The sequence below is a fragment of the Furipterus horrens genome, unplaced genomic scaffold, assembly GCF_987537825.1.
Source record: "Furipterus horrens unplaced genomic scaffold, mFurHor1.1.pri manual_scaffold_11, whole genome shotgun sequence".
NCBI classification, from domain to species: domain Eukaryota; kingdom Metazoa; phylum Chordata; class Mammalia; order Chiroptera; family Furipteridae; genus Furipterus; species Furipterus horrens.
This window is the reverse complement of record NW_028327181.1, coordinates 60,050,202-60,320,328: the sequence shown is the minus strand read 5'-3', so window position 1 is coordinate 60,320,328 and position 270,127 is coordinate 60,050,202. Positions and strand designations below refer to the sequence as shown.

Below are 270,127 nucleotides of genomic sequence, written 5' to 3'. Positions count from 1 at the left end.
ATGCCGTGTGTATGAATTTTATGCCAAAACCTTCACATAACTTCTTGTAAATTCAATTGAATCTGATCCAGAACCCCTATCCTGCTGGACTAAAGGAAGAAAACTCTTGGTCACAACTGATCTTTCCTTTGCCTCTTGGGTTGTACAAAGCTCCCAAAGGTCTTTCACAGCCCAGAACATTTGGGACAGGCACTCAGTCCACACTGGGTGCCACTGATATGCTCACTATCTGAGCCTGTGGAGTCCTCCTTGAAGCCACCAGCTGCTCTGCTTCTATGCCACCTGTGGGCACAGGGATCTTAGCCAAGGAGCTCCTGGGCAAGGGGTTCAGCCTGGCTGGGACACCCCACCTCGCAGCCATTCCCTTGAGGTGCTGCCACTCCCGGGGTATGTGAGGGACAGAGACACTAGCAGGGAGCATGGCACCAGTGGATACCAGCAACCCCCTCACCTACCACCTCCCAGTCTCCCAGGGCCTCCCCAGGAAGCTCCCCACAGCTCCCCAGTCCTCCCACCTTCCTCCCCTCCTGCCCCACCCCCCCATGAGCTCTCCTTTGTCAGGGTAGGGAGCTGAAAGAATGAGATGCTAAGACCCTCCTATGGTGGTTTTCTCAGTATTTGGCTCATAGTAGGCATTTGTGGTTGTTGAATAGAGGGAGGAATAAAATAATGCCACAAACTAAACACTCATTTGCTTGTTTGTAAGCTTGGGACCCAAATCCCAGTCCTCAGAGGTGGTCCTGCCCTAGGTCCTCTTGTCTCCATACAGATTTGGGGCAGATGTGGGGTCAAGGGGGAGTACCTCCTATAGCACCATGTGATTTGCCCAGCCAGGGGTCTCAACTGGGGCCAATTTTGCCCCTCCCCAGGGACATTTAGCAAGGCCTGGAGACATCTTTGGTTGTCATAACAGGTGGGGCAGGGTGAGGTGGATGCTACCGGTTATTAATAGGTAGAGGCCAGAGATGCTGTTAAATATCCTGCAAAGCAAAGGACAACAAAACAAAACCCTACCTGCTGAGTGGGCACGGGGTTTCCTTTGGGGTGATGAAATGTTCTGGAACTACATAGAGGTAGGTGGTTGCACAACCATGTGAATGTACTAAATGCCATTGAATTGTATACTTTAAAGTGATTACTTTTATGTCATGTGAATTTCAACTCAATTTTTTAGAAAAAAAAAAGACTTATTTAAACGGCCTTTCCTCTGGGAAGACTTCCTGGCCTGCCCCTCCTCCTTGCCTCCTATTTTCCTCTGTGCTCCCACCACCCCTATCAATGAACATAGTAGGTGCTCAATAATTATTGTTGGGGGGTGGTGAGTGGAAGGATGCAGTTGCCTGGCATGGAAGTGCAGTGGTTGTGACGCCTGGAAGTGAATGTCATCAGACACTATGGCCTCCTCATCAACTGCCGCCTCCCTGTTTTCAGGCAACCCATCCCTTCTGCTTCCTTACCCTGAGATAGGTCAGGTAGAGTGGGCACCACAGTACAGGGTGCCTGATTTCCCACAACCATTCCAAGGCAATGCTACCACCAAAGAGAGCTTGAGACAAAGAGGGATTGCAAACCAGGAGTGCACCGCCAGCCCACAGGAGCGTGATTGCCAAGGAAATCCCACCTGATGGAACTCAGAGCTGCTTGGACATTCCTTTGATCCACATGGGGACCGTTTCTTCCACTTCAGAGCAGCAGGACTTAAGCCAGTGAGAAAAATGGGGCAATTACGTAGTGTCTATCAAAATTGTAAATTACTATAACCTTTGACTTGGCAATTCTACTTTTAAAAACTTATAGGCATAAAAAGACATAATATTAAGGATGTTCATAGCAGCATTGACTGTAGAAGAAATACTATATATGTGGCCTGAATGTCCATCAAAAGGAGGATGGCTAATTGAGTTACGTGAATTTGTATCATGGAATACTATTCAGCTGTTAAAAAGAAAGGTAACTTACTGTGGATGAACTGATAATGGAATAATCTCCAAGATATGTTGTTAAGTGGGGAAAATGATATGCATGCGTCACATACACATATATGTTTTTAAAAGTTTCATTGACATACAATAAGCGCCATATATTTAAAGTGAACAATTTGCTCACCATAATCAAGATAGTGAATATATTCGTCATCCTCCAAATTTTCCCTGTGCCCCTTTGTAAATCTCCCCCTGCACCCCCTTCCCACCCCCTCATCCCCAAGCAATGACTGCCCTGCTTTCTGTCACTCTAGATTAGTTTGAATTTTCTGAAGTTTTATATAAGTGGCATCATACAATATGTACTCTTTTGGAGTGGATCTGGCTCCTTTCATTTAGCATAATGACTTTGAGATTTATCCACATTGTTGTACATACAAATAGACCATTTTTTTAATTGTTGAATAGTGTTCCACTGTATGAATGTACCACAATTTGCTCAACTACTTCTCTGTTGTTGAGCATTTAGGCTGTTCCCAGTTCGGGGGCCATTACAAATAAAGTTGTTATGTGCATTCATGTATGTATCTATGTACAGATATGTATATTTCCTTTTAAGTAAATGCCTAGGAGTGGAATGACTGGATCATTTGGCAAGTGTGTGTGTTTAACTTTTTAAGAGCTTGTCAAGTTGTTTTCCAAAATCTACCATTTTACAATCTAGTCTGAGAGTTTATTCACATCCTCATCAACATTTGGTATGTCTTTTAAGTTTTAGCCACTCTCATAGGTGTATAGTGATGTCTCACTGTGGTTTTAATTTGCACTTCCCTAATAACTAATGGTGTTGAGCACCTTTCATTTGTTTATTTGTTACTTATATATAAGGTCTGTCTAGAAAAAGTCCAACCATTGTTAATATAACAAGAATGGTTTGTATGACATCAATGTAACTTGGCAGGCCGAAGAGAGTGGACTGGAATGCACATGTGTGAACAATGACCACTTCACTGTACTAGTCAGTGGGGGTGGTAGACACCACTGAGTGAGCATGTGCACTGTGTGGCCGTCGCATTCAAAATGACTGAACAGACTTCCGGCCAAGATGGAGGCTTAGACGGACACGCTCGGTCTTCCTCTACAACTAGAGAGGAATACAACTACTTCAAAACAAAAGATAACTAGAAATTCCAGAAAATAAAACTACACAGAAGCCCAACGTATGAAGTTATAAACCAGCGGCGCCCTTTGGGCAGGTAGGAAGAGCGAAAGTGGGTGGTGCTGTTTGCGGTCACACCAGGGACAGCGGCAGGGAGAACAATCCCAGAGGCCGGGAGAACAATCCCAGCGGCGGGGAGAACAATCCCAGCGGCGGGGAGAACAATCCCAGCTGCAGTCTAACCCCGGCAGCTTGCAACCCCAACGCTGGGGAAAGCAGCCACCACATCGCCCCGAACAGTGAGGCCCAGAGGGCGGGAGGACGGATCCCGGTCTCCTAGCGGAATAACTCTGTGAATCCATCTTGGACCCCTGCCCCCACACAAAGTGCCACAGGGCTGCGAAATAGGTTGCAGATAGGCGCCGGTCGCTGGGTTGTGACGACAAAGCACCACAGCGCAGCGAGAAAGGTTGCGGAACGGCGCCGGTCGCTGGGTTGTGACCACAAAGCGCCACAGCGCGGCGAAAAAGGTTGCGGATCGCCGCCGGTCGCTGGGTCGTGACGAGTACACACAGGCACTGCCCCCTATAGCCGGCCCAAGAAAACAAAACGCATCTGTCAAAATGAGGCAGACAACTATAGAAATCCCGGTGGCGCAGCTCACCAGGCAACAGATGAAGAATCTGACAGATGAACAAATAAGAAACCTGTCAGAGGCTCAGTTCAGGGCCATTGTTATCAGGTGGCTCACAGAATTAAAAGATCTGGAAAAAGATGAGAAAGAATCGAAAAACACTCATAATGAAAGGAACAAAACCACATTTGAGACAGATGGTGAGGAAATAAAATCCAGAGTTCAAATCAACAAACCAGAACACAGAGAAGGAACAAACAGTCAACCAGTGCAGAGAGAAGAAACGGGAAGCAAGGAAAATGATGAGAGGATCAGAAACCTTTGGGACAGCTATAAAAGGCCCAACATAAGAATCATTGGTTTGCCAGAGGGCGAAGAAGATGAACTAGAAATTGGAAAATTAAGTGAAAATACAATAAAGCAGAACTTCCCAAACTTGGGGAAGGAAATAGACTTACAGGTCCAGGAAGCACAGAGAGTTCCAAAAAAAGTGGACCCAGGGAGAACCACTCCAAGACACATTATAATCAAAATGTCAAAAGTTAAAGATAAAGAGAGAATCTTAAAAGCAGCAAGAGAGAAGAAAAGAATCATGTACAAAGGGGTCCCAATTAGACTATCAGCTGACTTCTCAAGGGAGACCCTGCAGGCAAGAAGGGACTGGCAAGAAATATTCAAAGTAATGAAAAGCAAAAACCTACAACCACAAATACTCTATCCAGCGAAAATGTCATTCAGAATAGAAGGGCAGAGAAAGTGTTTCCAGGACAAAACAAAACTGAAAGAGTTCACTAGATCCAAACCACTGTTATATGAGATGTTAAAGGGACTGGTTTAGAAAAAGGAGGATCAAAACTATGAAATCTAAAATGAAAACTGCATCACAAGAAACAACAACAGAAGCTAGAGAATTGAAACAAAGGCAAACTAAACAGGCAACGAGAGTGGAAAAAGAACTATAGGTATGGGGAACATATTGGGGAGAGGTCAGCAGGGAGGGGGAAGGGGGAGAGGGAGGGAGATGATATAGGAATTAAGGATCATGGTAGGAGGGAATGGAATAGACAGAGGTTGAAAAGAACTATATGCACAACTAATGAACATGGTCTAAAAGGGGGGGACAACTGGAGGGAGGGGGCCCACCGGGTGGAGGGGAGAAGAGGGAAGGGAAATTGGGACAAATGTAACATTATAATCAATAAAGATCATATATGTTGAAAAAAAATGACAACAAGTAGAGCAACAAATCTGCATCAGATTTTGAGTTAAACTTGAACACTTCTCCTCAGAAACTATTCAGTTGACTCAGAAGGCTGTAGTTATGAGCAACTGGCGATTTGCAGCTTCATCATGACAACGTGTCTGCCCATGCATCACATCTAATGCAGAGTTTTTTGATGAAACGTCAAATCACCCAGGTGACTCAGCCCCACTACAGCCCAGATTTGGAACCCTGCAACTTTGTCTTTTCCCAAAACTAAAATCACCTTTGAAAGGGAAGAGATTTCAGACTATTGATGAGATTCAGGAAAATACTATGGTGATTGGGAGAACTGTGTGAGGTCCCTAAGTACCTACTTTGAAGGGAACTGAGGCATCATTGTCCTATGTACAGTGTTTCTTGTATCTTGCATCGTCTTCAATAAATGTCTATTTTTCATATTACATGGCTGGATACCTTCTAGATAGATCTCATTTTTCTTTTTTGGTGAAATGTTCAAATATTTTGCCTGTTTTATGCATAGAATATTGGTGAAAGATATTAAGAAGATGGTATGAGTGGTTACCTTGGGGAATGAACAGACTGTGGCTTATAGATGAAAAGGACTCTTAATTTCTTGCCCTATGTGTACTGCATTTTTAATTGTTTAAATTGCAGTTTTAAAAAGAGAAATGGGCTACTTTGGAAAATGTCAGTATTGAAAAGATGTTTTTAATGAATGGATGGGGACTGTTCTATTTATCCAAGAGCACTTCAGAAACTCCACACTGGTAGGAAATTGGAGCACTGAATCATGAATGGAACTTTGAGCCTTTTACACGGTGCCATATTTAATCATTTACTATTGTGCATGAGTGACGGTGATGACGTCTAAGCTATAGCTGCTCTAAGACCCCATCAGGTCGCATGTGGTTTTTATATTTAAGTGAATACTATTCTAACTTTCTAATTCCCTCCCTCTTCCCTGCTGAAGGCAACCAGTAAATAAAAAGAGAACCCAAGAGGGGCTCTCCCAGCTTGTCTGTGAAAATAGATTTGGTTGTTTTCTTCTCACAGCCTGCTTTCTGCTTCGAGCTGTGCTTCCCACCTGGGACTTAGGTTTGTAGGTGTGTTGCATACCCTGAGTATGTAAGTGCTTCATCCGAGTTCATGTCCTTTTAGGAAAGCAATGGTGAATTAACAAGACATGTTTTATCTTCTACGACCTCTTTGTGACTCTATTCTTGGTTCTGCTGATCGGTTCATAAAAATTTTACAGAAACTAAAATTTATTTCCTGGACTGGCTGGGTTCTACCTGATTAATACTTAACTCCAAGAAAACATGGGCATTTGCCTTAAAGAAGTTTTTTATTCCAGGGAATGATCTATATATTATTGTCATTATTTGAATGTCTTTGAGTATTCTATGAAATTTTATTTCAGCCAAAAACTCTCTATACCCTTCTGTTGAAAATGTCAAATTCCTATGGATCAGTTCACTAGTTCAACATCTAAGCTTTTTTATTACTTTCTTCCTGACAGAATTAATGTGTGTTTATTAGAGAAATAAGGATCAAATAGAAGAATACAAAGAAAATTAAAATTACCTATTTCCCCAACATTCTATGAGAGTGGCTTTTAACACTTGGAATGTTTTTGTTTGTTTGTTTGTTTTTTCGTTTTTTAATATCTAAACACTTACATGCATCTTTAAAAGTTGGGACACTTACTATCTTGTGACCAGGTTTTTTCATGTAGTGTAGCACGCACAGCTTCCCATGTTATGTTTTCATACACAGCATACTTTGCAATGGCTGTATTGAATTTCATTATGCGGACACCCAACTCCTGATCGTTTAATCGTACAAATATAACCAACACCCTATTTTTAAAGTATAAAGTGGTTTCCATTTTTTATCCCATTATAAGCAACACTCTACTTCTTTTTAAAAATCCTCAAAGCAAGATACATTATGCCAACTCCCAGACTACTGTTATGTCTGAAGCCTCTTGGTTTCTCTCTCTCTCTCTCTCTCTCTCTCTCTGTCTCTCTCTCTCTTTGTATTTGTTTGTTTCCTAATTGGACCCAGTTGAGCTCCCCAATTGGCTATCTAAGCTATTTCTTGTAGGTATAAGAAGAGGGAGCCCAAGAAGGATGATGCTAAAGTGGAGAGAGTGGCACTTGCCCATTTAGGGTGGCCCAGGAATAGTTTTCACGGAAGCAGTGCTGAGAGCGGAAACTTAGTTCCTCCCCTGAATGGTTCCTTTTAAAGTTCTAAGTCTTATGGTCCCCCAGTGCTGTCCATTCTTTGGAACACTCCACCTCCCGTTTGTTCGTTTATTACTATGCTCATTCTCAATCCCTGTTGCGCATTAGAATCACCTGGGTAAGAGGGATTTAAAAATAGATGTATGCCGTGTCTACCCCCAAGAATTTTTTATCCTGTTGGACTGGGGTGGAACCCAGACATCGGAATTTGTTTTAAAGTTCTTAGGTGGTTCCAACTTGCCACCAGGGCTGAGAACCTCTGCTTTACGGCTTCTAGTGGGACTTGAGTCACTGGCCTTGGTGCTGAATCTCTTCAGGCCACAGGCTGCTCTCAGGGTGTCCCCGCTTACCATTGGGCTCTGCCAGAATCAAAGCAGCTGTTTCAGAAATGCTAATGCACGGAGGAAGCAATATCCCAGCTCACTCTGAGTGATTAGGCTGAAAGATCAGCATTTCAAACTGCAGCTGCGCCTACCTCCCCAGACAGCCAATTAGCTGCAGAAACAGCAGACGCTACCTAACGGAGCTCTTTCAGGGCTGAGCTTTTAATGCCCGAAAGAACATTGTGTAGCTAAACAATACTATATTCACATCAAGAAAAAGCATCTTGCTTTGCGTTACAGTATTCTGTTACTGGAGAAAGAGGGCTTTGCCTTGGACCTGGAACTCGGTAGCCCCTGGAGAAGAAGGAGGAGCCTGCCTGGCATTCTGGGGCCGTGGCCAGCTATGGAGGAAGGAGCATTAGACCCAAAGTCAGAAGATGTGGGTTTAAATTTCCTAACAGCATGACCTTGCAATTAGTCCAGCGTAGTGGTCAATTTCTTCTCTATAAAACAGATAAAAATGGCTATCATCATGATGCTCTAATTATGTTGTCACTATGTGAAGTAATGCTCGTAGGTATATCAACAAAATCAGATGCAGAGCCGACCACGAGAGGAGAGATTTATGTGTTTGTGCTAATGGTCAGAGACCAGGCCTCCTCTTATGCCTCCTTAGTACCCCCTCTTGCTGATGTGGGGGAGCAGTGAACACTTAAGGGGTGGCTGGCAGTCATCTTCAACTGTGATAAGGGCAGCAAAGGGGAAGAAATGTGAGCTATGTTCTGTGTAGTGCCAGTGGACAGGTAGGTGGAGCCCAGCGATCAGTAGTTTCACAAGCCCTGCGGGGGGTTTGGATGCACACGTCTGAAAACTGCTGCTCTAGAGTACTCACTCCATTGTGTGAATATCCATGTTCTGTTTAGCCATTCTATTGTAGGTGGATAATTTTTATTTTAAGTTTTTAACTATTACAAATTCTGCTACTCTGAACATTCTTGAACATGGATTTTGGGACACATGTACGCTTTTCTATTAGTTATATATACCTAGGAGTAGGAGTGTTGGATTATAGGTTGTGCGTGTATTTGGGCTTAGTATGTATTGTCAAACAGTTTTCCAAAATAATCGTACAAATTTCCATTCCCATCAGCAGTGTATTCCAGTTCCTCTACATCCTCACCAACACTTGGGGGTGCCAGCCTGAATTTGCGTTCTTCTGATGACTTAATGAGGTTGAGTGTTTTTATATGTTCAGTCTCTATTAGGATATTCTTCACATCACACCCCTCAAGTTTTTGCACATATTTAATTGAATTCTTTTTTCAATTAGTTTTGCCATTACTTAACAAATATATTACAAATATGCCCTCTCATTCTGTGGTTTGTCTTAATGGTGGTTTTGATTAATAGCTCTTCGTTTTAATGTAACCCAATTTATCAATTTTTTCCATTATAGTTGGTGGTGTTTTTTTTTAATTTTTAAAAATATGTTTATTGGTTTTAGAGAGAGAGGAAGGGAAAGAGTTAGGGAGAGAAAGAAAAAAAGAAATCAGTGTGAGAGAGAAACATTGATTGGTTGCCTCCTACATGCTCCCTGACCAGGGATTGAACCGCAGTCTAGGTATGTGCCCTGACCAGGAATTGAACTCAACAACCTTTTGTTGCATGGGAGGACAGACACTCCAACCAACTGAGCCACACCAGCCAGGGCTATAGTTGGTTATTTTGTATCCTGTTAAGAAATCTTTGCCTACCCCCATGGCCAGGAAGATATTCTGCAATATTTTTTTCTAGAAGCTGTATTATTTTACTTTTCATATTTAGTACTGTAATTATTCTGCAGTTGATTCCTATGCATGGTATAAGGTATCAAGATCCTTTTTCCATATGGATGTGCAGTTGATTCAGCACCATTTATTGAAAAGGCCATCCTTTGCTCACTGCACTGGTATGTCAACTTTGTCAAAATCAAGTAACCATGTACATTTGGACTTCATTCTGTTCCATTGGCCTATTTTTGCTATCCTGAGTCAGTACCACCCTATCTTAATCACTGAATTTTATAATAAGTCTGATAGTATAAGTCCTGCAGCTTTGTTCTTTTCCTTAAAATTGTCTTGGCTATTTTTGAACTTTTGCATTTTTATATAAAATCCAGAATTTCTTTGTCCACTTTTGATTGATATTACACTGAATATATAGATTGAAAGAAAACAACTTTACAACACTGAAACTTTAAATCCATGTACCTGGTATTTCCCTCCATTTATTTAGTCCTTGTCAATATTTTAGCGCCTTTCACTGGCAAATCCTAACATCTGTCTGATTACTGGCCACATGAACAGAGCCCCTTTCCCTTAGCATCCTCCCTATTATGGGAGACAATGAGAAGGATATACAACTGTGGGCTTACACCTCACACCCGTTAGGGTGGTTCTTAGGAAAAAGGAAAGAACAAGTGTTGGTGAGAATGTTGAGAAATTGGATCCCTTGTGTACAGTTGGCAGTAATGTAAAAGGGTGCAGCTGCTATGGAAAAGAGTATGGCAGTTCCTAAAAAATAATAAAATTCTCATATGATCCAGCAAGTCTGCTTCTGGGTATATACCCAAAGGAATTGAAAGCAGGCTCTCTAAGAGATACTTATACAGCCATATTCATAGCAGCATTATTCACAATAGCCAAAAGGTGGAAGCAACCCAAGTATCTATTGATGGATGAATGCATCAACAAGATGTGGAATGTGTATACAACGGAATATTATTCATCCTAAAAAGAAAGGAAATCCTAACGTGCTACAACATGGATGAACCTTGAGGACGTGAAAGAAGCCAATTGCAGAAAGACTGATACTGCGTGATTCTACCTAGAGCAGTCAAACTCTTAAGAGACGGAAAGTAGAATGGTGGTCACCAGGGACAGAGCGGGGTTGGGGAGTAACAGGGAATTAGTGTTTAATGGGTAGAGTTTCAGTTTTGTAAGACGAAGAGTTCTGGAGATGGCTGGCAGTGATGGCCGCACAGCAACGTGAACGTTCTTAACACCACTGAGCTGTCCACTTTAAAATGAGTAAGAAGGTAAAATTTATGTCATGTGTTTTTTACCATGGTTTAAACTTATTTTTTACACTGTGGGCTTAAAACTGAGTCAGGAGAGAGTCTTTGCTGTCAGGGTGAAAGACAAAGCTGTCAGTTTTCATTGTCCAGTGGTCATGGCTGTGTGTCCTTGGATAATAGCTTCAACATTTATAAGCCTTTGTTATCTCATCTGTGACATGGGGAGACTAATCCCCATCTAAAACAGGTCATGATGTCATGAGGGGCCCATGAGATATTTATGTGAAAGTAAGTGGTACATAGCAGATGTTCCATAAATGTTAGTTGGGTGTGAGTTTGTTCATCTAAAAGAGCTGCTGAGAGTAGCGTGGAGTATCTCATGATTCTCCCTCAGGTAATTAGCATTAAGAACAGGACTGAAGGTTTTGGTGAAAATGAAAACCTGCAATTTACTATGGATTTAATTCATCTGTGCTCCACCCGTCTGCCCTCTGTTAGCCATCTGTAAAGGGGATGACTTTTTCATGTCTGTTTGCTCTCTAATCACATGATAATGTCTCCAGATGGAGGGTTTTCTTAATTTCTGCATCACTGAATCCCTCCTGTGAGCAAGGAGAAGGCTTAAGGGAGGCGGCTTTCCTTCCCTGCAGGACCACGTACCCTCCTGAGGATGAGCCTCCAGGGCTCAGACCTCGCCAACTCTGCCGCCTCCCCGCAGCCCTGATCTGCCTGGAGAGGTGCCTCTTTTCAAGGGAGGTATCAGGGGGCAGAGGGCTCTCCAGGGAGTACAGCCTGCTGGGGCATGGGTTCCTCGAGGAGGCTCCTTGGGCAGGTGGCACTTTGCCCCTGTGGATGAGCCAGCGAGGGCTGTCACCAGGGCCAGGGCTGAGCTGAGGGTTCTTTTAGGCACAGACCCCCAAAAAACATGAGCACGCGCTCCAGAAAAGAGAACCCTGAGGCCTCATGTTAAAATGATGGTTTGGCCGTGAAGTTAAATCTACACCATGTATAGTTTTGGCTGGGTAAAGGCTGATGGCAGCGGTGACCAGAAAGCAGACTGATAGCTTAGAAACAGCCAAGATTGGGGCGGGGGGTGGGGGAACAAGGGGGCAGAAAAATTTGCACTGAATTTTGAACTAGAAGCTTTCGTGGGCTCACACTTGTAACCAGTTGCTTGGGGGAGACAGCTAATTGCAAGTCATTTCCAAAACACTCTGAGAGAGTTCTAGTTTTGAAAGAATGAAGGCCCAGAGGTGGGATAATTTATTTTTAATTAGAAGTACAAATGCTATTTGATTTTATTTGAAGTGATAAATATATACAATTGGTGAACTATTACAATCTCCAGCCTTAATTTTTTCACAATTATCTAATATGTTTTATAAACATAGAGCTTTGCATTTTGGATGAGATAAGGTGAACTCTTACCTTAAACCAATCTGACAGCAAGAGGATCTTTATCTTCCTGTATTGATAAAAACAAAGGGTTGCACAATTTTACATTCGCACAAGACCTTTGCTTCACTTAATTAATCAGCCAATCACACCTCTTTGTTGAATTCATCCTTGCAAACCCATTTTCTTATCAGGATAGACTAAGTCTTTTGATAGAACAGTGTCCAAAGGACATTTAGGTCCCTGTGATGTGCTTCAGAGCTTCTTTTTAATTAAAAGCCTTCTTAAAATGTAACCCATATTTTTTATTTGATACTTTTTTTCTAAAAGATGAAGCTTAAAAAAAAAAAAATCCTCACCCAAGGATATTTTTAAAATTGATTTGAGAGAGAGAGAGAGAGGCAGAAATATCAATCCGTTGCCTCCCATACCTGCCCCAGCCAGGACTGAGCCTGCAGCCTTTTGGTGGATGGGTTGGCACTCCAACCAACTGAGCCACCCAGCCAGGGCTAAAAAATGAAGATTTATTATTATATTTTATATTATATTATTATTACATCTGCAAGTCCAGGTCTAAGTCCATTGCTGACCATCTGGGAGACCTGGAGCAAATTCAGTGAACCTCCCAGATGTCTGCACAAACCAGCCCAAGGTGAGATGCACAAGTAGTCCCACATGGCCTGATGCAGAGGGCGGCTCCTTTGCCCTCACTCTGCCCATCTCTGCAGAAGTGTAATTTGGACACCCACATTCCTGGACTGTCTTCTCTGTGCCCCTCCCCCATCCTCCCTGTGTAGCCTGTGACCAGGGCCACCCCTTCCCCATCGACCCCCACTGCCTAGCATGAAGAACATGAGGAAATCAGTATGCATAATAGCATGAACTGGGTGATTACATCTCAGGGAAAGCATACACATTGCCCTGGATTCATTCATTCATCGGACATGCAGTAAAGCACCTACTATGTGACCAGCCTGGGCCTAGGCGTTAGCTGTGTACGACAGACTTATGACAAACTCTTGGGCTTCTTTACAGCTCACCCTGTGTATACTGTGTCACACACCAGCCAAACCAAAATCTAGCAGCAAACACTTAAAAGAGAGAGAGAGAGAGTTAAGTTGGCGGAGAAGAAAGACAGTAAGCAAACAGATCAACAAGCTGAGTTCAGATAGTGTCGGTGCTATACAGAAAATAAGCCCATTACACATGAAAGAGTCTGGAATATGCAATCTGGGGACATTTTTGTTTTGTTCATTACACTTTTGCATTTTCCAAGCTCACCACAATGAAGTTGTATTAATTTTGTAACCAGACGCAATTACAGAAGAGAAAAAGCCCCTCCGCACTCCAGGGGAAGTAGCTAAGGAGGAGAGTGAGCAGACGCACAGGTAGTGGACGTGTGGAGGCGGCGGGCTGGTGAGAGGTGTTTCCCCTCTGTTTTCCCCACTTTCTGTCCTGTCGTCATTACGTGGCACTTATAATTAAACCCATTGTGCAGGGAGCCACGTGTTTACCTCCTGCCTGTTTAACCAGCACAGAGGCAGCTCCCGTGGGCCATGATCAAAACATGAGTTCATTGACCTCGGTTCTCCTGAGAGGGCAACCCAGCCCCACCTGGAACCGTGTGTCGTCCCCCCCCGCCCCCCCTCCAGGGACTATCCTGAGACCCTAGGATGTCTTCCCTGGCCAACCCGCCGGAGGGAGCCTGACCTGGGACCTCCTTTTCCTTCCCAAAGCCCTCAGCAGATGGATGGCCTTGGGGGAGGGCTGTGGGTCTGGTTTGAGGGCTAAAAGGAAATCCCACAAAACCATCTTACATCCAGGTTCAAAACCATTATGTGGACTTTCTGGCGTCCAAGTGGCCACTAAACAGACCTCTTGCTACAGCCACAGGCCGTCAGAAAAGTTAGCAAGTAGAAAAGGGGCTGTGACTTCAGGAGGAGAAAAAGGAGGTACCGAGGTATCTGCCTCCAGCAGCAGCGATGGGAGGGCGGGGCTGAGAGGACGTTCCGTAGACAGGCGCCGGAGGGACCCACCCAGTTCTAGGATGAAGGCCAAGAGCAAGAATGAAATCAAAAGCAAAGGTCAGCAGAAGTGAGACCTGCAGAGGTCCCTGGAGGCGACACCAAGGAAGGGAGCTTTTCTGGAGACCTGACCGGTCAGTCAGAAGGGAGAGGGGACTGTGCCCTTCTAGCCCCTCCGAACACACCCGCCCCTCCGTCCCACCCACGCTGCGCCCGTGTCCCGTAGCCTTTCAGTCAGCGAGGCTGGCATGTGTGAAGAGGCAGCTTACAGGGGAACGGAAGGGGCCTGTTTCTTTAAAGCACTGTGAAGTCCGGCGACAACGCAGAGAGCCCTTTTATTATAAAGTGACAGTTGCTGTATATTAAAAACAAATTCCTTTTTAAAAGCCTAGAAGAAAAATACTCAATATTCCCATTGATTGCCTTGACTAATGGATTATGGAGAATATTTTCCCTGCCTCATCCATTCCTATTTTTAAAAGATCAAGTTCTGAATTATAAAAGTAACACAGAAGTGAATGCTTGTCGTAAGATTCTGAGGAGATGAGGTACATGGATAAAAACTGGAAGGTCCCTGATCACCTCCCATCCCATGGTGGGTGCTGATAACAGTTTGGTGTATATAATTTGTGTTGTTTTGTTTTGTTTTGTTTTTTGTTTTGTTTTTTAGAGAGAGAGAAAGGGAAAGAGAGAGAGACATTAGTTTGTTGTTCAACCCATGTATGCATTCAATGGTTGCTTCTCGTATGTGCCCTGACTGGGGCTCAGCCCACAACTTTGGTGTATGGGGATGACATTCCAACCAACTGAGCTACCTACCCCTCCAGGGGTTTGTGTGTGTGCGTGTCTGTTTAAAGAATGACTGTTGCAGGGGCCAGGGAGCACAGAAAGTTCTTGAGGAGATTTGCTTAACCACATTTGTGTGCCCTGAGAGTCAGGGTGAGCATTGTGTCATCAGATGCCTCTGGGACACTGATCCTTGCGCCAAGGTCCCCCTGCTCACAGCATTTCTGGGAGAGGCCCAAGAAGACCAGATCTCCTCTCACCCAGAAACCTCTTTGTCTGGCCTGCAACTGTGTACAAGGGGATCCTTGGGAAAACTTCCTTGAGGAGCCTAGAATTCAAACCAAATTAAGAAATATGTTAAAGAACATTCTCCAGCCAGTTAAAAACAAGTGGAGGAACTTTGGAGAAACAGGAGTGAACTGAGGCATTTGACAGGTGGCGTTTCTTCTTAATTTAGACCTCCAGGTGGTGCATCAAATACCTTCAAGAAGGTCACAATGCAGCACTGAAACAAAAAGCGGTGGAGAAATGTAACTCACCTGCCAGGGTGAGCAGTTAAAGGATATAAACATAGCCAACTCCCCTGAAATAGCTCACAGACAGCCTGACAATTTCTGCAGCCCCACATTACAAATGTGGCAGGAAACTCATTGCTATTCAGTATCCATTCCCACTTCCTGCCTAATAGAACCCTGATTTTCCTGGGGGCAGCAGCATACCCAGCCAAGAAGACGGTATTTCCCAGCCTCCTTTGCAGCGAGAGTGGCCATGTGACACAGCTGTAGCCAGAATGTAAAGCAGGAGTCACTAGATGGGACTTCCAGGAAAGCTCTTTAAAGGGAGCCTACTCAGCTTTCATGTGTCCTTTTGCCACTTTAAATGGCTGGAGCTGTGGCAGCCATTCTGTGGCCATTAGGCAGCACTTGGCTAGGGCAGGGAAGCAAGAAGACCGAAGGCGCCTGGATGATGACATTATGGAGGCCTTGTACTTCCCCAGGCTGCCTACTTTTGGACTTGTTAAATGACAACAACAACAACAAAATAGCCCTATGTTGTGAAGACCAGTGTGTGGAGGACCTCAGCCAAAAATATTTCTCAATGAAATTAGTGAGGAAACAACTGAATTATCCATCCCTGGGCGTATGAGAGGACAGAGGAGCAGTGGAGCAAGAGCTGGGACGGAAGTAGAGGACTGAAGGTTGACTCAGCAGCCATCTGCAGGGACTAAGGACAATGGAAGGAGGATGTCTCAGTGGTGACAGTGAGGACCAGATTGTTGCCACCGCTGTCCCAGACACCTCAGCCTGCTGCAATCCCCAGGAAAGGGAAAAGAAAGCTGAGCTAACTGAGCTTAAATTTATGCCACCATGCCGAATGAGGGGAGGGGAGAAACTTGAGATTCAGCAGGATCTCCCAGAAGCCCCTTTGGCAAACAGAAGTAAGCCCTGAGCTGGGAGCTGGGGAGGAGCCTGGATGCCTCCCGTTTGCAATCCTCAGCACTTCCTTCCTCTCATGAATTATTCACATCCATGGCCAGGGGGCAGATCAATAATGCAGGAGGCAGAAGCCCTGGCAGGGCCCAGCTTCCAGCTGACCAGCTCTGCCCCCCAGCTCCAGGGAGATCTGCTCCACAGGCCTTTGTGCCTGGACCTCTGAAATCCATCTGTTAGGGCACCAGGCTGCACACATACCCAGGAACAATGTCAGTACCTCCTCTGCCTGAAGGGACCCATTTGGTCCTCTGCACAAAAGGAACCATATGTACCAGGGCGGAATCCCATGTACCAGGGCTGACCCTGAGCAGAAATTCCTGCCATAGGACAAGAGCACAAGAGATATTGCAGCTTCTTGAGGTCCCTTCCTCCACTCCACCCAGGCCGAGGCTCTGGGGGAGGAGACCCACGAGAACCAGGGTGTTAATTTGGGTTGTGAGTAGAAGTTTCCATCCAAGCAGCTTTAAGACACCTGCTTGACTTGTCTTCATCTCTGAGCAAGTTCCACCAGGTCCATAGAGCGGGTCCAGAAGGGAGAAAGTACATGCTTCCTTGGGAATTGTGCTTTGGGGGTACACTCACGCCCCCCCCCCCACACACACAGGCTGCAGCCTCACTGGTAAACACTCTTGGAAGTGGGGTGCAGACCCTTTCTGCTATTAGAGCCCCTGAACTTCTATGGGGTGTCTCACTTTGTCCTTCTCTTTGCTTCTCAGTATTGCCTAGATTTTCTCAGTTTGTTACAATAGACCTGTAATAAGTAAGAAAGAAAGAAAGGAAAATGGTGATTTTTAGAAGGGAGATCAAAGGCCCAGTGGAGAAGTGTGCCTGAGGTGAGCCCGCAGCAGGGCGTGGCGGAACTGGCCCACTGGGCTCCGGGCGCCCAGCCAGGAGATTCCCCACTTGAAAGCGCAGTAAACCACCTGAGGACCTTGGTCGAGAGCAGATATCCCGAGTCATTATATTAGGACAGGGTGTGGCCTGAGTTTCTGCACTTCTGGCAGCTCCAGTGATGCCCACGCTAATGGTCCAGGGACCACACTGAGTAGCAAGACTCCAGAATCTAGCCCAGTGGCTCCCAACCTCACATGACCACTGGGATTGCCTGGAAAGCTTTTTATAAACCCGATGCCCAGGCCACACCCCTGATTGCCTGAACCAGATTCTCAAGGAGTGGTAGCCAGGTGTCCGTATTTTTCAAAGTTCGCAGGTGATTCCCATGTGCAGCCAGGGTGGAGAAGGCTGCTCTGGACCAGCTCAGCTCAGACCTTTTCTGACCAAAGGCTGAGGCCCCATCCAGGGAAAGGCGGAGCCTGCCCAAAATGACACAGCCAATGAATGAAAGGCTTAGGGCCTGGGCCAGAGAGCTTCCTTGTCTCCTGTCCTGCACCCGGGACCAGCAAGTGGCAGGTAGGGCTGGGAATGAAGGAGAGCAGGGATTCAGGGGTCATCTGGTGTGCCCAGAACCTCCCTGATTCTGGGGTGCTCTCCAGGCTGTGCCCCAAGAAGTTGTGGCTCGTGCCCCCCATGTGTCTCCAGCCCTCATGCTTCACCAGGAAGTGCCATCAGACCTCCAGAAGCCCTGAGGGTGCAGAGCAGATTATCACCCCATTTGCAGGTAGGGAGTCAGGGTTAGAGAGGACAGGCCGCTTGTCCCAGGGCACTGCCGTCTGTCATTTGAAACGTCCTGCATTATAGAAGCTCCAGCTTTTCCCTTACTGATTCTAAGACACATCTATCCTCCTTTCCCCATTTTAAAGTCTCTAAAATTAGGTTGTGCCTGACAAATGATGCCAACAAAACATTCAGGCCACCAAGCTGGACAGTAAATTGATGTGATTTTTCCTGGTACTGCCCATCCGTAGAAGGTGGCAGTCCACCTGAGCATTATTCAATTGGTAGTATTACACAGGTGACGATTCATCTTAATTTAGACCTCCAGGTGGTGCTTTAAACGCCTTTGAAAAGGTCACAATGCAGCACTGAAACAAAAAGCTATAGAGAACTATGACTGTCTCCTGCTAGGTTGAGCAGTTAAAGGACAGTGACACGGCCAACTCCCCTGGAATAGCTCACAGACTTTTTAAGGCAGGAGGCTCCTGTCACTAAAGCGTTTGAGGACTGTCCTGCTTCACCGTGTCCTAACTGTATGTATGACCGTGGGCAAGTCCCTGGGCCTCTCTAACTTTCATTTCTTCTCAGGAAGTTGAGATCACACACCCACAGGGTGTTGTGAGGATTAAATGAGATAACTTGCCCAAACCACAGAGCCCAGAGCCTGGCACATGGGACATGCTCCCCTGGCTCTTATCCCGGTTGACAGGAATTTCCCCATGGGGACTCCACTAACACATGGCCAGGCAGAATTTGAACCCAGGCGGGCTGGCCCCGGCTCCCACACCCTGATCCACTCTGCCCCACTGCCTCTTGGGTCCTGTGACTCCCTGCAGTCCTGCCCCACCCTAGCCCTCTGCCCTCGCTTCTCCTTCCCCCATCTCTTGCCCTCAGTGTTGGCAGCTCATCATGACCATGTGACACTTCCTTCCCTTCCCACTGCCTGCCCAGCCTGGAGGCTTTGCCCCCCTGGCCTGCCTTTCTGAGGTCCTTGCTACCTTCCACAGTCAAACAACCCCTGCTGCTTCATTCTGCAGCCTGGGAAATGGGTCCCCTTCCCCCACACACACACCTATCGTTCACCTCCCTTTCATAGGGCTTTCCTCTCCGGGCAGCAGCAGGGCAGCAAGAAGCCAGCGTTGGAGCCTGACCTGGGCATGGGGTCAGTCCACCAGCATCCACCCAGTGGCTTTAGTGTGCCAGGCATGGTGGGACCTGGGACCAGTCCCTGAGCCTCTCTGAGCCCCAGCTTACCAATTAGAACCCTGGGGTAACACTAGTAACCCCCTTGATGTCCTTGCAGATTTACCAAAGTATGGCAATAGCCCAGCATGCACCGGGCTATCAGAAAGTGCCGGCTTCCTGCCCCCTTCTCTCCACTCCGGAGACCTTGGTCCATATGCAGAAAGAACCACCGTGGGCTGACTGGGTCAGCCTTACTCACCAGAGAAACTGAGGCCTGGAAGGGACTAATGACTTGCCTGGGACAATGCCCAGTGCTGGCCGTGGTGCCCAGGCTTCCCGGTGCTCGGCTTTCAGCGGTGACTAAGACAGCTCCCCCGCCCCACTGGAACCCCTGGGCCCCAGCAGCACAAACACACAGACCTGGGGTGCACGTGTACAGTCAGCTTTATTTCTTTCCATGCTGAGAAATACAGAGCGTGAACTCATGAGCGCGGCGCCGACGGTGGGAAGGGATAGTTCTCGCTGCTCCCTGTGGGACACAGGAGAGGCTGGGGCAGCGCCCCGACCCAACCTGGGGACCACTGTGTTCATGCAGCCAGCAGCCGGGCCCACGACAGAGTTGGGCGGCAGGGCCACTGTTCCTTCCAGCTTCAGCGAGGCCTGGGGGTGCCAGGCTGCCCGTGGGGTGGGGCAGTGGGGATCCTCCCCCCAAGTCTTATCTCGGAAGGATTTCTCGTCCTCAGGCCCTGTGCCAGGGGAGCTGGTCTCGAGGGCCTCCGCTCCTTCCACTCACCTCGGAAACCTCTGAGCTGCGTCCTTGGTGTGACTAGAAAACGTGTGAGTTGTTCTTGCCTGAATGGAAGGATGCTCCAGCTGTGCGTTTCTGTGGCTTCTTTCTTTGCCCGCTGTTCTGGGTTTTGAGTGTGAACAAGAGTGTGCATGTGGGGGAGTGAGTGCGAGGCGGTGCTGCTCCGGGCGTGACTTCGTGCGTGCTGGACCCAGGGCGCGCGCTGCAGACAGAGTCCCACCTCTGCCGTGGCCGGCCCCTGCTTCCTCCCCTCTCCCCGAAATGCCAGCGCTGAGGACTCCGGGCACCTGCTGGGAGACCTGTGACTCCTGACCCCTCCTCCTTCCAGAACTGGGGCCTATGACCTCCCGTCTCCCCTGGCCCAAGCTGCCCTCGCAAGTGACACAGATGCTCTGGGTCACCCCAGGCTTCCCTGGCAAACAGGACATCTCTACTTCGGCCTCAAATTTCCCATAAAGCAAACCCACCCAGCCCGTTCTATAGGGCGGCGAGAGGCTGGAGTTCATTCCCTGCTGGGTGACTGACCCACAACAGCCTGGCCCAGAGGGGTCCCACTGCACCCCTTCCCTTCCAGTGGGCCCTCTGGTTTGGACTGCACTGAGGACCCAGGCCCTCCTGGCAGACAGGTCCTCTGTGCTCACAGACTCCCTCCCAGGGGCCTATGCAGAGGGTGGGAGAGACTGGTAGGGACCCAAGAGGAGGGATGAGTGTTGTGATCAGGCTCAGGGAAACATTCTTGGCCAACCTGGGGCCAGTCTGGCTGTGGCTGGGAAGCTGCCCCCCTCCCACTCCCCCCAGCTGAGCACAGTAACTCTGGCTGCTCTGCTAGGCAGGCCCCCACCCCCCACCCCAGGGCAGGAAGGCCTAGAGCATCCCTCTTCAGGAGTCTGGAGCCAAAGCCAGTGGGGAAAATGGGCACAGGAGAGGCCCCTGTGGGCAGAGGCTGTACCAGAAAGAAGTTGGGGGAGGATCTGGGGCCAGAGCCAGTCAGGAGGCCTAGGGGCCCTGCTCGGTCCTTTTGGGCATCCCATTTGGTCCTTAGACAGAGGCATGGTGTCCAGCCCCCAGCCTCCCTGCATGTGAGAGCATTCCCAAACCCGGGCCCCTCCCTCTCCCACAGACTGGATCCTTCAGCCAAGCTCTTCCCTTTGTCTTGGAATTCTCTAGACCAACAAACAATAAATCGTTATAAAAACTCTCTGACCCACTTCCTAGAGGCAGCACAAATCCTGCTAATGGCCTGGGAGCCCATGGGAAGTTCCCCAGGGCTGATCCCAAAGCCTCCTCCAGGGAAAGCCTCTGATTTTGCGGACAGCCAGGGGCACAGGGTGGGGCCGAGTGGGACAGGGCATCAGATGAGGCTGGGCTGGAGCCTGGCGCCCACGCTCCATCTGAGCCACTCTGCATGGGGCCCCAAGTTGGTACCCCAGACCATGGCTGGCCGTGGCAGGAGAGAGCTCAGGCCCAGGTCCTCACTGGCTGACAGGAAGGGTGGGGAGGTCAGGGCCCTAGGAGGTCTTGGTTGGTGATCCAGACTACAGCACATTTGGGGAGCAAAGGGGGTACTGTGTCATCCCAGGAGACTCGCCGGGACCATAGTTCTCAGCAGAGATACTCCTGGGGCTGAAAAGTTCAGGAAGAGGTCCAAGGACTGTGCTGTCCCTGCTCCCATCTTCACCAACATTCCTCTCAGCGCTTCGGCCCTGCAATGGGGGGTTGAAGTGTGGCTGTCACCTCCGTCCAGGGCAGCTGCACATCTGTGAGCTGGAGGTTCCAGGGCAGGTGCTGAGCATCAGCTCGGCCTCCCGGCCTCTGAGGTCAGGGTGCCAGCTGGGATCGCAGCAGGCATGTGGCACAAGGCATGCAGACAGTCTTTCTTATCCCTCCTCAAGCAAAATACAAAGAAAAAGAAAGTCCCATGGCCGTGCTCCTGGTCATGCAGGGAGTGTGCTGCTTCTCTTCCCACCATAGTCACCTGTTGGTGGGGCTGGTTTCTCCTCCGTCTGGCAGTATATGCTGCTCAGTGGATACCAGGAAATTGTGGGGATGAGGAAGAAGCCAGAGCACGGGGTCAAAATGCCAGGTTGTGTCCATGAGATTAAAGCACATCACTCAGTGGCTGCGCAGTAAATTTAGTTGCCTTCCTTCCTTCCTTCCTCTGGCTTTTCCCATCTGGTGTGGACTGGTGATGGAGTGACTTGGGGGTTTCCCTTCGAGTCTGTGCTTTTGGAGCTTGGGGACAGGTGGGCCCTTGGCAGTCACCATCCTGTCCTCCACGGTATGGGGAGGGGGGTGTAGGTCGGGAGCACTCCAGCTGGCGCACTCTGCCAGTGCAGAGGCCTGGTTGCTTCTACTTCTTATTAACTGTAAGGAAAAGAACAGTGATGGCAGAACAGAGCTCAGAACATGGGATCTCTGGTCCCTGTGTGGAGGATGGGGGATTTGTGTCCTAGTGGGAAATGGCAGCGGGGATCATCTGGTTTGGGGCTCTTCGTGGAACCGAACTCCTGCCAACGAGAGGACTGTGGCCTGGATGATTGGTTCAGAGCTAGGCATGTGACCCCTGAACATTGAACCATCGATGCCTGAATTTCTTAGTGAAAGCTAACCAGTCCCCTTTACCATTGTGAGTTCGGTAGTTGTCATGTGCCATTGAAAGAGTCGTGGATAAGATGACAAGCCACAGCAGGACAAAGGAGACTGAGGCTAATGCCCAGGTGAGGGGCTCCTGCGTCTCACGTACCTGCATGTCTATCAGACTCAGAGAGATCATGGAATGTCTTTCAATCCAGGCAGAGAGGAAGTGGAGGACGAGGGTTCTGAACCCAGGCAGGCGGGTTACAAACCTGACCTCTTCCTTCTCCTCAGTGGCCAAGGTTGCCCAGGACCCCATGGCTGAATCTCAGGCTTTCTGCCCCAAGCTGAACACTCCATAATCTAGACCAGTGCTTCCCAACCTGTAATGACTGGGCAGAAATCTCAGTAAAATGTGGATTCTGATTCAGTGGGTCTGGGATGGGACCTGAGATTCTGCATGTCTGACATGTTCCTGGGGTCAGCAGCCACTGCGGCTGGTCCATGAAGCACATTTGCAGAAGCAGGGTCCTTAGGGAAAAGCTTGTATCGGTCACCGCAAGAGGCAGAGATTGCTGGGGGCTTCCCAACGTTAGTGTACGAGGAGAGAGACATGGACCATGTTGACCTACGTAGCCCAGAGACTCGCGAAGCTGCATGGGCCTGTGAGCAACGGGGAGGCACCCTTGAAAATAGTCCCCCAGCTTGGATAGCTCCTTTGGGCCACCTCTGTGCTGGAGGCTTCTTCCTACCGCTTTAGACACGAAAAGCCCTAGGGTTCAACTAGAAGGACACTGGCCTGGGACCAGGGCCATCAGAGCCTCTGGCTCCTAGGGCTGTGCTCTTTCTCCACGCTTTCCTTTTAACCCACTGTCCAGGTGCAAGACAGGTCAGACAGCCAGTCCCACTCAGCTAGTCACTGCTGAGGACTGGGTTGCTTTTCAGGAGTGAGAGTACAGGCTGGGGCCCCCATAGGCACTTCCCTTCCCACTGCCCCTGCCCCAGGGGCCCTGACTATGCCCTTGGCTGTCCTCACAGCAAGCAAGCTGGCACAGGGCTAGGCCTCACCTGCAATGTTGACAGTCACGGCCACAATGATGATGATGATCCCAATGATGATGAAGCTGATGCTGAGCATCCGGGCCAGGCGGCCCAGCCTCCGGGCCCCGTCCAGGTCCCCCTGTTGCACGCTACTGCGAGACTGCAGAGAGAGGGTGGCGGAGACCTCAGGAAGGCCGTCCTAAGCAGCCTGGTTGAGGGCCCTGTCCTGGGCCTCTGGAACACATCCGGTCCCCACTGCACTGGACGCAAGGGGCCGGGACACTAACCAAGCCTGCCCCTCACTGGCCGAGGACAGCTGGAACCAGAGCCAAGCAGTGCAGAATCACAGAGCCACAGAGTGGAACAGTGGAGACCGAGGGCCTGAGAGGGTGGACCAGGTCCAGGCGACATTGAACTGGTGGGAGCAGATCAGCCAGGCCCCTGCAGACCCCAGGCCAAGACTCACTGCTGCGGCTGCACCAGGAAGTGCAGGCAGTCCCTGTGGCTCCCTCTACGGCCTGCCGGGCCTGCCTTCTTTTCTCTGTGAGCCCCCTCTTGCCACAAAAAGAAAAAAAGTCTCTAGTCCAGCCTACCCAGGAACCACATCCTTGTTCAGCCAAGCCCACTTCCCTGATCACACCAGAAAGACAGGTGTCTTGGTCTTGAAACAGGAAGGCTGGGCCTGCGGGGAGCCACATACAGCTTCACAGGGTCCCACGTGATATGTCACTCCTCAGTGAGCTTGGTTTTCCTTGGCCCTGTGTATGTGGTGAAACCAGGTGGGTAAGGGAGGGGTGAGAGGTGAGGGACAGGGAGCATCCTGAGAGACCCTGGGGTGGCTCAGTAGGTGGTGTGTCCCAGGCAATGCCTTGGTGGCTCTGTGCCCCTGCCAGATGTTGAACTTGTCAACTTGCTGGCAAGGGCTGGCCCATAACCTCCAGCTCTAGAGCTCCCGATGTTTCTTGGACTTTAGAACAGGCACCGGCAGGAGTCCACAGAAGGGTGACTCCTCAGGCCACTTAGGTGGTTAGTTATTTTCTGACTATTTGAGACCCTGAGTTCAGAATGGAAATGTAGTCAAGTACCTACAAGGAGGAGGAGGAGGAGGAGGATGACGACGACAATTTATTGCATCCTTGTTTTGTACCAGGCAGCTTGCTCAGAACTGTACCTGAATTATCTCATTTAGCCCCAAATCATCCTATGAGGCTGGCGGTGTTCCCACTTTTTCCTTTTTACTGTTTTAACTCTTTATTATGAACATATCTAAAACAAAGTATGCAGGAGAGCAAGGAGTGATCCAGTTTACACCAGTATCTGTGTGGCCCACTTTTGAAGAAGCTGAAGTTCCAAGAGGCTACCCTTCCCCTCCCTGTGCTCTGCATGTGGGCACCCTCTCCCCAAGGTCCTGTCCTCTTCACCTCTCAGAATTCTAACGAACGCCGCTCCCACCCTCACCCCATGGTTCCCTGTTCCAAGCTCCTCCCCGGCCAGCCCCACTCTCCCATCATAGAGCCACCCAAACTTGCTGTGCCCCAAACCATAGCTTCCGATTTCCCAGGTCCGCTTCTGGCCTTGCACTTGCCCAAGCCCCAGTTATTGGCAACAACCGTGAGTCCTCCCGCTCCATCACAAGTCCTCTCCCATCCCACCTTCCCAATCAGTTTCCTCTCCTAGTCTGTTTCATCGCAACTCCCCTCTCTAGGTCCTTCGCACCTGCCTTAGTTCCAGGCGCCACCTCTCATGCAAGCCATGACAACAGCCTCCTGAAGATCCCCCAGCCCCAAGCTCACTTGTTCTTCATTCTTTTCCCTAAACCACAATTTTACTCCACAGGTATGTACACCAGGCCCTGTGCTAGGCCTCTGGGATGTAGCAGTGTGCAAGAGATTTCCAGTTCCCAGCCCACAGAGATTGTGGCCTAGTGGGGAGGCTGGCCTCCACTGTGATCACACAAACAGAAATAAATTAGCAACTGAGGGTAGTGATACAAAAAAAAGAGGTACCTGGAACTATGAGGTCTTAGGGGGGAATCTGAGAAGACTTCCTGAACGAAGGACATTTAGACTGAGATGTGAAGGCTGAGTAAAACTTAAATAGACCTTTTTCAAATGGAAGAAGAGTATTCTAGGCAGAGAGAACAGCATGTGCAAAGACCCCAAGGGAGACCCTGCCTGGAAAATATGTAGATGTTCAGTACATTATTGTCTGAAAGAAGCCGGAGGGACTAGATAGAGGCCAGTGTGGATGGAGCTGAGTGAGTGAGCAAGAGGAGGTGGGTGGAGCTAGGCCACGCAAGACTCTGCCCACACAGGAAGGAGGTTGGTTATTACCTGAGAAGCAGCGGGGGCCAGTGAAGATGTAAGGCTAAGGCGGAGGAACGGTTTCTGAAAGACCCCTCTGGCCTCATGGGATCAGAAAGGAGGTGCAATTCAGGAGCTGATACAAAAGCTTAGCAAGATGATGGTGACTGAGCTAATGACTCCCTCCCAGTAGCTTCCATGGCTGCCCACTGTACACAGACCAAAGACCAAACTCAGGTTAGTTTTGCATTTTCTGATTTTAACCTCCCCTATTCTCTTCCACAACCTCTGGGCCCAGCCAGTCTGAGCCACTCAGGGTATGAACGCCCACTTCCACATGCCTTTGCTTGTGCTGTTTCTCCTGCCTGCATCCTTGCTCCCCACAATACCATATGTCCCTCTCCTCTCCATCCTCAAGGGCTTGCCCACCAAGGTTCCTCCACCTTCACAGGAATAATAATTATCCCTAACATTATTTGAAAATGTACCTTATGTCTGGAACTATGTTAAATGCTTTGATATCCACTAGAGCATTTCATCCTCCTATGAGCTAGGGATTATTATTAGGCCATTTACAGTTGAGGACCTGGACCAAGCAGGCATCAAGAGAGAAGCAGCCGGAGGCTTGGAGAAAGGCCAGATCAAGCAGGGCCCTGGCTCTAACAAAACAGAATCTGGATTTTGTCCTGTATGCATTGGGGAGTGTGCAACTGGGTGAGACAAATAGAGGATTCCTCGGACAGAAAAGAAAAAGATCCAGTGAAGAGGGAGGGGTGAGAAGACCAAGGGATGATCAGTGTCCCCATGTCCCAGGGTAGCAGGTGTGGACTTGAGCAAAGGGACAAACTATAGACAGTAGACAAGAGCATTCCTGTCTTTGAAGAGCGGCTGAATGTGGGTGCAGGTGACCTCCCATCTGGAGAGGTCTGAAGGTGGATCTGGGCAGGAAGTTGTGTGTTCATGACTATGGACCTCGGGGTTATCAGTGACAATGGACTGAAGTCACCCAGTGAGAGGTGAAAGAGAAGGTGGGTCTGGCTTGAGGAGGAGCGTGGAGTGGAACTCAGGCAACAGCCCACCCCATGAGTCACCAGCCCACCTGGACATGGCAGGGGCCCTATCAGGAGCAGGTGTAGCCTCCAGCTCCCTAGAAGGGCACACAGTAATCGTTGCAGTAACGATTGTAATGACTGTGAATTAATAGATCACCTGTGATTGTGATGGCTGTGGGAATGGTGAGGGAGAAAATGAATTCAGGTTAATAGATCAGGGAAGAAAGACACTGAAAAAGTCTGAGAGCAGGCAGGGGGTGGAGAGGGTGCTGGGGAGAGCTGCCAGAGGCCGAATCCAGCCAGAGGAGGGTGGCAACAGGGATGTGAATCTCCAGGCCCCCTTCCCGACCTCTCTCTGCAACAATGCAATTGTATCCCAATGCCCTGAACAACTTAACCGTTCAGCTGCTGAAGAGTGGGGAAGAATGGCGGAGGGTCCCGGGGAAGTCAGGGCAGCTGCGGTGGTGGATGGGAGGAACTGGAAATGCTTTGGGGCCTGAGATAGCAGCCATTTACCAACTGATTCAGAAGTTTGTCGATATTTTAAGCCAGCTGACCCGGCACTCTTGTTGAGTGAATGGATGAATCCATAAATGAATTTACTTAACTGCAGGTGCAACACATCGTTTAAATAATGAGGTTATTTAAAATGTCTAAGAAAAGATGTGTTGAAGCCACTCTGGATCTCTGCAACACTCCCACGTGTTGCAGGAACAGCCTGCAGAGAAGGGCTACTCAGAGGCGTCCACAAAACCACAGACAGGCCCTCCCCCTCCCCTGGGTGGTGTAGTGACGGTGAGAATTCATTATCTCAAAACCGATTAAAGTCAGAACTGCCGGTCCACTGGGGATCTGCCCTTTCCTCTGACATCGCCGCTTCACTTAGTGTCGGTAACAGCAGCGGCCACTCCGGCTCGCTGTGTGCCGGCTCCGTGCCAGGCGCTTTCACACATATTACCTCATCTTATTCTCCCAAGAACCTTATGAGGTAGACGGTTTTATTACACCTATTTCATAGATGAGGAAACTGAGGTGAAGGAAGGAGGCTGAGTGATTTGGACATGGTCTCATGGCTTATAGGGACAGAACTGAGACACTCGCCCAGGTCCGATGCTTGTTTATTCGCTCTTGTCATGGGAAGGTCTGCTGCCTGGGGTCTGGCTCTCCTCGTGGACAGGAGACCTCACCAGCACTGACGAACATGGCCATTCTCAGCCTGACCAGGAGTGAAATGGACGGAGCCAGCCTTCTTGCTCTGGCCACCCCAGGAGACTTACGGGAGGCTGTGGTTCTGAGCACTGCTGAGGCTGGCCAACTCCTCGGGTGGAGCCCCGGAGTCACCAGCCCTGGATAGCACGCCACTGTCACAGGCTGTGTAACGGGCAGGAAGCCACAGTGGGAAGGATGCTGCTGGTCCATTCGTCTTGTACTGATGGAGATAGGGGCAGGGAGAACAGTGAGGACAGGGGGAAAGAGAGAAGGAAGGGAAATTCCTCCCTCCCTGCACAAGGTTTGGCTTCCCTGGGAGGGACACGCCATCCTTGTCGCCAGAGGGAGGTGTGGGGTGGGACCATTGAGAGGACACTGGATTCAGCGTCCAGCCGATGCGCCCCTTTCCAGTTGTGCGACCGTGGACAGGTGCTGTTCTGGACATCTCAGCTGCCTCGTGTGTTAAATAGGAACAGTGAGCCGGGCTCTGGGAGCCGCATGTCAGGACATGCTCTGCAGACAGTAAGCTGTGGAAAAGCTGTCGGGCCTGTGGGTCTCCTTCCAGCCTCGATCAAGGGCCTGACCCTCCAGTTGGTAACCAGTGGGAGGACTTCAGATGAGGAGTTCTGAAGTCTGTCCCAGGACCTGGAGATGCCAGCCCAGGGGATTTACAGCCTTTCTACATTCTCTGGCCCCCCTTAGCCTGCTATTTTTTGGGTGGGACCAAGTGTTTCATTCCCAGGTGAATAACTGACACCCTCCCTCCCTGGGAAATGGGAGTTTCCTAGGAACTTGACTGGCTCCCAGAAGAGGGAAGACAACTGTGGGAACACCCAGGGATGCTCCCACCTGGGCACGCTCTGATTCGGGAGGCAGGCTGTGGAATGGGTAGGAACAAGAGCTTGGGCTCCAGGCACCCTGTCCTGGGCTCCCAACACCTCATCCTGGGCTGCCAATCACTAACTAGCAGGTTATTTCACACATCCATACTTCACTTTTCTCATCTGTACAATGAGAGTAATAACGATATCTAGACCTCATAGGATTACAGTCTGAATTAAATGAGATATATATATAATATTTGAACTAGTGCCTAACATTTAGCAAGCACTCAGTGAGTGTTAGTAATATTATCCCTCATTACTGGGCGTCCTCATGTTCCCCATCTCTGGCTCCTAACAGTTCCCTTTAGAAATTCATTTCCACAACTATACTCCATGCTTGCCTTGCCTCCTCCTCTGAAATCTCAGCCCCCCCAATCTCCCTCTCACCCTCGCTCTCTTAGGGCCTGCCCTTTGACTTCTTTGAGCAACCTCCCTCTCTTCCAAGGCTACAGCCATCTTCCTGGCCTCACTCAGTCCCAGACCAGCCCGATCCTTGGTGTAGCCTGTCAGCCACCCTGGCCAGCATCTTCTGTGCCACCTGGTCCTGCCCTCATGGCAATCCTGCCACCCCAGGTTTGGATAAGCCCAATGTCACATCAGTGACTCTAGGTCTGCAGCTGGACAAAAAATCACAGCCCTGTGCAGGCTGACAACAGCTTAGAACCGTGGTCTCCAGCCTCCGCAGAGCCCTCGGGCCATTGACCGATCTGTCCCTAGTTACCTCTCCTCCCTTCGGCCATCAGGCCCTTATTTCTCAGCAAACCACCTTGCCCTCTGTGGGCCTGGTAACATGGGTCCCATACAGCAGGAGCCAACTTCCTTTTTTTAGTATTTCTATCTGCTTCTGCCCTCACGGCGTCTCCTCCAAGCTCCTGAGAAGGAGGTCCTTCTTCTGGATCCTCTCTCTCCACTCTTCAGGAAACTCACCTCATCAATCATTGCTGCCTAAGCTTCTCCATCGCCAGGGTCACCAGGGGTCTCTGATAGGCCAAGCTTGAGGACACCCCCATCCTTATAGGACCTGATCTCTCCACAATATTTGAGGACTCCATCTTCAACCTTGCTCCTGCCTAGGAGTCTCTCCCTCTTTTCTAGTTTTCCTCCCACCTCCTGGAATCTTCTTTTCATAAGACTTTTCTGTCCACTTCTCTGCCCACCCTTAAGTGCCATATGCCCCGGAGCTTTCTCTGAGACAGTCTCACTGTTTCTAAGTTAAATATTGGGGAATCTAAAGTGATCACTGCTCCTACCTCCTTAGCAACTCCCTCTTCAGTGCCCTCCTTTCTGAGCCCACTGCTTAGGTCAGGCCTTCGCCTTCTGCTGGACAGTCTCAAGAGTCTCCCCCAGGGTCTCCCTGACCCTCCCCACTCCAACCCTGCTCACACTCATTTCCCACAATGCAGTTGGGTATTGGTTTTAAAATATGAACTGACCACATCCCACTTCTGCCTAAATGTTTTTAGAGACTCCTGAGAGCACTAGGACAAAACCTAGATTCCTGGAGCAGACCCTTGCCCGCTTCCCACCACCACCACACTCGCGCATCCTCCTCATGCCCGACAGGCCTTGTCTTATCCAGCCACTTCCCGAGTGCCTAACCTGGTGCCTGGTTCATAGAGACACACTTATTCCCGGGGTCCCAATTATCCTGTGCCTCCTAGTTCCCTCCAAACAAGCACCTTGCCACTGCCGGAACGGCTGACTGAGTGGAAGGTCTGTGGCACCACTTTGCAAAGGTTCCCCCACTTTGCCCTTGCCACGCCTCTTCATCTCTCACCTGCAGAGGTCCCCTCTCCCGAATGCCAGGCTCAGGGTGGGGGGTGGGGGTGCTTTGCTCCCTCCTTTCACCCTACACAAGACTGATCCTCCAAGATGGAAATCTGGCCACACTCCTCTCTGGCTCCAAACCCTCTGAAGCTTGAAAATGCTATGCCAAGTGAAAGAGGCCCGTCCCCGAAGGACCACGTACTGTATGGTTCCGTGTACATGAAGGGTCCAGAAGAGGCAAATCCATAGAGGCAGAAAGATTAGTGGTCGCTCAGGTTTGTGAGGGACTGAGGGAGAGGTCGGGGGAGGGGGGTGATAGAAAAAAGGTACAGAGTTTCTTTTGGAAGCGAGAAAAATGTTCTAAAATTGAGTGTGGTCATGGTTGCACTTAACTGCGAATGTACTAAAAATCATTGACTCGTGCACTTTAAGTAGGTGAATTGTATGCTATGTGAATTATATTCCAAAGCTCTAAAAAATGCCCACAACAGACCTGTGAAGGTTTCCAATCCTCACTGGGGGATGGGCAGCTGCCACAGAACTGCTGTTACTACGTAATAGCTTGACTGTGTGCTAGGCACTGTTCTTAAGCACTTTGTATGGCTCGTCTGTTTTCACCCTCACGTGGCTCGTAATGCAGGTGTTATGGTGACAACCCATTTTGCAGATGGGAATACTGAGAAGATGAGAGGTTTGACTGGCTTGCCTGAGGCCACACAATACGTTGTAGTTTGTCTCGCGTGGATACTTCTTGCAGTGTGTTGTAGGGGTCTGTTTACAAGTTTCTCCCCACTGGACAGGATGCTCCCGGGAATTGGCCATGATGTCTGCTTTAGTGCCCTGCTCCCAGCCCCTGGCCCGGTGACGATCACACACCTGACTCAAGAACTTGAGGAGGACGCAGCAATGCGAGCGTGGGCCCCCTGGTTTCAGTCTTGGGCTTAGGCTTCCTTAGACAAAGCAGCTCTACCCAGTCTATACCCTGCCACCCCCACCAGGGGACAGATTCTAGCAGGAGTTTTCTCCTGGGCCCTTGTGTGGTTTTCCTCCCCGAAAGCCTGCATCCCTCTTGGGCTTCTCCCGGCAACCAAGAGGCTGGCCCTGCCCAGAGCACTGGCTACACCTGGGGCCTGGCCCTGCCCCCAGCTGTCTCGAAGTGTAGCAGGCAGCAGGAAGCTCCACAAAGACCCCACCCTGGGTCCTGCCCAGCCCTGGCTCCTGTGCCCATGCCAAGTCCCTCTGACTCAGGAGTGCTGCCAGTGTGCCCTGACATCCTGGTAGGTGGTGCTGGTAGGTGGTGCTGGGGAAGGCTTCCCCAGCTGGAGACTGGGCACCATGAGGTAGACAGGGAAGTGGGAGGACATAGGGACTTTCTAAGGGGACAGCTGGGAGCAGCAAGGGTGACCACAGCTCCAGGGGCCTTGGTGATAGATGACCCAGCAGTGGCATCGCTGCAGAGGGAAGCAGACGGTCTGTCCCCACCCAGTCCTCTCTCTCGCCTTGACTGGCCTGGGATGAGCCATTTACTGCCCTCAGCTCCTAACTTCACTCTGGAGGTCACTCCCTGTACTGCCTCTCTCTCTCTCCCTCTCTCTCCCTCTCTCTCCTTCCTAGACCTCAAAGGCCACATCGACTGACATTTTCTGTGGCTCCCCTGTAAGGAGCTCTATCCAAATGGCTTGGTTTCGGGACAATCTGAGACAATGTACTCAAATCCCTACAGCCCAAGTGTATGTAAAGCAAAGACAAGCCCACATGCCCTCCTTGGCAAGTCTGGCCATGCCCTCTGACACGTTTTTCACCCTCAGCCCAGACCTCCCCTGCTCTGAGGACAGATGCTGAAATCGGTGTAGCCACCGAGGGCCAGAGGGCCCTGGTGAGCATCGTCCCCAGAGGAGCAGCCTGGGGAGCCAGGCACCAGGCCCTCAATGCATGGCAGGGAAACCACCTCTGGCTCTTGGAAACCGGGGCTGGTAAAAGGCCTAAGAACACCCAGATGGTCCGGGGGTTGGGGGGACGAGCATGGACAGGGGAGGCTAGGGGGTGGGGCGGACTGGCTCCCCTCCTGAGAACATGGGCCCTGAGACTCCATGCTGCCTGCAACCTCCACTGATAATACAGCCCTGCTCAGGAGTAGCTGCTCAGGACAACACCCTCCCACCCCTCCACAAAGACAAGCCCCCTAACTTGTCTCTCTTTCTGTACTTCGGAACTTAGCCCCAGGGGCCTCCCTGGGCCCCCTCCCCAGCAGCGCTGTGTGCAAAGTCAAGCTGAGATCCTGAAGTAGAGATGAAAGAAGATAGCAAGCAAAAGCTCTCCTGACCCCGGGACCTTTCCCCTAGGGGGAGTAGTAGGCCAGTTGGGAAAGGGAGTCTCTCCCCGGACCCCAGAACCCAGCTCTCTCTTCCCTACACCCGGACTGGGAGCCGGGGAGTGTGCCTGCCACCCCTGGGCCCAGCCCCTGCCCTGGAGCAGAGCAGCACTTACCATGATAGAAAAGATGAGGGGGATGAGGTTGAGGGGCCAGACAGGGCAGAAGCAGGAGGCGATGGCCAGGATAAGGTAATCTCTGGGGACTTCTCGGTCCTGGGCATAGGAGGTGGTGGCAACGGAGGATGCCCGCCTTGAGCTGGCATGAGAAGGCGACCGGGGGAGTGAAGCCTCCCTGTGCCCCCCAGATGCCACCTTGAAGGGCAGGCTGTGGCCATTCTGCTCCAGGTCCAGAGCCCCTGACAGGGACTTGGACAGCTTCAGGGGCTTGTCATCCTTGTTCCCCACCTTGGTGAGAAGCATCTCCATCTCCGGCAGGTCCAGAGGTGAGGCAGTGCCTGGCTCCCGCACCAGGGGAGACTGAGGCTGCACGGGGTTGGCCATGTCAGCTTGGGCCTTGAGCTGCTTCAGTTCCAGGCTGTGAGAACGGGCTTCCAGAGGGACCTCAGCGCGCCATTCCTCAGCCCAGACTGGGGCCTACAGCTCAGAGGCAGATGTGTCACCAGGGAGCAAGGGCCAGCAGCGGGTTGGGAGGGTCAGCTTCTCCGAGCCAACAGAGTTCATAGTCTGGGTCCGGCCTGCTGCCCGGCGGAGCTTCTGAAAGCTTTAGACTTCAGTTCTGTTCAAGTTCGAGGTCAACTTTGCTGGTGCCGCTGACAGCACAGATGGGCGGGGAACAACAGAAAGCAGCTTCAGGAGCCGAGAGAGAAGATGCTCCTCTCCAGACTGAGGCTTAGGCTAAGTCAGGGCGGCTGTGTGTGTGTGTGCGTGTGTGTGTGTGTGTGTGTGTACACGCCCCAAGGCCTCCCTCCCTTCCTGCCCTCCTCAGAGATGCTTTCCCTGTTCAATTCTCCTCTCCCCAGAGGACGGCCCAGCAGCGTTCCGCCTCTGCCCCAGCCCAGCCGCACTCTGCCCAGCCCGGCCTGGCCCAGAGGGACTCGGCTGGCCTCCGCTTTCTGCTGCAGCCCCAGGACCTGCTCCTCAGGGCTGGGGGCTCTGGATGGGCAAAAAGACAAAGTGGGTCTCAAGGGGTGTGTTTTCAAATGCCCTGGGAAACTGAGTCCTCTGATTTTCTTCTACTGGGGCAGGCCGCAGCTTCCTCCTATCTGCTGGGAGACACAGGGCCCTGAACCCCAACCATTATCTCCATCTCCCGGGGGCACCAAGGCCAGGCTCCGGGAGAGAAGGGGAGACTGAGCACCAGAGTGGCCCCTGCAGGATCTTGCCTGGTTCCTCTGATGGGTTTCTAGCAGCTCCCCAAGGTGAGGGGCAGAGGGGTACTGGGGGGAGTGTTGACCCCATCTCATGCCCATCAGAGCTTTCCTGCGGTGCTAAAGAATAGGCAGATGTCCTCCTATTAGGGGCTCCTGGGGGCACGTGCTGACTCTGAGGGGCCTTGGTTCTGGCTGCCTGTCCACTCTGATTCTTGGTGTCTTTGCTCTCTTAGGTCCCCTGCCTGTTTCTGCCTCCTTGTCTATGCATTGCATCTCTTTCTATGCCCCCAATGTTTCTCCTTACCTTTCTAAGAGTGACCTAGAACCACCAGGTGTGTATCTGTGTGTCTGTGTATGTGTTTTGGAGGAGGGCGTAGCTAAGAGTTCCAAACCCTGGGGTCCTGCCCGATAGGGAGTGGGAAGTTGGAGATGGAAGGGGCTTCAGAGATGATGCAGCTCAGATCCTTTGCTATCACAGATTAGAAAGCCAAGACCTGGAAATGGGAAGACTCACTCATCTCAAACTGTATCACCAGATACGAGTCTCTGGTCAGATCTGGTTCGGGGGCTAGTTTGAAGCAAAATGAACTGTTTCCGCAGAAAGAAATGGCTTTGGGTTGTGTGTCCAGCTGGCTTCTAAACGCCGCTTCTGGCAAGGGTTGCACAGGTAGATGGGGGTGTGAGGAGCGGAGGGACAGAGACGGTGAGGAACCAGCCGCGGAGGCACAGGAGGAGAGGAGCAAGGAGCCACATGCTAGGGGAGCGAAAGGACTCCCGGAGGCAAATCAATTTCCAAAATAGTTTGCGGCTTTGGGACCAACATTCAGGTTTGATAAATATGACCACATGAAATTAAGAACTGTTGCTCAATAAAGGAAACCCACTGTTATTTGCACAATGCAGACCTCCAGAGCAGTGAGATTGAGGCCCCCTGCCCTGCATGGGCAGTGGGGGGAGGGGGAAGGGGTGGCTTCCTCCTCACCTGGGTCCTCAGGAAGGCTCTCACCCACCCTGGAGAGGGGCAGTTGAGCTGAGCTCCCTTGCCCAGGAACTTCCAGAAATGTGCTAACACCCTTTCAAATAGGAGACTTCCTGCAGAGGGTGGCAACTTGGGTCTCTGAGACCCCTAGACTCTAAGTCAGTATTCAGCTTGGACAGAATTCCATGTTACTGCCTGGTGGATACCCCTCAGGGGGTAGGGCCCAAGCCCTCCACAAGGCCTACGGGCCCAGCCTAGTTCCGCATCCCCTAGACAAATGACTGTGCAGCGCTTGACATGTGGCTGGTCTCAGCTGACGTGTGCTGTGAGTATAAAACACAAAATTACGAACACGTAGTAAAAAAAAAAAAAAGTAAAATAATACTTGTACATTGTTTTGAAATGATTCTATTTTGGATATACTGTGCTATATAAAACATTATTAAAATAATGTTACCTGTGTCTTTTTACATTTTTAACATGCCTACTAAAAAAGTTAAAAGGTGGCTTGCAGTATATTTCTATTGGGCATCGCTGGCCTTAAGGACAGAACCACCCTGGCATAAAGGGGGCTTTAGGACTCAGTAAAAACTCAAAGAGAAAAGAAAAATCCAAGAAGTCCCCAGGGTGGCCCACTGCTGTGATGTTGCTGGGTGGGCTGGCCTTCAGGGCTTGGGGACTCCTGTTTGGTCTGTCTCTGTGAGATGCTGGGCTCATGGTGCCATCTAGTGGCCTGGGTGCTGAGGAGCATGACCACAGGTGGAGTGGAGACCAGGGCGAGGGGGAGAGAGGAGGAGAGGTGGGGAGAGGGAGTATGTGGTTTGGACTCAAGAGCTGCTGAGCCCAACCCCGTGAGCTGCTCCTGCGGAAGCCTCTGCTCCCTCAAGCCCCAAATGAAGTCTTAAGTGGAGGCCTACGGGCCATATTCATCACATAAAGTGGGTTTGGCCTGCACAGCGTTGACTCAACATGTGTTTTGTTTTTTAAAAATCTATTTCACATAAAAAAGTTGGCATTTTAAACTTTTAACATGAGGATCTGGGAACCCCGGGCCCATTTCATGCAGCTCAGCAAGCTCAGCTGTAGCCTTTAGAAGAGAGAGCATTGAGCTCCTCCGACCCCACCTTCAGCTGGCCTGCCTGCCTCAGGGGCCTGAGCTGTGCGCCCCTGCCCAGCTAGACAGACGGACGGCCCTCCTGGTTCACAGCTGGCTGCTTTCTCATATGGGCACAGGGAACTGAAGACAGCCATTCCCTTCTCTGTCGCCCTTCCCACTGGGCTGTGAGGCCATGGAGTGGCAGGCGCACACCCGCCCCTGCCCCGTGCCTGGCTCATAGTGAAGGGCAGCAGGATGAACTGGAGGAGGGTGAAACTCCACCCAAGCACCCAAGGTACGTTTACAGCCACGCTCTTGCCACCTCTGCCCACCCCGGACCTTAGCTGCCCTGAGCACAGGGTGCTGAGATGTAAACCATGGAGGGGAAGCAGGCCTGCACACTGGCGGGTGTCCTTCTGGGCAGTGGGGTGGGCAGGGGGCAAACCTCAGAAAGGTGGGGAAGTTGGCACCTAAGGGATGGAGAAGAGCCCCCCCCGGTACAGCCCTTTCTGCCCTTGGCCCACCGGGTGTCAGGAAGCCTACATGGCTGACAGGGTGGGGATAATTAAGCAAATTCCTCTTCTCGCTGAGGACTTCCTGGGCCCAGCTCACCCTGCTCCAGGTGTAGCAGTGGTCTTTAGTATCCGTACACACACACACACCCCAAGTGTGGGGGAAAACTCCATGTGATCATGCTCCCAGCACAAGCATCCCAGTTTCACTCATATAAGGTGGGGTCCCTCCAAAGGAATCCACTTGAGATCCTTCATCCTTACTGTCCTTGCTCAAAACATTTCCCTAGCCCTCTTTGGAAGGAGGTGCCCTAAGGAGATAAATCTTCCACCTTTTAAAAACAATTACAAAAACCCTAATGGACAGTAACCCTGTTTACATCCCTCCAAATTCTCTCAGTCTGTTGACGCACCTACATGTTTGTCTACAGTTACAACCAGTGGGCACAGACCAATTCTATGACCTATTCTCATAACCCACCACGGTTTTCGTTCAGGACAATACCAGAGTGAGCTTTGCTGGGCCTCTCTGGTTGGGCATTTGCGTTGCTTCAAATCTCTCACTGTTATGTACAGTGCTGCTGGGACTGCCTTTTTTGCAAATTTTTTTCCTTTTGGATTATTCCCTTGCCGTACTTTGATTTTGATTTTGCCAAATTGTTCTTTACCATAAAAGAAACAGATACACAGTACAACTAGAAACCTGTAAACGTGCTCTCTCCTCCACATGCCCAATGACACTGGGTCTTATAATTGTTACTGATTTTTGCTGATATGTTCCACTCATTGCGAGAAAGATGAGGTCCTGTTCCCTGGGAGGGAGGCAGCGGGTGGAAGGGAAAGGTTTTGAAGGCACAGGATTCCAAGAGAAGCCAAGAAACCAAGTGCACGAGAGCCCTTTGTGAGCTGAAAACTTGCTGAAAGTGCTATAATATTTTTAAACCCTCACCTGAGGATGTGTTTATTGATTTGAGAGAGAGACAGACAGAGACAGAGAGTCAGAGAGAGAAAAACATGGATGTGAGAGAGAAGTATCAATTGACTGCCTTCCAAACGCACATGACTGGGGACCAAATCTACACCCTAGGTACGTGTCCTGATCGGGAATCGAACCCACAACCTTTTGGTGTATGGGACAATGTTCCAACCAACTGAGCCATCCAGCTGGGGCAGAAGTGCTATAATTTTTATTACTGTCTGCCCTTTAAAAGTTAACTCTCTCTCCCCTCTGAACAGTATTTGAATGGGCCATTGGTACTAACCTTTTAGATATATAATTTCTGTCTTTAGGCATATTAGTCTTTCATATATTTTGGCCATAACTTTAGCAGCTCTGTTTTCCATATGTTTTCTCTTCCCAGTACTTTCCATTTTGTATTCATTTAATACCTCTTCTCGTACTGTTTTTCTCTATACTTGGACAAACCTGTCTCAGTTGATAACTTCCCTTTCTTTAACAGTCACAGATTTATCTTCTCCCCATAGCGAATCAGTTATCTTGAATAATGTATATGGTCTTGGCAACCGATAAAAAAAAATCAAGCAAGGGTTCCAGAAAGCCTGGAAATCACACAATTAAAGGGGATTCTGGCCTAGGATCCCCTGAAGCATCAGGAGGTGCCTGTTAGATCAATACATATACATGTGCACACATAAATACACATCCATACAAGCAGGAACATAATGTGTGCACATCAAAAAAAACTCAGAATGTTGGCCAAATATCAATACCTATCAGCAAGCAAATATACAGGTGTGGGCACTCCAACACAGAGCCCTGATAAAACAATGATAGTAACTAATGTGTGTGGCCTTCAGTTTATAAAACACCTTCCCATGCATTCTCTCCTTATAACAACCTTGTGAATAGAATATGTCTTAATAGCTTCCAGTCAGGGAGTGCTTGCCTGGGCCGGGCACGATGCTAAGTGCTTTAAATGCATTGTCCCATTTAGTCTGCACAACAGCCTAAGATGTAAGCACTTCTAATGTAAGTCCATTACACAGATGAGAACACCAAGGCTCAACGTCATGAGGCAACGTGCCAGGATTACTCAGCTGGTAAGTTAGGAGACTGAGAAAGACCCTTGAGAAACTGGGCTGGGTTTGAACTGCGCACCTTCTCAGCTACACGGATTTTTCAATCTTGTATTTAAGTGAACCTGCACAGTTCAGACCTACAGTGTTTGAAGGTCAACTGTGTTTTCAATCTGCTGTTGGGAATCCACGTATGTGGAGGGCTGATTTAAATTACAGGCAGATTTTTTATTGTGTGTGTGGTCTGCACCCCTAACCCTCCTGCATTATTTAAGGGTCAACCGGCACTTTCACAGCCCCGGGCTGACCTCCCGCTTCTGCTGCACACTCGCTCTTCCACCTGCGGCGGGCATTCTCACCACCCTGCTCCGGAAAGCACAACTGGGCAAGAGAACCCTCAGCTCTTTCTAGCCTGGAATTTAGGAAAGCAGGATCTGCTGGCCATATTAACACGTTAACAAAGAATAGAAACCTCAGGCTGAAGCAAGGTGGGAGCATTGCCCAGGCTGGTCTGTCATAGAGTAAAATAATATATAAATGGTAACCATTTATGGAACACCTTCTAATTGCCAGGAACTGTACAATTTGAAGGAATGTTAATCCTCACAGCTACCCCGAGGTGGAATGATCTGAGGCAGAGGTGAGCAACTAGAGGTTTCCAGAGGTTAAGTGATGCCATGGGTCATATGTGCAGTAAGTGGAAGAGCAGAGGTTGGACCCCAGGTTTGCGTATCTTTTTTCTGTGCACTCCCAGACTGCAGCACTGCCTCTCCATGACAGCGGAGGCTCAGAGAGCAGGCCTGGGGCCAGAGTCCCACATTTTGCTCCTAGCTGGACCCCATGACCCTCATGACCCAGAGTCAAAGGCTTCCTGTGATCTGGGCCACAACCACTTGGCACGTGAAGTTGGGAGTCTGTGGGCTGGGGACAGGATGCCAAGTGTACCAGCCAGAAGGCAAAGCCTCACTTCAACTCTTCAGGGGAACCCTCACTCCTCCAGGACTGTGGGCAGCTCTCCAGCTCCTGTGGGGCTCCCCATTCTGAGCAGTGTAACTGTCCTCCCTGGCTGGCAAGGAGACCTGGAAGCTCTCAGCCCTCTCCTGGCACTTGTGGGTCCTCACCCAACAAGTGGCATTTGCACCAGCAGCTAGGCCAGCCTGCGTGAGGTCAGACACTGGGAGTGTTCATCTTAGATGAGAGCAGCTCTCCAGATAGCTCTGGGGAGAGAGGGATTACTTCCTTTAACCTCCTCCCCATAATCTTTCCCGGATTCTAAGGCCACCCCTCATGACAGTGGCCCTGGGTACACTGGTTCACTGGGAGTTCCAGCTCATCACTCGGGGTATGGGCAGGGCTCTCTGACCCCGAATCCTTGGCCCTGCCTTCAGCTTCCTTCTCTGATACTGGCCTGGACTCTGTTTTCATTGCTATCCCCACTGTGGCAGGCTGCATGTGGCAGATATGCTGTGGGTCTAGAGATGGGGCTGACCAAATCCTCAGTCTCCCAGGCCTTGCCCCCCCCCCCAATAATGTCCTTTTCCACAGCATCCCTCACCGTGCTCAGCCACACCCAGAGTCTTGCCATGACTCAATGCCCCCATGTACCTACCTGGGCATTCTGGATGGGGCCCAACATTTCAGGGTGAGCCCCGAGGCCTCAAACCACTCAGGCCTTCCTGCCACCCTGGGCCACTGGGCCCAGTCCTGGAGTGCTGGTAGCAGACAGAGATGATAGCTTCCTTTTTATTTAGCTGCTTCTGATCACCTCTCCCAGATGACAGACTTGGGGCATCAGCACAGGCAGGGGCAGGGGACCCCACACTATGTCATCAGACCACCCCAGGTGCCACCCACACTCCCACATACAAGTCCCCCTGCCCCAAAAAAACCCTTTCTCCTAAAAAGCAGCAAGAGATGACAGGACTCAAAGGCACGGTAGTGCAAGTCACTTTTGAAGAAGAGTTCATCAAGTCCCCATGTAAGAAAGAGTCCAGCAGGATCCTGCTCCTTTCTCAGAGTTGCCCCTCCAGGCTGGGATTGTAGAGGTGGGGAGTGCTACCGCCCGGCTCCAGAGTTCCTTCCCACTGGCAAGGAGGCCTCAGCCCATTCCGTTTGTTTGTTTTGTTTTTTGTTTTGCAGTCTTTGTAGTCATCCTGCCATTGGCTCCTCCCTCCACGGGCCTTGCGCTCAGTGGGCAGGTCAGGAGTGCTAGTAGCTCAGCCCGGAATCTGCCCCTGGGTGGCCCAGCGGCCAAGCAAAGGGCGGCCCCGGGCACCAGCGCCAGCTACCAGAGGAGGCCTGAGCCAAACCGTGCGCCTCGGTCACTGGCCGTCCCAGGGGCGTGTGCGGGGAGCACGAGGCACAGCGCGGTGTGAAGGGCCCGGCACTGGCGGGCGGCGGTGAGCTGGAACCCACGACCCTGGCGTCCCCAGCGCGCTCGGCCTGGCCGTGGCACTCCAGATGCCCGCAGGGCCAGCGGGGTGCGGGGCTGGCGCGCAGGACCAGGGAGAGTGCCGTGATGCGGTGGATGGCCCTGCGCAGCGTGGCGATCTTGGAAAGCCTCTTGCCGCCCAGGTCGTGCTGCAGCGCCCGGCGCAGCGCGTTGAAAGCCTCGTTGTAGTCCAGGATGCGCTTGCGCTCCCGCACGTTGGCCGCCACGCGCCGTGCCATGGACCGCACCGGCCGCGCGCGCTTTCTACTGCTCTGCACCTCCTCGGCCTCACCCAGGCCGCGGGGGACGCCGTTCTCCCTCAGCACTCCAAAATCCTTCCTGGCCTCCAGGCAGGAAACCCCCAAGTCCTTGGCAGAGCCTTCGACCCCCTTCAGGCCCCTGAGGCCTGGTCCCGGCACACCCCGGTGCATGGCCTCCTCCAGGCCTTGCTGCTCACGACAAGGCTGACAGTCCCCTTCTGAGCCCTGGCTCCAGCAGGCTGGGCACTCCCAGGACGGGCCCTCTTTAGCTGGGCCTTATGGCACCACGTGGCTCCCCGCCCTCCCCATCCATCCATCTCCCTCCTCCTGCTTTATTACCTGCCTCCAGGTAGGTTGGCGAGGGAGGGACCAAGAGGAAGAAAGCAAGGAAGGAAGGAAGCATGCAGGTTCTTGTATGAGGGGACCAGGGCAGCCCTGCCACGCCCGGGACCAGGCTGTGGGGAGAACTTGCCCTGCCTCACTCAAGGGCTTCCTTGGGGCGCGGGTTCCACATTCTTCCTCCCCTATGCCCTGCCCCCCAAATAGAGTGCCAGATTTCAAGGACCTGGAAAGTTCTTGTCAAGTCCTGAGGGCAACCACAGAGCTGTCATTGAGGAAAACATGACCCTTCCAACAGGAGCAGTAAGGGAGGGGTACATCTGATACAGCAGGACCCTGCAGGTAGGACAGGCCTGGAGTTTCCAGCTTTTTCAGCTAGCAGAGTGAGGCTGTGGGATTGCAGGTCTGCGTTTTGAGGAGGCATTTCTCTCTCCTACCTCCCTCTGGCTCTCCTTTCTGCAGGCAGAGCTGGACTGAGTCAGCAGCAGAGGGTGATGGAGAAGATTGTCTTGTGGCCTTTCTGGATCCCCTTGTGGTACCCATGGGGGGCATCTTTTGGGGTCCAGAGCCCTTGGGCAGCCCTGCCATGTTAAAAACTGAGTGAACCCACCTGCTGCCCCATCCCCCAAGATTTGAATTTTTACAGGGTCTCAGGAAAAGAATAAAGCTTAATCCCAGAGAAAGACCCCCCAGGGGAATTTCAAGGATCCCCAGGTGAGTTCTTTGGAGCACCAAAATCAATCTCATTTCCAGCCACAATCCAAATGCCTCCAAAATGCCTGCTGTCAGCTGGGACAGGCATGGGGTTCCCATCCATCTTGCCAAAGGGTACACCATTAACCCAATTACTTATGTGAGTTACTCAGTGGAGAAAAAGAACTGGGCACTGGGCAACAAATACATTTATTTATTTGTGTGATTATTTGTTTTATTGTCTGTCTTGTCTACCAGACTGTAAGCATCCTAAGGATGTTTGCATTTCTGGGGCTGTATTCCCCCAATCTGAACTGTCTGTGGAATTAAAGTGAATGAAAGCAGCTAAAACTGGATGATTTTGCCTCCCTACTCAATCTTTTTCCCACCATCCCCACAACATGCACACACAGGCACACAAACAAGCACACGCAGTCACACAGAAATGCATGCCTCAAACAGAATTCTATATAGAGCATAGAATGGGTGGGATATCCACCCATCCAAATAATATGTCAATCTGGATGGGTCTCAGGGTGGGAGGCAGGGAATCGGGTCTTCTAAGTGCTTTTTTAAATACCCTCCCCCAACCCTCACCAGTGACTCCTCCCTAAAATTCCCCCTTCTAGGGCATAGGTGGGCACAGGATTGCTTCCAGAGAATTCTTCTGGACAGGTGGTCAGGAGGGAGGCCTGTTCTAGTTCTGCCACCCACTTGCTACATGACCTTGTGCCAGTCATGTCCCCTGCTCTGCACCTCAGTTTGCTTTGCTTTTCAAGGAAGACATCCTCTCTACAAAAGAGGGTAGGCAGGACCAGCAACATAATTTGCAGGTTCCATTGCAAAACGAAAATGTGGGCCCCTTTGTTCAGAATTATTAAGAATTTGAAGATGGTGACAGCAGAGCATAAACTGAGCTGGGGGCCCCTCTAAGCATGGAAGTTCCCACACCCCTGAAGCAGGCCCTGAGTGTAGGATAGAGTAGTGTAAAAAGCTCAAGCTTTGGACCTAAACTCACCTGATATCTGACATTTTCATACAGACCTTGGGAAAAGCTCTGAACCTCTGTTTTTGACCTGCAAAATGGGAGTGATACCAGCCTCAGAGGGCTCAATGATGTAGAACAAAGTAAAAAGTGGACCTTCAGAAATACTGATCTGCCCTGACCAGTGTGGCTCAGTCGGTTGGGTCTCATTCTCCAAACAAAAGGTCGCTGGTTCAATTCCCAGTCAGGGCACATGTCTGGGTTGTGGGTTCAGTCACTAGTCAGGGTGCATGCAAAGGGCAGCTGATCGATCTCTCTATCTCTCATTGATGTTTCTCTCCTTCTCTTTCTCCCTTCTCCTCTCTCTAAAATAAATAAAATCTTCAGAAAGAAAGAAAGAAAATACTGATCTGATTATCTGGAGGACAGCGTCAGTCTGCATGTTCCACATGACCCATAATCAGGAGGAAGGGAATGGGCAAGCCCAGAGCACCCCCACGGAAGGATGGAGATGACCTATCCAAGTACATACAGCCTTCCCTTCCCACTCATCCCCCCCTGGGGTGGGGGGCAGCCTCACAGAAGGGAGCATCTGCCTGGGGCAGTGCAGGAGCTGAGGAGAGCATGTCAATTAGGTGATCAACAAACTTAAACTGCTTCCAGCCCCAGAGCCTTCTTCCAGTGAGAACCCACAGTCCACAGGGATCTTGCTTAGTAATAATTAGTAATAATAACCATAGTAATATTGATACTTACTTCTATGGAGTGCTTACTATATATAGGCCAAGCGTGGCACTAAGTGCTTTTTAAACATACATTATCTTAGCCTCGCAACAATCCTACACCAAAGGCACTGTTATTATAATACCCATTATACATATTGCAAACTGGATTCTGAGAGTTAAGTAACTTGCCCGAAGTCAGAGGGATGAGCTGTGGCTGAGCCAGAATTTTAATGCCAGTGGTGTGGCTGCTATTTGAAAACCAAGCACTTAACCCTTCTTGGGCTGTACCTGTGATTTCATTCAGAGAGCATCACCACCCCCATTCCAGACCCCTCCACCCTCAGTGACCTCCTGTAGGTATTAGAGCCCAGCATCTGCCCTTTCAAACAAAATCCAGTGTGATATATTCAAATGTAAAAAATAAAAAGAGCATGGCTGATATAGAGAAAATTTGGGTGGGGGGATAGGAAAGGAGGGTCCCTCAAATGAAGAGACAAGCAGGAAAGAATAAAGAGTATGCGTTGCCTGCCTCCTGGGCTGAGATTTGCTGCCTGTGGTTTCTTGGATAATTCAGACTCTGATCACAGCCGAACTGAGGGCTGCTAGGACCCCAGGCAGAGCACCAGAGAGCAGATGTGACAGGCCAGTGCCCACCAGGTGACCCTGCTGCAGGTGAGCAGGAACCCAGTGAGCCCCAGGTAGCCTGAGGGGATTCAGGGTCAGCCTGCAGCTCCCAGAATACAGGTGCTGGGGAGGCTCCAGGGCTCCTTGCCTGTCAGAGCTCTGGATTGAGCTCAATGGCCTGCAATAGTCACCAGCTTGGTAACTCCCCTCCTTTGTGAAGCCAGCCCTCAATCACCCCCACCTCCCTGCCAGAGCTTCCCTGTGTTCCTGAATTCCACCTTAGAATTCAGCAGATCATACTGTTACTTTTATGTTCATACAGGGACCATATCTAGATTACCTTGATACTCCCGTTCCTACCTAGCACAGTGCCTGGCATGAGCTAGGTACAAGAAAATATTTGCTGAGTGTTGAATAAATGGGGTAATCTCTGAAAATAAGACAGTCATGAAACTCTGGAAATTCCACGCTGGTCCGATCAAGCAAGCTGTATATTCAAATCCAGTAAACATTTATTGAGCACCTATCAAATACCAGGCCCAGTGCTATAGGCTTTCACATGTATTGACAGCCACAAATGTGTATGAACTTGTCTATGAAGCTCAATATTAAAAGAGAAGAAAGTAAGCCTTGCAGCCAAATAGAAATGCTTTCAAATTCTTCCCCCACCCAGGCACCTGGGGGGAATTTGATGGTTGTCTGAAAGCTGTGTCTCAGCAGCAGCATCTTAAACTTCTCAGATCCCACCCAAATATTCTGAATTCAAAATCCTGTCTCAACGGCAAAGCAGTTTGAGTGCTCAGAGAGATGTGATATATGTTTGTTCTCCCAGAGTCTGTTTCAGCAGTCATTACTTTCAGCTTGCCTAAAAATTATTGTTCAGAGTTCTATCATAATGCCTTGTGTACTGCAATTTAAGTCTTATTCAAGGATAATTTTGACTACGCACAATTTCTTTCTTGCGCATTAACTTGAGAACACCCCCACCCATGCGTTGGTTGGAGGGAAAAGTCATCACAATGGACAACTATGGGGCTCAAAATAAGAACAGTAGAAAAGCAGTAAGGAGAAAAAAATGAAATTGAAACATATCTCTGCTGAACCTCTAAATATGAACCCTCAAATCGACATTAAGAGATTAGTAAAAAAATTAAATAAAATTTTTTAAAAAATTGCCCAGACAGCACAAGTTTCCCGGTGCTGGGAGCGGGCGCTCCCCCAGAGCTGGCCTGGTTTTTCTGCCCGCGGGGCCGACCTACGTTTCCAGGGCGGCCCCCTTCCTGTCCCGCTCGGGTCGGGAAACGGCCCGCGGCTCCCGTTCAGAATTCGGAGGCCACACTCTTGACTAATGGCTGGGGCCCCGGGAGAGAGAGAGAGGCCCCCGCCGCCCTCGGCCCCTGCGCACGAACCCCGGGAACCCGAGGGGATGCCCTTGGATCGCAGGCTGCGATCCGGAGTTGGGGGCTCCGCGGGGGCGCCGCCGGGCCGACGCGGGAGGGGGCAGGCGCGGACCCAACTTCAAAGGCGGGCGGCGCTGCAAGTATTTCCGCGGCACCTGCAGCGGCGGCGGGCCGCGCGCCCGGAGGATGGAGCCCGCCCCTGCCCGGGAGCACAGCTTCTCCGGGGCCCCGGAGGAGGCAGGCGCGGGGAGGAGGAGCCGCGGCGGTGATTTAGGGCCAGGCGGTTCCGCTGGCGGCCGCGAAGGTACCTATTATCGCTCGGCTCAGCCTGGATTTCAGAAATTCCTGCTCATCCTCTGGAAGTTCCGGCGTCACTCCCCCGAGGGAGACAGAACTCCCACCTTGGAGAGAAAGGCCGGGACCGGGGCTTTCCGGAGAAACCGAGCCCACGGGGTCCTGAGAACTGGACCGTTCCCGGAAAGTAGGCCTCCAGTAAGACCTTCTGTCTTAGGCGGAGACCCTCAGCATTTCAGCTGAGAGGCAGGCTTGGGCGGGGGGTTGTAATCGCAGATTTGGGCTTCGTTTCAGACTCTGCCCATTTATTGATTCACTCAGTTATTCACCAAAAACGTATTGACTGCCAAATGTTCTAGTAGAGCTGTCAATGAAACAAAAACCTGCCCTTGTGGAAGTCATCTTCTAGTGTGGAGAGTAGAGTTGGCACCTGGGGGTGATCAGCTGGATGTAGCAGATGAGGAAAGGGGGCTGTTACCACCTCCACATCCTCCACCAAGAACCCGCGGCCTGGGATTTCTGGGCCGCCCCTAGTGATGGGCTCTGAACTAGGGCTCACTATGGACATAGGAGAAGGCTCAGGAAGGGCAGAGAGCTGCTGGCACAATGGTCACCTCTTTCTGGGGGGCTGGGAGACCTGGGCCCCTGGGCCTTGTGGTGAATTTTTTGTTGCCGTTGTTGTTTGCTGTGCAGCATTTGAATAACCTCACTACCTGGAGGGAAGGGCACCTCCACGGTGGAGCTCTGGGTGGGAGAGACTTCTGGCTAGGACAGACAGGAGTCTAGGTCCTTGACTTGAATGGGGGGCAGGTGTCCCAAGACCTGGGCAATGGTGGAGATATTGCCCTACCAGTACCTGGTCTCCAGTGTTCTGTGCGAGCATCCACAGGAGGTTACTGGCTAGGTTGTGGGTCCAGCAACCCTGTTTCCTAGAATTCCTGTAGGTTTTCCAAACTTAATTCCCAGCCTTTCTTTCCAATAGATCTTGTGAAATACCTCAGAGCTGCCCAATAACTCCCACTTTTGCTTGCGTGAACCAACTTACATTTTGTTGTTTACGACCAAGAATCCTGACAATGCAGAGCAGAGTAGCAACTGTCCTGTTTCTCTTCTCTTGCTTCCAAGCCAGCCCTTGTCCCTGCCCTTTGCCAGACTTGAGACCTGGGACAGGTGACTTAACCTCTCTGAGCCTTGGATTCCTCATCGGTGCGATGGATTGGTAACTGCATCCTAATGGAATTAGGAGGATTAAATGACTCCCTACGTAGAATGCCCTTAGTGCAGTGCCCAGCACATAGAAGGCACACAATGATATTTACTTATTGTTGTTATTATTATTTTACCCTCACTCGAGGACATGCTCGTTGATTTTAGGGAAAGGAGGAGGGAGGGAGAGAGGGTGGGAGAAAAACATCGATGTGAGAGAGAAACATGGATTTTCTTGCATGCCCTGACTGGTACAGAACTCACAACTCAGGCATGTTTTCTGACCAGGAATTGAATCCATGACCTTTCAGTTTATGGAAAAATGCTCCAACCAACTGAGCAACACCAGCCAGAGGTAGTGGTTATTATTATTCTCCTCTTTCTAGCAGACTTACTCTGCACCCCAGGGCTTCTTTCTTCCAAGCTCATGCAGGCAAATGGCCCTTTCCCCTGCCTCTACTCCCAGCCCACAGAGCAACACCCCTCAGTCAAGCACCTCCTGACACATTGTTTCTTCTTTGTCTACAGCTAGACTGTTTCTCAGCCCTTCACCTACACCCAGTTCTGCTGTGCCTATAACACCTAAAGCAGTGCGGTTGTTTGGACTCTGGAATTAGATCCTTATTTATTAGCTGGATAGCCTTGGGCGAGATGCTTATAAGGTTAACCTCTCTGAGCCTCAGTTTCCTTGTCTGTAATTGGGGATAACACTGCTTCATAAGATGTGTTGTAAGGATTAAATCAAACAGAACATGGTATGCTTCAGGACAGGACCTGGCCTCTCTAAGTCGCTCCGTGAATATTAAGTTTCTCTTCCTGCTTCTTGGCTCCCTACCCCAGCCAGCCTAGCCACTGTAGCTATAAATCATCCAGGTAACCAAAAGGATCCTCCTCCCTCCCACCCAGGACCAAACTCCTCATCACCTGCACCCACTAATGGCCTGGTGATTAGTTTCTCATTAAAGCAATGACAAAGAGGTCTGTGCTTTTAGCCAGAGTCTAATCAACCACAGATCTGTCCCAGGGTCAGTCAGGGGCCAAGCAGCAATTCTGGGCCTAGGGCCTGACTTGGTTTAGACAGAGGGGCCTGTCTCCCTAGCTCCCAGAAGAGGCAGCCGCTGCCCCAACCTGGAATTCTCAAGACCAGCTCCAACTATTGTGAGGAGGAGAAACTTGTCTCTGTGACCAGTGACCAGGACGCTGAGCCGTGTGTCATCTGAAGGAATTGTTTCTGCCCTGGTGAGGTTCGGTTTTTTTCATCTGTCAAATTGGAATAATAAATGAGAATACCTTTTAGGATTGGTGTGAGGATAGGATGAGGTAAATCAAATGTAAATTTCTAGCACTTTGTAGATGTCAGCAAATGGTAGCCATTATATTATAGTTATTGCTTTCATTCTTATTAGATTTTTATTTATTATTGGAAACCAGGTGCCAATTTTTCCAGCTCCAGTTAGTCACTAGTTTATGCTATCTCCAATTATTTGTAAGGATACAACTCAATAATAATAATAATAATAAAAATGCCACCTCCAGGCATCTCTGTTTAATGCTTGTTTAATCTCTTGGCCTACTTGTTCATTTTCAGAATCATCTTTGGGTGCTCTTGGCCCTTTACACCTCTGTGGCAATTTAGAATCCCTTTGTTTTGTTTAATCATCCCTATAATTATAATTATTCTTTTGTGATCCTTTCGCACATTGTCTATGTATGTTTATTTCTCAAGGTGGTTTTCCTCATGGTGGCAGAATGGCTGCAAGAGTTCTAGGAGTCACATGCATACTCCCTCAGGCACAGAAGGAGGACAGAACTATCCCAGGTAAGCTGCTCCTGAAATTCTGACCCATAGAAACTGTGGAATAATAAATGTTAATTGTTATTTTAAGACAATAAGTTTTGAGGCCATTTGTTACACAGCAACAGATAACGAATACAGCAGTTACACCATTTCCTAGCCTTTTCTGCAGCTGGTTGAGGTCTCCCATGATTGGGCAGAGTGATGTACGCCACTTCCATGCTAGCCCATAACAATTTCCCATGGGCAGCCTCACTTCTCCTTCCCCTTCCTCCTGGCTGGAAGACCTAGATCAGCCATGGGAGCCCCCAGCTGAAAGATGGTGAGCCATGCCCTGGCTGGGTGACTCAGTTGGTTGGAGTATTGTCCTACACACCAAAAGGCTGTGGGTTTAATCCCCAGTCAGGACACATGCCTGGGTTGCAGTTTGATTCCAGGTGCATAAGGGAGGCACCGAGTCGATGTTTCTCTCTCATATCAATGTTCTCTCTCTCTCTCTCTCTCTCACTCAAATTAATTAAAAAAAAAAAAAAAAAAAAAACTCCTTGGGTGCGATTTTTTAAAAAAAGGTGTAAACCAAAAGTGATAGTCTGAGTCCTTCGTCATGCCTGGAGGAGAGCTACCCAGGAAAGCTGCTCAGGAAAACTGCCGAGGAACACCAACATTGAATAATCTTAAGTGAGAAGTAAACATGTTTAAACCACTGAGATTTGGAGATTTATCTGCTACAGCATCTGACATCACCTTAATTTTCATACAGAGCTTTACAGATAACTTTTTTTTAATGCAATCTGTGTTTATTTGAATTTGCTCACGTATTTACTAATTTCTTCACTCTTTGTTACCTCCTGCATCTCAGACATTCCATCTGGGATCATTTTTTTCTGCCTGAATTCTGTTCTTGAGAATTTCTTTCAGTGAAAGTCTGCTGACGATGACCCTCTTTGCCTTTATTTCTCCTATACAAGTCTTGGTCGATGGTTATATTTTTAAATTGCTTTGAGATATAATTTTGTCTTCTTACTTTCATGGCTATTGATGAGATGTCAGCTTCAGAATAACTAACTATTGCTCCTTTGAAGGTCATTCTTTTTCCAGATTTGTTTTGAAAACCTTTCATTGTTTTTGGCTTTTGCTTTTTCACTGTGATACATTTAAGTTTATTATTTTCTAGGATTTGCTGGACTTCTTGAATCTGCGGATGTCTCCAATTGACAAAGTTCCTCGCTTTTACCTGTTGTACTTTTTCTCTCTCCTTGCTTGTGGTTCTCCAATCACACACGGAACGGACTTTCTCACTATCTCCTTCACATCTAGTCTCACTTCAGCTTTATTCTACAATTTTAAAAAACATTTGCATAAGCGTGGGTTTAATTTGATCCTCCTAACTCCTTGGGAGGTGGGAGGGGAGAGGACCTCTTTCACAAACGAGGACTGAAACTCACCATGGTGAAGACATCTGCCCAGGGTCATGCACCTCACAGCAGGAGCAGGAAGACGGTGAGGCAGGCAGGGGTAGCAAAGAGGCCCTATACGCCACACAGAAATGCTTACGCTCCAGGGACAGAGAGCCAGGGCTATGGGTCCTGAATCCACTCACTACCCACTCGCCTAGTGACCTTGGGCAAGTCAATCACTTCTTGCCCGGATTTCTCCATCTGCAAAATGGGAGCAATAATGACCAACTTGCAGGACTGTTTGGGGAAATTAATGAGATAATAATATATGCAAGATTCCTGGCATCAAAGAGGCATTCGATATATATTTAAAGAATGAATGAATGAAGTGTTTAGTCCACTCAATGTTAGCCAAGGGTACTCTGTTTATATTTTATTTATATATAATTATGTTCCAGTTTATTACTATCACGGTTGTCATTTCAACAAGACCCTCAGAATTTGGGAGCACCTCAGGTCTCCTGCCCAAGCCCTCCCCACTGCCCGCCCCACAGGACGGGGCAGCCGGCAGCTGGGGGATACACCGACCAGCAGGCCCCTACCCCGCCCACCCCCGCCTGTAATTAGCACGCCGCAGTGATGGAGTCTGGGGGGGTCCCACCCACCCTGTCCCAGGGGCTTCCTGCGCTCCCGCCCTCTCCAGATGGGGGAGGGAGGGTACAGGGAGCTGGGGGACCCCCACCACTTTCTGATTTATCGCCCTGTGTGTGAAGGAGATTTATGAGCTAGGGCTGTGTCGGAAGGTGAGGGGGGCACGAGGCCCAGGGGAGAGGGAGGCCGGTGGTCCCCGGCGTTAAATCCTGCGGCCTGTCCGCGCCTGCCCGTCTGTCCTGCCGGGAGCAGCCCTCGTTCGCGGAAGGAGCCCCGCGATCGCACACCCCAGGCCCTGGCGGGTCCCTCGCTCTGTGTCCCTCGACCAGGCTCTGAGCTGGGCTTCCTGATTCTCCGTGCGGTCCTGCAGGGTTCTGTCTGTTGTTCAATCCTTCAGTTCCTTCTTGCGTGTAGATACATATGTTTCCACTTGGGTGTCTCCTCCCACTGCGCAAAGAGCCCCGGCCTGGACAGAGCACCTGCGTGCGGTGGGTCAAAGACGGCGGAAGAAGTGAGAGGACGCTCTTCGGGAGCGGAGAGGTCCCCTTAGCTTCAGGACAGCCCTTCACCACAGCAAAGTTATGCTCATTTCACAGATGCGCGAACAGCGTCCCAGAGGTTTAGCAGCTCCCCGGAGGTCCGGTACCTGGAGGGGCTTTGGCTCCAGGGGCCTGTCAGCGGACGAAGAGACCGCCCAGGCAGGTGTCATCAGGTCTCTCTCGGAAATATTTCAGTAGCCAGTCGTATCAGGCACTCGCTGGTGGAATATGAAGTGTGTCCCCAAATACACCCCCCACACAAACACACACACCTTACCCACGGTGCTGTGCGGCAGCTCCTGAGGACTAGGTTCCTCCACACAGCAGGGCCGCAGCTCCCTCACTACTTACACTGGGAGGAGTAAGTGTAACCCTCACCTTTGGTTATCAGGATGTAGAAAGAAAGTGCTGTCAATGGACGTTGAGTCCAATAGGTTCAGGCTCAAATCCAGGCTCCACTTGTGAACATCTGGGTAACCTTAGTGACTTAACCTCTTGGGGCCTGTTTCCTCACTTAAAAGATTAGGATAATAACATCCACCTCATTGGGTAGTGGAAGGTGAACCAAGCCAAAATACAGAAAGCATTTAAGACAGTCCTGGACCCCTGGCACGAAGGAGCTACCAAGCACATATTTGCTCCCAGGATGCAGGGCTGGAAATTTTGTTTGTTTCTTTGTTTGTTTTTGTTAGAGTGAGCTACATTGTCTACATCAGAAGGACTCAGGGTAGAATTTCATAGACTCCAAGAATGTTGAGACAGGGAAATTATCTTATTCCAGGATTCTGAATGTTGGCTACTTCAGATATGTGTTGGGGGGGGTATGAATCCCCCCCAATTCACTCATCAGTATTTATGGAACACCTACTTTGTAGCAGGCCCTGTTCTAGTCTATAGCAGTGAGCAAAACGGACAACAAACTCTGTCCTTGTGGAGCTTACATTCTAGTAGTAGAGACACATAGAAAAAATATGTATTGCGAATCTAAAATGTTACCTCTACAGTCATGTGTCACTCACTGACAAGTATACCAGGTCTGTCCAGAAGGTATCCAGCCATGTAATATGAAAAATAGAGACGTTTATTGAAGAAGGTACAAGACACAAGAAACACTGTACATAGGACAATGACAACTCAGTCTCCTTCAAAGTAGACACCTTGGGACCTCACCCAGTTCTCCCAGTCGCCATCAGCTGTCCCTGTGGTATTTTCCTGAATCTCATCGACAGTCTGAAATCTCTTTGCTTTCAGAGTCCAGAGGGCTGAACATTACACCATGGAACCTCACTGAAATCTCTTCCCTTTCAAAGGTGATTCTAGTTTTGGGAAAAGCCAGAAGTTGCAGGGCACCAATCTGGGCTGTAGGGGGGCTGAGTCACCTGGGTGATTTGATGTTTCATCAAAAAACTCTGCAAGAGATGTGATGCATGAGTGGGCACTAATCACCTGCTGTCCATGGCTGCGGCCTTCTGAATCATCTGAATAGTTTCCACGGAGGAATGTTCAAGCTTAACACAGAATTTGATGCAGATTCGTTGCTTTACTCACTCAGCCATTTTGAATGTAATGGCCACACAGTAAACATGCTCACTCAACGGCATCTGCCACCCCCACTGACTAGTATAGTGAAGTCATCATTGTTCACACATGTGCGTTCCAGTCTACTCTCTTCAGCTGCCAGGTTACATCGATGTCATGCAAACCATTCTCATTATATTAACAACCGCTGGACTTTTTCCAGACAGACCTCATGTGTTCTGAGAAATTTTATCATTGTGTGAATATCATAGAGTGCACTTACACAAACCTGAATGGTGTAGCCTATACCACATGGTACAACCTACTACAAACCTAGGTCATATGACACAGCCTCTTGCTCCTAGGCTATAAGCCTATGCACCATGTCACTGTACAATACAATGTGAGATTAATTCAAGCACAAGACAAAAATGATGCAATCAGAGACACAGTAAACAGGATATATGAGGCTGCTGGTGTAACGCACTATACTGTTTTACAACAAACTTCTTTTTATAAATAGAGTACACTCTAAAATAACAATAAAAGTATAGTACAGTAAATACGTAAACCAATAACATAGCTGTTTATTATTATCATGTATCATGTACTGTACATAATTGCACATGCTATGCTTTAACTCACCTGGCAGCACAGTAGGTTTGTTTACACCAGCATCACCACAAACCCATGAGTAATGCTATGATGTTGCTAAGCAATAGAAGTTTTTCTGCTTCTTATTAAGGATCACCAGTGTATATGCTTTATCATAGGTATGTACATATAGGAAGAACATAGTATTTACAAGATCGATACTATCTTCAGTTTCAAGCATCCACTGGGGGTCTTGGAATGCAAAACCACTGCAGATAAGGGGACTATTGTGCTCAATAATGGTGGTCATGTGATAGCTAAATTCTTCCTCCCCAAAGGTGTTCCTTTGAGCTATTTCAAAGAGTTTCTCATCCTTCAATCATGGGTAACTCAGAAAGTAATTTTTTACTCCTAGAATCAAAGGCTTTGGAACTTTGGAAAGAGAAAATTAGGAGATATAGGCCAGAGGTGTGGAAAAGTGGAAGAAAAGTTGAGTGGTGTATGGGCGCCCTCTTCTGGTCAAGATGTGAAATTCCAGGGAGACGGTCAACCTAGGCCTGCCGGCTGCCCAAAACATTGGTAAAAGGATATTTCTGTATTCTGCCCCAGGCCAGCTTCCTCCTGTTGTTCCCTCAAGGGCTCTCCAAATGTTCACCACTTGCAACCCAAAGTCTTTCCACAGGCCCTCTCTCAGCCCACCCTCGCCTCCTGCGTCATGGAAGAAACATTGAGACCATCCAATGTAAACCCTCAACTTCCTGCCTGGCCTAGAAAATATCTGTCTGAACCCAACTTGTGCCTCCTTGCTTCTGGTGGTCCGGGGCTGGCCCCTCCTGGTGAGCTGCAGAGCCCCTCCCTCCCATCTCACAAAACCTAGACTTTGTCCCTCTCTCTCCTGTACTTTTTCCCTTTTTCTTTTCTTTTTAAATCCTGGCCTGAGGATAGATTTATTGATTTTAGAGAGAGAGAAAAGAAGGGGGAGAGAGAGAGAGAGAGAAACATTGATGTGAGAGAGAAATACTGATTGGTTACCTCCCATATGAGTATGTGTCCCGACCACGGATCGAACCCACAATCTTTTGGAGAGCAGGATGGTGCACAGGACAATGCTCCAAACTACCGAGCCACACTGGGCTAGTTTTCTCTTTAATAGACTTTTTAAAAAATGATTTTAGATTTAACAAAAATTGAGACGGAAAGTACAGAGAGTTCTTATATACTCTGCACCCAGTTTCCTTTATTATTAGCACCTTACATTACTATAATACATTTGTTACAACTAATGAACCAATAAATATTAATACATTATTAAGAAAAGTCCATAGTTTATTTATATTTTCTTAGTTTTTGCCTAATGTCCTTTTTCTATCTCTTTGGAATTTCAAATTTGGAACTCTTCTGCATTAGAGATTTGTCCATCTATCCTGTTCACTTATTAATTTCATTATAGACTCATGGATATTCATTTAATATAGATTTAATATAACTTTGGGTTATAATCCAATAATACTTTATTTATTATTTACTGCTCAAATAGCTCTCATGTTTTTAAATTCTTCCTTCTTTGGTGTCAGACACAAAGAAACATAATCAAGTCTTGCTCAATGATATTTATTGCAGCACTATTTCAAATAGCAATATTGGAAATAACCTAAATGTCCATAAATTGGGGGATAATTAAATGAGTTTTAGAATAGTGTGTGGCTCTCTCCCAACTCCCTATCACTTTCTTTCAATGAAATTGATCTTCAAAATATAGTAATTAAGACCACAGGCCCTAGAGACCAGCTGAGTTTAAATGTTGGTTCCATGACCTTGGGCAAGTTACTTAACCACTCTGAGCCTGTTTCCTTATTTGTCAAATAGTGATTACAAGAGAATCTGTATCACAGGATTGTTGTGAGAATTGAGTAATGCACATAAAGTGCCCAGAACTGTGCCTGGCACATAGTAAGCTTCAATAAATTTTTTTTTTTTTTTTGGTATTATTATGGAAAGATCTCTAAGATGATGAAAAGATCAAATTGCAGCTCTCTGCTCCTCCTGTTAGACAGACAGCTGTGTCTTCCTGTGCAGGGCCAGCCACAACCCTGAGACATGATGGTGAAGGTCGGAGTGAATGGATGTGGCCGTTTTGGGCACCTGGTCACCAGGGCAGCTTTTAACTCTGGGAAAGTAGATATTGTCGCCATCAATTCCATCTTCATTGACCTCAACTACATGGGCTCTGTGTTCCAGTATGATTCTTCTTATGGCAAGTTCAAAGGCACAGTCAAGGCTGAGAACAGGAAGCTAGTCAGCAACACAAAGTCCATCTCCATCTTCCAGGAGCAAGATCCTGCCAACATCAAATGGGGTGATGCTGGTGCTGAATATGTTGTGGAGCCCACCGGTGTCTTCACTTCCTTGGAAAAGACTAGGGCTCACTTGAAGGGGGGAGCCAAAGGGTCATCACTTCTGCCCCTTCTGCTGATGCCCCCGTTTGTGATGGGTGTGAACCATGACAAGTATGACAACTCCATGAAGATTGTCAGCAATGCCTCCTGCACCACCAGTTGCTTGGCCCCCTGGCCAGCTCACCCATGACAACTTTGGCATTGCGGAGGGACCCATGACCACAGTCCATGCCATCACTGCCACCCAAAAGACTGTGGACGGCCTCTCTGGGAAGCTGTGGCGTGATGGCCGAGGGGCTGCCCAGAACATCATCCCTGCTTCTCCTGGGGCTATCAAGGCTGTGGGCAAGGTCATCCCTGAGCTGCATGGGAAGGTCACTGACATGGCCTTCTGTGTCCCCTCCTCCAATGTGTTGGTTGTGGATTTGACCTGCCGCCTGGAGAAAGCTGCCAAACACGATGACATCAAGAAGGTAGTGAAGCAGGCATAAGAGGGCCCCTCAGGGGCATCCTGGGCTATACCGAGGGCCAGATTGTCTCCTGCGACTTTAACAGTGACTCCTACTCCTCCATTTTTGATGCCAGGGCTGACCTTGCCCTCAATGACCAGTTTGTCAAGCTCATTTCCTGGTATGACAATGAATTTGGCTAGACCTAATGGTCCACATGGCCTCCAAGGAGTAAGAGCACCCTGGACCACCAGCCCCAGAGAGAGGAAGAGAGGCCTGCAGCTACTGGGGAGCCCTCGCCCCAAATCAATCCCCAAACACACTGAGAATCTCCTGATCTCCAGTTTCCATCCCAGACCCCCTGAAGAGGGGGAGGGGCTTAGGAAGCCTTACTTTGTCATGCACCATCAGTAAAGTTCACTGTACCCAGCCAAAAAAATAAAAAGAACCACCACAACTTCCCTAAAATATGAAATGTTGGTTGACTACAAATACAGGTATCTACCACCCATCCACTTTTCAGAATGGCCCTTCTAGAAACATTCCTTTGGTAAAGCACTTACTGTATCCCACTTGTGCATGCCACCAACTGTCAACTTTCCATGAAATGTCCTGAATGAATAACATTCTCGCTTTTGAATATGGACAGACATCCTTTCCTACTCATTAGATATCTGCGATTTTCAACCAGTGTGCCGCGGCTTGCTGTTGTGTTGCAAGGATTTTTACAACGTGCAATACCTGACTATTTAGTCAGGGGCACTGACCTCTTTTCCCTGACTGTCAAATAAAGCAATGATAACAGTCAACGCAACAATAGCCGTCCAGTGTGAATGAATAAAAATTATACCTATTTTTGTTAGATTGGCAAAAAATTTATTTTTGGTGTGCCACAGAATTTATTAATTCATTTATATGTGCCAGGAGATGAAAGGGCTGAAGATCACCGCATTACATAATTAGACTTGTTCACTGTATACTTATCACCTGATTCTATTCTAGGAATTCAATGTGAGAGGCGCTATCTCCACCAAGTCTTCACAGCTAGGCAGCCAAGCAGCATAAACATGACAAAGAATCCAGACAGAACACCCAGAGCTCACATGAACTGCTCACATAAACTGCTGCCTTTGAAGAGCGGCCCTTAACCAGTGATGAAGAGCCAGGCCCTCCCTGTGCTTGCTCACCGACCTCCGCTGATGCATCTGGGAAGTGGAACACTTTGCTCCACTCGGATCATAGGCCCAGGGCTGAAGACTCCTAGTTCCCTTGTGACAGTTGGTGTCCTTCCAAAAAGAATGACAATCCCATTTAATAGTTTACCAAACATAGACTCAAATGTACAGATGAACATTCAAGTGCAGTTCCATCTTTCACAGCCAGAACGTCTTAATGGATCAAGTCCACATCCCACTGATTATAATGGCTTGCCTTATACGTGTAATGTATTCAACAAACGTGCGTGAAATCTTTATATGGATCAGACACAATTACTGGTGCCATGAATACAAAGATGCAAAATGATTCATTCTGTCAAACAGCACATTTTTACTGAATGCCTACTAATTGATAGAAAATGGGGATGCATAGGTTAATATGACAGACAGGGACCCCTGCCCTCAAAAAACTCATGATATACTCGGGAGCCTAGGAAAATGTAAAGCAGAACCATCATTCTCTCCCCGGAATGCTCTGATGCAGGTTATCCAGATGCATGTGCTTTCTTACAGTACATGTTTGTACACCGAACTTTACATGCTAAAAAAGCTTATAAATTATTTGCAATTGAGACTTTTTAAAAATATATAAAAACGATACATGTTTTCTTTTTTTAGCTGGTGCCCTGGCTCCACAGTGGTTGCCTTAGAAAAGACAGATGTACAGATGCCATAGCTCTGCCTGCAGCAGTTCCCTGCCTCGCCTGCAGCCATCACCTCTGCCTGCTTACAAGTTTTCTGTAGGTAAGTTAGAAGCCGATGGTCCTTTTCCTTCACCCCATTTTTGATCTATTATATTATTTGATTTCTAAAACTTTGAATGCGCCCTGGCTGGTGTGGCTCAGTGGATTGAGTACCGGCCTGCAAACCCAAAGGGTCTCCAGTTCAAGTCCCATGCAGGCCCATGCCTGGGCTGTAGGCTGGGTCCCCAGTTGGGGGCGTGAGAGAGGCAACCAATCAATGTTTCTCTCGCACATCAATGTTTCTCTCCCTCTCTTTCTCCCTTCCTTCCCTTCTCTCTAAAAATAAATTTAAAAATCTTTTTAAAAAAATAAAACTTTGAATATTTAGACAATGAAAACTTTTCCAGGAAGTTCGAACAGTGATAAGAATGTTTTTGCTTTCTATGAATATGATAGCATTGGTGATGACAGCCTTTGAGAAACAGGTATCAATATGGAGTCAGTTTCTGATGACAGTGATGCCACACCGTACAAGATGAGAAAACAGAAGAGCAAACTGAAATTCTTCAAATGCCTTCAGTCCTGAAGAAGATAACAGTGATCATTGTACTCAAGAGTTAAATAAAAATCCTCAGGACACAATAGAGGAGACCCCTTTCTGCCCTATAATACCAAAAAGAGCAGCTCTACTGTATCCTTCGGAAGTTTCCCCCGTATTGCCTCCTTCTGGGGGTAGAGTTGAATGCCAAGCAACAACTAAGGAGTTACGGGTTTGTGTTTGTGTTTGTGTTTTTGTTTTTTTCAATTGTTTTCAGTTTCTGCTTGAAAATAAATTACATTCAATGACACATTGAAACAATTTAAACCTGTTTTCTTCCTTCCTTCCTTCCTTCCTTCCTTCCTTCCTTCCTTTCTTTCTTTCTTTCTTTTTCTTTCTTTCTTTCTTTCTTTCTTTCTTTCTTTCTTTCTTTCTTTCCTTTCTTTCTTTCTTTCTTTCTTTCTTTCTTTCTTCCTTCCTTCCTTCCTTCCTTCCTTCCTTTCTTTCTTTCTTTCTTTCTTTCCTTTCTTTCTTTCTTTCTTTCTTTCTTTCTTTCTTTCTTTCTTTCTTTCTTTCTTTCTTTCTTTCTTTCTTTCTTTCTTTCTTTCTTTCTTTCTTTCTTTCTTTCTTTCTTTTTCTTTTTGTAATCCTTACCCAAGGATTTATTTATTGATTTTAGAAAAAAAGGAAGGGAAAGAGGGAAACATCAATTGCTTGCCTCCTGTACACGCCCTGACCAGGGAGGGATATAACCGCATCCTAGGGATGTGCTTTGACTGGGGATTGAACCTGCAGCTCTTTGGTGTATGAGCGGATGACCCAATGAAGCTGGGCCACCCAGCTAAGGCAACCTGTTTTCTTTCTTTCTTTTATTTTTAATAAATAGATGTGTTTTTTTAAATTTATTTATTTGTTTGTTTATTTTTATTTATTTAATTTTAGAGAGAGGGGAAAGGAGAAAGAGAGGGGGAGAAACATCACTATGTGGTAGGCAACCTGTTTTCTTATGTAAGAAGTTACAGTTAGGACTCTGAACAAATATCAATTATTTATAACAGTAAAGTATGTATTCAGGATGGTCTCTAGGGATCAGGAGAATGTTCAGTGATAGAACTCTGCTAGAGCCCCAATCCCCTGACCAACTGGTGAGAGCTCGGGCTGCCCAGGAGGTTCCAGAACAGGAGGCTATTTTTAGCCTGGCGCAGATGCCCAATTCCCAGCTTAGGGAGGGGGCGAGGTAGGTGAAAAGCAGCCTTACTTTCATCGTTTATTTTATTAACCACTTAGGATGTGGTATGCAGTGAGCATCACCTGGTTTTATTGCTAGTTTTCCTTTTCAGATCCCTTCCTGCTTATTACTTTAGAAACAACATTCTTCCCCAGGGACCAGAGAGGGGTCAGAGAGAAAATGAAATTGACCAAGTGACAATGAATGAGGGCAAGGAAAGGATAAATATTCCATCCCGCTTCATCAGCAGAGGGATTGGGGCCAAAAAAACACTTAGCCTCACAAATTGCTCACTTATCTTCCCTGTAGTGAGTTTACTCCAAATGGTTTGGAAAACTATTGCTGCTAATCAATGGTGACAGGCCTATTGCTGGACCCGGGCCAGCGCAGGCCCAGCAGGAGTCTGAATTGAGCCTGGATTCATTATCTAGTCCAACATTTTAGTGGCAGGTTTTTGTTTGATTTCAGAGTAAGATGGTTAAGTCATTATTTGTTAAATTACAGCTTTTAATTAGCAGATCGATTGAAATGAAATATCTGAAAGAGGCTCACATGCCTCTACGTTTTTGTTTGAAATTCATAATTATTGCTGTTTGGAAAAGATTATTCGGGGGCGTAAAGTCTGTCTTTTAAGAAAATCCTCAAATTATATGCTGTTGGGGGAGGGAAATGCTGGTAAGCTAAATAGAGACCTTACAAATGATGCTATTTGTATTATTACCCTCGCCCAGGGACCTTGTATTTGCAGAAAAAGATGGGACATGTGCTTTTTCCCAGGGTGAGCCCAACGTGGGAACTGAGGCACCAAGGAGGTAGTGAGTAGGTGGGGAGAGGGGATAGCCAAGGACCTGGTTACAGATTGAGTTTTGTTTGCCACTTATCCATTCCTGATTCCCCCGGAAGGTAGGGATGGATCAGCCTTGGGAGATTTTTGTCCTTGGGAACTAGCTTTCTACATAGGAAAGGAACATTGTTCAGACTTGGGGTCTGAGCTGCCTTCTTCCTACCTGGCTCAGTCGATGCCCGCTTAGTTGCAGAACGGTCTTGTGTCCAGCAGGGGGAGCGCCATGGCCTGATTTAGAGCTCTTGCCTACATCCCTCGGAAAACCACACCCCCACCATCTGCTCGGTGGTGTGTTGGTTTTCCTTCTCCATTAACAGCAAGGATGCAGATTACAATCTCTGCGAGATGTGAGAGGCTGTCAAGGCCGGCCCCTCGGTTTTCATCTTTTCACACGCATCGCCGCTCGCTGCACAGGCGGCAGATACAGCGAGAGGCCCCCTGGAATCTAAGCCTTTTTCCCCAAGACTTCTTCATTTGCGCTCTGCAGGTCCCATCGACAGAGGGTGAGAAACCTGTCTAGAGCGTGGGGTGAGCGCACATTTACTGTCTCTCCTCTGACCCCCTCTGGAGTTTCGACATCTTGTGCCATTGAGCCACAAACCCCATGAAGGCACAGACTAGGGGTGTCCTTTGATCTATTACTGGCACCCAACACAGGGCCTGACCCAGGTACCCAACAAATACTCAATTAATGAATAACTAAATTCATGTAAACCGTTATTTTAATTACTTCATTCTTTCACGTACTGAGCATATACTGAGTGCCAGGAACCAGGGAATCAGAGATTGAAAATATAAATCCCGTCTTTAGGGAGATTACACTCTGGAGACAGAGACAGACATGAACCTGGGCAACAAGAATTTCTAGCTTCCCCCAGTTAGTGGCTAACTAACTTCATTTAGCCAGCAAAATCACACCAGTCACACAGTAGGGGTGCATACTGGCTGGATAAGACAATGTCCTTCTGAAATTCAACCAATTCTTTCATTAGCAGTGAACTTGACTCCAACCCTCCTCCCAGGGTCTAGGGTTGTGGGGGCAGGACTAGGTTCAGATGCCCTCAGTCTCCTACTACTTTGAAGCTCCAGATTACACTCTACTTCCCATACTTCCTAGGAAACCAGGCCCCCTTGCAAAGGTCGCTTTGACCCAAGGCCCTTTGGCTGTGCATCAGGGTCTCTCTGAGTGATTTCCCTCAGAATGGGAGATGAGAAAAGAGCCTGTTAATAAATAGCACTTTGCCTAAAGGAGTTTTGGGACTTTTGCTTCTATTGGGGTTTTGGTTGTTTGTTTTGATTTTGCAGTATAGATGTGATGTTCTGCCTCCCCATCTTGCTTTCATCTTTATTCTTAATGACCACATTTACTCCAATTATAGGAGCAATAAAAGGGATGAAACCCTCCCCCTTTGGAGAATAGCACATAAGAAGCCTAGAAACAGGAATTGTTTTCTGATGAATAAAGTGTCAAATTTTATAGAAGATTAGCTTTGGGAATTGGAGGGAGGATTATCACTATGGCCTGAAGCAACTAGACACATCTCGTCTCTGATGGATGAGAAAGGCTGAGTAAATGTTTGGGAAATGGTTCGATGAACATATTTTGGTCTCTGAAAAAGGCTAGAACATGAAATAAATAAAAGAAAAGACTTTAAAGCTTTTTGACTCTTGCAACAACAAAATACAAAAATTCAATCTTTATAATTTCATGGTATTGGAAATTTACTAGAAACTTATAAAAATCATGCAATTACTCCAGCTCCAGCTGTGTGCACTGGTGTGAATCACATACTGTCTGTCATTTCAATTATGATTCTTCCCTCCATAGCCCCCCAGCAAGCCAGCAAAGGTCCTGATGACTACAGTGAAAACCACCGCACTGCATGGTTTCACAGGGGAATTCTACCAAACCTGTAAACAGAAGATAACCCGGGGCTGTTTAAACTGCTACAGGATACAGAAAAAAAAAGGAAAACTTCCAAAGTCTTTTAAAATTGTGACTGATACCAAATCAGTGAAGACTTCACTAAACATATCAATACAGAGAACTCATTAATTAATATAAATGCAAAAAGTCCAAACATGATATTTGTAAATAGAATATAGTGTGCTAAAATTAGCATATCATGATCACAAGGGATTTATTCCAGGAATTCAAGGATTGTTCAATATATAGAACTCTACTACCCAAACCCAGACCTCCCTCTTCTGGTAGTAGTGGACTAGGTAGTTTAGAACAGTCCTCTCCATAAAGAATAATCAAAGAGCTGGACAAAGCATAACAAAAGTATTTTTTAAAGCATCAAAGAGTTAACAAGATAGGACCGAATTACTGGATGAGATCTGTAAGACATGGCAAAGGCAGTTGGGTGAGCAACTCACTTGGGGTCACTTCTAAGATGTACTTTGGTTAGTCCCGCAGATATGGGGGACAAATGATGGAATCCACCTAACGTAGGAACTCTGGTAAGCCACTCCATCACCTAGTCCTCATAGAGAATCAAAAGCCAATGCGGAAATAGATCGATTTCTCAATATGTAGTACTGGAACAGCTGAGTAGCCACTGGAAAAACAAAGTTGGATCCATACTTCACACTGTATATAAGGACAAATCCAACTGGGTTGATCAAAGTTTGAAAAGAAAAAAAAAAGAAAGAAAATCATGAAAGTAACAGAAGAAAATATGAGAAGATTCTCTTATAATGCCAAAGGGAAATAGGAACTCAAGGCCAGTAAATAGTATAGTCTTTACTAGCTCCCTGTTGTTTCCACGCATGATCCGTGGTTGGGTTTGTACCTTACGTCAGCCTTCATCCTAGGGTGGAAAGCATTTCAAAGGACTCCTGATGCCCTCTCCTCCCATCTCCTTTTCCCCCACCATAGGAAAGACAGATGGGTCTGCACCTTCTACCCGATCATCCTGAAGTGGAACCAGTGCTTCTGTCCCAGTTGTTTTTGTTTTTGCTTTTGTTTTTGTTTGCACTCAGTAAAGCCGGCCTGTGGGTTACTGAGAACTCTGAAAAAGGCTGCAAGCACTTGAGCAATTTGCTGATTGCCTTCTGACCTCCTCTGAGAGGGCCTCTGAGCAGGGGCACCCTGAATAGCATTACAGCCGTGCCACAGCATTGCTGCATTCTTGAAATAAGCACTCTGCTCTGCTCGCTTCTCTGGCATCAGTTTTTGCTCACCCTGGATGGTGAGCAAAGGGTTCTTTTCAAGGCTGCGTCCTCGTCTTAAAACATCTCCAACTCTGCTCTGGCCAGGTCGCTCAGAAGGTTGGAGGGTTGACCCAATATGCTAAGATCGCGGGTGGTGGTGTTGATCCCCGGTGAAGGCACATACAAGAATCAACCAATGACCGTTCATGGTGAAGATGGCATTGGACCGAGGGACAAAAAACTTGGACTTTCACCAAAAGTGGGACAAAGATGAATATGTGAAGCTTGCTAAGAAGAGGTTGATGGAAGAGAGAGAGAAAAAAGGATAGAAAACCAGTGCAGCCAGTCAAGTGGGAGCATCTCTGCATAGGGACTACAAGCTGGACCTGGACTCTAAGCTTGGGAAGACCGTTGTCATGACCAAGACCACCCACAATTCGGGATGGGAGGGTATTACTGCAATATCCTACAAGTGTCAGCTCTCCCCACCCCACCCCACTGCCCTTCTCTGTAAATGTGGAACAAGGGACTGGCCCTGAGAGGGCCTGCCTGGGGCCAGCTGTAGCGTGTGGGTTCTTGACTTCATGGAGGAAACATTTCGCAGCACAGGTCCAGGTGACCTGAGGACCTGAAACCAGAGAAGCCACGTTCGTGCTGCCTGTCATTACCAGACCCCATAAGCAGAGACAGGGATTGAATCTCTTTGGGGGCTTTACTCAGATGGCCGGCGATCTGAGAAGATGGTGGGTTTGTACCTTAACAGATCATCTTAAATTCCATTTTAAACCGACCTTTTTTATAAGGAGAAAAAAAGTGTAGGTAAGAGGGTTGGAATTCAGGGAACATGTTAATCAGATAAAAGCTGCAGCATTCCTTCCTCTGTGTCCTGGGCGGTGGTCACCTCACCCTGGAGGACAATGGCTCAGATACCGTCCTGATTGCTTGCAGTCCTCCTGAGGCACAAAGGCGGACGTGCTGATGGTCTCCTGGAGTCAAGGTGGGTCAGACCTCCAGTTCCTGAAACAGTAGCTTTTTACACACATTGATTACTAAGCTTATTAGCTGTTACCTGAAACTAAGATTTTTCTAACATTTGAGTTTCCCATCAGATCCATTGATTAAAGCTGGGGACAGTGAAACAAGGAAGGGCTCAGCATAGAAGGGTCAACAGGAGAGCCTAGGCAGGGCTGCCTTAGCTCACTGGGAAGTCAGAGAAAAGGGGGCTTTGGGGTCAGGTTCAGGGGGTTAGCCTGGGATAAGCTGCCACCTGCCCATTGCCTTGGAGTTTAAGAGACACGTGCCTGTGAAGAAAAAAGGGGATAAAAAAGAAAGGAAAGGGAATGGGGCAGGCTGCTTGCTCCCCAGAGGGAGAGCTTGCAGGCTGAGTCCTTTGTCTTGAGGCTTTTACCTCTTTCTTGCAGGCAGGAATCTTAGTGGAGGTCTCAGGGCAGGGGTTCAGTAGAACATTCATCAGCTCTCCAGGTGTGCCCTTTCAGGGCCATGGTCTCCACTGATTGGTCAGTGGCAGGGCTGGGGGTCTTTAGTCATTGCAGTTGATTCTCGCATCACCCCACTGGTTTTGCGGCTTTTCTGGGCCTGGAGCTGAAACATAACTGGGGCCCAGATACTATCTCCAGGGAGCAAAGATCAGGGGAGGAAAGGTTACCCTGGGGATGAGGACCTTGTTTTCCCAGTTTTGCCCCTATCTCCAGCTGTCTGTCTCAGTTTCCCCATTCCACTTGCCAAGGAATTTTCCTAGCTTCTCACTATCCTGTCTCACAGCCAGTGGGCCAAGTTTGGCTCCTGCTTTTATAAATAAAGCTTTATTGGAACACAACTTTGTTCTCTCCTTTATGTATTACCAGTGGCTGCTTTCTAGCTACCAGAGGTTAGTTGAGAGGAGGAGGTAGAGACTGCATAGCCCACAAAGCCTGCAAATATTTACTGTCTGATCCTTATAGACTAAGCTTGCTGCCTCCTGATGCAGGATGGAAGGTGTGAACTTGTTTAAGGGATTTCAGTCGCTCGTCAGCAGGTGGGGGAAGATTCGGACACTGGGAAGGACCCCTTGAGTCTCTCAGGCTGACTCCAGGGTCAGATTGTAACAGTGGAAAATTGTAAGGATGGGATATTGTAACCCTCCCCAGCTTTCTTTTGACATTGTTTCTGTAAGTCCCGACTCTAATATGTAGCTTGTAGATGAACAACATGTTTGTATAAGAATTCTATTGAGACAGGATAAGGAGAAGCTAGGAAAATTTGTTGGCAATTGGAATAGGGAAACTGAGACAGCAAACTGACTGCAATGGCTGAGCAGTTTACAGCCAGCTGCAGATGGTCACCAGGGCGGAAGGCCTGGGAAACTTGGCCCCCAGGGTAATCTTTCCTCCCCTGGCCTTTCCTTCCTGGAGATAGGATCTGGGCCCCAGTTATGTTTCAGCTCCAGGCCCAGAAAAGCCGCAAAACCTTTTTACCCCCTTTTTTTCTTCACAGGCACGTGTCTCTTAAACTCCAAGGCAATGGGCAGGTGGCAGCTTATCCCAGGCTAACCCCCTGAACCTGACCCCAAAGCCCCCTTTTCTCTGACTTCCCAGTGAGCTAAGGCAGCCCTGCCTAGGCTCTCCTGTTGACCCTTCTATGCTGAGCCCTTCCTTGTTTCACTGTCCCCAGCTTTAATCAATGTATCCTCATAGTCACCTGGACTCATGCTGTGAAGTCTTTCCTACATGATGTCAAGAACCCACATGCTAAAGGTGGCCCTAGGCAGACCAGCTCAGGGCCAGGCCTCCTGTCCGGTAACACTGGGAACTGACTTCAGAAGATACAGACCCCAACCTTCAAACATCCCAGCTCCAGGGGATTTGCTGACCATCAAACGTAAAGCCAGGATGACGAGAAGCCTGGATGATGTGAAGCCAGGATAACTAAACCAGGATGACGCACACCGGACTATCATTTGCCTTATCAGAAAGGACTGTGCTCATCTGCACGTAGAGAACTTTTCAACCCTGTTCCTTGATCTCTTTGCTCTGTTCCGCTCTCCCTCCTTATAAGAACTTCCACCTCCACTGAGAGGTGGAGATGGGCTTTGAGACGTGAGCCCCCCTTCTTCTCGGGAGATGGGCTTTGAGACATGAGAGTCCCCATCGCCCAGGTGGTGTGCATCCGAAAATAAACCACTTTCCTTTACATCAGCACCTGTCTCTCCAGTATTGGCTTTCTTAGAGGCAGGCAGCCAGATCTGCTATGGTTACACCATGAATCTTCATTCTGAGGGTGGCAGCCTGTCTCTGAGAAGAATGCCCGACAGCAGAAAAAACTCCCAGTGAAATAGTTCAAGTTTGTCCAGGATTCAGACCTTTCCCAGCACTTGAGGTAGGAGGGCAAAGGAAGGTTGTCTCCCTAGAGAGAACGCTCTCTCTCTCTCTCTCTCTCTCTCTCTCTCACACACACACACACTGCATCAAGGAAACTACTAGAAATTTTTTTGAAGTACAAAAAAAAGAAAGTAAATGTTGTAGTCCGAAGAAGAAACTGCTTTCTTTGTGGGAGCATTTTCAGCGGGCATGGCATTACCAAAACCTGCATGCACCAGACCAAAGAAATGCATGAGCAGGCATTTGCAGTATAGAAAGAAAAATAGTTTAGTATCGAATTAGCCAATCTAGAGATGGGGAGCTGATTATATAGGGCAAAATTACAGTAGCTTACAGATTATACAGCGCAAAATCACAGGACACCGTAGGTTAGGGGGGTTGGAACTGATTGATGGGAGGTGAGGTGAGGCGATCAATCATTTCTTCAGGTCTTGAGGACAGCTCTGAGGTCTTTTTGGGTCCCTCCGTCCGGTTTCATGGGAGGGTAGCCGGGGGTCATTTCACCTGAGGGCTCAGGAGCTGAAACCTAGTGTAGGTCAGATGTGATCTTTAGCCTGCGAGAGGCCTAGACCATGTGACTATTAGTCAGGTCTGGGCTCTGATGTTCTGCTGCCTCGGGGGTTGCTTATTATGGGCAGGGAGGGGGGTGGGGTACTGGCTCAGGCCTCTGAGCGGTGCGTCTGTGTGCGTGCGTGTGTGTGTTGGGGGAGGCCAGGGGCCTCAGTTTATGGATTTGGCTGGGGAAGAAAGTACCTCTAGGCAGTTTTGCTTGTTTGCTTGTTTGGGGGCTTTCTTTTTAGCCTTCGCCCTGTGAGAAAAGCTTGGCTCTGTGTATTCCATTTTCTTCCCAGAACTTGGGGCTGGAGATCACTCTGCATCCCTCTCCCCATCACTCCACCCCAGCAGGGAAGCAGCTTTGATGAGCCTGCCTTGTTTCCTCCCCTCCTTTCCTTTCTTCCTCTTAGACACACATGAACTGATGCTCATGACCATTCTTTTTCCTGTGTTAACCGTTTTAATCCTTATCACTGCCTTATGAAGTTGGCAATGCTATAATCCTTGTTTTATGGGTGAGGACCCTGAAGAACAAGTCTTTAAGTGCCTTGGCCAAGGCCCCATAACTAGTCAGAGGCAAGGGTGATGTTCAAGCTCATGCTGTCTGGTTCCTCAGCGCTGTGTTCCATTTCTTTGGAACACGTGCCCACACCCGCAACGCACACTCCTAGTCCACCTAGCTGGACCCTGCTCTGGAAGCAGGACGTGTGCCTCTCCTGGACTTCAGGATGCCCTTTCCTGTGAGGCCAAGCCCCTTCCCAGGCCCCCGGAGTTGACCTGGTGGCAGTCCCTCTTGTGACGATAGCACAGCCTACACTGCCCTAACCTCAGCCCCTCCATGGTGTGGACACCATATGAGAACGCTTTAGCTACCCTGGTGCTTCCTGTGCCTGGGGGTTGGGTAGCTTCTTGGGTGTGAACTCTCTGTCTGTGACACCAGAGAGAGGCTTGTTGGCATGGGCTGGGACCACCCACCACCAGTCCTGACCCCAGAACCCAAATGGGAAAAAAGGAATGGCTGTAAGGGAGTATCGTTCTTACTTCTTCTTTTTTTAAATTGATTTGAGAGAGAGAGAGAGAGAAGGATAGCGGGAAGAAACAATGATTTGTTGTTCCACTTATTCATACATTCATTGGTTGATTCTTGTGTGTGCCCTGACCATGGCCTGAACCCGCAACCTTGGTGTAAGGACAAAACTCTAACCAACTGGGCTACCCGGCCAGGACTGTTCTTACTTCTAAACTAGAAACTCTCTGCATGAAGATGGAAGGGTTACAAACCTTGCCTTCAAACAGGAAGGGACTTCAAATCACTTATTCCAACTTCCCCATTTTACAGATGAGGAAACTGAGGGATGGAGAGGCAATGTGGTTTCCCAGAGATGCCCAGCTGGCTCACAGCAGCTCTGCAAACCAAGGCCAGGTCCTCTACTCCATATCAGGTGGTAAAAGTGCATTGTTATTGTGCAGTTGCCTCTAGTGCCAAGTGAAAGTAGGCATTTGGCCTGGCTTTCCTCGAACACAGTCTTTCTTAGGAAAGACATGTTGACATGGGGCAACAACTGTCATCTCTCTCTGTTCAGTAGCTATGCCAGGCCTGTGGGGCAGTGATTCCCAGAGTGTGGTGCTCACCTCACAGGTGGGTAGTAGATGCGATGACTTCAAGTGGTGCCCACTTTTTTATTTTAATAGAATATATATATGTTAATGTGTACCAGGGAAGTATATAACTAGACACCAAATCTATTAATGGCTGCTTGAGAGGGGGCTCAGTAACTAAAAATAGATCTAGTAAATAACAGCATGGGTGGTTTATTAATTAGGAAAAACATGCTATGAAGATGGCTTAAGTTGGAAAAAAGCTGCTGTGGAGAATACCAACAATCTGGGGCAGAAAGTTTAATGAGGGATTTGCCTATAATAAAAAGACACACCCTGAGCCTCATTAATTATCAAAGAAATGCAAAATAAAACTAGAATGAGATACAATTTTTCACCTTTCAGATGGGTGAAGGTTATAAAGCTTGTTCTCACTTTGGCAGCACATAAACTAAATTGAAAATGACACAGATGATTGGCATCCTCTCTGGGCACAGATGACATGCAAATTACTGACAAGTCCCATGAGGCAGTTGTATGAGTAACCAGTATTATTGAGAAGATGGGCTCTTTTTTGAGAAGGAGGAAAAAGAGAGATCTATGAGATTAAGTAAAAATTTTGTCAAAAATATTAAATATATATTTAAACCACAACACGAGTAGTATATATATTTTCTAGCTTTTTCCACTGAAAAGGTGTATAAACAGTAACCAACTCAATAGAAATAAACACCTCTAATATCTTGATTGAGGTCTCCAAATGCCATTTCCTGCTAAAAGGAAATATCAGATTTTATTTCTGGGACAGGAAATACATAAGATAAGCCTCAAACATCTTGTCCAACAAGAAATCAGCAAAGCGATCAAAGACCACTAGACTGATGTCAAAAGGCTCCAAAAGGCTACTTGAAGAGGCTCCTGTTAGTCACAGATGGGACAATTTGAACATCAATAAAGATGATAGTTACAGTGGAACAAATGCATGAATGTAATTAAATCCCTGAACTTATCATTATACGAAAAATCATTCAAAACAAAAGAAAAGCTCATTGATTGCCTTCCAAGGGTACTAGTAAACTAACTCATCATTTTTTTAAAATTGGAAAAAACGGTAAAGAATCAAACATCTATCATGTGTTCCCTTTAGGCACTGCCCCTGTGGGTAACCAAGTAGTTGATAAGGAGAAGCTTCTCTTGATAGACATTTGCCAGCTGCTGAATGAAGAGGAATGGTGGCATAATGTCATCTGCAATCGTCACAGTGGCTGCTAACATCCCAAATGCAGACACAGCTCCACAGGACAGTGTGACGTGCCTTCAGGGGGAAGAACAGACCTCCACCCGGGAAGCAATCTTACCTTCTCCCCAACATACATCTATCTGATGAAGACTCTAGACCCAACTGCCAATTCACAGGAAGGACATACCACCAGGTTACAACCAACAAATACAAACTGTGGGAGACTTCACAGGACAAACCACCTAGTTTCTTTAACAAATAAATTAGAACAAAGCGGGGATGGGGGTGAGGGATAGACCTGGAAGCTCCCTGCCCTTCCCCAATACCCCCTCCTATGCTCCTCTTCCATCTTGCTGTTCTAGTCATAAAGCTGGGGAAGGGAACAAAATACAACGGCAGACACTATCTGGGTAAAAATTCCCTTCAAGAGTGAATGTCACATAACTGATCCACGGAGTGAAAAAGGAACAGACATTTCAGTTAGTATATAGAAACACAACTGACCCCAATTAGCCAGAGCAATCTTGAGAAAGAACAAAACTGGAAGCATCACACCTCCTGATCTCAAACTATATTAAAAAGCCATAGTAATAAAAGCAGTATAGTACTGGCATAAAAATAGACACATAGACCAGTGGAACAGAATGGAGATCCAGAAGTAAACCCTTGCAGATAGCTTAACTAATGTGTGACAAGGGAGCCAAGGACACTCCATGGGGAAAGAACAGTCTTTACTAAATGGTGCTGGAAAAGTTGGGCCATCGCATGCATAAGAAGGAAATTGGACACCTGCTTTACACTATGCACAAAAGTTAAATGGATTAAGAACTTAAACATGATCTGGAATCATAAAACTCCTAGAAGAAAACATAAGGGTATGACTCCTTAACCCTGGTCTTTGCAACAGTTTTTTTGGATATGACACCAAAAGCACAGGCAGCAGAAGCAGAATATGAATAAGTAGGACTGCATCAAACCAGAAAGCTTCTGCACAGAAAACAAAATCAACAAAATGAAAAGGCAGCCTACGGAATGGGAGAATATATTTGCAAACCACATATCTGATAAGGGATTACTATCCAAAATATATAAGGACCACCCTGGCCGGGTGGGTCAGTTGGTTAGCACGTCATTCTGATTTTCAGGTTCCATCCCTGGTCAGGGCACATATGAGAATCAACCAATTAATGCATAAATAAGTGGAACAACAAATTGATCTCTCTCTCTCTCTTTCTTTCTCTCTCTCTCTCTCTCCCCTTCTCCCTCTCTCTCTTTATACATGGACCTCATACAACTCAATGGCAAAAATAGTGATAATAAAATTTAAAAATGGGCAAAGGACCTGAACATTTTCCAGAAAAGATATTGAAATAGCCAGAAGTAACAGGAAAAGATTGCTCACTAAGCATTAGGGTGATGCAAATCAAAACCACAATGACATATAACAAGACTGGTAAGGATGTAGAAAAAAAGGGGACCTTTCACACTATTAGTAGGAATGTAAATTGGTGCAGTCACTATGGGAAACAGTATGAATGCGCCTCAAAAAATTAAAAATAAAATTACCACATGATCCAGTAATCCCACTTTTGAGTATATATCCAAAGTAAACGAAATCACTATTTGGAAGAGATAGCTGTGCTTCCATGTGCATTGCTGCACTATTCACCACAGCCAAAATATGGAAACAACTTATGTCCACCTACAGGTGAATGGATAAAGATGTGATATATATATATATATATATATATATGAAATATAATTCATACATATGGAATATTATTCATATATTGGAATATTACTCAGCCACAAGAAAGGAGAAAATCCTGATATTTTCCAGGGACCTTGAAGGTATTATGCTCAGTGGAATAAGTCTGATAAAGAAAGGCAAATACAATATGATCTCATTTATATGTGAAATCTAAAAAAGCCAAACACATAGAAACAGAGAGTAGAATGGTGATTGCCAGGGCTAGGGAAAGGGGGAAACAGTGAAATGTTGGTCAAAGTGTACAAATTTCCAGTTACTTCTAGGGATCTAATGTATAACATGGTGACTATAGTTACTAATACTGATTATAAACTTGAAAGTTGCTAAGAGAGAAGATCTTAAATATTCTCACCATTAAAAAATGGTAATTATGTAAAGTGATGGGTGTGTTAACACACAATATTGTGGTAATCATTTCACAATGTATACATATATTAAATTATCATGTTGTATAATTTAAACTTATACAATGTTATATGTCAATTATATCTCAATAAATCTTTAAGAGGGAAAAAGGAATGAAGTTAGACCTCTCTCTCACACCATGTACAAAAATTAACTCAAAATGGATCAAATACCTAAATTTAAGGCTAAAATTATAAAACTCTTAGAAGAAAATACTGGGGTAAATCTTCATGATCTTAAGTTAGGCAATGATTCCTCAGATATGGCACCAAAAGCAGAAGAACCAAGGAAAAGATAAGCTGGACTTGATCAAAGAATACTACCAAGTGTGCATCAAAGAACACTACCAAGTAAGTGAAAAGACAACCTACAAGATGTGAGAAAATATTTACAAATCATATCTAATGAGGGTCTAATATCCAGAATACAGAAAGAACTCTTAAAACTCAACAATAGAAAGACAAATAACCCAACTAAAAATGGGCAAAGGATTTGAAAACACATTTCTCCAAAGGAGATCTACAAAAGCCAATAAGCACATGGAAAGACATTCAACATCACTAATCGTTAGGGAAGTGTAAGTACATCAGGGCCACAATGACATACCACTGTATACTAACTTGGATGGCTATGAATTTTTAAAAAGAAAAATAGGAAGTATTAGAAAAATGTGGAAGCTTCATATATGACTGGTGGGAATGTAAAATGGGGCAGCTACTTCAGGAAACCAGCGTTTCCTCAATAAGTTAAACCTAGAGTTACCATATGATCCACTCCTAGGTATGTATACCAGAGAGAACTGAAAACATATATCCATGCAAAAATTTGTACATGACTGTTCATAACAGCATGTTGTTCAGAACAGCTCAGATGGCCATCAACTGATGAATGACTAGACAAAATGTGGTATATCCATACAATGGAATATTATTCAGCCATACAAAGGAATGAGTACTGACACATACTACGAGATGGATGAACCTAGAAAACACTGTTAAGTGAAAGAAGTCAGATGTGTTGCAGGAACACAGATCTCTGGGTAGGGGCATTTTCCATGCCCTTCCTCCCAGGCATCCTGTGACTCAGGAGATAAGCTGATCTTGTCTCCACCTGCAGCTTTAGGCTGTTCAGGCCACTGGGTCATGGAATCCTGAGAACAAAGAGGTCTGTTAAGTACTCCATCTGCCTCCTTGTAAATAAAGTCTTAAATTGGAGCTGGCCTTGAGGATTAGTGGGTCTGCTTTGTATCCCTGATAGGTGCTATCTAAACCATAAGTTACCCTGGCTGTATTTTACACATTAATGATACATTGTTAGAATTCTTTCACTTGTAAAAATTCTTTTATTGTTGGCTGTAAAGCTCACACCCCCTGTTCTATTTTTAGTAACTTTTGAAATCCTAATAAAAGGATGGTGAGGCTTCTCACTTTTTGCTGATGGCCTGAGCAAGCCGCAATCCTCAGTTCATTGCTGGCCACTCATCCTGCTTGCTGGAATTATCTCAGCGTCCCTGACCATATTCGACACTTCACAGGTGCAAAGGGCTACATATCGTCTTATTCCATTTATATTAGAAATCCAGAAAAGACTGATCCACAGTGACAGAAAGTGGATTAGTGGTTGCCTAGGGCTAGTGGGTTAAGGGGAAATGAGGAATGACTGGTAACAGGTGCAGATTTCTTTTTGGGGTGATAATAGTATTCTGGAAATAAGTAATGGTGATAATTATACAAGTGATAATATATACTAAAAACCACTGGCTTGTATACTTTTAAATGGTATGATTTATGGTATGGGAATTGTATCTCAATAAAAAACTAAAACAAAATGAATAATAAATTTATAATAAAGTTACTAGAACTCATGAGTAAGTTTGGTGAGGTCTCAGGATACAAGGTAAACATACAAAAACAAACTACAATTTTATATGCCAGCAACAAACAATTAGAAAGTAAAATTAAAAACAACTCCATTTGCAATAGCACCTAGAAAAATAAAATACTTAGATATTGAGCAAATGATGTGCAAACCCGCACACTGAAAACTTGAAGCATTGCTAAGAGAAATTAAAGAACACTTTTCAATAAATCAATTTAAAAAAGTGTTGGTGAGAATGTGGAGAAAAGAGAACTCTTGCACACTGTGGATGGGAATGCAGATTGGCACAGCCACTGTGGAAAACAATATGAAATTTCCTCAAAAAATTAAAAATGGAACTGCCTTATGACCGAATAATTCCACAAAGAAACCTGAAAGAATATATGCACCCCTGTGTTCATTGCAGCATTATTTACAATAGCTACGATCTGGGAACAGCCCAAGTGTCCATCAGCCATCTTTGGATTAAAAAAACTGTGGTACATTTACACAATGGACTACTACTCGGCTGTGAAAAAGAAGGAAATTTTACCTTTTGCAACAGCATGGACGGACCTGGAGATTATTATGCTAAGTGAAATAGGCCAGTCAAAGAAAGACAAATATCATATGATCTCACATATATGTGAAATCTAATGAACAAAATAATTTAATGAACACAGTAAAAACAGAAGCATAGATCCATAGAACAGTGACAGCAATCAGGGGGAAGGGAGATTGAGGGGCTAGGTGAAAAGAAAGGTGAAGGTATTAAGCAAAAAACAAGAGTATAGTAATAGCCAGAGGGAAAGGGGGGGTGGTGGAAGAGGGCAAAGCAGGGGAAAATGGGGGTGAAAAGAGACTTTACTTTGGGCAATGGCTGCACAAAACAGTGTGCAGATGATGTTTTGTTGAGTTGTACACTTGAAACCTGTATGGTTTTGTTAACCAATGTCACCCCAATAAACTCAATAGAAATAAATGAATGAATAAATAAATAAATACCTTAATGAATAGTTTGAAAGACTAAATACTGTTAAGATGGCAATTCTCCCCAAATTTATCTGCACATTCAATAAAATCCCAATTAAAATCCAAACAGACTTTCTGGAAAACAGACAAGTTGATTTTAAAATTTGTATCAAAGACTAAGGACCTAAAAATAGCCAAAAAATTTTTTTATAAAGGACTATTGGAGGATTTACACTACCTGATTTAAGATCTATTACAAAACTACAGTAATCAAGACAGGCAGTATTGCCATGAGGACAGGACAAGGTTTGGAAATAGATCCCCACTTATATGGTCAGCTGATTTTTTTACAAAGTTGCCAGAGTATTTTGGTGGGAAAATTCTCCTTGCTAAATGGTGCTCCATAACTGGATACCTACATGGAAAAAAATAACCCCTACCTTTACCCTATTCACATCCCACAATGAACTAAAAGTGGATTACAGATCGAAACCTAAGACCTAAAACTATTAAACTTCTATTTTTTAAAAAAGGGAGAAATCTTTGTGACATTTGGTTAGGCAAAGATTTCTTAAATAAAACAGCAAAAAATACAAATTATTAAAAAATCAATAAAATGTATTTAACAAAAAATAACTTTTTTTTAATTTACTGTTTAAAAGTAATAGAGCCCTGGCTGGTGTGGCTCAGAGGATTGCGCACTGGCCTGTTAACAAAAGGGTTGTCAGTTCAATTCCCAGTCAGGGCATATTCCTGGGTTGTGAGCCAGGTCCCCAGTTGGGGACCACACATAGATGTTTCTCTCCCTCTCTTTCTCCCTCCCTTCCCTCTCTCTAAAAATAAGTAAATAAAAAAATTTTTAAAAATAAAAATAAATGTAATAAATAAGAAAATGAAAAGACAAACCACAGATTAAGAGATAATTATTTGCAAAACATATGTCTGACAAAAAGCTTGAATAAAGAATATAAAGAACTATTACAATTCAATTATAAGAAACATCCAATAAAAAATGAACTAAAAAGTTGTACAGTCCTTGCTGGTGTGGCTCAGTGGATTTAGTGCCAGCTTGTGAACCAAAGAGTTGCTGGTGCGATTCCCAGCCAGGGTACATGCCGAGGTTGTGGGCCAGATCCCCAGTTAGGGGAATGCAAGTGGCAACCAATCTATGTTTCTCTTGCACATTGATGTTTCTCTCCTTCTTTTTCTCCCTTCCTTTCCCTCTCTCTAAAAATAAATAAATAAGTCTTTTAAAAAATATTTGTACAGACACTTCACAAAGAAGATACATAAATGGCCAATAAGTACATGAAAAGTTGGTATACGTCACTAGTCATCAGGGAAATGCAAATTAAAAGCCCAACGTGATACCATTACATACCCTCTAAAATGGCTAAATTGAAAAGACTGACAACACTAGTGTTGATGAGGGTGTAGAGCAATGGAACTCTCATACATTCTGGTGGTAATGGAAAATGGTACAGCCACTTTGGAAAACATTGTATAACAGTATCTTATAAAGTTAAGCATACAGTTTTCATACAACCTAACAATCCCATTCCTATGAAAATTTTAAACAGAAATGAAAACTTATGTCCACACTAAGACCCAAATGTCCATCAACTTGAGAAAGGATAAACAAATAGGGGTATATTCATAGCATGGAATACTATTCAGCAATAGAAAGGAATTATGTTACCTTTACCAACTCTCTCAGGCTGATCAAACCATAATTTATCTATCTGGAAAATGATGATAATACTTCTGTCACAATACTATGACAAGGGTTTAATGTGATGAAGTACATTAAAATGCTTCTTGACGCTGGAGGAGGAGGAGGGAAGGAAGAAAATATAAATGCACATAACATAGGTGAAACTCAAAAACATTACGTTAAGTTTAAGCACTTATTTGAATACCAAAGACTATATTCATTTCTGTAAAACTCCAGAAAAGACACACTATGATGACAGAAATTATAGAAAACTCTGGTTGCTTAGGACTGGGAGTCAGGAAAAGGGATTGATTGCAAAAAGGGCAGGAGGGAACTGTCTAGGGTGGTGGGGCTGTTCTCTCTTGTTTATTGCGAAGATTACATGACCGTTTGCAATTATCAAAATTTATCAAATTAATTTATTGTATTATACCTCATTGAAGCCACAACATTAATAAATACTGGTGTGAGGTCCCATTCCTGGGATTCTGAATGAATTGGTATTGCAGGAAGTCTAAGACTGGGTAGTCTTAATAACTCCCAGGTCATTCTAACTTGTAGTCAGCAGAACTTGCATTTGGGGAAGCAAGACTGGTGGAAATGGTACTCAAAGGGAGGGGCCTTTTTTTTTTCATGTCCATACCTTCAGCGCTCAAAATTGCAGGTTCTATGCCTACTATAGCCTTTCCAGGTTACCCTGCTCCTTCTGTCTGCGCTGTTCCCATCCTTCTCTCTAGCCCAAACTCTCAGTCCTTTCACACTAACCTCAGATAACCTTAAAGAAAGCAAGGGAGAAGGCAGTTTATACTGAAGTGTGAATGACTGATAGTCTAATTCTTTATTTCCATACAGGTTGCTTGAGTGTCCAAAGGAATTTTTTTAAAAGCAGAGCTCCTGGCAGCATGACCTCAGAGGTATTGCCCCTTTCTTCTTTTGGGTAAAGGTGGTCCTGCTTTAAGGTGGCATGAAGTTGCCCTGGCCGGGTGACTCAGTTGTTGGAGCATCATCCCATATGCCAAAAGGTTGTGTGTTTGGTTCCTGCTCAGGGCACATACCTAGGTTGTAGGTTTGGTCCCTAGTCAGGGCAGGTATGGGAAGAAACCTATTGATGTTTCTCTCTCACATCAACATTTCTCTCTCTCCCCCCCGCCCCCTGCCTCTCTTTCTAAAGTCAATATACATAATAAACATTCTCAGGTGAGGATTTTTTGTTTTAAGGGGAAAAGGATGGCATGAAGTTAAGGACTAGAGTCCAGGAGGAGTCCTAATCATTCACTCATTCATCACTCATTCATTCACTCAACAGGCATGTACTAGACACTGACTGTCTGGCAGTGTGTAAGAAGCTGTGGAAGTTGGAGGAATGAGAGATGCCAGCTGGCCAGAACCAGGATTTCCTCAAAAGCCGCAGAATTATGTACAGTGTTTTTTGACCAGTGTTGGAACCAAGGCAAAGAAATTCCTCTGTAGAGAAGCATGCCTGTCTGGATCTGGGGAAGAGAAAGCTTCAGAGAAAAAGTCACAGGTGAGCTGGGCTTTGACAGGCAAAAAAGGATCTCTGTGTTTTGTTTTGTTTTTAATCTTTACCAGAGCATATGCTGATTTCAGAGAGAGAGAGGGAGGAACATCGATGAAACATTGACTGGCTGCCTCATCTCCCCTCCACGCACAGACCGAGTACGGTGCCCCAACAGGAGACTGAATCTGCAACCCTGACTGGGAATCGAACCCCCCACATTTTGGTGTACCAGGGTCAACGCTCCAACCAACTGAACCACCTGGCCAGGGCCAACAAAGGAGTCTCACCAGGTCTGGTAGGAAGCAGCGTGGCAAAGGAAGACCAAGGGGGTGACCAGGGCAATGGTGAAGCACCTTATGTGTCTGCATCAGAGAGGACAAGGAGAGGCCAGAGGGTGTCCTGGTCAGAGAGCCAGCGGGGAGAAGTGGGCACTGACACAGGACCTGCTGTGTGTGTCTGGGTTGGGAGATTATCCTGGGAAGCAGGAGTGAGGGAGACAGGGAAGAAGGGAAAGCCACCAGAGAGCTCATTCTGGATTGGTTACCACTGTGAACAACTGGGCTCGTTCCTGTTGGAGACCACTGAGCAACCATGCAGAGACGCCTCAGAAATGCCTTCCACAGACAGGTGCCTGAGGCACTTATTAACCAACCCCCAATTCCACTGGCCACAAAATGCCCTTGGAAATAACTCCCTGCATAGAAGCTTCCCTTTGGGATACCCTTGAGAGCCTTGTGATATTAAGAAAAACCCTGTGGCAGTAGAGAGTAGTAGGGGTGCGAGCTTAATGTGAGACCCTAACAGCCCCTGGAACTGTCCACTGCAGCTGCAGGAGAAATCCGAGATGGGCCTAAGGGAGGTGGCAGGGACACAAAAGGCATCTGCTCAGAGGGTGACTCAGAGTAGGTGTCTGAATGGGTTCACCAAGCAGAAGGAATTCAGGAAATGGGCTTGGGAAAGTAGGCTGGGGTCGGGGGATCCATTGTGAAGAGTTTGATATGTCAGGTTACAAAGTTTAAATTTTATTTGACAGCTTCTGGCACCGAGTACGTGCTCAACAAATATTTATTGAATAAATGAACACTCATGAAGATGCACCTGGGCTAAATCCTTGCAAGGTTACTTATTGGACTTTAGAATCCAGCAGATTAGCTGTGTGACTTTTAACCTCTCTGATCTTCCATTGCTCTCTCCCTCTGAAGTGGTAACTATTGTCTGCTTCAAGGGTTGTTGTGAGGAATTAGAGGAGATCAAAGATATATGGCAATTAGAAGTGTGGACTCAATAAATGTCAGCCACTCTACCCCTGCCCCCATGATGACCCAAAGCCAAGTAATAAAGCTGAGCTACCCATCACCTAGAGACAATGAAGGTTGCTCCTGGGATCTGTTTACAGAAGATATATGCTAGCATTTCCAGTTATATTGGTCCTCGTGGAAAAAATTAGTGGTATTGGTAACAGCTTCCTTATACCAAAAGAGAATCATACTGCTGCTTTAATTAAAGGACAGAGTTAAAACTAACCTCCCAGGGAACCTACAAAATCAGAAATTGATGCTTATAGTAACTTAGTTTTGTTTTCCATTGTGCATTTAAATAAACATATGGAAACATCTTCCAATCAACATGCTGTTGACTGGGGTTGTCCATCCCTACTACGCTGCCTTTCTCATTCTGAAATCTTAACAGATGCCAAGATGCTTGCGGACTTTACTTGATAAAATACTCCTGCGGTGGCTGCTGTATGCATTGGGAGTGCGTGGGGACTTCTCAGTGGACAAAGGAGATTGTGGGGGCCTCTGGGGAGGAAGGGACAGTCTCTTCAAAATATGAAGCTAAGCCGATCAATGTTTCTCTCTCACGTTGATGTTTCCCTTCCCCTCTTCCTCCCTTCACCCTCTCTCTAAAAATAAATAAATAAAATCGTTAAAAAATATGAAGCTAAAGTGGAAGAGAGTGCTTGAGGAATTAGGTAAAGAACTGAGAAATCACACAGAGTGAGAAATCCTCAATTAATGTATTTTAAAACAAATCCATTCCCCCATAGCTGTTGGGTACAAAGATAAACACTGTGATGAGTCATGCCAGTGGCACATCAAAAACATTTTTTTTAGAGGAAGAAAGGATATTGGGAAAATGAGTAAACACAGACTTTGTCAAGGAAGTAAAGTCCAGAGTTGAGAAGCCACTGTGGGAGGCACATCTGCTCCTGGTCTGGAGTGATTCACAAATGGAAAAGCCCAGAAGGAACTGAAAGGTGGGTATTCCTTCATCTCTCTGTTCATTCATTCATTCGTCTTCATTCAACAATGATCAGTCCTCTCTGCCACACTCTGCCAGAAGCAGCAGGAATACAAAAGTAGAAAAGACACAGTCCCTGCCCTTGAAGAGTTCTGAAAGCAGGGGAAACAAAAGATGCCACTAGTAATTATAATAAAGTGGAACGAGGGCAAAGATAAGGACATGTCCAAGATGGAGTGGTGACACAAAGAATGGTCTTCTCCTAGTGGGGATCCCTCAGCTGGGTCTTAATGGAGGATTGGAGTCCTCCAGGCAGCAGGATCTGTGCCCAATGTGTGGGTACAGGAGTTTCACAGAAGTGGAAAAGGCGCCCATAAAGAGGGAGACATCTTTGGGTACAGCATAGAGTTGGTATGGTTAGAGCACTGGAGAAAGGCAGAGACCAAATGTGGGAAGACCTCCTGTGTCATACAGAGGAGTCTGGACGCCATCCTGTAGGTGACGAGGAGCCACTGAAGGGTTCTGAGCAGAAGCATGGCACTATTTCATCTGTGGTTAAGAATTATCTTCCTGGTAGCCCTGGCTGGTAATTCAGGTGACTAGAGCACCATCCATCCAATACCTCAAGTTTTGTGGGTTTGATCCCTGGTCAGGGTACATACAGGAATCAACCAATAAGTACATAAATAAGTGAAGCAACAAATCTCTCTCTCTCTCCCTTTCTCTCTCTCTAAAATCAATAATATATATCATTATATATATTTTAAAGAAAGAATTATCTTCCTAATACCAAGGGATAGATTGAAAGGGATTGAAAAGCAAGTGGGAGCAGGATGGTCTGTTCAGATGGTTGACATGAGAGGAGACTGGCAAGGGGCTGAAAAGGTCTCAGAGTTTAGCTCCAGTCCCCAAGGGGCTTTGAGGACAGGACAAATTTCCAGCTGTCAAGTTATTTAGTCTCTTAGAGCAGTGATTTTCAACCTTTTTCATCTCATGGCATACACAAGTTAATTAGTAAAATTATGTGGCACACCAAAAATATACTTTTTTGCCAACCTGACAGAATAAATAGGTATAATTTTGATTCATTTACACTGGACAGCTATTGTTGTGTTGGCTGTTGCCATTTTTTAAATTTGACAATCTAAGAAAAGAGGGGGGCAGTGCCCCTGACTACTTAGGTATTGCATGCTTTAAAAATTCTTGCGGTTCACTGGTTTGCCATGGCACACCGATTCAAAATTGCTCCCATGGAGACTCAATTTCTGTACGACACCATTAAGGTCCCCCACCTTTCTGCAAGCATAAGATAATTTATCAGGACATTTCTCTAGGGACAGTGGGGAGACCCTTGAAGAGTGTGGAGAGCAGGGTGACGCGGCAGTCCCTAGCCACCCCACCCCAAGTGCCAGTCTAGGCTCTCGTCCTAAGCTTCTCCTTTCTTTTCCTCTGTAGGGGAATTGTTCAGACCACAAAGAGGAGTAGAGGGTCCTTTTAGACACCCAGGTGTCTAAGGCCCCTGAAGTCATGTTTGATTCAGTCACAGGGGAGTACCCCCAGCTTTGAAGTCACAGGGGCCACTAAACAGAGCTAATTGGAGCTGTCACCCTTGCCTCTCTCTTTCCGGAAAAACTCTAGGGAGCAGTGGAGAGAACACTTTAAAAATGACTTTAAAACACACACACACACAACCAAAGTTTTATCCCAGGTTTGAATTAAACAGCTCTGTGACTTTGATCAAATTTGTTCAAGGCACTCAATAAATCCCGGCGAAGGGCAACTCCGCGGTCAGGAGACCTCTCCTTTCGACACCTGCCACGCCACATCGCCTTCCCGCCACCTTTTTTTCTTGGTCCAAGGCGCTGCGCGGACCCTGGGCCGGCGAGGCAGCGGAGAGCCGGGTGGCGGGAGGTAGACCGGGGGGGGGGGGCCAAGCGCCCCCGCGCGCTCCCTCTCGGGGGCTCCCGCCTCCCCGGGCTGCGCGGTCCCGCGCTCGGGTGCAGGGATCCCGCGCGTTGGCGGGAGCTGCGCAGCCAGACTGGCCACGAAGCTGCAAAGCCGGGCCTACGGCGGCCAGCTGCAGGGGTCGCCGGCGCCTCTGGGTGGACAGCCCAGAAGGCCCGACCCGCCGCGGCCCCCTCGCAGCTTCCCGCCGCCAGCGCGGCTCGGAGGCGCCCCTGCGGGGCCTGGCCCAGCGCCACCGAGGCTCCGCCCCCGCCGCGCTCTCCCCGCCCGAGCCGCGGGCGCCGGGCCCCGTCGCAGGGGCTGCTGACCGCGGGCTCGGCGCGTCCTGCCGCGGGCGGGCCCAAGGCCCCCAGGCCCCCGCCTCCGCCGCTGGTAGACGCTTACGTCAGGGAGGCGAAAACCAGAAGAAAGGGGTGGGGGTGGGAGAAAGACACGAGGGCGGAAGGGGAAAAACTTTATTTTTTCTCTCATTCTCTTCTGGGGCTGACGTGAAGGGCAGGCGAGACCACGCCAGCGCGGGCTTCCGGAGAGAGCCGGGCGCGACCCCAGCCCGCCGCGCCGAGGAGCTGGGCCCCGGAGGCCCGAAGGGGCGCCCGGCATGTGGGACCCTCAGGACTTCGAGCGCCACTGGCAGGCTGAGTTCCCCGGGCAGGAGGCGCCAGTCATGCGGCTAGACTCGGTGCTGGACATGGAGCGGGAGCTGGAGCGCTGTAAACTCAACCTGAAGCGGCTGCAACAGGTGTTGGCAGAGGAGAAGTTTAAAGTCTCCTACCTGCAGTCGGCCCTGGCCGGGGAGGAGCGGGAGCCGGGCCGCGGGCGCCTGGAGGGCGGAGACGGCGGCAGCCGGGGAGCTTCGGCCGAGGAGCCGGCGCCGGCCGGACCCGAGCGGGCGCCGTCACCGCGCGGAGAGGACGCAGCGGGCGGCGGCGGCGGCGGCGGAGACCTCCCGGGACCCGAGCGCCCTGACCCGGAGGTGGCCGCCAGAGCCGAGACACCTCCGTACGTGTGCCTGGACCTTCCGACCTGGCCCGTGGCGGCGGGGGCCGGGGGCACCGTGCGCAGCTTGACCGCAGCCATACACCAACATCTGCTGCAGCCTCGCCTCCTCTTCAGGCCCCGGGAGGACTGTGCGCCCCCCGGCCACGAGGGCACCGTTTCCAGCGCCCCGAGAGAGGAGCCGTCCTCGGGGACCCGTGCGGGGCGGGGCTCGGAGGAGGGCGAGCCGGACGCCTCGGGCGCTGACGATGGGGGTGACAGCAGTGACCACGACTTCGAGATGGTGGATTTAAACGAGAAATTCGTCCTAGGCCACTTGCTCGTGGCCCCCTGCAGATTTGGGACCCGCGATGAGACCGAAAAGCCGGCACGGGCGAGTAGCCCTCACCGCTGGATGCACCTGATCCCGGGGGGCTGGCGGCAGCAGCGCCGGAGCCGTGACCTGGAGCAGCTGGAGTCGGAGGCCAAGGACGGGCGGGGCTCGCCCACAGCTATTGATGAGGTCCCCCGGCGCGGGGCCCGAGAGCACCTACCCCCGTGGCGGCGCAAGAGGTTCCTGCGGGTTCCCGAGCGGGACTCGCCCAGCCATAGCTCGCCGGAAAGGGGCAGTGACTGCAGCCACAACAGCTCGGACCACGAAGACGGCTCCTCTGCTGGTAGGCGCACCCCTCTCTCCATCCCCGCTTCGCGCACCCCGGGGGGCTACTGATCGCCTCTGCACCCCATCCCAGGCACACCTTGTTGGTCCTGTTTAATCTCAGGCGCCTGGGAAAAAGGGAGATAAGATTTACCTGTTAACCTTGAAGCTACTTGTGGAACTTAAAAAAAGGTGGGGGAGGGTATGTAGCGCGAAGTGATTTCGACTTGGGCGAGTTCTTGAAAATAAGCGTTACAGCGATGGCAGGAGGTGATGGAATGGCCAGATCGAGGGAGGAATCTTTCACTTAGGCCTTAGCCTTTCTGCTCTGACTGTTGCGACACCATCCATTCTCACCCCTTCCAGCTCACCCTCCACAGGTTGGCCACATTCCTTTGTGCCACCCCGATAGTATCCTTCTCTGCACAAACTCCAGTGTCTCCCATTTCCTGCAGATTCCTTGATGTGGAAGTCTACATCTTCCATTTAATTTTCTGAACTTATCTCTCATCTTCTCCAGCCTGTATCAGTGAACGGACCAAATTGGAACAGGCTCTCACTCTGGGAGAGGTACATAATCCTTACTGTCCCCTGCCTTTGCTGACTGGCCCTCTTCCTGGAAGGCTGGCTGCACTTGATCTGTCAGCTTCCTAGGAGCCTGGGAGCCTGAGTGGGAAGGGAAGGACTTAGAATCATGGAGTCTTCAAACTGGCCTTGTGCCTGGAGATCGTGTCTGGTGCAGAGCCTTCATTTGATAAAGGAGGAAACCGAAGCTCAGAGAGATTAAGTGATTCACTGGAGTGAGCTGATCCCTCCACTTGGGCCTCCTGTCATTTGTTGTTTTCCTTCATGTCTGCTCTGTCTTCTGAGGACAGGACCCGGTCTTAGCCATTGTTTTGCATCCCCTTGTGGTGGTCAGCATGCTGCCTCGCACATAGTATTGAATAAGTACTCAATAAATATGTTTTGAATTAATGTCTCCCAGCCTCCAGCTCCTCACAGGTCGGGGAGGAGGAAAGGACAGGGGCGCAGAGTAGCCTGTGACTGCTCCTCTGCTGCCCCCAGGGACTGTCAGGGTCTCCTCAGCTGTACGGAAGGTATAAATTGGTGTCTCTTTGGCTTATGCTATGACCAGGAACTTCAGATGCCTCCCTCCTAAGTGAAGGAAGAAAAAAAAAATTACTGATGCTGGGATTGTTCCAAAATCTCCATTATTAGATCTTAGCTGGTTAAGTTTGCATTTGAATGAGAAACTGTCTACTTTGCTAAAAGCACATTTGGAACGTTCATCAAGTCGACTATCTGTTGTGATCAATGACACTTATTCATTAGCAGAGATTGGCTACTTTTTCCATAGGTCGTGCTTTTTGCTGCCTGTGCTAGTAACATTTTTTATGCGCCCCTTTAACTCAGAGGAAGAGTCTGAAGATTGCACTCTAGTGTCAAGTTTCAAATGCCCTCAGTGGAGCCTACTCAGGTGGTCCAGAGCTGCTTCAAAGCTGGCTCCAGTCCCATCTCCCCTCAGACCCACATCAATCACCCTGCCAGGTGTGCCCAATGCACTGGATTTTCCCCCCGGGAGTGACTTTTATTTCGGCAAGCTGTTTCCTCTCTTCTTAAGGGCACTCCAGCACAGTGAGCAATTGATGCAAATTAGGAACTAGCATCCCTCTCTGGCCTGCAGCTACAAAAGGTGGCCCCTGTGGGTGGATCAGTGATAAAAAAGATTCTCTTTCCTTTGGACTGAAGACTCCAGCCAGGGCACACGTCTGGCACTCTTGGCTTTGGCTAGCGGTGCCTGGGCTGTGTTTCAGGCCCCATTCCAGGATCTCTCTGCAGGGCAAGCTTTACAGGGAACCCCTGCACAGTTGCATGTGGGGGCCCTGCCTCTGGCTCCCAAACCTCCCCAGTGAGGAAGTGAATGGGGGTAGACATGCACATACACACTCCATGTGTTCCTATACATGCATGTGTGCACGTGCGCACACAACCACATACATGTTGCGCCTTGGTACACTAGGAGAAAGAGACTTCAGATACACAGAGAGACACTAGAGTGGAGGGATTAAGGGCAGGGCTGGGGTTTTCACGCTGTGAGTGACAGCCCACTGAAATTATGTAATGAAGAATGAAAGTACTGCCAGGCCTTCGTTGGCCACCCTTGGCCATCCCTGCTTTCTTTTTCTCCATTCATTGTGCTCACCAAATTACCAGCTCAGATGCTACAATTGTGGATCTTATTCATCTTTGTCTGCAATAAAATGCAAGCTCCAAGAGGGCAAAGATTTTTGTCTCTTTCATTTACTGACATTGCCCCAAAGCCTAGAACAGCATCCAACAAGTTAGGTGTTCTATACATATCTGTTGAATTATATACACACACACATACACACACACACACACGTGTATATATATATTTAAATGTGATGGAATAGAATAGAAAACATCAGAATGCATTGCACATGGTAATTGTGAGTATTATTCTGTTTAAAAACTTTGTTTCAATTATGTATAAATGTGTGGGTGTATACTGGGTCCTGATGTAGAACATACTTCTTGGTGTGGGTTGGACAAAAAGCTTTGAAAACACTGATAAAGACCATGGGCTCTGAAGCTAGACTGCTTGTGTGACCTTGGGAGAAGTTACTTGAATTTTCTGGGTCTCAGTTTCCTCATCTGTGAAATGAGCCCAATGAACAGTGCTTACCGTAGACTGTTGATATGAGATATAAATGGAATGTTACTTCTGAAGGGCTTTGAACAGGTCCTGGCACATAGCGGATTTACCCATAGTGTTCACCAACCATGACTACAGGTTGTTTTCTTTGAGTTAATGCTTCTCACTCCCAGATCATCCTGAATCACAGAGGCTTTGGCTTTCTATGGTGCATGTGTTTTTCCTAGCAAGGCTCTGGCTCTTTCTGGTACCTTCCAGGCAGTAAGGCAGAACCCAGGACAGAGTGGTCATCTTAGCTCATGAGGCTCTCTTGCTGGATTGGCCCTCATGTTGTTTCTTCCTCTCCACCAGCAATCATGCCCATTTTATGTATTCAGATATCCTTAATTGAAGGTCAGGTTTATTGGACAATTCTGGCTTTGCCTTCCTCTCAGAGTCTCAAGGAGAGAGAGCACACAAGACCTCTATGAAAAGGCCCAGAGATAGAGGTACTCCTCACCCTGGAAATGGGCTGTTTTCCCTTAGACGAGGGCAGATCCCCACATCACGATGCATTTGGGGTGTTTTTCTACGCATAGTGGCCAAATCAGAATTTAAATTAGTTAGAATGCCTATTTTTTTTAGTTTTTATTTTATTTTATTTTTTTAGAGAAAGGACATCAATTCTTTTTTAAATTTTATTTGTTTTTAGAGAAAGGGGAAGAGAGGGAGAGAAACATCTATGTGTGAGAGATACTTCAATCAGTTGTCTCTCACACGCCCCCAACTGGGAACCTGGCCTACAACCCAGGCATGTGCCCTGACTGGGAATCAAACCGGTGACCTTTTGGTTCATTGGTCAGTACTCAATCTACTGAGCCACACTAGCCAGGGCAAAAATGTCTTTTTTTTTTTTTTTTTTTTTTTTGGACCTTGTAGCCTTGGTTGGTACCAAGAAAGACTAGGCCATATTGCTGTGAATGAGGGTGGTGGTGTGAATAGGCAGGGTATTGGGGCTGCATAGCTAGAATCAGTTGTGTTGGGTCATATGTGCTGTTACATGTGTGTCTGTGTCTTGTTCTACCCCTCACCAGGTGTGAGACCGTGGACCTTTCCGATCTAGCACTTACTTTGTGCCAGCTCCTGTTCTAAGCATTTTACACATATTAACTCATTTACACCACATAACAGATTTATGAGATGGGCACTGTGATTATTTCCATTTTATATTTGAAAATCTTGAGGCCCAGAGAGCCTCAGTAACCCTGTGCAAGGTCACCCAGCTTATAAGCAGGACTTAGGATTTGAACCCAGGAAGTGTGACTCCTGAGCCTGTGTGTTCGAATGATAGCACCTACCTATCAGGGTAGTTAAGATTAAATACAATAAAATATTTAAAGAGTTTAGCGAAGCACCTGGCACATAGTTCCCATTAAGTGCATACATGTGTTGTGTACATATGTATGTGCATCATTATTATTTTCTTGATCACTGAAGTCTGCGGAAGACCAGTCCATCTGCTGCTGAGGTCAACTATCAGGGCTCTTGCCACAGAGTGGCTTTGGGGTGGGTTTGGCCTCACATGTGAGCAGACCACCTGCTGGAATTTAGATCTCCCCTCCTCAGCTGCCACTCTTGGGCAGCCACAGTTGTGTGCCCATGTGAGGAGGCCCTGGTGTTTTACCTTTCATGCTGACATGCTTCTGCAGCATGTGGTGTCCCCTGTGCCACAAACATACTCTGTGGACCAAAGTGCACACTTCTAACAAAGCCCAAAGGTGGCTTTCAGAGTCAGGCATCCTTTTGACTGGTAGTAACTATTCATCTGATATTCTGGTTTTAGTTCAGATGATAAAGTAAATATTAGTATTTTTAATTGGTAGCATTTCTCTTTGCATTAAATTTTGCTCAGTGGAGGAAGAGCAGCCTTTATTTTTACTAGCCCTTAAAATTCATTCATTCATCCCACTCAGCAAGGATTTATTGAGGTCTTACTTCAAACTTCTGTGTTAAGGGCTGGGACTGCAAAAGTTGGTGACCTGCCTTTAAGGTTTTCACTGGGCCTTTGGTTCCTGGGGTAAATATCATAGGTTTTTAGATAAAAAACAAAACAAAACAAAACAACAACAACTTCGCAGCATGTAACTTGTCAGTTCCTGAATTAAGCAGCTAAGAACTGTTATTTAGAACTTCAGCAACACTCAAGAGCCTAGAACAGGAAGAGCTCTTAAAGAGTTTGTCTAATCCTCCCTCTTCCCAGACAGATGAGGCCCTTGGAGCGCTAAAAGCAACCTCACGGAAGGTAGGGCCTACCAGCCAGATCTAGGCTTTTCCCATTGTATCCTATTGCCTTTCTTTCCTGGGAGTTAAGCAGAGAACACTGAAGATGTGAGTCCTGTCAAAATCATAGTAACAGGAGCAGCAGACCATCTCATTTAGCCTCATAGCCATCTCAGTGGGTGTAAATTATTAGTCCCATTTTACAGGTGAAGGTGCTGAGGCTTGGAGAGGTAAAGAAATTTACCCAGAATCAAATGGCTTATAATAGAGTCAGCATTTGAACTTGACTTCCAGCATGTAGTGCTGTTCTGGGCCAGCTGTAGAGTTCTCGATTTCCCAATGCGGGAGGCTCTGCTATCAGGTTCTGCCACGCTGCCAATGAAGACTTTTTATTTTTAATCTTCATGGGAAATGTTTTTCCTGCTAGGTACTCATGTTACCTATTTCATTTGTAACCTGGTGGATTTTTTTTCTTTCCTTTCCTGTGAGTGACTAGTGAGATTTTTGCTCCAGAAAAGAATTCCTTGTGTTCAGTGGATGTGTTTGAATGCCTTAAAGTATTGAATTTTCAGCCTTAGCTGTGACAATTTTTTTTTCATTCGCTGTCATGGAGAAACATTAACAGACTATTTGAGACACATGAGCTGGTGGCTGGCTGCTGTTCATTATAACCAGAGTTGACATGGTGTCCCTGTTTGCTCTGTTCTTCAACACTGGCCTCCCTCCTCCCCTCACCCCCACCGTCTTAGCGCCTCCTGCATCTCATGAACCCTTTACTGATCAGTCAGAGGATGTGGGTAGGTTTAACAATGCCCTCCTCCTCTACAACCAAGCCTGAAAACTTTTTTTACTCTGCTAGTCTGTTGGTTTTTGGTATTTTGTTTTGTTTTCTCTTATTAAGAGACTATTCACAAAGCAATTGGCTCTATAGTTGACTTTGGATCTTTATGTTTTAAAGTCAGGATCTTTGTACATTTTCCTGGCTTTGAAATAATGGTGCAAACACTCTCTTCATCTGAACATTGGGCTTGATGTTCCCCAGCTTGCAGTGTTGTAAGACTCACACTAGACAAGTTATTGACTCTCTAAGCCCCAGGTTCCTTGTCTGCCACGTCGGGGTGGTAAGGATAGGACTGTGTCATAGGCTTGTTGTGAAGCTTCAGTGAGATAATGTGTACAAAGTGGCATGGCACACAGGCGGGCACAGAAGTGTTTAGTAAGTCTTAGGTGGCATTATTGTTACTGTCCTAAGTACAGGAACTTTCATTTTGGCTGAACCAAAACACAGCATATAGTCCCATCTCTTCATGTAATCAAGTTCCCCTCGCCTCTTCGTCTGCCTCTTTCTCTCCTTCTTACCTTCCTCCGGGTCCAGAGGTGTTTTGCCCCTCGGTTGTTCCTTTGTGGTCCCTGGTGCTTCCCCAATCAAGCCCTGTCTCCCCCAACATCTACAAAACCTTTCTCTGGTTCTTTACTACCCTCGCCCTACTTGCTTTCAGCCGGTGCTCAGTCCTGCCAGTGTTTTTCCCTGTACGCTTTCTGGCATTTCAGGTGCCCTCCCACCTCCATTTGCCCAGTCGCAAAGCCAGCCTTTCCTTTAAGGCCTAGCTTTTTTATGGAACCTTGTATTGGTTAAGATATGGGTTTTCTGTTTAAGACAAAACCCCCAAAAAGTGGCTTAAGCAGGGTAGAGGTTTATTTATCACTCGTATAAAAGAACTCCAGAACTAAGCAGTCCAACACCATCAGAAAGTCAGGCTTCTTTGGTCTTTCTGCTCTTCTGTCTCAAGGTTGCCTCGTGGTCTAAAATAGCTGCTGGAAATCCAGTCGTCACATTCATGTTTCAGACAAGAATGAGAAGAAAGGGAGTGAGTGGCAGCTGTTGGTCTGCCTTTTAAAGCACAGAGTCTCTCTTAGGAATTTCTGTATAGATTTCATTAGCCATCTCTAGCTATAAGGGAGGCTGGAAAATGTAGTGTTTTATCTGTGCACATGGCCACCTATGTAAAATAGGGGCTCTGTTATAAGGAAAAATGGAAGAATCGATATTGGGTAGGCAACTAGCGGCCTCTGGCACAAGCCTTTTCCAACTACTCCAACCATCTTATGGTTCTTAGAGAGAGCCTCACACTCGCACAATTGTCTTGTTATTGTGCCATCTATCAGTTCATTGACCCAGTGAACAAATAACAACAGACCCACTGCTCTGTGCAAGGCACGGTGCCTTTTATATATTTACTGGGAAGAGTTGCTCTCAAACTAAGAGGTTAGCTGGCTCCTTGAGAGCGAGGAACATGGCTTGTGCGTCTTTTTCTCCCTATCAACAGTATTCTTCATATGGTTGGGCACATGGTGGGCACTTGATAAGTACTGGTTGATTTTGGAAAGGTTAGTTCTCCGACTTGGCACTGTGCTAGACAATTCTGATTGGGTAAGGTTTGTTTTGGGTTCATTCTTGTTTTGAGGAATCATAGCAGTAAGAGGGAGGCATGGGGTGTCTCTAAACATCAGGGCTGCATTGTAGCCACGTAGACATGTCCAGGTGTTGGGGCAGACTTGGCTATTTTGGAAACTGGACTCTGTTTATTTACCAAACCAGAAATATAAGCAGAAATCTCTGTGCCTACCTGGCTTTCTTTACCACTGCTGTCTCTGCAGCTGTATTTACACCACGTGAATCTCTCCTGTTATTTCTGCACTGCATAGCTGCAGAGTAAAGCTGCAGTCTCTCTGCAGTGAGCATCACCTTCAGTTCCTGTGTCTGTCTTCCCAGCTGATCCTCACTTTAGTCTGCCCGAGACAAGACTGCCTAAAGGGAGGTTGCTGAGAGCTTGCATCACATCTTGAAGCTACTAAGAAAATGATTGTTGAAAAATTTTTATTGGCACTTAGGAGGAAAGGAACTAAAATATATTTAACTTTTATTACTTGCTAGGCACTATGTTAAGTGTTTAACCTATGTTATCACATTTAATATCCAGAACAGTCTGCTATTTTGTTCTAATTTTAAAGCACTATTCTTCTTATAATTCCTTAATCCTCACCTGAGATATTTTTTATTGATTTTAGAGAGAGAGGAAGGGGGAGAGGGAGAGAGAGAGAGAGAGAGAGAGAGACAGACAGACATTGATGTGAGAAAGCAGCATCGATCTGTTGCCTTCCGTGTGCGCCCCAACTGGGGATCAAACCCACAACCTTTCGGTGTGCAAGGCCACGCTTCAACCAACTGAGCCACCTGGCCAGGGCTACTATTCTTATTTTGCAGATGAGGAAATTAAGACACTGACCACTTAACTAACATTTGCTTAGAGCTTAGTAGCAGGGTTATTTTTTTCCTCCTATTTTAAAAATTAAATAATTTTATTGAGGGATAATTCATGTATTATAAAATGCACGCTTTTAAAGTGTATGGTCATGCCCTGGCTGGGTGGCTCAGTTGGTTGGAGCATGGTCCTGCATACCAAAAGGTCATGGGTTCAATTCCCAGTTGACATACACCTGGTTGCATGTTTCATCCCTGGTCCAGGTGTGTAAGGGAGGCAACGATCGATGTTTCTTTCTCTCTCCCTTCCTTCCTCTCTCTCTAAAATAAATAAACATAGCCTCAAGTAAGGAGTAAAATAAAAATAAAATCAATAAAGTGTCTGGTCGTGGTTTTTAGTATATTCACAAAGTGTGCAACTATCACTACTCTCTAATTCCGGGCCATTTACATCAGGTGGGAGGGGGGCCGATTTTGAGTCCAGGCTTCTCCTACAACCATCCGTTTCCTTCTCTAATTTGACACATGCAGTGGTGGATCTTGGGAAACATCAGGGCTTGTTCTGGTGAGCTATGTGCGTAAAAGGACCATCCAGTTCTTCAGTTTGCTTTCCCATCATTGCGACAGTCTTGGTGCCGCATGGGGCTGGGCTTGTTTCCTCTGGTCCCATCTTACCCTGGTTGTGTTTTCTGGACTTGGGACAGGGGGCAGACATCCCAGACTCGAGGTTCCACGAGCACCCCTCCTTCCTGTCATGGGATTATAGTTTGCATGGTGAGAGGGGCCCTTGTACTGACCTGTGTCTTTTTTGTCTTTGTAGCTCCAGAGTGTCATAGTGCCTGGGATATAGAAGGTGCCCGATAAAATGTTCATGAAAATTTAGACATTCATTTCATTGCCTCTAACGTAAACCACTGCAATAACCAATTGTTCTGCTCCAACCTCTCTCCCTTAGCTCCCAGTTATCTTCCGAATTAAAGACAAAGTGTTTATTCTAGCTCTTACCTCTCATCAGAGTAGACTGAAGTGATCATACTGGCTGGCTGTCCCTTTAAAAAGCTTTCCCCCTAAGCCCTACCTAGCAACTGCTATTTTCATGCTGTTGGCCAGCACTGGGTCACATGGCCATTAGGTGTCCTGGAAGGCTGGCCAATCAGAAATTTTAGCTCTTCAGCCTCTGATGTAGAGTGTTAAGGGTGAAGGGGATTGTGAATGGCTTTTGGAAAACCAGCCCCAGAATTAAAAAATGGTTTGCTGCTTTGTTATCCCCATCAGATCCTAAGCCCTTAAAGTGTGTGTGTATTAGAAGGGACCACTTCTTTTCATTCTAGTATCCCTACCCCTAGCACAATGCTGACATATTGTGTTTACTGAACAAATAAAATAATTATTGTACGTTTTCAAGTAAGAAGTTTATGGGATTAGAATGCCTGAGCAGACTATTGGGAACTCTAAGCATTTTAAAGACCTTTGTCTTCTTTGCCTTTATCTTAATCTCTTCCTCCCCCTTCTCCTCTGTTTTTGGACCCGGAGAACCCATTGATCAAACATATTCTATAGCTGTGGTGGGATTTTCTTCCTGAAGCCGTTTCAAACTTCACATGCCTCAAGGAGATGTTAACGTGTGCCCTTCCAGCTTACTACCATGTCCACCAGCCCAGCAGTTGAGAAGTGGCCGTTGTGTGCTCCCCTTCCTGATGGGAGTGTGTTGTTTCCTGGAGGTGGGCAATGCAGAAAAAGGCTGATACTTCAAACCTGGCCAACTAGGCCCTCCCCAACTAATAGAGACCAGTGCCAGTCATTAGGACCGTGAACTAAATTTTTTGGTTCCCCCTTGCTTTCCAGGAACAGGGCAGGTAGGATTACATTCCTGGTTCCCTTGAAATTGGGTAGGACTATTTGCCTAGTTCTGTTCAATGAGTTTGAGTGGAAGTGATGTGTGCAGCTTTTGGACCAGAGCATTTAATGCTGATCGGAGACCCATCAGAGCCCTCCTTTCCCTTTGCTATTGCAGTGCGCAATGTTCCAGATTGTGACTGCTCTGTCAGCCGGTCCTAGAGAGAGGGGAAAAAAGAGCAGAGCTCTTAATCAACCCTCAATGGACATGTACTAGAGTGAGAAATAAGCCGCCATTATTTTAAGCCACTGAAATGTTTGGTGCTTTGTGTTGCTGCAGCATTATCTGGTTTATCCTGATTGACACAAATACATACATGACTTATATTCATACAGAAGAATAGCAGATTATACTTAAGAATTTTTTTAGAGAATACAGAGCAAAAGCAGCAAGAAAAATATATCTATTGCCCTGCCTGGTGTGGCTCAGGGGCTTCAGTGCTGGCCTGAACACCGAAAGGTTGCCGGATCAATTCCCAGGCAGGGCACAAAGGTTTGAGACTTATAGATTTGAAACTCTTAAGGGGGCTGGCCACATAGGCATATCCTGCTAAACAACCAGTCATAGTGACCAAAAATAAGATCCCCTCCCCCAAATGAAACCAGGTGTACATTACCAATTTTGATGGTTGTGCAAAGGAACTTGACAAGCCATTAAAGTGTGGTCCATTGTTCCAGGTGCAAAATTATGAAATCACTAACATAGTGAAAAGGATACTAGAATTAAAAACCATGGACATTTATTTTGTTCATGATCTAGTAGTATGGCAATTTTATTTGTGAGAGTAGCAGGCCTCAATGTCTGATTGCCCAGGTCTCTGAGAATTGTGATTTCTTTGGGGGACTTTTGCACATTTGGAATGAGTGTGACACTCAGAAAAGTCCCAGAAGTGCAATGTAATTTTCCAAGGTCTTATTAATTAGATTCGTGGGGCCATCCTCTAAACTACTTATCACTTGCACCTTTATTTATTTCAAATCATAAACTGTCAGATCTGTAAATTGGGGGTACCAGATTATAATGAGATGGTTTTGTAATGTGAAGTGTTTAGTAGAAATATATACTACACATATATTTTAATCAGTACAGCCTCATGAGACTATTATTATTCCCATTCTATAGTAATAAGTCTGGGAAGATTGAGTCACTTACCCAAATCACACAGCTAATAAAGGACAGAACGAGGATGGAACTCAGTTCTTTCTGGGGCCAAAGTTACTCTATTCCATCTTATAACTAACTCTCAGGCTCTCCAGGCTGCAGCTGCTCATCTCTAAGACGATGTGATTAGACTAGATGGTTTTCCAGGCCTAATTTTATGAAGACTAGTTAAGGTAGGTGAGCTGGGACTCTCTTCCAAGCAATGGGTAAGAGCTGGGCTCTGAATCACAGGAACCTGGGTTTGATCCAGCCTGTAGGCTGCTTTTTATTTCGTGCCCTTAACATTTCTATAAGCCTATTTTCTTTTCTATACAATGGCCATAATTATACCTCACCTGGTGGTGTAAAGATTAAGTAGAATAATCTTTTGGAAAACAGGCAGCACAGGGCCTGGTATACAGTAAGCTCTGTGTAAATGCAAACAGTTACTGGTATGATGGCCAAGAGCATGCTGTCTAGGACCACATTGCCTAGGTTTGAATCCCAGCTCTGCCACTTGACTGCTATGTGATCCTGAGCTTACTTAAGTTTTTTGTGCCTCAGTTTCCATATCCGTAGACTGAGGGTGATAATAATATGATAACAATACCTAATTAAGTTGGTACAAAGATAAAATTACTCAACATATAAAGCACTTAGCCGCTGACACACAGTAAACTGTGCTTTGGTTAATTTCATTATTTTTATCCCAGTCATTACGGGTTTGGCCATGTCTGTTGTTGAGGTAGACTGTAAAGATGACAAATGGTATCTTACTCATTCTGTTGCCTGGTCATATCCCTAACTGAAACCCGAGGCTTCTGGAAATCCTGCAGTTTGAATAATCCAAGAGCCAGGGCAGTGGAGCATCCAATTACCCCTGCCTCACAGCTGCAGCCTGGGAGCAAGGTGAGGCCCCAGCACTGTCTAGCTGAGGTTGTGGTCCTATTATGGAGAAAGCCTCACTTTGTATGCAGCTGCCTGGCCTTGGTTCAGCTGCATAATTGCACCGTCTTGTTTTATTTTAAAGTATCTTAAGGAATTCAGAGTCCTCTCCCGCTGAGAGCAGTGAAAGCCACAGTGTCACGTTGTCTCTCAGTCTCTAATGAGCCTTGTGGACTCTCTTATGGCCCCTCCGAGGCAGCCAGGCAGGGAGCGCACACACAGGCCCACACGGGCATCCACAGGCTCCCTCTGAGCACAGGCCACTGCGCTGCACTTTGTCATGGCGCTCCCTGAGCACCCCCAGGGTACCCCATGCCTGTCTTCTTTGTCTCAGAAGGGCACAGAGTTGCTTCCTGAATGCTAGGCTTGTTGGTAACCTTTGTGGACTGGCAGTGAGAAAACAGAAATTAATTATTCATATCAGTGGGCCTGAAGGAGCTGTTGTTTGCAGAATTGACTCCCCTTCTGGCTACCAGACCCAGAATTCCCGGGGCCTTCGGACAAGCAGAAGACAGTGCGTTCTTGGAGACTGCCGCTCTGAAAGCAGAGGTGGCAAGTGGCTGGTCCCAGGCTACCTGCCATCTGCAGATGTTCTTTGTTTGAGCCGCAGAGGGTTAAAACAATTTGAAATCGGGAGATTTTACATAAAACCTAGATTTCTGGCTTTTCTTGAAAGATGGGAAGATCTACAATACATGGAAATCCTCAGGCCCGATAACTGACCGCTTGAGACTGGACATGATTCCCTAATTGCTTCAGGCTTCATCTGGCCCATTATCTGCTCACACCGTGAGCGGGGTGTGTATGGTGTGAGGCAGCAGAGCAAAACTCTGGAGCTGAGCTGCCTGAGCTTGCAGCCTGCCCCTGCCACTTACTAGCAGGGTGCCTTTAGGCAAATTACTTAAGCCCCGTGGGCCCCCATTTCCTCATTTGTAAAATGGGGATGGTACATAGTTTACCCCACAGATTTGTGAGAACTGAGTTTCATGTAAGTGCTTAGGACATTAAGTGTCACATTTTAAATGCTGCTTAGTTGTTGCTAGTTACCAGCATTACACTACTTACCTAGTGTTTTAGGCACTTGAGATCACTATCCCTGTGTTAACAAATTTCCCGGAGGGAAAAAAAAATGTACTTCTTTCCTAGTGTTCCTCTTAACTCACTCCTAAGTGTTTACTTCCTCTTCCAGCCCCCAGTCTCAGCCCCTTGGAATGTAACAATTACAGTAGCTCTGCGTATTGTAACAAACTAACTGCAATGTATCAGTGGTTTCCCAAGGTAAGTTTCTTTCCATTCACATTAACAGTGAACGTAAGTGTTCCTGGTGGGCAGGTTTGCTTCCCATGGTCACTCAGAATCCAGGCTGCTGCGCTCCTGTGGGTCTGCCCTCTAGGTACTTCTGAGCTTTAAAAAGTACTCAGGGAACAAGAGAATGAAGACACACTTGCTTCTTAGCCCAGAAGTGATACCCATTTCTTCCTTTAATATCCCATTGGCAAAGATGAGGCATACGTACCCTTGTAGATGCAGGGGTCCTGGCAAGTGTAGCCCCTGACTCAGGCAGCTACTCCCCAGCAAAAGTGTACTCTGGGGAGGAGGCAGGGGCAGGGTTTCTTGGAAGACCCCCAGCTGTCTTTGCCATCACAGATATTGAGTAAGCCCCAAGTCAGCATCCTCCTGGACCTATTTTCTTGTTGCCTCTTTTAGCCTGTGAACTGTTTCCAGGAGTCACAGTCTTGTTGTTTTTTTTTTTGTTTTTTTTTTGTTTGGTTTATTGGGGAGAGAAGGAGAAGAACAACCATTTTATTTTTAACTTCATGCTTCAAATTCCTATATACCACAAAAGCATTGATTTAGGGTATTGACATTAAATTTGGGCAGTGTAGTTCATCTGAATTACGTATTTGTAGAGAAATACAATTTAGCCCCTCTGTTATATATATATTGAAATAGCTGCAAAATTTTAGGTAAAAAGACATTTACAATCAGAAGTTTTAGATCCAAATCTTAAATCTCTATACTTTTTCCTCCTTCACATTGGGTTAACTGTACACATTTAGCATTTAGCCTTGCTAAGGTAGGTTATTTAAACTTGTTAAGACAGTTACTCATGGGAGATACAGATATCAATAAAATATACTAGCACTGTAAGTTCGAAAAAGTGATGAAAGTCAAAATAATTTTTTAGGGGTTAAGGTGAAAAGAAGAAGAAGTCCTAGACAGCATTTCACATCTCTTCAAAATAGAAAGTGTCTTACACTGCCTTTTTAAAAAAGTATATTTTATTGATTATGCTGTTACAATAGTCCCATTTTTCCCCCCTTTGCTCCCCTCCATCCAGTACCCTGCTTCTCTCCAGCAATCCCACCCCTCTTAGTTCATGTCCATGGGTCGTGCATATAAGTTCTTTGGCTTCACCCTTTCCTATATTATTCTTAACTCCCCCCTGTCTATTTTGTACCAACCAACCTGCACCATTTCCCCATTTCTCCCCCTCCCCTCTCCCAGCTGATAACCCTCCAAATGATCCCTATACCTATGATTCTGTTCCTATTCTGGTTTGCTTAGTGGGATTTTGTTTTTAGATTCAGTTGTTGATAGTTGTGAGTTTATTGTCCTTTTAATGCTCATAGTTTTGATCTTCTTTTTCTTAAATGAGTCCCTTTAAAATTTCATATGATAATGGCTTGGTGATGATGAACTCCTTCAGCTTTACCTTGTCTGGGAAGCATTTTATCTGCCCTTCCATTCCAAATGATAGCTTTGCTGCATAGAGTAGTCTTGGTTGTAGGTCCTTGCTTTTCATCATATTGAATACTTGTTGCCAGTCCCTTCTTGCCTGCTAAGTTTCTTTTGAGAAATCAGCTGATTGTCTTATAGGCACCACTTTGTAGGAAACTCTCTGCTTTTCTCTTGCTGCCTTTAAGATTCTCTTTATCTTGACTCTTCAGCATTTTAATTATGATGTGTCTTGGTGTGGTCCTCTTTGGGTTTGGGACGCTCAGTGCTTCCTGGGCTTATATGTCTATTTCCTTCACCAAATTTGGGGAGCTTTCCTTCATTATTTTTTCACATAAGCTTTCAATTTCTTGGTCTTCCTCTTCTTCTGGCACCCCTATGATTTGGATGTTGGCAAGTTTAAAGTTGTCCAGGAGATTCCCAAGCCTTTCCTCATTTTTTTTTTTCAATTCTTGTTTCCTCATTCTGTACTGCTTGACTGTTTTTTTCTTCCTTATGTTCCAAATCATTGATTTGAATCCCAGTTTCCTTCCTTTCACCATTGGTTTTGTGTGGATTTTCCTTCGTTTCATTTAGCAGAGCCTCCACTTCTTCCCTTATGCGTTTACCATATGTAAGCATATCTGTCAAGCCTGTGAGCATCTTTATTACTAGTGGTTTGAACTCTATGTCTGTTATGCTAGCTATCTCCTCGTCTGTTAGGTTGGCTATCTCCTCCTCGCTTAGTTCTCCTACTGGAACCTTTATCTCTTTTTTGGGCCATATTTCTGTCTCCTCAACTTGACAGGCTCATGTGTTTGCTTGCCTCTGTGTCTTAGGTAGAGCTGTCGCACCTGTTATGTTGTAAGGAGTGGAGCCTTAGGTATTCCCAATGCCACTTACCCAGCACTCGCCCCTTTTTCAGGCACTTCTTCCACTTCCGTATGGGGCTGGTGCCTCTCTCGGTGTTGCCCTGGCTGTCGTTCCCGGAGTGGGTGGGTCTGCTGATGTTCTAGGACCATGGGGGCCATTTAAACATGTGGACTCTACTGAGATATTGGCAGTTTCTCCCTCCACTCCACCTCACCCCACCCTGGTTTGCAGTCAGAAGCAATGAGGCTTTATTTTCCCCCGTGCTGGAACGATGAGCAATGCTGTCTGGTCGGGTGCTTGGAGCACTCCCCAGGTGTCCCTTCCGACTTTTTTAAATGTGTGACTGTGCTTTCCACCAGCCTGCTGCTGCCACAGCTGCAGCCACCACCACACCGTGTTCTCTCCACCCCTCCTACCTGTCTGGATGAGTATTTCTTCTTTATATCTTTGTTGGATTTCCATGCAACTCAATTTTATGGAACTTCTGGTTGTCTCTAGTTTTGAGGTAGTTGTATTCTTTCTTAGTTGTGGATGGAGATGCAGCGTATCTGTCTAGGCCTCCATCTTGGCCAGAAGTGTAAGTATATTTTATTGATTATGTTATTACAGTTGTCCCAATTTTTTCCTCCTTTGCCCCCCTCTGCACAGTACCTCCCTTCCCTCCAGCAATCCCCTCACTGAGTTCATGTCCATGGGTCATGCATATAAGTTCTTTGGCTTCTCCATTTACTTTTCCATTCTTAACATCCCCTGTCTATTTTGCACCAACTAGTTATGCTTCTTGGTCCCTGCATCTTTTCCCCATTCTCCCCCTTCCCCCTCCCCACTGCTAACCCTCCATATGATCTCCATATCTATGGTTCTGTTCCTGTTCTGGTTGTTTGCTTAGTTTGTTTTTGTTTTTTAGATTCATTTGTTGATAGTTGTGAGTTTGTTGTCATTTTACTGTTGATAGTTTTGATATTCCTCTTTTTCTTAAATGTGTCACTTTAACATTTCATATAATAATGGCTTGGTGATGATGAACTCCTTCAGCTTTACCTCATCTGGGAAGCACTTTATCTGCCCTTCCATTCTAAATTATAGCTTTGCTCCTTCTTGCCTGGTAAGTTTCTTTTGAGAAATCAGCTGACAGTCTTATGGGAACTCTTTTGTAGGTAACTCTCTTCTTTTCTCTTGCTGCCTTTAAGATTCTCTGTCTTTAACCTATAGCATTTTAATTATGATGTGTCTTGGTATGGTCCTCTTTGGGTGTAGCTTGTTTGGGACTCTGTCTTCCTGGACTTGTATGTCTTATTTCCTTTGCCAAATTAGGGAAGTTTTCCTTCATTGTTTTCTTCAAGTAAGTTTTCAATTTCTTGCTCTGCCTCTCTTTTTGGAACCCCTATGATTTGGATGTTGGTACATTTAAAGTCCCAGAGGTTCCTAAGCTTCTCCTTGTTTTGTTTTGTTTTTTGTTTGTTTTTTGTTTTTCAATTCTTATTTCTTCATTCTGTACTGGTTGACTGTTTATTTCTTCCTTGTGTTCCAAATCGTTGATTTGAACCCCAGCTTTCTTCCCTTCACTATTAGTTTTGTGTAGATTTTTCTTCATTTCATTTAGTATAGCCTTCACTTCTTCCCCTATGTGTGTGCCATACTCAATCATTTCTGTGAGCATCTTTATCACCAGTGTTTTGAACTCATCATCTGTTAGGTTGGCTATCTCTTCATCTATTAGGTTGGCTATCTCCTCCCTCTGGAGCCTTGATCTGTTCCCTCTTTTGGGCCATACTTCTCTGTATTCTCAACTTGACAGCCTCCTGTGTTTGCCTCTGTGTATTAGGTAGAGCTGTCGTGCCTGTGTGGATGAGATTACTTCTTTATATCTTTGGTTTTGGACTTCTATGAAGTTTGATTTTCTGGTAGTTCTGGTTGTTTTTTGTTTTGAGGTAGATGTAATCATTCTTATGGTTGTGTAGGGAGGTGAAACGTCTTACACTGCCTTTTTAAAACCAGCTTGTTTCTTTGGAACCACAGAGCCCATCATCAGTGAGCTCACTGTGGGGTTATGACAGTGTGTCTTTGCTGAACTTTGCATACAAGCTCTGAAAAGCTAGCACACAAGAACTACTTACGAATTAGGGAAATGTCCTTCAACCTCTGCGACCTTAATTCAGGCTAAAAAATATCTTCTTAGTCACTTAAAATAGGGTTACCTTCCTGCTCTACATACCCCTTTGTTTGCTATTCTGGTCCAAAATTGATTGACAGCTTTCTCTGTTCCCCCAAATCACAGTCTTTAGATGAATTTATTAAAGGCACAGTGTGCAAGGAAAACCCAAGATCTTCATTGTCACATCTGACCACTTCCCAGCCTGACTCACCTCCCACTCCAAGCACATTACAAAATCAAGAGTTTTAGAAACTGAAAAGTGGAAACAGTCTCTTGGTTTCAGGCTGCAGCCTGATTAGTGCCATGTCTTGAAGACAGACCAGTTTTAGAACAAACTCAGTGGATCCTGCTCCATCAGATGGCTTGACTCTTGCTGATTCTTTGTGGCTCCATCCAAGGATTAGCTGGGGAATTTCACACTTCTTTAGCTGTTTAGCAAAAGGGTGGAAAATCTCTTCAGTCCAAACCATTATCATGATATAGCTCCTCCACAGCACTTGTCTTTGTATCTCAATTTAACACTTGTTTCATTCTGCCTCTTATTATGGTCATTTCCACATTACCCCCACCTCACAAGGCTCACTGAAGGCAGGAACTGGTTTGTGGTGGTAAAGGATGCAGGCTCTGGAGCCACATTTATGAGCTGTAAGGATTTTAAAAAGTTATTTCACCTCTCTGTGCCTTCGTTTTCTCATCTGTGAAATGAATATGGTAATAGCATCCCCATCCTGGAACGCTGTAAGGATTAAATGAGGTAATCCATGGAGCTTTCAGTACAGTGCCTGGCAGATAGCGAGGACTCAATAAATAGCACATTATCCAGCCTTTGTTTCCCTAGCATCTGCCATAGTGCCTTCCGTGTCCTACCTACCTGACAAGTGTGTGCTTATTAACCTGAAAAGGTGACTGAGGAAAATACTAAACTGTTATTCTACTTTTGAAATAATCAAGATAAAGAATGGACTGCGAGTCAGAACCCTCTGCAGGAATACTGTAGAAACAGATTTCTGGTGCCTTGCCCCACTGAAGTAGAATCCCAGTGGGTCTGGGAAAACCTGGAATCTATGTTTTTAACAAGTCCAGGGGATTTTTAGCACCTCAGAGTTAGGCTTGATGTGAGATGGTGGTCAGTCTTGATGTGTTTTGTTTTATTTTTTAATATTTTATTTATTTATTTACTGAGGGGTTGGGAGGGAGAAAGAGAGGAAGAGAAACATCAATGTGTGGTTATCTCTCATGTGCCCCAACTGGGGACCTGGTCCGCATCCCAGACATGTGCCCTGACCAGGAATTGAACCAGCAAGCCCTAGGTTCACAGGCCAGCACACAACCACTGAGCCACACTAGCCAGGGCAGATTTCTTTCTTTTTTTTTTTAATGTTCACTTTCTAGTTTGTTTTATTGAAAATGAAATTTTATTACAATTGTCACCAAATATGGAAAATAGGGTGAGGCTGTACACATTTATACCCCTTCCCCTCAAAAATATTCTGTTGTGACAAAATACAAATAACATAAAATTTTATCATATGAGCTATTTTTAAGTGTACAGTTCAGTTTTATTAAATATAATCACATTGTTGTGTAACCACCCTCACAATCCATTCCCCTAACTCTGTTCCTCTTGCAAAACTGAAACTCTGTACCCATAAAACAACTCCCCATCCCCCTTCCCACTGCCTCAGGCAGCCTCCATTCTACTTTCTGTCTCTATGAATTTGACTAGTCTCTAAGTATCTCATATATGTGGAATCATACAGTATTTGTCTTTTTGTGACTGGCTTATTTCATTTAATATAATCTCAAGGTTCATGCATGCTGAATGTCAGAATTTCCTTTTTAAGACTACTTCCTTGTTTTTAAGGCTGGGTAGTACTTCATTTTGTTTATCCATTCATCTGTCAGTGGACACTTGGTTGCTTCCAAGGTTTAGCTATTGTGAATGCTGTTGGTGTACAATATCTTTCTGAGACCCTGGTTTCAATTCTTTTGGGTACATTATACCCAGAAGTAGAATTGCTGGGTCATGTCTGGTGAGGTCCTTTCTGCCATACAACCCCAAAGGTTGACATTAAAAGGAAGCCAAACAAACATCAGTTTGTTTAAGAACTTTAGGTGCTACCAAGGAAAATGTGGAGGGAAAAGCCCTTTTGAGTTTGTGTGTGAGTAGATAAGGAGTTGCCAAGACAGTTGATACAATAACCCACTTGTAACAGGAGCCAGAAAGCAGTCAAGAGGGAGGAGGCGAGCCAAGGCGACCTTTGGCCTGGGAGCACGCACCGCCAGCGAAAGCTGTGACACCTAGCCTATAGTACAGAGAAGTCCATTGAGATCTGCTATTTTGAAAAACTTGGCCAGTGGTGTTTTCATGATTTAAGTGGCCCTCTTGCTGCTCCCAGATAGTGATCATGTTGTTTGAAGGTGTCAGGTTCCGGGTTTGAATACTCACCCACATTCATTACCCATGCTGAGCTCTGAGGGAGATGGGCTCTGGTGGGGGTCACATCTTTCCACCCAGGTGACAAATGACAGCCCCAAAGTCCCAACACAGGTAGTCTGAGTCTCTGCCTCTCCAGATTCCATTACTTTCTGACACTACTTCTTCCATCTGTCAAAGAGATCGGCCTTCACTGACTTAGATGTAGGTGCCATGAAATATGTGTGTGTGAGTTTTCCCTTTGGAGCAGAGAGAGATGGATGTGGAATTAAGACGGCAGCTTTGCTGCAATTTGTAAACTTGCTGAGTTTGTAGAGGCAAACCTGCTAGGCTCTAACAAACAGAACTTTATTCCGGTGTTTTTAAAAGTCACTATGGAGAGCATGCAGTACTTATAACCTCCAAACCAATCAATAAAAAGGTCAACAAAACACCTTTACAAATGTTCAAAGTTCATGGAGTATCTAAATCATCAAGCATTAGAAGGTTAAAAGAGAGGGATTTGGACAGTAAAACAACACCCACTTCAAAGCAGGTTCCTGAGAAAAAAGGACTGTGCGTCTGATTTTATGACCACAAGACATCAATTCTGGGCTACCATAAACTTCCATCTAGGAGGAGGAAAAAAGGAGCAGGTACCATTAAAGCAGACTTTATTGACACCTGAATTGTGCCAAGCAGTGCATCGTGGGAAAGGGTTCAAATTTTTGCTTCAAGAACCTTCAGGCTCACTGTGGGACCAGCCCAGTAAACAGTTTTCCACCACCTAAATGTATACAGACACCCATGCGAAGGGCTTGCCATCTTTAACTGGCTCACAGGACACAAGGTAGGACTTGATACACTGTTGGCAGCTGCTGCTGTTCAAATACCAAACAGTAATGCACCTATTTGCTGGCTGACCAGTAGTTAAAAAAGTGGTAGCGGCCATTCCACAATCTTGAGGGTACATCCTTTGGCTCTTTTCCTTATTTCTTCAGCTTCAGTGCCCACATGCCTACCAGCGGAAAGTCCCTGTTGAAACTCTCCTTTAGAGAGTCAAAGAGGGAGCAGTGGTTGGTTCCTATATAGCAAAATTGGCAGAGAACTCGATTAGCAATAAGGACTTTTCACTGCATAGGTCAAAAGATGACCGTGGTACACGAAGGCAATGCAGAATGTATGGGTGGAGACCCAGCACAGGCTGCTGTTGTTCTTGGAGAGGAAAATGTCACTTCCTCAGTGCTGAGCTTGGCTGGCACCTGCTCCTGATACCCAGTTCCTTCAGGTCACAGAGCTGCTTCCCATGCGTCAACCTGCCCAGGAAGTCTGGGCAGGACAAGTTGTAGCTTCGACCACTATTTCCTTTCCATCTTTCGGGACCCATCTGGAGGAGTGGGGGGAGGGTGTCCAGCTACTTGTCTTTTTAAACCCTTGGAACACAATCAGTCTTCTTACACCTCTTCCCTAGACTATAGCAGGGAGGCCACCTCCGATGTCAGCAGCTCCAAAGTGGTTGATCTTTTTAGAGAGGAATGATAAGGTTATAAGGTCTGTAATTCCATTGCTTTTTTGGGGGGGGAGGGGGAGCACTTCTCTTGCTAAAGAAAAGGAGATAGGGACAAATATAGTCCGTGGCAGTGTGTTCCTGATTTCTGCTATTCCAAACAACTCCACAATGAAAAACCATGTATGTACACAACGCATGTGTGCACAGGCGTGAATATTTCTCTAGAGAATATCTAGACATGGGATTGCCAAGTTGAAAAATATGTGCATTTAAAATATTGACAGACATTGTCAAATTGTCCTTCAGAAATGTCGTTCCAGTTTATACTCTCACCATACTGTCTGGGAGAGTCTATTAATCTCTCACCAACATTTGTTATTACTCTTCATTTGTGCCAATCTAATGGGCAAAAAATGGCATCTCAATGTACATATGACCCTGATTACTAGTGAGGTATACTACCTTTTCTTATATTCATTATTCCTACTTCTCCTTTGTCAGGATTTTTTGCCCATTTTTTGATTCATTGTGAATACATCGAACACTTCACTATTGAATAGTATGCTAATTATAGATTTACTTAAGTTAAGAAAATTTGTTGTTCTTTTTATTTCTAGTTTCCAGGAATATTTTTGTTTTGTTTTGTTTAAGCAGAAATAGGTGTTAACTTCGAACAAATGCTTTTCTCAAATATGTTAAGATGATTATGCTTTTTCTCTCTTAGCCTATTAATATAGTGACTTACACAAATAGATTTTCTAATGTTGAACTAGGCTTATATTCTTGGAATAAACCCTATTTGGTCTGATATATAGAGTTGCAGGTCGCTCAGTTGTTCACTAAACAACTCATTCATATGACAGCAAGTTGTGCAGTGCACAACCTTTATAACCATGTATAGTGGGAGGCCCTGAGATATGATATACTATTCTTTAAGGAAACACTGCTAGATTCATATGCCAAACAAGATCATTTGCATCTGTAGCATAGAAAACATTGATTTATAGTTTTCTTTCCTTTTACTGCCCTTATTCAGTTTTAATGTCAGAATTATGGATGTGTCATGAAATTAGGTAGCTTCCCTTCTGCGTCTGTGCCCTGAAACAGATTATGTAACATGGGCACTTTCTGTTGGTAAAGGTTTGGAAGCTCGCCTTTATAACCAGCTGGGTCTTGTGTCTAGATCTTTGCCTACTTGCTGTTTACTTAAAGGTTAGTAATTTGTACAGGTTTTTTCTTTCCCCCCTCAAACCAATATTTGAACTTTATATTTTCCTGGAAAACTGATCACTTCAAACTTTTGATTAAGTCCATGCTATGAATTCATGCTTTAAGCTTATCCCGCTGCTCTAAATAAAGTCATGATACATAAAAAGTTTTTGAAAAATTAAAGAGATATAGGTGTGCTTAAAAATAAGATATACGTCTCCATGAACCAGAAATGAAGATAAGCCACTGTGTGAAAAAAAGGAGCTGAAGCTACAACCTGTTGGGCTCTGGGTCTGGGGAAAAGGGGACAGGGAGAGGGGGCATCTGGGTGCCACTCTGCCTGGGTGTTCCTCCTGCCTCTTCTCCACTGGGCTCCCAGATAGCTGCCTCTGGACGCTTTCCTGCTCCAGGATCTGCTTCTTCCCTGCTCCCTGCCCACCCACGTGTTGGCAACAGTCCTCTCCTTGCCATGTGGTGGCCTGTGGTTTGCTTCTCTGATCTGATCTTCCTCTCCTCTTCTTCCGAGGGTTACTTAGAATTCCTGGTCCTTGAGAGTATCCTGTGTCACCTTCTTGGGCTGTTACAGGTTTTATGTTGATATATGATTTATATCATGTCTAGAGATCTGGGTTAAGAGGGAGAGGCATATGACAAGTTTGTCATAATAGTTGGAAAACAAACAAAAACAACACATGCACTCAGTCTTCCACCTTGAACCGGAAGTTCCAAAGGAAAATTAAGTTAGAACTGAGATCTCAGTTTTAAAAATTCACATCCTAGTATACCATGAAGCAGTCCCTGTATTTTGCACAAATGTATTTTCAATATAAAAGATATAAACAGTATTAAAGTCTTTGGAATAAAGCATGCCAGTTCCTGTCATGTCTCCCCACCACTTTCAATCCTCTTTCCAGAAGGAACCTGTCATTAACAGTTTGTTGTAGATTATACATCCATCTCATCCTTTTATGTCCTATGTACAAGGATTTGTATATAATTTGTTTATTGTTCCATTTAGTCTCACAACAACTGTAAGAGGTTGGTATTATTAACCCCATTTTATAGATGAGGAAACTGAGGCCTAAGAAGGTTGGGTGATGTGCCAAGGGGCCCACAGCTAATTAGTTTGAACCATGTTTCTCGTTCTGAAAGCCAGTGCTTCTTTTTCAGATCAGGACACTACACTTGGGGAAAATAAATAAGTGAATGAGCCTTGCTCAGTGGTGTGTTTCTCACAAACCCAAAATGGTCCGAGGGAATCCCTAGGGACCCTAGGGTCTCAGCTCAGCTAGCTCTACTCTAGCAGCTGTCCTTTGGGAGACCTAAGTGGGCAAGTCCTTGGCCTGATCATTTGAATTTCAAGTGACCTTTGTTTGGATTTCAGATCTTCGCTCTTGCTAGGGCAGTCTTGAAGTGCGCCTCCAGGAAGTGTTTTCAGAGGCGAGGGACTCCAACAATTCCCCCAAAATGCCCCTGGGGGGAAATACTGGAGACCCTGACAGTGGTTTCAGCCAGGTTGAGTTTGGGGAGAAGCCAAGAGAAAGTGGACGGCCCCGAGTCTTGGGCAGGTGAACCTGTGTTTTCTTGTTCATTTTCCCTCGACTCCAGGGATTTTCCCAGAGGACCCGGCACTGAGACGAGGAAATGGAAACTCTTTGATCTATTTATCTATTTTAAAGCCAGAATAAAGCGGAGGAGCTGGTTTCACCTTCCGCATGGGCCAGGCCACCCAGAATGCCCAACGCTTCCTGACGGTTGTTTGGCGAAGGCGTGGCAGGACCCACACACAAGCAACACCCCCTGGCCCGTCCCTATCTATAGCCTTTGGGAAGAGCCGGAGCCTCCCTAACCCTCCTTCTAAGGTGCCGAGGGTGTGGACAAGCCCCCAAAGGGTTGCGACATCTTCCTTCCCACACGAGTCACAGAAACAAAGCCCCAAGACCTGAATGCATTTGCATCGCAATATCTGCGTAAAGTCCAAAAACCGAGCTCCTCCCCACAGAGCTCCTGGAGCAGCGCCACCATGGGGCTTCTGATTTGATGATGGTGTAATCAAGCGTGCAGGCAGAGCTACCCCGGTTACCCGCAAGGTTTGGCCACTATTGCTCTATTTCACATTTAAATGCCGCAGTCCCGCCACATGGCAGGGAGTCTGCGCCCCGCCCTCATCCGGCTCCGCCCCCTGGGAGCCTTCGGGGAGCCCTGCTGGGTCAGAAGCCCTCTGTGAGGGGGCCTGCCCAGGAACTGCTGCTCAGGACTGCTGGAAAAACTAGTAGCTGCCGGGAGAGCTGAATTTACCCTTTTCCCGGGCATCTGGCGCCTGCCTCCTTATTGAAACAAGAGGGTCATTTGTCTTCAACTCAACTGTTTCGCTGCAGTGTTTCTAAACCCTAAACCTAGGCAGGCTTTCATCAAAGGTTTGCAGATTAGGAAGAGATCATTATGAATCATCTTTCCTTTCCTAACAGGATCATCAAATTTCATGCAACTTTACCAAGAGCTAATATGTCAAAATATGAAAAGGGCGACATACACTTTGGTTGGCACACCATAGCAGGGGTTGGGAATTTGGGCCTCCTTGTCTGCAGGGGAGATGCCGGTAGATGTGACTGCGTCTTGCATGTGTGTATGTGTGTGTTGGCACATTTGTGTTTGGAGAACTGTTTGCAGAAGTGTATATAAAAAGGCAGCGGGGATACCCTTTCAATCTGCAACTTAGAATGAGAGATCACACTGAAGTCCAAGATGAGTAATAGAAATAAACTGGAGATTTCCTTTTAATGTAAACTGTGGGGCTCTAGTAAAGCTGAATCTATTATTATAAAAAGGCCTTCTGGATTGCAACATGTCCATGTTATAATATTCAGCTATGCCCTAAATGTATTGTGTGTGTAGGGGGAGGGGGTATACACTAATATGTGATTTTAAGAAATTTTTTTCTTGGTCCAACAGTTTGATGTAATGTTTACTTTGGAAAATTGAAGGATTTTAATTTTAACATAAAATTACCCATTCTTTTTTTCTTTGAATACACTTAGACACTTCAGACCTAAGTTAGGTAGGGTACTCAGCCTTGGTGTCCTTGAGAAGACTCTGTCAAGAAAGTTCATACTGGACTCAACTTTTCAGTTTCCATCGTCCATGAAATCTTCCAAGGACCTTTAGCAATCTTAAAGCTCCTGCCCCTTTTAAGCATGACAGCCCTGAATTTAAGGCTAGAGAATTGCTTTTCCAGAGGGGTCTTCTTTTTCTTATTCTAGTTGCTATGGAATAGAGTTACTTTGACTTAAAAAACGCTAATGAGTTGTTAGCCCTGCAATGACAAGGAGACACCCACAGAAAACAAAGGGTGTGGTTGGGCCTTGGTAACCTCAGCCCAACTCACAGTATCTCTTCAGTAGGCTTGCAGTAATCTTCTGGGGGGAGGGCAGCTTTTGTCTTGTTTTGGCCCTCAGGAGAGAGATGGTGTGTGTGTGTAACTCAGCCAACACGACGATAATAGCTAACATTTTTTAATAAAGATTTTATTGAAAATATTTTTAGAGAGAAGTGAAGGGAGGGAGCATCAACTGACTGCCTCTCTCATGCCCCCATCCTCTGACCTGGCCTGCAACCCAGATATGTGCCCTGACTGGGAATTGAACCATTGACTTTTGGTTTGTGGCACAACGCCCAAGCCACCAAGCTACACTAGTCTCGGCTAGCTAACATTTCTTGATTGTGTATGATGATGGCACTGTGCTGGATGTCTTACCTGTCTTATCTCATTTGATCCTCTCAATCATCTCAAGGCCATTACCGTTAGAATCCTCATTTTACACTGAGAGAAACTGAGGCCCAGAGAAGTTAAATTACTTAAGGACACCAGGTTGTGCATGCAAGTCTGTTCTGTCTCCAGCACCCACACCCTGATCTAAACCATTAAAGTTTGCACCCAGAAGAGCAGCAGCCCAGGAACTGACCCTACGAAGCTAGTACTGATGTGAGCAGCTTTGGGTGATTCTGCTGCCTTCAGGGGACCAAAGATCCTGGCAGCAGTGCCCAGGAGAATTAGCAGGTGTTCTTACTTTCCCCCCAAACCTCCTCTCCCCATGGGGCAGCTGGGATGGGAGGATGGGTGAACCCAAGCCGAGAGTATCAGAAAAGAACCACTACTATGTTGGCAGTTCTGCTTTTGTAAAAGTAAATATCAGTCTCCACCTTGGCCGAGAAATAGGAACCTTTTGACAAGATTGGCATAACTGACACCTGGCCCAAGCCCTGGCATTCTCCTCCAGGCTATTGATCCTGCTTTATCAGCAGCTATGCCCAGCAGATAGGGTGTCTGCCTGGGAAGTGTGCCCTCAACCCCATTGACTGAGTGTGCAGGGAAACTCCCCTGGCCATTGCCTAACTTCACCTGCTACAGGGGCCGGGATTGCTGTCTTAGAGGGAGTTTCACGGATTTTATCTTGGCCGTGTGGGGGCTTCCAGAATCAGAAATGCTTTAGAAGCCTGTGGCCACTTGGGAGCGTTTGTGAGAAGTAGAAGGCCGTCTCTCCCCACTCACCCTCCCAGAGCTTGCCAGTCAGTGTGCCTAGAATAGGTCTCAGTCTCAGGGTGACTGGGTGTGTCTTGGGCCAGTGGGATGCCTCCTAGCCTCTGACCACTGACAGCTTTGTCTTCTTAGCCCAGGGTTCTGTGCAAACATTGGCATTTCTTGCATGTGCCACAACGTGACAAAGTTTGGAAAGGACTTCTCTCCCTTGCCCTCCTGAGATTGTAATGGCAAATCCAGCCTTCCACTCCCTTTGTCCTTGTGAGGGGTTAGGGTTTGGGCAATGACTTCAAACCTAACTTTCTCTTTACAATACTCCCTGTACCTCCCTCCCATCCTCCTCAGTTTCCATGGCTAAAAGGTTTATATCACTAACACAGCCCTTCCCGTGCCCCACCGCCTGTGATGCAAGATTGGTAGCCCTGACCAACCCCAAGGTTTCCTTCTAATCTCAAAGCTGGTGCCCAGCCAGAGGAAGGAAGAAGCCTGAGGCCCTGTCAGGAGTGGTTCTCAGCTTCCTACTGAGAACACTTCAGATGAGACTTTATCTATCTGGTGTCCCTGGACAGCTCTGACAAGCGGGTAATATTCCTCCCTCCCCAAGAAACCAGACACATCTTGCTTGCTTTGTGAACAAGCTTGGTTGAGGAGGTAGAGTTTCCCTCTGGGGGCTCATCATTGTGTTTGGGGCCAAGCAGACACTGAGCGAAGAAAGGTCATAGCTGATCTAGTTAGCACTTGCCCAGCTGGATGTAACAGGACAGGACAGAGTCTGGACTGGCCAAGAATCAGTGGCTGCAAAATTCCTAAGCACAATCTGGAGATCTGCTTTGATTGTAACTGTAAAGACCTCCATTGTATGCATGCCAGAAAGGGCTGGAGGGTTCTAATCAAGGTGATGCATTTCAAAATTGTTTGTATTGTGGCTTTGTTACTTTTATAAGAAAAAAAAACCTGAATAAACTTATAACTTAAAAAAACACCTCAGCAGCTTATGTGGTTCACATCTTTCATGTGGTCTTTGGAGGACATGTGACATGCATACAAATGAGCAGATGACAGGGTGCTAATTGCAGTGTGGCTTCTGAGCCAGCAGCCCCGGTGTTCCTCCTAGCAGGACCTTGGCACAGTTCATCTCTTTCCCCATTCCTCCCTGCCACACAGAGCTAGAGAGAACTTTTGTTTATCGGAACAAGGTGTCTGTGACCCTGACCATACCCAACTGAAGCTTCCGACCTTCACCAGCTCCCTCCAAAGAACGAGGGTCTGAGAGGGAGATAGCCTTGTCCTTGGAACCAAGCACCCACCTGTGCTTGCAGGATCAGGGAGGCCAGGTGGGGAGTCAGCTCCCGCCGGTGTCTTGAACCATGTTCTCCTCGACAAGACAGAACCTCTTCCTTTTTGATCCGGGAAACCGCACTAGAAATGAGCAGAAGTGCTGCCTTGGCTTGCTGTGCCCACATGCACTGATGTTGGGGTTAGTGGTCTTCGTAGGAAGTCAGGGCTCCTTGAGGCCTGGAAGGAAATGTGGGCTGCTTGCGTGTGCAGCTCCAAGTGTGGCCTCCAAGAGAGCGGCAGGGAACCAGGAGCTCCAAAGACCAGACCGCCTGTGTGGCTGCTTCCTCATCTGTGGTTAGTCATGGCAGGTGGCAAATAGGGTCTCTTTTACAAAAGCAGCCCAGAAAAAACCAGCTCAGCCCCCCTAAGGACCCCTAAAGAACTAACCTACAATGTGGAGGCTCTGTTGCAGCAGCAGTGAAGGTTCTTGTCTGTCTCTGAGGCCTCTAGCATGGCTCTGCTCCAACAGCCAGTAGGGTGTATTTGCCCCAAGAGCCAGGGATCCAGGAGGCAGAGCATACCTAGAGCCAGGTCTAGCTGGTGTTAAGAGGAGGCACTGTGTCCTTCCTGGCCTGTATGGGATGGTTGCTGCTGCCTTCTGCTTTGGGCTACCCAGCATGGAGGCATGTGCAGGGGTCACCTGCAAAGGGGATTATTCTCTGGGGAGACTGACAACCAAATCATGATCTCATTTGGGCCTGCACTGGTCTCCCTGGGTGGTCCCAGGCTCCCATGTTGGCTGCAGGGAGTGGGGAGATGGCTCCTAAGGCACTGGGGTCCAGGAGAGGGCACTCTTGCTAGACCCTTCCCCCTCTCTGCTGGCGACCTGTAGTTACTCTCATGTGATGAGCCTGTGGCTTTCTGGAGAAAAGCAACTTGCATAATCAGAGAGAAATAGGAACCTGGAAAAATAACTCAGCGGGCATGAGGGGGATTGGGCAATGAGTTGTCTAGAAGATTTGCGCCCTGGGAGGAGGGTTAGGGTGAGGAATCAAGTTTCATCTGAGTCGTGGCTAAGACCTAAGGGGGTCCTTGGAGCTTGAGACATTGGAGCAGTCAGGAGGCAAAGGGACAGTGTCTGTCTTCCTGTCTTCGACCTGTCAGACTAGAAATTGGGCATGGGGCTCACCCTGGAAGGGGTGGGCAGGGGTGGGAGTTTGAAATCATTCTGCATGAAGCTGAGGCTGCTGCAGCTCCATGCTCCCAGCCAATCCCCTTTCCACCCCAGAGCATGAGATTGGGCCATTTCCTGGTGACTTCGGAATAGAAATCATTCTCTTTATTAAAGGCTCCTTACAAAACTCACCTGAGCTGGGGCCAGGCAGGGCTGGAGGCTGCCTTTGTGGGACACATGCCTCAGAAGCTAGATAATCCCTGCAGTGTTGGGAGGTGGGGTTGGCCCTCCAGTGGGTGCCTGGCGCCTGCAGTGGGCACTGCAGGGGAACTGGAATTCCTTAGAGCTTTTGCCTTTTGAAGTTCTGTGGGAAGGTTTCTCAGAAATACAGGGTCCTTAGGGAAGTGAATCTCTTATAACGCACCTGGTGTGCTTTTCTTCCCCCAGTGGCCTCTAGCTCTGTTCAGAGCCAGAGAAATTTCGAGAAAGTTCTGAGTGTACAGATCCTCTTCTTCAGGGCTAGAGCAGTGGAGACATGAAAATTTGGATGAGGCAGATGTAGAGCTGATACCCTAATATTTTCCTACATTCCCCTGAGAGGTTAGCTAAGGAGCAGTTTTCCTCAAAATGGTCCTTACAAGACTTGGCTGAACCTGGGCCAGGCAGGGCTGGGAGCTGCTTTTGAGAGAGCTGTGCCCAAGAGACTAGGTACCTCTTGCAGCATTGGAAAACACCCTGACTACACTCCAGTGATGGAAAGACTCAAGAGCTTGTCAGACCCTAGTTGAGGAGAAAGAGGGTAGAAATGCATCCTTGTGTTGTCTTTGCCCTGCCACTTCCCCTGGAGAGTAGTTCTAAGAGCTCTGCTGGTAAGTTCCTATCAGTGTCAGATGCCAATGCTACCTGGTATGCTCAGGAACTTGGCTCCCTTGCCAGTGGAGAATCTTGTGATGTCAGAGGCTAGGATGCATTCGGCAGCATCGTGACTGGTAGGCGGGTGCAGTCATGTGGTAGATGTCTTAGCTCCGGCTGCTATAACAAAATATCATAGACTGGGTGGCCTAAACAATAGCCATTTATTTCTCACAGTTCTGCAGGCTGAGAAGGCCAAGATCAAGGTGCCAGCATGGTTGGGTTGGTTCTTGAGGAAGGCTCTCTTTCTGGCTTGTAGTTTGCCACCTTCTTGCTGTGTCGTCCTCACATGGCAGAGGGAGAGAGGGAGAGAGAGCGAGAACTCTCTGGTCTCTTTTTCTTCTTATAAGGGCACTAATGCCATCATGGATGCCCACACTCATGTCCTCATCTGAGCCTAATCACCTCCCAAAGGCATCTCCTCCAAATGCCATCACTTTAAGGATCAGGGCTTCAACCTGTGAATTTTAGGGGGGACATAAACATTCAGTCCATAACAGTGGTTGGGGAGCTTGGGCTCTGGACCCAATCAGATCCGAACTTGACTCTATCCCTTACTGGAGGTGTGACCTTGAGCCTCTTCTATAAAGTGGGGGTAATGATCGTGTCTTCCACACGGAGGGATCATGTCTTAAACATTAGAGTGACATAAAAATAGTTGATTGATGGTCACTAGGGGCTGGGGTGAGGGATGGGGACATGTTGGTCAAAGGTTACAAACTTTCAGGTATAAGATGAATGAGTTCTAGGGATCCAATGTACAGCATGGTGATTATATTAACAGTACTTTATTGTATACTTAAAATTTTCTCAGAGAGTAGATCTTAAAAGTTCTCACCACCAAAAAGACAAAAAAAAAATATATATATATATATATATATATATATATATATATATATATATATATATATCACTATGTGAGGTAATAGATGCATTGGATATGTTAACTAATTTTATTGTGGTAATAATTTCACAATACATACTTATATCAAGTCATCACGTTAGATACCTTAAACATACACAATGTTATTAGTTAATTATATCTCAATAAAGCTGGGAAGAATAGAGTGAAAGGAAAAGTAATGTGCTTAACACAGTGCCTAGAACATAAGTATTGAAGCCAGGGGCACATTGGTGACTGGGTGCCTCAGCCTGCAAACTCACAGGAAGGGGGAGGGGTGGCCCTGAACCTTTGTGAGTACTGAATTTGAGAGTTTGAGGGTGGGGGTGGGAGAAGGTGTCCCAGAAAGGCTTCTTTATAAAGACAGGCCTAAGAAAAGCTGCCAGTTCTGCTGCATCTCTGAATTCATGCTGAGGCCACATGTTGTATCAGCAATAGTCTATAGTGTTTCCCAGTTCTCAAAAGAAACTTCTCCGCCAGTCACCCATGCTGTTTCCCCTCTTCGCTTCCATTTGCCTCTGTCTAATTGCTTATGCTTTTTCCCCTCCAGCACGCCCTCCCTCCCCATCCCGGCACTTTTATCAATGATAAAATATGTTAGGTGTCTATGTCCAGGCGCCAGTTCAAATGGCACTTCCTCCAAGAAGCATTTGGTCATTAACTCAATTGGAAGTGGTCTCCACTCCCCTCCGTCCATAACATACTGTCCAGGCCATTATCTGGACCCACAACAGGCACTGCCTTGCCTCGTGGTGACTTCTAGACATGTCTTAAATCCACTGTCATGAACATTGTAGGCAAGGGAACCCTGCTTTATACAGGGCTCAGGGAATATTCGATGAGCCAAGGAATAACTTTTCTAGCCCTCAAAGCGCACTGCACTTCCTGAAATATTGGGACGTGAAGGGTAGGAAAGAGCTGTTTTTTGGTTATCTATCTCTCAGGAATCATAGATAGGACAACCTTCATCCTGCACGTTAAAATGAGCAAGCCAAAGCCCAGAGAGGGAAAGGAAGTTCCAGCAGGTCACCCAGCAAGTTAGTGACAGAGCTAGGCCCTGGATTCTGGGTGTGCTCAATTTAATTCTCTTTCCCTTCTGCTGAGAGAAGTAGTGGAGTGTTGAGGGGCGAAGACATGGATTCTGGAGTACTCAGGGGCTACTGTGATAATTCAGTGGTTTAACACATGGAGAGTCCTTAGATCAGCCCTAGCATGGAAGGCACAAAATAAGAACTTGTTACTATCATCTTTACTATTCCTCTGCCCTTTGTTAACAACTACTGCCTCCTACTGCCAGGTCCCTTCATCTTAGGAGAAAGAAGAACCCTGAGAGTATTAACTATGCCGGAACATCCGTACTAGGCAGCAGGTAGCTTAGAGGACTAACCTTCTGGTTTATTGACCCAGTGGCCTAGTGTAATTTTCTGGACCATCACAGACCCAAGGCCCAATGAATCTAGTCTTGTTTGTCTCTGTTTCAATGATGAGAAAATGAAAAGAAACTTTCTCCCCTGTAGGAGGTGCCCAGCAGACCAACTGAGTCTGAGGAGGTGCCCTCCAAGGCTCTTAGGCCTGCCCAGTGGCCACCATGGCGCTGTGCAAGCAGTGGCCCCAGAGGTCTGCCTAAGCCCTGTCTATCTATCAGGCAGTCTGAAGACCCTCTCAAGTTAAGTCCTTGGCATGACAGGGTCCCCAAAGCAGTTTTCATCACATTGCTCCCATCACTAAGCTGAAAGTAAGATTTCCCATCTGTCTGGTTGGAGGGACATCAAAGACATCCCTGGGAGCCAGCGAGTGACAGCTTCAGCCTGCAGCCCCCTGAGACAGGGAGGTCAGCGTTGCTGCAGGCAACCAGAAGCTTCTTTCTCAGACTCCCAACATCTGCACCCTACCAGACGGCAGGAGGCACAGGACAGGCACATGCCCAGAGACTGCTTTTTCCCAGGGGAGAGCTACAGTTTGCCTCCCTCCTTTGCGAACAAATTTAATTGCAAATTTGGGACAGGCCTAGGAGAAGGACTCTGAGAATTGAGACCAAAGTTCCCTTAGTGGGCTGCATCGATTCTTGGTTTCTATTCCACTTCTGCATGAGAGTCTGATTGGCTAAAAAAAGAGCACAGCACCAAATGCTGGCCGTGTAGCTCAGGAGCCCTGTGCACTAGGGAGCTTTGAGGTGGGATTTTGTGTGAGCAGTTAGAGAATTAATTGGAGCAGCAGTTCTCCTGCTCCAAATCTGATTCTCTGATCCCGTTGTTTTTTTCTGAGTCTTTCTGGAGAGTATGGCCATTCTCGACATGACATCCTAACCAGCCCAGACAATTCTTTTCCAGCAGGAAGCTGGACTGGCTGAAACATCTGCCCTCCCTCATTCCAAGCCCTTTGTGACCAGACACGTATTTGCTTATTTATTCATTCACTTACTCATTTAGTCATCGAAATTCCTATTCGAGGTGCTGGGGTTATAGTGGTAAACAAGAGAGATGTGGTTCCTAACCCCTTGGAGCTCTCAGTCTAGCAGAAGATACAGGCATTACGTAATTTACAAGAGCACTGGGTAATCTGAAATGCAGGTCTCCCTGGTCAGGTGGTTAGGGAAAGCTTCCTAGCAGAAGTGATATACGTATAAGTAAAGACCAGAAGGAAGAGTAGGAAATATCTAGGCAGAGTGGGGTGTGGAGCATTTTAGACAGAGATATCAACCTGTGCAGAAGTTCTGAAAAAGTGAAAGAGAGCCAGAAGGAGAATGTACCAGATGAAGCTGAAAGGAGGAGCAGGGACCAGGCCATGGCGCCTTGAGCACCCCCAAGAGGATGTAAGTGTTTATTCTGACAGTAACGGGGAGCTGCGGATGGGTCTTCAAAAGGAGTGACCTGCCAGGTGTGTTTTAGAAAGTGCTGTCTAGTTTCTGTGAGCTGCTGGGAAGCTTTTTCCTTCCATTGATCATTCTAGCTATGATATTAGCCTTGTGAGCCTGGGGCTGGTCAAGCTAACAGACCAGCTTGAATGTGACCACTGTGCAGCTTTCACTGGCACCGCAGCCAGAGTTTCAGTCCTTTCCATTCTCCCTCCATTCAGACACAAGGCTCACATGTTGGTTTCTCATGTCAGCCTCTGGCTCTAGACTGTTCGTAAGACCAAGCTGACCAGCCCAGGATGGGGTGCAATGACCTCGGAAAAGGGGAAATTAGGAGTCGCAAAGTTGCATGACCAGAATGTGAAAGTGCCTTATGTAAAAAATGTACGTCCTGGGACAGTACGGGGACAGAGCACAGGGCTAGCCTGAGTCATCCCTGTCAGAAGGAAGGCAAAGGGGGTCCCTCGGGGTAACTGTGTGACTGGTCTTATGTAATTTCTTCTCAGAGACTCTCTGCTGGTTCCAAGGGTCATTATCACTCAATACAGATTGGGTGCAAGTATGTGCTGAGCTTCTGGGAAGAGGCAGCCATGGCCACTGGCATCCCTGTGACAGTGGCCTGCGCCAGATGACTCCCTCTCTCCACCTCTAATATTATAAAGGTAAAATTCAGGGAGGGTATCAAAGGCAGAATGATGAGGAGAAGAAGAACAGGGAGGTGTGAGCTTGCCATGCAACCATCCTGAGTTCCCTATGACCAAGTAGTGTTCTTAACCTGTCAGCATTTGGGGATAGACATTCTTTGGGGCAGGTCTGCATATTGCAGGACATTTTGACATCTCTGACTTTAAAATTCTCCTACATGGTGGGGGGAGGTGTGTTTGAGAGATGAAGCAAAACAGAAAAAGAACTCATGGAAGAAATTAAAAATAAAATGTATTTCTCAGTGGAGAGTAAAAAAATGCTCCTACACATTCCAATGGAATACTACACAGCTATAAAAAAGAGGAACTCTTACCCTTTGTGACAGCATGGATGGACCTGGAGATTATTATGCTAAGTGAAATATTCCAGTCAGTGAAAGACAAGTACCATATGCTCTCACTAATATGTGAAATCTAATGAACAGAATAAACTGATGAACAGAATAGAACTAGAGGCATGGATGTATGGAACAGACTGACAGATCTCAGGGGGGAGGTGGATGGGGGTGGGGGGGGCTGGATAAAAGAAGGTGAAGAGATTAGCTAAAGGATGTATATGTATATGTATAGCCCATGGACCTATAGTGTGGTGAAAGCCAGGGATGAAGGGGAGATGGTTGGGTGGAGGTGGGCATAGGCGTTGGGGAATGGGGACATCTGTTATTGTTTCAACAATAAAAAATGCTCCTACACATTTTAAAATACTTATTAGTGAGGAAATACCAACTACTTACCCCTCTCCCAATTAAGAACCATTGTTCCAGTGCTTATGGGGACAGGGTATTCAGTTCCTGCAACTGGCATGCAGGAAGCCTGGGAAAACCCCACATTTGAGAATATCTTAGGGGAGGCTTTGTCCAGTGGGATGGCTTTTCTTCTCAGGCCACTCATGGGGGCTCCTGATGTCTCCTGACCTCAAATGGAGTTCCTGCTGGCTTCCCTAATCTGTTGCTGTGTAGAATCTGTGGGCTAAACTCAGATTTTAGTGCAGACTTTTCCAGGCCTCTTAGCTGGACTGCTCCTGGTGGCCAAGGAGCTGCTCTGCTGGGCCGCCAGATGACGCTCCGGAGCCCTTGCTCTCTGCCGCAGGAGTGCGCTGGTAGTCGGAGTGACTGCAGAGGGAACTTGCCTTAAAGAGGCCTGGTCCTTAAAGAGACAGAGCCACACACCCGCGAACTTGAACGGTAACACCAAAGCGAGACTCCGGTAAGGACGAACCACTGGCTGTGCTCTGATGCTCCTTTGTCGTAACCTTCATGAATGCTGAGCTGCCACCTTTGGAGCCAGCCTCCTTGACAGCGTGTCCTCAGCTGCTGAGGCCACTCCTGGGCCTGACAGGGACTGGGTCAGCCTGGTTGGTGGCGTCAGAGCTCCCGGCAGAGCAGCGCAGGTCTGGGACGCATCTGCAGAACTCTGGCTGCAAGAGCGAGGAGCACAGCCAGCTTCAGGGGAACGGTGGCCTCAGGAGGGCGGAGAGCAAGCCTGGGAGCTCTGACCCCAGCTGCATATGCCCCTGATTTGCTTGGAGCTGAGAAGTTCAGAGCCACTCAACTTTGTCTCTGGGTTTTTGGGACTTAGAGAATCCTTCCATCTCTTCTACTGGCCTCTTTCCAATTGCTGATGAGGATGCTGTGGTAAGTAAATTAGGAAGGGGCTTCAGACTACTGTTGAGCCCTCTGATCAACTCTCTAGGAAACCTCTCATGTTGACCCCCGGGTGGTGCAAGCTGAGCCATGTTGGGTAGGGGCTGCTTTAGCTGAGGCTTGGCACGGGACTCTCCTGAAACTGCAGCTTGCGTAAGCTAAGGCAGCTACTCTGTCTGGAATGCTGGGCTCACTGTGGACCTGGTCATGGGAGCAGGGCTTCATCACATCCCTAGAAAACATGTAGATATGGCTGAGGAGCTTCACAGCTACAGGGACCTGGATGCCACTGCCTTCTCCTGGCCAAGGGAGGCAACAGGGGGCTGAATGCAGTTCTCGGGTTTTTATCTTGCCAGAGCTGCAGATCTTTCCCATGACTCAAGCTGACACAAAACTTTGGTAGAGAAATGAATAACTGGGGAGGACTGTGAGTTCATCTGTGCTGCCTGCAGATCTAACTGCTGCTGTAAAAGCAAGGTGGCCGGGAGAGGCAGGTGGGAAGAGGGCCAAGGACAGAACTGTTAGGCCAAGCCTTCTCCCTTGGAGGTGACTCAAAGATTACACGTGTGGACTCTGGATTCAGAATCTGGGTTCATCTCCAAGGTCACCACCTGCTAGCCAATGGCTCGTCTTTTTGCTACTGTGGAATGGAGAAGCCTGGGGAATTTTCTTCTTTCTAGGCCCAAGGATTGAGGGTGAGTCTTAAAATAGTAAATGCCACTTTACCATCTCAAGGTAAAGGAAATGAAGAAAGGAGTGGGAAACAGGCCACCCTAGGGTCTGCCAGGAAGCAAAGTTTATAGTCCTCTAGGGCTGGTAGAGAGCCTGGAAGTCATCTATCTGCCTGATCCACCTGGTTGCCCACCTACAGATGTGAAAACTGAGGCTGGAAGGACTTGAGACTGGCCGAAGACATAGAAGCAGTAGGGTTTGGCTGGGACTGGAGTTCAGCAGACTGTCACTGAACTGACTGCATTTAGCTTGTCTCCAGGGTCATCTGCCATGTTGTAGTAGATGTGATTTTCTTCGGGAGTCTCTTTTTGCTTAATCATCGGTGGCCCTGGCGGCAGCGGGGGCAGGGGAGCAGGGGGGTTCTGCCTTGCATTTCTTCTGTAGCTCTGATTTCTTCTGAAGTTTAACTTTATTCTCTTTGTCCATTTGTTCACTCATTGTAGCCCAATCCAGAGGTTACATGTGTGGACTCTGGATTCAGAATCAGGGTTCATCTCCAAGGTCACCACCTGCTAGCCAATGACTTGTCTAGCTTCTGTGGAATGGAGAGGAGAGTAGTGCCTATCTCACGGGTTTACTATGAGGATTAAGTGAGATGATCTATGGGAAGCACATAGAGCAGTGCCTGACACTTAAGAAGCACTCAATAAATGTCAGCTGTTATTTTATTTATTCAGCATGAATTATTGGATGCCAGTCTGTTGGGTTTTTGACAGAAAGCTGATCAGAGGGCACAGTGTGCTCACAGTTGCTTCGGAGGTCTGCCTGAGTCTCATTTACCCACTGGACCCCAGTGAAAAATGATGCAGCCCCAGCTTTTAAAGAGCTGATCTACCATGGAGGGTGAAAACTCTTGGTTCTTTGGCTATCACAGTCTGCTCTTTGTGTTTTTTAGTTTGAATGCAAAGGACTCCACCTTCCTGGCCCCCTGTACACCCAGCCTCTGCTCCCTGGTGCTCCCTGCTGGCCCCAGAGTGGAGAGAGGCAAATGGAGATCCTTTTTACCAGCAGTGACCTCTGGGGGACTGAGGAAGCAGGGACGCCCTGGGCCCTCTAGTTGTGCACAGTGGAGCTGGGTTGCTCTCAGTGAGGAGGGAAGAAAAGTGGAAAGACTTGGGTTCTAAGCACAGTTACCATTTTCCATTCTGGTCGAGTGGCTGGTAGAAACAAGAATTGGTTGTTGGAGAGGCAGTGCACACCCCTGGGAATGATGTGCGAGGCCAGTGACCTTCAGGATGGGAAATAACTTCTTCCCGCTCTGCTGTCGTCATCAGCACTCCTGGCAAGGTGTGGTGGTGAGGCAGGAGCAGGGTGGTTAGCACGGGAGGTCGGGAGCTGAGGACAGAACTCGGGCCCAGGCCAGCGGGAGGGCTGGGGAAGGTGGAGAGCGTTCACGCAAGGGACTGGACAGGGAACGGTTAGTGCGGGCTTGGAGGACGCCATGTGATGGGTGCTGATTCAGTGCCTGGTGGTGCGTGGACAGGTCTGCACTTAGCTGAATCAGAGCAGCCTGTCCACAGGAATGCACCCCCGCTGCTCTGACAGATTGGGGTTGCTGGCTGAGCATTTCACCTTTGGCAAAATGCAGATGAGAGTAACTCTTTAACTCCTTCCTTCCTAATTTGTGGATTGGGTCTCCCCAAACTCCTCCCCGCCCTCAGTGCCAGGATTCTGGAGGCTTCTGCTCCCGTCTGAAATCACCCTGGTGCTCAAAGGCCCACACACGTGTCTCTATAGCCAAGGTTAGAGTCAGGCTGTGTGTTGTTACCATCTACTGAAAGCCACCCTGTAAAGGCATCAAGGGAATCTTGAAGTAACCGCTCTTTCCTGGGATGTGTCTGTGTGAGACCGGGGTGTGGTGATGGAAGAGGACTGGAAGGATTTCCCAGAAGGTGACCTCTAAGCCATGGACCAGCAAAGATTTCCAGGGACCTTTGTCATCTTGCTTTCACCAGTCACAGTCGAGGCGGCTTGCATGGCATTTAAAAAGCATGAACAGATGGCACTAGGGTTCAAGTCGCAGCCACCCACTTACTGTCTGGATGGGTTCTTAGCTGTTCAGAGCCTCAGTTTTCCCATCTGGGAAATGGAGGGAACTGAGATAGTGACGCTCATGGTGAGATAATCTTGTAAACAAAACACTAAGATCCAAGCCAGGTGCACTGTAGTCATTCTCTGTTAATTATTAGGAGTGTTCCTCCTTGTTGCCTCTAAGATTCCTCTCTCCCTCTACGCTGAATTGTGTTCTGGAGTGGGAGGTCCAAGACAGGATTGGACAGAATGTAGAAAAAAAGCAAACTATGGCAATGCTAAGGAGAGCAACTGTAACATTTTAGCTTCAGAAATGCTGAAAATAGCTTGCTCAAGCCTTTGTAGATAAAAATGTAAAATGTATGCAAATGTATGTGATTCACGCAGAAACATACATCCATGGCCTGCTCATAGCCAGTGCCCGGATGTGGCCGTCAGTAAAAGCCCTGCAGCATGTAGAGAGGGCCCAGGTTGCCTGGGTGGTTGTGGTCAGGGAAGGCCAATTGTCCTGCTTCCCTGGGCTGTACTCCTGTTTCCCCCTTTCTTCTGGGTTCTGTGCCTTCTGAGTTCCATGTGGGAAGAAGAGAGGCTCTCAGCCCCTCTCTGCTCCTCCAGGATCTCCATCCTCTGTCCTCCTTCTGGTTCCTCTGAGAGCCCACTTGCTTCCTCTCCCATCCTGGCTCTATTTCTGGAGCATCTCACTGGAGATATACGCCTCCCTGTCCGCCAAGCTCCAGGTGCCTGCTTGGTCGTCCCAGTCTTGTGTGCAAGGCAGGAATGGTGGGAGGGCAATAGCTGAGCAGGGAGGGGCTGCAAGAGCTGCTGCCAGGGCCAGAGCCAGGAGGGTTGGGGTAGAGGAGAGCCAAGTGGGTGCAGGGAGGGGCCAATATTACTTGACAGTCCCACTGCAGCTACCTGTGAAGGCTTTCCACAACCCGGAGCACCTTCCACGGCACCTCCCGCCCGGCTGTGAGCCTGTGGCCACCATCTTCCCCTGGGCAGCTCTGGAGGCCTCTACCAGAGCAGCTGCAGGGGCTGGGTGCAGGCTTCCTCTCGGAGTCATGGTGAGAGTCTACCTCTCCCCTTAAGAAGAACTAGACCTACAGTTGTTTGGAATGATGAGAAGCTTCCTCCCCCGAGCTCTGTGGATGCTGACAACACTGTCCAGTACAAAGGCCAGGGGGAGCTGCATCTTGTGGGCCTGTCTGTGGAGCTGGGTCCCAGCTTTGCCCTTAAGCTATTTGGGGGTAGGGGTAGAGAGGGTCAACTCCGTTATCAGAAACCTCACTATCATAAATGGCCCACTGCCTCCCTTCCCTCAGGTTCAGGAGCTTCAGCCCCTGCTGCCCTGGACTACCCTAGGCTGACCCCACCTCTCCAGTCCCTTCTCCGGAGTCCTCTGGCCCAAGGAGGCCTGCAGAACCCAAGTTACCTTGAGTCTCATAGAACCAGTGCTCAGGGGTCAGGCACGCCCTCCACCCCCACCTCTTCACTGCTTTTGTGGGGTCTTAGGAGGGATTTTGTCTGTAAAGGTTCTGTTCTCAGAGGCATCTTGACCCCAGACTTCCCTCGATTTGTATGTGACTGTGTACATGGTGTACCTCCTGGACTGTGCTAGGAATCCCCAGAAGAGGGTCCTGGAGGGGACCCAGCAGAGACCCGGGAGCCTCTCCTCTACCCTCGTTTGTCCTCCACAACCCCTCACTCATCCCCAACCTCTGGCCTTTCTCCAGCTGCCGCCCCCTGGAGGGTAGGGCAGGAACGGCTCAGCTATTAGGTCAACGGTGTTTAGATAGATGAGGCGCCCTTAAGGTTTGGAAGGAAAGAGTCCCTGGCAGCCAAGGCTGCCCGCAGACAGGCAGGACATTAACCCCGTCAGCGCCGCCTCCGAAGCTTGCCTAGGGGAGGGGCCTGGCAGCCGCGCCAGCCCCTGAAACTGCGCTTAGAGATCCTGGGGTGGCAGGTGATGTCACCTCTGCGGGCCCATAGGTCTCCCCGCAGCACCTAGTCTGCGGGTTGCCAGAATAAGGCTGAGCCCGGAGAGGGGAAAAGAAGGAGCCCGGGCCTGCGCCGCTGCCTGGAGACCCCCGCGGGACCACTGCTCCGTCGTCACGGGTTGGAGCCCTTCTGGTCCGGGCGTCGGTGGGGACCAGCACTGCTTCCCTACACCCCCACCGGGCCTGGAGGCGTGCTGCAGCAGTGGAGGGGGCGCGGGAGCCTCGAGCAGATTGGTCGTGGCTCGGCCCCCGCCCCTGGGCGCCGCGCAGCCCGGGGGAAGTTGCTAGTTGGCGCGCGGGCTGCGGGGCCGAGGCTCCCCTATCCGCAGCCGGTCTTCCAGCGGCCGCAGTGGCCGGCAGAGCTCCCGGGGGCGCTCCGCTGCCCTGGCCTGCCCGCCCCCTGCCCTTCCAGCAGCTCCGGCTCACTCCTCCCTGCTACCTGTTTCCCTGCCTCCCCCGCCTCCGCCCAGCGCTCGGCAACTTCGGCCTTCAGGGCTGGCTGCCCCTCCCGGCTCCCCACCGGCCCGCCCGCCAGCTGCCCGCGCCCTCCCTCCTTTGTTGTGCGATGAGGGTAGGGTTTCCGATCTGACGGAGCTGCAGCCGCCTCCTTCGCGCGGAGCCGCGGGCATGGAGCCGCTGAGCCACCGGGGCCTGCCGCGCCTCTCCTGGATCGACACCCTCTACAGCAGTACGTGTGCGCGCGGACGGGACCGGGGGGCTGGGCGGGAATGGCCCCGCGCTCCACGCCCAGCGACCGGACAGTTCCCGGGCCGAGATGCCGGGCTGGTCTGGGGAGTCGGGTGCGGGCTGAGGGCTGCGGGCACGGCCGGCCAAGGACCCAGCGGGCCGGGAGGCGGGGAAGCGGCGTGAGGCCCCCACGATCGGCCACAGATGGGGTTCCCAGAGCGGACTTAAGGCGCGCGGGAGCCGGCGGCAGACCAGCGGGGCCAGGAGAGTCGTGTTACCCTCTCCCACCTGTTGGGTCGCCGACCACTCCCCGGTACTCGGGAAGAGGGGAGAGCCCTGGCAGGCTGCTGCCTCCGCTCCCGACTGGCTGCTCCTCCTGTCCCTCCTGAAGCGGAAAGGCCATTTTGACAAAGTCCTTGGGGCCGGAGTTTGCCACCTCGGGGACATCCTGAGACGTGTCTGTGTGTTTCGGGGTGGGGGTGGGTGGGAAGGGAGAGTGTGTGTGCAGATCTTCGTGGGGGCCATTGGGGTGAAGGAGCTGAAAACCCCGGCTCCGCAGTCTTTCCTGCCAGCCTCATCACCACCCCCACCCCCATGCCCCAAAAAGAAAAAAAAAAGAAAACCTTTTTGGCTTCTCCACCCCCTCGCTCCCAAATCTGCCGCGATCTTGTGATGATGGCTCCTGCACTGCTGCTGGGAATGTGTAACTGATTACTCCTACATTGGGGGGGAGGTGAGCACCCCCACCCCACCCCCACCCTGCCTTGCTTAGGTGGCTGAAGTATTGCACACACACACCCCCCCACACTCCCTCGCGTAGAGGCACCTTCCCCAATGCTCTCAGTGATGTAGGGAGAGGGTCCTGCTGACCCCTGAAGAAGACAGGTAGTGGATTTTTCCCTCCCCATCGCTTCAGCAGGACCCTCCCACTCTCTTTTGCTCCTCTCCTAGCCCAGAGCCCAGAGCACAGAACCCAGAGCCCAGAGCCCTGAGCCCAGAGCCCTGAGGCAGGAGGTAAGGGTTGAGGGAGGCTGGTGGAGCCAGGTTCTGGCTCTGAACACTAGCTCTGGCTCTGTCCATGGGTCAAGGACATTTTTAAGAGCCAACTTGGCTCAAATTCCCTGGTATCAGTCATATGATGGAGGGTGGGAGGAGGAATAGACAAGGATGATGCCTTGGACCCCAAGGTCTTGCCCTGGAGGCTTCTTAGTATTCAGTATCCAGCCTCTGACCTCTGTATCCCCTTGGGTCACCATCATTCTGAATACCTTCTCCTCCCTCTTCTCCCTCCTCCTCCCCTTCCATCCTTTTTTCTTTCCTTTTCTCCTCCCCCCCACCCCCAGCTCTCCTTGTGAGGGTTCATTCTGCTTTGGTTTTTCAACATCAAAGGGGCAAAGCTGGATCCCCTGGGTGTCAGTCCTGCGCCAGGCCCAGCCACTCCATCTGCTCCTTCCCCAGCAGAGGCCAACACCATTGGGTGAAGGTCAGGGCCCATGGCTGTGGCATGTGTGTGCACGTATGTCTGCCTGAATGGGGGCACACATCTGCTCAGAGCCCTACTGCAGATCAGCCCCTGACCCACAGGAAGGATCAGTGGCCTCCTCTTAGCTACGCTCTTGCAAATAACAGTCATAACAATGCCTCATATTCACATGCTGCTTACATTTCTGAGTATTTCTGGCTCTTTGTGAAACCCGGTATTGGTTTCCCCATTTCCCAAAGCAAAGAATCCTACAGAAACCTGGCTCTGGACTCCTCGCCGTGGCCCTGAAGAAGAATCCCAGACCTGATCATTTCCAAGTTTTTCTGTCTCCCCCTTCCCTCCCTGCCCCCAAAGCAGAGAAGCAGAATTGCCCGAGGCTACCTTGAAAATTTCTGACCAGAGGGAGCCAGGACCAGGAGAGGGAATTAGACCAGGCGGCCTCTTTGGGGATGCCTGTTAACCAGCCCTGACTCTGGGAGGCTGGCATCTGTGCTGTCCATTCTGCTCCTTCTACTGCCCTGGCCTTGGGTTCCTGGGGCAGGCAGCCTGATGGAGGGGTGGGAGGGGGCACTGACTTGGCAGCAGTGTGAGGAGTTCCTGCCTCCCTCATCAAAACAGCTTATTTGAGAGCTGTAGAATGAGGCTTCCTGGGGAGGTGCTGTGCAGTCATGTTTGGGCTGTTAGCCATGAATTTTCCTCTTGACAAGCGCTTAAATTAAAACAAATACCGGGGCTGTCATTTGCCTGGCAGCAGGGTTTTGTGGCTCCCAGAGGAAGTTCCTCTGCCTCTTGGGAAGCTGTTTGCTTACAGGACTCACAGTCCTGGGATGGCAAGTCACCACAAAAGCCAAATCCGTCAGGAATTGTAAAGGGGGTGTACCTAGGGCACAGGGTGGCCAGTGTACTTCTTATAGACATGAGTTACCCAGTGATAAAGCTTCCTCCTAAGTACATGAGAATAGCATCTAATAGTGTTAATAGCATCTCCTGAGGACCTGCTATATGCCAGGCTCTCTGCTAGGCACTTCCCATCCATTCTCTCCAGACCTCACAACTTGGGCAAGATAGGTAGTCTTGCCTCCACTTTACAGAGAAAGAAGCTCAGTAAGCTCAAATCATTACCTAAGGTCACATAACTGACGAGTGACAAAGCTGGAATTCAGATCATACACTAGGAAGACTCGAATTTCACCAGGATATGTCTGAACTTATTGAAGGCCTTGAAATGTCATGGAACGGGGGGACATCTGTTTCTTTGGTCCTGTGTCACAGAGTTCTCCCTGAAATGGTCCAGCAGGGTAAAGTGGCCTCAATAACTCTGACCTCAGCCTGTCCATGTGTCTCATGTAGGAACTGAGGCCTGGTTCTGGAGCCAAGGCAGGGCTGGCTGAGGCTCTGAGCTCCCTGAGGCCAGTAATTCTCTACCCGTATGGTGCCTGGCTGCCGGCCGCCCCTCCCCTTCACACCCTTCCTGCCTTCGGAGTTGTCAGCTCATTCTGGCTTCAGCCCCTGTACCGGGAGTAGTGTGTCCACTTCCACCGCAGGTTGGTAGTCATTTGATAAGGGGTGGGCAGCAGTGCCCCTCTCTGCCCTGTGGTAGAAGTCTTTTTTTTTTTTTTTTTTTTTTTTTAACCTGTGGTAGAAGTCTTGAAGGGTTGCCGTGATGTTGCTGTGTCTGACTCAAGGAGATGGGTTGGCTCCTGTCTGCCAGGGTGGCCCAGGACTGATAGCAGCAGGGTCTTTGCCCCTGTTAAGATGGAGTGGCCTATGAGGGTTCCAGACATCCCCCCGCCTGTCTTTCTGTGCCATGCATTTCCCTGCATTAATGTCATAATGTCAGCTTGCCCCCCACCCTGCCCCAGTGCCTCTCTGTAGAGCAGTGATCTTCATTTTATCTTCTTTCTGTCTTTTTCTCATCACCTTTTCCACTAAACACATCACTTCCTCTTGGTTTTCTTCTTTATCATGGGATTAGTTGGATTAAATTAAATTCTGTGGAAGAAATTACCTCAAAATAGGGGGAGGCAGGGCTGGTGCTCTGACACTTCCTCTGTCCCTCTGAGTGGAGTTGCCCTCCAAACAGATCTGAATTGAGATGTGTGTGCCCCAGGTATGCTAATAATTTGGCACCTCTTCAAATGGAAAGTCTTTAGCCATATGTTCAGGATTTATTTAAAGAGCTGAGGGCTCACTTAAGGTCTTTCCCTTTGCCATTCCAGCCTCTTTTTTGTCCCAAGCCTTTCAGCTCTGGCCTCAAACATTCCTACCCTACTGAGCCAAACAAAAGCTCGCAGCCACTTGGACCTCACAGAAGGCAAAACATGGCCATCTGCTTTATTAGAACCCATCTTTTGGAGCTCATGTCTCTTATCCCAAATGTTTCCAAGGGACATTTCAGTCTGTTATGATATTTTTATGCCCCTTATAGACTCACTGCCCTGTCCAAGGGCCAGGAAAGCTTTTGGGTCTGTGGGGACACAGCCCATCTCCAGATGATCATTAACCTGCCTTAGTTTCCCATCTTATTCCTATGTTAGCAACTGGCCTGGAAGACTGTGTGGGTTTGATCAGAGCCACCTTCTCACCCAGACCACCCCTAATGTGCTAGTGAACACTTGCAGGTGGATGCCTTCTTATTCTCTGAATAGCCCCAGTCCATAACACCAGAGTGTAATTGTCATGGCTGCTGGAGCCTCAGAGGTGGGGCTGGCAGAAGAATTAAGTCATCTGCTCAGAGAAACGTAATTTGTTGTTGTGATCGCTGATATTGTTGTTCTTTGCAGAGGAAGAAATGACAGGAACATTTGTGGCGAAATAGCTGGAAAATGCTGTTAGGTGGGTAGAAGGTGGGAGAATGGTGAGAAAACCCCCTTCTGCCTCCCTTGTGGGCAGGAGGGAGACGCGGGTTGCTCTCTGAGCTCTGGTCTGTTTGCTGCGTGATTCTGGAGCACGCGCCTTGTGCATATCCCTGTAAAATGAGGCTGTGATATCACTCCTGGGTGCTATGGGGATTAATTGGTTAATGTCTACTAAAGTGCTTTAAAGATAAAGGGTGTTATTGAACTGCTCATCTGTCCAGCTCATCACGGCCCCCATTTGTGAAAGGCTTGCAGAGGAGTTTGGAAGGAGTGGGGAAGGCGCAAGGGAACTGGCAGCAACAGGGAGTCGGACCAGGGTCTTAGAAGGTGCCCAGCCCTGTGTCTTACACATGATATGCCCTTGGTAATTTTTGACTGTATGAGCAAGTATGAGAGGAGAAAGAAAACTTCTCCGTTCTTGGCTCCTTTAATTCTTTACGCCACTAGAAATCCCAGAAACCCATTAGCTGGCCCATTCACAAGTTTCCAGCCGCGTGGATTTGGTAATTGTAGTAACTTACAATGGAGTTGGAGACCCCCCAAGGGAGTCCCACATGTTGCCAGGGCTTGTGATCGTGTGATTGGAAGACAGCATGCCAGTGTTGGTGCTCCAGCTGTTTGGCTCAGCCTGAGCTTTCTGCGGGCGAACCAGGAACCACGTGGCTTTAGAACAACCCTGTGTCACCTCCACACCATTTGCCTCTGTCTGATCCCTTGGTTTGGGAGGTAGGCTGAGGCGATCCATGAGGCTTGGTGTACATACCACATCCTACCTGCAGCGTCTTGGCACTTTCCACTGATGCCAATAGGAGAGGCCAGCAGGCTTACCTGTGTCCAGGGCAGGATAGGAGAGACTGATGTGGGCTTGTGGCCTTGGTCTGCCTTAGCTTGCATTTCAATGGGCAAGATAGTTGGAGCCAGGGATGCCCCAGAATGGCAGTGGGGAGTGTTCTGCTTGTCCCTGAAGCTTGGGAAGGGCCTGTTCAGACCCTGTAAATGGGTAAGAAGAAAGAAATCAGGGCAACTGGCAGAACTATAGGATGCATCCAAATCCCCTGCCCAAGGCATTGATTGGCAAAGAGCCCTTTGAAGTGGGGCCAAGTGATGCCATCACCAGCTGTAGCTGGAACAGCCTGTTTCTCTGTCCCCAGGTTCTGAACTTATTTAGGCCTCTCCCTCAGTTTGCTGACCCTATGCTTTATTCCTGGTTTCTCTTCCTTGCCCTTTCTTGCCCATCACACACCAGAATGCAAACGATTATGGGTTGACTGGCCATATAGAAACTGACAGGGTCACTGTGATCTTCAGGAGATGGGGCCAGATAGGGCAGAGCATTCCCCTTTCTCCACCCTCCTCTCTGATGCCTTCATGCTCCTCTAGACCACAGGTGGACATGACAGATGTGGTCAGGCATTTCGCCTAAGGTGAGCAAGGTCTCCAGAAGAGATTGGGTGGCTGGGAGGCCAGTGCCAATGGAGTGCAGAGTCCTTGTCACTCTGGGATGTATGGCCATTGGCTTCCCTGGTGTGTCTGTGGAGCTGGTGCTGCCTAGGAAAGCTTCTTGTTGACTGGGGATCTGTGGGTTTACTCAGTGCTGTTGGGGAAGATTGTGGCCATAATTGCCTTCATGGGATTGAAGGGCTGATCCTATTAGTGTACTGGGCTAACCCCTTCCTCCTGGGCATTGCCTCCTGGCCAGCAACAAGGGTTTAATGGATCAAGATCACAGAGAGCTCAAAGATGTTGTGTAATTAAGCCCAGTTATTTCCCTGGCAGGGGGACCAGCTACTCCCCACTGAGCAGCAATTGATTTCCTTATTTGTGGTCACCCTGTCCAGCCCATGTGACCCTCCACCCAAGCAGCATGTGGACCATCTTTTCGAATGAGTTTCTCCCTTACAGGTGGTGCAGTTTTAGGAGAAAAACCCCTTTCTGAGAATTTTCGGATCAGAGTGGCATGGTGTTCTGTGATGGCGCCCCTTGGAGTTGTGCAGTAGGGATCTCTTTGGGAAATATGTCTGGGTTCTGCAAAGGGACATAGAGACCCTATCCTTGTGTCTCACACCACTGGGCCCATGAAAAGATAGCTCATTAGTCTTTTTGGGTCCATAGAAATTACATTTTTCTATTTGGTCTAGGAAGGGTAAAATAAAACATAACATTTAGCCATCCCTACTACATGCTAGATGCTGTGCTGGGTACTTCCCTTACATTATCTGAACCCAACAAGGTATGGTACCTGTTATTATCCTGTCCTGTTTTACAGATGAGAAAACTGAGGCTCTGAGAGGCAAGGTTATTGCAGAAGGTCTCCCAGTTTGAGCTGGATAAGATCTCAGGTATATATACTGGATGGGGCAAAAGTAGGCTTATAGTTGTTCATGTGGAAAACCAATAACTTAAACCTACTTTTGTCCCATGCTGTGTGTGTGTGTGTGTGTCCATTCAGCTTCCAATAGCAATAACCATTATAGCCACTAACAACTGAGTACCTACTATGTGTCAACAGTGTCCTAGACACTTTCCATGTGTTATCACCAATCTTGAACATCCAGTATTTTATGAAGCAAGAATTATTACCTGTATTTTACAGGGAGGAAACTGGGACTCGGGGAAGTTCATTAATTCAAGGTTCTAGAGCTGGAGTACAAGCCAGGAATTGAATGCAATTTGGCCTGACTCGAAGCTGTTCTTTCTCCCACAGTCCCTTGCCTTTCACAGAGGTGCCAGTGAAGGCCCCTTGGCAGCTGGTATTTCCTGGAGGGTGATTGATCTGCTCACCTCTGTGGCTGGAATGACAGCTGTAAAGACTGTCTTGGCTTCCCCAAATGGCATTTGAGTGGCTCCCACCAACAGGGCTGCCTTTTCCTGAGGGATGATCCCAAGGGGCTCTCTCCATGGGCATTTGGAGCCTGTATCCCAGTGTTACCTTGTCCCTGGGATTATTACTCCAAGAAGCACCCAGTGTGAACCAGAGAGAGAGAGAGAGAGAGAGAGAGAGAGAGAGAGAGAGAGAGAGAGAGAGAGAGAGAGAGGGAGAGGAGAAAGGAGAGAAAATAGACTTAGGGATGAGGTACAGCTAGTGCTCAATTTCCAGAGCAGAGCAGGGCTAGGAGCAAGGAAATGGGGGCTGGGGGGAAGAAAGGAGTTGGCAAAGCCCATGTGTGCTGGCCTGGCTCTCGGGTCTTTTTTAATTCACCTCCAAGTTTCCAAAGGAAAATAAAGGGAGCCCTGGGCCTTAAATCAGGCCACTGGGCACCAAGGTCCTTTGCTGAGGCCAGGGCCAGCTGGGCTGCACATCTAGCCTCTGCATTTGAACTCACCCATGCGCAGCATGTTAATGATGGGGCAGTTTGGAGCAGACCCTCCAGCCCCACTTCCCACACCTGCTAAATCCCCCCTTTCCAAGCCCAGAGAGTCTCCTGCTGAGGTCAGTCCTCTGGGGGAAGCATAGGGGGGTGGGAGCCTGGGGGCAGCTTATACCTTAGCACACACCTCTTTGGCTGGCGTCAGAAAAGCCAGAACAAGTTTGGAAGGCTTGCTTCACAAAGAGTTGGTGTGTGGTGGTGAGTTTTTTTGTGGATATGATAAAGCAGATGAAAGCCTGCCCTGAGCCGACAACCAAAGCAGGAAGGGAAAAGTGGGGTAGAGGGAGGGGATGCTCCACAGCTCCTTTCTCTTCCTTTCCCTTTGCTGCTCAGAATTTCACTGGCAGTGAGCTTCCTTCCCTGAGCCTGTGGGCATTTTTAGAAACCTCTGCTTGGTTGGTTAGAGGAACCCATGAGCCCTCCCCCTCACTCATCTGTTTGTAAGGGGGCAAGCGTGGGGTTTCAGTTGCCCCCAAGGCCTTAGTCGCTCTGATCCCTTCCTCCCGCCACCTCGGACCCGCTGCCCCAGTCATCTCCCTCCTGCTGCTCTGCCCTCCTTGCGGTCCCAGGATTCCACCAGACCAGAGCCTCAGCCTTGACAAGGTCCATCCTCCAGGGGCCACCCTGCAGTTCCTTCTGTTCTCTCCCAGACCCAGAGCTTCCTGCCTGCCCCTCCCCCAGCCTCCTGCCCGCTCCGGGTTGCTGCCTTTCAGGGGAATAGACCCGGCCCAGGGAGGACTGATGCAACAGGGCTTCCCAAGCCAAGACAGTTGAGAGGTGCAGGAGAGCAGTTCCTGGTGATGGGGCTGCTGTCCCCGCAAATGGACCTGTTTTCAATCTAGTGCTTCTCCTCAGTTCTTTCTGTGCAAGCTGCCTGGGCCCTTCTGCACCTTAGCAGAGCTGGGGAGTGCCCATGTAATAACATGTGGCCAGAACTACTGTTGTCATTCCGTGTCAGGGGAGAGGAGCCAGAGGGCTGTGCTGGGGACCTCCAGCATGCAGCGTGAGGGACGTTTGCTTGTGGATGGTCTGGCCAAAGGAGTCAGCTCCTCACCATTGGGATTAAGTTGGCAGAGGTGGAGGCACCTACCAAGAGGAGAGGGAACTAGATGAGTGAATTACTAACTCCTTAGACTGCAACCCAGACATATTAGAGTCATCCCTCCATGTCCACAGGGGATGGGTTCCAGGACCTCCTGCAGATGCCAGAACCTGAGGATGCTCAAGTCCATTATACACAATAGCTTAGTATTTGCATATAACCTACCTACATCCTCCTGTATATCTTAAATAATCTCTAGATCACTTATAATACCTAGTACAATGTAAATGCTATATAAATAGTTGTTCTATTGTTCAGGAATAATGAAAAGATAAAAAGGTCTGTACATACTCAGTATAGATGCAACCATTATAGGCCTAACTACATAGTATATGTCAGCAACAACACGGCATTTAAAAAAACATATTTTTGACCGATGGGCAGTTGAATCTGCAGATGTGGAACCCAGGGATAGAGAGGGTGGACTGTACATGTATTTTACATTGTAAGCCAGCACACAAACTGAAACAAAAGTTTCATGGGGCAGCCCTTACTCTTTCTGTCACACATGCAATGCACTTATATTTTTATTCCATCCCATCTCATCCTGTCTCATCCCATCCTATCCTGTTCCACTCCATTAAAAACAAATCCCAAAAGTGCTGGTTGTGAGTCACTACAGAAGATGAGATTATTTCAAAGGGCTATTATGAACTGTAAGGAATAGTAATTGGCCAAACCGCAGTTCTTTATACACCACTGCTGTGATTTTTCCAGATTCACACACTTATGTTATTATACTTAATGTTCTTCTTCAGAGTGATTCATTATTTAAAATGTAACTTACTTAGAAAGGAAACTAATGGAAATCTGTACCACTTGCAATAAATAAAAAGTTACCTTACAAATAACTGCACTGAAAAATTAAACAATGTAATTAATTCTAGTTATACACTGTTGCTTTTGAAAGTATCTAGGTCTGGGCCTCCTGTGTCTTTGTTTAAAGGGAAGTAAACACATGAGAGAGGATAGAGCAATGGTTCCCAACCTGTGGGTCGCTACGCCTTTGGGGGTCGAACAACCCTTTCACAGGGGTTGCCTAAGACTATAGGAAAACACATAATTACATATTGTTTTTGTGATTAATCACTATGCTTTAATTATGTTCAATTTGTAACAATGAAAATACATCCTGCATATCAGATATTTACATTACGATTCATAACAGTAGCAAAATTACAGTTATGAAGTAGCAACGAAAATAACTTTATGGTTGGGGGTCACCACAACATGAGGAACTGTATTAAAGGGTTGCGGCATTAGGAAGGTTGAGAACCACTGGGATAGAGGGATGTTAAGGACATTGGTACCAGAGTCTTTCTTCTTCAATAACAGAAAAAATCGAAAGGAATCAAGAAGGGAATAATTTTCTCAACCTGTAATTGAATGTGCTTTAATGAAGAATGGCAAGAAAGCAGGTGCTATTCACAGGGCTCTTCTGCTTCGGGGTCCCTGTCTACCCAGAGTCCTGCGCCCCGTGTCTCCCATGGTGGGTGAGGGGAGGGAAGAGGCTGATTTTCTCCAGGACCAAATATATGAGAGCAGAACCTCAAACTCTGTTGTGCATTTGAATCACCCGTGGACCTTGTTACAGTGCAGATTATCATTCAGGTCTAGGATGATGCCCGAGGTTCTGCATTCTATCAAGTTCCCAGGTGATGCTGGTGCTGCTGGTTGTGGTCTGGGAACCACCATTTGGGTAGCAGGGCTCCAGGGTCCCCTATTCTTACTCTTAGGGGACTGACTGTAGATCCCAAATGAAGTCAGACCCTTCTGTAACACTGGGTTTTGGCCCGATACAGTCCATGACACATCTCTTCTGAGCACATTTCCCAATAAAAATAAAAATAATGAAGCAATTGATTAGACACCTAATGGGTACCAGGCCAGTGTTCTCACATTGATGATTTCATTTAATCCTCACAGTTAACCTGTGAAAGGATGCTACCCTCATTTCAAGGATGAGAAGAGGGAGCAGCCATTGTGATCAACCTCTGCTGGGGACTTTGGCTTTGGAGGGGAGCATCTGCCATGTGAGGGACACAGCAAGTCTCTGCCCACCCCCTTCCTGAGGTGCAGAAACTCAGGCATCTGACTTTTATGAGTGTCTCTGTCTAGACAAAACCCGTGGCCTCCCCATCCCCTTTCTGCCTGAAGGGCCAACTTCAGTGTTAATGGAGCAGAAAGCCTTGGTTGTTAATTTTCTAGTGCCTCATTGAGAGGGTTAATGAGACACCAGCTGGTGTGCCACCCAGCCATGTAGAAGCACCATTTTCCCTTGACTTAGGTGGATTTTGGCAGTCAGTGGGCACTGTACGCCATCTTTGGGTGTAGAACCTTTAGAGACCAAAAGTAGGAGCTGGTTCTGTCTCTTGCTTCCTGGAAAGGAAGGATGGGGCACATATTGGGTGTCAGAAGAGCTGTTTCTGGCATGGGAGACCCTGTGGTGGCTGATCAGCTGCCATCACAGTCAGGCCCTTGAGTGACACCTGAGCCCCTGACCTGAGACATCACTTCCTTTCCAGCTGTCTGGGGATACACCACGTCTATTTCCATTTACCTCTCCTTTTTCCAGAAACCTCCAATGGGGCATTTTCTTTCCCACCACATTGAATCCAAACTACCCTTCAGATCCCCCATGCTGGGGGGATCACACTGCACAATATCCATTTGGATTTCTCAGCATGCCAGCAAATTTCCTCCTGTCCCCACCGCGCGTGCGCGCGCGCACACACACACGTCAGTGAGTCCGCTCACCATCCCACAACCAACCTCTGTGTGCTCTGGTGAATTCCCACTCAGCTTCAAGCCTTGGCTCAGCTGCCACCATCTCCAGGAAGCTCTCCATGCCCTATGATAGCACACACCTCACTGCAGTCCCCCACTCAGAAGGGAACACTGCTTATTCTGGGCCATGTCCTTGAGCACTTTCTTGCCTATTGTTTGGTAATGTTTACCTATATAGTGTTTTCTGTCTGTTGTCATTTCTTCTCTGCCAAACACTAAACTCCTTAGAGGCATGAAGAAGAATAACAAAGGCAGCCATTTATAGAGTGCCAGACATTGTCCTTAATCATTTTACAAACAATGTCCTATTTAATCTTTAACCTCCCAGGGAGGTCCCAACTCTTTTAATCCAGTTCTATGGGTGAGGACACTTTTACTTATTTGTTGTTTTTTTAATTCTCACCCAAGGACATGCTTAGAGAGGGGAAGGGAGAGAGAGAGAGGGAAAGAAACATCAATAGGTTGCCTCTTGCACCCACCCAACTCGCAGCCCAGGCATGTGCCCTGACCAGGGATCAAACCCTCAACCTTTCGTTTTGTGGAACAATGTTTCAACCACTGAGCCACACCAGCCAGGGCTGGGTAAGGAAACTTTAAAACAGAAGATTTTAGAACAGTTAAACAGCTTTCCCAAGGTCACACAGCCTATGGAAGTTGTCGCTGGGCTCTAAACCGAGCTCTCTGTGGATATTCAGCCTGTGCTCTGCCCCAAAGGTGCCCAGAAGCTGGGGCCTTCTGCATGCGAACCTGGGCTGGGGCGCAGGCATCTGTAGGTTTGAAAAGCTCCTCTGTGTGCCCAGTCCCATCGGAGGACTGACTCTTAACCACGCATGCTTTTCCCTTTTCTACAAGACCTTGAGTGTGTGAGGGCTTGGAAATGCTTTGTGACTGGTTGGGGATTATGAAAAAAGGGGATGTTCTGGGAGTCTGAGGTCCATTGTTCTAGCACAAGGGCCACCTAAGAGGAGCAGGGAGGTTGTGAGGAGGAGGTGGAGCTGAGTGGAAGGGCAATCAGAAAAGGACATTGGAGACATTAAACCAGGGACCCACTCTCTGCCCCAGATGTGATTCAGGGCCTCACCTAGACCAGAGAATCTTGTAAAAATGCAAATTCTGGTTCTGTAGGTTTGTGGCAGGGCCTCCAATCTGACATTTCTAACAAGCCCTCAGGTAATGCCCAGGATGGGCAGGAAGGACCTAGACTCTTCCAAGCCTTCCTGGAGGATCTGATTCAGCCACTCGCCAGCCTGATACCTTTCCACCTCCCTCCTTCCTATAGGATTAAATCTAAACTCCTTGACATAGCATGGGAGCCTCTCAGACACTGGCTCCAGCCTCACCTCCTGGCCCTCCCGATCCTCCCGCCGCACTGAATTCTTCACGGCTCCCCAGACGCACTGTGCCCACCATAGCGGGTGCTTTTTTTGCGTGCTACTCCATGGCCTGGAGGATATACCTTCTGCTCTTTCTTGGCCAGGTGAACTTGAGGCTGAATGTCACCCCCTTGAGGAGTCACAGACTGGGGAGTGGCCTCTAGACCTAGACACCTGGTCCTGTCGTGAAGCCCCCAAGAGGTTTTTGGAACCTTCCCTGTCCCTGCTCCCAACAGAGGTCAGCCTTGGTCCCTGGCCTTGCAGAGCCGTGGAATCAGATGACTGAATTGCCCTCTTTTGAACATTCATTGCTTCTTGCCACCTTTGGGTAAAAATAGAGCTGAGAATGACTGTAGTGAAACTCCCCCTTGGAGTCCCGGCGAGCAGAGGTGGGGGCCCCTTCCAGGGAAGGTGTGTGGGGTGCTCTGTGGGGCCTGAGGAGGCTCGAGGTCAACTGCCTGAGCTCTGGAGATGTGGCCTTGTGATCTGGGTACTGTGGTCATGCCCTGGAATCTGAGAGGCCAACCTGGTCGCCCTGTCGGGACTCTGAGAGCTGCTTTCACTGTAAAGTTTTCTCTCTTGGCTGTGGAAATTTTTCAGGACTTCCGGAGGGGTTTCCTTTGGTGCTTCCTGAGTTTTCTCCAGGGATTTTTGCCTCCAGGTTTCAGCCCCAGGCGGGGTGACTCCCGGAAGGGTGGTAGGTGCCACCCTAGCTGACTGGAGCCCTGTTGGAAGGTCCTGTTCTTTGGCTGCCTGCCCTCCCTCTCCTGCAGGAAGGCTCCCCGGTGCGCTGGTTTTGGGGAGCAATAGCTCCCTCTTTCTGGGAAAGAAAAAGTCTCTTCCTGTGTGCAGGCTCACATCCAGGGGCTGAGGAACATGATCTGACTGTGGGTAGGTAATAGAGGGCCCAGTTTTTCTAGTTCCAGGCCTGGAATTCCCTCTTCTGGAAGGAAGAGTGCAGCTGGAGGGAGCAGGGAGCACAGCCTTGGAGCACTTGCTGGGGCAGTTACGTGGGGCAATATGCTTAGCTTCGTTGTCTCCACCTGTCAAATGGGAACAACCTTACCGACCCCACCGCAAGGGTTGCCAAACTTTTTAGCCAATAAAAATATAGGATGCCCAGTTAAATTTAAATTTTAGATAACCAATGATTTATTTTTACTATAAATATATCCCATGCAAAATTTGGGACATACTTATACTAATCACTTGCTTGTTATTCACTTGAAGCTCAAATTTCACTGGACGCCTTGCATTTTATCTGTCCTATTTAAGAGCAGGAACACAGGGGCCAGATTGCTTGAGTTCATATACCAGCTCCTCACTTACTAGCTACTGACATGTCTGTGTCTTTCAGCAAGTTACCCACCTAACTTGTGTCTCTGTGTTCTCATCTGTATAGTGGAGGTAAGTGTCTTCTTCATAGGACTGCTGTTGAGAATAAGGGAATGAATATGCAGAAGGTGCTTAGAAAAGGGTAGGACACATAGCAGGTGCTAGGTAAGTGATTACCACTATTGCTGGCATTTTTCTATTAATCAAGTCGTCAATTTTTGGTTTCAACTAAGAACCATCTCAATATTTCTGTGTCAACTCCACAGAGAGTTCTCATCAGCTTCCAGGAGCCTGGAACTGGCTGAAGGAGAGAGGAAAGTAATGAAATGAACAAGAGGCATTTAGATGGGTCCTTTGCTAAGTGTTACGTACATATCATTTAATCTGGTAATCTTGCCTACCAACTGTTAAAAATGTGAAGTTTCTTTAAGGTCAAGGGCATGGATACCTACAGGGATGTTTCACAAAGTAGATGATAATGCACAGTGTGCTCTCAGAGGAAGGTGCAACTTCCTGTACTCCCCCAACCCCCAACATCCTTGAGTGGAAAGAGAGTGGCATGAGGAGCTCACACCAGGGGTTCATATCTTCCATCCTACCACCCCCTGAATGTCGTAGAGACCTGGTCATGTGCTAGTCTTTCACCAGGTGCAGAAAACCCTGGTGCATCCCTGAGTATTTGTCCAGAGATTGCATAAAGTGAGTGCCCCTAACAGGCCCGGGCTCCAGGCTTGTCTGAGGTTCCTGCCTGCAAATCCTAATTCTAGGTCCCCTTCAGCTATATTAATTCACACCTAATTGTGCCATGATGTGATGTCTTCCTTCTCCTCGAGAATCTTCATGATTCCCCAGGATAAAATATGTTTCCCTTTATAAAATGAAGGCCTATAGTTATTAAAGACTAGAAAATACCTGAAAATGGAAGGAAGAAAATCCGTGTGCAGTTGTCCCACCTGAGAAGAGCCTTCCTCCTTGCTCTTCTTTGTTGCCCAGTGTCTGGTCACATGGCTCAACTGTGTGCTCCTGGCAGAGGTGAGGCTGGAGTCCAGCACATGACCTTGAACAGCCCCATGTCCCAGCACCCACCCTGGATGGGAAAGGGGGGAGTCTGGAAACCAACAGGTGGCATCTTCCCTTCTGTGCTGGCTCTTTCAGGCAGGACAAGGATCAGGTGCCCGACTCTCCCTCTCTCAAGGCCATCACATGCTCCCATCATGATCCTCCCCAGCCCACCCCAGGAGCACAGTCCGGAAGTGCCTGTTGTTGCACAGTGGCTGCCCCGGCCCCATCCCAGCTTGTGACTTGACTAGAGATCAGTGTCCGGGATGCTCGTGTAGGCAGCACTAGTGGCTCTGCTTGGCCTGAAGCCCACATGGAAGTCTTCCTCACCTCAGGCCTCCCCCAGGCCTGCTTCTCCGTGTTGTGGTCTTTCCACATATTCCAAAGGTTCACTCCAGTTAATTCAAAGAGAAACCCGAGACTAAGAGCTTTGCCTGCTGTTTCTACTACCAGCTCCTTCCAGTTTTCTGCCATCTTCCTTTTCTCCCTGTCCCCTCCCCACCAATCCCCAGGGAACCACTCAGTTAGTGGTTGTTGGCAGGTTCACAGAGGCCCTAGTTCATCCATCAGGAGACCAGAGTCCCTATCCTGGTACTTACTACCGTGTCCACCTGCATCCAGCAGGAAACAGGTGGAGCACTCCAGCTGGGGAGTTTGGGGACTTATAAGGGGACTATGACCAAAATGTGGTCAGGGTGAAGGGTGGGTTCCCACACCCGGAAACACAGAGGCCGAATGAGAGGCTTTCTGCCAGGAGCTGCAACCTGCACAGAAGTACACGGCCTGGGTGGCCCACAGCGGGGAGCTGAGGGAGCAATACCCCAGCCTCACAGTCCTCCCTTCTTCAGATCTCTGCTGGGGCACAAAGCAAGGTGGAGAAGCAGGGAGAATGGACCAGGAGGGGCACATTCCAGGAAACTAGCCTGTGTCCAGGTAAAATCACGCTTGCTGACTCTATCCCCATTGGCAAAGTGAAGGTTATGAATACCTGTCCTGGTGTTGTTGTAAAAATCAACTGATATGATGAATGGCTCATCATACTGTTTTATACCAGAGTAAGGAATACTTGTTATCATTGATAAACACTTGCTGGGTACCCTTCACAGAATGAGTCTTACATGTTCTCACTTCTGCTGGGGAGCCTCTAATCTCCAAAGGATATGTGAATAAAAGGAAAAGAAAATGCAAAAGCCTGGATTTGATTCCCAGAGCCCCAGCTTAATATTTGTGTGGCATCATGTGAGTCACTTAATGAGCGCAGCAGTGGAGGTGCACTCTCTGGGCTGTTTTGGGGTTCAGAGGAGAATGGATGCTGTCATTACTATTAGCCACCCCATGGGGGCACCAGTGAGAGGCCCTAACAGGTGTCCTGGGCCCGCTGTAAAGTCTTGACTTCTAGGTGAGTATGGCTTTCTGAAAAGCCCAGGATGGGTGCTGAACAAGAGGCAAGACTTGAGGGGCCCCGCCTTGGTGTACCTAAGGAGGGATGGTGTACCTGGGCTGGGGTCTGTGGGTCCCTGGAAGGCAGTGAGGCCTGGCCACCAGCTGCCCCTTCTATTGCCCAAGGCATTTGGCAACAGCACTCCCTGGAGGCCGAAAGGATAAAGAACAGCTCCATCAAGTGGCGGTGTCTCCACTGGATAAGTGTCCCACCTTAGGAGATTTCTGTATAACTGATTTGTTGAGTGAATGAGTGAATGAATGAATGAATGAGTGAGTGATTGTTTAAAACTTCTGTATTAAAGCTTCTCCTTTGAGAGGCCTGGATGTGAATATGGATTCTATGAGGTTGTTACATCTTGGAACCTCAATTTTCTCTTCTGTAAATTTGGGATGCAATTTGTACATATCAAGAAGTTGAACAGCTGACATTTGACTACATCCAGTTATATAATGTGAGGCGAGTGCTGGGTCCGCAGAGGCGCGCATTAAGTGTCACTTCCTGCCCCTTAGCAGCACACGTGACTGCAGGCCCGTGGACACAGGCCCCCAGTTCCTGGCCCCGTTGGGACTTTCCTCTGGGGCCAACCTCCCTGGCTCCAGGGAAGGCCTGCTATGGTCCCTCAACTCTCAGCCCTGAGGGACTTATTCTCTGGGCAACGCACCGCCCTCCCTGGTGGCAGCCTCACTCAAGGGCCTGCAGTTCAGAGCAGCGTCCCTCATCCCTGAGCCAAGTGTAGGCCTTGCAGTGGTCTCCAGGGCCAAGGCATGGGTCCCTGGGTCTCCCTCTCAGCTTCACTGACCCAGGCCCAAGGAAAAAGATATTACTCCTAATATTAGCAGTAGTGCTTATTGCCGACTTCAATTGAGTGCTTACTGTGTACAGGCACTGATCAGTTCATTCTCCTGGACTCAGCACAGACCCCAGGGCTTGAACAGCATTTCAGCATAACTGATTTCCATTGTAGTCTATGTACTTTATTCATTTCAAAACATTCTTCTCTGTAGGGGCCATTGGCTTCACCAGACTGCCATGGCCATGGAACAAAAGAGTGAAAGTCCCCTTCTGGTTCCCAGAAGACAGAGTTCCAGGATCCCTGTACTGAATTCACCCTTTTCTGGGCCGTGGCTGTGACAGTGGCCTTCCCTGAACTGGGAGGTGGGACACCTGGGCTCCTGTTCTAGCTCAGCTACTCCCTGGTGTGTGTCCTTGGGCAGGTCCTTGACACACTCAACTGTAAAATGTAATGGTTGGACTATCCCTATGTGGTTTTTATTTCTATTCTATATATGAAATGCATCCTGTATATAAAAGAGTATAGAAAATGTCTGGGCTTGGTTTAATAAAGACTTATAGGACAAACATCAGGTTGCCCTCTCTGAGGCTGAAGGAGTCCACTGCCAGTTCCGAGAAGCTGCTGTGTGCCTCACTGAAGTAGTTTGCTGATGCCGAGCACCACAGAAGGGGGCTGAGACCAGAAGGATGTGTTGTCTCGCAGTTGTGCAGACCTGAGAGCAAGGTGTCAGCAGGCTTGGTTCCCTCTGCGGCCCTGAGGGGAATCCGTTCTGGGCCTCTCTCCCAGCTTCTGCTGGTGTGCTGGCAGTCCTTGGCGTTCCTTGGTTTGTAGGGATGTCGCCTCGATCTCTGCCTTCCTGGCATTCTACCCTGTGTCTCTGTGTCCACATTTCCCCTTTGTATAAAGGAAATCAGTCATATGGGATTAGGGCTCATGCCGATGACTGCATTTCAACTTGATTACCTCTGTAAAGAGTGTATTTTCAAATAAGTCACATTCTGAGGTACTGGAAGTTAAGTTTCTAACATATATTTTTTGGGGGGGACACAAGTCAGTTCATTACATTGATCCTCACTGTCCCTCCCCCATTGCAGACAGAGGTAATCACCATCCAGAATTTTGTGTTATTTATTCCTTCCTTTTCTTTAGAGTCTTCCTATATAGGTATGCATTCCTAAATAATATAATTGACTTATATAAAGAGAATCATAGTATAAGTATTTTTCCATGACTTGCCTTTTTCTGCTTAAAATTATGTTTTTGAGATTCATAGTTGTTTTTGCCTAAAGCTCTAGATTATTCATTGTCGAAATGCATAGGATTCCATTTTGGAAATAAACTACAGCTTATTTAGTAGAAATAATGGTGCTCCTACATTTTTGGACAAAATCCATAGCAGGAAAATAATTTTACAGTGCAACACAGCATGCATACACACCATGTATGTCTGAAACAAGTGCCATAAAACACTATCCACTCTTAGTGTGGGAGATGCTCCTTTTCAGATCATTCCAAAGATGATCTGCCAGGCTGACTCATGGCCTCGAACAGCTTGACCTGCGGTGGCTGCACGCACCCCATGCCATGTCTGGCTCGGTGGCCCAGTGCTTCTGTGCTCAGCAGCCAGGCACAGGGCATGGTACTGCTGCTCTCACCATGACTGTCGGCCGCACACTCTCTGGCACGAGACCCCTGTGCCTTCTGGCTCTCATCCTTCCATCTGTTGTGTCTGGTGGCTTCTCCCTGCTCCTGCTGGGCATGTTATAGCTGTGGCCTTGCCCTTGTAGTTTTTGCATCTCATGGGCTATGGCCTGAACCAGACCACTGGGGATGTTAGAAGTGCATTGTAGCGTTACTGATAGAGCCAGGTAGCAAGGGAGAGGGTAGTGTCTGGGACCAGATTGCTTGAGCTCCAAGCTTGGCCCCCCAGCAGTTGTGTGACCTTGGGGAAGACACATGACCTGTCTGTGCCTCAGTTTCCTCACCTATAAAATGGGTCTCTCTGAGTACCTACCTCATTGTGAGGATTAAGTGAGTTACTACGTGTAACAGGTACATAGTAAATGTATTTGTCTGTCCACCGGGTGTAAGCTTTGTGAGGCGCAGGCTGAGGGCTTTGCTTCCTGGTCATGTCCCTGTGGCCTAGCACAGTGCCTGGCACATAGCAGATGCACATCAGTTATCTGTCAATGACATGAGGGGAAGCCACCTTTACCTCCCTTAAAGAAATGTCTATTCAGATCCTGTGCTTATTTTTAGTTGGGTGATGTGTCTTTTAATTGCTTAGTTGTAAGGTTTCTTTATGTAGTCTACCTACAAGTCCCTAAACGGGTATATGATTTGCAAATATTTTCTCCTATTTTGTGGGTTGTCTCTTCACTTTGAAGCACAAAAATTTTTTATTTTGGTGATGTCCAGCTTATCTATGTTTTGTTGTTTTTACTTTTGGTGTCATATCTAAGAATCCTTAGCCAAATCCAAGGTCAGGAGCTTATGTTTTCTTCTAAGAGTTTTATATTTAGGTCTTCAGTCCATGTTGAGTTAGTTTTTGTACATGGTGTGAAGTAAGGGTCCAACTTTGTAGGTGACCATCCAGTTGTCCCAGAACCATTTGTTGAAAAAACTATTAAATGGTCTTGGCACCCTGGTTGAAAACCAGTTGACCACGCATAGATGTGTTTATTTCTGGACTCTTAAATCTACTCCATTGACCTACTGATCTGGAAAGCCACCTCCAGCTCAGCCTCTCTGTCCATCTGCTCTTGGCGGTCCTGGAGGCTCCTGCAGGACACGTTACGAGGACATCCCACAGCCAAATGCCGTCATCCGAGCGGCCCCTGGAGATAATCACTTCCCGCATCTGTCAGGGTGACCATCGGGAAGACCCAGTGTGACTGGCCCCAGAGGGCTCACAGGGAAGGGTGCCCCAGAGACCTACTTTCCCTCCCTCCACCTGCAAGCCTGCACACCTCCCAGCGCAGCGTGTGAGGTCCCAGAGCAGGGCCTGTTTGTACTGATGCCCAGCTCCTGATTGGGTGGGTGCCCTTGATGTGGGCCAGGTAGGAGGGAGCATAGGCGGGAAGTGGCTCTTAGGATGGAGAGGACAGGGGCCTGCAGGAGGGAAGCATTCCTGGCACTAGAGGCATCTTCACTGGGACAGCGGCCTTGGGAAGGAGAGCTCTGCATCAGGCGCCAGAGGCTAGGGAGTGAAGGTCACTAGTGTGCCAAGCTCTCTTCCTAACATAGCTTCCTTCCCTGTTTCCTGTGTGTGTGTGTGTCTGGTGAGGGGGCTGCTGGGTGACTTGACCTCCATCCTTTCTGAGTTCCATGAGGTTGGAACCATGGAGGCTTCGATGCAGTAAGAAGTCAAGTGGCTCTTGGTTAGTATGTCCTCCTTGTAGCACTGTTTTCTCACATTGACTCCAGCCAGGGAATAAAAATCCCCAGAGCAGCCAGAGACCCTTGGGGAGTAGGGTAGAGAGCTGGGGGGTGGGGGTGGGGTGGGTCATGGTGGTGGCCAGGGGGCACTTTGGCTTGCAGGGTGCTTTACTGCAACTACAGCAGGAGACACCGCCGAGCAGCAAAGCTACACCTGTTGAATGCTAAATAACTGGGCAGCCTGTGAGTTGAGGGAATTGGGGGTGCTTAGCTGGTAGGGTGCTGGCTCAGAAGGTGGGGAAGGGGCCACATGATAGTAGAGAGGCCTGTCTGCCTCCGGCTTCTCCAGATCTCCTAGGACCTTGGAGGTGAATCTCCCAGAAGTAGCAGCCACTGCAGCGACACTGATTGTTAGGGTCATGGGAGGAGAACCCTCTGCTCTCCTCAGGGCCTGCATCCCTCAGATCCAGCCCTCACAGCAGAACTGAGGGGAGAGCAGAGGTTTCTACAGGGTGTGTGTCCATCTCCTCCCTCTTCATCTGTTCTCCCGCTTGCCCGCCCCTGAGTGGGAACAGAGCTGTTTGAGCTGAGTTGGAGTTGCTCACTGCCTGAGAATTGCATCAGCCCCTCCTGGTAGGCTGGAGCTGGAGCCTGTTGCTATGGTGACCACTAGGCTTCAAACCAGTGAGAAAGATGAGTTAGTCACAGGGTGTGGCTTTCCTGCCTAGTGATACTGTCATGTGATAGGCACATGAGTCTGTGAGCCTGTATTCCCAGCTCTTCCACAGGGAGCTGCGTCATCTGCTTAGGTAGGCAGAAGGGGCAGCTGCTCCAAAAGCCATGTAGGCATGTGACCAGAGAACACAAGTGTCTCCCGTGGCCCTTCTGCCTAATTCAGGAGGCAGTGGGTGATCTGACCAAATAAACCAGCTTCCGGGGAAGGGAGGGGTCCAGGATGCAACCAGTAACCCAGAACAGAGGGCTGCTCTGAATCCCAGCTAACAAAACCCACCCAGGCTGCGGCATGATTTTTTTTCTAAGCCCCCTGACAGAACTCATCAGCTTGGCCAAGTGAGTACAGTATCTCAGATCTCTTCTCACATTTTGCCTTTAATGGGAGAAACGGTGAAAACATTCATATTCCAGTCTCATGGAGCACCTGCTGTGGGCCAGGCACTGTGCTAGACACCGTCTCATCATTTCACCCTCTCCTTCCCTCCGCTCCGGAGGCTAGGAAATGCTGTCCCTTTTTGCAGTGAGGCTCACTCAGGGACCCAGCGAGTTTAAGTGACATGCCCAGAGAGTTAAACCTTAATCTTTGGGCTTCATGTCCAGTGTTCTCTTGGATTCCAGAAGCCCCTGGAATCAGCAAATCTTAGGAGGTTTAGCAGAGAAGCACATTGTGCGTCTTCTGGAGGAAAAACCACGGCAGTCTCTCCCCAGAGAAAAGCACAGTTTCCATGTGGGGCCTAGGGGACTGGAGCTATATCTGATTTCTGAACGGGAAGAAGGAGAGATGTGAGTGTTACCTGTGGGCAGAGGAAGACCCAGGAAGCAGTTGGTGAGGGCAGAGCAGGGCAGGGCACTGACAGAGCCCAGACTCCGTACGGTGGCTGAGTTTGGGGTTTCAGCCTGAAGCCCTCCAGGGATGAGGACTAAGTGTCTGCTGAGTTCTCAGCAGGGAAGGGTCCAGGGTAAGATGTCGAATCAGTGGAGAACTGGAGCCTCTGGAAGAGCCTGGCAGTCTACGCTCTAACTTGCTGAGCTTATGAGGTGTGGTAATAGTAGTTAATACTTAGGCAGTGCTAGTACTCTTCTAAGTGCACTTTAGAGGTAGTTACTCATTTCATCCTCACAGAATCCCTGGGAGTTTGGATGCTATTATTCCGTTTTGAAAATGAAACAGAGACACAGAAAGGCTAAGGGATGTGCCCAACATCACAAAGCTGGTAAGAAGGAGGTAGAGCTGGGATTCAAGCCCAGGTAGTCTGGTTCCAGCGCATGAGCTCTTGACCAAAATGTTCTGTCTCTGCTCTTCCCTTCTGGAAAGATGATAATGAGTTAGCTTGCATGGCCTCCCAGAGGAACGTGTGCATGTGTGTGTATGTACATGCATGTGTGCACCCACCTCCCCCTATACACACCAATACACCGGCAGCGGGAGGGAAGGCTCAGGGCTGCCCCTGTGAGCTTCTGTGTCTTGATGCTGCACCTGTGTATTTGTGGGAGCCCAGGGAGACCTGTACCTGTGCTCTTCTTCCCTCCCTGCCGTCGTGGGTCCCAGGAGACTGGGTGCTCTGACCCTCTGGCATAGAACCATAGACTATTACCTGGATAGCTTCCTAACCCTGTTGAAGGGCTCCAGGATCCCCACAAGGAGCTCAGAGCTAAACCTAAGAGTGGACAGTGGCCCAGGAGGAGCAGGCAGCAAAAGTGGGAGCATGGCTGCCATGTGTGGGCTGTTCTCTTGCGCCCCTTTTGGAGCTTGGGTGACCTATGTGCTACCCACACAGTATGCAGCTGCTTCCCATCCCTCAGATGACATGAGACAAGCTGGGCTTCCTCTCAGTGTCTTTCCCAGGGCCAGGATTGTGGGGAGAAGTAATAATAATGATATCACCAGTAAGAACCATTAGCATTATTTACTCCGTTACTCACCAAGGACACTGTTCTAATGTCTTCACTTGAACTAACTTGTTTACCTGTCACAAAAGCTCTGTGAGACATTGTTATTATTGGGTTGGCCAAAAAGTTTGTTATGTCTTTTTTTTCTGTAAAATAAAAGACACATTTTTCATTTTCACCGATAACTTTATGGATTTGGATATTTTGAGTATGTCGGCTATCTCCCACTATTGGCTTCTAGTGGGTCCTCCTAAACATCTTCCAGTGCATAAGACAGCAAAGAATTATTTGGCCAAAATGTCAATAGTACCAAGAAACTTTACAAACCACCTCTGATACATTCAATCAGTCACAGCACCTTCTCCATACACTGCACAAATCTTTTTTTTTTTTTCATTTCAATTGTGTTTTTACCTTTCTTGAAATAATAAAGCATAATAGGCTGAAAATGTTGCATGTTTTCTTCCATCTTCAGTATTAGAATGGCTGCACAAAATTCACCAATTTTGATAAGTTTTTTAAAGATGCATGCTGATATGGCAGCTGTCACAATACAATCTAAAAATAGTTGTTTCTAATGAAGGTAAAGACAACCGAAGTTAAGCACTATAAGAGCCATCGTAGAGAAGAAACATAATGGACTTTTTGGCTAACCCAATATTATTTTCGTTTTATAAAGGAGAAAACTAAGGCCCAGAGAAGTTAAGCAAGTTGCCCAAGATCACATAGCTAAAACTGGGATTTGTATTCGGGTAGCCTGGCTCCAGGGCTGCCACCACCTGGCTCCAGAACCAAGTATTATGTCCTTTCATGGCTCCCAGAAGACACCTCCAGACCTTGTAACTCTTCTCTTGTCCCAAGTTTAGAATCTTGATTTTGTTTTCCTGGGAGGCTAGGATGTGCCCACTTGCCTGCCCACAGGTCCTGTGCATGAGATGTGGCCTCTAACATCAGCCAAGTTCTGCTTTTTATGGGGACTGTACCCCTTTTCTCACACTGACATGTCCAGGCATGAAAAGGACATTGCCAGGCACTCTCCTGGGAGTAGAGGTAACTGACCTTAGCCACTGCTGCTCTGGCCTCATCCCGCTGGTCTGTCTGTGCACAGATGGTCCCAATGTAAACACCCGGGGCAGGGCAGGTCCCACCAGCCCTGTGGGCCCTGGTGCCTGTCTCTCTCAGCCTGTCCTCTCTGGCTGTGGTCTCCAGCTGCCCTTGTTTTGAGGGCCAAGTTCAAACATCTCTTCCTCTTCCACCTCCCATTCCATCAGCCCCTGGGCTATGTCTAGTCCTAAGCTTGATTCTTGGAGGAGGCTGCCTTCCTGTGGGAGGTGAGGCTGGCATCTCTTGCTGCCAGTTGGGAAGATGGCGCTGTGTGGATGGGAGTGGAGGACTTGGGAAGTAGCAGAGGGCTAAGGGGAAGTTTCACTTTCAGCCGTAACCCCTGGGGTGGCTCTGCATGCTCCCGGAGACATGGCCATTGGCATTGGTTGGGTGTGGGGCAGGTCAACTCTGTAGTGAGTGCCCAGGTGCTCCTGGATGGGGGAAGGAGTATTGGAATTGGAGTAGACAAATGCCTGGCAGCCCCTGCCTAGGGCACAGCCAGGCTTGTCTTATGCCAGGAAGTTGGCAGCAAAACAGAAAGGAGCTGTGGAGGAGGAACCTGCCTTGGTAACTCAGAAGGGGACTCCAAAGTCCTCTGGAAGCCAAGTGGACTGTGGGCCTGGTGTAGTCCCCTTGCCCCCTGCTAATTCCCATGAGAGAGTCTCTGTCTCTGGTGTTGCTCCTCTCCTGACTGATGCTTTTTTATTTTTTCTTAAAGTTCTATTTTATTCTATTTTTTAAATTGTGATAAAATAAATATAACATAAAATTTTAAATCATAATCATTGTTAAGTGTGCAGTTCAGGGGCATTAAGCACATTCACATTGTTGTGCCCCCCCCCCCCCCAATCTCCAGGACTTCATCTTGCAAAACCGAAGCATCATGTTCATTAAACACCAACACCCGCTTTACCCTTCCACCCCAGCCCCTGGCAGCTATCATCCTGCTTCCTGTCACTATGAATTTGACTACTCTAAGTATCTCGTATCAGTGGAATCACAATCTTCTTGTGACTGCTAATTTCACTTGGCCCAGCGTCTTCAAGGTTCATGCACATTGTAGCACCTATAGGATTTCCTTCCTATCGAAGGCTGAATAATATTCCATTGCATGTATAGATCACATTTTATCTATCCATTCATCATTGGTCCCTTGGGGTGCTTCCACCTTTTGGGTCTTGTGAATAATGCTGCAGTGAGCACGATGTTTCCCAGCCTCCTTTGGGGCTTACTTCACACATCAGCCATAGGCCCTCCTTGGAGCTTGGTCGGGGGTGGGCCCACTGGCTCAGCCCCAGGAGAGTGGGTAGGTCACCAGGGGAAGGCTTGACCCTCTGGTGCCAGCTTCTACCACCAAACACTAGACTGAGGACATTACAGATTTTCTTCCCTCAGCCCTCAGAAAAGGTTGCTGGGTCTCTGGTTCTCTCCTGAACAGGAAGAGGATGGCTGTGGTTCACCATGAGCCCAGCATAAGTGCTGTTAAGAGAAAGGGACTGTTCTGCATTGGCGCTCAATCCACTGAGCCAGGGCTGCTTCTCGGGACTGTTCTGCATTGGGAAGTGCGAGTGGAGCTTCTCCGAGACTGGGGCTGGCGAGCCGAACTTACATGGAGGAAGTGGAGGGTGGGAGCTGGTTATGCTGCAGAACCGGCTTAGTCTTGAAATCCCCATGACTTAACACAAGCAAGGCTTACTGCTTGCTCACACCAACCGATCCATCACAGGTGGGCAGGGGCCTCTGCTCCACATGCCCCACATGTTCACTGGGTACCCAGCTTAATGGAGGCTGCACCATCTGGAACCCATGGCCTTCAAGGTCAGTGCAGCAGGGGAAGGAGAATGGGGAACTGTGCCTGCAGGCTGACCAGAGTTAGGAGGTGTCAGGGCCTTAAGAAGGTGGGTCTGTCTTTGCCCTGTATGTGCCTGTGTGTGTGAGTATGTTTCTGTGTGTGTGCACAAAGAGCAGAAATGAGCTGGCTGGGCAAACCGCACTGCCTTTTCCCAGCTCGACCCTCACCTGGCTTTGCACGACCCCAGAGGAAAGGTGATGTTTCAGGAAGAGGCCACTGACTTGGGGAGGTCCCCTCATCTCCTCTCAGTGGGTGACAAAAGCAAGCTGGAGCAGGCCAAACCACTGATACTCTGGCGCTGGGGGGAGGGGAGAAGGACATGAATTTTGAGGTGCCATCTAATGGCCCCGCTTAATAGTAGAATTATTTTTAAGGTCCAGGGAGGCTCTGTGTGGGGAGCCAGCAAGCAGCCTAAGCTGAATGTCAGCAAGTCCAGCCTCCTGACAGCAACGGCAGCGGCCCAGGTGCTCCTGCGGGTGTATGTGTGAGGCTGTGCAAGTGAGTGCAGGCTGGGAATGTCTTGGCTGACTTTTGCAGAGAGGGGTGGGAGCCTGGAGCCACTTGGCTCTGGGGTTGAAGGGAGCCCCTGGGGTGAAAGGCAGGGGTCATGGATTCTGATCCTGGCTACTACCAGCATGCAAGGCAGCTTTGAGAGTCTTACCGACCTCTCTGGACCTTATATTATAACTTATCTGTTCTCTGAACTGCCCCTTCCTACTTCTCAGCAGTAGATTGAGAGTCATTTAATTTTTCATAAATACCCTAAGGACTCATGAAACCACATGTAGGAGGGGGCTCCGAGGAGGCCATCCATCCCAGGCGGGTGATAAGGTCATTGTCATAATGGTCCTTTGATTCTCTCTCCTCATTGCTTCGTGGCTGCTTCCCCTTCACCAGGCATTTTTCACCAGCATGTGGGGGAGGGGAAGAAGGGCTGAACCTTAAATCAAATCAGTCCAGGGTCTTTATTTGTTATCCATTCATGATGGTTCAGAGGGAAAGAAGGCAAGTTAAAGCTTTTAACTGGAACAAGGGTTGGAACTCCTGTAGAATTTGTCAGAGTAATCTCCTGGCCCCAGAGCCTAAATAATTGAATTGGTTGATGTGGAAAGAGACTAGGAAGAGTTTCAGGGGCCTGTATCAGCCAGTGGGGCAGTTTGAGAGCTCTGCTTTTACGATGTGAATAGAAGAGGGCCGTCCTTGCTCTCCAGACTCCTGCCACCTAGTGGGGAAGCCAGGATATACCAAAGACCGAATTAATTAACTTTGTAGAGGGTTTTTTGTTGTTGTTTTTTTGTTTTGGTCCGCTTGATGGAATGCTGTACTGTTTATGGAATCCTCTCTCCATTCTCTTCAGAGCGGCCCTGCGAGAGGGGCAGGGCAGCTGTGTCATCCCATTTACTGAAACTCCCAGAAGATGAGCAACTGGCCAGAAGGAAGTCAGTAGAACGCAGATCCACCTGACTTTTGGCCCAGGGCCCAACTCACTGTATTCAGTTGACTGGCTGATGGGCTATTAGTAGTAGAGCTGGGGGTGCCGAGTCTTGCTTGGGGTCTGTACCTATCGCTGTGTTTGGCACATAATATGATGAGGAGACGTTTGTTGAAAAACTGACTAATGCTCATTTCCCATCAAGTAAAACTTTTGTCCTTTCTGGCAAGGTCATCTGGCCATTTGCTCCCATATTCCTATATATTTAGTGGACATGTAACTACTTTTCCTACAGAGTAATTAGGAATTTTAGGCCACTCTTGCTGGGGTGGGAGAATATGTCAAAGTATCAAAAGCAATGGACTTGGTCCGAAGAGCAGGCTTTAAGTTGTGGCTTGGTTGTGTATTAGCCAGGTGGCCGTAGACAAGACCCAGAACATATTTGAGGTTCACTTTTCCCCTGTGTAAGGTGGGAGAGTAATATCTACTCGGACATCCTCCCTGGTTGTGAGGATGAAATGAGGTCCGGGCTGTGGGCTTGCTGTGTACACTGTAAAGCACGGTGCAGTTAATAGCCTTCCGCATCCACCTTTGAGCCTGGACCCTGATGCAGCCGCTTTCCCTTCTCAGCCCAGTGCCCACTGACAGGCCCCCATCCTCTGGCCGCTTTTGTCCCTTACACAGATATTCGAGACCTAGGATTCCTTTGTCTCAGACTTTGGAGCTGCGCTTTTCCTGGAGGCCACCGTCTCTGCCGCCCTCCCCGAGGGAGCCTGGAGGTGGAGTGGCGGTCGCGTGTCCATGGCAACCAGAGAGGCTGAGCAGCCTCGCGGCTGGGGGCCTTGAGTCAGTTCTCAGTAGCAGAGCCACACTCTAGGAATGAGCAGCCACGTTGTTGCTGCCCTGCCTATCAGCTGCCCCTTTGCTGGGTTCATTTCCTTGCTCCAGGCCATCTGAAGGCCTCAGGGTGAGGGGAGACCATCCTGTGGCCCAGGCGGCCGCTGTAGGACAAGGCTGAGGCCCAGCATGAAAGGAACCGGGGCTGCCCTCCCTGCCTGCCCACGTTTACAATCAAAGTAAAGCCCCTTCTGTCCACCTCCTTGCCTCCTCCCAGGCAAACCTCCAAGCACTTCAGGACTTCATTCAGAGCCTGCCTCTTACAAGAAACCTCTCCCGTGCCTCTCATAGAGCCTGGCTGATGGGGCTTCCGAGGCTGTTTCAGAGTTTAGTTTCCTTCGACCTCAGGGTGCTTGTTTCAAAGGGGTGGTTCTCAGCTTTACAAACATTAGGGTCCCCTGGAGAGCCTTTAGCAGCCCTGCTGCCCCTGCCACCCCACACCAATTCAAAATGCATCTCTAGGTTGAGAGCCAGACACCAGTAGGTTCCAGACTCCTCAGGGGATTCCAGTGTGCAGCAAAGACTGGCACTGGTGTCTTCAAGTTTAAGTTTGAAACTGTTTCAGGGGCCTGGAGGATGAGCCTAGTGAATGGATGCTGACCAGCGAACACACGAGTGGGCTGAGGGAGGCAGGCCTGCGGGAGCCTGGCCCAACTGTATGTTTCTCGAGTCCTGGTTTTTTTGTTTGTCTGTTTGTTTGTTTGTTTTTTAAGGATTAGGAGATCCCTGAGGGCATTTACTGCTCAGAAAGAGGACCAGTGTAGTAATGATGATGATAGCTACTGTTTATTTAGCGCTGGCCCTGAGCCGGGTGCCTTGCATTGCATATACTTTCTTTTTGCAGACTCACAAAAAACTCAAGGTAGAGTCATTATGTGTTAGCCCCATTTTATAGACGGGGAAACTGAGCCTCTGGAAGGTTACATAGCTTGCCCAAGGTCACATGGCTATTAAGTGGCGATACTGGGATTGGAACCTGAGTCTGACTCAAAGCTTGTGCGCTTCATGCTGTCCTTTCTGCCCACTTCCTCACCCATCAACCGTAGAGCAGAGGGTGCTGAGAAGGAGGTGGCTTGTCCCAGGGAAAGATTCTGGTTTTCACTGAGGGGCTCCCAGTGGTATCTCTTGGGTCCAGTGGGGTCACGGGGCCCCAGCTGAAGGTGCCTGCTCTCTTGTCCCTTCTGTTTGGCCTCTATTGAGGACTGTTCTGCCAGATGCTGCCCAAATTCTTTAACCTACATGATCTTATTTAATGTTATCTCACAACCAGCCTGCAGCGTGGGCATTATTATCCCCATCTCAAGAAAAAGAAACCAAAGCTCAGAGAGACTCAGAGCCAGCCAGGCGGTGATGTGCAGAGCCAGTAAACTCAGTTCTCCCAGGCTTGCTGCAGCCCATCTCTGCTACAGGCAAGAAGACCCTGGACTCCAAGTCTACCTTGGGATCTTGGTTTCCACTGGGTTCAGGAGAGGCCGAGTTTTGTAGCCCTGTGTGCCCCTCAGCTGTGTGAAGCCGATGAGAGTCACTGTAGGGGTGGCAGCCTCAGAATGACCCCTGACTGTTGAGTCCAGCCAGCATCCTAGCCTGCTGGTGATGAGGGGAAGACCCAGCTCAGCTTGAGGAGGAATTTGCAGGAGTTAGAGGATCTGGGACAAATGGGCAGATCTGTTCACTTCCCGGTGGAGAAGTCAACACCAGTAAACCATGTGTGCAGTTTTACAACAGGGTCTGTGCAGGCCTCAGCCCACTGCCCAGCATCTAAGGGACAGCTGAGCAGGGAGTGGGATCAGTTTCTGGGAGTTCGCAACAGGAATGACAATTTGGGAGGATAGCACCCACGCAGGAGGAGGGCTCCTGGGACCTCAGCTTTCACCACAGCAGTCCTTTCATTGGTGCCCTGAGCAGAAGGGCTCAGTCCTGCCCCAGTCCTCTGCAGCACTGACCCCCGCCCCCCACTCCTGGCTGGGACCGGCCTCTTCCTTCCCCTCCCCTCAAGGCACCCTCACACCCTCCGCCAGACCGTCCTCTTCCTCCTCTAGACTTGACACAGGTTGTTTCTTCCTTAGAACAACTGCCTATGAGGTTGGTTGGTTGGTTTCCTATCTGTGTGGATCCTGCATGTTATAATGGTTCAAGGATAGGTCCTGGAGTCAGACTAGCTGTGTTCAGTCTGGTTCCCCACCTTGCCATTAAACCTTGGGCAGTGACTTAACTCCCCGTGCCTTCACTTCCTCAGTTGTAAACGAGAATCATAATGGTAGCACTTACTTGGTTTTCTTTTTTTTTTTTTTTTTAAGTTTTTTAAGTTTACCAATCTTAAGCATATAGCTTAATGAACTTTTACATAGGCCTCCTTGTATAACCACCACCCAGATCAAGATATAGAACATTTCCAGCACTCCAGAAAGTTCCCTGACACCCCTTCCCTGTCCACATTCACTGCCATTTGTTTTGTCTGTTCCCAAACTTCACAGGAATGTAATCCTACGACATGTACTTTTTTGTGTCTGATTGCTTTTGCTCAGCATGATATTTGTGAGATTCGTCCGTCACAGGTGGCCCTGAGGGTGCAGTGAGGTAGTGCCAGCCCGGTGCTTGGCACAGTCACAGATTGTCCTCTGTGATGCACAGCATAAGCCCACACTGGAAGATCCTGGAGGACAGGGACAGAGTCTGTGCCCAGTTGCTCTGTCACCACCTGAAGCAGCGTGTGGCATGCAGAGAATGTTGATGTTCTCTGACGACTTTTAATGCTACTTCTATGGGAATGATGGTCAGGCCTGGGCATCCCTCAGCTGTTCTCCCAAGGCTCCCCTCCGCCATTGCCATGATCAGCTCTAGAGCAGAAAATAAGTTTTTCACCCAATATCATCCTTTGTACAGTCCCGGTAGGGAGGGCAGGACTACTCCACACCCAGAACTTTTATCCTGCACTCACAGGTTCTTTCTTTTTTTTAAAAATTTGTTTGTTTGTTTATTTACTTATTTTTAGAGAGAAAGGAAGGGAAAAAGAGAGGGAGAAAAACATCAGTGTGGTTGCCTCTTGTGCTCCCAACTGGGGACCTGACATGCAACCTAGTTATGTGCCCTGACTGGGAATCGAACCAGCGACACTTGGTTCGCAGGCCAACGCTCAATCCACTGAGCCACAGCAGCCAGGTACACCCACAGGTTCTTAAGAGTGTCCACGAAGAAGTTGGAAATATCCCCCAAACTGCCCTCAGCATCTGTTTGGGGGAGTTTGGGGGTACCAGGAGGTATTCTGGTTGTATCTTTTGGTCATTGGTGCTGGATGGTCTCAGGGGAAGGTTGTAAACAGCTTGACATCTGCGTGCCTCCAGCTCTTTGGGCACCCCTTTCTCCCTCTTGGGGCTACCAGAGCATAAGCTGGTAGAGATGAGGGTCAGTCATTTGGGTCTAAGCCTACCCTCCACAGGCCAGCTCTTCACATGGTGCAAAAGTGTATGTCTCCACGGGCTGTCACTGGTTGGTCCCATCCATTACAGGCTTGACACAGGGAACCCTGTATTCACATGTGGCCCCAATCTGCGTGACTCTGGGAGATCTGGGTGTCACAGGAGCCTGCTTGCATTGCCACTCAACGGAGAACATATACATTGGGAGGAATTATCTAAAGTTAGAGATATTTGGCAATGATGTAGCTGGCAAGACGCTGCAGTGGGAATGGTCCATGTCAGTGTCCCCACTGGTCCTTCCTACCTCAGCCCCACTCAGGAGGCCCCTGGCATGCCCACTTCCCCGGCACTAGCTGCCCCCTCCCCCTCCTGCTCACTCAGTGTTCTAGCTGTGCTGGGCTATTTATACCCCCCTAAGAGGCCCTGCTGCTTCACACTTTGTGCCTTTGCCAAGCCTCTTCCATTGCCTAGAACTCTTCTCATGTCCCCCATCTGCCTGGCAAGCACCCACACATCTTTCAAGATGCAATTAATAATAGTAATAATCGCAGCTGAGATTTATTGGGTGCTTACTGTGTGCTAAGTGCTTCGTGTGCGTTACCCGATTTAATGCTCACAGCAGCCCCGTGCGCTCGTCTCTCCGTCATCCCCTTTCACGCCTGTCAGTGTAAACACTCACTGTCCGTTTGTAAGAGGCTGCCTTGTGCCAGGCACTCTGCTGAGCACAAAGAGCTTAGAAGGTGGTGGAGCCCGGATTGGAACCTAGGCTGTGTGCCCAGCACCCTTGCTCTACGCCACAGTGATCAACCACCTCCCTTCAAGTGTCACCCAAGTCCCCCCAGCCACCCCTCCCCCACACTGTCACCTGTTCTCCCGTCTCTGCCTCGCCTGTCAGTGCTTCTGTCATAGCATCCAGGGTGTTTCATTGCTTCTCGGACTGCCTTTCTCTCCTGGGCTGTCAGGGTATCATGTGGAAATGTGTTCATTTTTTTTTTTTTTTTATAATTTTTTTATTTTGGTTTTTCAATTACAGTTGTCCCCTTTTCCCCCAATTTCTCTCCCCCCCCCAACCCACCCCCTCTCCCACAATCATATCCCTCCCCGTTGTCCATGTCCATGAGTCTTTGAAATGTGTTCATTTTAAGTGGCAGAGAACCCAGCATATAAGAGCTTATATTGCACACTTAGCAAAAAGCGAGGTCAGCTGGTTCTAGTGTGGCTCAGCACCTCACAGCATCAGGGAAATGTCTCTGTTCTTTCTTGATCATTCCTTCATAGCAGCAATATGGCCACTGTAGCTCCGGTCATCATATATGAGTTCAACGCAAGAAGTCTTTTATTAACTGACAAAACAAAGGCCTTGCCAGAGATCCCATTCTACTTCACTTGGGTCTCATTGATCAGAACGATGTCAAATAGCCTCTCCTGATTATAAGAGAGGCAGAGAAAGTGGGTGTCTTGCCTGGGACCAGGTCCACTACCGCCTCATATAAAGCCAGGGTAAAATAAGGAGGGAAGAAGGGAAGATGAATGTTAGACATCTGCTTGTGTCCTGGAGAGAAAAGACCATGTATTAATTTCTCTCAAATTCCTAGAATCCAAATACCTTTAAAAAAAAAAAGATTTTATTTATTTACTTTTAGAGAGAGCGGAAGGGACGGAGAAAGAGAGGGAGAGAAACATCGAGAAACGCCCCCAACCAGTTAACTGGCCCACAACCAAGGCATGTGCCCTGACCAGGGATCAAACCAGTGACCTTTCACCTTGCAGCTAGATGCCCAACCCACTGAGCCACAGCAGTCAGGGCTGAATACTTTATAATTGTTTTGTGTTGTTGCATTGCAGACTTTATTCTGTGCACATAAAGACATTTTTATTTCTTTTAAACATAATGTCATACTATGCATAATATTATTAATTTCCTTTTTCACTTAATAAGATGATGTACATCATGAAATTTTTAATGGCTAAATAGTAATCTATCTTGAAGATATACCATAATTTACTTAATCAGGTCCCTCTAATTAATCATTTAGGTTGTTTTTAATATTTCACAATTATAAACAGCCCTGTGATAAATAGTCTTTTAACTATTTATATGTACATTTATAATTAATTTCTTAGGACACAGTCTTGGATTGTACTGGGTTAAAAGCTGTACTCACAATTTAAATTTTTTTTTTATTGATTGATTTGAGAGAGAGAGAGAGAGAGACATCAATTTGTTGTTCCATCCATTTATGCATCATTGGTTGATGCATCATTGGTTGATTCTTGTATGTGTCCTGACCGGAATCAAACCCACAACCTTGGTGTATTGGGGTGATGCTCTAACCAACTGAGCTACCCAGCCAGGGCAAGCTGTACCAACTATTAAAGTTTTGATACCAGTTGCCAAATTGGCTCCAGAAAAGTTGTGGCAGTTATACATACCCTCCAAGAGTTTCTGAGAGTTCCTGTTCCCTGACAACTCTGGGTATTTTTAAAAAATTCTTGCTGATTTGATAGAAAAATTGCAAAAAATAGAAATTTGCATTGAGGCATTTGTGGTTCTCTTTAATTTTCTGTTTATTTCTCTAAGTCATTTAGAAAGTTGAAGTATTCATCTTTTCCTCATTGATTTGCTAAAGTGCTTTACATACGCAGGAGACAAGAGGTTCACAGGAGCAGGATGCAGCTGAGCTGGATTTGAAGGCTAAATGGGGTTTCCCTGGGTGGACAGGGGTGAAGAGGGTGTTCCAGATACAGGAACAGCATGTGCAAAGGTCCAGGGGTGGGAAACAGTTTGTGTGTTTGGGGAGTATATTAATTTCATAGGGCTGCCATAAAAAAAAAAAATCACAAACATGGTGGCCTAAAGCAACAGGAATTCATTTTTTTACATTCTGGAGGCCAGAGTTCTAAATCACAGTGCTGGCAGGGTCATGCTCCCAGCCAAGTGTCTAAGGGCAGAATCCTTGCTTGCCTCTTTCAGCACCTGGTGAGTCCATGTGAATCTCCAGTCTCTGCCTCCGTCTTCACACGGCCTTCTTTTGTGTCTGTGTTTTCTCCCCTTCTGTGCCCTGTAAGGACTCAGCATCAGATTTAGGACCCACTCAGTTAATCTAGGATAATCTCATCTCGAGATGCTTACCTTAATTACATCTGCAAAGACCGTTTCCCAAATAAAGTCTTTGATACTAAGGTTAGGATTTGTACATATACATTTGGGGGCTACTATTCAACCCACTACAGGGACCTAGAAAATGTCTGATACTACAGGGCAGAAGAATATGACCCTATAAAGGTAGAGTCGGGTGACCATGAAGGGCCTCGAACTGAGGAATTTGGGTTGTACCTTGAAGTGAATGGGGAACTGTTGAATTTTGAACAGCGGAGAGAGTGTCAGAATTGTCCTCGTGAGAGTTGGTGAGGGTAGGTAAGAGGATGGGGACTGGGGATAGTTCAGGATATAGGAGATGAGAAGCAGGAAGAGGGAGGAATCCGAAATGACTACTACGTTTCCAACCTGAGTGATCTGGCATAGAAGGCAGAGATGTTTAGGAAACCATCAGAGAGATGGGTCTGAAGCCCAGACCTTGCCCTGGAAAGTAAATAAGATTTGGGAGAGGGAGCAGAGTGAAGCCTGGAGAACACCAATTTTTTCCCACCATTTTATTATGAAAAATTTCAAACATATATAAACTTTTGAAAAATTGTACAGTGAACACCCACATACCCATCATGCAGAGTCTATAATTATCGTTTTTCTATACTTGTTTTACCACACATCTATCCATCTCTCTGAAAATCATCAACCCATCTTATTTTTTATGTGTTTCGGAGTAAGTTGCTGACGTCAGTACGCTTTACTTCAGCACATAAGCATGCATATCATTAACTGGAGTTCAGTAGCTAGTGAAATGCACACATTTTAAATGTACTACAGTATTTGATGAATGAATCCACCTGTGCACCCCAAATCCCTGTCAAGATACAGAACATTTCCATCACCCCAGAAAGTTCCCTGTGTCGCTTACAGTCAACTCCTGTTTGCCCCACTTCCAGAGACAGCCACTATTTTTATTTTTTTTCAACCATTGATTAATTTTGTCTGTTTGAGGACTTGATATAAGTGGAACCACATAGGATATGCTGTTTTGTGTCTGGCTTCTTTCACTTAATGTGAGAGTCTACAGGCGTCTGTGAGACTCATTTCTGTTGTTGCGTATGTCAGTAGTTTGTCTCTTCTTATTGTTGAACAATATTGTATTGTAGGGATATATAAGGAATATCAATGTGTAAAGGGTGGGCAAAGACAGGGTTCCACCAAAGAGACTTGGAAGGAACAGTGACGGCACTAGGAAAAGCACCCAGACAGAATGTCAAGGAAAACCATCTGGATCAGTTACAGTTAGGTTTGCTGCATATAACATAAAAACTAAATAACAGTGGCCCTGGCTGCATGTGGCTCAGTTGGTTGGAGCATCATCCTGTGGCTGAAAGGTTGCAGTTTCGATCCCAAGTCAGGGCATGTACCTAGGTTGTGGGTTCAATCCCTGGTCTGGACACATATGATCCCCAGGCTGGGTGCATGCGGGAAGCAACTGTGGATGCTTCTCTCTCCCATCAATGTTTTTCTCTCCAAAAGCAATGAAAAAAAAAAAAAAATGTCCTTGGGTGATGATTTAAAAAAAAAAAAACCTAAATAACAGTGGTTTAAATAACAGGCATTTTTAGCTCATGTAAAAGAAGTCCAGAGGTAGACAGTCCTGGGGTGGTACCGTGGTTCATCGTGCCATCGTCAGCCCAAGCTTCTGGCTTTCCGTTCAGTTCAGCTATCTTCAGTACTGGCTTCTATCACCTCATGGCTTAATACAGCTGCTGGAGCTCCAGCCAATCCATCTACTTTCCAAACCAAACTGACAACAGACAAATAAAACATACCTTTGAGCTAAAACAACCTCTTCCAGCAGCCTTTCTCAAAGTTCTGCACATCTCATTGGCCAGAACTTAATCATCACTAGGCCCACACCTCTAGGAAAAGGAGTCTGTAGCTAGCCACTGGGCACACAGCCACGCTCCATCCACATAGTGAGACTTATGTTACCAGAGGGGAAATGGATATTGGCTGTCAGCAGCCTCCTCTAGGGGTGGCCTTTCATCAACTGAAGCCCACGCTTCGCAGATTTCCATCCTTCCGTGTCCCCAGGGTTCCTTTCTTTGAGGTTTGGTGTCTCCATCTTCTCTGTATCTCTTTTCCTGGTAGGGGTCTCCTGGGTCTCTGATTGACTTCCTGGGCTCTTAGGGTCTTAGGGAAGGTGGAATGAAAGGGAAAGTGTCTAGGAACATTTGCAGGGGGTTCTGTGGGCACTTCCTTCCGCTCCTGAGCCTCCCCTGCTGTGGCTAGCACCTTACTCCCAGAGATCCCTCCCTTTCCTCTGTGGGCAGCCTCCCTGACCAGGAGGGCTGTAGGAGATTTCTCTAGAAGGTGAGTGATATTCAGAGGGAGAAAGATGGCATCTGGAGATAGACCTGGGTTCAGATCCTCTCTGTGAAAATCTCTCTGAGACTCAGGGACCTTGTCTATAAATCGGGGATAGTAAGAACAGCCCCACAGACATGGCTAGGCTGAGAGGAGCAGGAGATGCAGGTCCACAGTGCCACTCTGATAAGGCTGAACCGTGCACACAATGGGGAAGTCTGGCAGAGACTGTCCTGCCCTGCTGTGACCCAGCCAGCTCCGGGCTGAGCGGCAGAGGCGAGCCACGCCACCTTCCCTGTTGTGCCTTCTACCTCTGCCCTTGGGAAAGGTCTTGAGAGTGAGGGATCTGGTGCTGTGACCCCTGGGAATGGGTCAGTGTGCAGGAGAATCAGCATGGCCTAATGGAATCTGAACTGCTGGCTCGGCCAGGGATCACACTAGCTAACACTCCTAGCCTGACTCCAGGGGTAACAGGGCAGCCGGGAGGCTCCCAGAGGAGAGAGATGGCAGGTTAACATGATGTTTCATTTCCTCCTGTGGTTTTCCAAAGTGAGTCGGTCTCAGTAAACAGCCAGGCTCCCTCACAGTGCCAGACTTGGGCAGGCTGGATGCCACGACTCCTCTTTCCCTCTCCCAGTCCCTGGAAATAGCAGAGTTGGCTCACTCCCTGCCAGCCTCAGACATAGGCCCTGTGTCCTCTGGGGCCGTGGACCCTATCACCCAGGTACATGGCACACACACAGCTCAATGGCTGGATCACTAGACTCTGTGGTCCTTCCCATGGGTGCCTGTCCTGGGAAAAACTAACAGCGATGTCCCCTGACAGCTTAATGGGCTGTCAGCACGGACTGGAGAGGAAGTCTCAGAAGCAGGTGCAGCGAGGCTGAGGGAAGCTTTCAGCTGCCAAAGGGCCAGATTGCACTGAGTGTGGCTGTGGCCCAATGCCCTGGTGACCTGTTGACACCATTCTCAGGCTGCAGCCTGCCCTGGGGCTGGTGTGTTGTCACAGAGGAGGAGGAGCAAGGCCCCAGTGGAGAACTTGGCTCCAACCTCAGACCTGAGAGGGGCAGTGCCTTCCTCTGCTCATTCATTCCCTCCATGCACCCTTCCCGAGGTCCTGCTGCATGTTGGCCCATGGGTGCTGGGCACACAGTGATGGCTGAGACCCCCAGTTCCTCCCCCCAGGGGCGTAGGGACAAAGGGGCAGGATCCACAGGGCCACTAGAAGGCCATGTGCTGTAGGAGTTCTAAGTCGGGATACCAGGGAGGACATCCTGAAAGAAGTAATATATCTGAGTGGGTGATGGGCCAGGCTCAGCTGGGGGCTGTGAAGGGGAGGGGGTGGAAGGGTCCCTCACCCTGTGGCAGGAGAGACCCCCTCACTGGTGGGGTTTGACCAGGGACCTTTCTGAGGTGCTGCCCTGCGTCCCCCACGGGCCTGACCTGCTGTCCCAGTAAAGGGGTGGGGTGTCTATGCGTGGGCTCTGGAGCCTGAGTGGTGCTGGCAGCCAAGGGGGTTCACAGCAGCTCGACTTCCCTGCAGCCTTTTCTTCCCTCCTTCTCCAGGGGAAGCCCACATTGAAATTATAGAAGTAAGTGCTGGCTCTGAGCAGTCTGTTCAATCGTGTCCCTGCCAGGCCGTGGTGCCGCCTTCTCACCCACGCTCTGCCAGCTTTGGGCCCCGTCCTGCACGCGGCCTAGTTCGGAGGGGCCAGGGCTCCCCTGGGTGCCATTCCTCAGCCCCCTACCCTGGAACCTGCCTGCCCCCTTCACCCAAGGATCGGCTCAGTGCATACATGGTAGCACAAGGGGAGGGGCCCAGGAAGTGACATCGCTTGGCCCGCCCCCACCTCCTATTCCCTATAAAAAGCAAAATGGTGACTCAGAGAGGAGAGTTGGAAGCGTCCTGCCTCCTGCTCCCGCTGTTAATTTTTAGTCTTGGAATTAGGCAGGAGGCAAAGGAAACAACAGCTCCAAATACGCAACTGACATGCTACTGAACGGGTGGCCACAGAGGAACCGCTCCTCCCTGGTTCCCAGCAGCCCCTGAACTGCCGGCGCTCCCCAGCCCTGCACCCAGCCCCGGCCCACCCCTCCCCGTGCAGCCCCCCGCCTGGGCCCGGCCGTGGATGCTGCGGCCGGCTGGGCCAGGAGCATGGCAGCCGGGGGCCGGCGCCGGCGCCCACCGCGCTACCAGTCCCTGGCAGCCCTGGTGGAGGACTCTCAATGGCCTTTCCTGTTCCTTGTCTCAGACTTCAGCTACGGGGCCGACGACTACGACGCAGAGGGGCATGAGGAACAGAAGGGGCCCCCGGAGGGCTCAGAGACCATGCCATACATCGACGAGTCGCCCACCATGTCGCCCCAGCTCAGCGCCCGCAGCCAAGGTGGCGGGGACAACATCTCCCCCACCCCACCCGAGGGGCTGGCACCTGGGGTAGGTACACCTGCTTTTCCTCCTGGGTTTGGGAAGAGGGGGTTTGGGGGGGGGGCATGGGTGGCATGGGCCAGGTTCTGCTTGGGACGCTCCGGTGGAAGAAGCACTGGGGAAACTGGCTGCCCTTGGTGCCCTCGTCATCTCTTTGCAGTCCTGGGCCCCTCTCAGACTAGCCTCCCCTCCCAGCCCACCTGCCGCTCTCTCTGCCTCCCCTCCGGCTGCCTGTTTCCCCTGCCTGCTGGACACCCTCACCTCCTCTTTCAGCACCTCTAGCAGGACGGGCCCTTGGGGAGGGAGCCCTGGCTGGACAGGGGCTGCATTTGTGACCTGAGGCTGTAAATGCACAAACGCCAGCGCAGCAAACCAAGGCTGGCCTCAGTGCTCCCTGTGGGGTGGCATGAGCTGCGCCTGCAGCATTCCTGAGGACCGCGGCCCTGCCCAGCCCCCTCTGGAAGGGAATGAGCTCTCTTGGTGTCCACCTCAATTCTTGTCAGCAGATGGAGGCTCTGTTCCAAAGGGAAGCGTTTTACAAGGATTAAGAAGTATGTTCTCTGAGACAAAACGGGGAGTAGAAATGAGGAGAGGTTTGCAATCCTTGTAATTAACGCTGTTCCCGGCCACAGGGACTGGCTCTCTCTGGGCCTAACTTGTGCACGTGCATCTGAGACACATGACAAGTGAGGCAGAAATTCCTGGGGCTGTGATTCTGAAGTTTGGGAGAATCAAAGCCATGCCTCCATTTGGGGGCGCTTGGAGTGCCTGGTCCTTCTGGGTAGATGGCTTATCCAGGTGTGTTTTGTGCGGAGACTCCTTGCTTCCCTCTAATACCCCCATGGAGCAGTCACTGAGATGCTGTGAGATACTTGCTCCCCTCTTTTAGGGCCTGGTACCCTGCCCCCCATCCAGCCAGGGAGGGCTACCAGGACTCAACCATTTCTCGAGAACCCCCTGCTTGCTTGCTTTCCAGCCTCCTTGGCCACCCTCCACCCCTCTGCTGAGCTCTCACCCCCCTCTTCACATACAGGGGTGGCTGTTATAGCCTTTGGCAACAAGGGCCTTGGCAACCAGCTTCCCACTTGGGGAAAGCCACATTGTTGCCATGGAAACGGAGGCAGAGCTCAGCCGGCTGCCAGGCAATGAAAGTTTGAGAAGGGATGGTAGGGGCAGGTGAGAGGTAGAGGGGGTGTGGGGAATATTGGTCAGGCCCAAGCCCCCCACCGCCAGCATTCTGGTGTGTTGCTTTGTTGTCCTAGGAAAGGTGGCAGGTGAGGGACAGCTGTCTTGGACATACAGGGCAAGACTTTGCTACTCGTGGAAGGGAAAGTATTTTGGGACCTGAACCAAGGCCAACAGGGAAAGCAAGAAGACTGGCTTCCCATCTCTACCTTTAGGTCTCATCATAACAGGGCTCAGAGACCCTCTGGGGGATTCTGTTTTTACCCCTCTGCGAGCAGGCGCAAGGAGATTCTCTGTAGGACACCACACGAGGCCAGGAATGCTGGCTGAGAGTTGAGAGCCTGTGGCCAAATAGAGCCACTTGCTGAAGAGAAAAAGCATCTTTGCCACTTCCTGCTCCCCTCTCTGCCTTCCTCCCTGCTTCCTGTCCTGGTCCCTTCCCTTGTCACATGACCACCCTGCTGGAGTGTATTGATTTTTAGATTCCCTGGTGAAAGGCACCTTCAGGTTCTTGTACTCCCTAGTGAAACAGGTCATAGTTGTAACAGGGTGGTGCCCCTGCCTGGAGTGCCAAGACCTCAGGGCAGTGATGTGCTTCAGTTTGGGGCTGCCCACTGTGCCTGGTGACTCACGAGGGAATAACTTGGCTTGAGGACTTTGAAATCCAGAGATGCTACAGTGACAACTGGCCAAAGTGCTTGGGAACCCGAGGACTGAGTTTAACACCTTTGGCTAGAAGTCATGCAAGATAGGGGTAGGAAGCATTTATCCATCTTGGGGATCTTAGTGAAGATTCCAGACCAATGCACCCCCTGCCTCCCCACCTTCCGTCCTGGAGTTGCATTTTCCCCCCTTCCCGCTGTGTCACTGGCCCCATCTAGTGGAATCATCAAGAATTGCTGTTCACATTGGGGTGCTGGAGAGAGTTGACAACCTCTTCTTGAGTACTTGGGGAGCAGTTTTATATAAAAGAAGAGAAAGAGGGGGGAAGAAGAAGAAAGGAAGGGGGAGAGAAATAGAGCAAGCCAAGGTTCCTGCTAATTGGCTCTGCTCATTTGGCCAGGCAGGTCCCTACTCTGCCAGGCTTTCTGTTGGGGCGCTGGGAACCGAGGGCATTTTTAGACCAAATTGGACAGTTGTTATAGATATTTAGATATCTGGCCTCTGACAGTTGGCCATTTCACACCCAAATATGCAGCCATCTTGTGTCAGAAGCCCAAGGTTTGGTCTTTGTATTAGTCAGGATTCTCCAGAGATAAAAATGCATGTATGCAGAGAGAGAGAGAGGGAGAGAGATTTGTTATAAGAAACTGACCTACTCAATTATGGAGGCTAAGAAATCCCAAGATATACAGTCAGCACATTAAATACCCAGGAAAGCTGATCTACAGTTCCATTCTGAGTCTGGAACCAGCAGAGCTGATGGTCTTTCAGACTAGAAAGCCAGCAGGCTCAAGACCCAAGGAGGTCTGATGTTTGAGTCTGAGTCTGAAGGCTGAAAAAGACCTATGTGCCAGCTTAACAATCAAGCAAGAGGAGTTTGTTTTTACTCAGCAGTCTTTTTGTGCTACTCAGGTCTTCAACTGATTAGACGAGGCCCAAACACATTTGATCCCCGCTGCAAAGAGGAGACTAACTGGCTACTCCTATGTGCCAGGTGCTGTGCTGGGAACCCACTGGCCTCATTGCCACCTTACACCTCCAACCACTTGGGGTGGGGGCACTTCCTTAGCTTGTGTGAGTTGAGAAGGAGGTAAATAGGGAGACTTAGTGCCCTGGTGGTGACCTCAGCTGCCTCCAAAGCTGGCCTTTCCTGTCCTCTCCTGCCCATCCCCACTTTCACACCTGGCTCAGAGCTGGTCTTCCCTGATGGCACACCTGGCTAACCTGGAGCATCCCTGTCGCCCTCCCTGCCAGTGTGCTGGGATCGTAGCTCATTAATGTATTTCACATCTGCCAGTCAGGCAGCTTCCAAAGTAACATTTGCTCAGTGAAGGTTTGCTGATCTGTGGATGTGCAGGTGCACCCAGCGAGACCCATTCTCTACCCTTGAGCCCTGAAGTCTTTGGGGGTGGGACAGGTAGGCCAACTGACCCACGTAATTATACCGGCATGTGTCAACTTGCCCCTGAAACAAGTGCTGTGAGAGACCCCAGAAGGTCTTCACATTGACGTATTTGGCCACACACAGGTGAGCTGCCAGGCGGCACAGGCTGGTTGTGTGGGGATTCATGCTCTGCCAAGGTACAGAATGGCAGAGAATATCTCATCTACTGGCGGGCTCCTATCCCACACTACAGTAGTCCCTATCTATATCATGGTTCACTTATCTCGGCCTCACTGTGTTGCGGGATTTTAAAAAATATTATATTTAATTATTTATCGCGGATTTTTTGCTATATCACGGGATTTTGTAGTACTGTATACATATGTTGTTAAAGTTACGTAGGTTTAAGAGTATAGAATATGTTAAAGAACATAAGTAGTGTTTATAAAAGTGGAAAAGGTTAATAAGGGACTGGGAATGGTTGATAAATGTGGGAATGGTTTATAAAGCCTTAAAATATATATAAATACTAAAATAAATGTAAGGTTCCTACTTGGCGGATTTTCATCTATGACGGGGGAGGGGGTTCTGGAACATAATACCCGCGATAAGTGAGGGAATACTGTATTTTCCATCATTGCCACCTAGTTTCTCCACTAGGGGGAGCTAGCGCTGTCTTTCACCTGGATGAAGCTCTCCTGGACTTGGGGGCTGGTTGCTTCGGCGTGGAAGGCCACACAGAGCCCTCACCGTCCGGCCTCTATGGCAGAAGGAAGAAGAGAAGGAACAGAAACACTTTCATAGCACTTACTAAATGCTGGGCACTGTTCTAGCACTTCATAAATATTGACTCATTAAGTCCTCACCACAACCCTGTAAGGCAGGCACCATCACAGCCCCATTTTTATAGATGTGGAGCAAAGAAATGAAAAGGTCACGTAACCCCCTAAGGTCCCACAGCTGGTGAGTGTTGGGGGTATGCGTCACCACTCTTCTCTGCGATCTCTCCAGGACAGGAGCCTTAGCACCCGTTTTACATCTCCCTGGTTGTATGACTTTGGGCACCCAGTAGAGTCTGGGTCCCTTCACTGGTAAATGAGCACAAATGCTTCCTATCTGGGAAGGCTGTTGTGAGAACCAAGTGACAAGTTGGCTGTGACACCTGGTGTTGCACCACACAAAACATCTGCTCCCCAGGGGGTTCAGTGTGAATCTCTCCCTGGATGTGACCCTAGCTCTTTGTGAGCCCCTTGCTCTGGCTGCTCTTGAACCTTCCCATCCCTGCTGTAGTCCCAGCAGAAGTGGTTCTGCTCCCAGCAGCATTCCTGCTGGGTGGAGGCCCCCCTCTAAGGGGTGCCACCATGGGCAGTTCAGGGGAAAGAGAGGCACAAAGACCCAGTTGCTAGAGTTACCTTGAGCCACTTCCCACTAGACCATAATCTGCCCTCCCTTCTCCCTGGCCCCCACTGTGAGGTGTTCCCCTTACGTCCACCTTGCTGGACACTGACGTATTGCCGGGGTGAGTGGAGGAAGGAGGGAAGTGCTGGGAAATAAAGTAGTGCTTGGCCTGCTGTACTTGACACTGGTAAATGCTTGCCCTCCTCTCTTCTCAAGCCTGGTTTCTGGTTCTGGACTATGTCTAGAGCAGAATCTGTGCTCTGGAAATGGCCAAGTAATTCTTTAGTGTGGGAGATTGTCCTATGTGTGCATCATAGGGTATTTAGCAGCTTCTCCAGCCTCAGCCCTCTAGATGCCAGTAGCAAACCCCGGTGGTGACAACCAAAGTCTCCAGATGTTGCCAGATGTTTCCTTGGGAGCGAAGTCACTCCTGATCCACTGGTCTAGAAGGAGGTTAGAAACATGAGGGTCTAGAACACTAGTCCTTGGGGTGAGGGGCATGAAGGGAACAAAGGATCCTTCAGGGAACATTTGGTATTTACTAAGTGGGGAAAGGTAGGCATGCAGAAAAGACTTAGTGGCAATGACCCCAGGAGGCTTACAGGGCAAGGTGGGGTCTCCTAGGGAAGGTAAGTCAGGGCATTCAGGTTGCCTAGATGGCTTCTATGACACCGGCTCCTAATCCTAAGGCTAAGGGGAAGCCTACAGGCACAGGGTCGTAGCAGGGCAACATGCCGGGGAGGGTGCCTGCACAGGAATTAGAGAGGCCTCCGTACTCTCTGCCCTTTTTACTCATTACATTGAAGGTTGTGAAAGTATCACCCAATTAAAATGAAGGAAAAGTGTCATGTGTTGCTCTTGAGGGCAGGATGTGAATAGAGTTACCATGAGGTAAGATTTGAGTAAATATTAAGAAAGTTTCAAGTGTTAGAATTGTCTAGCTCTGGGACAGGTCATTGGCTTCCAGGCCTTGAAAGGATTCAAACAGAGGTTGGTGACTGAAGGTAGAGAAATTCTTTCTTCGGTAGGACTGTGTGACTTTGGGTTCCCTTTAGCCCTAGGAGCCACATCATGTGACCTGTTTTAATAAGAACCACCCAACCAACATGAATCCTTGATTTAGCTTCTTGGGAGACCCTTTGCCTTGCCCTATAAGCCTCTGGGGTCATTTTCACTCACTAAGTGTTTTCTGAGCACCTACTTTTTATAAACTATAGTTATGGATGCTGTTGGGAATTAGTATGAACAGGGTTTACCCCTTATCTCCCCTACCCTACAGACATTCACACACACACACACAGCGAGAGAGATAATCCCTCTATTTCAAAGCCATCTGTGCAATAACCTTGAGAGATGTATAGGGTCCAAGGGGGGCAGTCATGTGACCTTAGGTGGGGGAATCAGGGAGGGGGTGCATGGAAGAGGCAGCCTTAGAGAGTAGGTAGTATATTCTGCCTGGGCATCATTCAGGAAGGACATTCTAGATAAAGGTTAGGGTTAGGGTTATCTCTGGAGGTTTAAGAGAAGGAGGTTGCCCTGTCTGGTGTGGTTCAGTGGATTGAGTGCCAACCTGAGAACTGAAAGGTCACCGGTTCAATTCCAAGTCAGGGAATATGCCTGGGTTGTGGGCCAGGTCCCTTGTTGGGGGCGTGAGGCAACAGATCAGCACATCTCTTGTACGTCAATGATCTCTCCCTCTCTTTCTCCCTCCCTTCCCCTCTCTCAAAAAATAAATAAATAAAATCTTTTTTAAAAAAAGAAAGAAAAGGAAGAAGGAGGATGATCTGGTACAGTGGGGGTATGGGCTTATTGGAAGAGGGGGGAGGTGTAGCTGGGAGTGGGCTAGGGCTCTCCCTCCTGTGCGCCCCACAGCCCCCACCGCTGCTAAAGAAGAGAAGAGCTGGTGCCTACTGAGGGCCTGACACAGGTCAGGCTTGGCCCTGTGTGTACTAGTCCTCACTGCAGCCTAGAGCTGGTGCTATCACCATCTCATTTTACAGGTGAGGAAACTGAGGCCCACAGAGTTTGAATGACTTGCCCAGGGTCACACAGCTGGCACGAGGCAGAGAAGGGATTCAGATCTAGAACCTAGTGGAGTTTTTTGGTTTTGGTTTTGTTTATTTGTTTTACCATGTAAACAGTGTCATGTACTGGCTTATACCTAACACTTGGTTTATGTAATTGAACTCTATATGCAATTTTTGGAGTGACTTCTACTATAACAGAGAAAGAGAAGGCAGAGGGAGCAGCACAGTTATGAGGAAGATGAAAAGTCTGATTGTATCTGTGCTGCAGCCGACTCTGCTGCCCCTGCCACTGGCCCATTGAGGTCAGTTCTCATTGACCCAGGGTGTGCTGAGCTCCCAAAACCTAGAGGTGGGGCCTAAGCTTCTGCCAAGAAAGTTGGGAGGCAAAGAGGAGGGAGAAGGGGCTTCAGGCCTACAACAATGCCCGAAGGTGAGACTGTGCCTGGTCCTTTCAGGTGACAGTAAGCAGCAGAGGTTGTCAGTGGTTGGGTCAGTTGAGTCATCTACGAGAGCCCACTGCCCTGTTTGGGCTGACTTGGCTTCCTGCTGGGCCCAGGGTGAGCAATGTTTTAGAAAAAGTAATCTGATGTCAGCAGTAGAGATGCATTGAAGAATGGTCATGTCACTCCCTGCTTAAAGCCCTTTGATGCCTTCCCTTTGTCCTGGGAGGATGCTGTCAAGGCCCTGCCTGACCTGACCACTTGACCCCTTCCTACCTCTGAGGCCTCATTACCAGCCCCCCAAGTAGAATATGAGCTCTGCAAGCTTTGTCAGTTTTGCAAGAAGGTGTTTGCTCATTGCAAATTCTAGTGCCTAGAGCTATGCCTGGCACTCAGTGGGTGCTCAATATATATTGGTTGAATGAATAAATGAATGAACACTCGCCACCCGGATTGACCTCATTTCATTTTGCCTCACACAGCCCTGTCTGCCCCTCAACCCCCACTGTTTTGACTAACCCCTGTTCATTTTTCAGTATGAGTTTTAATGTCGCCTCCACCAGAGAGCCTTCCGTGATGCCCCCTTTTGCTCCATCAGATGCTCCTGTCTGTGCCCCCAGAGCTCATTCTACTTTCCCAATCATAGCATTTACCCCACTTCTTTTTTTAACTTCTTTATTTTCCCTGATTACATCCCTGGGAATTCTAACTTTACAGAAATATATAATATAGAAAGTGAAAGTCTGAAGTTCCATCCTACAGAGAGAACTTATGTTAGGAGTTGGTTGTATGTCTTATGTGTCTCATTTTTTCATGTGACATATATCTATATATAGATATATATGTATTTATACATAAAATGGGATCATATTTCATACTGTTAGTAGTGTTATGCCGTTTGTTCTTATTTTACTTAAGTGGACATCTTGAATATCGGTAATTAAAGATCTACCTCATTTTTCTTTATGATTATATGCAGTATTTCCTTTTATGGATATACTGTAATTCACTCAACCAACTCCCCTTAAAGCGGAGTTGCTGAGTCAGAGGGTGTGAACATTTTAAATCACAATAGGTGTTTGCTTGTATTCTTTCTGAAAGAGTCGTACCTCAGCGCCATAGTTCTAAGATTATGCACCTCTCCTGGTGCTGCCTTGGCTCACAATGTCAGTCTGTCCCTGAGGCTGTTGGCTCCATGGAGGTAGAGCTGTGGTCTGGATGCTAGCACAGTGCCTGGTGCACAGTAGGCAATTAATAAATACTTGTTGACTGAGTGGGTGGGGGAATGAAGGCATGGGGAATGAGTGTGAGGGAGGCCGTGGGGGTGAGGAGAGTGAACTTTGAGAGCATGGGCTTGGTGAGTGGCAGGTGTATTAGTGTGACCCCTTGCCCATGGGGGAGGCCACACCTCACTCTCCAACAAGGTGTGGTTCTAGCTGCCTCTCCAAGTGCTTCACCTGCCCCTTTTCTCTTCTGTCCTCTAGTTGCACTTCCCAGGGTTCCTTACAAAAGGGTTTCCTTTCCCACCTCCCCCCCCCCCACCCCCTGCCTAGAAACCCTTCGCCTTTCAAGATGCTGTCCAGGAGCCACTGCCCTGTAAAGCTTTTCCTCTGGGGCATGGTTAGTGCCTCAGTCCTGTGTCCCCGCTGTGCTGATCAGTGGGGACAGTGCCTTGTTTCTTCCTGTGCTCTTCACCCCCTGAGGGGGATAGCACTGGGGGCGAGGGCCATGTCTCCCCGATTTGTGTGTTTGCAATGCCAGGCCTTCTCTCTGGGTATGAATGAACAAATGAGTGAGCAGCTAGATGGGCAGGCAAACACAAGAGTCAAAAATGGAATATTCTGTGATTGTGTAGGTGTGAGATGCTGCAAACCTTGGTTGGGGTGGTGGCTTTGGAAAAGAAAAGAAGGAAGAACCAAAGGGACTTGGTAAAAGGGATGTGGGACCTGAGGGAAGGAAGAGTCATAAGATGGAGGCCCTGCCAACAGAAGTGGGGACTTCAGAAGGGGAAGCTGGTTTAGGGAGGGGGAAGGGTCTCTCGGTCTGGATCTGTGGGGTTGAGGGGCATGGATGGGACTTACAAGTGAGAAGATCAAACTGGCAGCATGGACGCCACATTTGGAGCTGAGCAAGATGTTGGAGGTGCAGGTGGTGAAGGGCTACCACTGGCCTAGAAATGAGAAGGATGCGGTCCCTAAAAGCAGAGCACAGCACCGAGGCCTGGGTCCTGAAGGGGTGACCCCACATTGACAGGACGCAGGAGAAAGAAGGGCCGACCTAAACCAGAGTGGTCAGAAGCAGCTGAGGGATTTGAGAATGTCCAGACTAAGCGGCCAAGGCATAGGGAGGGAGGCCTCTGATTTTGGAAAAAGGCAATTCAGGGGCCGTTGGCGCGGCTGCTTCCCTGGAGAGCAGGATCAGGAGCCAGGCTGAAGTAGGTGGAGGTGGTGGACACAGGGAGGAAGCTCAGGTCCAGCGCTGGCTCAGGGCATTTGTAGGGGAAAGGGAGGGAGCATCCCTGGGACTTGTGAGTCACTTCCCCTCCAGGGGGAGAACTGAGGGCCTCTGAGTGCAGTCTGTGTGCCCAGTGGAGCTGGAAGGGCATTCTACTTACTCACTGGAATTTCCAGCTGACTGGGACAGGGTGGAGTAGGGGTGCCGTGGTTGTTCAGAGAGCAGCTTCTGGCGGGAGGCTCTCAGGGTTTGGGGAAGAAGTGGATCTCAATTTCACCATGCTGAAGGGGGACATGGGGAATGGAGGTGATACTCTAAGGAGACTTCTAAGGCACCTCATGCTCCTTTGGGTGGGGGGAGGGACATAGGAGGGGCCCTTCTCCCATGCCATCTGCTTGTCTGACCATGGGCGTAGCCTATGCTGTGCACTTGGATCCTGTAGGAAGGCAGGCAGAAACTGTGGCACAGAACCCTGGGCTGGCACACTTGTGCCCTGGGGAATGCCAGGCCTGGTTGTTCCCAAGCCCTGGAAACAGCCTCATCCGCCCAAACCAAATGAGGAATTGTGGCTGAAAGGGCTCTTCAGATGTGCCCTGGCTATTTATAATCCAGCAGGGACTGAGGGAGACCGCAGGGTATGGGGTGGGGTGTGCCTCTGTGGAACCCTGTCGGCACTGAGGCCCCAAATCCCTGCATTTCAGCTTTGGTGACAGGGAGGAGCCTGTCACTGGTGAGGACAGGTTCTCTGCTCTAATAGAATGGTAGGAGCCCCACCTAGAGCTTAGAGCATCCACAGACTTTGGGGAGGAGGTGGGATAAGAAACAACGTCCATTCTTTTCTTCCCTCCTCTCTCCTCTTCAACCCCCACCCAGCTTGGAGGCTCAGCCCAGGGCCCTGTGTTCAGCTGAGGCACCCACTGGAAAGGAGAGAGGCAATGACACCAGGTGGGCCAAGGATGGTACATGGTTGGCCCTCCTTTGGAATGCATTTCCAAACGAGTTCCAAAGAGTCTGACTTTTCCCCCTGTGGCCACACAGTTGCCACATGACAGGGAAGGCTACCTGTGCATAAGGAGGCTGGTGGTAGAAACACAAGAAATTGATGGACGACTCAGACACTGTACCGTTAAGAGCCACAGTGGCTGGTCCTGGCAACTGTGTACTGGGAGAAAGAATTGTGAGCTGGAAGCATCAGGAAGATTACAAGGGGACCCATGGTTGGAGATATGGTTCTGGGATTGGTGGGAGATTGGGGTGGGGTGGGGGGTTACTGGCTTGATTGGTACTGGAACTTCAGAGTTCACCACTCGGAGTCTTGAGTTTTCACTTGACTGACCTAGTTGGTGGAACCTATTACATAGGTTTACAAAGACAAGTGTCATGTTTGTTATTGTGTGAGGTTGAATTTGATTCTAATAAGGAAAGGGGCCAAAGGGGATGTTCAGGGAGCCCCCACCCCCTCCCCACACAACTGCCAACGTTCTCTCAAGAAACAACCAGTTGCCGGAAGACAGCAACCTTGTCTGTGGGCCTAATTCAGTGCACAGACATGTGTTTCATTTAGACCACACCATGGTTTAATTTTTTTACTTTTTTAAAAATTACAGTTTACTTTCAGTATTATTTTGTTTTGGTTTCAGGTGTACAGCGTAATGGTTAGACAATCATATACTTTACTAAGTGTTCTCCCTGATATTTCCAGTACCTATCTGGCACCATATACATAGTTATCACAATATTATTGTCTGCAGCATGGTTTGTTTGTTTTTTAAATGTAATTTGGCTGCCATCATTTTACAGTTGAGAGATACCACCTAAGAATCCAGGTTTCCCTCTTCTCTTGAACAATCCAAGATGAGGCATTCTTGAGCCTGCGTTGCCCCTGACAGCCATCAGCTGGTGCTGAGTTCACCCAGTGTGCACCTGGCTCGCTTCTCTGATTGGTCTTGTCTACATAATCATGGGCGCTAGAGTTTGCAACCTTTGCCCTAAGGTGTTGTGAAAGAGCTTTTCCGGTGCTGCCCCAAACTCCTCCCCTAGCAGAGTAGGTGCGTGTACACCTCTGAGTCCGGCCTAGCAACCAGAATGTGCCCTTTACCCTCTGGATGGATTCTGTTGAAGCAGCCAAGGGATGCAGAGTGAGGGTGGGCAGGGGTGGCCATGCTCCCTGTCCTGGGTCCTGGGCACCCTCTCCTGTGAGGCTGGTTCTATTGGTCCGAGGCCCCTCTTGAGGAAAGAGAGCCCCCCCCCCTCCAGGAGGTGGGATTCCTATCTCAGCAGCATCTGTGAGTAGATGTGGCACCTTGACCGTCCAGGTGGCCCTGCTGCCGACTCTGGCTGGCACTTGTGCTTCTGCTGTGGTCAGGCAAGTCAGGCCTTCTTTGCACAAAGCCTTGTTCCCCCAACCCGGGGCGGGTCTGGAAGCTGGTTTCTCACCAGGCCTTCGCCTCGCCTCCGCAAAGGTGTCTGAGCCTGAGGCAGAGGTGAGAAGAGGACTCAGGCTTCTGGGGATTCCAAGGTGACACCGAGGTTGGCCCGGGTCGTTGGCGAGGCTGTGCGGGCAGCTGCTCCTGCGCTCCGCCCCCTGCCTGCTCCCGCCCGGCCCAGGAGAGGGGCTGTAAATAAAGCCTGTCTCTGGGAAGCCGACCTCCCCTTGCGCCCGGCAGCCTGCGGCCTCCTCGCCCCTCCTCCGCGCTCGAGAAGCCTCCGCCAGCCCGGTGACCACAGGGAACGGCTCCACCTCGCAAGTCAAGTTGTGCATTTCCTGTGTATTAATAGCAAACGCGAACCTCTGGGCCCAGAAAGGGCGGGATCGCTGGGGCCGGCGGCGGCGGCGGCGGCGGCGGCGGAGGGGCGCCGGGACCCACCTCGGGAGCTGCGGCGGCCGGGGAGCGCGGGGCCCCGCCTGCGCCCGGCCCGCGTGCACAGCAGGAAGGGCCCGGCAGCCGCGCAAGGGCGCCTCCTGCTCCGCCCGCGCCCCTTCCAACGCTGACAGCCCGGACCTCACGGCGGCGGGGAGCTCCGCCGAGAGGCGGCCGAGGCCCGCGGGGCTACCCTGGAGGACTCGCTTCCCCTTTCTCAGGGCGGGACGCGCGCGAGGCGGGCCCGCAGCCCCGCGCTCAGGAGGGCTGGGAAGCGGCTGCAGGAAAAGGTTCATAATGGAGCCTTTCATCGCGAGCCGGTGGCCAGGTGCCAGGACTGACGCCGGGGAGGCCAGCATGCTGGTTTAGGCCTGCCCTGCACGCTCTTCCCTCCCTGCCCGCCTGCCTCGCTCCGGGGCGGCGGCAACGGCGGCGGCAGCAGCAGCAGCCGCCGCCGCCACTGCTGCGTGGACCCTGCTTCCTGTTTGCCCTCCGAGGCTCCGTCTGCCATGGAAGAGGAAGAGGAGGCAATAGGCTATCTGGACAAGGTTCTGGAGGATGAAGATGTGTTTCTCCTGGAGGAATGCGAGCTGGGAACCCCGACCAGCCCTGGCTCAGGGTCCCCCTTCTTGGTGGCTGTGAAGGTGGGGATGTGACACGCCCTGGATGCTTGCTGAGGGAGGGGGCAGGGCCAGCAGCTCTCAGCTGCGAAGCTGTGTGCGGGCAGAAATGGCTGATGGGCTCGCAAACCTCGCTCAGCTTGAGAGGGGCTGGCGCATGCCTGCAAGGGGCTTCGAGAGGCTGTGCACGCCGGCAGCTGTTCGCAGGGGGAGAGGTGCTGCGCCTGCCTCCTCCCCTGGACCAGTTGTCCTCAGGGGGAGTGGCTGCTGGCTTTACCCAGGCCAGCTGTGCTGGGGGCTTTCTCTGGCAGTGACACGAGTCACCTGGTGAGCACGTCAGCGGTGTGAGCCTGCTGCCCCAGAGGAGCTGGCTGACTTGAAACCGGGAGGCCAATAATTTATTGTTTCCATGGCAACAGTGGGATAAGTGCACTTACTGAAGTTCAGTCCAAGGGGCCCACTCTCCTTCCAACAAGGAGACTTGGTGAATCTTGCTAGAGCCAGAGGGCATTTGGAGAAAGAGCGAGAGAGCGTGCGCCAGAGGTCACTGAGCTTCCTTAAAGGAAAAGAATTAGAGCCCCTGAAGAGGGGGAGGTGACAGCTGGCTTTGAGGCAGAAGCCAGGTGGGTAGGCACTTTTCCTAAGGTGGGCACAGGCAGGAAGCATCCGCTGGACCCCTGCCCGCCTACCCGCTCTGGGGCTGAGGGTCCTCTTGGCAGCAGTGCCCCTGTCCTGTCCCAGAAGTTGCCTTAAAGGAAGAGCAGGAGGGGATTGGCTGCATCGCCTCCTCCCCAGTGGCAGGGCTCCCCCTGGGAACCACACCAGTGTTGCCTGAGGCATGGCACACTAAACCGGGCTACCTTTCTTTCTCCTAAGCCCACTTCTAAAAACTCTGACCTCAGCCTTTTGCTCACCTCTCTGCTCTGTGGCCAGAAGGGGGGCCAGTTAGACAGTATGGCAGAGTTCGCAGATTGCAAGCCAGGCTGCCTAACTGAGAGCACCCATCTGTGGGCCCCAGGCCTGTCTGCCCAAGCAACACTGCACCCCAGAGGGCGTGGCTTGGGCACTGCTGTGGGCAGGAGGCTGTCCCTGGGCCTCTCTGGGCCTCTGTCCCTCCTATAAGATGGGGATCACAGCCCTGCCCCACCCATGCTGCAGTGTGGTTCTGAGGAGGAGCTAATAGAGATACAAATAGACTACAGTCGAGGTAGATGGCTGATGTGTGGCGTCTGGGTGGAGCAGTAGCTATAGGCCTGGTGCGGAGCACTGAGGAGCTGTACTGGGAGGTTGGCAGTGCCTGGTGTCCCACCCCTGGTTCTCTCCTCTGGTGCTAGCTCCGAACCCCGGGGGTAAGTCTCCTTCTTCATTGGGCCCACGAAGCCCTCTGCAATTAGGGTCTGACAAGCCTTCCCACCAGGAACAGGATGGGAAAAGTCTGATTATGAACCAAGAGCACTGGCTGGTTCAGTAGTGTGTGGGATCGAGGTATGTGTGGTTCCTAATGGGCCTTCTTTGAGAAACCCTTCTCAACACAGATGGGATCCCGCTGGTATGCTGCCACATGGGTCCACCATTACTCTGAACTCTGGGTTATACCTCAATCTCAGCCCATATTTCATTCTGCTTGGAGCTCTAGACATCAGCCTTCTCGAGTATATCCTGTCCTCCTTGCGGGCAAGGGCCACATGTGTTCATTGTGGAATGCTGCACAGTGCTTGGCTGGTACCCAGTGAATTTGTGGAATGAGCGAGGCTCGATGGGGCCTGCACAGGGCGCACCATGTCCCTGGCCTTGTTCCACGTCAGAGGTGCTCTAAGGAGGCAGCACGTGAATGTCAAGGGGTCCTGGGCACACATCACACCTAAAAACGCTGCTCCTCCCAGATCCCAGAGCGAGGGGGCGTTTCCTGAGTGTTGGGGAATTCCAGGCCCCATGTCTCATCCTGAACACCTCTAGGGTGCCTTCCTCCTCTACCAGGCTTGGCTGTCTTAGAGGAGACAACAAGCAAGACAGCTGGAGAGAGATGGTGAGAAAGCTCATCGATACATTCAACAAACGCTGTCAGGTTGTGTTCTATTCTTAGCACCCTTCCTGGGATGGGGAGGAGGCCATATGAACAAGGTGTGGTCCACTCTCACGGAGAGTTCATAGCTCAGCGGGAGGGGGCCAGTGAACAGATGATAGAAATATAATGAGAAAGTAGTCAGAGTCATGAGAAGGATTCTAATAAGACAGGACTAGATTCAGGGGCGGAGAGACCACCTCTAGTTGAGTCAAGGCTGGACTGGATGCATGTGTACGTGTGTGGTCAAGGGGCTTTTTTGGAGGGTGTGCTCCTATCCTGCTCTGTGGACCATCTTGGCATGCTCCTGCAAGATAGAATCTTCTCAGCAGTGGTAGGAATCCAAGACAGTTCCCTCTTTTCTATTGCTTTACTTCAGGAGTACTTAACTTAAATAGTTGTCATGATCCTGAGCATGGGTTCCGATGCCAGTCATAAATCAGTCCTGTGTTCAGTCTAATTTCCTGGTGCTTCATCTTCCTGGGGGACAGATGTGGAGATGGCAGTGGTTTTCTCCAGAGCGAGAGCTTACCGTGTCTTGCAACCCACACTCGCCTTGGAGGAGTTGATGATCTATAAACTAATCATAATGTGAATACTGATAGCAACATCACCTTCCAGCTGTAAAGTGCTGTTTACTTTTCAAAAACCTTTGATACAATTCTATTTCAAGGTACATAGGGATAATAGAGTCCTTGCGATACAAATGCTGCTATTTAAGGGAACTCATTTGTCAGGAATAAAAATCCTTTTATAATGCAGATGAACCCTTCAGGTATTATTTTGTGCCAGTTTTTAATGGATTGTCTGAAATTCCTACATTTCTATTTCATCTGCCCATATCTCTTCTCCCCCTGTGGGCATTGACAGGCATGCCTGTGTCCCCGACTTGGGTGTTTCTTGAAGTGGGGGCCACATATGTGATGATTCAAGAGATGATTTTATGTGGCACCTGGATATGTATTTTGCACTTTAATACTCAGGTATGTACTTCAATGCATATTAGAAGAAATATGATTTGTACATCTTTTCTATGATTTCAAATGTCATGCGTGGGAGAAGGCTGTGCTTTGAAGAAGTCAGTTGTAAAGAACAATATTAGGTAAATAATAGCGCAGGGTTATGTGAGTATGACAAAACTGCAAAGGCGGGATATGAACAACTGAAGTTCGGAAACACTGCTGGATCCCAGGGGGCCTGCCTAAAGCTTCAGACAGCCAGGAGCCCAGAGTATGGGGATCCACCCTGGGAAGACTGGAATTCGGGCTTCATCCATCCACCAGCATTTGCCCCTGTCCTCTCTGCTCTCTGTTCTGCTTAGGAGTTTGCTGGAAGACACCTCCCGGGTGCCTAGTGCTGAGGAGAGGGGAGGAGAGGAGGAGAGAGTGGTGGATGTCCCTGCATGGTCTCAACTCAGAGAAGTGCTGGCCAACCTGAGGCTGATGCCTGGCAGGGAGGGACACAGCCCCTAGACCCAGAGGCAGCTTCTCTGAGCAGACCCCGCCGGGTGCTCCTTGCAAACTGGCGTGGCCGGTGAGCTGAATTCTGCTGATGGGAGCCACCTAGCCTAAGGTTCCAAATGACAGGGGGCTCTGCCTCTTAGATCCTCATCATTGTCTTGGAGGAGATCACAGCTCTTATACCAATTGTGTCTCGGTTTGGCCTAGAACCAAACCTTCGGAGCCTTTTTTTAGTCTCTGTTGTGGTAGATGAGGCCAGAGCTGGCTAAGCCTCACTGTAGATACTGTCCCTACCTGAGTGACTTGACCTCTTGGATGTGGGGGCATCAAGCTGATAGACTCTTGAGACTAGCAGATTGTGTAAAATGCTGGGGGAAGGAGCCCACCGTGGCTGCATTTCATAAGCTCCACTGCGGGAGGAAGTGCAGACAGTGTCCCTGAGCAGGCAGCTTTCGTGTGCTGGGGACCCTGAACTCTGGAGGATGCGCCCTGGGGATTCTGGGCACATGGGCACCTTGGGAGGGCTCTTTGAGACGGAGACTGCCCCCCTCACTACCCCAGCGCCTGGTGCCTTAGGAGGCAGGAAGGAGTAAGTGCTGGGCCCTGGCATTTTATGAGATAAGAGTGGCCCCAAAAAACAATTGTGAATTTCCAGATAATTCTACACCAGGAACATGTGGGGTCTGAGGAAAGCAAAGAAAAGATGGGAGAAGTGTTGGGTGGTCACTGAGAGCAGGCCTCCTGGGATAAAATACAGGGAATTAAATTTCATGTCACCTCTACCCCCAAGCCAGCCTTCAGAGTGATTGTGGCTCAGAGTGGGGATTCTTGGGGTGACATTTTAATCCCTTTCAGGGAGCCCTTTCAAGATTGGCCTCTGAGGTGGAAGTAGCATGTCTTGCTGAAATGGGCCAGACACGAGTCCGTGCTCATGCCAGGGTGGATGCAGGCTTGGCAGGGACTGTGAACCACTAGGTCTTCATCTGGTCCTATTCCAGCCAGCTCTACAGTTGAGGTCATAGTGTTCCCCTAGTGACTTCCAGGCCCTCAGACAAATCCCTGGCTGGCCCCCAACATGAGGGAGAGTTCCTGTTCATCATGCTGGGGAAACAGCAGAGTTGTGTGATGTGCAGAAAGGGCCCTGGGCCCTGCTCCAAGCTCTGATCTTGTTCCTTGGAGGGTGTGCTGCCCACCTGCCATGAGACAGCTCCAGACAGCTGGCAGTTTCCACTCTCTGTGACTCAGGAGAATAAGGATAACGCCTTCCAGATTGTGGGGTTTCAGGGAGTGAATCCATGGAAAACTCAGGACAGTGCCTGGAACTTGTGAAGCCATCAATAAGTAACGATGGTCCCTCTAAAGCTTGGTGTCCATACAAGTTTCCTGCTGCCACTGAAACAAATTGCCACACATTTAGTGGCTTAAAACAACACATATTTACTCACTTATCCACGAGTCTACGAAGGTCAACAGGGCTATGTTCCTTTTGGAAGCTCTGGGGGGAGAGAGTCTGTTTTCATGCCTTCTTAGAAGCTTCCTGTGTTCCTTATGAATGTCTTCAAACTAGCAGTGTAGCATCTCCCCCTCCCCCCTCTTTCTGGGGTCACATCACTCTTCCTGTGACCCTCTTGCCTGCTTCTCATAGGACCCTTATGCTACCTAGAGTCCACCTGGATAGTCCAGGATAATCTTCCCATCTGAAAATCCTTAACTTAAAAATAATAATAAAATAAAATAAAAATCCTTAATGTAATCACATCTGCAAAGTCCCTTTTGCCATATAAGATAACAGATTCACAGGTTTGGGAGATTAGAGTATGGACCTCTTTGGCAGGACATTGTTCTTCTATCACAGAGTGAGATACCATTTCAGAGACTGTGGGGGAGGGGCGGGGGGGGAGGTGGGGAGCAGCCTCCAGCACAGATCTGCTAACTGGCTTGCTAAGGGAAGGCCAAGCATTAAGTCTCTCACCTAGGGAAAGGGTGCGAGAGCAGGTGAGCACTCGTCCTCCCCCCCCCATCCCCTAGCAAGGGAAGCAGCTGAGGGGAAGCGGTTCTTCTCAAGACTTGGGAGATTTCCGACAGCTGTGTATGCTCTCCCAGGCTGTGCTCAGGAATGCATTTGATGTCCAGAGAGGGTTTGGTTTGAGATTCCAGGTAAGCATCTGATGCTTGAAAAGGAACAGGAGAGTGAGAACATTATCGGAGCAGGGGAAGAGCATGGAATTTGGTGTTCCTGGTTGTGTGACCCTGGGCTAGTCCCGTTCCTCTTTTAAGTCTTGTTTCTTTCCATTTATGTAATGGGAAAATAGAGTGCCCACCTCAGTGAGGCATTTGAAGGCCAAATGAGAGCGTGGAAAGGCCTCACAAGCCTTAATGAACGTCAGGTGCCTACATGTTAGGGGTAGCACGTGGTGTGGGGCTCCAGGGACGTTCTCGGAAGTGATACAGGCACTTCAAAGGCCCTCTGAAATCAACGGGCAGGTAATGAGTGGGGCACCCACCAGGATCGAGGGTCGGTGCCGCAGATTCCGACGTGAGAGCTAATGCTGCAGGCCGGAGACTTCAGCTTTGCCTTCAAGGAAAGGTGGGATTCAGAGGAGGGGCTGGTGGGGCATTCAGGAAATATTTGTTGAATGAATAAGTAAAGAATAACCTAACTGAATCCCCAGATAATCACATTTTGCTGTATTGATACTAAGCCCTTGACAAACATCAGGTGTAAGGTGTCATTCTCCGAAGACTGATCTGGTTTTGGTGGGTGGTGTGGGGGGAGGAGAGAGAGGCAGGTGTTAGAAGAATAGCCTGTGTAGTGGGATGCCGTGGGCCTCATCCACAGCAGAGGGGAGGAGTGGAACTGAAGGGAAGAGTCTCCCTAAAAGATTAGCAGGATGGGCATTCAAGACTAAACGAGGCGTGATATCCACCACAGGGGAGGGAGGGGGAAGAAGGCCAGCTGGGGTCTGTACAGTCAGGATATGATGGGGGACCCCAGAGCTGGCACCTTGCCTTGTGAGTTTGCACCTCTGGGGATAAGAAAATACAGTCAGAGGTGTAGCTGGGGTTCCCAGGACCACTTGCATCCCATTCTTCCTACCTCTACTCTCAGTTTGTAGACCACTTCCTCGGGGAGCCCCCTCCTGTCCCTGCTATGCCCTCCCGTGTGACCATGCCCTGCCCAGTCATGACTCTGATTTCCCTTCTCAGCTGTGTCTCCCCTCTAAGCTGCCCCACACACACATGAGGCCAGGTCCTTTGTTGTCTTGCTCACTAGTATAAGGTTGAATAGGTGGATGGATGGATGGGTATCAAGAAAAGGTGGAAAAGAGGCTGAGAGAGAAACAAAGCAAGATGTAAGCGTAAGATTATGGGTGATTGTTTTTCCCTTTATATATTTGTATTCGCCAGATTTTCCATAATAAGTGTATTTGGCACTTATCCCCTGCAAAAGTGTAGTTGAAGAAAGATAGAGGATGAGAAAACAGACCCCTCAGGATTCTGGCCTCCATTCTCATGAGCTCTTGGCTTTTGGTTTGCTCTAATGCAGGTGGAGGCAGGGAAGGGCCTGGAGATGAGGAAGCTAGTTCTCTCGGGGTTCCTGGCCAGCGAGGAGATCTACATCAACCAGCTGGAAGCCCTGTTGCTGGTGAGTATGTGCTCTGGATGGGCCCTTTTGGTCCCACCGTGGGACAGTGCCATGCGCTTAAACTGCTTGTGGAGTTGGAAAGGAAGGAGGACCGAACTGGCCCTTCCTGTGGGCAGAGTCTGTGGTACTGCTCTGCTTGCCGCTTGGCATCGGGCAGCGGGGCTGTCACCAGAGAGGGCCCCCACCCCCCATCCCTGCTCTGGGAAAGGCCAGAGAAGCAGCACAAGGTGGGGGTGGCAAACACTCCATCGCCCATGGCCATGGCGTGGGCATTACTAATCGATCTGTCCAGGGGAGGGTCTACCACTGCTTCCCCACTGTGCTCTGGAAGTCTTGATCAGTCAGTCGAGCTGAGACCTCTTTGTTATTGCTGGTCCCAGTCCTTCCTTCTTCCTGCAGCTGAGAGCCATTTGTGCCCTCCCAAGGCCCTGTGGCAGGAAATGTGAGGTGGAAGACTCTCTGCGCCCTTTTGAGACTTGCCATAGCTCTGAGGCATTAGACTAGCCCCAGCCCTTTGGGAAGGTGCCTCAGTTTCCTCTCCAAGATGGAGGCATTGTTGTGTGGGGAATGCTATTAAAATGTTCTCAAAAAGTAAAAGTACTACACAGATGTAAGATATTTCAGCCTTTAAAGAAAGTGTCTGGAGATTATGCAGTGATTGTGGCATGTAAAGTTCTTCTGTCCATGGATGTTTTGCAATCTGAGACATAGATGATATCAGAAAAAAATGGGGAATAAGAAATGTAGATGGAGGCCCTGGCCATGTAACTCAGTTGGTTAGAGGGTTGTTCAGGTGTGCCAAGGTTGCTGGTTCAATTTTTGTCAGGGCACATACAAAAATAACCAATGAATGCATAAATAAGTGGAACAAGTCGATCTCTCTCCCTTCCTCTCTCTCTCTCCCTCTCTCTCTCTCAAATCAGTAAATAAAAGTAAATAAAAAATTAAGAAATGTAGATGCAGCCCTGGCCTGGTGGCTCAGTTGGTTTGAGCAGCGTTCCATACACCAGAAGGTTGTGGGTTTGATTCCTGGTCAGGGCACATACCTAGGTTGCAGGTTCAATCCCTGGTTGGGATGCATAAGGGAGACAGCTGATCGACCTCTCTCTCTCTCTCTCTCTTTCTCTCTCTCTGTTTCTCTCTGTCTCTCTCTCAAATCAGTGAACATATCCTGGGGTGAGGATTGAAAAGAAATGTTGATGCAGAGCAGTAGAAACTCATTCTTACAAGAATTGTAAGACACAGATTTATGTATTTATGAGAGGTTGTCACCCAGTGTCCCAGAGGACTTGGCATTTATTTAGCCAAGGAATAACTATTGTAATGTGCAGATACTTTGTAACAGCCTGGACTGAGTTTGGGGTGAATCTCACTGAGAGTTTACTGGAATGCACACTAATGTTTTCAAGTGAGGGACAGTATAGCAGATAAACAAGGACTTGGTCTGGGGCCAGAACTAGGGCGAGATCGACTCTGCTGCCATAAATAACAAGACAAATTGTGCATCTCGGCCGTTAGTGGATTGAACCAGCATTTAAATACAAATGAGAAAGAAAATATTAGCACATATCGCATAAGTACTGTGTTCTTGAAACATGTGTCATGTTGTATGTATGTATGTATGTACTGGTCCATATTATTTATTACAAGTGTTGAGGGTTTGAAAACCACTGGCTTTGTGCAAGCCTTGCATAACCTCCTTGAGCCTCAGTTTCCTCGTATGAGGATGAGAATAATACCATCACCCATTCTGTCTTCTTCATGGGTTTGAGAAGACCAGCTGATCCTGTTTGGGACCTAGTACAGCAATCTCAAATATTAACTGAAGGAAGGAGGCCATGCAGATGACCAGTCAGATTCATGAGAAATACAACTTCTAAACTATGAATTACTGTACCAAGATTAGAGCGTGGTTGTCGTTACTGAAAGGATGCATATTTGAAAGGAATTCAAACAAAGGAAGAGTAGCCCGGCCTTGATTCCCTGCTTGACCACCTACTAGCTCTAGGCCTTCAGCAGATCAGTGAAGCTTTGTGCCTTGTTTTCTCCATCTGCAAACTGTGCATACTTACTTAGTGCAGCAGGTCCGTGTTATAATGTTGATGAGATGCCCTAGAAACCTAACTCTTCTTTATATCATTCAGCCTATGGTGAAATGGGTTTTACTTAAAGTCACAGAACCTATGGAAGACATTGAGGACTTAACTCTGTTCCAAGGGTTGTTGTGAGGATTATGAGTTAGTTTGTGAGTTTTGTACAGGAAGCTCTTAGAAAAGAACCCGGGGTGTTAGCTGATAGTATTCTTTTCTCCGGTGCTGGGAGAGAGTGCAGGTTAGGGCTTGTTTGTCTCTGACAACACACCCTTGCCCAGAGGGAAGGGAAGGCCCGCCTGTTCCCTTCAGACGTTTGCTACTTTTTGATACCAGCTTTTGGTTGGTTCTCGTCTTTCTTTGGGCCTAACTGGAGTTTCCGTTTGTCCCCAGCAAAGATAACAACCTCAGAGCCAGGACACTCCCTCCCGGCCACGCCTTTCTAACAGCTCATGCCCCAAAGGCAAAACCAGTGAAGCTGGGGCCCCTCCCTCCCCTCTGTTTGCTTATTCTGGGCCCCTGATTGGGTCTTGCTGGAGCCGGAGGTGAGAGTGAGGGACACCCCAGCTGGGAGGCCTGATCTGTGGCTGGAGGGCTTCAGGAAGAGGGGGCAGGACCCGCCACAGCCACAACCTCTGCTGATAAGCCTCAGAGATAAAGAATCTAGCCCTTCCTCCCTCCCTCTTTGAGCTGGGAGCCCTTCCCGCTCAGCTGCCTGGTAGCTAAATCCTTTGCTTTTTGGGGTGACCTGACAACAGGGCTCAGAGGAGACCAGCCCTCTCTGAGCTCCGTCTTACTCCCAGGCCCAGATCTGCTCATCACCCCACCCCGTTCCCACAGCTCTGCACCTCATGTGTTCGATTGTTCTCAGCTTAACACTTCCTGATGTGCCAAGGGCTAGGTGTGTGTACCTAAGACTGTGTACACACAAGGCACAGACAGGGACGCCACACAGGAGCCTCTGTTCCTGCCCCCTGGTTGCTGGCTTGGCGAGGCTTGGGCCCCTGGACCCCTCCCAGGCTCCCGGTGGGCTCAGATTACAAGTGGAGTGGGTCTGAGAGGCTGGGCTGGGCTGGGGAGTGGAGGAAGGGAGACAAAGCAAACGCACATAATTCTGCAGTCATGCCCCCACCCTCCCACCCCCGCCGCTGCCCCAACTCTGAGTAATGAGCTGGGGACTGTGGCTACCCCATCACCTACAGCACCTCCCACCACCAGGCCACAACTCGTCCTCCTCTCTTAGACTCTCATTCTTTCATTGGCTTTATGGTTCCCAGGCCAGGCTCCTTATCTTGTAAAATAGATTAATGGTGTTCTTCTGCCTGGGCCCCATGGATTAGAGGGCAATAGTCAGTAAACAGGCCTTGCCGATAGCCTCCAGGCCTTCTGGGATGGGAAGTAGAGGAAGTGGGCCCATTTCTTTGCCCTGTTTCGAAAGACAAGCTGCTGGAGGACAGAGCAGGCAAATGGGTGTGTGAAGTCCTGCTAGGAGTTAGAACCACCTGGCCTGTCTTCCTGAGAAGCACTTCATAGGAAAGTGAGAGCCAGGGTGGGCTCTGAGGTCCCCCAGGGATCCTCTCTAAGAAACCCTTTCTCCAGGATAACAGAGAGCCCCACCCTGGTCCTCTGCAGCAGGATTGCCAGAGGCCAAGGAGGAAGAGGAGGAGGAGGAGGAAGAAAAAACTGGCGCTCCTTTCTGGCAGGGAGCAGTGCTGGGTTGCCAGTGCCTTTCACCCGAACCACCTGAGGCCTGTGTTCAGGCTGCACCCGATAAAAATAACTGCCTCCCAGGTCCTCCAGGCAGCCAGGAGCACTCACCCAGCGCTTTCCACTCTGCACAAGTGAAACCAGGGCTAAGACCAAAGGTCCCCAGCCTTGTCCTGAGAGCAATCTGATGCTCAAGTGCAGGCCTGTCCATGTGACCCACCACTGGTGAGCACCCATCTCTTCCCCTTTTGTGAGCAGAGTGGGAAGTTTAGGAGGAAGCAGAGCAGTTGTATCTTGTCCCTGCGTAGGCAGCACACAAGTGCTTCCCCAGCAGCTTCTGAGAAATCCTGACTCCTTTGCCTTCCCAGGGTTGTTCTCTCCCTGTTTCCTCTATTCTCTCCTTGGTGGAGATCGCACCATGGCAGGGACAGGGATTAGTGGTTCTGGGACTATGGTGACTTGGACCCTCCAGTGTGGCTCCTAGGTAGAAAAATAAGCATAAATTATGACAGTGATCCTGAGAGACATGTATCCTTCACAGAGTGCTGGGAGCCATGAAGCTGAGTATGGCCACCACCTGGGGTTAGGAGAACACTTTATTTTTTCCTTGCTCCTGGTTCCTTCTGTTTCCCAGCTGGGCATGCTTACCCAGGCCCCACCCCTCCACTTGCTCAGATCTTCCCAACTTTCAAGGCCTGTTCTGGTCACCTCCTCTGTGAAGCCCTCCGAATTGCACCAGCACAACCTTGAGACCAAGTTGGTTGGTGTTTACAATCCAAGTTGGGTAATACCCTATCTTGCTTTGTCCACTAAGGAGTTTCATTTGTGTTGGTCCAGTCTGCTGAAATAGAATATAGCCTTCTCCAAAGCAAGGATTGTGAGTCATAAAAATAATCTCCTGAAAAGAAAACTGGACCCCATCGTTCCCCTGCTTAAATCCCTCCAGGGAAAGCCCGGTCATTGCTTGGGCTTAAAAGCTGCATTCCTTCCTCGCAGGATCTGGCTGGTGCCCCGCCCCGCCTCCAGCCCTGCTTTAGGTCCCTCCCCTCCCACCTTTGCCCACCCACACACAGGTTCACTGGCTCTGTTCCAGCTCCTCCCCTCACCAAGGCTGTTCCTGCCTCAGGCTTCGGTATTGGGAAGTCTTCCTGGAATACTGTCCCTTTGCCCTCGGGTCACCATTTCAGGGTAAATGTCCCCTCCAGCCCCTGTCTCAGAACATCCCCTTCCTACTTCCCTCATCACATGTATGTGATTATGTGTTTATCTCCGTATCTTCTGTCTCCCCTCCTAGCTGGGAGGCTCTGCGGGGGCAGTGATTTGTGAATCCCAGAACACCACCCCTCCAAAGCCCCAGCCCAGACTAGCCTCACATTGTTAGGCACCTGATATATTATTTGTGGGATGAGTAGTAGTCATAGTAGCAGCTAACATTTTTGATTGCCTTCCTTGTACCAGGTACATACTCAATTATTTTATATAAATAATGATTTTTAATCTTCCCATCAGTGTTCTTGAGAAGATAATATTATCCCAGTTTTACAAATGAGGCTGCTAAGGCCCACAGATGCTAGTGACTTGCACACAGCTCTTAAGTGGTAGAGTTGGGACTCAAAGCCACACTGCCTGGCCTGCACCGTCCATGGCAAACCCATCCTGCTTCCCTAGCAAAGAGCTGGACATTAAGAGTTTGTTGGTTTCAGCGCCGAGAGGGTCAGAAGGAGGGCTTCTGCTTTTTCTTGCCTTTTTCATCATGTCTGGACTTTTTTAGAGCTGGGAGGACAAGTGAGCCAGAAGTTGGAGAACTGTCTGGGTGTTTGAGTAGATGGGACTTCCTCTTGTGGACAGACTTGGCCTCCATCACCATCAGAGTGAGACGGGCGGGAGGACGGAGTGAAGCCTGGGGGGGAGTTGGGCTGCCGAGGCCAGCTCGGGCGGGGGTCACCTCTTACAGTGAGCCAGCGATGACTTCGGGCTCCCTCTGTGTAGGCGTTCCCTCCAGGCCAGGACTGAGTCGCCCAGTTTCTGCTACAACGCTCCTCTTGTTGAAAAGCTCACTACCCGACCCTGTGGCACAGGGGGGAACAGCTCGAGTGCGTCCACACCTGCCCCCATAATTTCTTGCTGTTCCTGCATCGCCATAGTGGCCCAGACTAAGTCAAGGACCTCTACCCACACGCCCTCCATGTCTGACTCAGGCTTCTCTCTTCCAGGCAACCGTGCCCTCCCCTCCTTGCCTTCTCTTTGTGGCGGGTTTCCAGACCCTGTCTCCTGGAGGGCCTTTGGAGTGCAGTCTGGGGATCTTTGAGGGCTTTGGGCTGTAGGAAGGTCAACCAAAGAGGAGCTCTTTATCCTTCCGGCTCAGTTTGTTTGTTTGTTTGTTTGTTTTCTTCCTGATTATAAAATTAGTGTTTACTCACTGAAGATGATTGAAAGAATACAGAAAATCGTACTGAAGAAAAGGCATCCAAGCCCCATTGTCCCATGGGCACTGGGGTGGGGCTTCAGCTCCCAGCCAGTGCTGGGGGGTGGTCCTGAGTCACTGCCTGTCATCTCCCTCTCTCGACCTTCAGGATGTGGAGCATCTTGGTGTGGGCAACAGAGATGACAGATAGGTTTCATTTTGCATGTCAGCCTTGGCTTTGCCCAAGAGTCAGACTACAACAACCAGGCTCAGTGAGAAGGATCGTTGTAGTCCTTAGCAGTGTCTGCCACAGGTACAGGAAGCAGGATAGTGGCATGTATGCCACCTGTTCGCTCCCTCTGGACTAAGTGATGGGAACTTGAAATATTAGTGCAGCTGAGACTGGTCTTGGGTCTCTTCAAGACTCTACTCCCCAGTCCTAGAATCATGTTTTGCTCCTTGGTCCCTTCCACAAGTGAAGTGTGACAAGAGAGCTTATGACTAAGGGCATAAAGGCCATGGTGGAAGGAAGATATGGATGGGGGAGGGGGAAATGTGTCTGGTGCCACCCTTGGGCCTGGGAGGGCTGCCAGGCCAGGCTCTGGCTGTCAGGTTCCCTCTCCTTGCAGTGGCACGTGTTGGGGCCTGTGACAGCAGCTACTTGATCCGAACCCCACTTCAGGTGACCTGCCATCTTGGGCCTTGTCTAGGCAGAACTCTGGCAGCAGTAACCAGTACCCTGGGCCTGCTGACACCGATTTATTTGCCCACTCATTTTTCTTTCTCTCTCCCAGCCCATGAAGCCCCTGAAGGCCACAGCCACCACCTCTCAGCCTGTGCTCACCATCCAGCAGATCGAAACCATCTTCTACAAGATCCAGGACATTTACGAAATCCACAAAGAGTTTTATGACAACCTCTGCCCCAAGGTGCAGCAGTGGGACAGCCATGTCACCATGGGCCACCTCTTCCAGAAGCTGGTGAGTGTGGCGTTGACAGAGGGGCCTGTGATGTGGGGTCAGACCAGTCAGCCCCAGTCCTCTGGGTCTCCTTGGAGCTTTCCTAGTCCTGGAGGAAAGCTTGGGCCCGATGCCTGGCCTCCTGGCCTCCCCTGCGAAGCCTCGAGTGTAGTAGGGATGCTGGAGACCAACCATGTGCGTGGAGGCTTCTGGCAGGGCACTGTTTCCCCTGCTGGGGTTTAGGTCCCCTATCCCTCTGTGACAGGGGCATGTACATGGCAAACGGGTGGGGACTACTCACCTGAGACCCCAAGCATTTGCTACCAGTTGGGGAGATTGTGTTAGATACTGGCTTCTCCCCCGAGGACTGTGGAGCAGAAAGGACTGGGAGCCCATCCCTCCCACCATTGCAGGGGAGGGAAGAGGCCAAGGCGGGTGGGTAGAACTTGGGGAGGCTTAGTGTTGGGAGAGGCTGGCAGAGGCCTTCGAGTGCCCAGGGCTTATGCGACACCTTCTCCCCTAGCTCTGTGTCTATGTTTTGCTGTGTCCCCTGGAGGACCCTCAGACCAGACCCACGGGGCCCCCCACCTGGCTCTCTCCTGGGCTGTTCCGCCTATAACTTCTCCCAGACTGGCAGGTGGGAAAGGAGTCAGTGGCCGCTGTTCTCAGATGGGAACGGTGTGGGGGGCAGGGAGCAGCACCTCTCCTCTTCTTCCCCTGCAGTGGTGGGACTGGCTGGGTGGGCAGGCCTCTACTTTCCCTACACTGGAGCAGGCTCTTGCTTGACTATCCCCCAGGGCTTGAAGCTGAGCATGTTCTAAACTGAACTCATTGACTCTGAAGTTCTTTGCGCTTCCTGCCTCTACCTCAGTGGGCGCTGCCACTATCCTGTCCTCCATCTGTGACTCCCTTAGACTCACCCTTGGCACTTCCCTCTTCTGCCCTCTCCTCCCTTACTCTTACATCCCCCAGAGTCCATTTCTTTTAACGCTCACAGCTACCTGCTTCCATACCAGCTCTGCGACCTCACCTGGACCACTGCTGTAGCCTCATGAGTGGTTCCTGCCTCCAGGCCCACCTCCCACCTCTACCCCATAGCAGGAGAGTTATCCGAACTCCTGACCAGGTATCCCTCCTCCCCTGCTTCCATGCCTTCAGTGGCTCCCCCTTGCCCAGTGGATGAAGACCAGACTCCGAGCAGTGACTTAGGAGACCCGTCGAATGCCACCCTCTGTCCACACCTGGCTTCTGGCTCTGCCCCCTCCCCCCACCCCGCCCCCTGTGCCCTGGCCACTGAACTTTCTGTTCTTAGCTCACACGGTAGGCACTCTTGACCTCTGCACTTGTGGCTTTTGCTGCCTAAAATGTCCTTCCTGATCTGGTCTGACTTCTCCTGTTTAGTTTCCAGCTCAGAAGTAACCTCCTTGGAGAAGCCTTTCCCAGCCCCTTGAAGGCAGCCCCTATGGTTACCCCCTTGGTAAAGAATAGAACTGCCTCTCTCCCAAACAGCATAAGCTCTGGGAAAGCAGACTGTATTTGCTTCATCATTAGCCCCCCAGAACCAGCCCAGTGCTGAATGAATGAATGAATGAGTGAGTGAGTGAGTGAATGAGTGAGTAAGTGAGTGAGTGAGTGAGAGAATGGGTACACTAAGACTAGCGAGAACTTGGGAGGGCATTGAGGGAGGTATCACAGGGCCTGAGGTCTGTGTCCTGAGAGACCAGCAGTGCGATAGGGACAAGCACATCTTCTAGAGCCAGGTCACAGCTGGGTTTGCATCCAGGTTCTGCCGCAGATTAAACCTGTGATGTTGGGCAACTTACCCAACCTCTCTGTGACTTGGATTCCTCATCTGTAAGAATGAGGATAACAGAAGTATTTATTCTCATTGGATTCTTGTGAGGACTATCTGCAAAGTGCTTGGAATAGAGCCTGGAACATAGTGAATTAGCAAATACTCAAGTTAGCCATTGTCAGTACTGTTGTTGTTGCTGCTGTTATTACTGTTAGGAAGAGGCACCCTAGAAGGTGTTGCTGCAAGGGAATTCCTCGCTTCTGGTTCTGGCAGCCCCAGAGTACTCCCCCCACCCCACCCCACCCCCATTCAGGGGTGGCGAGCACCCTGTCACCTCTCCAGCCTGGTCCCAGACACCTGAGCTGATCCGCTCGAGGCAGCCTCTCTTTAGCCCTCAGGAGGGCAGAAGAGACCAAACCTGAGAGCGCAGGATGCCTGCCCCTGAGTGTAGTGGAAAGGCTGTCCCTGTTTATCTCTGTCACCCTACTGTCACCAGGGTCCCCCATTCTGGTCCCAGCTCCCTGGGCCTGGTCATGAATGTGCTCCCCAACTTCCCTCCCCCAGCATCACAGACTCAGATCTGAAGCTTTTGGAAGCAGATCTGAACCAGGCTTGGAAGCGGAGGGCCTGGGTGGAACCAGGACAGGCTGGGCATCTGGAGGCAGTTTCTTTTCCACTGGGCTCTGGGTATTTGATTATCCATCACAGAGAGAGGGGAATTAGCATGTCTGCTATTTGTTTTATGAGATCACCCCAGTGCCAAGCTGCTGTTTCCAAGCAACATCCTCTACCCAGTTAACAGCCCTGGCAGGCCGGCCTTGGGCCCGATAGGTGAGGGTGTCTCAAGGAGACGACAGTGCCGGGATGGCCGGTGGCCCCTGCATTCAGTCTTTCTGCCCAGGCTCCTGTTTCTGGTTCACCTTCTGCTGCTCCCTTAGGCAGTGGGATGGGAGGGTAGCTTTCCAACCTGAGCATCCATCCTTTATTCTTCTCATGGGAAGCGGGACAGGAGAATGCATATCTGGAAGAACAGCAACGATTTTTACTTTGGTTTAGGACGCAGCTGATGAGCACATCCCCTGTAGCTTGGGACACCAGTGGGCCAGTACTTCTGCCTGGAAAAGGAAACAAACTCCATCCCTTCCTGCACTCCCCGAGATTTTTTTTTTTTTTTTAAAGTCTGGCCTGTCTTGGGGCTGAGACCCACATAGCTCTGACCTTGGCTTCTCCATAAGCATCCCAGTCCTCACTTTCCCTTCTGGCTTTCCTGGGCCCAGCTTCCTTGGGCTCTGTCTCTGCCCTGGCTGCTCCAGGCCCCTGGCCTCACCTCTTTGGATCCTTGGGGAGCACAAGGATTCTACAAAAAGCAGAGTGGTCCAGGGTGGGGCTCAGGGACAGAGGCAGCCCCACAGCAGCCGAACCTCCTTGCTACATCACCGAAAAACATTTAAACCAGAAAATCTAGAGAATACTGTAGCAACCAGTTGTGTTCTCACCTCCCAGAATTAACAGATATTGAGGTCTGAAGCTAGACGGCAGAACTTTTTAATCAAGAAAATAAAGTGTTACAGATGAAGGCGCAGTCTCTCCCTTCCCCTGTCCTCTTGCCCTTCCTTTCAACCTGGAGGCAGCTACTGGCATGAATTTGGTGTGTAGCCTTCTAGGCTACAGTTTGTGTTTCTGCTACATATCTCTACCTTTTTATGGCCTTGCATGGACTTTTTAAATGGACATATGTATATATATTCTATATTTTGCAATTCAGTCATTTGTTTTGAAACTTGTCAGTATCACTACACGTAGGTCTAGTTCACTGATTTTAAGTGCAGTGTGTGTATGGGGTTCCCTTCTTGTGAATATTTGCTTCTAGTCTTTCCACAGGAGGAAGAGGGAGGCAGTGAATGGCCTCACTCACATTTTCTTGGGCACAGACATATGCAAGTTTCTCTAGAGCAGTGCTTTCCAGTGGAAATGTAATGCAAGCCACATTTATAATTTACAGATTTCTAGTAGCCACATTTATAATCTAAAATTTAGGAGTAAAAATACACAGGTGAAATGAATTTTAAGAATACTATATTGCCCTGGTCTGGTGGCTCAGTTGATTGGAGCGTCGTCCTGTACACTGATAGGTTGGGGGTTTGATCCCCGGTCTGGGTACATATGCGAGGCAGCAAATGGATGTTTTTCTGTCTCTCTCTGTCTGCCTCCCCCTTCCTCTCCTCTAAAGTCAGTAAACATTTTTTTAAAAGAATATATTGTATTTAGCTCAACAAGTCGAAACATGTTAACGATATTTAAAAATTAATGAGATAATTTACATTCTCTGATACATACAATACCTTTGAAACCCAGTGTGGAGTTTATGCTGACAGCACATCTCCGTTGGGACCAGTCACATCTCAGGTGCTCAGGAGTCACCTTTAGTGAGGGGCTCCTGTGATGGACAGCAGAGCTCTCTTTGTAGAAGTGCATTTGCGAAGTGGTAGGCTGAACTGTGCATGTTTTAAATTTATTAGTTATGACAGATGGCTCTCCAAAAAACTGTACTAAGTTATACCCCCAACAATCAGTTTATAAAAGTTCCTATTTCCCCACATTCTTGCCAACCCCTGATATTACTAGACTTTTAAATTTTGTCCTGGTTGATGGGTATAAAATAGTATTTTATTGTCATTTTAATTCACCTTTCCACCTTTTGCTCCCTTAAAAGGAAATGCATGTGCACAGCACAGCGAAAGCTTTCCATAAATACTTGAGGAATTGAGGGAATGTGCCTCAGTTTCCCCTTTTGCAGAAAGGGAAGGTGGCATCTGTTCTGCCTCTCAGAAGAGTCAAGGCTCTGTGTGGTCATGAGTCATGAAAAGCTTTGTGTTGGGTTTATGCAAATATGTAAGAAGGAAGGGCCTCTGGCTCCTGGCAGGCTGAGGGAAGTGAGGACTGTGCCTTTAAATGCTGTGTCTCATACTGAGCATGGGGAGTGGCACACTGAGCAGGCCACACCCATGTGTGCCCACCCCATTCCTCCCCTGTCTCTCCCTGCTCCAGCTAATTCCAGGATGTGAAAGAGGTGCAAGACATGAAGGGGCTTCAAACCCTGAGAGACCTTGATGATGCTAAATAAAGCCAAATGCTGTTGATGAATTGAATTCTAGCATGCCAACAAAGGTCCTGTTCTGCTCCCCCAAATCCCCAGCACCCCCTTGTTAACCTTATTGGCTGAGCCAGTTTCCATGGAAACTGTCAAGTTCAAAGGGATACTGTAGTATATGCATCCTGCCTTTCCCCTCTGTTGCCAGCTAGCCCTTTGGAGCTGAGTTAGAGGTTCCGAGTGCTAAGGGAGCTCCAGGTGCTCTGGTTAAGCTTTCCTCCACTCATTGATGCTCTGCTCTCCTCTCTCTTCTGCCTGCAGGCCAGCCAGCTTGGTGTGTACAAAGCCTTTGTGGATAACTATAAAGTCGCTCTGGAGACAGCGGAGAAGTGCAGCCAGTCCAACAACCAATTCCAGAAGATCTCTGAGGTGGGCAGTTCCCTGCACAGCCACCCTGTGACTCGGGCATTGGGGGCTGCTCAGAGCCTTCCAGCCTTTGGGCCTCTCCTTTCCTTCTTGCCAGTTAGGGAAATGGTTCCCCTGATGGGTAACTCTTTGCCTGACATTTGCTTTCTTGCACTTGACATTTTCTCTCTTAATGTAAGAACACCAGTATGTTTGATTTTGTCATTCTGTTTTAGGTTATTCTGTGTTAGAACATGGGAGGCAAAAAAAAAAGAAGAAAAAGAAAAAGAAAAAAGGCAGCATTTCCCACATTGCAATGACCATGAGCAAGTCACTTCCTTCTGTCAGCTTTTGTTTCTATAGAATGAAGTGTCTGACTTGCCAGACTTAATTGATAAGAACCACAGGGTCACCATTTAAAATGCAGTTTAAAATGCAGGTCTTCAGGCACCTTCCCTGGAGCTTCAGCTCAGAAGGTTGGGGGTTGGAGGCCCAGGAGTCTATTTTTAATAAGCTTCCTGGGTGATTTTTATGATCAGGGAGATTTGAGGAAGTCTGGGCTAGGTGGTCTTTTCAGATCCTTGCAACCCCACAGAGAGCACAGGGGCCACTTACATGGGGAATACGTCACAGGCCCTCTGGCTGGAGTTCTGTCTGCTGCTGCAGCTAAGCCTTCCCTCCATGCTCCTCTGCAGGGCAAAGATGTGGCATCATCTGCCATCAACATGTGTCTTTCCGGGAAGTGGCAGGGTGGGGCACTAGGATCCTTCAGGAGCACAGCCCCAAGCTGCTGGCCTTGCAGTCAGAGCACCCAGGCCCAAGCTCAGAGCAAGAGAACCTCTCTGGTTCCAGGGAGGGGGAGCTCCTTCTGCAGTTTCGAGGCCCCGCCTTACAGGCCCCTCTGGACCCTTCGCTCTCTTGTCTCAGCGCTGATGCTAGGGAAGTTGGTGAGATGCAGCATAGTTTTCATGAACCTGCTGGGGTTGTGGGTTATAGCCAAGTTTGAAATTGGCCCAGAGGCCGTACAAGAGTCAGATGGAGGGGAAAATGTCAGCTTGATGACTAGTAAAAGCCGGGCTGGAAAGATGTGGACTTGGATCTGTAACCACGTTGGGCTTGTTAACACTTGGAAGCCCTCCGCAATTAAACACATCTACTAGGGGCAGAGAGAGGAGGGCTGAGCTCAGTCTCTTCTCCCAAACCCAGGGGTCAAGCGAGTCACCCTCTGCCTCAGAGGACGGAGTGAGGGGTAGGGAAGTCCCTCCACGTGGAGTCACAAGGCTGGGGAAATGGTGCTTCCCTTTGCAGCCCCCCGTTCTCCCTGGGAACTAACTGGAGTCCCCTGATCTGTGTTCAGAGAGGCCCTGCCATGACTGCCTGGGTACCTGGGGTCATGTATGGTTCAGAGTGGGGAGGAGGGTTGGCAGAAAGCCCTGCACTCATCCCTAAGCCCCTCTCAGAGCCTGCTGGCTCCAAGGGCAGAGGCAGGCCCATGGCCTGCTGCCAGGTGGCTTCTCACCCTGATTCATGCACTGACTCCGATGCTGTCTCTTCCTCCTGTAGCTGCCACTTAATTACTGCAATTAGGCCCTTCTCCTCTGCAGCAGGAGTGATTTCATACCTCTAGGCTGCACTGGAGGGGGGCATGGAGAAAAATTCCCTAAAACTGGGAATCCAGACACCAGCCAGAGACAGAGACTTGAGGAGCTGAGCAGCCCCCCTTCTCCCCACTCCACCTCCACACCCCAGGCTCGGTCCTTGGGGGTTTTCTCTGTCAAGAAACAGCTTGAGGCCGGATCAAGAGAAGGGGAGCTGCTGCCGCCTGGGCATTTCCTCCCTCCCAGGCGGAGTATTACCTGGCCACCTGACCTTGGCCTCACCTCGCCCCCGCCTTCCCACCACTGACACCCCCCTTGGGGGCCTCCTGCGTACACTCAGCCCTCCAAGTGGGGATTGCATTACAGCTCCAGTTACGGACCAGACTGGTCCTTTGGCAAGAGCCGGAGCTGGACCTCACTCTAAAGGCAGATAAAATAGGTTTGGATCAGATAAGCTGCCCTGGAGTCTGTTTCCAGCACTTACTACCTGGTCACTTTGCCTGGGATCCAGGAGGAGTGTTAGCTCGTCCTTCCTTGCAGTCCCCTCTCTGATGCCTTGCACAAGCTGGGGAGCCAGGGGAGTGGCAGGTGGGGCTGAGGTCTGGGTGAGCCCTTCCTGACTGAGCAGGACATAGCTCGAACTGCCCTGTGGAGCTCAGCCCCTTGGCCCCAGGTGCACGTCCCCAAGTGCACTGCCCCATGTTCACCGCCCCCCGTCCTGTGCAAGTGTGTGGGACCCCTCACTCCTTCAGAGAGCTGCTCATGTCCCCAGGATCAGCTGGTACACCTGGTGCTTGTCCACTCAAACCCTGTGTGTCCCGGGATGATGTGTACAGATCCCTAAGCGTGGCTAGGCTGGGAAACCCTGGGTGGGGGTGGGGGTCAGGCTCTTGCCACCTCTGGTTCTCTGGAAGTTGCAGGGGAGGGGCTTTAAGGGACAGGTCTGAGGAGCAAGATTATTGAAGTCCTTTCTGGTACCCAGAGCCCCTCCTTGCCTGCACCCTCCTGCTGGACTCCATCCAGGAGGATCCGAGATCGTGGGTGTGGCACAGGGAGTCTAGGTGATTGCATTTGGACCCCTGGGTTTCAGGCCCTTCCCACTATGCTCACAGTGGGGGATGGGCAGGCTCAGGTACAGGCCAAGTAGTGATTCCTTTCCTCTGTTTGGCAGGAACTCAAAGTAAAAGGTCCCAAGGACTCCAAGGACAGCCACACGTCAGTCACTATGGAAGGTATTTTGAGGGGCAGGCTGGATAACTGTCACTTTCCTTTGTCTGGCTTTGTGGACCGTGGTGCCCTGCTTGTGTGAGCGTGCGCACGTTTGTGTGGGAGTGTGTGTGAGCGCGCGCAGGAGGAATGAGCCTCTGCCCCCAGGCAGCCAGCCAGCTACAAACGTGCTCCTCCTTAGGATGCCAGCGGGCAGCTAGCTCCCCTCCTCCTCCTTCCTCCCGCTTCTTCGAGCCTCCGTCCCCTCCCCTCTCCTCCCCTCCCCCCCTCCTTGCTAGAGGAGCACTCAGGAAGCGGCTGCTTGATTCTGGAGGCTGTACAGCAGCAGCGCGCAAGGTGGCTGAGTGGCTGGGCTGCTGATGGGAGCCGGGAGCGATGGCCGCACGCTCCTGCTCCTGCCGCGGGGACAGAGGCTGCCATGGAAATTCTCCTCATCATTCGCTTCTGCTGTAACTGCACCTATGGTAACCCTGGCCCCGTCTCGTGGGAGGGGGTGTATCTTCCCGCCGCGGGGGCTGGTTACAGTGGGCTTAAATGTGGCCGTCAAGGTTTGGGGGGCAGCAGGGAAGGGAGGGGGCGCGAGTGGCTGGATCTGCGTTTACCCCGGTTTGGCTAGCTTCCAGCCTGAAATTGAAGTCTAGGGGCCACTTGGGGCAGAAATAGCTTAGAAATGGAAGGACCAGGCTGGAAGGGTTCAGGTACCTCTGATGATCTGTGTAGAATTGGTGGCTTAGCTTGAGAGGCTGTGGGCAACTTCCTGGAGAGGCTGTTAAGGACAGAAAATGACAAGACTGTACCTGCAGGTACAGCAACCTGGAGCTGAAGGGGGGTCAGCAGAGGCCAGTCAGAGAGTGACAGATGGTTGGGACAGCAGTGCCCTGGATGGGAGGGCACCGCTGGAGTGAGAAGTTGGGAGTTTCTTTGTTTCTAGAGAGAGGAGAGGAGGTTGAGCATCCAGGGTATTGTGTGATCAAACAGCACATGCTGCCTTCGAGACAGTCTCTCCTCTTAGAACAGTGGAGATGGGAGAATCGGGTGTGGTGGGGAACTGGGTGCGGTGGGAGATCAGGAGGGAGTGGGTTGCTCCGAGGGGGTTTATTTCTAGCCACTGGAGACCCTGGAGCTGAGGTGTTGGCACTTATCAAATGCTGGTGGGAGAGGGGGCGTGGCAGTGCTGCTTTGTGAAGGTCACACACCCACCATACAATGGAAAGGATCAGCATATCCTTTTTGCAGTTCCCCTCAGCAAGGGGGTCCTGGGACAGGCACATGCTGTCAGCCAGGTTCTTGCTCAAAGGAGACTGAAGGAGGCCTAGGCAAGGAGGTGTCCAGAAGTCTATGGGTCCTGTTCTCTGAGGCAAGAAGTACCTTAGGGATGACCCCGGCTGCCTTTGGCAGGGGCATGGGGTCAGGTGTTAGCGCTGGGCCCCTGGGTGTTGGAGTGGCAGGCAGCTGGCCCTGTCTCTCCCCTCCTACCAGGCGTTTTGTCTCTGCACCTTTCCCAGTCACTTAGTGTTCACATCTCCGTGGTAACCTGGAGCGCCTTGTCAAAGACTGGATGGGGAGGGCAGTTTGCTGGAGGAGAGATGATGGGGTTTCCTGGGCTCTTTCCCAGGGGCCACTCATTGTGCCAGAGGGGCTGCTGTCCCCTCACTTTCTCAGGCTGTCCTGTGCGACTCCCCATGGAGGTAGCCCTGCAGCAGGCCCTCTCCACCTGCCCCAGCAGGACAGTGCGGGAACTCCAGTCACCAGGCAGAAGCTGCCCTGTGCTCCTGCCCCTCAGCTTCGATGCTGACAGGCTGGGGTTGAGAGGAGAGCTAGACTGCAAAGAGCCTGTTGGAAGATCAATCAGAAGGGAAGTGCTGTTTTGATATGACCTAGGAGTTGGTGAGGTCTCAACTCTGCCTCCGTAAGTAGGAGGCCATCTCCCCTCTGCTTCCTCCTCCCTCTCCAAAAGGAAGCTTAGTCTTCATGAAACAGGACTGGGACCTGGATTTCAGGGTTCTTTGGTTCGTGGGATGCTGTCTTTGAAGTCAGCTTCAAAGTGGGGGAGTAAGGAGTGAATAAGCCCGGGCTAGTCACACTGTTTAGAATCTTCTCAACTCCTCCTGGGAAGGCCAGTTCTGGGGGTCCCATGGAGACTGTGCAACTTGGGGCTCACTCTGGAGTTTATGGTTATTGGCTGAGCTCTGTAGGGCTCCATGCCAGACGCTGTGGGGGCTGTGAAGGAAAGTCATATGTGGCTCAGGCCCCTCAGGAGGGGCTTACCTTGGCAATGAGAGAGTCCAGCTCACCCACTCCTTCCTTGCGAGTCTTTCTAAGAGCAAGTTACATAACTTTTTTGTGCCTTAGAGAAGTTTCCTCACCTGTGAGATGGGCTAGTGATAATCACTTCTCTTTTATTTATTCACTTATTTATTTTCAGAAAGAGGAGGCAGGAGAAAGAGGGAGAGAAACATCCATGTGAGAGAGAAACATTGATTGGTTGCCTCTCACATGCCCCCAACCAGGGGACCTGGCCCACAACCCAGGCATGTGGCCTGACTGGAATCAAACCAGCGACCTTTTGGTTTGCATGCTGGAACTCAATCCACTGAACCACACGAGCCAGGGCTGCACCGCCCCACCTCCTTTTTTTAAATTAAATTTATTTATTTTTAGAGAGAACGAAAGGAAGGGAGAAAGAGAGGGAGAGAAACATCAATGTGTGATTGTCTCTCCTATGCCCCCAACTGGGGACCTGGCCCGTAACCCAGGCATGTGCCCTGACGGGGAATCGAATTGGTGACCCTTTGGTTTGCAGGCTGGAGCTCAATCCACTGAGCTACACCAGCCAGGGCTGCATCCCTTTTAAATCAAAGGAAATAATGCATGTAAAACAGTACCATTGGACACAGAGCAACTACCCAGCAAACTAGAGAGAGAGAGGCCAGCTTGCTCATTCATGTCAGTGGTCTGACTTTAAAGTACTATGGGTATTGTTTGCAAAAGTCTTGGTCAGGGAAGGCTTCCTGGAGGTGGGGGAGAGACAAGTGTTGCAGCTTGGTGAATGATGTCTATTCCAGGCAAGGAGTGGGGAGAGTGGGAGAAGCAGGGGCAAGAAACCAGCAGGAAGCAGGCATGCAGGAGCCCTGAAAGCATGAACATCAGGAGGTCACTTTTCCTCCCCTGGTTCCTTCCATATGTAACTGTGTCCCCAAGGCCCTCTCCCTTCACTTCCTCCCAGCTGCCCTTCTCCCACCTGCCCTTCTCCCACCTGGGCTGAGGTGCAGGACTCATTCCACAGCCCCGATCAGGTGGACCCTTGAGGTGACTACAGGCATATTAATAACCCTTCTGAAACCCAACCCACCATGTGTGCAGACCTCTGAGCTTAGTCAGAAACCGCTTCCTCCTGGGACCTGAAAGAGGGACAGAGGGCGCTGACACCACAGTGTCAGCTTTCACTCGAGGACCCACCCCGGCAGGTGTCTGCTGAGCTTGCACTTTCTCTTGGATCTCTGGGGTTCTCGGGGTGTGATTTCCCCCTAAGATGAGCGAAGCCACGGGTGCACACCCTAAACAGCCTCAGACCTAGATCCCCTTGGGCTGATCACTGTCCCAGGACACCCCAAGCCTGGTCTTGTCCCTCTGGCTCCCATAGCCCATGGGGAAAGGCTCTAGAAATAGCCGAATTAAGAAAGCTACAAATAAGTCATGGGAAGTATGTTTGCATAAAGCAGTGGTTATCAGTCATTCCTACATATCAGAATCAGCAGAGCAGCTCTTTAAAAAATGCTGATAGCCAGGTTCCACCCGGCAGAGCTTGGGATTTAGCTGATGCAGTGAGGAGAGGAAGGCTGGCAGCTGTGTCTTTGAAGAGCTCCCCAGTGATCCTAATGGGCAGCCAAGCAGAGACCGCAGATGCGGTCGTGGCCCACCACTGAGGCTGCGCCTTCTCCGCAGCCGGCACATCGTTCCCGGACTGTGCCTAGCAGCGACAGGGAACCTCTAGCTAGGGCTTTGGGGGACTCTTGGGGTTTGGGGGCTGGCTAGGGCATGGATGTCAGCTCTGAGACCTGTCACTATCCAGTCCTATGGGACACCCAGTCTAGGTTCTCCCCAAACCGGCATCCTGCCTTGTTGTTCCTATAGCAGGAGGGCAGAGGTCATGACCCCATGGCCAGAAGCATCCAGGTGCAGGACTGAGGCCGCACCACCTGTGATGGGAGTGGCAGGGCTCACAGCTGCTTGCAGGCAGCTTTGTTTGGAAGTATTGGTTGACCAGCTGCCAGTTCCACCTGTCTCCGCTGACTTCCAGCAATCTTCATTTGGCATCCTGGTCACCAAGGGGTGTGGGGAGAAGGGGCCCTGCTGAGCTTGCATTTTCCTCACCTCTTCAGGGCTCCCAGAGGCCCCACTTGAATTCCTTCAGGAAATATTTGCCTCCTCAGCTGCCACTGGCTTGGAGCAGAGCCTTTCTGTGGAGCGTTGGCCTGCCTCCCTCGGCCTGTCTTATTTTGTTGGGGATTTGGGGGGCATGGAGAGGGGTCTTCCCATGGAGATGAGGCTGACTGTGTGGGTCAGAAGGAAGCCTGCCATTTCCAGCTGGCAGTGCCAAGACTTGGACCAGAGAAATATGAGTGACCGGGCCTGAGAGAGCTGCCCTCCCTGGAAAAACAGCATGTCTCCTGCCCACATTCTGGGGCTGGTGCGACCCAGAGTGTGTTGGAGCTCTGCAGGTTACTAAGGCTAGGGATAGCTGTGTGTGTTTTGCAAGGCGGGAAGGGGTTGGTTACAGAGGAGCAACTGCCTTCATCCACTCTGAGCCTGGTCAGGCTAAGACAGGTCTAGAGACGGCCCTAGAAGAAATCACATCCGGTGGGAGGGGGCCCAGGCTGCCAGGGCTGTGTGTCTGCTTATTGTATTGTCTGGCCTGCCCTGGGGTGAGAATGGAGGTGCAAGTTTGTGCAGAACCCACTTGCGTGGGTGGGTGTCCTGCAAGTGGGTGTCCGTGCGGGGGAGTGAGGTGAGTCAGGGGGCAAAACTGGTTCCTGAGATCTCAAGCTGCTCCTGTATTTCATCTGGCCCGTCTCCTCCCTGCCCTCCCCAACAGCTCTGCTCTACAAGCCCATTGACCGAGTCACCAGGAGCACCCTGGTCCTACACGTGAGTGCCAGAACCCTGAGTTCCACGAGAGGCTGAGCTCAGAGTGGGCAGGTGCTGGGGTCACTGAGCACAGCTCATTTGGGAAACTGGACCAGAGGGTCCTTGGGCCCCAACTCTGCCTGTCTGGCCTGTGGTAACCATGCCAACGGGACTGGGGCCTAAATATAGCTGGGCTACTAAGCTTGACACTTGGCCAAATGTTCCCTGGGTGCAGGCACTTCTGCCTCCCCATCCCTTGCCTACTGTTCTGCGGTGCCTTTGGAGCAGCTGTGGGGCGGGTGGACGGGTGTCCCTTCCAGCTGCTTGGTGAGATGAGACTACCTGGCTCACCCCTGCACCCCCACCCAGCGGGGAGAGTAATGACTTCAGCAGAGAATTAAAGGGGCACCAGTGCCTTCACCCCTGCTGCCCCTAATTTTAGTTCAGATTTCACAGGCATGACCAGATTAGAGTATGGATCCCTGAGTGCCCCCCTCAAATTCTTTTAGTGAGAATAGAGTGCTCCCCACTGTCTTATTAAGCCCCAGAACTCCCCTCAACTCACCACCCCAACCCTCCCCAGGACCTGCTGAAGCACACACCTGTGGACCACCCAGACTACCCGCTACTTCAGGATGCCCTCCGCATCTCCCAGAACTTCCTGTCCAGCATCAATGAGGACATTGACCCCCGCCGGACTGCTGTCACTACGCCCAAAGGGGAGGTGAGCTCAGGGCTCAGCACAGCCTCTCGCCCAGCAACCAGATCACCCATTCCTGCTCTCCCCTGTGCCCTGGGCCTCTCCAGCCCTGACCCCTGGTTCCCTGCCGCAGAGAGGCCTTCAGGCCCTGGGCCAACAGCTTTAAGTCCAGGTCTCATTAATCTTCATAATCCTCCACTGTGACAGAAGAGGAAAACGAGGCCTGGGGAGTGTCTGCAGCTCTAGCAGGTCTCTTAACCCTAAGTGTCAGAACTGGATTCTTTAGCTGGAATTAGTTGTCTGTAAGCCCCATGCATTGTACTCCATACCAGGGACTCCAGGGCTCTGGCTCTCTCAGTCTTGAATGCAAACACCCCCCACCATGAGTAATATGATGCCCTCAGGGTTCCCTGGAAGATAATGGCTCCGTCTGAGGGAGCTTGAGGTGTCCGAGGGAGTGGGAGCTCTGAGTGCCTCTGATGCGCCTGCATGAGCAGGTGGCAGAAGCCAGGGAGTGAGCCCCATAGCAAGAAGAGCTGGTGGGAGAGGTGGCTGAGGCAGCCAGGTTATTGGAATGTCCCAGCTGAGCACCTAGATGTGGTACAGCAGCTCCAGTTCCCTGGGGACCCTTCTTCAAGGATGGGGGTGGGGGTGCTCCAGTGAGGGGGAGCAATTTGAAGAAGCCGAGAGATAGTTAACGGCATGGGTCAGCAGCCTGGCCCACGTACAGCACTTCCTGTCCAGGAGAGGGAATTAAGTGGTGTTTAGGAGTGCTGGCTGACTGGGTTTATGCTCCTTTGTTACCTTTATGAGTCCCCAGTGCCTCCTGGGGAGGGAAGTAACGAGGGACAGGATCCAGAGAGTGACTGAGTGGCACAGAGAGCCAAGCCTGCATGGAGCTCCCAGCCTCAGTTTGCAAACCCTGGAGTATCGCCTGTTTGTTTGATTCGGTGATTAGCTGAAGGACCTCCAGAAGGCTGATAGCATGATCCGTTTCAGATCATTCAGTGGTATGCTTTTGACATACATACCTGCCTGTAGCATGTGCAGCTCTAACATGGTCTATAATCCAGGGAAGGCTGGGACAGACTGCAGCAGCCCCAGGGATTCTGCTGCCTCTGAAGGTGGCAGGGGGGAAACTCTGGAAGTTCTGCATGGAACAGTGCTTGCGACCATCCAGCACCCAGGCTAGAAATGGCTGCAGGTTCCCCAGGACACAGCCCCAGCCCCACAGAAGGTAGCCCTAGGCCTCCCATTCTCCTGGGGTGGTTGAGGAATTTACTCAGAGGTAGCATCAACAGGCCTGAGCAGGTCTGCAGGTCGAGTTAAACTGAAACTAGGTCAACTTCTTAGGCAGGACTGTGAAGTAGGGGTGGGCAGGTGGGAGTGTTCATGCCCCAGAGTGGAGGAACCAAGTCATCCTGAACTAGGGTCCATCCAGGTGGGAGCTATTGAGAGCCGAGGAAAAGGAGAAAGCTGCCACGCATTTATCACACCTGATGTGCTGGGCCCTGTGCATGTATCATCCTGATGATCCCTTCCTTACGGGCAGACATCGTTATCCCCATTTTACAGATGGTCAAACTGAAACTAAATGAGGTCAGGGAAGTTGCCCAAGATCACAGCTGGGAAGTGGCAGAGTCTAGATTCAAGCCCATATCCATGTGACTCCAAAGCCAGCGCTCTTAACCACCAGGCGCTACGGCCCCTCCCTGCAGCCCCTGAGTGGGATGGTGGCCCTGAGCAGGCGGGGCCCTGGGCTCACTGCCCCTGAGCAGGTGGGTGGGTGTGCCGTCTCCCTCAGACGCGGCAGCTGGTGAAGGACGGCTTCCTGGTGGAAGTGTCAGAGGGTTCCCGGAAGCTGCGGCACGTCTTCCTCTTCACAGATGTCCTACTGTGCGCCAAGCTCAAGAAGGCATCTGCGGGGTGAGTGTGCATGCGCCCAGGGTGTAAAGTGGGGGCGGAGCTAGACCCTGCCCCCTGTGGCACCCCTTAACAACCTGGGGCAATCTGCATATATTTTCCTTTTTAGAAACATATTAATTTATTTTATTTTACTGCATAGTCTTTTTCTAAAAATAAATGATGTTTTTAATTATAAAGATAATATAACCAAATTACAGACCAAAAAAGCCATCACGCATCCGAACATAAGCATTGGTCTCCTGCTTCTATATTTCCTTCCAGTTTTTTTAATGTTCTTACTTTTTTTCATATACTTGTAATCAGAGTGAATACCCAATTTGGGGCTCTGCTTCCATTTCACGTCATAAACGTTTTTCCCTGTTGCTATCTAATATTCATAATCATCATTTTACTTTCCTGCATGATGTTACAAGTACATATGCCGTAATTTACTTAAGCATTCTTCTTTTATTAGACATCTCTACATTTTTGCTAACCAGTCAGTGAATAGTCATTAAATCCACTGCTATCATTTGTTGAGCGGCTCTGCCATGCCAGGTGCCATGACAAATGCTTTGAATATATTATTTCTAATCTTCCCAACAACTCTATAAAGTAGGTATTTTCCGCATCTCACAGATGAGAGAAAAAACTTAAAATAGTTAAATAAGTTACTCCAGGTTGCACAACTAGAAGTGGAAGAGATGGGATTTGAACCTCAGTCTGACTTGGAAGCTTCTTTCCACCTCCCTCTCTGTACTTAGTGATGTAGGTCCACTCTGCGCCACGAACAGAGAAGGTTGTTCAGTATTCATCCCACATGCTTTCACCTACTGTGTGCCAGGTACACTGGCTTACAGTCCAGGGGAGACGAGCCTTGTGCTCACTGCAACACTACAGGGCCAGGATGAGAGGTGCAAACCTACGTTCTGGGGGAGGAGAGAGAAGGAGAGGTTTTATGAGATTCAATAAAGGGGAGGACTCCCTGGAACTAGATTTGCGGTTATTTTAAAGCAGAGATGGCGACCATAAGCAAGCACACCTCTGCCCTCAGTCCTCCGCCCATTACAGACTTTGCGAACAAGCCACAGCCCTGTTGCCCACTGGGCTTGAGTATGGCTTCATAGTCCTCTCCAGTACCCCATGTGACCTCAGCTGATCAGAGCTGGCATTCAAAACATTTGTGCCCTGGTGGGTGTGGCTCAGTGGATTGAGCGCCGGCCTGTGAACCAAAAGGTCACCGGTTTGATTCCTGGTCAAGGCACATGCCTGGGTTGCAGGCCAGATACCCAGTTTGGGGCGTGCGAGAGGTAACCAGTCAGTGTGCAACAGCAATGTTTCTTTCCCTCTCTCCCTCCCGCCCCCTCTCTCTAAAAACAAATAAACAAGGTCTTTTAAAAAAATAACATTTGTGTTCCATCTCTAGCCTACATAATGAGTAGGAGCTAAGTATGGTTAGGCAGAAGGGAGGGGAGAGTGTGGGGTGGGGAATGGGGAAGAGTGGGCCCACTCTTGCTCCCACCGTAGAGGTTTGGGATGTTTAAAAACATAAAACATCGGTCACACTAGACCAGAAGACGGGCACGGCCAAGGTCCAGAGTGCTCACTGCTGCCCGACCCTACCTAGAACCTCTGTGTGCGTTTCCTGATTGGGTAACTCCAGGACAATGGGTCATTTTTGCCTGTGAGGAGTTCTCAGTAAATTTTTTTTAGGTGGATCTGGGGTTCAGAGTTCAGGCTTAAAGAGCCAGGTTCCTTCTGGCTCATGTCCTCCTCTGGCTTATTGGCAGGAAGCACCAGCAATATGACTGCAAATGGTACATCCCCCTGGCCGACCTCGTGTTTCCGTCCCCTGAGGAGTCGGAGGCCAGCCCCCACGTGCACCCCTTCCCAGACCATGAGCTGGAGGACATGAAAATGAAGATCTCCGCCCTCAAGAGTGAAATCCAGAAGGAGGTGAGCGGAGCCTGGCACCTGAGCAGGCACAGGGAAGGCGGCTGTTTTTATTGGGGCCCTTTGAACTAGGTGTATCGGGGCGTGCAGGGAGGGGGGGTTGTAAGGGTTGGGAGCCTGATGAGGAGGGAGAATGCAAGAGAAGGAGGCCTCAGGCGTGCACACGCTTAGGGGAAGACTTTGATCTCGGCAGATTAGCCCTGAGCAGGTGGAGGGCAAGCTGAGGAGTCAAGTCAGTGCTCAGAATGTAATGGGGTTAATCCTGAGAAATGTCCTGGAGAGCCATGTATGGCAGCGCTGTAGGAAAGGGAAGCCACAGAAGAGGGCCATGTGTGAGAGAAGGGGCCTGGGGAGCCTCTTAGAAACTGACAGATCTAGTCGGCAAAAACTACGGAGAGAGGGGCCTTCAATATCACAATGACACCCTTGACCTAAACATGCACAGAAGCTTGTGCCCAAACAGAGAATTGGGATTCTTGTCAAACACACGTGAAACATTCACACACATTTAACATGTATGAAGCTGCAAAGGAAATCTCAAATTTAAAAAAATTTGATAGCATACCAGTCATGTTCACAGACCACAGTGCAATAAAATCAGAAATGCAACTAGAATATAGTTATAGATAAGCCTGTCAAGTTAAAACTTTCAGGATACAGAGGAAAACAAATTGAAACTGCAAACCATGTAGAAGTGCATGAAAATGAGAGCACTGCAGTGAGAACCCATGGCTGTAGTCAAAGTGCTATTTACAGGAACATGCATAGCCTAACTTCATATATTTGCAAGCAGAGGCTAGAGGAAAGCATCCAGGAGGAGTCTTCCCCGTAGACGGCAGGCAGGGCCTGGAGGGGCTCGTTTGATTGGTCTGGTTTCTTCCTCACCCACCCAGGCTCTGCTTGGGCCTCACTTCCCCTGGGAGCCTTCCCTAATGTCCACCCACTGCAGGCTGGGTTGAGTGCCCTGCTTCCTGGTTCCTGATGTTTGCCTCTTCGCTCTCCTTTATTGGTACTGATCTATAATGGCATAGTTGGCTTTTTCCTTTACTGACTAGGATTTGAACTCTACAAAGGGGCTGTTTTATTTAGTGGTATCCCTGGTACGTGGCACATAGTAACTACTTGTGTCATAAACGATTGAAGAAGCAGATGGCCTCTAAGGATCCTTTCAACTCAGACATCTCTCCGTGGACAGGGGAGAAGACGACCATGGTACTAATCCCAGGAGTGTTAGGGACTGAGGGTCTGACTTGGGGTGCATCCGTCACAGGTGTCTTCTCCCTGAATGGCCAGGCCCCACCCTGCCTCAGTGCAGCCTGTGTCCCCATCTGGCACTGCTCACCATCCCCACATGGCCCTGGGAACTACTGGGCTTTGTCCCTCCCGCCCCAGGTGTGTAGGTGTGGCCTCTGCACAGTCGAGTGAGTGCTTACTGAGCTCCACTGGCTGCCGGGTGCGCCGGGGGCCTCACCAAGTTCCTTACCAGTGGATAAGACAGACGTGCCCATTACTGCCCACAGCGTGTGACGCACGTGATGAGAGTCACTGGAGAGGCACAACAGAGCTGTTCTCTGAATCACAGAAGAAGCTGTGATTTACTTTTTTAATAACATTTTTTTAACTTATTTTTTTTCCCTAATCACCAGTGTAACCCTGGCTTGTTAGCAGGAAAACTCGTAACACCTAAGTGTGTAGAAAAAAACTGATGGATCATCTCCAGCTTCTACTGTAAACAATTGGAGGCATATTCTTCTAGACTCTTCTGTGCTTAGACTGGCACGCGCGCACACGTATTTTTGTATTTTAATGAGATCAGGCTACAGGTGCTGTTTTGCAATTTAAGCTTTTCATGTTCCTTAGGTTGGGTCTGTCAGGTTCTTTCTACCAGCTGAGTTCTGTTTGTTGCTTGGCTGCACAACAATGTATTTGGGTATTTAGATTGTTTCTGGTTCTTGGTCTGTCACAGGCAAGTCTGCAGTAAACACCACCACACTCCTGTTTCTTCTCCCTGGTAGATCCCCTGCAAGGGAGATGTCTGGGGCACAGGGCTTGTGCATTTACTTGCCAGGTTTCCCTCTGAAAGATTGCATCCGGTTATGTTCCCACCAGCAGTACGTGACAGTCACTCATCCCCCACACTGTCACAACACTGTTGGGAGCCATTGTTACAATTTTGCTAGTCTAATGGGTAAAAAAAAAAAAATGCTGCAGAAATGAATTTCAGCTGTGGAGTGTGAGTATGGCATGGGAACCAAGACTTAAGCATAACAGTAGTTAATAAAAGGGAAGGGTCCTTTATAAAGTATAAGCTTGGAAAATTGGAGGAGAAGGGGACACTGACTAGAGGGAATGGCTTGTCAGACAACAGGGACTCACACCATGAGGCTGAGGTGGAGGGTGCAGGGTGGGGTGTCGGGGAGCATCAGGCAGGGCATGGAGGCTGGGACCCAGCCTTGGCAGGCCCCATGGCCCAGGCCAGGAATTGGGGCTTTATGCTGAAAGGTGCCTGAGGTTTTTAAGCAGGGTATGTTGGTGGTACCCAAGATTTAGTTTATAGAGGTGACTGAAGAGGCTAATGCTACTGAGAGAAGATGTGTAGTAATTACAGTCTCCAGGAGAAGGGCGCACACCACACCACGCCACACCACACGGCTGCGTGGGAGCGCGCCAGGTTTGGTCAGGAGGCAGGAGGGGCGTGGGAAAGTGACCCAGGGCCTGTGTGGTGCTTTCCAAGAGAAAGGAGGGCAGGGCAGGGAACAGCTTAGGACTGGCTAGTGTGGGTAATGATGGCGGGCTCTGGGCTGCAGATCTGTCCTTAGTTCTGGTACCTGGTCCTAGGTGACCGAGGGCAGGGGAATGGTGTGTGAGAGTTAGGTAAAGGAGGTGGTTGGGGCTGTGTTAGGGTTAGCATGCCCTGGGGGGAGCAGTTTTCTTCCTGGCCAGGTAAGCCTCCCAAAGATGTCAAAGCATCATCAAGTACTGAAAAAGAAAACAAAAGAAAAAAATACGATTAACACACAGGGGAAAGTTGTGCTTAAAGCTGCTGAGTGAGAAGTGGAGTCTGAGTGTGAGGGAAACCCTCTGTGCTCTCTGTCCCCTGCAGAAAGCCAACAAAGGACAGAGCCGGGCCATCGAGCGCCTGAAAAAGAAGATGTTTGAGAATGAGTTCTTGCTGCTGCTCAATTCCCCCACAATCCCATTTCGGATCCACAATCGGAATGGAAAGGTCAGGAAGGGCGGGGATGGGATGACAGCCCCCTTCCTTGGTCCAGAGCTGTCTATTCTCTGTGGCTCTTGGCCCTGACCTGTGGGAATCAGGGACTCAGGCCCTCAATTCTCAAGGAGGCTGCCAAGGCTCCAGCCCTGGACTCCCTCTCCCCATTGGTGTGGAGCTAGTGCCCTCTGCTGACCATCATTGGCACTGCCACTCCTGTCCCTGGGCTTCCCGGGAAGGAGGCCCTCCTCCCATCTGCCTCCTTCTCAAAGCCTTAGGAGGTGGTACCTGGGTAAGAAGGAACTTTGTTGGAACCCCGAAATCCGGGAATGTGCTTGGTCTGACTATGGTCACCCCACTGAATTGTCACCTCCTCTCTTCAGAGCTACCTGTTCCTACTTTCCTCGGACTATGAAAGGTCAGAGTGGAGAGAAGCAATTCAGAAACTACAGAAGAAGGGTAACGTCCTGCCCCAGTGGGGTCCATAGCAACAGTGGGGTCCATAGCAACAGTGGGCCTGTTGCATTTCTAAGTACTTTCATGTCCTGTATCTCCCCTTCAGCCCCCACAGTCACTCTGTAGAGTGCCAAGGCAGGTGGCTCTTAATTGATGTTACTGAGCTATTGAGGACCAAAGAATTTAAGTGATTTGCTTAAGGCATACAGTGAATTAGTAGTAGGACTGCACCCAGAGCCGAGGGCGCTCTCTCCCTCCCCTTCTCTCACACACCCTACATGAGCCTCTTCAGTTAGACTCTCCCATTCTTACCCCTCTGGCAGCACGCACACCATCCCCATGTGAGGGCTCACACATCTTTCCCTTTCTTCCAATGACCCAACTCTGCCCTTAGAACTAAGTTTTTGTTCTTTTTTTCCCCTGCAATAGCCCCCAAAGAGAGCCACAGATCCTAGTGGACCTGTGATGATGTTCCTTTCTCTCGGCCCCTCCTGCAGATCTCCAGGCCTTTGTCCTGAGCTCAGTGGAGCTCCAGGTGCTCACGGGATCCTGTTTCAAACTTAGAACTGTCCACAACATTCCTGTCACCAGCAATAAAGACGGTAAGATCTGGAACCCAAAGTCTAATCCTCCAGGGCGTTGCTGGGGCCTTCCACAGGGACCTAGCCAGGCACTTGGCTACAAATGGCTGATCTCTGCTCTCCTGGGCTGGGAGGACTCCGTTGCCAGGTACAGAGGAAGCTTGAACAGGGGTTGTCCATTCCCCCAGGTGGCCCCAGCTCCTTCCTGGCCCATACTGGCTTGAGAGAGGGAGCTGGCACCATGGGGCACTAGGATCGTGTTGTTCATATATTCGTGAGGCAGTCAGGTCATGGAAGCAAAAGACAAGCGTGGGGTAGGGGGTCAGGGTAGGAGGAAGTGGAGGTAGATTAGAATAGTGTGTGAGTAATAAGGCCAGAAGTTTTCTAGGGATTAGGTCTCGGGAGGCCTTAAATGCCCAGCAAGGCAGTTGTTGTTCAGGCCCAGGCACCTATGGGAGGTTTTGAGCAGGTCAGGGCTGTGATCAGGGCTGGTAGCTGGCCTAGGGTGGGTGGAATCTGGCTGTCCGTGAGTGCTGGAAAGGGGTTGTGAAGGCAAGCTCTCTGCCGCATATGTGTTCCAAAGAGGAGGCGGAGATGGGCCTTCTCTTCCACTGGCACAGTGACTTATGCTGGTTAACTTGTGCTTTGAAAGGCTAGACTGAGAAGGGCAGCTATGGGATAGCAGGACTCAGAGGGAGAGGCAAAGTGCCCCTGGAGGGTGGCACAAAATTCTTGGTCCAGCAGGGAAGTTGTGGACTGGCCTCCCAGGCTCAGTGGAGGTTAGAAGGGGCACCAGTTAACGACCCTGGAGGCAGTGGGCTCTGGACACTTCTTCATCTGGCCACCAGGTGGTGCTGTCAGACCTGGTTGAGCTGTATCTTACCCTTAAGCTGCTCGCCACTCCCATCTGGGGGCTTTTCTTTCTTACAGACGACGAGTCTCCGGGGCTCTATGGCTTCCTTCATGTCATCGTCCACTCTGCCAAGGGATTTAAGCAGTCAGCGAGTAAGTGTCCCTTACCACCAGCCCCAGGTGGAGACTGGGTAGGCCATTGTTCATCCTGCCACAGAAAGTCCCTGTGGACCCACTGCATGGGGCCTCCCCCTGCCCACTAGCTCTGCTCGGGTCTGCCGGGCTGGGGACCTGCTGCTGCCTTGAGATGGGGAGCATGCCCCCCAAGGCCAGGAACCAGCTCTCTGGGCAGGGACATTGTCCTGCCTTTTGTCTCCAAGTCTGCTGAATTCCTGGACTCCAACCTCACATCTGCTGATTTATAAGCTGTGTGACCTGGGGCAAGCCTCTTAACCTTTCTGAACCTCAGCTTCTTCTCCATAAAAGGCAGTCACCCTTGTAACACTGACCTAAGAGCAGGCTTAAATACGACCACGTGTGTGTAGTGCCCAAGCCCTGCCACGTACCCCTCTCTTCTCCCTTTTTGTCATCTCCTGCTAAATCTGCAGCTTCTAGCATTTCACAGGACACAATTACACTTTTCATCTAATATTTCTCCTGTAGGAATTTGTGAGTCAGTTAGGTAATAGTTTCTCCTCATTTGCCAGATGAGAAAACTGAGTCACAGAGAGATTAAAAAGACTTAGCAACATACCAGGGCTCCCAGCGCCTCTCCTCTCAGCCAGCTCCTCCCTACTCCCTCCTCTTCCTCCCTGGTGGGTGAGGTCTGCCCTTGGCCTCACCCTGGGCAGTGTACCAGACAGAGGTTATGCCATCGGCTCACAGATGCTCAGTATTTACTGTGAAGCCCAAGTTCCTGGGGTACGTCGGCCTCCTCTCTCTCTTTTCCCGTCACCCCAGGGCAAACCCTGCCTACAGCACCTGTCCTACAGTGTTGTCACTCAAACCTGCCTCTCCCATGTGAGTTCTCAGAGGGCAGAACCACGTGCCCTTTGCCTCTGGATGAATAAGAGCTCAGAAATGCTGGATTGAGCAGTTAATTTCCAGACACCTACTGTGTGCTTGGGTACCTTACTAGGTGCTGGGGAAAATATAAATGTGGCCAGAGTGTGGACACGCCTTGGCATGTCAAAGCCTCTTCCAGCATGTTCTTTCCTCTGATCTCCCTGGCCTCCGCAGAGTTCACTGCTACCATGTCACACACGAAGAAGCTGAGGCCCCGGGGGCTCCGGGGTTTTCCCAGGTGGCACAGATAGGTCACACTGTGGGTGATGGACTAGAATCCATGTCTGCCGCTGCCAAAGCCCACGCTGTTCCCTTCAGAGCATCACCTTGCTCTGTGTGGTGGGCACCTCCACACTTGTGACTCACTCTGTGCTGCGTGTACACGCAGCAGCTTCCTGGACCCTCCCCAGACCCACGGAATCCCCATCTGCAGTGGCAGTTAGGAGGCGCTGCCCAGGAATATTTCTGGTTAGTGAGCTCCGTAGGGCTGTTACGCCCACGCGAGTCCGCGGCTGGACTGGGCGCCTCCCACCTCCACAGTGCCCAGATGTCTCCCCCTGGCCCACGCTGGGATGGGCCTTAGGGTCTTAGTGGTTAGACATGGGGGGAGCTGCTACGAAGTCTCTCTTCACCTCCAGACTCTTCACTTCCTCCCTCTGACTGACTCAGGAATTCATTCTGACTCGAGGGAGTCAGGACCTGTGACTTCCACATGGCTTCTTGCTCTGGTGAGCGCATTACAGCTGTGCAGTCAGGCCGAGGGTGCAGGCGCCGTGATTGTTCCTGCTGCGCAGCGGAAAGCCCGCGGGCAGAGAGGCTGGTGATCTGGGCAGAGGGAGGGTTTGAACCCAGTCTGACTCCAAAACCTTCACTTTTACTCCATGAACCAGCCTCTGGCTCCTGACAGAGGATTTACACACAGCAAATCAATAAATGGTGGCAGGCCTTCCTGCCCCTCCATCTCTCAGCCTCCCAGACCTATCGTCTGATCCGGCAGAGGCCAGGGCCTTTGAGCCTTCAGCGTTGTTCGCCTTCAGTCTGCACCCACATCCCCATGTGCTCTGATACGGAATTATATATCTGCTCTATGTCGCCCCCAGTTAGAGTCAACTCTGGTGCAGCTCCACCTCTATTCTCATGGAAAACGGCCCAGCTGGGCAACCCTAAGCGATATGACCTCTGCCCTTTGCCCCCTGATTCATGCTGCAGAGGGTTGGCTGTTGTGCCTCAAAGCCACCCCCCACAACACACATTACTCTGGAAAACAACCTTGGCAGTTCCATTATGGGGAGAGGGAGGCTGCCAGGGTCCCAGCCACAGAGGGAACATGCATATTTGCAGAGGGCCTGGGGTGACCACCCAGTGCTGTGGCCTGGTCAGTTGGGTCTCAGGATAGAGGGGAGAAGATTTTCAGCCTTAAAGGTCATGATTCAAGATGGACACACTAGGGAAAGCTCCCCCTGCCTCAGCCCCAGGCCTCCCCCACTTGGTTATCTGAAGTGCATGGGGGGTGGTAAGAGCTTCATCCATTCATCCCACATGGGTCTGACTGAGAGGAGAGGAGCCAGGAGCCTGGGTTTCTGATCCTGTGTTACACTAAAGCCTTTTATGTCTCTTGTGACTCAGTTTTCTCATCTGGCAAATGGGGAGAAACTGTTAGCTATCTAATAGGGCTTGCCCGCTGTGAGCAAGCCCCGTTCTTAGTACAAAACATACACCAGTGGCTAAGAAAACAAGGCTTCTGTTTGCATGGTGTTGATGCCGTGAAGGGGCGGGAGACAGATAAAAGACAGCTTCAGTTCAAGTTAAGTGTGGTGAAGAAAGCAACAGCACATCAAGCTGTTGGAGTAGGGGAGGCGCTTTTGGTTGTCTCAGTGGCCAGGGGTTACTCCAGCCTTCTGCCCCACAGAGGCCAAATGCCCTCCTGAGACTCCCACCTCAAATGCCAATGCTACCCTGTTAAGGGACCTGGGATCGGTGGGGGTGGGGAGGGGTACGTCCTTTAGTCAGCGTGGTCAGCGAAGACGTGGCACGCGGCCTCGGTGGCAAGGAGGCAAAGACCAGGGATGAGGGGACAGCAAGGGCCCTCAGCGGGGAGAGCTGGGCGCATTCAGAGAGGAGGCCAGTGTGGCCGGAGGGTGGAGGATGAGGCTGGAGGCGGCACCATCTAAGTGGAGAGCTGAGGAAGGGAAGAGGCCCGACTCCCAGGGCTGTGGGGAGGAGACTGAGGGCAGCCCCTTGGGGTGTCAGGAGGGGCAGGTATGTTGACCCCTTTTCCTCCCGAGGTCCCGGGCCTCGGGCCTCACTCATTGCGTCTCTGCCTGTCCCCCTGCAGACCTGTACTGTACCCTGGAGGTGGATTCCTTCGGCTATTTTGTCAGCAAAGCCAAAACAAGGGTATTTCGGGACACAACAGAGCCCAAGTGGGATGAGGTGAGTGGAGGGGGCTGGTATCCCCACAGGGACCCCTGAGCTTGTCACCAACTGTGCCCACCCCACTCCCTGTGCTCATGTCCTGTTGGCTGGGGATGGTTGGGCCAGCTCTGTCCCCCTGACCCCTCTGCCTCTCATCCCTGCTCCTTTGACTTCTGATCTCGTGTTTGTATCCTGACACGGGGTGTGAGCTCAGTCCTCAAACTCCACCTCACCCATGGTGTGGAATTCCTCTAGTGCTGCAGAAAGTGAGCACACTCCTCCATGCCTTGTGACATGGTCTTAGGGGCCCTCCTCACCCGCTTCTCAGCCTTCTGAAGTTGGGGTTCCCACCTGCCAGGAAGCCCTGTCTCCCAGCCTCTGAGGTTCAGGGCCCTTGTTCCGTGTTTCCCCAGGAATTTGAGATTGAACTGGAGGGCTCTCAGTCCCTGCGGATCCTGTGCTATGAGAAGTGCTATGACAAGACCAAGGTCAACAAGGACAACAACGAGATCGTGGATAAGATTATGGGCAAAGGGCAGATCCAGGTGAGGGGCCAGATGTGGCCAGGGCAGCGAGGCCAGGCTCGCAGTGGTGCCAGCTGGGAAGGCATCTTTGTCAGTGGTCTTCTTGGTCAAGGTGCTCTGGCCTTTCTTGACTCGGGCTCAAAGCTGGTTTGAGAAAAGTATCCTTATGTGGTGGTTGTACCCTGCGGGAGGGGACGTCCTGTCCTGTTCTAGCCCCAGACACCCACATATACCTGGTTCCTCGGGCTTCCACATCTGGCTCAGGTGCATCGTGCACACCCCTGCAGGGTGGATTGGGGAGATGACATCTCCCTTTGTGTTCACGTCCCAACCCTAGTCTACTGGTGGCTTTCCCAGGAGCACTGTGTTGAGGGCTTGGAGGCTATATCCATGAGAGCCATGTTTGATGGGCAATGTCTGTTGTAGGAGGTGTGAGGCCTGAGCGTTTGGACGGCCTTACCATCTGCGGGGTTGCCGAGGGCTGGCCTCTGACTTGTCATTAGGGTCTCTGGGCCTCACTCCCGTGTCCCTGGCGTTCATTGGCTTAGGGTTGGCTTTGTGGGTATCAGCGGAAGCGGGTCCTGAGTCAGTTTCAGTGTGTACATGCCTTAGCTGTGTTTCTTGGTACCCCGTTAATGTATGCGGGGAAAGGTTCTCATTGGCAGCCCGTGTGTCTGGAAATCCTTGCAGTTTTGAAGATGGCTGCTGTTCACTTCCCTGTGAAGAGAATGTGGATGTGGGCAGACATGCAGCCATCCACACTCCACCAGTACCTTGTGTGGCCTCGTGCTTATAACACAAGGTGGCCTGGTTTGGGGGTAGATTCTGTGACCATGAAGTCAAGGGAAACGGTAACTGGCACGCACTGGTCCTGAGCCATGAGCATTAGGTGCTCTGGGCTTATTAATAGTTACATCAGACGGGATCCGGGTGCAGAGAGCTGGAAGATGTTTTTGTGGTAGGAAGCATTTGTTTCCTGATGCTTTGTTGAAGCTTTAGAGTTTGGGAACTGGCTCTTGGCTGGGTGTTCTTAGTAGCATTCCCCTTGGGGACCTGCATGGGCCTCCTGCTCCCTTAGTCTGTCTCGGGCTCTAGTGTGTGAAGTGGGGGGTGGCTCCATTTGGTGGGGTCCTGGCCATCTGCCTCATGCCACCCCAAGTTCCTGAGCACATCTTTTCCTAATGCTGTGGGACCTGCGCCCCACTCTTCAGCACTGTCTCCAGAGAGATGGTGTTGCCAGGCAACCATAAGTCGGTCCTTCATTATTTTATTCATTATTTAGGAAATGAGGGCTGAAGAGCAAAATGTCTTAAATTTAGTCCTGGGAACCTACTTCCTGCAGGGGTAAGGAGTGGGGGTTCCATCTCCACATACCTGGGCTGGCAGGAGGGACATGCAGGGATGAGGTTCTGGGCCGACTCATCTGGCCCCAGGAGATACCCAGCCAAGAAACAAGATCGGCTGCCATGTGCCCTGGGCCGCTGGTGGCTGTGGGACAGAAGAGTTTAAAAAGAATGTCCAGCACAGCCAACTCACCAAGTGCCCTGGGCCCTGACCCCTCCGGAACCAGGTGCCAGGGCTCCGTGGCATCTTCCCCACCTGGACTTCCAGCCCTATTACTTCCTCCTTCTCACTTCTATCAGCCGCACCAGCCCCAGGGGAAACACCATAAATCACTACATCTTCGAGACAGGAGCAGATGGAGGCGGTGGGGGAAAGGGAGGAAGCCAGGTTATGTTTGGCAAAGCAGAAAGCACAGTCTGGTAAGGAGACTGTTTCTGTGTTTAAGCTTTGAGGAATGTTAAATGCCTGGGAGTTGATATTAAAAGAAACACAAACCTTCCTGCTGCCAGCTGACCTGGGCCTGTGAGCGGCCAGCTCAGAGCCAGCATCCCCTGGAGGGCTTTGAAGTCTCCCAGCCCCCCATTCCCCAAGGTGCAGCCTTGCTGCAGCCCTTGGCCCGCAGCCATGGAGCTGTCTTCCTGGCCTTCCAGTGAATTGTTGGGGGGGGGGGGGGAACGCTGTCCTCATCAGGGGCATGCCATGCCTTGTAAAGTCCCAATCACCCTGTGACTGTCCTGGGAGACGCCAAGGATGACCAGGCTGCGGGGAGAGCCTACACCCAGCCATTCCCACGTGACCAGGCCCCACAGAACCCTGGGACAGTCTGTTCCCACAGCTTGCTGCCACCTCCCTTCCTGTCACGTGCCCAGGGAAGGGGATCTGGCCATCAGTTCTGCTCCCCCTCAGTAGGCGCCAAAGATGGAGCTAAACATGGCCCGGCAGGAGGGGCACGTCCTTGGGGATCTTCAGGTGGCCTGAAGAAAAGACCCACCCTTGTTGCCCCCCTTGCCCGCCTCTTTCTAAGCTCCTTCTGGCTCAGCCCTCCAGAGAACACCGAGGAACCTTATTTCCTAAGCTGCAGGTGTTTGCTCCAATGTGAGTCTCCCTCCCCGAGTTTGCTTGATAGGGCAGTGAGGCCAGGGAACCTGGAGTGGCGGGCCAGTGGTGGGGTTGGGGGCAGCATTAGTGGCAGGCAGAGGGCCATGCTGATGACCAGCATGTGTGTCCAGCTCTTGTGCTCTCGGAAGCCCTTTCCCAACGTTATCTTGTGACCCTTGCAACAGGTCTGCAAGGAAAATGACAGTCGTATCCTCCCCATTTCACAGATGAGGACACTGAGGCCGGGGTGCATCTGCTGAGAGTGCAGAGGGAAGGCCACACTCTCTCCTCTGTGCTGTGTCCCTGCGTCCCAGGTCTTCATGGGGAATCTCCCAGCCTGGGTGAAGGCATTGGCCTCGCTAGGGGCCTGGAAGGGGAGTCGGGTGGTATTTCATCCCAGCACCCTGCTTTATGGCATATGGTGAGCCTCAGGCTTCCTCTGCCTGGAGTCCTCTTACCTCTGGGCAGGGGACATTTCTGTCCAGTGTACCTGGAGGGAAGCATGCATGAAAAAGCGCCAGGGGGCGGGGGCTTACTGGGCATGTGCAGTGTGCCCAGCATGGCTGGCTGCTCCATGCGGTGTAGGGGCCTGGCCTCAAGGAGTCGACTGCCAGATTGGAGCACAAGTATATGCGTATATTTCAGGCCCCTAGAGAACAAGGCTAGGTGGCAGTAACGGCCGTGATTACATACATCAGACACCTGCCCGAGAGCCCAGCATTGGGCTGATGCTCCCAGCAATACCTCCAGGGAACTTCAGAGGACCCTAGGCGGTAAGAAAGTGATCACAGTTTTAAAGATGAGAAAGCCGCGATGTAAAGGATTGAGTAACCTAAGACCAGGCGGCCACGCGGGCAGGGCAGCCAGGACTGGAAGCAGGTTGGAACAGGATCCATGCCTTGCCTCTGCGGGCGCTCTCCCATCTCCCACGTTCCATATTTAGCAAGAGGAAACTTGTGCCGTAGGGATTCAAAGGAGGGAGCCTCATGGACTGGAGTTAGGGAGGCTTCCAGGAGGAGGTGGAGCAAGAGCAATTTGAGAGCACTGGGTTTTATAAACTCCAAAAGCAATGTTTATATTAGAAAATTGTAATAATAGTAGATTGACTTCGAAACATAATCACCAGCCATCCCTACTCCCACTGTTCTGAAACAGCCATTTTATTTTGTGCCTTTTCCCTTCCTTGAGTATACAAAATGTTATATAGTCTTAATTACAGGGTGTATTTTGTATTTTTCTTATTTTCATGTATTATCATAAACCCCCTTTTTTCTAGGGCTGTATGCAGTCTTTATCATTACCTTTTTTTGTTACAATATTAAAAGCACTTCATATGCTTTATAAGTCATTTTCTATAGTGACCAGCACATGCATTGCTGTTTTGAGGCTCTTTGTTATTCTAGCAAGGTGGCAGTCTCTGGCTCAGCAGAAAGCAGGGGTGGGCGTTCAGAACAGGGAGGCAGGAATGCACAGGGCACATCCCAGGACATTAGGAGCCTGCCTGTCCTGAGCAGGGGCGCTTGTGAGCAAGAAAGTAAGAGGGAGTGTGAGGGAGTTAATAAAAGAATCTGTAGGGTTTTAGGAATCCTAGGGGGCATTTAATCCAATCTTGTTTGGAGGGAGAAGAAAACAGACCAGAAAGGGGAGGTGACGGCCACCGTCACACAGCTCATTAGTGATTGAGCACTGGCTCCAAATTCGGGGACCCAGTGCCAGGTTGCACATGTTGGCCAGCTGCTGGGCAGATGAGTGAATGAGAATACTCAGAGATTGAGCAGGGCAGACTTGGGTGTCAGTCTGTGACCCTCGGGGGTTTGTCCTCTGTCACCGCAAATTTGGCATTAGATCCCACCAGCTTGGCGCATTTCTCCCCCTCCAGGCTCAGGAACCCTCCCTTTCTTCCCCAGACCTAAGGGGCTGCACCTCCTCATTCTCTCTCCAGCCCCACTGCCTGCCTCCTCCTTGCTGCCCCGCCCCAGCCTGGCCCAGGAACGGCTCAGCCAGGAGGCCCCCCTTCTTCCGCCTTGCCTCCCTGGCCCTGGGGGACTACTGTGTTTTTATCCCAGTCTATTTCCAACTATGGCTGCTCCAGGCTCCAGATGTGCTGTTCCCAACTGGGACCTACCCACTGGCTGATTAGCATAATCCCAAGGTCCAGCCCTTGCTGGCTGGCTGGCTGGGCTGGGCCAGAGGGGAGAGCTCTTCCCAAGACCTCACAGCTCAGTTCCTGCCACCGACTGCAGACTAGAAAAGAGCCCGAGACCTAGAAGTTACCTGAGCCAGAAGTCTCTCCAGGCTCCTGCTCCCTTGTTCCCAGCTCAACCCAAGCCTGGGGCAGCCTCCCCCCCAGGGTGAGAGGTGCCTTCACTTTCCTGTGAGCCTTCCAGGGGTAGCCCTCCCTGCATGGGACCTCGGGGTGGGAGGGAGCAGGGTTCCAGGCCAGCAAGGAAGCTCCAGCTGTCCTAGCTCTGGGATGGTAGCATCCCTTCACCCCCGACTGTGAAGTTCAGGCCTGATAGGAGGCCTCCATCCTCGTCCCTTCTGAAGCGTGGCACCTGTGTCTGAAGAGGAAAGGGGGGACATTTCTCTGCCATTCTTGACTTGCCCACATGGACGCTTGGAGGGGTCAGAACTTTTAGAAATGTACTTAAGGCCACTGGGAGTGTTCACAGAGCCCAGATTGGCAAATCAAAGTATCTAGACTCTCTTACTTCGTTTTTCCATTGTGGTGAAATATGCGTACCATTAAATTTACCATCTTAATAATTTTTAGGTGTATGATTCAGTGGCATTAAGCACATTTACATTGTTTTGTAACCAGCTCAGAACTTTCTCATCTTCCCAAACTACATTGCTGCCCATTAAACACTAACTCCCCATCCCCCTTCCACCTCCCTCAGGCAGCCACCCTTCTGCTTCTGTCCCTATGACTCTGACCCCTCTAGGAAACTTATATAAGTGGAATCGTACAGCATGTACTTGCCTGTGACTGGCTGTTTTACTTAGCATCGTGTCTTTAAGGTTCATCCATGTGGCAAGTATCAGAATTCCTTTTTAAGGCTGAATGACATTGTATATATATTCCACATTCTGTTTCTTTATTCATCATTTGTCATAGACATTGCGGGTGTCTCCACCTTAGACTTTTCTTACTTAAGTGAGAGAAAGAGCCTGGTCTCTGAGGATGGAGATTTCATGACCTTCTCTGCAGACCTGGGGGTGTCCCCCCTTCTTGCCCCACCCCCAGTTGATTATCCCTCTCCAGCTGAAACAGGAGAGCAGAGCCCCACAACCCCAGAGCACACTGGCCACCATTAACTTCTTCTAGTTGCGGGAAACAGTACGCCCCCACCGCGCCCCCAGGCATCTCACCCTGCGACCTTCCTTTGCTCAGCTCCCTTGTTCGCCCTCCTCTCAGCCATTTAAATAGTGTTGAGGGTGGAGTCTGATTACCCTGGCGTTGTGGGAAGAACACTGGGCTGAGGGGCCTGAGTTTCTGCATCTATTAAGTGGGGATAATTGTCCCCACTCTGCCTTCATCACCAGCTTATTGTGAGGCTGAAAGGATGGAATGTACCTCCAAGAGCTGATCAGAGCTATGACATGCACATCAATGTTGTCACGCATTTATGCATCCTTTTCTGCTGTGGAGCATGTGGTGGTAGTGAAGAAAACAGAAGAGAATTCTGATCACTCAGCCAGTGTCGAAGTGGCTTTGAGGCCAGGCAGATCTGGGGGTTGAGAGTCAAGCTCTCTCTGCTCATTAATTGGGAGAATGGGATAAGTTATTCTACCTCCCTGAGCTTCAGTTTCCTCGCCTGTAAAATGGGCTCTCATGAGTGCTGAATGTGAAAGTCCATGAAGCCGAGGGCACAGGGCCTGGCAGTCAGCATTCATCGGATGATGGGGAGATGGGGCGACCTTTTGACCATCTGACAGTACACTGCCTTCTGATTTCCTGAGGGATTCTGGGTGTGACTTGTGAAGCAGCCCCCCACCCCCAAAGGCTGTTACCTGCACGTGACCCCTGTGTTTGGGCCTTTGGCTGGTTGAGGTCACATCTGTTTTCTTAAGCAGATTGAATCAAACACAGCTTTGGTGAACAGACATCAGAGTGGGCAGGGAGGTCAAGGTTAGGGCCCTCGTTCCCTGCCAGCCCAAGGTTTTCCTGCCTTGACCCCCGGGGTTGAGCAGCTCTGGGCCTCTCCCCCCCCCGCCCCCCCCCCCCCCCCCCAGCAGCGCTCAGCGCAGCCAGTCCCAGAGCGCAGAGCGGGAAGAGCTGGAAACAAGGGGCCATTGTCGGCCGGGAGCTCCTTCTGGTTTCAGTTACTGTGTGGAGTGAGGAAATTTAGAGTGAGCGCGGGTCAGGAGCCTGCCTGGGAGGCAGTTGATGGCTCCCCGACTCCAGGTCCCTCCCTCTGGCCCCTGAGGGGAACGTTGTCCCTGTTTGTGGGTCAAGAGAGCCAGCTTTATTGCCCTAGGAGCCGAGGCTCTGGGGCATTGGCCTGCTTGTCCCAAAGTCCCTTCCAGTTCTGGTCCACCACTGGTACCACGAGGTGCTCGGTCCCTCCCCGGGTGGAATGACAGGCATTAGCATGGGTCCTTGATGCCTTCTCACCTGTGTTCTTTAGGCCGTACTGACCCTAGCTGTCCCTGGCCCTGGGAGTGGCCTGGTTTTCACTAGAATGGAGGGGAGGCGGCAGTGGTGAGAAAGCATTGGCCCGTGAGGATGGCCAGAGAGCTTTTCCCGTAACCCCCAGCCTCACAGCCCCAGACAGCTCCCTGCCCGGGACACCAAAGTGGCCATGCTGGCTGTGGCTTTCCAGCCCCTGCCCTGGAGGATGGACCCCTCCCCTCCCCCCACCTGGGCCAGATGTGCATGGCCAGAGGAAGAGTCTGCCTCTGGAGTGCCAGTTTTACATCCCCGCTGCTCTCAGACCAGGCCTGCGTGGCCGCCATCTTCACCACTGCGCCAGCCAGAGGCCCTTGGAAGGGGAAGGTCGATCACCAGGACTGGTCCCCTCCCTCTCGGGCACTCTGTCCTCCCAGGGGCCCTGGTGACTGGAGCCATTGTCCTGCCCTCGCCCCGCCCAGCCCGGCTGTTGCAGGCTGTTTGCTCTCCTGCACCCCACCTGCTGTCACTCTTCAAGGCAGGTCTCAGTGATGCCTCGATGATACTTGGGTGCAGGCAGCAGGGTGGGGAGAGCCAGGGGCAGGGTCCCCTGAGAGAGCCCCCCTGCTGTGCAGAGGCTCTCCCGAACTGGTGCATAACCTCTCCTCGCCCGCCCAGCCGCCTCCTCTCCCAGGTGTTCCTGATTTGGGAAGCCTGGACTCTGCCCGGTGGACTCTGGAGGCAGGAAGCATTCAATACAAAGCAGATGGAGACTCGAGGCGCTCTATCTCCCTCCTGCCCCATCTGGGAATGCCACCTTGGCAGGCAGGCAGGCTTGGTGCCCCCCACCCCGCCCACTTCTGAGGGGTGGGTGACAGGCAGAGAAGCTGATCCAGGACCTTGGGAAATGATTCCTTCGGGCCCTGAGAACATTCAGCCTCTCAGCAAACCACAGAGGGGTGCTGTCCAGTCAGCTCTGGGGCCAGGGCTCCTTGACTCAGGTAGAGGACCCAGCTTTGATCCCAGCTGCACCACTTAATGGCACGGTGACCTGAGGTGTCATCTTCTAGTGCTTGCTCTTGAGCCTGTGTATTAAATGAGTCTGAACAAGTGACAGTACCTGGCATTCAGCATGCTCTCAGCATGGCTCCTCCCCCTGCAGAAGGAGGCTACAACACCATCCTCCGAGAAATTTAAAAAACTGGTCCCTGAGGATGTCCCACTTAGGACTTTTTTTTTTCCCAAAAAAACCTTTGAGGGAAGGACTTAGCAGAGGAATTGCCAGGGACCTCCCTGACTGAGGGCTGAAGCTGGACATGAATGCTGGGGTGGGGTGGGGTGGGGTGGGGGACACTTCAGCTGGGGTCTGCCAGAGCCTCCCTGTGGGGGCTGCAGGGCTAGCCCTGAGGGGTGTGTGCAGTGGTGGCGCTTGGTGAGGGTCTGACCCCTAGGCGCAGCTGGGATGGGTGCAGCCTGACCATAACCTTGGAGGGAAGAGCTGAGTTGCTCTGGCTTTGGGGCCAGGGAGACCCAGAAGACACCAGACTGACTGAGATAATGAGAGGACTCTCATTCCAGTGTAAGGCCACCGAGGGGAACAAGCACCAACAAAGCTGAGGCCCGAAGTTTTCCCAAAACGAGAGAGGGAAGTGGAGGTACCATGGGAGTTTCATCCAGGAGTGTGCCCAGAGTTTCCTTTAGAAAGCCCCCAGGCTTCCCAGCCTCCACACCTCCTCTGACCTGAGGGACAGCGAGCCCCAGTGGCCGTGGTCAAGAGGAGCAGCAGTTCTCATGAGGACTGTCCATCGGGAATGCTCCCAGCCCATCCCCTCGAAAGGAGGTGGGGGCTTCAGATTCTGCCTGCAGAGCTTGGGGATTACTGAGAGGGACCTGAAGCTCCCCGAGGCAGGGGGTGGCGGACAGAGGAGGTGTGAGGGAGGAGGTTCCATGCCCCCACTTCAGCCAGGGACCTCGCTCTTTGCTTTTATCTGATTGGGAGGCAGGGCGACTTTGACATAAGATTTCGTTTGGAAAGAAAGGTAGGGAGTGCCCTTTGCTACTAAAAAAAAAAAAAAAAAAAAAAAAAAATTACTATTTGGTCCAAGCTCCTGTTTTGACAGGTGTGGAAACTGAGCTCAGAGAAAGTGGCTGCTGAGTCCCCAGAGACCAGGCAGGACTTGCGGCCAGATTCCGGGGCTGCCAGGAGCTTTCTTCTGTTCTCTTGGAGCATACAGTCGAGTGGAAAAGAGTCTCTTAATAATAGCAAAAGTGAAAAATAAGCACAGAGGCCCAGCAGACCGTGACCCTACAAACCCTCCTGCCTGAGGCTGTCTTCACCTGGCCTGAGGCCCCCAGGCTCTGGACACCAGCTGTGCTGGGAGACTCCAGCCACACCATGTCCCTGCTGTGAGGAGGAGCAGGCCAGCAGCCAAGGGGGGTCTGGGCATTGGTCTGGCCATGAGTTGTGTCGGGAAGGAGTGGATGGACACGTGCTGGGTGGGCTCTGCCCACTGTGCCCCAGTGGGTTTGTTTTCAATAAGCAAGCTGCTCGCAAAGGCACACGTGGATTTTCCACCCTTTTCTGTGGCCACGTGCCATGAGAATCATGAGGGGTTGCCAGGGATGTGCCCTCAAGGCAGTTCTGAGGCTCTGGGGCTATTTCAGCCCGTTCAGCCCATCCAGAGCCTCCAGGCAGCCTCAAGACGCCAAGGGGTGCTGGAACAAACAGTGGAGAGTGAGCCTGGATGGGGAATGGCGCGTGCTCTGTCCTGTGCCGTGATTCGGCGCAGGTCTTTGGGGAGATGGGAGGATCGCGGTACACCTTGGCAGGCTCGGTCTGGGCTGTGGAGCAACTGGCTTTTAGTTTTAGCTGCCCCCTGTCCTAACACCGTGCACATCTTAAACCTCAAGTCCACCTCGGAACCTGCTCCCCACCCCCACCCTGGGCATCCATTGAAAGCCACCAATAGCCACTTATCTACAAGTTGAGATTCCAGAGCTCGGAGAACTACATCCCCACACACAGCTGTTGAGCAGGCAGCGTCCAGGCCCTGGGCTGCCAGAGGGAGCCCCCATCACTCACAGCTCTCTCTGGGGAGGGTGGGCTGTGGAGAGGTGGCCGGGGCTCCATCTAGCTGAGTTAGACTGACCTGTTCAAGGTCGTCCCCAACTTGGCAGTGGTGGGGAATCTCTAACGATGGACAAAGGAATGAATAATGAGTGAAAATGTAGTTTGTAGGCTCAGCTCTGCCGTTGGTTGCTCAGTGACTGAGCAAACTGCCCTTGTCCCTGGGCCTCAGGCCTTGAACACAGCAGACACTCAGAAAGTTAGAGAGGAAAATATAGATGGGTCTTGCTTTCTCATTCTTTGAAGAGCTTTGCCCTTCCCATATGCGGGTTTTGATTAGCATCGCCACAGAACAGGTGAGAACACACATTAGGAATGTAGGGATCACAGAGCCATTGACCTTAAAGGGACTCCCCCATCCCTATCTCCCACAGTTCCCCTGGGCCGTGCCACCCTCCCCGCCAGCGTGCACACACTCTGCCTGGGCCCAGGCCCTCGGTGCTCTCAGGCATTGCCCTGCCCACTGCTCCTCTCCCAGCCTGGACTCCCAAGCCTGTCTTTGGGCAGGACCCACTACGGGCTCCCTTTCTGCAGCCCTCACCGCCTCAGACCCACTTTCTCTCCACTGCCACCTTGCCTCCCAGCCCTGCTCCCTCGGGCCTGCTCCATGCTGTCCTCAGGGACTGAGAAGGAAAGTTTTTGTCGGACCTCAACCACGTCCCTCCCAGGCCTCATCCTCAGCACGACTCCAGGCTCCTTGGCTCCCAGCTCCAGCACCCAGACTCTCCAGGCAGCCTGTTGGGGCCCTCCCTTCCCCCTTACTCCAGACTTTCCTCACTGAGGGGCCTGTGGCCTTGGCCTGACTTGTTGCTCAGAAACTCCTTTTCCTGGCTTAGTGACATTTGATTGAGGACAGGGACAGAGAATTGGGGTTCTGGCCTGGGTCTGAGGAAAGATGAAAGTCTTTCCAGTGGGAGAAAGGAGGTCACTCTGGGGAAGTGACAGCAGCCTCCCAAAGTTCTGAGGAAGAGCCTTTTTTCTGTGTTCACAGGCTGGAGGCTGTGCCTGGAAGCTGTCCCCACCCCACGCTGTCACCAGGGCAGCACTGGTCTCAGCCCCTGTGTCTCCTGCCCACACAACTCAGGCTGCATAGATTCCCTGTTGGACCTTTTTCTCTTGCCACTGCTGATCACTTAGCCTGATTTTACCTCTGTTACAGCTGTGCTGGGTGGCTGGTCCTGGCCACTCCAGGTATATACCGCTCCCTGGGTATAACCCAGGGTCCTGCCTGCATCTTTGTAGGAACGGCCCTTCTCATGCCTCTGGCAGAGAGCCTGGGGAGGGGATGAGAAATGACTGGATAGTCTACTAGGAATGTTTTTAATTCCAAAGACAGTGACATCTGTTCGTGTGGGCCTTACCACCCAGGCTCTGTTTATGCAGACAGGGGCCCTTGCCTCTCCTCAGAGGCGGGTCCTGCCAGGTGTGGCTGGATGGAAGGGGTGGACAGAGTGGGGAGGGGATGTGGTCACTTCCTGGGTGGCCAGGATCGTCTGAGCCTAGCCCATTCAGCAAGGATGAGGAAGGGTCCATGGTGGGGCAGAGGGACCAGAACTCAGATGGCTGCTTTTGAGGAACTTGCTGGGAACATTTGTCTTGTACAACAGCCCCTGTAGCCTCTGATCCTAGATCATGGACTCCAGGAAGGACTGAGTCAGGCTTGGGGAAGAAAAAGCAAATTTGTGCTGCCCTCAAAGGGAGGAAGGGAAAGATGAGCAGCTCAAGGGAACAATCTCCTAACAGCTACCCATCTGCTAAGGCACTTATGTCACCATGGAGACTAGTTGGCCATCTTTCATCCAATCAGAACTGGCTTTACCCAGACAAGTGTTGAGCCTGGGGTTCCTAAGACAGATAAGCATAGAGCTTTGGGAACAGGATCTATTCTGTCCCCCTTCTCCCACACACCTGCACATGTGGGGCACAGCATTCCCCCAAACTGCATCCTGGGAAATGTGACCCAGATAGAGAGAGGAGGCCTTAGAAAGCCAGTGAGGGGCCAGTTTTGAAGTTAACCAGTCGGTGGTGCCAAGTGCTGACCATGTGTCTACAGCAGGTGAATGTGGTCAGCATTTATAATGGCACCTTACCAGCCAGTTACACAACCAGCAGTTGCACATTAGCCGAGCGATGCAGAGTAGAGATGGGGTGGATGGCCTTTTTCCACAGCAATTTGGACCACACCAACCCCTCCTCCAGGAAGCCTTCCATGATAAGACTGGATTTATATATATATACACACACACACACACACACACACATATGTATATACACACACAATTTGCTTATTTTTAGAGAGAGGGAAAAGGAGGGAGAAAGGGAGGGAGAGAAACATCAATGTGAGAGATTCCTCTCATATGTGCTGGGACCAAACCCACAACCCAGGCATGTGCCCTGACCAGGAATCAACCTGGTGACCTTTCGCTTTGCAGGATGACGCCCAACCAACTGAGCCACACTGGTCAGGGCAAGATTGGATTTCTTGAGGGCAAAAACAATGCTTTGTCCATCTGAGTATGATGCAGGGTAGGTGTACAATTAATATGTGCCAGATGCATGAATGCCTTTCTCCCTCCTGTTGAAAGGTGTTTAAACCCATATCTCCTCTCCTTGCTTGGGATGTCAGCTTTGTCAAGTGCAAACTTTTGGTTCATCTCTGTGATTCCCCACCCTGCCCCAGAGTCAGGCACACAGACAGGCCCTCAGTAGAGGTGTCTTGAATGAAATGAATAGGATGAAGAAATAAGGACTGCAGGGATGAGCAAAGATTTTCTGGAGGAAATGGGTTTTGTGGCAGCTAGGGCGAGGAAGCTGCCTGACCCCTCACGGGGCTGGAGAAGGCTATCTTCAGAGGTGGCATGCAGGTGGCCTGGGAGAGGCAGGTAAAGGATGGGTCAGGAAAAATGACCCAGGCTCATCTGGGCAGGGGACACAGGTGTGTCACTGCCTCTCTGGGTCTCTTCCCCTCTGCCTTGAGGTGCTGGAAAAGCTGTGTGGCTCAGCCCCATTTAGCTGCAGTGGCTTTAGGCAACTTTAGCTCAGGTATGAGGAGGTTTGGTACAGCCTTGGCAGCCCAGCCCTATCTACACCGTACAGGTAGGGGTGTGGAGTGTGGAGCCCCAGAGGAGATGAGGCTGGCCTGGGTGCTCTGCAGGGCCCCAGGACCCCACCTCTACCAGCCAGGCAGAGGCAGTGCAGAGCCAGACCCTGTCACCACCACCACATATCACAGCATGAGGGCATAAGCTTTGCAGTCAGCCCCCCTCTGTTCATTGCCTGGCCTGGCCTTGGGCACATAGCTCAGTTTCTCAGTGTCCTTCTTTTCCTCAGGTGGGAAATGGGAATACTGGTACTTAATTGAGTCCATCCATGTGCAGGTTTAGCGGAGTGACCATTGCATAGTAAACTCTCAGGAAAGGGCAGCTCTTACTATGATCAGGTCTTGGCTATTTGCAGGAAGCCACTTATCTTGAAAAGCACCAAGGCCTCTGACATTAAACCCCAAGACCTGTATGCTGGTTGAGACCTAACACGGGTATTCCAGAGGCCAAGGACTGGTTCTGTGCCCTGACCCACCTGCCCTGGGGTCAGCCAGATGTCCTGACTTAGCTTTTTTTTCCTGAAGCCAAAGAACCAGCCACATGTCATTGAGGCCCAGTGGTAGTGAGCACCCAGTGCTTTGCAAACAACCTGCTGCGGCTGCGTGACCTCCAGGGAGAACTTTACCTCCCTGAACCCCAATCTCGTCAGTTCTAAAGCCAGAACCATAACACCAACATCACAGAAGTCGTGAGACTTAAATGCAGTCGGATCCTTGAAAGCCCCAGCTCGTGGTTGGCAGTATGAAAACACTGGTTTCCTTCCTGCCTTGTGCCTAGCTCTGTGTGGTGTGACATTCTGGGCGCCTCTATGTTTGTGTACCCTAATCATTTGGGGTTCAGGCCTTTCTCTGCTCTCTGGAAAACCTGTGTTAGAAGTTTTTCCAAAGCTCACATTTGTATTGTTGCCTTGCAAAACGATTCCCTTCTCGCTCTTCGGTTCAGTCACCAACTCGATGGTCAAAAACAAGTCCGTGCATCTCTAGCTCCCAAGGTGCTTGCACACAGTAGCTGATGGCCCCTTGCCCGCCGGCATCCTCTGCCCCTGGCAGCACAAGCCTTGCTTTGGGACTTCCTGGTGAGGTGCACAGGGCTGTGGTTAAAAGTGGCTGTGGGTGGAACACCTCTTGCTGGGCACTGGTGACCAGTGTCATCCTTGGCTTTTGTTCTTGTCCCAAGAGAGGGCCCCTAGTAGCTGATTGGTTCTGGGGCCCCTAAAGCCCAGGAGGCTGCCTCACTAGGGACCTTCCTTATTCTTTACACTCTGCAAGAGGTTTGATTGCTGGTACATGCTTGTCTGGCCCTGTCACTGAGTTGGCATTGAGGGAGGTGCCCTGGGGTAGGAGTTGGGGGTTAGGATGCAGAACTCCAGGGCAGTGCAGATCCTTTTCCAGGACAAGGGCAGCTGTTGATGGCCAAAACGCAGCTCCTGCCCCTGAGCCCCAGCCCCTGCTCACCCCTTCTGTATCCCCGGAAGCCTCTCTCGCCCCTGGCCCCAGGGAGCAGCCCGGTGGTGAAGGGGTTAACCTGGGATCTAGAGGGGAAGGGACTGGATTGTGTTTAGCTGCTTGTCAAACTTTATTTAGTAGGGGCTGGAGGGAGAAAGGCAGGGCCGGTGCTCGGAGGAGCCCCAGCCTGCCAGGAGTTAAAACCCAGAGGTTGGGTTTTTTGGAGGGGGCAGCCTCCGTGCCTCTGAGTCACTTCCTTCGGTGGAGGCGGGGACCTCCCCGCGCAGCTTCGACCGTCTGTGGCGCACGCACTCAGGCGCCGCGGGGACCAGCAGGCAAGGAGAGGGCCCCAGCCGCGGGGCTCCACCGGCGGCAGTCTCCCCGGAGGAGGGACGCGTGGGGAGGAGAAAGCGTTGCCTCGCACCATGTGCTTCCCGGCCCAACTCCAGTAACTGCCTGCCGGTGGGGGCTGAGCGCTCCATCTGTCCGCCCTTTCCGCCGTTGAGCTCCAGTGCCGCTCCTGCGTCCCCAGCTGTCGGGGCCAACAGCGGGCCGCCGGCATGACCGACGTGCTGCCTCAGCCTGACTGTAGCCTGAAGGCGGTGTGCGAGCCCCTGGAGCGCTGCTGCCTGGATCAGCTGGAGGAGCCAGGGAGCAAGCGGGCCCCCAACACGGGCGCCCGGCTCTGGGGCCGTGTGCGCAGCAAGCTGCTCCGACAAAAGGTGCTGGTAGGGGGCCGGAGGGGGTGGGCTGTCGGGTGCTGAGGGAGGCTGGGGGCTGCCGAGGCTGCTCTGCCCCCTCCTTGTGGAGCTCCATGCCAACTCCTGCCTCACTGTGGAGCCTGGGACTGAGCTGGGGTCTGCCTTCAGGTCTGCTGTACTGGCCCCAATTTGATGATTGATGCTGGTTGCTGCCCCCACCGCGGACCCTAGCTGCTTTCTCTGCATCTGTCCCTGTCTCAGGAAAAGAGGGTTTGTCTCCTGTGGGAGAGGATTGCCTGGCTTCTGAGTCTGTAGGGGCAGGAATATGAACAGACTAGGCAAAGGGCTCCTGAGTATCTGTGGTACCGCAGTGTTCAGCTGAGACCCTACTCCCCTATATTGCTGAGGGACACTGACAGGGGCACCTCAACACCATCAGCCATCTGAGGTTTCTTTGTATGGGACATGGCATCACTCCCCACCAGGGAGGTTGGGGGGGCTGGTGAGGAGGCAGAGGTGTGCGGAGTCTGGGGTCCATAGGCTGCCTCTTCAGAGACCACCAACTGACTGCAGGCCCAGTGCCAGATAGGCACCAGGCAACTCAGTCAGTGTGCCAGGAGTCTTCTGACCCAGCGGGCAGCTCAGACCAAGCTGTGGCAGGGAAGGCTGCCCATCCTGCTTGCTGCCTCAGACCTGGGTGGGATTAAAATCTGAGATAGAAGCAGACTGTCCTGCAGCTGGGCAGGCTGCCTCGGGGCTGGCTCAGGGCCCTGGCACCCGACATCCGAGGAATAGCCAGGCCCAGTGCCTAGCACACAGTTAGTGCTTGATAACCGCAGATCAACTTAACTGCCTGAGCAAGATGCCACAGCCCCTGTCCTGGTGGCCAGAGCCATGCCCTTCAAGGTAGTGATAAGGGAGGCTTTGGCTAGTCTGTGTGGCGAATGGGGATTTGCAAGCTCTCCTATAGCTCAGAAGGGGACCCTTTGTGCAAGTCCTCACTGCCAGCCAGCATAGAGGCTCCTGGCACCTGCCAAGAGGAAGTGATCTTGGGCCCATTGGCTCCTGGTCTAGTTTTGTCCCTTGCCAGTGGGCTTAACTTGACCTCCTAGAGGTGACATCAGTCCTGGAAAGTGCTGGGCAGGGCAGCAACTTGAGCTGTCCTGCGTTAGCCGCTGTGTCACCTTCAGCCTCTCTGGGGACCAGGCCAGCAGAGCCCTGCTGGCCTCAGCTGCTCCCAGAGCCCCTCTGTGCTGAGGCAGCTGTCTGTGCCCAGCAGCACGGAGCCATTCCCCTACACCCCCATCCCCCAAACCCTGCTGAGGCCAGCACACACCAGCCCAAAGCTCCCCATCCAATCCCAAACCTCCAGGTTGTCAAGAAACTGACCCAGCAGGTTCCTGGCCCTCAGCCAGCGAAACAGAGCCCTTCTGATTTACCTGCACCTTTGGGGAGGCACCTGGCAGGAGGGGGCAACTTTTAAACCCTAAAATCCCAGGCCTTCCTAGGCTTGTGACTGGCAAAGCTGAGAAGCTGCTTTGTGAGTCCTTCTGCAGGCTCTGCCTCTGGGGGTGTCTGGCGGCCCCATGTCTCATGGTGCTCTCTGGGCATGAGTGGCGGGCCTGCCAGGCGCTGGGCTGCCGAGCTGATTGGCGTCAGTGCCACTGCAGGGTGGCTCTGGCACTGGGAGGCTCTTGTGTGGTGGGCGATTCAGTCTCCTAGCCCCTGCTGTGAGACAAAGTATGTCGGCGACACAGACATAGGGTCTTCACCAAGAGTGACAGAGGGACATCCATCCCCCCTGCTGTGCCTGCCCTGCTGAGCCCCGGCTGCGGCTGCCTAAGTGTTGGCAGTGCAGCAGGCTCCCTGCCAGGAGAGGGGCTTAGATCAGGTAGCAGCTTACGGGGGTGGGGGAAGCGTGCCTAGTACTGCCCAGCCTGGTGGGAGGGGTCGCCTCATCAACTTGGCCCTAAGGATTTGATGCTGTGGGTGCCTGAGACACCTGTGGCCCTCCTGCTCCCATTTAACCGAAGATTCATTAAAGGCTGGAGGAGGGTGTGTGTGACTCATCTGGGGACTCTGCCAGCGCTGAAGAATCAGTTCAGATGGGAGAGTCCCAGTATTGACCTGTAGGGCCTCTGGCCCAAGGAGTCTGCAGCTGCTGGAAGAGGGGAGGCAGGGACTTCCTTTGCGTCCCAGGCAGCTATGGCTGGGGTTGTTCTTATCCCCGAAGAGAGTTCTGGGGATGAAGCCTCATTTTGGCCTCTGACTTGGCAATTGGTTTGTTGTGCAAGCATTTAGCAGAGAAGACACGTGGCATTTGGGTTTGTAGGTCTGCCAGTCCTCTTGGTGTTTTAACCTCACATTTCTACTTTCCTTTTTCTTATTTGCTCCAAATCACACTCAAGGGGACCAAGCTCAGTGCCTGCCCCTCCTCCCAGGATCTGCTTCTAGATCCTTAGGCTGCACCTTGGACAGAAAGGCTAGAAGAGATACCCCAAACCCCACCCCCTGAAGTGTCCACAGGTTTTAATGGGGTCACTTGTGGGAGCCATAGAGGCCTAGAAGCGGCCACTGAGGCTGGCCCAGAAGTACTCATCTGGGGGCTGTGGTGGTGGGAGGGAGGAATCCAGGCCTCTTTGTCACCTTGCAGCCAAAGCCAAGACATTCCCACTGAGGCCAGGCCAGATATGGGCTGGGGGCTGGGGGCGGGGGGGGGGGGGGCAGCAGGCAGAACTGGCAGGGTTCAGGGGAGTGGGGGAGAGTTGAGGTTGGTTCCTGATGACCTTGTCTCTGCTTTGAGGGCTTCCCATGTAGGTCTGAGAATTCCCTGCCTGCAGGAAGCTTCTCTTCAGAAGCTGGAGGCCGGCAAGGTAAATTGGGGGGTTTGCTGCTGAACCCTAGTGGGTTCGCTGCTCTGTGATGGGGTTTGCTCCCTCAGCTGCTAGGGAGGGTCAGAGGTGTCACTGAAGGAAGGACAGGATGAGAGGCCACTTGTCTGGGGAGCCTTAGGGCTCAGGAGGGTCTCTTTCTTTACCCTCTTGATTGCCACCACAGGACAGCCTCTGGCCCCTGCCGTTTAAACTGACAGATCTTCCTAACAGGTAGCACCAGTGAGTTCTGCAAACCATGTGTACACCCCCAAGGCTCACTCAGCCAGTCACTGGCTATGGAGGGTATGAGGGTGCTGGGATATGAGACAGATATGTCTTGTGCTCATTTACTTTATTTCATGATCTGGCTCTGGGCATCAAGAAAGAACTTGAAACCTTGTGCAGTAGACATTTGTCCTACTCTGGCCACCCACTGCTCAGCCCCAGCCCCAGTCCCGGCCCTCAGCCCCACCTTTCTCCACCTTGTTCGCTGAGGGGAAGGTACCCACATCCCATGTCTTCACTGCGCACATGCCCACCCACACCTCTGTGGTGATTCCTTGGCTGTAGGAAAGGGACAGGGTGCCTCTCCCAGGACCGGAGAACCTCGCAGCCTGCTCATTCCCTCCCCGCCTCTGTGTGGGCCAGGACTGCGACAGGCCAGCTGGAGGGTGAGGGGAGTGGAGGGACCTCCCTGCATTCCTCCTGTGCTCCCTCCCTAGAGAGAGAGGGGACGTCATTCCTGGGGCCCCATGGGTGTCCTCCTGACCCCTGGGCTACCGCTGCTCCACTAAGCTGGCTCCCGAGAGGGCTGTGTGAGTCCACAGAGCACGAGTCCTTGATGCCGAGTATCTGACCAAGGTTATGGAGCCTCCACCCAGACACAGAGCCAACCAGACACACAGATTGTGTGATATTTTAGGGTCACAGACCCCAAGGTGGGAAACACCTTGCTTGCTCTAAGGGAACTTGGCCAGGTGCTATTTCTGGTCACCTGGGAAGGTTAGAAAAGGCACTGGCCCTTCCCAGCATCTCTGACCCACAGGTGACTTGGCCGGTCAGCTGTGCTGGGCTTGGTGCCCCAGCTTTTGGATGGCCTTGGCCCAGGGAGCTGAGCCTGCCAGCCAGGGTGGTTCCTGAAAGGCCAGAGCTGCCAAGTCCAGTGTGGCAGGGGTATCCAGAGGCACTGAGGCCCCAGGAGGGCAGACCTTCTGGAAAAAGCCCAGAAACTTCTGCAGGTATTGGTTTGGGAAGTTGCCAAGCACTGGCAAACCCTCTGGAAAGGCCCAGGCCTCTGCTAAGTGGCCATGCTGGCTGCCCACATTGTCAGGAGCTGGTCAGCAGGTGCCAAATGGGCTTTCTTTTTTCCTGTCAAATCATGCTGGGCACAAGACGATGTGGTATGTGTTCTGACAGCTCCCCAGCCCCATAGAGGAACACATTTTCCCACACCTGCCTGCCCAGGCCCTGGGAAAAAGCCAGTCAGTCCTGGATCTGGATCCCAGTGAGTTTTAGACTTAAGGCCCCACTGTCCTTGGCCCTTTGTGAGTCTTCTGCAGGAAGAGTGCCATTTACTGCTGAGGTGGAGGCTGGAATGGTCACTATCCCATACAGTGACCCCAGCCAGCATTGGTGCCTCCCATATGTAGAGAGGGCAACAGCTTGCCTTCCCACCGGGTGGCTGAAGGCTTCCTTCTCGAAGAACTCCCACCCCTCAGGCTTGTGCAGCACGAGAAGCCAGAGACAGAGAGGCACCAGCTGGTGGGGCTGACCCTGAGTCTACTATCTTAACTTGACGTGTGACCTTGAGCAACTCTTCACCTCTCTGGTTCTCTGGCATCAGCATAAAGAAAGAGCTGTATAGGATGATACCCTAGATCCAGTTCACATGATGCTTTTGGCCATGTCTCAAGATTCCTCTTCCTGAGCCTTAAGCCCACAGTGGGAAAGTCTGGGTGGGAGAGGTCACAGGGCTGCTCCTGGGCCAAGGCCAGCCATTCACGGAGCACGGAAGCAGAGAGGCACGCAGGAATGCGGGCCTTCTCAGCCTTAGCCATGAAGGAGCCCTGGAGGAAAGACGCTATGTTCTCCACCCCCAGCATCCCAATCAGTTCATTTGGTCCCCAAATATCATTGGGGCACCTTTAGTGTGCAGGCCACTCCAGAGGTGTCCCAGGCCAACAGGCCTTGCTCTCATGGAACTTTCTGCCCATGGGAGGAGTCAGGCAATAAATGAGATTATTTCAGGCTATCCAGGTGCTGTAAAGAAAATTAAACTGGGTAACGGATTAGAGAGTAGTGGGGAGGGAGAGGCCTTGCTTAGAGAGAGAATTTTGGAATAAGATTTAAATGTCAGGAAGGGTTCTTGAAAGATCTGGGACAGTGCACTCCAGGCCGAGGAACCAGCAGGGCACAAACCCTGCAAGCGGGGGGACCATGTGTGTTCAGAGGTAGACAGGCTGCGTGGGGAGGGTGGAGTACCTCGGGTGGAGTGGGCAGTGGCCAGCTTCTGTAGGGCCTCGCAGGCCACAGGCAGGAGTTCAGTTTTCAACCCGAGTACAGCAGGAAGCCCCCCGAGAGTTGACGCCCAGCGTTAGTGATGCTGACACGCTTTGAGCACAGGCTGAGGGAGCGCCAGGCGTAGCTCTTAGCTCTGATGTGAGGTAGGTGATAACTGACCAGGTGCTGTTATTGGCCGCTCATTTTACATTTGAGGAAACTGAGGCTCAGAGAGTGACACAGATGACGTCCTAGGAGTGACTTAGAACAGAACCCAGTGCTCAGACCCAGGCAGCCCAGGTCTCAGCCGTCACACATACCTCCCTGCCACAGAGGAGGCCCCGAGCCTACGGGGGCCTGTGGCTGTTTCTCAGCTGTCCAGTTGTCCGGTGGCCAAGGGGCCCATTGGGGTCGGAGCTCTATGCCCTGGGTGGGGTGCTCCTAGATGCGGGGTTCCTGCCCAGTGGGTAGACTTGTTGTGTGTGGTACCCAGCCAGCATGCTGTGTGTAGAGATGGTGGTTACTCTTAATGATTGCTCGCAAATGTGAGATGCGGGGTGTGTGGGGCACAGGGAAGAGTCCGCTGGAAGGCCATTTGGCAGGCGCAGGCGTAGGGTCCAGTGCCTCTCATCCTTACTAACAGGCTCAGTGCCCAGATAGCCTTCCTGGCTGGGAAATGGAGGGTGAAGTCAGCTGCAGAGAAGGACTGTCATCATCGTTACCCAATGACTCCAGGTTCAGAGGGAGGCCACTGTGTCCCCATGGTCGTCCAGAAGGCCCTCGCCTGGTCCTAGCTGTGGCAGCTGGCATGAAGCTTCCCAGTCAGGACCTCCGGCAGCCTCTGGACTTGGACTCTGACCTCTAAAGTGGGCCCTTCCCGTTCGAGACAGGGCTGCTGGGGGCTGTCTTTGTGCTGCTTGGACCCTGTTCAGTTCCTTTTCCCCAGTGACCCTGATCTTGTTACCCTAGTGCCCCCAACATGTCCCTGAGCTGGGTTGGGGCAACTTCCTGGCTGTTGAGTTTGAGGCCCGGTTCTGGGGCGAAGTCTCCGGGCTTTGTGTGGCAGGGAGGGGTAGGTGGGCCCCAGGGCTCTGGGAGAATTGTGCCGGCCTTGGGGGTCTCCCAGAGCAGCCCAGGTTTGAGTTCTGGCTGCAGCTCTGCCCAGCCCAAGGGCTAAAAGTGTGGCCGGCACAGAGCAGGCCGAATGCTGGAATGCAGAGCGCTGGGGAAGGCAGGTCACAGTGGGTGCCGTGAGGCTAACCTGGCTTCAATAAAAGCTTCATTCAGAGCCGCCAAACCCTTTCCATATGTGGGCCTCTGGGAACTTCAAAGTTCTGGGGAGGGGATTGCGGGGAGGCAAGCTGAGGCGAAGTGGCCTCATCCCAGCACCTTGCACAAGTCTGCCGTGTGGCTGGCCTGGGAGTGGGTGCCTGACCCTGCAGGGCGAAGTCCTGGAGGGCACAGCTTGCCTGGCCTTGCGGGGAGGGCAGGCCTCTGGGAAGATGGGTGAGTCTGCAGAACCTGACCCTGTCTCCCCGACCAGCTGCTGAGCTGGAAGCCAGGATCCAGGCCCTGGCCTCTTGCTCCCACTCCACCCTGCCACGTTGACGGAATCCTCCAGTACCCTCCCCACGAGGCGGGAGAGGCAGGCTCTTGGCAGCTCCCTGTTCCCCGAGTTGCCAGCGCTACCATGCCTCTCACGCCTGTGGTCTGCCCCAGTGACAGGCTGGCTTTGGTGTCCCAAGGGGACCCGGCCCAGAGCATGTGAATGCACTTAGAGAAGGGCAGGGGAAAGCCGGCACAGGACCCGCTGTGGCCACTGGCCTGGGAGCCACAGGAAACGTACCCCCAGGCAGACAAGATACCTGGCTCAGGGCCGATCACAGCCCAACACTCGGGCTTCTGACAGACATCCCCAGAAACACGGCCAGACAGTTCTGCCTTCCTGTTCAGTACCCTGTTCCCCTCTTAGGGTGACAACTTTGGTAGACTGAATTAACTATCCTTACTGTTAAGAAGCACTTAGTTTTCATTAGGCCTAAAAACAACTCTGGGCTTTCAGGGAAGTCCACGCCACCACTCAGGACAGGCCCAGGGGGCCAGCCCAGCCGAGGGGACAGCTGTGCTTGGCCTAGAGGGACAGGCAGTGGGACGGGGGCTGTGCTGGGGAGGCGGGTTCCTTGGGGCCTCTGGGCCTGTCCTGTGGAAATGACACAGGGAGACTCCAGCGGGAGGGGTTTAGTGTCGAGGGACTGTAGGGGTGCTTGCGGTCCTGGGACCCCTTGGGGCCGCTGGTGAATACTGTCTGCATGGGTTCCTACTCACCAGGGAGCACCTATGTCACATTCCAAAGTCACACACTGCTGGCTGCTCTGGGCCTGTGCCTCCCCCTCCCCTGGGCTGTACTGCTGCTTCTGACGCTGCTTGTCCCTGCTGCCCATGGATGGGGCCACCACAGGCCTCTCGCTGAAGATTGAAGTGACCCGTGTGAGGGTGAGGGGAAAGGGGTGGAGGCAGGAATCCCCAGAAGACTTCAGCCAGCCGCGTGGTTGAAGGTCTGTGGCGTAGTGGGGAAGACTTGCCCATCGTCAGAACAGCCGGATTTGAATGTGGGCTCTGTCACCTACTCAGGGGAGCAGGAGGGGGACTCCAGACTCTCTGATGCCACGGAAGTCCCAAGCATGGTGTGCTGGGTGGTGGTGGGGGAGCCGTAAACAGCCCTGGAGCCAGAGGGAAGGAGAAGCCCTGGCTCACCTGCCCCAGGCTGGTGAGAAACGGCAGGAGGAGGGGACTCCTGAGGACATTCCCAAAATGAAGGTGATAGCCACCTGCCAGAGTCTCCGCAGGTAAACCTCCTGGGGGCGGGGGGGGGGGGATTTTCAGCGAGAGCCTAGGATTTTGTCACAGGGAGCCCAGGTTCTCTCCTGGACATGTATTTCAAAGGTCAGCAGAGTCTCCCCGAGAGAGGTCTGCATATGCAGACATGAGCAGACCAAGTCCAGCTCCAAAGGCGGCTCCCCATGGCCGAGCTGCTTCCAGTGGCGGTGTACCGCCCACGTGTTCATCCCTGTCTCCGGCACGCTCCGTGACCTGCTTGTCTTCTGTGGCCATTTCAGTCTCCTGCCTGGACCCCACCTTGGGGAGCCGCGCTGTGGGCGTATTTCCTGTAGGATGCAGGAAGGGTCCAGTGGGGGCTCCCCCAACCTTGCCCTTCGTAGCCCCATCTACCTCCCTCCCTCAGGTGACCTGATGTCCCCCAGGTCCCTGCTCCGCAGGGCCGGTGGGTGGTGCCTACCTGCCGGGACTGGAGGGTCAGCAGTCAGGTGTTCCCACCCGCTGCCATCCCAGGGGCTGGCCCCTCTGCCCCCAGCACTAATCTAATCAGGAAATAGCAGAGTCCACATTTCCCAGGGGTTATAAATAGCCACAGCAATTCAGGCAGCATCATTTCTCTGGAAAATGTGCCATGTCCCTCTCTACTCTGCACCCTCCCTTCTCTGTATTTAAATGACATCCTGAAATAGACTTGGCTTCTGGAGGCTGCTGGCCTCCTGGGAGACAGAGCTTCATTGTTGGGGTGCCGCGGGGCCGGACGGTCCTCCCTGCGCGGGCACCAGGGTGCACCTGTAGAGGGGATCGGGAGTATAGCAGTGGTGGGACTCGAAGTGAACATCGGAAGTGCCGCCTTACCCAGACCTGGCCTCAGACAGGCTGGTGCGTGTAAAACGCTGCAGATGGCGCCGGCAGGCTGTGGAGGGACAGGGTCTCCGTGCAAAGGGCCGAGGGGAACTGAAGATTCCCGAGGCCTGGGGCTACCTGTCTCAGATTCTCCCAGGAAAATGTAAGGCTGCTACTTGGCAGCTGGAACAGAACCAGCAGGGAGGGAGGGAACAGAAGGATCGTAGTGGAGGTGGCCTGCCAGCACCCAGGCCTGCCCGTGGTGCCCGGCCACGCGCCAGGAGCCCTGATGTCTCCTTTCTAGATAAATAACGGTAACAGCAGCGCCGCGGTTGCCAAGAGCTGTAGACACCAGGCCAGGCGCTTTACCTGTTATCTTGCAGGTTTAGCAGAGCAGATGAGTCAGAGACTTGATTTTGTCCCTGGGCTCTCCCCTTCTAGATGTGCGGCCCTGGGCAAGGGCCTCATTCTCGTTAAGCCTCCATGTCCTCGTCTGTAAGATGGGAGCAGCTGTAAAGGCTTAAACCTGCAAGGCTTGTTATGATGATTAATTGAGATGCTGCAGATAAAGGGTTTGGCATAGGGCCAGATGTCAATCGGGGAGCTGCTCACTAGTCGTCATGTACTGTTGCTGGTTTCCATAACCACCCTGTGAGGCAGGTGTGGACACCCGTGAGGAAACTGAGGTTTGAAGAGGTTAAGTGACTTGCCCCAGTTCACACAGTTGTGTGAAGAGTGAGCATTTGGACCCAGCGCAGTCTGCCTCTCAGTTCCCACACTTCTCCCCCCACCGCTCTGCAGGCTGTGTCCAGATGCCACTCCCATGTCAGTGGCAGCTGCCAGGAGTGCCAGGCCAGGGGAATGATGTTAGGTGAATCTAGCCAGGTACCATGACCATGGAATTGGCCTGAGGTTCATGCTGATGCCTGCAGAGACTTGCTGAAAAAGGGGAGGTCACTCCAGAGTGTGTGTTCGACATTAGTGTCTGCCTCTGTCAACAAAAAGGTCTCCCTACTCCAGGTGGCCGCTGCTGGAGGCCAGGGCTGGGGGCAGAACCAGGCCCTGTGTCCAAGACGCTGTGTTCTGGATGGGATGAAGGCCTGGTGAGGGTTTGGGACCAAAAAGCTTAGAGGCGAGGGAGGCTTCAGGAAGGTGAGGCCGACTTGGGGCTTCCTTTGGGACCCAGTAGGACACTTGGCCCCAAGTCTTCTGGATTAGAGACCCCGGCAGCAGCCAGGCTGGTGAGTCTGCACGCTTCCCTGTGTTTTGGTGGGGAGCGTGTGTGTGGCGGGGAGCGGGTTCTGTTGTCTCCACACCCGCTCTCCCTCTCCTGTTCTCAGCCCTGTGCCTCCTCCAGGCAGGGAACTGAATGGTGAAGCCTGGGCCTGGGCCCGAGCTGGCCCAGATGCAGACCCCAGACCCCATCAGATGCTTGGGTGCCACCTGTCCCCAGCTGGTGTGTGCATGATAGAAGTTTCAGGAAGGACTCACTCAAGCTGTAGGAAGCCCCAGGGCCCAGCCCACCCTGGGTTAAGTTGACCCACATCCAGTTTGCCCCTGTGGTGAGGCTGTGAGAGCAGCGGTTTGAACTGCATAGGCCTCGGGGGGGCGGGGGGGGAGTGCCGAGACTGCAGGGATTGTGTGGCAGGGAGAGTCCAAGGGATTCCGTTTGCAGATCCTCAACTCCCATGGGTGCTGCTGTAAAAAGCGATCATCCGGCAAAGGTGCTTGGACTACCCCTCTCCGCAGGGGAGCTCAGGGCTCACTGGGGGGCTTGGCCCACGGTCTCACACCTCCTGGGTGCGCAACGGAGGGGCACTTGGAAGGTTGGCGGGGGCGCTGAAAAAGTGAAAGACTGCAGTGCCTGCGTTACAGGTCCTTTCGCGAGTCAGGTGGCTTCCCTCCTTTGTTTTCTACAAAACTGATGGATTGTGAGCTGAGATTACAATAAATAAATTTATTTATTTAAAATAAATAAAATAAATTAAAATAAATTTTCATAATCGGTCTATGTGCAATTTAAGGCAAATAATGAGGAAAAAGGTTTAAAATTGCCTAACATTTCTATAATAAAACTATCTTCAGCCGCATCTACTTATTTCCGTGAACAGGATGTTTCATTCTTTACATCTTTCAAAACAAAACAAAAATAATACAGACAGAATTGATGCTGAAGCCTGCGTTACCCCAGCAAAAAAGAATGTTCATATACATACAGAACTAAAACAGGAAAAATGCTCTACCCATCTGATTAAGAGATGCAATATCAAAACAGTACTTTGCTGCTGAATATTTACTAAAACTTGTAATTTGTTGGTTAATGTTGTTATTATATACTCGTAATTATGGTAATAACTAATTCAGCACATGATTTGGCTATTTGGAACCTTATGGTCTCAGGAAACCTTTCATTTCCATTTATACAGATATTTTTGTTGAAGTGAAATAGAATAGGGTGATGAATAAAAGACTTTAAAATAAAAAAAGACAAACTAGGACAAAATTCTTTGGGAAAATAGAACGGAAACAAATTCAAGGGAAAGAATGGCTTGTTCGTGGTTTTTAAGTAGATGACAGTGGGTATAAGTCAATATGGCATTTGGATTCACTGAACACATTTAAAGGAATGAGGTAACAGTTTTATTTTAGGATGTAAACATTTACATTACTTTGGAAATTTTATTCCTTGCAAGTATTTAAACTTGCTTTGGAAATGTTCAGTTGTTGACTTAAAAATGTGCCAGGGTGTGCACAGTTTTTCAGATTGGGGGCGGGGGCACAAGGAAAAGCAGTTTGAAGGCCACTGGGTTAGAGAAACGGAATTCTGTCCAGACCCCTTGTGAGGGAGGCCCCTGTGCCTCCCCTGTCACCCCCACTTCCCTGGGGCTCCTGCCCAATGTGGGGGCCTCCCCTGCAGAGCGTTTGCTTTCCTGGGGGCCCGTCGCTTACCCCAAGTTATGCCGCTGAGTCTCCACAACCACTCGGTGAGAAAGGCGCTGTTACTGAGTGCAGCGAGCAGATGAACAGAAGAGGCTCAGCGAGGGTGAAACTTCCCAAGTTCGTGCAGCTGCGGAGCCAGGATGCAGACCCAGCAGCCCGACCCCCGACCCCCAACCCTGGGCCTTCCCCTCTGCATTGTGACGCCTCCTGCTCAGCCCCTCCACTGCACGGGCTGCACCCCCACTGTCGCTCCCATTCTGGGGTCATGCAGGTTGCTTACTGCCCATGAGCCTCAGCCTCTGCGTGTGTGACGTGTGGGTGGTATCCCACCTCACAGGGTGGCAGCCAGGAGTGAATGAGGTGTGATGGGCAAAAGTACCTAACAGTGTGCCCTGCCTCCTTCACTGAGTCGGGGGTAGCCCTTCCCTAGCAGGGCAGGAGCGCTGGGGGCTGAAGCCACCCTAGAGGGCTGATATAAGGGTGAGCGTCAGGCCCCCACTCTGCCTTCCTAACCGTTTAGCCAGCTTGCAGGCAGCAGCTGAGCAACAGCTCGAGCTCCGGCTTGGTTTCTGAGCTTTCATCTTTCCCTCACTCACGTTCAATGTTTTTCTTTCTTTCTTCCCAGTTGGATCCACAAACTGTAGAGACCAAGAATTGGCACACAGATGTGATCGAGATGAATGGGGTGAGCTGGCGAGACAGGAAGTGTCTACACAGTGGGTGGGCAGCCCAGCCTCGGCCCGTGTCCTCGGGGTGCTACCTGCCCCCGTCCCCTTAGCCGGGTCCCTCTCCCTTCTCCCCCGCCTACACCCTTCCCACTCCTGCCCTGCTGGTATTATTTATTTCAGGGAGCCCTGAGTGCTAGAGGTAGGCCTTGTTTGCAGTTCTGGGGAAGAGGACCCTAGGTTTTTGGGGTACTCCTCAGGTGCTCATATCCTGCCTCACCCCAACCAGATCAAAGTGGAATTCTCCATGAAATTCACCAGCCGAGATATGAGCCTGAAGAGAACCCCGTCCAAAAAGCAGACCGGCGTCTTTGGTGTGAAGATCAGCGTGGTGACTAAGTAGGTGCTGCCTGCGGGGCCCGAGTGCTGGCGTCAGTGCCCAGGGTCGCTGTCAGCCCCCCCTGCCCACGCCTGGCCCCGGATCAGTCACGCTCCAGTTCAGCAGTCACGATGGCATGTTTGGAGGCCAAAAGTGGCCCACAGAGGTGTATTTGCTGTCTCCTGTGCTACTTGAGAAACAAATGAGCCAGCATGTAAACCGTGGGAGAGGGCCTGTGGCAATGCCAGGCCATCAGCTGCTCGTGATCAGTGGGGAGGTTTGACAACAGTAGGGAGGCCCCCACTTTAATTTGGCATAGGTGGCTGGACCCGAACAGCGGCTGCCCCTCAGGAGAGGGCACGCACCCTCAGCTCACCACCGTCCCCTTGTCCCCACCTCCCACCTCCCTTGTATGGGCTACCTGCTGGGTCTTCTACAGCACTTGAATCTGAGACCTCTGTTCTAAGGAACATTCTTTCCTCTGTCTTTGGGCTTATGTCCCCAAACTTCAATCCTTTGTCCCTTGCTGTCCCCCAGCAGGCAAGCCTTCATGGGCTGTGTGTCAGGGGTGCAGAGCTTCTTTCTCAGCCCTGTCCTTGCCCCCCACCTCCTGATTCCAGAGGCTAGAGCTCTCCAAGGCCAAGCTATTGAGGGAGGGGGGCGATGGGTCTGTCACTGGGAGGCCCCCCTCCACCCTCCCTCATGTCCCCTCCCCCACAGGCGGGAGCGCTCCAAGGTGCCCTACATCGTCCGGCAGTGTGTGGAGGAGGTGGAGAAGAGGGGCATTGAGGAGGTCGGCATCTACCGGATATCAGGGGTGGCCACAGACATCCAGGCGCTGAAGGCCGTCTTTGATGCCAGTGAGTCTGGAAGCCCGCCCAGGAGGCGGGGGCTAGGGGGGTACCCCAGCAGGCTCATAGGGCTGGTGGGACAGCCCCATGGAACCGGGGGGGGGGGGGGGCTTCCCCAGGGAGAGGCCCCGTCTGGCCGATGGCGGGGGAGCCTTGGTCTGTGGATGCGGTGGGACCATTTCTGAGTCCCTGTGTCAGGGGCTCTTTCTGCACTTTCTCATGTAGCCCCTGTCCCTCCAATCTTCCCCGTTGCTACAGATAAGGAAACTCAGACTCAGAGCCTGAGTCACGTGTCCAGGCTCACCCAGCTTGTAGAGTGACTTACACTTAGATCTTTCTGACCAGCTCCCAGGTTCCTAGGGGGATATGAGAAAAGGAAAGACTTTGAGTCTTGGCTGGCTGGCTCAGGTCCCCTCTGCTGTCTCTAGGGTCCCGTGTGCCCACCCTCTGGGTGGGGCTTTGCCGTCTCTAGCTTTGACTGCAATCTCCTCAGTGATGGTGGACCTGACCTTCCTAGGTCTTCTTGCCCTCACCACTGATGCCCAGTTGCCAGGGAACCAGAGCAGGCCAGGCAGTGCTGAGTCCATGGACTCAGAGAGGGGGCTCCTGGGTGTCCCTGGGTGGCTGCCAAGCAGACGTGTCCAGGAAACCTCGGGTGGGAGGCTGGGGACATGATGGCACATGGCTCCTCTCTGCACCCTGGAAGCTCAGGCTTTGTTGCAACATGATTTTAGGTGTGAAAAATGTGCATTGCCTTCCAGAGAAGGACTTACCAGTGGGGAGATTCCGCTTGGAAGGAGGGAGTATGACCCTCGTGGTTCGAATGTGGCTCCAGTACTCTGCTCCCCTCCCCTCTCCCAATGGATCTGAGCCACAGACCACCTATGGGCACTACCTGCATCCTGCCTTTCTGGGGGAGACCAGACCAGAGATGGAGTGGGTGGGGCACCCCTGGTGGTTGAAGAGTGGATAGGGAATGGAACAGAGCTGCACCCAACCAGCTGAGGGGTGCATGAGAGAAAGGTGGCTCAGGCCAACGTGGCCCCTGATCGTCGCCTCCTCTACAGATAACAAGGACATCCTGCTGATGCTGAGTGACATGGACATCAACGCCATCGCCGGCACCCTCAAGCTCTACTTCCGAGAGCTGCCCGAGCCCCTCCTCACAGACCGACTTTACCCCGCCTTCATGGAGGGCATCGGTGAGGCTCTGGGACCCTGAGGGCCGGGCTAAGCCAGGGCTCCTGACCGGCAGGGCATAGTCTGCGGCTTCCTTTGCTCGTTGGTCTGCCCAGTGTGCCTGAGCCAGAGGCTGGACCCTCTCACCTGCCTCTCTCCCCTCATCCTATGGGCTGCCCTCTGTGCTTCCTCCGTGGACAGTGACCTCCTTGCTTGGAAACCTGAGTGCCCTGCAGTGGGTGGCCAGGGGCCAGCACCCCAGAGCCAAGGAGAAACCTGGTTAGAGCTGGAGCGCACTGTGGCTGGTGCTGAGCCTTCCAGAGGAGCACCTGCTCACCTCTCACCTGTGCCGTGGCTGGGCAGGAGGCGGAGGGCTCTGGCTGGCAGGACTCTGGCCCCCACCCGCCTGAGCCAAATACAGGCCTGGGTGCCCCCTCCTGCCTCTTCCCCTGGGGCAGACCAGGGCTTCAGCCACCATGAGAAATGAGGAGCCCCACGGAAGGCTGCTCTGTGCCGCTCGCTGCCGCGCTCCAGCGTTGGACACGGTTAGAGAGAGAACATTGTCACCAGTGCCCTCGTTGTCTTAAACTGAGCCTTACGGACCAGGGTAGGGAATGGCACCCACTGCAAAGGCCTGCGCAGTGAGGGGAGGCTGTGTGTCTGCTCCCCGCCCACCTGCATCCTGGCAGTTAAGAGGCTGTGGATGGGGCCTCCTGCAGGAACTGACTGTTCACACTGTTCACAGCCCACCCTTGGGAAGAAACCGGGCCCTTCCCTGCAGGGTCTGCTTTCCTGACCCCTGGCAGCCTGGGCTCTCCCTCCGGGTCCTGCAATCTGCTGACCACAGGGGCACTGGCTAGGGCCTCCCTGCATGGGAGCCAAGCCCTGCCCTAGCCCCATCTCTCCCCACAGCCCTGTCAGACCCTGCTGCCAAGGAAAACTGCATGATGCATCTGCTCCGCTCCCTGCCCGACCCCAACCTCATCACCTTCCTCTTCCTGCTGGAACACTTGAAAAGGTAACGGACAGGGGCCCTGCCAGGGGCTGGGATGGGGCAAGGAGCCCAGGGCAGGCACCTGCTGGAGAGTACACCCCAGCTGCAGGACCCGCCTCCTCGTGGGTGCTAGCCTCTCCTGGGCCATCCAGAGGAGGATGAGAGTTTGCTTTTCAAGTTTTTACACTTAGATTCTGGTTTGAGAAATATTTGTGTCCTAATAACAACCTGAAATAGTGGCCATAGAATACTTGGAAAGGCCAGGCTAGAGCCAAAAACCATAGATGAATTTTACAGTCAAGTGGGGCATTCAATCAACATAGCATATTTGAAATGGAAAGAACAGGTAGCATCAGGGTGTGCGACAGGCCGAGTGTGCACATGTGTCCTGTTCTGTTCAGTTACAGCCACATGCACTTTACAACATAAGTGTTTGTTATTTTGTGTCGTAGTCAAAAAGTGAGATACCTGGTGGTCTTGACCACATCTTATCTAACAGAGAAACATCCCCAGTCCAGCAAGGATTTGCTGAGGTTAGCAGGCTCTGTCCCTAGAATCCACATCTCCCACAACGTAAACTAAAGCCCTTCCCACCTTTTCCCCGCTTGCTCGCTCCTTGTATAACTGGGTCAAAACCAAGAGCGGCTGAAGTTGAGGCCAGCGACAAAGTTCAAACTGAAACTAGTCCTTAGGTGTCCTTATCCATTCACTTTGAGCCCAGAACTGGTCTGGGGTATGAGTGGGAAGGAAAAGTCCCCAGGTGTCCCTTAACTCCGCCACCCAGGACCAGGGAGCCTGGAGAGGGGGCTGTGCTATGGGCCGGGTCCTTCCTGAGCTCAGCCCCAGGCCCCAGACCCAGGCTCCCAGCTTCTGCTCAGCCAGGCCAGGCTCAGGAAGGCCAGCCAAGACCTGGAAATGCCTGGGGCTGCTGTCTTGTTTTTCCCATTATGAGACATTCTCTCTGGTTTGGCCAGGACCAAAACCCCAACAAATTCCCAAACAGCCTGGTGAGCACTGTGGGGAGGACACACGGAGTGTGAAGGGAAAAATCATTAGGTTTTCCACCCTGGGAACCGGGCACAGTCTGTTCCCACATCTAGGCCCCTGGCGGGGGTGGTGGGGGGGTGGTGTGTGTGTGTGTGTGTGTGTGTGTGTGTGTGTGTGTGTGTGTGTGCGCCAGCTGCACAGCTGCCTCCTGGCATGGCAGTGTTTGCCTGTTTCCAAAGTTGTCAGTGTGTGTGTGTGTGTGTGTGTGTGTGTGTGTGTGTGGCTGGGCCAGCTGCACAGCTGCCTCCTGGCATGGCAGTGTTTGCCTGTTTCCAAAGTTGTCAGCAGGCACATCCATGACTCTTGCCTGGAGGCTGGGAATGAGGGTAAAGAGAGTGGGGTGAGAGGCGCTGCTTGGGGCGGGTGGGTCTCAGCCCCAGAAACATTTCCTAGGACCAGGGAGGTCCAGGGCCTCTCAGATATGTTGGGGGTAGTACTGAACTTCCTGGACACCAGCCACAGATGGCAGCCCCTGCTGTCACTCAGGGGAAATATCTATAGAGCATCTGGCCTATTATGCAAGAGAAGCAGAGGAAGATCCAAAAGGAGGCAACTCTGGGGTCCCATGAGATAGACCCTTCTGGAAAGGAGTGGGAGAACAGCCCCTGGACTCCACCTGGGACCAGGATTATTCCTGCCACAGCACAGCAGGCAGAGCCTCAGGTCCAGTTAGCAACTGCCGCTGGGGCTCCTGCCCCTGCCCCTGCCCCACCCACGCTGCCTCTTCCCCTGGGCCATGCACCACAGCTTGACTGGTCGAGGGTAAAGCCCAGAGTGGTGAAGAGCAGGGGCTCTGGAGGCAGCTGCCTGGGTTCACAGCCCAGCTCTACCACTTGCTAGCTGTGTGACCTCAGGCAAGTCACTTAACCTCCCTGTACTTTGGTTTCTTCATCTGTGCAACGGAGATGCTAATACTACCCAGAGGATTCTGAGGAGTATGAGTTATTATTGGGGAAGTTCTTGGGCCAGTGATATTATTCTAAGGCAAAGGTGTTGGAGTGGGTCCTTCTGGCTCTGGCAGTTTACCATCAGTTCAGGGGGTGGCTCCGGAGCTGGGAATCTGTTATAGGAATGTACCGAGACAGAGCTGGGGACTTGGTTCCTTGTCCTAGTTCCCTCCCTACCAAGAGGTCTCTACCCTTAGGGGAAGAATTCTAGTAACCACCTTTAGGGGACCCCTCTAGGAGCTTTTATACCCAAAGCCAAGGGTCTGCAGCTCTAAGAGGCTGCCGAGACATGACTTATTTCCCGCTTCCCTCCCTTTTAGGGTTGCTGAGAAGGAGCCCATCAACAAAATGTCCCTTCACAACTTGGCTACTGTGTTTGGCCCCACGTTACTGAGACCCTCAGAAGTGGAGAGCAAAGCACACCTCACGTCAGCTGCAGACATCTGGTCCCATGACGTCATGGCACAGGTACCGCCACACTACCCGGGCCGGTGGCTGGTGGAGGGATGAGAAAAGCCCCCCTGAGGGGTGGAGAGAAGACAGCTCAGAGTCCCACGCTCCTGCCCTCCTGAGCAACTGGGCTGATGGTGTGTAGGCTGTCACCAGGGAGGCAGGGCTCTGGACAGTCCTGCCCCTCCCAGACCAAGACAGAGGTTACACTAAGGCCCCTAGACCAGGGCCCAGGTGCTGGCTGTGATCCTGGGAGTGCCTCCGCTCAGAAAGGAAGCCCAGGGGTATAGGAAAAAGCGGGGCCCTTGTCTTTGTGCATGGGAGGTCTAGGACTTCTTCTGGGTCAGGAAGCTTCCTTGGGATCCCTGCAGACCCAGGGCAGGGTCCAGTCTGAGGCAGGCTGTCAAGCCAAGGCCAGCCTCTGGAGACAGGTTGGGACGGGCCCCCAAACTCCTCACCCTCTGCCCTGCAGCGCCCCCTACTGCTGCAAATGGCAGACACACCTGGGCTGCCAAGGAAGGGGAAGTGGCAGAAGCCAGCCTGAGAAGGGAGCAACACGGACGTGACCCCAGCCTGGGGACCATTTCTTCTCAAGAGATCAGAGGAGGGCCGTGAGGACAAGGGCCCCGCCTCAGTCTCCCCTGTCTCCCCACAGGTCCAGGTCCTCCTCTACTACCTGCAGCACCCCCCCATTTCCTTCGCAGAACTGAAGCGGAACACACTGTACTTCTCCACCGATGTGTAGCCCCAGGTGGGAGCAGCTGTGGGGGTGGCTGAACCGGCCTCTCCAGCTGGGGGACCCAACACAGACTTGAAAGACTACAATAGAAAACTCCCAAACCCAGCACTCCAGACTCCAAGGGACACAGATTTCCAAGAACTGGAATATGTGCATCTTTTGTGCCACCTTGTACAAAGCCAGCTGACCCAGCCCCCAGCCTCACCGCTGCACCCTGGGCTCCTGCCCTCTGTACTTCTGGTTGTGTCTAATGCTCCATGCCATTCGGGAATTGTTTTATGTCTGTTTGTCCTGCAGAAGAGGTAGTGGCTGACCCGTATGGGCACACAGACGGCCTGCTTTGTTCTTTCATTTCCTCCAACACTTTCTTTCCTCCTGAGTCCAGTCCAAGGGCTTTTATTTGGCGCTCAGTAACTGCTGCCAACTTAGCCTCTCTTGGCCCTGCTCCCAGAGTGCAGTCTTCTGGCAGCTTCCCCTCGGTTTCCTCCTCCCGCTCCTCCCTCCCAGCCTGCCTGCATGCATGTGCAGCCTTGGTTTTTTGCTCCATCACCTTGAAAGTTCTGAGGAGGCTGTGAGTGGCGGTGACCGAGGTGGCCCGTCTGAGGCCACCGCAGCCCCACCCCCCAGCCCTCCCCTTGCCCCCCACCTGTGGAAGCACACCTGCTTGCCTTGCTGCCTGTGCAGATGTTGGACAAGGAGACAGACTCACACTAATCCTCAGCTTAGCACAGAGCTGGAGAGGAGATTTCTGGAATTTTCCACCTGAGAATCTCCATTTCTGTGGTTTATCTGTTCTGTCTCCTACCTGCCAGTGAGGCATTTTGACTGTTTCTTCTACTGATTTTCAGTTCCTTTCTCCCCAAGTTCTGTTTCCTTTGAGTGTGAAGACTCACGAGTGATCTGCTATAGCCAGAGGAGAGGACAGAATCAGGGGAGGTGGCAGAGGCAGCCACTGAGGCAGCACTGGCTGAGCATCAGAGGAACGCCACGCAGCACGGGGGGTCCTGAGTTGGGGGAAGCCGCTGTCAGCAGCGAGGTGTTGTAGTAGATTTTCCAGTGGAGCTAGCCTCCAGGAAGACAGCTGACACGGCTGAAGCAGGTATCCAGACACAGGCAGGCTCCATCAGGAGACTAGCCCTTCCTGGCGCCTCACGTACCTTGCGGTACCTTTGCCTTAGATTTTACATTCTCTGCAGCCAAGCACTGCCATGGGACAGCCCTCACGGCCACGTGCGTTCCAGGGCCTGGGAAGGGCAGGTGTTGTGCGGCTGCCTCTCACCCCCAGCTTCCAGATGCAGCCTTTCGGATGAACTTGGGAACTCAGGAAGCTGGAGAAGGATGAGGAGTTACAGGCACCACCTGTTGGCATTGGGTTTTGCTGGAGACCCTCGTTGTTGATGCTCTGCTCCGGAGCTAGGGATGAGCAGGTCCATGCCCCACTTTGAGACCCATTGGGCTCAGTACTGGAAAGGGGTGAGAAGTATACCCAGATACTTCTTTCTTCTGGTGTGAGCAGGAGCTGCCAGACTGTGGTGGGAGCCTGGAAGGGTGGTCACTCCTGGGCTGCAGGGGACTGAGTTGTGATACAAGCTCCTCGGCTCTCCTGTGTGGCAGAGTAGATTCCTGGCCCTCAGGACTGGAGAGAACAGCTCCCACAGCTTGAGCTCAGGGCTGAGTTTTAAAGAAGGGACTGCTGGCCCTAAAGCTGCAGCACTTGCTCCGTGAGAATGAGAAGCAGGGCCCTTTCTGACCTTGTTTACACCTGTTGCCCAGTCTTGGGCAGAACGGTACAGATTCTGTGCACATCCGAGGAAGGAGATGGCCAAGAGGAGGGAAATACTGACCACTTAGCTACCTGTTAGCAGCTTAGCTAGGAGCCCTGCAGGAGATGGGGAAAGAACTTGAAGCTAAAGATCCCAGCATCTGCTCATCCCTGGAGTCTCTACTTGACACTCAGGAGTTGGTATGTGGCATGGAAGGCTCTTGCTTCCAAAGCCATTGATGGTAATGAACTGGAGGCCCAGCTTGAGCTAGTTGTAGCCAAAAATGGGTGCATCCCACCTCCCCAAAATAAGGGATGTTGACTTCTCAGCATCAGGTAGCTGTTGCAGCCCCCAGGTGTAGGCGGTGAGAGAGTGGGAGGAAAGCTAGAAAGACTGAGAATGTTTATAAACTGTACCCCCGGAGTGGGGAGGGGCAGGCACCAGACCTGGACTTAGCTGCACCAAGGAAACAGCCCGTGGATGCGCCTGAGAAACTGGGACTGTGCAGCCCAGGACCCCCAGCCACTGTGCCCGGCAGGGCAGGCTGTGCCAACAGACTCCGCAGACAGGCTGCTGGAATCCTGGTCAGCCTGTCCTTGCTGGCAATGACTATGGGCTGCTGGTTTTTGCCGATACAGGTAGGATGGGACCCTTCATTAATATTTGACTTTAATAAGTTGGTAAGGATATATTTTTTGTCTGTTCTGTTTCACCTTATGTAGATTATTATAAATTGATGTAAACCATGTGAGAGAAAAATGTTAATAAAAAAATGCAAAGCCCCAACATTTGCACACAACTCGGCCCTGTGGTGCAGACATTTGTGCTCCCAGTAGTCCAGGGAAGACCACTAATCTAAATGTTTTTAACTCTTCAGGCTGCATCCAGATGCATGTTTCCGGGAATCCATTTACCTAGGTCATTCCCCTTGAGTTCCCCAAACTGTGGCAGTTTGAGGGAGGGGAGCTCAAGCCGCCAGCTGTAAGTGCCCTGTCAGGGATGTGGCCATCAGTATGCCTCAGAGAAATAGGAATTTGTCCTTTCAAGTGGAGGCTTATTTTATGTAAACTTTTCTCTACATTTTCCTTGGAGGTGGGTCATCTTTTGGCCTAATCTGCCTGCAGCAAGGCTGTATCCCCAAGAGAGCCCCGCCTTCCTTTAGGAGAGCCGGTGGGGTTCATGGAGGCTCCCATCAGCCCAAGCCATCGGACACTGTGTTTATTCTGGAGATCAGGAACAGATGTCTCTGGAAATTGGTGTTTGGTTTATGAGGTCATACTGTCTCCTTGCCATCTAAAACAGGAAACTATTCATCTCCTTTCCTGGTTCAATAGTCAGTGTGGACAATGCTTCGCTTATTGAACTGATGGCTACTGACAGCCCAGGGCTGGTCTCTTCCAAGGCAGTGGCGAGGGCAGCACATCTTGTATTTGGCGATCAGTGTATCTGACCCCATGCACTGGACTGGCTGGCTGGTAGGAGATGTTGGGCATCCCAGCACTCTTGGCAGGTGCCAGGAGGAGTATCTGCTTTTGATCTCCAAGTGCTTATAGATGACTTCTTTAGGACAGTGTAGAAAACAATTCTGAATTTGTCCTCAGACCTCTGAGGACACCCCAGACAGCCTAGCAGCGAAGACGCCTCATGCCTGTGAGACTGGGACAGGTGTTATATAGAATTCACCATAGAAGGACATGAGCTCTGTGCACTACTCACACTCATTCCAGAGGTGACAGCAGGCATGGCCAGAGGAAGGTGTTACCAGCCGGGTTTGACGTTATCACTCACACACAAACACACACTCTGGACGCCTGGATGTTCCAGCTGAGTCTTTGAAATCTGGTTAAGGGTGGGTGGGCTAGAAGACAGCAGGCATGTGAGGAGAAAGAAAGAGGCAGAGGAGTTACTGTGCAGTAGGAAAAAAGACGTAACCGCTTGCTAACAATGGCCGGGATTACAGGTCCCCACCAAGCCTACCTCCTGCCCCGGACTCATCAACTTCATCACGCCAGAAAGCACCAGAGTAAAGCAGAATCTGGAGCAAATCCCAATTTTTTAAAAAAGGCTACTTTTGTTGCCTATGGCACCCAATTAGGCTGAGCTGCTGTTGTCAGAGAAGGACTATCAGGTCAGGTAAAAAATGCTATGTTAAAATAAAACACACCAGAGAACAAGGTGGTGGTGAACAGCCTCTGAGCAGTGTCTGATTTTACCCAGCACCTGCTGTCACTGAGTCATCGGGATGATGACAGCAGGACCCTTCACAGGTTGTCCCTGAGTTGGCCTGGTCCAGGGCTCAAAGCGTAACCCCAGCAGGTAGGGGAGGCCAGCCCACAGGAGGGTTTTTAGAGGATGTCAGGAGGACTTATGCGTGGGGTTCCAGTGTGTCCCAGGATGTGGCTAGACTGGCTCCCTAAGGGGAAGGCCCTGGCCGATGGAATAGCCTCAGTGAGGATAACATCGCTCTACAAGCCCTGAGAATCAACAACCCCACACTCCTCAGGCGCTTTCTCAGTTCTTCTCCTTTCAATGTTCAATCTTTGGGCCACCTGGCACCATTTTGGGGAACTGTAAAATTTGAAAATAAAAATAAACCATTTAAACTGTAATATAAATATATATTTTTAACAAGGATAGCAGAATGCTAAACAACAGGATGTCACTGGCCGGAAGGCGTACCTTGACTGCCCTGCCCTGATCCATGAGAGGGACGGCATGGAGCTCCAAGGCAGGACAGCTTCCTGGGTCTGGAAAGTCACCTCTGTTCCCATGGCACCGAAACACCAGAGGGCCAGGTGTGGTCAGGATTGAAGCTTTGTGGAGCTTAATTTCTACAAGTGAACACACTGACTCCTCATCTGCCGGAAGGGGAGAGGCAGGCATGGCACATCCCCGTACAGCCTGGCAGGGAGGGCGGCTGCCCAGAGGCTGGAGGCCTGCAGCAGCCGATGGGCTCCCTCACAGCATCAGCTACAGGAGGGGAAAGAAGTGTCTTCAATGTCTGAAGCAAGTGCCCGGGAATGGTGCAGAAAATGCCCTCCACAGAGCAACTCCGAGCCTGGGCTGGGCCGTCCTTCCCGGCAGGCAGTCACTCTCACCGCAGATAGTAATCGATTGCAGCAGAGAAAGCGGCAAAACCTCCACAGCCAATGACCCCAGCCTTTAAGCCAGCTGTAAAGCAAACAGAAATGACATTATCTGTGGTGACAGTTGCTGGGTCAGACTACACTCGCAAAAAGTCTGCACACCCACAGCTGCAAAGAAACCAGCTTAGCCCTCTAAGTCATTCAGCCTATCAGAGATCTCTAAGACTTCAGTGCAGCCCTGTACATGATCTAATCCAGGGTGCTCTAGCTAAACTGTACATTCGTTTAACTTGTCTCATTCCAAAGAATTAATATTTCCAGGCCCATGAAAGTAGCCCCTCACAGGCAGGAAACTGGTTAAGAAAACCAGCCCTTAGAATCAAGTGAAAGCATATGGCCTGTTACTCTGATTTGTTTATGGAGTGAATTCCTGGGAAGGTGATCAAAGCAGCCCTAGAGGGGGCTGAGCTGCTCAAAGGCCCTGACAGAGCCAAGCAATGGGAAGACCAAAGGGAAAGTTACTCTCTAAATCATAAATGGCTGTTCCAGGAGCAAAAGCAGGCTTTTAATGATAGCAAACCATCCTGCCTCTCAGGAAATGAAAAAACAGGCTTTTTTCTTTGAGTAAGTCAGGGCACAGCAGAGCGAGCGGCCCAGCAATGGACGCTGTTAGGAAAGTCAAGTCACTGACCCCCCACAGCACACACTCAATGGGAGCCCAGGAGGCAGAAGTGACAGGAAACTGGTTTCTTTCTCCATCATTTACAGCTGATAATCAAACATTTCTTAAATACCTATATTTGGCTTTCCATGGGGAGGAATCTAAGAATCCCCAACTGCAGAAAGACATTACAATGATAACTTATACACAAAATTATTAAGAAAAATGTCTAAATACTGGAAATGCATGGAACAAGTTCCAGCATGATACGTGGACAAATGGGCTCTCCAGTGCTGAATGGGACCTAGCCATATGCTGCCATATTATCCTGCGTATCAACATACTCAAGGGGTTACTTACTGTGAGGAAGTTCTCCCCATATTTCCAATATGGGGGCAGTTCTTTTCCTAAGACAGATCTAGATCTATCAGTGGTTACCAACGGAGAGCGATTTTGGCCCCCAGGGGACATTTGGCAATGTCCGGAGATACTTTTAGTTCTCCCAATTAGCACCTAGTGGGGTAGAGGCCAGGGATGCTGCTAAGCATCCTTAAATACGTGGACATCCCCTGTCTTCCCCCAGCAAAGACTTATCTGCTCCAAAATATCAATAGTGCCAAGATAAGAAACCCTGAAGCTTCCAAAACTGAGGTGACACATAAGCAAATGTGATTAATTTGTCTGAAGGGAAGAATATCAAGTGTCCACACATGCCTCAGGCTGTCCCTGGAACACTCGTATGATTAGAAATGTCAATTTCAGCATGTTGTCCAAGGCCACAAAGAAAACCACCTGAGAGCTGTTTACTAACCTCTGAAACCAATGGCTCCTCCGGTGATGCAGCCACTAATGACACTGTTCTTCCAGTCGGATTTTCCCCGGTACTGCGGGTGGGAAGTGCAGTTTAGAGCCAAAGAAGCAAGCCAGACAGGGCGATCAAGCGAAAAAGCACAGGGTTTCTAGCTGACTAATTTAGTCTCTCCCAAAGGAAACCTAATCTTTTTCTTTCAGAAGTATAGTTCCTAAAATGTGAATGTGTTCATGGATGCTTCCAGAGCACCGAAACTAAGTGCAATGCTGGGGAAGTAATCAAAATCTCTCGTGTTCCCCAGTAAGTCTTGTGTTTAAAATCATTAACCAACTTCTAGCCTGCAAAAGGAAGTAAAGGTCATGCAAGCCCAAGTCATAAACACAGAAAGTTTACATCAGGGGCTACTTAATGGAAGTCCAACCTAGAAAGTATCAGGCATTTCTGATTTGCTTTCTAAAAACATTAAGAGCATTTCTCTTCAGAAGTCATAGCTGGCAGCAGGCGAGGCTTTCTCAGAAGGCAGAGGCACTTACAGATTCTACCAAACACTCAGTGCAAGAAAACATGGCGCCCACAATGGCAAAATTTTTGGCGTAGGACATTCCTCTCTGCCCCATGTCTTTAAGAACTTCTCTTGCCGTCGGAGTACGGTAGGGATCCTTAGGGTCAAAGCCCACATTGGTATCAATGCCGGCAGTGAACACCCCAAATGCACCTCCCAAGACAAATCCTAAAAAGAAACAGAGATGAAGATTGACATTTTCTGAGTTACTGTAATGGGAGCATATTCAAACAGCACCTTCTGGGCGGCCACCAATGAAGGGGACACTCCACACCCCTTGCCACCCAAACTCGCCACTTGCCTGGTTTCCACATTACATAATCCAGGATCTATCTTGCTGAGAGTTTCTTCTGTCTCTTCTTGGATTTCTTTTTCATTTCATTGTCTAATACTGTATTCCTCAAGATTCAGTCTCTAACCCTCTGTTCTCTCTCTACACTCCCACATGTAACCAGTCACCCTTGAGTTAAGCTATCAACTTTGCAAATCACTCCCTTAACAATGGTACCATTCATAATAGTCATTTAGTAAACACCATGTGCCAAATACTCTTGACACTTTACAGTTACAGCCTCACTTATTCTTCACAATAATCCTGTGAGGTACATACAATTATCCTCTCTTTTCTGTAGCTGAAGAAACTGAGGCTCAGAGAGGTTAAGTAACTTCCCTAAAGTCACACAGCTACTAAATGGCAAACACCACACTGCTGTCCACATCTGACCTTGCTGAGCCTGCTGGACATTTCCATGCGAATGTCCTCTCATCACCTCAAGGTCAATACAGTTGACCTTTGAACAATGCAAGGGTTAGGGAGGGGTGCCAAGGTCCCCCCAGTAAAAAATCCACGCATAACTTTTGACTCCCCCCAAACTTAGTTGTCCTGAGTAAGATCTAGCAAGGAACCCAAGAGCCAGTGCACAGCCCACCAGCCCAGTCGCCCTGACCACCACCGAAGTACCCGAGTAAGAGCAAAGGAGGCAGCATGTGCCAGGCAGGCAAGGCCACCACTGACACCGCTGCCGCCACCCTCCCACAGGCTTCATCAGAGCCCAAGAGCCCATGGGCAGCGATGGGCCCCAGGCCCAGGCCCCCAGACCCTCCACCATCGTTGCAGGAAACCCTGGTGGGGACATGGCTGCCTCCAGCAGTGAAGACACAGAGAAAAAAAGTTCTTGCTGCCAAAGTCCTTGGCACTGTCAAATGGTGCAGAAATGGATATGGATTTATAAATCGAAATGACACCAAGAATGCCGTCAAGAATAACCCATGGGAATATCTGCGCCGTACAGGAGACGCAGGAACTGTCGAGTTGGATGTAGTGGAAGAAGAGAAGGGTGCCGAAGCAGCCAATGTGACTGGCCTACATGGCATTCCTGCAGAAGGCAGTGGTTTATGCTGCCACCCTGCGCTGCTACAGACTTGGCTGCTATGGCAGATGCCGTGCACAGCCCGTAATTACGCTGGGGAGGAGGGGGAGGAAGGGAGCAGCAGCAGTAAAGAATATGACCCCCTGCCATTGACAGGCAGTTCTCTGGGTCCCTGAGTCAGCTGTACACCCCCTAGTACTGCCCTCAGTACCAGCTGGGTTACTGCCATACCACCTGGGATGGACCTTTGACCTTCACTCACAGGTCTTTCCCCATCCCAACAGAAGACAGGCTGGTGAGACTGCAGAGATGAAGGATGGAGTCCCAGAGGCAGCTTCAGGGACCTGTTCATCGAAATCCAGCTCACCCTCCAAGGTACTGTAGGGGACACCTCCTCACCCCCAGCCTGCCCCAGCTGTGGGAGAGGCTGACCATAGAACCAACAAGCGCGACAGTCCAAACCAGGCATCTGCTCACCATGGACACTGGCGCCTTACACCTAACCGCATCACCCCCATCCTCTGAATGCTCCTTCACAAGATGGCAAAGAGACCAAGGCAGGTGAAGTGCCATCTGAGAACCCTGCTCCAGCCACGGAGCGGAGCAGTGCTGAGTAACACCAGGCTCCCCCAGCACCTTCCCCATAAGTAGATGACCTAAAGAATTAAGGACCATTCAAAAAAATGAAATAAAAAGCAGACCACAACCTCACCAACACCAAAGCAATACAGTGCAAGATGTGGACATTGAGATGTAACAATTATTCTTTATGAAACAAGTACAAAAGGAGAATGTTAGCCAATGTTTCCAGCAATTTTCCTGGGAATGCCTGCAGAGAAGATGAGAGCAATCCCCACCCCCAGTTTCAGCAACCATTAGGTTTCTATTTTTTTTCCTTGTTTTCACTGTTTTGGTATGAAAGATGAAATATTAATACCATATGGGGAGAACCCCAACCAAAGAAATCTGAACTATATTGTAAATGCTCCCCACCCCTTTCTGTTCATTTTAGATGCTGGTGTTAAATTTCCAAGTGTCATAATTTAAAGATTTTATTTATTTTTAGAGAGAGGGGAAGAGAGGGAGAGAAACATCAATGTGTGGTTGCCTCTCACATGCCCCCAACTGGGGACCTGGCCTGCAACCCAGGCATGTGCCCTGACTGGGAATCGAACCTGCGATCCTTTGGTTCACAGGCCAGCATTCAATCCACTGAGCCACACCAGCCAGGACCAAGTGTTATAATTAAAAAAGAAAAAAAAGTTATGCCCTTCTTATTTATTTCTAGGATGATGGGGGAGATAACATTTTTGCTTTCTTATGTGACTCTCTTTGAAAATGTGCAGCATGAAGTTCCACAAAAATGAAATTTTTACCCTTGGGGGAAAAAACCTTAGTTGTCCTTTGTTATCTGTGGGGAATTGGTTCCAGACCGACCCCAGCCATAAATACCAAAATCCGCAGGCGCTCAAGTTCCCTATATAAAATGGTGTAGATCAATGCATATGGTAAGCCTACTACATCTGTGGACTCCCAGCAGAGGACAGAAAACAATACAGGTATTTATTGAAAAATATCCACGTATGGGTGGACTCACACGGTTCAAACCCATGTTATTCTAGAGTCAACCGTACATGTTCAATGAAATCAGGGGCACCTTCTCCAGATTTTCTTGCTTATGGCTCTTTCTTTCCAATCACTCCAGCTACAAACCTTAAGGGCATTTATGTTTCTCTGCTTCCCCCTACAACCCCATGTCCACAATTATCCCAGTTTAGGGCCTTTATCACTTCCACACTGGAGCACTACAAAGATTCATTCATTTCAACAAATATGTAAGTGATATATCAGGGTCAAACACAGTGATGAACAAAGACCCAGACCATTCCTCATGAACCTTCAGTCTAGCAAATTTCCTATCTGGTCTCCCTACCCACGCTTCTTTCCTTCACCACACTCCAGGCTGAGTCATGCTCATAACTTGTTAACTCTCCTAAAGCACCATCAATTACTGCCCTCACACCTATAGACAAAAAGCCCAAATCCCCCACTCCACCCCAACTTGAAACGGCATTTCTCTTCCTCTTTGCCCACCCCCATTCTCTCAGTCCTTCAAGATACGGCTCCAGTCACACCTCCCCTTGTGGCCTTCCCCCCAAACCAAAAAAACGCTTTCTCTTTCTTCTTCCTACTGTACTTCACATTTACACCCTCGCTGTACTCGTGTCTGTCATTCTCAATGAGATTTCAGCTCATGTACATATATATATGGCCAATCCCTTTACCCTGCACACTGGGGGGACACTGTATGTTCTCAAATCCTCAAAAGGCTATTTTGTTTGTTCGTTTTAAAGCCAAGTCCAGACTCTTTCCCCTTTGTTCACTGCTGTCTAGTGCACTGGCCACAATGGCCTTTCTGTTTTCAAACCTCAAGCTAGCTCCCGCCAGACCTTTGCACTGGCCGTTTCCAACGTCTGCAGCCTTTTTCTGCCAGACATTCTTCGATAGATAAATATAAGAATGTTAGCTTCCGGAGAACAGGGCTCTTGTCTCTCACCCTGTCTCTCCGCCGCTTGGCACGGGACGGCTGCTCAGTAACAATTTATTGAAAGAATGACTATTTAAAAGCGACTGAACGAATGATGAACCAAGGCAACCATTTTGTGACGTCCAGGCCCCGCCCCATAGCACCGAATCTCTGATCCAATTTCCAGAGGGTCTAGAAAGGTTGCTGAGTTCACCGAACGAGGCGGGGGCGCTGTCAAGGTCGAGACCCACAGGCTCCTCGCCTCCCAGGCGCGTGGTCTTCTTGCCAGAGGACCCCGCTGCCATCCAAACCCTCAGTCTCCCAAGGGCCCCCTCGCCTTGCCTCACCTCCCACGCAGGCCAGCGCTGCCTTGAAGGCGCAGCTCTCCATCGCCTTCTCGATCATCTTCTGTTCCTCACTCTTGGCCGGACTCGGGATCCCGCCCAGGCTTCCAGGCTCCAGGAGCCGGGGCTGACGCTTGTCACCCACCAGGTACTGCAGGAGAAGGCTGTACTGCAGCGGGGCTTCGGCGGAACCTGCCGCCTCGGGCGCGGGACCGCGGGCACTGGGGGCAGGGGCCGCCATGACTGCAGTTGCCCAAGAAACCCTGGCGTCCTTCCTCCCGCAGCAGATTTCACGAGCTTCACGTTGGGGCTTTAAGTGCCTAGGCACTGTGTCGCAACGGCAGATTCGCCACCTCCAGCAAATCCGAGGAAATTGCAGAACTCAAGTCCGTTCGTGTGCACCTGGCGTAACTGTTATGTTCCCCCAAAGCCTCTTGTGAATACTGAATCAGGTTTGTGCAGCATTCCCAATGACAGTGACAAACAAGATTCAGATTCACCAGCGCACCCACATCTTCGGGGCTGCAGTGCGGTGCCTACCGGGATTTGTAGTTCTAACTCGTACGCCCAAGACATTTCCCAGGAAGCCTTGCGCTCGCACTCAGCCCGGTCCTCCTCTGTAGCTCTGGACGGGCGGGAGCGCACCCGTGAAGCTGCAGCGCGCCGGGGCGCCGGCAGGAGTCGCCTTGCCACTGCCCTTACAGTCTATTCCTTGCATGTGCTGTGAGGTGGAATGGAGGGTGCTTTGTAAGTGAACGTGAAAGCAGGGTATGAATGTATGGCGTAATTGTTTTGTTCAATAATTAAATCTTTGATGAGCGAAGCTAGCCAAGCGTAAGAAAAATCAGGGACGGTGACAGGAAGTGGAGGTGACTAGATGGAGAGCACAGGAGAGGGTAAGACTGCTATTCACTGCAACTGGTTGTTGTCAGTGGAACGAGTGATGTAGGACTAAAATTGCCATGAAAAGCCAAATTTATATTTGTTGAACTTTATATCTGTTCAACCAATTACCAGCTTGCAAACTCAGAACCTGAAGGTAAAATGAGATAGTACTAAATATGATCCCAGAAAAAAACTTAGTTTTTATGGTACTAAAATAGAACTCAAACTATTGATCCAGACTAGCAATGTATTAGGGTGTACCCGCTAAGAGAAATACAAATGGAAACAGAAGGTAGTGAGGATAGCCAGACAACATAGGCAGAGATCCTTGTTTGGTTTTCAGAGTTCTCTGTGCTGCCAAGCATAGCATACAATTTACCCAACTCTTGCTCCAGCCACCGAAGGAGCTAGTCCTAAGGTTCCTAGGACTTCACACTTGTTGAATCTAATTCGGACCTCATTTTACGAGACTTCTCAGCTGCATTTGACACTGTTGACTCCTCCCTCCTCTGAATTTCTTCACAGCTTCAGTGGAGCTTCGCTCTCCCAGTTTTGCTACAGGCTCTCCAATTGTTCAGTCTTCTTTGCAGGCACCTCTGAGTTACCTTTTCCCTTTTCCTCTTGGTCCTCTC

General features: G+C 50.0%; 3 protein-coding genes and 2 pseudogenes across 6 annotated transcripts; 3 read left to right on the top strand and 2 right to left on the bottom strand.

Annotated features, from left to right (window-relative positions):
• Positions 1 to 41,091: 41,091 nt before the first annotated feature.
• Positions 41,092 to 41,922, bottom strand: BHLHA9 (basic helix-loop-helix family member a9). The gene has a single exon (XM_090292572.1). The coding sequence runs from the start codon at positions 41,887 to 41,889 to the stop codon at positions 41,236 to 41,238; it is 654 nt and encodes a 217-aa protein (XP_090148698.1). The 5' UTR covers positions 41,890 to 41,922; the 3' UTR covers positions 41,092 to 41,235.
• A 14,656-nt stretch (positions 41,923 to 56,578) lies between these two features.
• Positions 56,579 to 57,558, top strand: LOC149997913 (glyceraldehyde-3-phosphate dehydrogenase pseudogene; annotated as a pseudogene).
• A 27,124-nt stretch (positions 57,559 to 84,682) lies between these two features.
• On the top strand, positions 84,683 to 260,048 carry ABR (ABR activator of RhoGEF and GTPase). 4 transcript variants are annotated; one of them, XM_090290769.1, is made up of 23 exons: positions 84,683 to 85,859; positions 168,374 to 168,558; positions 188,651 to 188,749; positions 195,745 to 195,930; positions 201,117 to 201,224; positions 203,970 to 204,030; positions 209,121 to 209,173; positions 209,736 to 209,876; positions 211,657 to 211,778; positions 213,548 to 213,713; positions 216,814 to 216,936; positions 217,308 to 217,383; positions 217,878 to 217,982; positions 218,892 to 218,966; positions 222,214 to 222,311; positions 222,707 to 222,838; positions 250,861 to 250,920; positions 251,190 to 251,299; positions 252,000 to 252,139; positions 253,198 to 253,332; positions 254,222 to 254,327; positions 256,618 to 256,765; positions 257,403 to 260,048. In XM_090290769.1, exons 1-23 carry the CDS (start codon positions 84,806 to 84,808, stop codon positions 257,490 to 257,492), a joined length of 3,573 nt encoding a protein of 1,190 aa, XP_090146895.1. In that variant the 5' UTR covers positions 84,683 to 84,805; the 3' UTR covers positions 257,493 to 260,048. The 4 variants fall into 4 exon arrangements, with proteins under 4 accessions (XP_090146895.1, XP_090146896.1, XP_090146897.1 ...); XM_090290770.1 differs by lacking the exon at positions 84,683 to 85,859 and adding an exon at positions 128,243 to 128,352; XM_090290771.1 differs by lacking the exons at positions 84,683 to 85,859; positions 168,374 to 168,558 and adding an exon at positions 181,041 to 181,605.
• Positions 260,049 to 261,846: 1,798 nt separating this feature from the next.
• TIMM22 (translocase of inner mitochondrial membrane 22) lies at positions 261,847 to 269,140 on the bottom strand. Its single transcript, XM_090290773.1, has 4 exons — positions 268,614 to 269,140; positions 264,341 to 264,537; positions 263,808 to 263,880; positions 261,847 to 262,420 (listed from the first exon to the last, which is right to left on the bottom strand). Exons 1-4 carry the CDS (start codon positions 268,849 to 268,851, stop codon positions 262,344 to 262,346), a joined length of 585 nt encoding a protein of 194 aa, XP_090146899.1. The 5' UTR covers positions 268,852 to 269,140; the 3' UTR covers positions 261,847 to 262,343.
• On the top strand, positions 265,342 to 266,837 carry LOC149997911 (Y-box-binding protein 3 pseudogene; annotated as a pseudogene).
• Positions 269,141 to 270,127: the final 987 nt, after the last annotated feature.

Coding starts and splice junctions, on each gene's coding strand:
- TIMM22 (XM_090290773.1), bottom strand. CDS start 268,851: ATGGCGGCCCCTGCCCCCAGTGCCCGCGGTCCCGCGCCCGAGGCGGCA. Junction 264,538..268,613: donor AGCGCTGGCCTGCGTGGGAG/GTGAGGCAAGGC, acceptor GTTTCTTTTTAG/GATTTGTCTTGGGAGGTGCA. Junction 262,421..263,807: donor AGGAGCCATTGGTTTCAGAG/GTTAGTAAACAG, acceptor TTTGCTTTACAG/CTGGCTTAAAGGCTGGGGTC.
- ABR (XM_090290769.1), top strand. CDS start 84,806: ATGTGGGACCCTCAGGACTTCGAGCGCCACTGGCAGGCTGAGTTCCCC. Junction 85,860..168,373: donor CGAAGACGGCTCCTCTGCTG/GTAGGCGCACCC, acceptor TCCTTGTCTCAG/ACTTCAGCTACGGGGCCGAC. Junction 213,714..216,813: donor AGAGTGAAATCCAGAAGGAG/GTGAGCGGAGCC, acceptor TGTCCCCTGCAG/AAAGCCAACAAAGGACAGAG.
- BHLHA9 (XM_090292572.1), bottom strand. CDS start 41,889: ATGCACCGGGGTGTGCCGGGACCAGGCCTCAGGGGCCTGAAGGGGGTC.